This window comes from Myotis nattereri (genome assembly GCF_964212035.1).
Source record: "Myotis nattereri genome assembly, chromosome: 3".
Taxonomy (NCBI): domain Eukaryota; kingdom Metazoa; phylum Chordata; class Mammalia; order Chiroptera; family Vespertilionidae; genus Myotis; species Myotis nattereri.
The window spans coordinates 33,324,896-33,613,253 of record NC_138077.1 but is presented as its reverse complement, the minus strand read 5'-3'; the positions used below and the strand labels follow the sequence as shown (position 1 = coordinate 33,613,253).

Sequence of the window (288,358 nt, the reverse complement as noted above, 5' to 3'; positions counted from 1 at the left end):
AATTCCTCAGATCTTTTTCATTACTTTCCATTCCCAATTCTCATTTTTTGGTTCATATCAGATGACCCCTTATCTTGGGATATACAAATAACCTCCCAAGTGGTCTCACTACATTTATTATTTACTTACATCAGTAATTGTACCCAAACCCCCAGGATATCATTATTGTCTACAGAATAAAATTCATGTCTGCCCTAATTCATAATTTCTGATAATTTGGTACCCAAATAGCATTCCAACTTTCAATTTGAACTGCATGGTGTCCTTCACAGCTCCATCACCAACCATAGGTGTGGCCATAGGTCTCTGTAAATGCACCCCTGAGTCTATATGGGAAAATTTTGGAGAATTCCTCCACATCAGTTGATCGTGTGCTCATCTAAACTTGTTCCTGTTATCCTCCTCTCCTTAAAAGTCATCCATTTACTTCAGACATGGTTTTCTAGGCTGGCCACTTCGATTTTTATTTTTGTCCTTGATTTCAATTTTCCAGATACCCCTTGATTCCATGCTTCAAAGTAACAGGTCATACCTACACCTCCTTCAGGACTCAACACTGAGAAACCGCAGCTCAACTCAGTGCACCTACACCTTTTTTATTTCTTTATTTTCCAAATATACTGGTTCTCAACATAACTAGGTGATCATGCTTCTTTCATCATTGGAGATTATATATATATATATATATATATATATATATATATATATATATATATACTAGAGGCCTGGTGCACAAAAATTTGTGCACTCAGTGGGGAGGGGCATCCCTCAGCCTGGCCTGTGCCCTCTCGCAGTCTGGGACCCCTCGGGAGATAACAACCTGCTGGCTTAGGCCTGCTCCCGGGTGGCAGAGGGCAGTCCCAATCCCTAGGTGCAGCCCCTGGTCAGGCTCAGAGCAGGGCCGATTGGGGAGTTGGTGCGCCGCCCCCTGTCATGCACAGAGCAGGGTCGATGGGGAGGTTGCGGCACCACCCCCTGTCATGCACAGAGCAGGGCCAATCAGGGGGTTGGGGCACTGCCCCCTGTCACAAACAGAGCAGGGCCAATCAGGGGGTTGGGGCACTGCCCCCTGTCATGCACAGAGCATGGCCCATCAGGGGGTTGGGGCGCCGCGCTCTATCACCCACAGAGCAGGGCCAATCAGGGGGTTGGGGCGCCGCCACTCTCACACTCAAGGCAGGGCCGATGGGGAGGTTATGGCTCTACCCTGTCACACACAGAGCAGGGCCCGTGGGGGGCAGGGGGGTTGGGGCACCGCACCCTGTCACACACATAGCCACAGGTTGGGGAGCTCCCCCCTATCAGGCACAGAGCAGGGCTGATCAGGGGGTTGGGGTGCCTTCCCCTTTCACGAACAGAGCAGGGTGGATAAGGAGGTTGTGGCCCCGCCCCCTGTCACACACAGAGCCGCAGGGCGATCAGGGGGTTTGGGTGCTGCCCCCTGTCACGCTGATCCCGGTGCTGGGAGGCCTCGCGGCTCCGCTGATCCCGGTGCTGGAAGGCATATTACCCTTTTACTATATAGGGTAGAGGCCTGGTGCATGGGTGGGTGCCGGCTGGTTTGGATCAGGGTGGGGGTCCCCACTGGGGTGCCTGGCCAGGCTGGGTGAGGGGATGATGGCTGTTTGCAGCTGGTCACACACCCTTCAGGGTTGGGGTCCCCACTGGGGTGCCTGGACAGTCTGGGTGAGGGGCTAAGGGCTGTTTTCAGGCTGGGGGTGACTGAAGCTCCCAACCGCTCCTTTTTTTCTTTTTTTTCTTTTTATTCTGGGCCAGCTTTAGCTTTCAGGCTTGGCTCCAGCTCTTAGGCCTCCACTACTGAAAGTAGGTTTCTGGCCTTTGCTTACAATGTTGCGATCCTGCTGGCTGAAGCCTGGCGGAATAAAGCAGGTTTCTGGAGTTTTGTTTAGCTTCTATATTTGTTACATAGTTGCTTAGAGTTGCAGCTCAGAGGCCTGCAGCGGCAGGCGGGGTACGTTGGAGTCCTCCGTCACTGAAGCAAGCAAGCCTCATGTTAGTTTCAAGCTGCCTGGCTTCCGGCCACCATCTTGGCTGGCAGTTAATTTGCATATCGCCCTGATTAGCCAATGGGAAGGGTAGCGGTTGTATGCCAATTACCATGGTTCTCTTTTATTAGATAGGAGATATATATATATATATATATATATTCCTGTGCACAAAATTCATGCACTGATAAGGTCCCAGGTGGCTGCCGGCTGCCGGCTGGGTACTCCCTCCCTTCCCCAGCTGGCCCTGCCCCCTGGTTGAACTCCTGGATGAACTCCCAGTTGAGGGGACAATTTGCATACTATGCTTTTATTACATAGGATATATATATATACTGAGTGGCCAAATTATTATGACCACCCCATCAGTACAATGAAGTGAATTAGTTATGGCAAATAATAATAATAATAAAACCTTGAGAGTATTTGCTTAGGAAGTTTTCAATATTCAGTATTTTTGGAAGTGTTAATGAAGTACTGATGGGGTGGTCATAATAATCTGGCCACTCAGTATATATATATATATATATATATATATATATATATATATATATATTAATATATTCTGCAGTAGACTGTAATGGTAAAGATGGAAGCAGAAGGCTCAAGAGGAATTAAGTTGGGAGGGGAAGTCTGTATTTATGGATGGAGAAAAAAAGAAATTGTTGGACAAGAAAGTCATGAAGTAGGGAAAGAATCCTGTAAGCTAATATTGAAAATAGCTAACGTGTATGTGTTTATTAGGTGCTTACAATGAGACGGTTTAATAAATCTCACTTATTCCTCATAATAGACCTATGAGGAAAGTAACTTTCAGATACAGGGTTTTAGAGAATAGGAGATAACATGGAATTTTATAAGCTTTCTGTGAAACATGGCCCCATCCTTATATTCTTCCACAGAAATGAAATTCTTGTTTAGAGCCATATGGTCACAACTTCAAAAGATGACACATGTAATTTTGTACAGAATTCTTATTCTGTAGTATTTTCTATGAATACAACATACCTCCTCTTTGCTATCCAATATTAGACATTTCTTTACTTTATAGGAGTGAAAGCCTAATTTTAAAAACTCTAAAGACAAAAAATATCCAGGAGATTGTCTCAAGTAAATTCTGAGTTATGCCATGATCATTCTTCATGGTGGGTACAAAAATTAGAGCAAAAGAAAACAGAAAAATTGTTTGTTTGTTTGTTTGTTTGTTTCAGTAATTTGGGAATATAATGATTAAACCTAGGGGGGGCCCTGGCCAGTTTGCTCAGCAGTTAGGGCTTCAGCCTGCAGACCAAAAGATCTCGGGTTTGATTCCCAGTCAAGGGCACATAACTGGATTGCAGGTTTCATCCCCAGCCCCTGTCAGGGAGCGTGTAGAAGGCAACCAATCAATGAGTATCTCCCACATCAATGTTTCTATTTCTTTCTCTCCCCACTCCCTTCCACTCTCTCTAAAAATCAATGGAAAAAGTATCCTTAGGTGAGGATTAGAAAAAGAAAACAAATAGGGGAAAGACCCCATATTTTAAAAGGAAGAGAAACTATAAATTGAAATTCAAATCTTACTTCAAACTATATATATATATATATATATATATATATGGTCTGCTTCTGGAATTATATTCATTTTTAATTAACTTAACTTTTATTTTACTTTATTTGAGTCTGAGGAAAACAAAACTTTAGTGATTACAATTATTTTTCTCTTAGGAATACTATGCCTGGAATATGTAGTATTGGTATGTTGATAGTCAATTCATAAATAAATAGATTTATACTCACCTCTGAGTCAAAAGAATGTACTCTAAAGTATATACTAGTGTACTTGTCTAGTTTTCTTTGTATTTTGGCTACCCACAGATTGTCTTGTTTGCATGCTTTGTTTTCTTTCTTTTCTTTAATTGAATGAGTAAAAAGCCCTACTAATTTTAAGGAGATAGGTATACTTCAGGATTATATTTATCTTATTAGGTTTGGCTTTTAAAGTGTGCTTAATTTTCATTTTCATTGCAAAGGCAAACATCTGTCTCCTTGGATCTCTAAAATTATGTGTCTGAATTATTTTAATCTATAGAGGCATAAAAATAACCCTTTTATTGCACCATTTTCATATTATTGAGTATTTTTCTACCAATTGCCTTTTCCAAGTAATAGCAAAAACAAAAGCATAGATTTGCATAACACTCATAGTTTCAAATCAATTTCACATACCCTGTCTCCTTTTCTCCTTCCAAAGCTTTATGAGGTATGGAAGCTGGTATTATTTTCCACACTTTTATAGATAATGAAACTGAGGTACAGAGAGTTTAACGTACTTTCCCAAGGGCATATAGCTAATAAATGATAAAATAGAGCTACAACGCAGGTCTCCTCTTTTCTGATCCACAAAATAATAAATCATGTGTGTTTTTTCAAGCTTTAATTCCTATTCTAACCAAGCCTTCGCTATTACAGTAGACCAAATGTTTATACGGACGACTAACACTATATTCTAGTGGTGAGCTAAGCTCTGAAGCTAGAGTTGCCTCAATCTTCTTGTTGTAAAAGGGAGCTAATGACAGAATATAACTTCTTGGGTTGTTATGAGAATGAAATGAGTTAACACAAGTAAAAGGCCCTCTAGGTTAAAATCTTGGCTCTTTTGTACTAGGTGTGCAAACCTGGGCAAGTTACCTCCCTTCTTTATCTACAAAATAAAAATAACAACCTAGCTCACAGACACTTGAAATAATTAACTGTGATAATATATGCAAAGCTCCAGTGTAGTTCAACTATCAGATAAGTGGTAGCTGCTGCTGCTATGTCCCAAGTATTAGTCCTTGTCAATGTCACCACTTGTTTTATTTGTCTGATTGTTATTAAATGCTGTGATTCAAGATTTCACTCCATCATTCACTTCAGTGACCAACATTGGGACTAGCTGTCCAACTACATAAAAAAGCACTTAACTCTTTTTCATCCGCTTTCCCCCCATTTTGCCCACAGGGTAAGTGATGTATTTTTCAGAGGCTTTAAAAATGAACCTAGCCCTAACTGGTTTGGCTCAGTGGCTAGAGCATTGGCCTGTGGACTGAAGGGTCCCAGGTTCAATTCTGGTCAAGGGCACATGCCTGGGCTGCGGGCTCGATCCCCAGTAGGGGCTGTGCAGAAGGCAGCCAATCAATGCTTCTCTCTCATCATTGATGTTTCTAACTCTCCCTCTCCCTTCCTCTCTGAAATCAATAAAAATATATTTTTTAAAAATGAACCTAGACATCTATTCCGTCTACTATGTCCCCACAGCACTTGGTTTGTACCTCCGTAATAGCACTTACTTATGGTTTCTGTTTGTACTTCTATCATCTCAAAATCAGGTAGCGGCAAGCTGAACTATGGATCCAGCCAGCGGTGACCCAGGGAACAGGGCTCTGCCCAGAATTTCACACTGGCAGTTAGAGAACCACGGAGCAGTGACCAGGAGCGGCCCCTTCCATGGGTCCACAGTCCACTGTCTGAAACAGCGTACCCTGACGCAAACAAAAGGAAGTTAAATGGCTGGAGGCCTAGATCTTAATGGAAGTAGATCAAGAACTGATGAATCAAAAAATAGACGAAATTTAAAGTTTATGAAAGGAAGGTGAAACTGGGAAAAATCTCTGTGCTAGAATTCAGGAAGCATCTGATTAGACTTATATACTGACCGGGGGAGAGAGCATTGTTGCAAAGGAGTCAGTAATTATGTTTCTGTCATCCTAGCTATGAAATGAAAAGCCTCCTTCACAGCCATGTCAAGCCCACCTGCAGCTGTCAGTGAACTTATTACAGGAGGGTGGCATGTGAAGTCTTTCCCTCCCAGGATATTCACAAGATTCTTTGCATTTGGTGGAGCCTGTGATTCCCTGTGCACCCATGAGAAGAGGGCACGGTTTCTTCAAGCAGCCCCATGCACTCCAATGAGGAAGTCCTGTTAACTGGACCGGTTTTCTAGATGCGCATTTTATTGCTATGGCTGTCTTCTCCATTTTTACTTTGAGTTACAAACTTCCATTCACAAACCTCTTGTCACTGATTTCCTCGGCTCCCATGCCTCTCTGGCTTACTTCTTCCAACCTGTCTAGGAACAATGCACCCTTTTAATAAGAGAGCAGGTCCCAAAGGTTTCCTTTCAGCTTCTCCTCTAGCACGGAGGTGAACTTGCATTTGCAGCACAGAGAGCCTGTGATTATCCAGAGCAAAAATACATGCATAGCACATAAGCTATAGATCACCGGAACAGATGCTGTCACGCTCAAATGTAATGGGTCTCAGGAGTAATTCTTTAGCTCCCCTGATATATTTCTCCTTATAAATTGTGTGGGAATTGCCTCTTCCTCGCTCCTGCTCCCAGAGGGAAGAACTACTTATTGCTACTTATCACTTACTTAAGACTCATCCTCTTCTACTTGTTAACTTGCAAACCTGCTGTAGAATGTGAGCTTTAAACAAGATTTCAACTCTGAATCTAGTACCCTCACCGTCACAGCACACACAACAGAATCTTGCAACAGAATTCACCTCTCTCACGGGTGGCTGGTCTGCATAGTAACACATCACTGCTTTGCTTTCTTGCCTATGTAGCATTTCCTGCTCCTCTGATGATACATGGAATTTGGAACTAGAAAAGACTGTCCGCGTGAGAATACATTGGTTACTGTTATCTTGGTTATCTGCAGAGGAGAAATGGGTATGACGCAAGGATCGTGTATGCATTAGAAGGTGAGTTTGAGAGAATGGTGCTGAAAGTGTTGCCAAGGTTTTAAAGACAGAAAGTCCAAGAGGACACAGCCCACATAATATTAAGATTTTTAGACTATCCTGAAGGTTTCTGAAAAATATTCTAGGCATCTCAGAGCTCTGAAGCCCCTAGCACTAGCTGAGGAGGACAGGCTTGCTAAGTGGGCATCCAAACTAAGCAGCTTAACCCAGTGTAATGTTTCTGAGAGTATTTGGAGTACTTTTTTGTTCAGCTAATACTATATTATACTACAGAAAAATCACTTATCAATGGGTGTGTTGATTAATTGGCCTCTTGAATGTGGATGTAAATGTCTATAATCTCTGACTCTAAGTAATACCATAAGGGAATTTCCCAGCTGCCTTGATTCCAGAGAATGGGCAGGGAAATCATCATGGTTCATTTTTTACACCTGTGTTCTGACCTTCTTTGACTATCCATATAGATATGGATACAGTGGGGCCTTGACTTACGAGTTTAATTCGTTCCAAGGCCGAGCTCGTTAAGGAGCTTGTTAACTCAAATTACTCTATCAACTCAATGCAAAAAATCGGCCAAGAGACAGCTGTATCTCAAAAAACTCGTTAGTCTGGACACTCGTAAGTCAAGACCCCACTGTATATGAATATGTAATTCCCTCTATGTATTCCTATGTCTAACACTAAAATTAGCTTACATTATATAGTTTGAGGACTTCTATTATTTTAAAAATTAGAACACTTTCTCCTACTGTCTGCCATTTTTATGTGACAGACACCAGTATTTTTCTTTATATCGTTCTCTTATTCTTCTCTCTTCCTCTTTTCCTCCTCTTCCTCACCCCTCTTCTGCTACCAACCATCCCAGTTCCACAAGACAGTGATGTCTTCTCAACCACAAACATCCAATGAAAGAATCCCAGCATTTCTGAGCTTCACCATCTCCAAACCAGGAATGCTCACGTTCCTTTCAGGAACGTATGTTAGAAGAAAGAAAAGGTGCATTTTAACTAGGGCTACAATGAACTGAGTGCCAAGAAAAAATAAATGCTTTACAAACATTACCAATAATTTATTTTTATAAACTAAAGGAAACAATAATGTTCATACCTAAATAATCTTCTTATAATCCAAAACGAATGTTGGCTGACACTGTTAAGTAGTTATCATCTCACTGAGTGCTTGTTCTGTGTCAAGCAAAATACATTACTTTGTTTAATCCTCACTATGATGCTATGAAATCAGTGTTAATAGTATTACTGTCATTTCTAAAATGAGGAAATTGAGATTTAGGATGGCTAAATAATTTACTTACAGTCAAAAAGCTGGTAAAGATGTAGAATTAAAACCTAAGTCAGACTCTTTTAAAATAGATGGTTTAAATCCACATACTTTAATACCTTCAGGACTTTTAAAAATTTATTTATTTTCTTTATTGATTAAGTATTACATATGTGTCCTTATCCCCCCTTGTCCTCCCCCCCGATTCCCCTACTCAGGCCCTCACCCCACTATTGTCTGTGTCCATTGGTTATGCTTATACACATGCATACAAGTCCTTTGGTTGATCTCTCCCCCTTCCCCCCACCCACCCCTGCCTTCCCTCTGAGGTTTGACTGTCTGATAGATGCTTTTCTATCACTGGATCTGTTTTTGTTCATCAGTTTATGTTGTTCATTATATTCCACAAATGAGTGAGATCATGTGATATTTACCTTTCTCCAACTGACTTATTTCGCTTAGCATAATGTTCTCCACGTCCATCCATGCTGTTGCAAATGGTAGGAGTTCCTTCCTTTTTACAGCAGCGTAGTACTCCGTTGTGTAGATGTACCACATTCAGGACTTTTTAAAAAGACTTTAAACATTTATTTTGAGGTAAAGATAAAAATAAAATTCTTGATCAATTGAAATAATGGACTTCTTTTTTTCTTTTATGCCAAACTCCATTTTCAAATGGAGCATATACCTACTTTTTTTTCTTTTAAAACAGAGTTCCATAGAGATCATAAAAACAAGAAAAATTGCAATTATTTTGTTGGCCATATTTTAAAGCAAACTTCTGACATTATATCACCTCAATTGTTAAATAATTCTGCAAGTATATCAATAAAAATATAGACCTTTAATTACATAATACTATTACTATGTCTAAGAAAATTAATGATAGCTTTTAATATATAATAACTGGCCCACTTTTAATTGTTTAAAAGTTTAATTGTTTTAAAGTTAGGAGCAGTTCTATCCCAAACATTAGCATAACAGAGGCCAAATAAAACTCATATACCATAATTGAACATTTAAAATTTTATGATAAATATTTTACCACTAAATAATCATTTCAAATTATATATCAAGCTAATAAATTATTAGCTATATTATATTTACCCTTTTACCTCAACAAAATATATTTTTATATAACAAAAAACTTGGAAAATATGTGTAGAGCTATGGATTTTATATGACTGAAAAGTTTTAAAAATATAAAAGGATGACTAGATGTAACTATTACTGCATATGTCTGAGTGTTCCTTGCTTAGCTGGTAAGTTTGAATGTATAATAAAATACAGGTATACATCATTTATGTTAGATATTTATTACTTAATATTTATTTTTCTTGATTTTACTTCAACAGAAACATTGATTTTTATCATTTTGAGTTAAATAGTTTGTTTTGTATTGATGAAAATTATTTAAATAAAATGATGTCATTTTTAAAGTATACAAAATTTGAATATACTTTATCAAATGCTGTCAGATTTTAAAATTAAAACTAGTTTTGTTCTCCAAAAAAGATACTTTTTGTAAAATATTCTATCACCTATTAAAATTATCACACATCTAGTAAAATTAACAAATATTAAAATTTAAATTCATTACTTAAAGTATGACATTTGTGGTTAATTTCTTGAAAATTTAATTGTCATTACTTTTTGATAAAACCATAACTATCCCCAATTCTTGCATTCAATGTCTATCATGTTGCCCATGTAAACTATTGGTGTCACACTTCACCAAGATTACCTCTAGATCTACCTATATCAAGTTTCAGAGTAGCTATCAATGGTTTCTTATTATAAAAATGCCTGTCATCCTACAACTGTTGTAAATCTCACACTATTTCATTAGTACCTTCAGAACCATGAATTAGAACAGAAAAATAAGCAAAATAAAGGACTCTCATCACTGCTGAGAAACAGTTCTTCGTTCTATTGTAAAATCTATTGCAGTCATGCTATCTGGAAGGAAGCATTTGACAAGTTAATTAATGTGTCTTTTCTGCCCATGAAGCACTCTGCCTCTCAAATCCTTCCTGTACTATAAAGCAGTGTCAATTTCCGATGCTCATGCAGGCATAATCCTCAAAGCTCTCCTACATTGGAGGCTGTCTGCTATGATTTTAGGATACAAGACTAAACATGTGGAGAAGCTTTCCGGTGGGGTGTGAATAGAGTTGGCCATGAGAACAGATATTTAACACGATGGGCCCTGTGGTACCAGAGCTGAGTGCCAGATCTCAGGTCTCAAGCCAGATCTTTGATTTTGCTTTTGTTTGCGTTTTGCATAGGCTTGTGTTTTACAGGAACATCCACGTGCTGGCCTAATGAAGGGAACCCCTTCGTCCAGGTCTAGGGTCTGAGGTCACAGTTTATTTTCAAAGTCAGAGGAGCATCTGTTGAAAAAGCACCCAATTCCTGAAGTTTGGAGAAGTCCCTCCAGCTGTTTCAAGTTTAATCTAATCAAGACTTCCATATATGATTTATTTTTGTCCAATTTGTTTGGCAATGGGATGTAATATTTCCAGCCCCATCTGTACATTGCTTACCCAGAAGAGTAAATCAGCTGTGGAGCAATGTCCACTGGGTCCCATCCAACACTGGACAATCAGACTAAGATATACTTATAATATGAAAAACAGGAAGAAAGCTGTTCATCACCGCTTCTAGGCAACTTTATTTTCCATTACACCAAGAAAACTCATCAATACAAAAGCAATAAAAGAGATTTTAGGAATGGAAATTACTCTGAAGATTTTGCAAGCAAATGCTTTAAAAATAAATTTTAAAAGACTCCCATTTCCATTCCAAGAATGGGAGATTTATATTCACTAAAGGAAAACAAATGTGTGTCAAATTGCTACTTAATCCTTGTCCAGGCAGAATGCAATCAGGGCAAGGTGCCTGATCAAATTGCCATGATGATCTATCGAAGTTATAAATATGACAATTCCTACCACAGAAAGAAAAATAGGCTATCAATATATATGAGTATATGGATATTGAATGGGAGAAACAAGTCACAAAATGTCTAGTCTATTTCAGTGTCTACATTGTATTAATGTAACATGAAAAGCTTTATGTTAATACAGAAATTCTGTTAAAATGTGTGCAGGTAAAATGTGCATGTAACATAAAATATACATGACTACCTTTGGATAACTACACCAGAAATCTTATACAAACAACCTGAGTTATACTCAACTAACAGTGAAATTAATTAAACAGATAAAGGCACTGATTGTAAGAAATGTCTTAAATATGTACATGTATGAAATTTAGGAATAAAAATCTGAACAGAATAATTACATGATGTAACATCTGAAAATTTTGTAGCCATAAATATGGAGGCTTAATGTGTAAAGTAAAATAAGAGCGATACATAAAACTGCAGGCCTTTCTTAATTATCAAAACTATTTCTTGGTAGTCAGAGAAGTAGGAAACAGAAGGCAGAGAGAAAAATCTCCTGTGAAATGAGTTAGTAACAATGAGGGCTTTACAAACACCATCACCAGGTCAGAACACCCAAATATTGTCTCTACAGGTTTCCAAATCTGATGTTCAAGAAGCCAAGAAAGTATGAGTAGTGAAATGCCCTACTTCAGAATTCCCTTATGTTTTAAGTACAGCAAGTGTTCATTGAATGTCATGTTTGGTTCTTGGAAACTGAGTCTTAAAGTGAAACAACATATAACATAACCAATTTTACCAGAGGCTAATTGATACAAACAAGAGTTAAGTTCCTCAGGCATATTTCTGGTCACAAAATTATCACCAAACTCCTAAATAAAGATCCATAACACTAAACACTGCAATAAATGTGAGTTATACATACATTCAAGAAAGATTAATAAAAACAAAGATAATTATTTTCCAACTGTTTAGGGTCATAGGTAGCTGGAGCCTCTTCCCTCAGCTTAGGGCCCAACGCAGAACCCACCCTGGACAAGGCACCCTTCCACAGCAGGGCACACTGACACACACACCCACACTCACTCAGACTGAGGCGATGTAGACACGATAATTCACCTCCTGTGCACATCTTTAGGATGTGTGAAGGAAACCGGATCACCCCGAGAAAACCCACACAGGCATTGGGAGACTGTGCAAATTTCACACAGACAGTAGCCCCGATTAGGAATCATCTTTTTCCTCATCAACATTATCGTGAAACAAGATTGAATGAATCATTATTCAAGTACCTGCTGTACTACAAAACCCAGTTTGTTAAATTCAGAGAACAAAAACATCTGATTTCCTAAGAGCATTTTCTAGTGAGACTAGGGAGTTGTAGTTGTCTGACTCCTCTGTTATATGTCTCATTTGCACTTACTCCAGAGATTCCCATGCATAATGATGGCATTTCAGATTAAAAAATAATAATAATAAAACCATTGAATAAATGGAGTTTCTTTTCCAATCAGATAAGAAAGTGACAAGAGACTGTTATCCCACTCTCACAATAACAACCAGAAAAGCAAGATAAGCTACAAAAATCATACTTTTGAAAACTTATTGAAGAATTGAGGACACAAATTTAAACTAATTTCCAAAAAGGCCGAGTCCTTCATACAAGAGAAGACGCCCATGGCTGCTCAGGAAGAAAATATGCCATGGAAGTGAGATGCGGGTGAAGGGTAAGTAGGTGGAAGTAAGTAGAAATTAGATACAAATTTAAAGAATTGTTAACAGCGATGTGTAGGCTGGAATAGCAGATTCAAATTTGGAAGAACCCAACCCACAGAATAAATCTGCATCCACCTGCCAATTCTCACTCATGAGTATTCACCAAATGTAGGGAGTGATCACTAAAAGCAGGGAAGTGGTGTGAAAGAATGAGAGCTAAGGGAGCTGCGTTGAGGTGTGTAGGGCCTCTTTGGAGTGCAAAGAGGAGGGGTGTTAGGGGAAGGAATCAGAGAGAAGTTTATTATCCAAGGAAGACAGGAGAAATCAAGGAGCTAACAAGAGAAACGCGAGTACACACACACACACACACACACACACACACACACACACACACACGCTCATGGAAGACATTTGTATTTGTATTAATCACCACATTCCATCCTGCGAGCCAGGTATGGCTTCAGAATCTTTTTCATCATAGCATCTGAGACAGACACTACCATCATGGTGAGAAACTATTTGCCATCTTGTTCTGAATTTCCATTAGTGTGACCTTGCTTGATCAAGATTTTATAGCTATAAAGTGAGGAGCATAATATTTATGATTTGAATCAAGGAGTCAGGAGTACAGTACTAAAACCATCATGGCATCTTCTAGCTTCAAATGACACAGAGACCCTGTGAGTTAAAATGAATTATGATTTGCCAGGCTTTTGGAGCGCAATTGGGGACATAGGCTGAATGTGAGCAGTGATGCTTTATTATTTTCAAAAGTGTTTATTTCTCCATCTCTAGAAAACTGAAAAAATAAAAGCAGGCAGGTTTTTTCAAATGATGCTCAGTTATATGATTTTTTCAAATATCTGGAATTAAATTAAAAGGAATATCCTTATTTGTTATATTAAAGAATTCTATTTTAAAATAATCACTTTTTAAGCACTATTTCTTCTTGGAAATAGACTTTCTAATATGCCCTCCCCAGATCCACCATGTTAACATGTATTGCTAATATAGGAAACTCAGCTTTTAGAACAAAAATGATTATTGGTGTGGTTCATTAGTCATCTCAGTCTAATTCCTTGCCATTTTGAAACTTAAGTTATTTTTCTCCAAGGTGACCAATTTAGTAGATAGTAATTGCCCTCTGGTCTTCTCAGCTAGAAACAATCCCTTGTTGTGGATCAGTAACTCATGCCAATAATTGTTAAATAAAAATGCAGTGGTTGTCCTTGTAGATCAAGTGGAAGAGTCAATTGAAGGGAATAGAGTCAGAGAAGGCAGTAGTCAGAGAAAGGTAGAGTATATCTGCCATCTATATACTCTTAAAACTTGTTGCAGCCCTGACCGGTTTGGCTCAGTGGATAGAGCGTCGGCCTGCGGACTGAAGGGTCCCAGGTTCGATTCCGGTCAAGGGCATGTACCTTGGTTGCGGGCACATCCCCGGTAGGGGGTGTGCAAGAGGCAGATGATCGATGCTTCTCTCTCATCGATGTTTCTAACTCTCTATCCCTCTCCCTTCCTCTCTGTAAAAAATCAATAAAATATATTTTAAAAAAACTTTTTGCAATGAATATGCAGCAAGAGAGAATAAATTCTCCTTCTTAGGTTCTCTAACAAATATTAACAAAGCCTTTTTGTTAGCTGAAAGTAAACAACTAATGAAATTTTAGCTATAGAATCCAAAATTTAAGATGTGAAATGTACTAAAATTAGAGAAGTTAGTATTTCCAGACTTATCTTGCCCTGTCCACTACAACTTGAATCTAAACACAATCAATTCAACTCAAATGGAAACCTTTATTTATTTTTGGTAGCCCAGTATTTACTGCAAGATTACTAAAAATACACTAAAAATTTTTTCAAATTTCTTTAAAGTGCAGGAGTTATTAAATTCTGCTGGTTTGGGCACACAAAATCATATATTTAGAAGCTGGCTTATAGAAACTACCCATAATGATTTGGTACATTTTAATAGGGATTTGCCAACTGACTTTGGATGTCCTCAACCTCTCCCTTTATTTGGGTTTTTGTGGCTCATCAGCATCAGTACGTATTCCCCTCTGGGCAAACAAGCTATATTCTCTAGCCTGCTTGTACTAAGTTTGGGCCGAGGTGTCTATCTCTGACCCGTTTGCTCCCAGACCCTTTGCCTTTCTCTGATCAACTCTGCATTGCTGGGCATTGATCCCTGCAGGTCTTGCCATGGCTAGCAGAAGTAGTAGCTTCATGCTGGATTTGCAAATGAGTGCTACTGGAGGAATATAAGGGGAGGGAGGGAACGACCAGGATGGCATTTACACCAGTGCCTGCATCCCCTGCCATGACAGCCCCACCATGATTTCAGCGTCCAATATGTAACATAACCGCGATTCTGGTAACAATGCCTATTCTAACTAGAGGATGTAAGAGTTTACCACCATTGCTACTAGTAATCCCTGAGGTGCCTTATTGCCTTTTGTTTGGTTTCTCAGGTTTTTTTTTATCACCTGCGTAAATCCCTGTATTAAATTTCTTATAACCAAGTCTTTGTTTGGGGTCCTTAAAATGGTTTCTTTCTTTCTGATTGTACTCTGATGGATAACACCATATTTTCATTCTCTGACCAAGGTAATGTGCACAGAAGTGATGACAGCCATTTTCATTAGAACTTCCATGAATGATCCTCACTCCTTTCCCCCATCTTCTGCTGAACAGAAAGGGCTGGGTGGGCTTGTAAGGGAATAGTTCTTATCCAACTGGCACACATTATATTTTGACGTAAGAAAAAAATTAGCATGTAAACATGTATTAAGTTTCTGAGCTTTCGGGTGTATCTGTGCCTTCCTGCTTCTGTAATTATTGGGTCTCTACATTCACATGTGAAATAATTATTTTTGTACAAAGATTTCTAATACCCAAAATTAGAATTTAATAACATTTACTAGGAATGTAATTTGGGGATTAATCCTCAATAACTAGCTCTGGAAAAATTTATTTAAATGGTGGAGTTGGACATTGGTATATCTCATCTGCCTTTAACTTTAATCCTCCAAACTTTTGTGGACCTACTTTATGCTAACATAGCAGTCTTTTTGTCTCTTAAAACACATTGACCTAAACAAAATAATTGCTTTTTTCCTCATATATCAGTAAGTGTGGATGATCCAATGCTAACAGGGTGTGTCAGTGGTGTTAGGGCTTTTTTTGTTATTTGTTTTTATCTTATTTTGCAAGCCTTGTTTTTTGGTTCTTGGGTTTATTGTCAAAGATGGCATCATCTCTACACTCCAACCTGAGGGAAGAGAAAAAGCAAGAGAAGGTAAGGAGAGAAAGAGATATAGGAAGTTTCTTTTATTCTAAATGCACCAGCCAGAAATTGCATAAATCAACTCAATTCACATCACCTGGGAGAAACCTAGTCATGTTGTCAAGCTTCAAGGGAGATTGGAAATATGTCCAGCCAAAGCTTCTGTTACTCTAAAAGGAATAGTAGATATGCAGAGGGATGAGAGGCCTGGAACAGAGGTTGCTGCTGTCATGGAGGTTTGCAAAGCAAATTCAATCAAGCTATTAAAGAGGTCTGAAAACAAAACAAAACAAAACAAAACAAACAAACAAAACACACAGAAGAGCCAGGACAGCGTGGCTCATGGTTGAGCGTCAACCTATGAACCAGGAGGTCATGGTTCAATACCCAGTCAAGGTTGAGGGATCGACCCTGGGTGTGGAGCGTGCAGGAGGCAGCCAATCAATGATTCTCTCTCATTATTGATGTTTCTATCTCTCTCTCCATCTCCCTTCCTCTCTGAAATCAATAAAAATATATATTTTTAAAAATCAAGAAGAAAGCGCTTCTCTATAACAAATACTAAAATACAGAAGCTGGAAGATCTTACTGCAAAGGTAAAGCCATACTATAACATACACATTTTAAATTCATGTTTTGTTGACTTTAAAAAGCTATCAATTATCTTATTTACTTCTTCTTACTTTTAACGTTGTACTTTTAACTTTTAATTAAGCTAATTGTTTTTGCATTATGGAAAACCTAGGCAGTAGCAATTCCCTTTTCAATTAGTTTCTCCTCTTATCTCTAAAAATCATAGATATTGCTTTATTTCCTATAATTTCTACCTCACCTTCTTTCATTACTGTCAGCATCATAAACCAAAATATACATACAATTTATAAGTACTTATGTATTTTAAGGTGGAAAATAATAGCAGTTTTTTTCAATTTTACCAGTATTTGTTTTACAAATTAACTTATTAATAAAAAAATCAAATGTTGAAAAAATAAAAAATAAATAAATAAAATAAAAAGCTATCAATTAGATGATGTAATACTATTTTATAATCATAAGAGGAAAAATCTTCCTAATTAAACTACAGCACAATGCTTTCTTTTTTTAGAATTTGTATTTTGTACTCATTGTAATAACTCTTCTAGATTTATGTATATAGACATTTTAGTACATGTGTGCTACTCTATTTCCCATCTCTCTATGTATATAAAATTATTTGTATTAAGGCTGATTCATAGTGTATTCTTCCTGATGATGTTTTAAAAGCCAATTAAATTCAATGTATGTAATATCAACGTTGTGAATCGTTCAGTTGAAATGATGATATTATGAGCACCTGTGGTCAAGTTTTCACATGAATAGTCAATAACTACTAGATAACTACCACTATCTCACCAACAGTGATTATAAGGTACATCCCAAACTTAGAGTTATTTAAATGTTAAAAACAGAAAGTTCATCTTCAAATGAATGAAATGCTGTAATTACAAGATACCACATGTGCCCTCCCACCATCCCTCTCCCCACATCCACTCATTTCTGTTTGTCATGCTTCTTTTTGAGCAGCACAGATTTTGTAAGGAGGAGCACACCATTGCCTTTTAAAAGATTCAAATTCACTTTTGTTTTGTGATGAATATTTACATAATATTTAATAGATATTGGCCATTGTTTCTATTTTTAGATGCCGCCTATGAGCATATAGAGGAAGACTGATATACAGCAATAGAACAGAAGGCAAATAATAATACTTTTGACAGCAAAAATAGAAAGATGTGGTGATTGGCAATTGAGATTTGGAGGGGACGAGGAAAGATGGAGGAATATTTAAGGTCACTAGTAGAAGTAGAAGAACATTGAATTCTGTAATGATTTATTAGTTATCTGTTACTGTGTTAGCAACTAATCCCCAGACTCAGTGGCTTAAAACTACAAATATTAATGAGTTCATAGTTTCTATTGATCAAGAACCCCAGCATAGCTTCGCCGGGTACCTCTGGCTCAGGGTCTCTCACAAGGCTGCAAAGCAAGGTGTTGGCTAGAGCTTCAGTCATTTCAAGGCTGGACTGGAGGAGGATATTCTTCCATGATCACTTACTGACTGAGGTCTTCATTGGCTGTTGGCCCAAATCATCAGTTTCTGGCCACATGAACGTTTACACAATACGACAGCTGGCTTCCCTCACAGCAAACCAGACAGAGAGCAAGGGAGGATGGAAGCCACAATCTCTTTGTAACCTAATCTTGGAGATGGCATCCCATCACTTTGGTCATAGTCTACTCAGAAGAGAGCCATTAAGTGTAATCCATACTCAAGGTATACACAGGATTAGGAGGCAGAAGTCACTGAGGGCCATCTTATAAACTTCCTACTGCAATGACAAAAATAAATAATTTTAAAAGAGTAACTTTTGTATTTTTATAAATCACTTGCCACTATTATAGACATATCTTTCCTTGAGTCATTATTATTATGTAACTTAACTGAATTTTCCTCCATGAATCTCTTCTATTTTATTCTGAGTGCCTTTAAAATTATTTTCCCTCTGTATGTTATATTTTCATCATGCAGCTCCTCTCACATAAAGACTTTATTTTATTTTATTTTATTTTATTTTGGCTCTTGATTTCTAATCTCTCCTCTGTTTTCCTGATCTATTCTACTTGATCAACTTTATTTTGTCTTCTTCCTGGGAAGCATTTTCTCCTTAAACTAGTCTATTCCTTGCTACTTCCCTGCCTTTATTCAGGTTATTTAGCATGTCTGCTCAGCTTTTCCTATTTCTAGGTTCTTAAAAAATATTCTTATAATTCTTCTACCCATTCCCTTTTTTCTATCTAGGCCTCTCTGATTCCCAACTCATAGAGTGTTGTTTTATTACTTATATCACTCATTTGACAGTTAATCACATACTATTTTGCAATAGTTCTTTTATGAATATTGCTGTCACCTCCCACTGATATTTCATGTAAATGTAATATTTCGTCAGCAAGATCATTAGTATCTCAAAAGCGGTAATTGGTTTTCTAGAATACTTATATCAATTAAAGTATACCTAACATAGAGATGTCACACAAAAAAACTGAAACACTGACTTATAGAAAAATAAAATCAAACTTTCACTATTTAATATACTTTAACCTACTAGTCATCTGATAGCTAACCTACCCAACATATTAATGAGCCTATTTTTTATTCCAACACAATAAATTGTTGATTGAATACTCAAATATAGGGAAAATTTGTATCCAAACCAAAGCACCAACTACAACCAATAATGAATAAAAAAATCAATGATGACTACACTGCAAAGTTCACATGGAATTAAAAAAAAAGAGCTTTAGGAAAATCAAGCTTAATGAACAATCCTTGTGATCTTAGTTTACACAACTGTAAATGCCTAATTTTCTAAGTGTAGACATCCCTAAAGATAGGAGAGGGAAAATGAAGAGGATAGTCATAAAACATATGGAACATGAGTAGAAAATAGCAATAGAGGATTCTAATTTATTAAATAACCTTAAAAAGACAAAAATAATAATCTTATTCTCACTTAAGAAGCAAAGATCAGGTTAAAATGTTGGTAGTCAAGTTCCCTTTGTTGCATAGTCAGCCAGTGTTACAGCCTCACCAGAACGTGGGCAAGGATGGTTTGTGTGTCAGCTTATTGTAGGATGACCCCAAGCAAGGCAATAGGAAAAAAAATGATAGGTTAGCCATACTCCAACTTCAAAGTCTCCTTTTGAAGAGATCTTCACAAAGTTTAGAAACCTTTCAGTCTTTCTTCTGTTATAAATTGTGCTTGAGGAAGTCATAGCAGGATGCTCAGAACCTCGAGTACTTTAAGAAAACAGAGGAAAAGCACAATGAGGAAAAGTAAAGTTTTCTCTTTCCAAACACAGTCTAGTTTTTTTAAAAAAAATAAAAGGGAAATCTTACTAGGTTACAATGTGTTAAGTGAGTTGTCTAAGGACAGAGAATGACTCATGGCAAGGCTAAGAATAAAACATGGATTTTACACCCTAGAAAATTTTTATTTAGAATAAAAATTTAAGACCTATGTGTAATTTAAAAAGTGTTCTTTTAAATTTCTAAGTGTTTCACTAAAAAGTTTGCTTTCTTTCTCTCTCTTTAAATTGAAGGTAAGCATTTTCAAAAATTTTATGCTAAATAAGATGGCATTGATCTCAGGATATAGACATTTTAAATATAGAGAGCTGAAAGGAAATGAAAGGCAATGAATGTTTGGAGGGAGAATTAAATAAAGTTAACATTTATAATTTTGATACAGTTAGGTATTTGAAAGGCCATTTATTTTAAAGGACATTATCAAGTAATGCAGAGTTCTAAGATCAGAAAATGAGTTCGAATGACTGCACTGTTCCATGAGAGCTGGATAAATCACTTAGTTTGAGGTTTAAGGTTTTCTTTTTAGGTGTAATTAATATAGCATTATATTATTTTCAGGTATACAACATAATGATTCCATAATAGTATAAATAGTGAAATGATCACAATAAGTCCAGTTGCCAAACAGTTACAATTTTTTTCTCATGATGAAAACTTTCAAGACTCACTCTCCTGCCACTTTTAAATATATGATGCAGTATTATTAACTACAGTCACCATATATCCCATGACTTACACATTTTATTACTTGAAATGTATACCTTTTGACCCCTTTCACCCACCCCACTACCACAGACTTCAGGCATCCATCAATCTCTTTTCTACATTTATGAGCTGTTTTGTTGTTGTTTGTTTAGGTTTTTGTTTTGTTTTGTTAGATTCCACATATGTGAAGTCATAGGGTATTTGTCTTTCTCTGTCAAACTTATTTCCCTTAGCGTAATGCCTTCAAAGTCCATCCATATTCTCGCAATAGCAAGATTTTATTCCTTTTTTATTCTTTTATATGGCTGAATCATATTCCACTGTATACAGATACCATATTTTCATTGTTCATTCATCCATTGATTCTTTCAATGTCTTGGCTATTGTAAATGAGTTTCAAGGTCTTTATCTACAATTTAGGTTACAATGCAGCCCAATAGAGTTATTGTATGTAAAAATCCTTTGTAAATTCTAAAGCCTACATACATATTAAGCAATCTTTAGTCTCAAGGTTTTATATTGCTTTATTCAATGCAGAAAAGAATAGGAGCTAGCTCTAGGCAAAACTGTAAGCCAGACCAAACTAGATTTCATATCTTACCTTTTTCATTATTTCTCATCCATATCTGCTATTACTGTGAATATTCAAATGCCTTCTCTCCTTCTATCACCTCCTCCCTTTTCTACACTCAACTAAAATGTGAAGGTGTCTATATCTGTGTACACATACTCCTCTATTGCCGTATTGGGACAAAGGCTTATGGAAGATCTTCCTTTCTTCTGGTAGCCATTTATCGGTGGGCTCCAAAAGATAGTGTCCCCTTTGCATATCCCAGGAATTTGCTAATATGAACAGATTATGAACAATGTAAAACAGAAGACAGATCACAAAAGAACAGGAGTTTTGGGGGAAGTTGAAAGGTTCTGCAGCACTACTCAGAATAAGGCAGCAACCACTGGCATATGCCCAACATCTACATTCTATTTTATTTTGCTAAACTGCTTAAAGATCATTTCTGGGCTCATGGATATATTTGTAGGGTTCTCATTAATGTTAATGGAGCTCAACGCTAGAATCACTAAGATATTTATGCAACAAAGTTGCCTAATATGAACAGTACTCATTTTTAAACATGGAACTCCAAGTGGTATTAAACAGCAATTTGAATTAAAATATAGTTCGGCCAGATTTATATTCATATGGTGAATGATTGCCCAGATATATTTTCACTTTTTGTCCCGGAGAGAGTCTAAATGTATGAAAAGCAACTTTTTTGCAATATTCAGAAAAATTAAGTGAAACAGTAAAAAAGCAGCCCACTGTAATCTGAGTGACTTATCCTGGTGATGCTATTATATTTAAACAACTTTCATCTCCATTATTTTTCTGATTTAAAATCCATTTTAATGAGAATAACTACACACTCCAACTGAGATGTCTACACTGTTTTTGTACTGAGATATCTAACAGTAGTATTTATATAGATTCTAGAGGATCCAACAATTGTTCACTACCTCATATGTGTTATTTCCAAAACCACTTGCTTCTAACCTGAAATATTAAAATGTTAACATTAGTGAAACTGCTTCATAGGTAGATTGTTATTAATATCATATACTTGAATATTGTCAACATGTCTATTTTTTGTGTACCATATATAACACTATTTTTCTCCAATCCACCAGTCCTAATAAATATTTATGCTCATAATTTAAGTTGTTAAGTGATAATGGACTTTATATATTACATATGAACAATTATAATTTGTTTGCTAACTTTCAATAGTTATCTTGTAGCAATTTAAAAAATTCATTTCCTATTGCTTGTAATATGTGTCCCTTTATTGGGAAAGTGCTATACCTATCTCTAACTAAAATATGTTTATGTACCATAAATTCCCATTCACATTATGGCAATTTTCATTTTCATGTAACATCTCATTATTTTTTAAATAAACATTTCCAATTTTTATTCATAAAATTAATCAAAACAGCAAAAATAGATGTACAGAGGCCTATATCAAAAACAAAACAGGAAAGAAACAAAATATTCCAGAGAATCTTGAAAAGTTTCAAAGGAATACACATCAGGCTAAAAAAAAAACAACGTAGTTAAACAGTGGTTTCATAAGAGGTTATATTTATTCTTCCATTTTCTCAGTAAGTTCTTCCATATATTACCTTTCTCTTTTCCAACTTGCTGAGATTGGCTTTGTGGTCAAGAATTTTTTCCGATCTTTGTCCAGTTGACCCTGGTGCTAAATCACCACCTTGCTTGGGTGACTGCGCAGATGGACAGTTGTGTGGTTAGCCTGCTCACCCTGCACCCGCTCAATGTAGATGACATACCTGTACACTGGGCTACCTTGCCCATTTCCTGATCTTTGTAGTATCTCAAACCACCTGGACCTCATCACCCTTGCGATGGGCATGCAGTGGAAGTTATAGTACTTCTGCCGCAGCTCCCTAGAGAGGGGACGATGTGCTCTTCAGGTGCGCTGGCAAAGGGGCATCAAACTAGCATTTGCAGTTTTTCCTGCGCTATGAGGTCATGAAGGGGTTGAACTTCATGGTGACTATCTACCTGGCCCCGGAAGTGCTCTATTCCACCATTTTTTGACAGTCATATAGTGTTTCAAACATGACTGGCTAAATGTTACAATCTGTAGTTAATTTCTTTCTAGTTTTACAAATTTCATAAGAAAGTCTTGGCGAGCACCTGTCTTTGAAAACTAAATTCCTATGTGGACATTTTCTTTGAAGATGTGAAGTTCTTCTCTGTGTCCCTCAATCCTCCATCCTCAATTGCTCATGTTATGTCCTTGAGTCTTTATTTGAAGATGTGAAGATCCTTGTCTCCATATCCCTCCATTCTGCCTCTCTGTCCAGGAGCTTTGCCATTCATCGCACTGCCTGGCACACCCCCACCTTGAATAAGTTTCACTGCCTGCTGTCTTAGCCTCTTTATCGGCACTTCTGAGTTCTAATGGAGAAAATCATACTACTGTTCAGATTGATCCCAATTCCAATTTATGGCTCCCACATCCACTGCTCAACCCTACATCCCCTCCCTTGCCACTGCTACTCCATCCACTACCCGTGGTCGGCAAACTGCGGCTCGGGAGCCACATGCGGCTCTTTGGCCCCTTGAGTGTGGCTCTTCCTAAGCCTTAGGAGTACCCTAATGAAGTTAATAACAATGTACCTACCTATATAGTTTAAGTTTTAAAAATTTGGCTCTCAAAAGAAATTTCAATCATTGTACTGTTGATATTTGGTTCTGTTGACTAATGAGTTTGCTGACCACTGCACTAGCCCATCAAACTGAACTCCTTGAAATGCTCTGAAAGTGTCATGTTCTCTTTCTCAAGTCTTAGCACATGTGGATACCTATGTCTAGGATGCCTGTGTCTGCCTGCTCAGCCTGGCCTCTTCCCCTTCCTCCAATTTAATTTGGAAGTTATCACCTGCAGAAAACCTTCCTGCTACACTCCCTGCCGTGGGGCAGTTGACCTCCACAGCAGTTCCTCAATACCCTGTGCTTTATCCATTTATTACTGCATCATGATTTTTCTGTTCACTTGTTTTATTTCTCCTAGTAGCATCAAGACAAGGCCAGAGAAGTGCTAAGTAAACAGTTTTGAATGAATGCATAATGAAGCCATCCCATAGGTAGGCATTTGTTGTACACGTGTTTATACTTTATACGTAATTAATTTTCAAAGAAATATAAAAGAGAAGACAAAATGTTTGTCCTCCTTAGACAAAAATAAGTACTGTATCCATTTTAAAACAGAGAACCTGAACTTGTGATCATCTGTCAGCATGTGGGGCAGACTGAGGGTATATGGAACCTGGATGTGGTTTAAGACTATTGTACTCAGGCAGGGCAGGAACTGGGGCATCTCTCGCTGCCATCAGTAATGAGGCCTCCCAACCAGTGGGGTTGACAAGAGAAGTGCCAGTGGTCACAATCTACGGATGCGTGGCAGACCCTATCTACTAAATGTCCATGAGCTTAATAAAAGAGAGCATTACAATAATCTTCTGCACAAATGCATGACCATCATCTTTTGCAGGCAGCTGAAGATTAAAAATGCACTGGACAGCAACCTAATGAAATGTTACACTTATTGAATAATTACTAAAACTTTTAAATCCTTCCATTATCCATTTTCTTTCTCCATGGTAAGATACAGACTACAAAGTCACTCAACTCAATTTATAAGCTAGGCATAATGTAGTGTTTTCTGCTTGAAGTAAAAAGCCTAATAGCCTTTAACAACCTTTTTTTTTCTTTTTTCATCATTCTCTTCTGGTAACCGACCTTTCCTGTCTACAGCTCTCTGTGGAGACTTTAGGTCTATCCAGGGATTAGCCTGGTGACTTCTTATGTCAGTACGAACGTGTCTCACAGTTTGTTAGTGTGTTTTTTAAACTCATGAAGTGCTATTACAACTCGGGCAAAAAAAGAAAAAATGACACCTTCCCCACCACATGCTGCAGAGATACCAAGCAACTACCCAGCCTGTCTTCATAAGCTGATGTTCTATTTTTTGCTGAATTGCCCTACTTGTCCAGGCCAACTTGTTGAGACAGAGCACGTCATTACCCACCATTGTGCAGAGTTGCCAGATGAAGTGCAGGAAACCAAGTTAAATTGGAATATCAGACAAACAATGAATACATTTTAGTGTAAGTATGTTCCATGCAATTTTTGGAATGTATTTATACTAAAAGTTAATTATTGATGATCTAAAATTCAAATTCAACTGGGCAGCCTCTGATTTTATTTGCTAACTGACAACGCCAGCTGTGAAGGCTGCAGCCAAGAAGAAACCACCTCAGAAATCGCTTTCTGCCCTAGCTGGTTTGGCTCACTGGATAGAGCATCAGCCTGCGGACTGGAAGGTCCCAGGTTCGATTCCGGTCAAGGGCATATACCTTGGTTGCGGGCACATCCCCAGTAGGGGGTGTGCAGGAGGCAGCTGATCAATGCTTCTCTTTCATCGATGTTTCTAACTCTCTATCCCTCTCCCTTCCTCTCTGTAAAACATCAATAAAATATATTTTAAAAAAAAAAGAAATCACTTTCCATTTCCCAGGCAGCCACATCTCACCCATTTTCATCACCATCTCATCTCCTTACCTGAACGCACCCATCATGAAAGTTACCACTCAGTGATGCAGCAAAAATGACTTAGCTATCCAAGTCCAAGCCCAGCCTCCTCATTTTCTCTTGAGGGAACAGAGGTTGAGTTTGGTGGCTTAAATAAGGACACACTAATGAGAGAGCAGAGCTGGGGAAAGTCCCAGTTTGTCATTGTAGTTGTTAGCTGCAAGCCTTGTGTTGTAAAGGTCTTAGTTTATTTTGAAACATGTCATTCTTTGTAAGGATGCCACTAACAAAAGTTAGCTAAGCTTGGTTGGATGGGATATGGTTACAGATCCTAAGAAAGACTAAAGGTCATGTAACTACCTTCCGAATTGATTTGCATGCAATATAAGCCTAAGCAAACCACTGGCTAACCCAGGAATAAAGATAAGGAAATGGAGGTGCAGCAAGAAGAAAAGGGAGTTAGCAGCCGGAGGTGTCTACATGTCCCTGGAGACAGAGAAGCCCCTGGAGACCCTGATGGATTCTCTCCTGAGCTGCACGGGAGGCTTTATATCCCAGTAATGGGCTCTGTGTGGCACAGCTGCTACCTAACGAGGTACAGGCACATCGGAAAACAATCAACATGAAATGATACATGTACATCGGAACACATTGAACTTATTTATGCTTGAAGACAACTGCCTCTATAAGGTCAAACCCTGGGCCTGCTCTCCCCATGAACTCTCACTCTACTCCGCCACAGCTAAACCATCCATCTGTATGACCCATGTTATGTTTTCCTAATGAGCAACGTAATTTTAATACAAGAAATCTCAAGCAGATGATTCTCAAGATCACTCTTCCTTGTCCCCAGGCTCCTGAATGATGCAGTCATTGAAGAAATCAATGGAAATAATACTCGAAGCAGAGAAAGACATCATGCATGCAGCCCAGAACCTATCTGTCCTACAAGTAGGCTGAAAACAGGCAGCTTTCCTTAGTCAGGAAGTGGGAATTTAGCAGGTAGCCATGTGCTTTGGAACAAGAAGAAACAGCAGGTTTGCACTGTGCTGGTGGCTGCAATGATGTGATAGAAACAGGCACAAGAGAAAGGCAGTGTGCATAATCAGAGGGACCCAGTGACCATGTAGACTGTTCAGAGACCCTAGCTTGGAATTAACCAGCCAAGCATAAAGAAGATCCTGTCCACTAGTAAACATAATGGATCAGCATTCAAGAAGACAGAGAGAAGTGGATGATGGGTTAAAAGGCATAGAAACATCTAAAATGGAAACCCAGAAGCTGTCCGTAAAGATGGGCACATACGCCGTGCTGGAGCCACTTACGCACCTCTCTTCCCAACGCTGTGTGCAGTGGCCACAGGAAAATGTATATGTGGAAATTGACAAGTGATTCCAATCACTGTTTGTTTGTTTCTCTGAGAGCCAGGTTACAAGCACAGCACTGCCCACCACCTAAAACCCAGCAGCAGAAACATAATAGGGGCAGTACGGGACCAACAAGCCCAGGATGTTTTAAAAACAAACAAAAAAAAGACCAGATGCCAGAGAGGAAAACCCAGAAGAAGAAATGGAAATAAGAGTCAGCATAATTTCCCCAGACCTAGAAGGACTACCCATCCAAACCTAATTCAGAATAGAAATCTAAAAAGTTCATTTCAAATTATGTTGATACAGAAAAAAGAATGTATGAACTTTAAATAATATTTAGAAATGAATGCTCTGTAAAAGTGTGCGTTTTTATTTTGTTTGCTTCCTGAATTTTCTTTGAAAATTCAAATCCTGTCTTTGCTGTTTCAAGAGTTTTGTTGCTAAATCTTAGTCTTGGTTACCCCAAATGGGTTGCTGAAACTGGGATAGGGAATAGGAAAGAAATGCCAAAGGAGGCGAGAAGAATGTAAAGTTAAACTTTGCCCACTTTCCAATGGACACTAATAGCTATTTGGCCAAACAAAGCTGTACCTGGAATTTGCAAAACTGCCTGCAGAGGCTCCATAGGACACCTGCACCTGAGTGCAGGCCCCAAATGTAACAAGGAGGCCTCAGACTGAACCAGCAGGGATAGCGCCTGATTTTGCTTAAGGATATAAAATTTGCTCATTAATTTGCTTTTCCTACAACTTCAAGGCAAGGACAAATTTTAAGCAATCAGTGTCTGCATGGGCAAGCAGATAATTGCTTTTGCACTTTAGCAAAAGGTAATTGCCAAGCCTGTTGCAAAGGACAGGAAAAAAATACATTTCTTGTGTTTTCTGTACCAAAAGTTTTGCCAGTTTCCGATAAAGGATTTTAAAGACAACTGATTATAAAATTAACCTGCATGTGCAAGAGACCATTCATCTCTTTTTTGCCTCCATAAGAAATTATTTTATTTACTACTGCAAATATTATAGTCATTCTACAAAGGACATGAAAAGAATGATGAGGATAATATTAGAAATAAGTATGTGGGGTGTGTTGTGTGTGTGTGTGTGTGTGTGTGTGTGTGTGTGTATGGTGCTGCTTATTTAACTTGGAGCTTATGTGAAAGCCTTCTGACATTTCTTTTTAAAAATTTATATTTAAATCATAATTAAAGAAAATACTAATTTTAAATTAGGACATATATACACAGTTTTAAAGCAAAAGAAAATTATCTTAGTAATCAGTTAATTCAAAGCTTAACTCCTACAGATGAGAAAATTTAGCTGGTTGCTAACGGAGCTCCCAAGTCTTCTGGCTCTGAACCCAGTGTTCTTCTAGGACTAGGGCACACTGCTTCCTTGAAAAGAAATAACCTAATACCTATGGACTGAGGTGCATAAAATATTAAAGTGTGTGATATATTTAACAATTCAGGTGGAGTGAGGGCAAAGCAAGTTAACCGAAAGCAAAACACGGTGATGCCTGGATTAGCCCAGCTCCTATCTTCAGCAACCCAGTCAGTCTCTGTTCTTTCCTCCTAACTTCATGCTGAGTGATCTTAACCAAGTAACCAGCATTGGTAATTGCAAGACAAGATGGTCTCTAAAATGGCTCCTGCAATAAAACACTCATTGCTCACTGCATGTCACTTCCTTGCCTATGTGAATATTTTCCTGTTCACTGACTCACCAGGTAACGGGTGTTAGAGAATCTGTATTGCGTTTGCCTGGTGCTTGTAGGAAAATGTCCTACTCTCTTTTGGTGCATGAGGGATCTTGTTTTAACTGTATTTCTACAGAGACAACCTTGCTTTACATTGCCTGCCCTTGGTATTATTTTATGTTTTCTGGAACAATGACCCTTGATGCATCAAATTTTTGTGTCAATTGATTTGACAACTAAAAGCAAAATTCAGAAAGAGGCTTCCAATATGACACCACATATTTTATTTCTAGTTTACACTGACCTGTGCTGGAAAACCACTTGTGATTATAAAAGTTAAGTAAATATTGAAAAGGTTGTGTACAACAATGCAGGTGTGGCTCTGCACTATTTCAAAGGATGCCACTCACTTCATAATGGATGGGGATGGTGCCCCCCCTAGAATTGTCTCATGCACAGTCTGCATGGCCAAGCACAGTGGCATCATCTCCTTGGGGGGCTCATTTGCCTATATTTATGGAGTATGAGAAGCAATCTCATGTGTTTTGCACTCTCCAGCAACTACTTACTCTTTTGCCCCATTTTGCAAATTCTCCTCCTGAGTCTCAATTACACAGACTCCATGAATAACAAACCACAACTTCTTGACCTGTGAATGACAGGGAAAACTTTCAGCTCAAGACTAGGAAAAGTAGTGATCTAAGTAAGAAGATACAGGTTCAAAATCCCCATGCAAGAACCTGAACAAGTTATTTATGGATTCCACCTTATTTTCTTCAGCTGTAATGTGAAAGTCAGAGAACATGACTTATCTCACTTAGTTACTGCAGCGAGGTCATGAAATTGAAATTATCCAGCACAGTCCTGCCATCTTCTAGAGGGGGCAGGGGCTTCCACAGGGATGAGAGAACCCTGAAGATTTAGACCAGTTGTTGACTTATGGACCACTATTCGTTCATTTGTGTTTACCTGAGAGACTCAGGCAGAGCAAGCTGCCTACTCATGGAGAAACCAATGTCAAAACTTCAGGAGACTCGGGGGGGGGGGGGGGGATGTATAAATAAATCACAATAAGAGAAATATAAATTAATAATAGACACCTGCAATTAACCTCACTTGGAATCAAGGGAATACAAATGTAAACATCAGTGGAAAAATATTTCCCACCTATCAAATTAACAAAAGATGAAAAAAAAAAGCATATGACGTTGGGGAAGTTGAAATGAGATTCCATCCCACACCATTAGCAGGACTACAAATTGGCATCATTTTTTAGTAAAGCAATGTGGCAGCAGTACACTGGACTATTAAAAAGTTAGTGATCTTTGACTTAGAAATTGCACTTATAAGAATAATCCTAAAGAAATAAGTCAAAGACGTACAGAAAAAAAGATATGCATGGGGATATAAATACTTGGGGGTAAATTGGCAAAAAAAAGGAATCTATATGTCAATAAAGTTATGGTACATCCACCCAATAGAATATGCAGAAATGAAATAATTTTTCAGCAGAATTTTTTGGGGGGAGCTTCAAACAACAAAAATGTTTTATCTCTCAGTTCCAGAGGTCAGAAGTCTGGCATGAGACTCTGAGCTAAAACCATGGAATCATCAGGGCTGCCTTGCTTCTGGATGCTTTAGGGGAAATTTAGTTTCTTCGTTCTTTTCAGCTAGAGGCTGATTGCATTCCTTGATTCATAGACTCACCCCCAATATTCAAAGTCCGAAGCATAACAACTTCAAGTTTCTCTGACCCTGACTTCCTTTTCTATCATCCTCTTCCACTTTATTTATTTTAAAAACTTTTATTGCTGAAAGTATTAGCTATGTCCCCTTATTACCCCCCAATTGCCCTCTTTTAGCCTGTCCCCTCACCTTTCACCAAGCCCCCCAGGCCTTCACCACCCTATTGTCTGTGTCCATGGGTTATGCATATATGCATACAAGTTCTTTTGTTTATCTCTTCCCTCCCACCTACCTTCCACCACCTTCACAATGGCAAGCAAAATTCACCCTATATAGTTTTGAGGTAGGCTTACAATTTAAATAGTCACTATTAAGTGTACTTTGTAAAAGACAACTATAATTTACAACAGTATAGAGCAGTAAAACCATAACTGCGCTATTTTTACTAAGTTCAAAAATAGATAAATTAAACTATGGTCATTACCTTTGGGGTCTAGAAAAGGGGTAGTAATTAGAAGGGCCTTCTGGGAAGTTTTATTTCTTTCATTTGGGTGTTTATTACCCGGCTGGGTTCCCTTTATGATAATTCATTGAGCACCTTTGCAGCTTACTTCATTTTTCTGTTTGTGTGCTATATTTCAATAAAATTAATACATACATGATTTGTTAAACTATAAAGAAAAGCAAGCGAATGTGTCCTACAATTCATAAGACTGGTTAGGAAGATGCAATCCTTAGAGGTATGTAGAGGTTGTCAAGCGTATTCATAAAGCTCTGCTTCTTAAATTGTGTGGAAGATACATGGCTATTCTCTTTAATAAACACAAACAGAATTTTAACTGTTACATTTGTATATGTTGGAATAAAAATAAAATTTTAAAAACTTTCCTTAAGAAAGAAAAGGTATATAAAGCTTTATTAAGTCTATTTATGTAACTCAGACCTGTGCATTTGTGTGTGTGAAAGAGGCAGACAAGAGGGACAATGTATTTATTTTTTTTATCTATCTATTCATAGTAAAAAGCCTGCAAATTTATGCACTAAATGTTTAGTCTTTCTCTTTAGAATACAAGCAAACATCAATTTGTCGTTTCACTTATTTATATATTCATGAGTTGATTCTCGTATGTGCCCTGACCCTGGATAGAGCAGCAACCTTCGCTTACTGGGAGGATGCTCTAACCAACTGAGCTCATGGGCCAGGGCCAACAATAATATTGCTTTTAGAATCTGAAAGGAAAAATAAAAATTTGTTTTAGGATTAAAAAAAAAAAAAGAAAAATCAGGCGCCAAGACGGAATAGTCAGGAAGACTGCTAGTGATGGAGCGCCTAGTGGGTGGGGCCTCACGCAAAGGGGCGGAGCTTGGAATGTGACCTTTGGAACCCGGGCGCCCCCACCCCTCCCGAGCACGCAGGACGTTTGGACCCGCGAGTGGGCTAGATGCTCAGCTGGGAGGAGTCCCGAGCTCCCCGGGTCCCCGCCGACTGAGCCACAGCTGCGGAGGTAGGAGGAGATTCAGTTCAAACTTTTCATCTTCACTGAGTAGGTAGTGGACTGAGCTTCGGAGGAAGGCCCCAGTAAACTGGGGTAAACAGAGGCTCCTTTCTTCCTTCCCACGTGAGGAACCAGGAACGTTGCTTCTAGAGAAGCCTGATCCGCAGTCAGGATACCGTTTCCTGCAGGCAGTTATGAGAGAGGGTATTCCGAGTGGCCACCTCTCCCCACGTGGGCACACCTCACCCCATTTCCACTTGAAGGGGACAGGGAAGGTCGAGGCTCTATTTGGTTCCAAGTAACAGTTTTTCGTTTTTGTTTTGTTTTAACCTAACATTTATTCTTTAATAACATGTATAATTTGAGGACATCTACCTCTGGTCAAGTGAACTATGATGACTATTTCCAAGTCTAGATTTTTGTTTAATTTAATCTTTGTGAAATGGGCTGTTGTCTCCATGTGGACTGTAGATATTGAATTATCACTAAGTAGGGTAGAGGGACCATCTGAGCTCTCCTCTAATACACAGACCTATCTTCAACTGCGTGTGTTCAAACACCATGCCTGCAGAAAATGTGTTCCCTCAGATGTTTGATGTAAGAGTGAGTGAGTGAACGAACGAATGAATGGATGTCTTTCACAGTGAGCCTGCCATTCAAAGGTGGCTCGGCATGAGCACTGAAAAATAGCTGTCAGGCTTGTTTAAAATTTCACATTCCTTGTCCATAAAATATTTATAGGTAGCAGTAAAAGTCCCAGTTTTTGGAACACCAGCAAAGTGTTTAAATTTTAGTAGGCAACTAGTTTGAAATAAATCAATGAAAACTTGCTTTGTATTGATAAATATTTTTTAACACTTTACAGTTAAATGTAATATGCTAATAATGTTATACACACCAAAGCTCTTTGGATCTCTCAAATTTCATCAATAAGACTTTGAAAGCCATATAGGTGCTTTCTTTTTTAAAAAATATATATATTTTTATTGATTTCAGAGAGGAAGGGAGAGGGAGAACGAGGTAGAAACATCAGTAATGAGAGAAAGAATCATTTAGAACAGTGGTTCTCAACCTTGGCTGCACATTAGAATCACCTGGGAATCTTTTTTTAAATCCTGATTTCTGGGCTTCATCCTCCGGAAATTCTGTTTCTTTCTTATGGGGTTGGGCCACAACATTAGTAACAAAGAAACAGAATTTCCGGAGGATGAGGCCCAGAAATCAAGATTTTAAAAAGATTCCCAGGTGATTTTAATGTGCAGCCAAGGTTGAGAACCACTGATTTAGAAACATCAATGATGAGAGAATCACTGATTGACTGACTGCCTCCTGCATGCCCTCTTCTGGGCATCAAGCCTGCAACCCAGGCAAGTGCCCTGACTAGGAATTGAACCCTGACCTCCTAGTTCATAGGTCAAAGCTCAACCACTGAGCAATACTGGCCAGGTTGTAGGTGCTTGCTTTTAAATATTGCAGGCTGGATGGACTGTTTTCCCCCAAATGGAAAAATAATTTCAATTAGGACCCAATAATAATATTTTGCAGGGTTCTTTTTCTTCATGTATGACAAGAGCTCAACAATATTTGTAGAAGGAAAGGTAAATAAAGGAAGAAGATAAAAGGAACACACTGGAAGCAAGAGATTGACTGGAATCCTTCCAAGTGCTTAACTCTGCACACAGCCTGTAGTTTCTTCATTGTCTTAATGTGAGCAAGGAATGAAATATTGATTCTGATATGGAAGAAAGGGAATCAACTGGAGGCAACGCTGTGATGTAGAGTATTTCAGAGAAGCTTAAAATAATTTTTAGGCCTCTTTTTTAAGTTAATCGAACCAATCTAAACTGGTGAGTCGTCATGATGTGCAACACAAGTACATAATCAAGATAGAACTGAGATTTCTTTGTTTCCAATGTGGACTTTTCATTGAATACCTATTCAATCTGTTACTCATCAGTGTTATTATAACAAAATGAGAAATAACTTTAAAAGCCATTCAGTAATATACCTTTTTAAAAAAAAAATTTGCCACCATGCAGAATGAAAAATAACTACTTAGAAACTGCCCTAAATTCAAAGTTACTCATCTCCTAAGTAGTGAAACTAACACATTAGAAATTGATTACAACTTAAAACAACAAATGAACATGAATCATAGTCATGAGCTACAGAACCTTAAAATGATCACCAGGCATCAGTGCACCAGTTTATTCCTTACTACAAGAGGAAATTTTCTAATTAAGACACATAATGACTAGAAGCCATATTTCTCTGTTTCACTGCTATGTCTTCCTTTTTTTTTCTTTTATGTGATACATCAGTTGAAAATAGCTTAGCAGGTACCCCAACAATGGTAGGCTATGGTAACAAAAGCCATAACAAAACACCATATGATCAAGGGTTTTTAAATCTTTTTACAACAGGGAGCCCAAAATATTATCTCTCAACTAGGTAAAATATCTTGAGTCATCTTTCTGGAAAGTAACATTCAAGTTGTAACATTTTGCACCCATGAAGCGCCTTGTTGAATTTTTCTTGGGGATGATAATAAAATAAAATATTATAGCAGTCTAGCTTAAAGATCACTGAAGAGGAAGCTATAACTTATCATAGCTCTGGCTAAATTTCAAAATATACATGATGAATGAGCATGAGCCAGGTGTCCAATAGAAAGAGCGTTTTTCTAATTGTCTAATTTTTAAAAATTGCTGAGCACTAACAGCCATAATAAAAATGACAATAACAATAGTATAATAATTAACATTTATCGAGCACTTACTGTTATTAAGCAACCTTCTATTACTCTTCTCAAAGACATGAGGCAGATATTATCATTAAACACATTTTGTAAATGAGGAAACTGAGAACCCAATGGCCATGAATGTTATCAATATAATTCCACATTCTCTATATGATGGGAAAACTTGTAAAATAAGTGTGATGGCAAAGATTCAGCTTTACCTCCGTACAGTATTTTAGAAAGCCTTAAGGGGTAAATGTGTTTATACATTAAATGATGTGATACACATCTGTGTACACCTATGTATCTCTATTATGAACTGTTCAGGATTCAGGTATTTGAACCACTAATAGTTCATACATTTTAAGCAGCTCTAAAGGTAGATGAACTGAATTGACACAGGATAAGTGTTAGAATGTGTCCCTGTAACCTAAATGAGTTCAATCTGAAGCCGATGTCACATTGCAATCTAGAATTGCATGACAAGTGGAAAACCGATGTGGCTTTAAGTAGATCATTTAAAATGAAATTTTTGGGGAAGACTAATATTATAATCACAGAATAGAAATAGAAATAACTCATAGAAATCAAAGCTCTTAATTTCGGTTCTTTTTCATGGATGAATTAGTGGTCCTATCTGGCTATTTATTTAAATAAGTTAGCTAAATTAAGTCATAATAAATAAATGATAAAACTAATAATTAAATTACTAATAAGTTAAATCTTAATAATAAATAACATATATTAAAGTTAAGAATATTTATTTATTAAGATTTACTTAAATAAATTGCATGTGTGTCTTTCAAGAGTGAAAGAGAATCAAAATTTAAAAGTAAGATTAAATGTCCTTCAACAGAGGATGGGAATTGTATATAACTCTGTTTGAGCTGGGTTTTTTAAATGTGTTTGAAAATATAGACGTGAAAATATTGGTCTTGCTTTTCTTCAGGCACCTTTAGTTTTTCCTTAATGAGATGATAGCTCCGCGTGTTAGTTTAGCTTAAAAACTATTGGCACTCAACCTGGGCCTGTATTTCTCCAGGTTGTTTGTGTTCATCTGATTGCACGTGCATGAATGCTTCAGTGCTCTCCCACCAGTTATCGCTTATACTCCTGCTAGCCAGCATAATTCAAGCGGAAGAATTGAATGCTGTCCTTAAAGATCACCTAAGTTACAACTTGAGAAGACATTGTATTGTCACCCACTTCAAAAAAAAAAAAAGTGTGCTATTAACTTCTTAGAATTGAGATCAATTTTGTTAACTTGAAGGCGTAAGGAGCAAAACTATGACTTAATAACTACTTCACATCCCTCCTGACAAACATTTGGAAACATAAGTTTAAGTTACAGAAAGAAAGCATTGTCTCCATTCTGTTGCTTATCTATGAGATTCAAGGGTGGGTGGGGGATGTGGAGACATGTTGGCCAGTGGGTACAAACCTCCAGTTATAAGATTATTAAGTTCTGGGAATGATGTCCAGCGAGGTGATTATAGTTAACAATACTGTACTATGCACTGGGAAGTTGCTAAGAGTAGATCTTAAATGTTCTTTTCACCAGAAAAGAAATGATAATTATGTGAGGCAATGGAGATGTTAACTAACTCCACTGTGGTAATCATTTTGCAATATATGTGTATCAATAAAGCTGGGGAAAATAAAGGATTGCAATAGTACCATGGCCTCCACAGTCACCTCTCAGCCTAACATATCTAGTCTCTACTTTGGGGCATTATCTTCTCATGCAGTTGCCATTTCTTCCCATTTTTCTCCCAAGGATTCCACCTTCTGTGGGCCTTCATGTTACTCTATTTATGTCGAATCTGTTCAGCCAGTACCCACACTAAATCGATCACCTGGCCTTGTTCTTATCTACTTACAGCAGGTGACTACCTCTGTTTTCCACTTATATCTCCATCTCCCTAATTCTCAATAGCTTTTGGTCTTCCAGATCTTTCATATCTGCAATAAGCTCTCAAAAACAATGGAATGCAGTTGGGGTTTTAGGAAAGGGAGGTGTCACCCTTAAATTAAATAATAATTTATGTATTTGTCTATTTTTTGGACTGTTTATTTTGTTCAAGTGGTTTAATGGCTTATTCTTGCATTAAACCTCACTGACTTAATTATTATAGTTTTATAATAATTCTCACACTCTGGCTGTTTAAGCCCTCCAGCCTTGTTGTTCTTCAAGTTTAATGTGGCTATTCTTAGTGCTCTGTATTTCTATATAAGATGAGAAATTTGTTGTTGTTTGACTTATGATGTAGCCATGTTCAATAAAGGTTTCAGGTATACTTGAAAAAGGACATATATTCTGATGTTGTTTGGTGCAGGATTCTACATATATCAATTAGGTCAATTTTATTATCTGTGTTGCTCAGAGCTTCTGTCTTTAAAAGGTTTTTATTTATTCCTTTTTTTAAAATCCATTATTGAGCCTGGCTGGTGTGGTTCAGTGGTTAAGCATCAACATATGAACCAGGAGGTCACTATTTGATTCCCAGCGGGGCACATGCCCAGGTTGGGGGCTCAATCCCCAGTGTGGGGTGTGCATGAGGCAGCCAATCAATGATTCTCTCTCATCATTGATATTTATCTCTCTCTCTCCCTCTCCCTACCCCTTCCTCTCTGAAGTCAATAAAAAATATATTTTAGCCGAGACCGGTTTGGCTCAGTGGATAGAGCGTCGGCCTGCGGACTGAAAGGTCCCAGGTTCGGTTCCGGTCAGGGGCATGTACCTGGGTTGCAGGCACATCCCCAGTGGGGAGTGTGCAGGAGGCAGCTGATCGATGTTTCTCTCTCATCGATGTTTCTAACTCTCTATCTCTCTCCCTTTCTCTCTGTAAAAAATCAATAAAAATATATTTAAAAAAATATATATATATATTTTAAAAAATCAGTTATTGAGAGAGATAATTTAAAATTAAAATTTTCAACGAGGATTATAAATTTGTCATTTTTTTGAGAAATGTAGTTTTCGTTTTATGCATTTTAAAGCCATCTTATTGAGCCATCTTATTGATGCAATTGTGCTGTCATTTCCTTGTATAGATCCCTTTTGTTATAAAATACGCTTTTGTATCAGTTCAGGTACAGTCAGAAAACAGAAACTAGATTAAACAGATTAGTACAAAGAATAGTTAACCGGATTTAAAAGTGGCTAACTACTAAAAGGAGTAGAAAGAGAACTCCAAGGATTATAGACATAGAACGTGCTGCAAGCAAATTACTCCTATTGGGACTGAAAGTGAATGAAGAAGAAACCGGAACCTTAGAGGAGGTCCTTTAAAGCTAAAATTCACACCTGGCTGTCCCTGGAAATCGTGACTACGATGGTATTCACTCGCCAAAGAACTGGGAGAGCAGCGAAACTGTATTGATAAAAGAAACTTGCCAACGGACACCTCCATTGAGCATGAGGCCGCCACCCCAGAGCTCAGTGCTGCTTGGACCCCTGCAAACACATCCGCTTGCTACTGGCCCACACCCAACACCAGAAGGAAAAGTCACTTCTTGCCCTCCCAGCCTAGCAGTTTTTCTCCAGTGCCCTCTACTGGCAGGGTCCTCCAGCCAGCTGGAGGAAAAGAAATGTGGCCTACAGGATTCCCTTCCAGTGTACAGGATGAGGGCTACTTTCCAAGCTGAGAGACAATACATAACTAGCACACAGTCTTTATGTCTAGTAAGGCTTCTTGCCATAAACTCTACTTTGGTAAGAGAAGAGCTCTCCGATTCTCGTGGTTGATGTTTGCATGCTGTTTCTTTCTGCATGGTTTTATTTTCAACCTTTCTGAGTCCTTATATTGAAGGTGTATCTCTCATAGGCAGAATATAGTTGGGGTTTGTATTTAATTTTAGTGCCATAAACTTAGATTCTTAATTGGAATATTAGTACTTTTAAATCTAAAGTAATTACTGATCATTTTGGTTTATATCTACCATAAAGCTACCTGGTTTTTTTTTAATTTTATTTAATCTTTTTCATTTCTTGCTTTTCCTTAGATTATTCAAACTACTTCATTTTCCCCTATATTAATTTGTTAGTTATATATTCTTTTATTCTCCTTCAAGTTTTACCCTAGAAATTACACATAAATTCTTAAGTTTTACCCTAGAAATTACAACAGCCCAAAACAAATGATTGTTTTTACCAAATTACTAATAATTTTAGAAGATTAGAATACTTTAATTCCATTTTACTCTCTCATCTTTTATATTGTTGTTGCCATTCTTTTTAATTCTACATACATTTTAAGCTTGGTAGAGACACCTCTGTTTTGTTTATGTAGTCAAATGACAGTCAGTCAGTATTTATTTTTATATGTGTAGTCCCACATCTTTACTTTTACTATTACTTTTCATTCCTAACTGCAGTTCTTTCTTGCTTTTGCTTCATTTTCACTCTTTGCTTCTTCTGGGGCTTCAACTCTACTTCTGTTAAACCCTTTCATTGTGTTCCTCAGTGTCTAATGTGTTTTTTTTCCCCTGCATATTCTATTATTTTACTTAGCTACTTAAATTCAGATACTTTCTACCAACTTTCTTAAGTTTACTAATCCTATTACTAATCCTATTTTATGCTACATCTCTATCTGTTGCTAAATCCATCTAATGAGTTAATTTTAGATACTATGTACCTCAGTTCTAGAACCCTCATTTGATTCTTTTTTACAACCTCTAATACTCTGGTAAAATTCTTTATCTTTATCATCTTTATCATCTCTCCCTCTTTTTGTCTTGATTATATCAGAATTATTTTAAATACTAGAGGCCCGATGCACAAAAATTGTGCACTCGCGGGGGGGGTGGGGGGGGGGCGTCCCTCAGCCTGGCCTGTGCCCACTCGCAGTCTGGGACCCCTTGAGGGATCGGGCCTAAACTGGCAGTCAGACATCCCTCTGGCAGCCCAGCAGCCCTCAGGGGATGTCCACTTGCCAGCAGGAAGCAGGCCTAAGCTGCAATCAGACAACCTTAGCGCTACTGAGGAGGCGGGAGAGGCTCCCACCACCACTGCTGTACTGGCAGCCATCAGCCTGGCTTGTGGCTGAGGAGACCTCCCCCTGTGGGAGCACACTGACCACCAGGGGGCAGCTCCTGCATTGAGCGTCTGCCCCCTGGTGGTCAGTGTGTGTCATAGTGACCAGTCATTCCCAGTCATTCTGCTGTTAGGGTCAATTTGCATATTACCCTTTTATTATATAGGATAGAGGCCTGGTGCATGGGTGGGGCCGGCTTGTTTGCCCTGAAGGGTGTCCCGGATCAGGGTGGGGCTCCCCACTGGGGTGCCTGGCCAGTCTGGGTGAGGGGCTGTGGGCTGTTTTCAGGCTGGCCACACCCCCATCAGGGTGGAGGCCCCTGCTAGGGTGCCTGGCCAGCTTGGGTGAGGGGCTGATGGCCGTTTTCAGGCTGGCCACCCCCGCCCACTGGCAACCCAAGCTCCCAGCCTCTCCTTTTCTTCTTCTTTTTTTTTTTTTTTCTGGGATTTATTTATCTTCTATAATTGAAACTTTGTAGTCTTGAACGGAGACGAGGGCCGGCCAGGGCAGGCGGGAAGCTTGGCTTCCTTCATCGCCGGGGGCAACCCAAGCCTCCTGCTCGCTCCAGCCCTGTGGCTGCCGCCATCTTAGTTGGGTTATTTGCATACTTGCTCCTGAGTGGCTGGTGGGCCTGGCTTGTGGGCGTGGCTTGAGCATAGCAGAGGGATGGTTAATTTGCATGTTTCTCTTTTATTATATAAGATAGGAGTTAATCACCTATGATTGTGTTTTTATTGTCTACTTTTTCTTTCTTTTGATTTTTAATTATATTATCTTGGGAGTACTTGGCAGCATCCTATATAATAAAAGCCTAATATGCTACGTGTCCAGTCGTCTGGTCGCTGTTCAACCAATCAAAGTGTAATATGCTAATGACATGCTAAGGCCGCTCAACCTCTTGCTATGATGTGCACTGACCACCAGGGGGCAGACACTCCGACCGGTAGGTTAGCTTACTGCTGGGGTCTGGCCAATCGGGATTTAGTGAGACGGGCCAGATATACCCTGGAGCCCTCCCACGGTCCCTCCCAAGCCCCAATCATGCACTCGTGGGGTCCCTCTGCCTGGCATGAGCCCTCTTGTAATCTGGGACCCCTCGGGGGATGTCGGAGAGCTGGTTTCAGCCTGATGGCGGAATGATCGGTTGCTATGACGTGCACTTACCACCAGAAGGAAGATGCTCAATGCAGGAACTGCACCCTGGTGGTCAGTGCGCTCAGCCAGAAGCCAGGCTCACGGTTGGTGAGCGCAGCAGTGCTAAGGATGTCTGACTGAAGCTGTCAGTTGGATATCCCCTGAGGGCTCCCAGACTGTGAGAGGGTGCCGGCCAGGCTGAGGGACCCACCCTCCACACAGTGCACAAATTTCGTGCACCAGGTCTCTAGTATTTAATAATTCTAATTAAGTGCTGAATATTATATACTGTAGATGATAGAGGATCCAGATTATGTATCTTCTTCTATAAAGGATTCATCTTCCCTTCACTGGGCAGATAACATGCTAGATGATCTTAGTCAGAGGCTTTTTCATGTGGAGGCTTAGTGGCAGCTCTGAAAAGAGTCTACCTGTAGTTCATTCTGATTTACTGGTTTTCGAGAGTTTTGCACTCAAAGTTGGATGTTTTTTTAGAGGCCTTCTTCCTGTGGATCCCTGTCTTATGAGATTGCCAAAACTTTGCATTGCTTTTTCAGAGGCTTTCCAGTCAGGTCTTTCGTATTTTGTCACCCCGGCCCCCAAAATTATCTTTTTTTTTGGTGATAAACATCTCTGTGTTGAGACTTCCCAATATCTACCTAAAGCTGCACTGGTTTTACCAATATGCAGAGGTGAAAAGCTGAGATTCCCAGTCTTCTCCCCATGGAATTGGAAAATGCCCCCAGGATAAAAATAGCTGTAAAGGACAGCTCATTTTAATTAAGGAGGCATACCTCTGCATTTCTCATTGCCTCCCCAGCAATCCATCCAGCATACTGCTTCTCCGCTTGTTCCCAAGGGCAGTACTGATCTGATACAAACTACTTCACTCCACCCACAAGCAGAAGCTAACACGTAATCAAAAAGTTCAAATAATATATTTTGACAGGTTGAAAATGCCAATATAATAATTTTAAAAGTATGGCTTTGTTTTTAAAAGTTTGATAGATATCAAAAGTTTTTTTCCAAGAAGCTGCTTGACTTCACAGTTCTCTTTTTCTGAGATCAGTTGGGAAATATTCATGAATGATTGATATACAATCAGTTTTCAAATATTTCTCATCTTCAAAAACCTGTAAGTCTTCATTAAATGTCATTGAAACCTGATTGAAAAAGAAAAAAGTTTCTAAACTATTTTGATATCTCCTCTATCTTAATTACAAAATTAATACTTTCCACAGACAAATGCATTTCTGCAAAATAAATATCAGTACTTCTCTAGAAAAAGATTCAGAAGAAATCATCAAATAATAGTGCTAAAAAAAAGTGTACAAGTAAGAAATTATTTTTCTTCACCTATATTGTTTTTGATGCTGGGAGGGGAAGCAGTGTAGTGTGTGGATGGGAAGAGAGGCCTGGGGCTCCCTTGCCCTTGACCCCCTTTTTTTATTTCAGAGGAATATGGAGGGAAGCTGACTACACCTTGAAATGAGGCTACATGTTGCAAACACATTGGCTGAAGAGGATCTGCATTGAGCTACTTGAGCCGGAGGCAAGGGGGTTATGGAGGGCTTAGGAGAAGGTACATGCTGCTTATTGCTTTGTAGCTTTCACTGGGAAGGACAGCAGCCCACAATAACCCACAGGCTGGTAATCTGAGCCTGCTGGCTTCCAGAAGGGAAGCAATGAAATCTGATCACACGTCAAGGCATTTGTGCAAATATAACTTAAATGTATATACAAGACCAATATATACACAAGATCTAAATAGTTCTATTTAAAAGGACTTCATAGTCATATTGCCTTTGGTAAAATATCAAACAACAAATCTTAACAAAGAATTACATAAGCCCACCTTTGGCTCAGATGTTTATGATGTGAAATGGCTTGGCATGAACAGATAGGTAAATAAATAGACCTTTCAATCTCTCTCTCTCTCTCTCTCTCTCTCTCTCTCTCTCTCTCTCTCTCTCTCTAGTTCTGTGGTAAATGCCTACAACAATGTACTGTTTGTTAGTCCTTTGTCACATTATATAAAAAACTCCATCGAACAGTTTCTCAAGTGTTAAAAATGAAATGTATTCTTTAAATTCTGAAGTTAAGGATGTTTAGGGATTGTTACATTAAAATGCATTATAAACATATTAGAAAATATTAAAATGACAACAGTGATAGCTTTCTTATACAATACTAGAAGCCTAATGCACAAATTCGTGCACAGGTGGGGTCTGGCTGGCCCAGCCCTAATCTGGGTTGGGGGGAACGATTGGGGGTGGGGCCAGCCAGGGAGATGGCTTGCGGGCGGTTGGCCAGCTGGCCTCGCCCCCTGGCCAAACTCCTGGCCGAACTCCCGGTTAAGGGAACAATTTGCATATTAGCCTTTTATTATATAGGATGTTAAGAGATTGGGGAATTTCTATATTTACTTTCTACCTGTCTCTAGCCCACTCCAAAAGACAGTTTACAGAGATTTACAATGATCTTATGTGAAAACTAGAGGCCCAGTGCATGAAATTTGTGCACTTACAGTCCAGGAGCCCTCAAGGGATGTCCAACTGAGGGCTTAGGCCCGCTCCCCCTGGTAGTGGGCCTAAGTTGGCAGTCAGATATCCTTAGCGCTGCTGTGGAGGAAGGAGAGGATCCCGCCACTGCCCCTGTGCTCACCAGCCATGAGCCCAGCTTCTGGCTCTGCAGCTCTCCCACTGTGGGAATGCACTGACCACCGGGGAGCAGCTTCTACATTGAGCATCGGCCCCCTGGTGGTCAGTGCACATTATAGCAACTGGTTGTCCACTGTTCAGTCGATTTGCATATTAGCCTTTTATTATCCTATCTAATAAAAGAGAAACATGATAATTAACCATAACTTCACTACCCTTCCCATTAGCTAATCAGGGCAATATGCAAATTAACTGCCAGTCAAGATGGTGGCCAGCAGCCAGGCAACTGACGCAAACAGGAGGCTTGCTTGCTCCAGTGACGGAGGAAGCCAACGTTCCCTGCCTGCCTGCCGCTGCAGGCCTCTGAGCTGCTCTGTAAGAAAAATTGTTACAAATATAGAAGCTAAACAAAACCCCAGAAACCTGCTTTCAGTCAGCCGGGATCTCAGAACTGGAGTTGCAACAAAGTTTCAAATACAGAAGGTAAACAAAGCGCAGAAACCTGCTTTCAGCAGCCGAGGTCTCACAGCTAAAGCTGGCTCTCAGCTCCAGTGACAGCCATAGATGGTAAATAAATCCCAGAATTTAAAAAAAAAGGAAAAAAGCAGAGGTTGGGAGCTTCAGTCACCCGCCAGCCTAAAAACAGTCCTCAGCCCCTCACCCAGACTGGCCAGGCACCCTAGTGGGGACCCCCACCCTGAAGGGGGTGTGACCAGATGCAAACAGCCATCATTCCCTCATCCAGGCTGGCCAGGCACCCCAGTGGGGACCCCCACCCTGATCCAGGACACCCTTCAGGGCAAACCAGCCGGCCCCCACCTGTGCACCAGGCCTCTATCCTATATAGTAAAAGGGTAATATGCCTCCCAGCACTGGGATCAGTGGAGCAGCAAGGCCTCCCAGCACTGGGATCAGCAGAGCAGCAAGGCCTCCCAGCACCGGGATCAGCGGAGCCACGAGGCCTCCTGGCCTTGGATCAGTGGAGCCACAAGGCCTCCCGAACCTGGGATCAGCGGAGCCGCAAGGCCTCACTACCCCTGTGTCAAGCAGAGCTGTGAGGCCTCCCAGCACCAGGATAAGCGGAGCAGCGAGGCCTCACTGTCCCTGTGTCAAGCGGAGCCGCAAGGCCTCCTAGCACCGGGATCAGTGGAGCCGTGAGGCTTCACGCCCCTGTGTCAAGCGGAGCCGCAAGGCCTCCTAGCACCGGGATCAGTGGAGCCATGAGGCTTCACGCCCCTGTGTCAAGTGGAGCCGCGAGGCCTCCCAGCACCAGGATTAGCGGAGCCATGAGGCCTTCTGGCCCCTGGAGCAGCATGACGGGAAAGCGCCCAAACCCCCTGATCGGCCCTGCTCTGTGCCTGATAGGGGGGAGCTCCCCAACCCCCTGATCAGCCCTGCTCTGTGTGTGACAGGGTGCGGTGCCCCAAACCCCCATGGGCCCTGCTCTATGTGTGGCGGGGTGGAGCCACAACCTCCCCATCGGCCCTGCCCTGAGTGTGACAGGGGGGAGTGTCCCAACCCCCTGATCAGCCCTGCTCTGTGGGTGACTGGGCGGTGCCGCAACCTCCCCCTCGACCCTGCCTTGAGTGTGACAGGGGGCGGCGCCCCAACCCCCCAATCGGCCCTACCCTGAGCGTGACTGAGGGTGGCATTGCAACCTCCTGATCTGCCCTGCTCTGTGCATGATGGGGGCAGCGCCCCAACTCCCCAATCGGCCTTGTTCTGAGCCTGACCAGGGGCTGCGGGGCAGGCACCTAGGGATTGGGCCTGCCCTCTGCCACCCGGGAGCAGGCCTAAGCCAGCAGGTCGTTATCTCTGGTGGGGTCCCAGACGGTGAGAGGGAAGAGGCCGGGCTGAGGGATACCCCCCACCAGTACACAAATTTTTGTGCACTGGGCCTCTAGTAGAGGATAAACATCCAGTTCAGCTTCAGGGGAAACTAATTTAGAAGCAGTCTCATCTTTCTGCCTCAGGTTCCATTTGTGAGATAAGAGTGGCAAATGATAATTATTCATGCATTACCCATGCTAAACCCATTTTATAAACCATGCACTGTTTGGGTGGGTATGTATGATAAGCAGGAGAACAGCAATTCCTATTTCTAATGGGTGTTCTCTTTTTTAACAGACTGCTCTCTAGGACACATTTCCTAAGGAAACAAATGTCCTGAGATACCATTTTTATGTAAATAAAAATAGTTACTAACTTCTTTAAATTTAGGAAGAAAACTGATAGATATGTGTATATATGTACATGTGTGCATATAAAGAGTCTTAGATATAAAGGACATCACCAATAATTAAACATTAGTATGTTTAATCTAACCTAATAAAAGAGAAACATGCAAATTGACCGCACCTCCACTATGACCCAAGCAATGCCCACCAGTCAATCAGAGCAACTATATACATATTAACCCAACCAAGATGGCAGCTGCAACCATGGAGCTGGAGAAAACAGGAGGTTTGGTTGCCCCGGCAATGGAGGAAGCCAAGCTTCCCACCAGACCTGGCCGGCTGTAGCCTCCGCTCAAGGCAACAGTTTCAATTATAGAAGATAAATAAACCCCTAACCCTAATTCTAACCCTAACCCTAACCCTATCCTGGGAACAGCCATAACCATAACACTAACCCTAACTTCTAACCCCTAACCCCAACCCTAACCCTGACAAGCCATAGTTTGAACTCTAACCCTAACCCTAACTCCCAACCCTGGCAGAGCCATGACTCTAAACCTAAAACTAAACCTATCCTAAACCCGGGCAGAGCCCTAACTGTAACTGTAACCATAAACCTAACTCTAACCCAGGAACCCTAACCCCTAAATCTGGCAGAGCCATAACTTTAACCCTAATCCTAACTCCTAACCCTAACCCTAACCCAAAACGTAACCCTAAACATATCGCAAAACTTATCCCGATCCCTATCCTTATCCCTATCCCTATCCCTATCCCTATCCCTATCCCTATCCCTATCCCTCTCCTGGGCAGAGCCCTAACCCTAACCCTAACCTTAACCCTCACCCTAATATTATAATGCCCAGAGCCATAACCCTAACCCTAACCCTAACCCTATCCTGGGCAGAACCCTAATACTAACCCTAACCCTAACCTTACACCTATCCTGGGCAGAGCCATAATCCTAACCCTAACCTTAACCCTATCCTGGGCAGAGCCATAACCCTAACCCTAACCTTAACCCTATCCTGGGCAGAGCCATAACCCTAACCTCAACCCTAACCCTAACCCTAACCCTAACCCTATCCTGGACAGAGCCATAACCCTAACCCTAACCCTAATTCTAACCCTAACCCTAAACCTAACCATAATCCTAACCCTAACCCTAACCCTATCCCTAACCCTATCCCTAACCCCAACCCTCACCCTAACCCTATCCTGGGCAGAGCCATAACCCTAACCCTAACCCTAACCCTAACCTTAACCCTAACCCTAACCATAATCCTAACCCTAACCCTAACCCTAACCCTATCCCTAACCCCAACCCTCACCCTAACCCTATCTTGGGCAGAGCCATAACCCTTTCTCTAACCCTAACCCTCACCCTAACCATCACCCTAAACCTAACCCTAACCCTAGCTGGTAACCTAAGCTTCCTGCCACCCTCCACTGCTAGCTTGGGTGGCTGGGGTCTGTGGCCAGCCTGCAAACAGCCATCAGCCCCTCACCCAGGCAGGCCACACCCTCATGGGGTGAAGGTCCCCGCTGGAGGGTTTGGCCAGCCTGGGTGAGGGGCTGATGGCTATTTGCAGGCTCTTCAAGCCCCCCAGCGGAGACCGCCACCCTGAAAGGGGTGTGGACAGCTTGAAAACGACCCTCAGCCCCTCACCCAGGCTGGCCATGCAGGCCAGTGGGGACACCCACCTGAAGGAGGTGTGGCCAGTCTGCCAACATCCATCAACTCCTCACCCGGGCTGTCCAGGCACCTCAGTGGGGACCTCCACCCTGAAGGGGGTATGGCCAATCTGAAAAATGCCCTCAGCCCCTCATCCAGGCTGGCCAGGCACCCCATCGGGACCCCTACCCTGAACCGGAACGCCATTCAGGGCAAACCATCCAGCCCCCACCCATGCACCAGGCCTCTATCCTATATAATAAAAGGATAATATGCAAACTGACCCTAACTGCAGAACGACTGGGAATGACTGGTCACTATGACACAGTCAGTACGCTCCCACAGGGGGAGCTCTGCTCAGCCACAAGCCAGGCTGATGGTTGCCAGTACAGCGGTGGTGATGGGAGCCTCTTCCACCTTCACAGCAGCGCTAAGAATGTCCGACTGCAGCTTAGGCCTGCTTCCCGCTGACAAGTGGACATCCTCTGAGGGCTGCCAGGCTGCCAGAGGGATGTCTGAATGCCAGCTTATGCCCTATCCCCTGGGAAATGGGCCTAAGCCAGCAGGTGGACATCCCCCAAGGGGTCCCAGACTGCAAGAGGGCACAGGCCGGGCTAAGCCCCCCCCCCCCCCCGAGTGCACACATTTTTGTGCACTGGGCCTCTTGTATATAAATATTATGTTTATAATTTGTTCATGATATATAATATACTAGAGGCCTGGTGCACAAAAATTGGTGCACTTGGGGGGGGAGGGGTCCCTCAGCCCAGCCTGTGCCCATTCATAGTATAGGACCCCTTTGGGGATGTCCACCTGTCGACTGAGGCCCACTCCCCAGGGGAATCAGGACTAAGCTTGCAGTCAGACATCCTTCTGAGAGCCAGGAACCCTCAGGGGATGCCTGACTAAAGGCTTAGGCCCTCAAGGGATCAGGTCGAAATCGTTAGTTGGACATTCTTAGTGCTGCCACAGAGGTGGGAGAGACTCCTGCCACCACCACTGCGCTGGCCAGCCATGAGCCAGCTTCTGGCTGAGTGGCACTCCCCATATGGAAGTGCATTGAACGTCTGCCCCCTGGTGGCCAGTGTGCATCATAGCAACCGGTCATTCTGCCGTTCAGTCAATGTGCATATTAGCCTTTTATTATTATTACTAGAGGCCCGGTGCACAAAAACTGCACTCGGGGAGGGGGGGCGGTACCCAGCCTGGCCTGTGCCCTCTCGCAGTCTGGGACCCCTCAGGGAATGACCACCTGCTGGCTTAGGCCTGCTCCCTGGGGGATTGGGCCTAAGATGGCAATCAAACATTCCTCTGGCAGCCCGGCAGCCCTCGGGGGATGTCCACTTGCCAGCGGGGAGCAGACCTATGCTGCAATCGGACATCCTTAGCACTGCTGAGGAGGCAGGAGAGGCTCCCACCACCACCGCTGTACTGGCAGCTGTCAGCCTGGCTTGTGGCTGAGCAGAGCTCCCCCATGTAGGAGCGTACTGACCACTAGAGGGCAGCTCCTGCATTTAGCGTCTTCCCGCTGGTGGTCAGTGTGTGTCATAGTGACCAGTCATTCCCAGTCTTTCTGCTGTTAGGGTTAGTTTGCATATTACCCTTTTACTATATAGGATAGAGGCCTGGTGCACGGGTGGGGGCCAGCTTGTTTGCCCTGAAGGGTGTCCCAGATCAAGGTGGGGGTCCCGCATGGGTGCCTGGCCAGCCTGGGTGAGGGGCTGATGGCTGTTTGCAGCTGGTCACACCCCCTTCAGGGTGGGGGTCCCCACTGGGGTGCCTGGCCAGTCTGGGTGAGGGGCTGAGGGCCCTTTTCAGGCTGACCAGTGACTGAAGCTCCCAGCCTCTCCTTTTTTTCTTTTTTCTTTTTATTCTGGGATTTATTTACCTTCTATAATTGAAACTTTGTTGCCATTACTGGCACTCCCAGCTCTGAGGCTGCACCTGGCTGAAAGCAGGTATCTGGGGTTTGTTTACCTTCTATAATTGAAACTTTGTTGCTTTTGGAGCTGTTGCTTTCGGATCTTAGATCAGGCCGTGGCAGGCGGGGAACCTTGGCTTCCTCCATCACCAGAGCAAGCAAGGCTCCTGCTCTCTTCAGCTGCGTGGCTGCCGGCCGCCATCTGTGTTGGCAGTTAATTTGCATATCTCACTGATTAGCCAATGGGAAGCGTAGCGGAGGTACGGTTAATTACCCTTTTTGTCTTTTATTAGATAGGATATAGGATGTCCCTATTTTCCCCCTTTTGCCCCCTCTACCCAGCTCTTGTCCCCCATGTCTCTCTGTCCATCACCATACTGTTGTCTGTGTCCATGCATTATGCATATATTTTCTTTGGCTAATCCCTTCTTTAAATTCACTTCTTTAAATTTTTATTTTCAGATAAGTGCTTATAACTGCACTATTATATATTTTCTATTATATCATTTAGAAGTAAGATATTTTTTAATTGAACCCTTGTAAATTTTAGCACAATTTAATAAATTATGCTAGAAGCAATTAGGAGATTTTTCATGTAATGCAGATACATTTAAATTAATATTTTATTAAATTTTAATTTTTTAATATTTTAATTTGAAATAATCTCATACATGTAAAAAAAACTATAAAATACTACAGCATATTATATGTACCCTTCACCCAATTTCTTAGGTGTTAATAATTTAAATGTAACCATTATACAACTAATAAAATTTGGAATATATTTTTCTTATAATCTCTTTAATGTTACTTAATTCATTTACTTTGTTTTTGTTAATCTTCACCCAAGGATATTTTTCCATTGAATTTTAGAGAGAGTATAGGGAAAGGGAGAGACACATTGATTGGTTACCTCCTGAACATGCTCTGATAGAGACTGGGGATCAAGCCAGCAACTGAGGTACATGCCCTTGACTGGAATTGAACGTGGGACCCTTCAGTCCACGGGCTAATGCTCTATCCCACTGAGCAAAACAGGCTGCAGCTTAATTCATTTACTTTTAATCTATATGTGTCTTTATATTTAAAGTGGGTTTTGTTTTTGATTCACCCTCATAATCTGTCCTTTAATTGGTGCATTTATGCCACTGACTTTCAGAGTGCTTACTGATAGAGTTACTGCCATATCAGGCAGCTTCTGGGGCTCCTGGCGCAAGGCAGGCCGGTTTCTCTTTTTTTTTTTTTTTTTTATTTAACTACACACGACAAATACTTTGATAGAATCTAAAATAACAAAATAGTTGAACAACCTTTTTTTTAGATTTACATTCATATAGAAACAATCTGTGGAACTCCTCACCTCAAAACTAAGGTATCTAAAAACAGGGATTCATCAGTGTTGCTTTAAATAAGTGTGTGTTTAAGAGTTGCAGTTCCCATTTTCAACTGAAAAGTGTCTCTCTGCTGCTTCCCTTGAGTCCAAAGCTTAAGGCCTTGAGAAAGTGGTCGAGGGAAAAAGGGTGGCTGCTCTCCTATCCTTCTCATGAGTGGAGGACAGTGATTGGAACAGGATTGTCATGGAAGCCAGGAAGTAAAGAAATCAATCGCACATCTCTAGTTGCCAAGGGTCAAAGTCATGGCGCGTCTTTCCACAACTCCCTATCTGTAAATGTAAAGTTCCATCATGATGGCCCAAATGCTGTCCCCTCCCCGCACGCACCTTGTCTTCACTAATCATGTCAGTTATTTTGGATAGGCTGTGGCTACGGTCCATACATCCTCCCTAAAGGCCGGTCATTTTGTCACATTTAGGTATCAATTTTTGCATTATGTCACTTAGATGCTGTGTCTTGTGCCCAGTTATGTTCTATCACCCGCTAAGAAATGCCTCACCCTCCCTCAAATCCCCAGAGTGCCTAAGAGTGAAGACCCCCTGGAGACAGTGACTTTGGTGGAGCACCTCCCAGTGATGCCTAGATCATGCCATTGATCTTAGTCTACTCGTAGATGTCCTGCTCGCACACTATGTCATTGTTGATGAGCAGGTATCTGTCGCCCACGCAGAAACGCTTCTGGCAGGCGGCACATTTGAAACACTCCAGGTGATACACCTTGTCTTTCACCCGCATCATCATCTCATAGGCATGGATCCGCTTGTCACAGGAGGCGCAGAGACCATCTTGGCCAAAAAGCCTGAGATAGTCCCTCCGGCAGAGCTTGTGGCCCAGCTTGTAGTAGAGGCGCCGCCCCACCTCGCCCAGCTGGCACCCGCGGAGGTCACAGCTGAGACAGTCCTCATGCCAGTACTGGTCGATGGCCTTCAGAAAGTAGCAGTCCCCAATGTTCTGCTGGCAGCCTCCACATGTCAGCAGGGATGGAGGGATCTGCAGCACCTCATCCACAGGCTCCTCAGATGGATCCAGGCTCTTCCTCTCGATGGCCGAGGACATTGGGGAGGGAGGTGGCGGGCCAGGGAGCGGGGGCGCTCCCTTTGTGGCTCGGTGCTGGCCAGCAGCAGGGACTCAGACCCCCTAGGGTGCTCGAGCGCCACTGCTCCTGCACCTCTTCTGGCCAGGGCGCTCCTGTGGCGAGCTCACCCCTCCGCACTCAAGGACAGTCACCACACTCCCTGCCTCTCCACCAGTTCCTTCAAGTCCAGGATGGAAAATAGCTTCTTTTCAGAACTGTTGTTCCACAGATTTCTGGGTCCAACCCCAGCAGGTCCAGGGGTCCCCAAAGGTATGGACGGAGTCGGCGAAGAAGGAATGACACAGAGACAGCGTTCAGTTGATCAGCAGCCTAGCCAGGATCTCTAGCCAGGATCTCCAGCCAAGTTCTGGTCTGGATCTCCAGCCAGGTTCTGTAGCCATGTTCTCTCACTAGGTTCTGTCCAGGTTCTCCAGCCAGCTTCTGTAGCCATGTTCCCTCACTAGGTTCTGTCCAGGTTCTCCAGCCAGGTTCAGTCACCAGGTTCTAGTCAGGTTCTCTTGCCATGTTCTATCCAGGTTCTGTAGCCAGGTTCTGTCTCTAGGTTCTGTGTCCAGTTTCTGTCCAGGATCTTTTGCCATGTTCTCTCGCTAGGTTCTGTCTCTAGGTTCTGTGGCCAGTTTCTGTCCAGGATCTTTTGCCATGTTCTCTCCAGCGAAGTTCTTCTGTCTCTAGGTTCTGTGTAGGTTCTGTGTCTAGGTTCTGTGTGTAGGTTCCTGTTGTCTTGTTACATCTGTATTTATACCAGTTGATTCCAATCCTATCAATCTCTATTCCAAAGGTTAGGGCGTTTCTTATCTCCATTTCACGGAGTAAAGATTATGTAGCTTAAGCATGATTGTTCGTAGTTAAAGTGATTAATTACCCACCTGGCACTTAGTTAAGGGGTTTTATTCCCTCCCTAACTTCAGGGGAAAATCCTTACCTGGGGAAACAACCTTTCTCAGAGAGGTGACCTTGGTTAAAACACATAGTGCCAAGAAGGTGAGCAAACATATTAAGAACAGTATGCTATATATGTCAGGTCCCTTGAAACATATGCTGTGCAGATGTTTCTTCCCTGCAGCAACTGTGTCAAGCAGCAAGGATGGACCGGCTCCAGGCAACAGATGATGTAATTCGGTGGCTTCTCCAATCAGATCGAGGTTGTCACTCCTCTGCCTCCTCAGCTAATTGCCCTTCTTCACACCTGTTGCTAATTCCTGGTGCCTATGCCACCTCCTTTCCCTGCCTGAACACTCACAGGTCCTGGTGGACAGCAGGCCTAGGGCTGATGGGGTATATCCTTCCCACTTCTGTTCAAGGCCAGTTGCTGTTTGTTGAGTGTGTTGTAAACCCATGGTTGGGGGAGCTGGGCCCCCTGTGGCCCAGTTGTCTATCTGATGGGTGGAGTCTTCGCTCCTGCAGTGAGCTCTCAGACCGCATTTGCTCTGCGTGGAATCTCCAGATTTCCAGGGGAGGTCCTCTGTGCTGTGCCAGACGGCAAGACTGGATGGCCCCTGCCGGGAGCCGGTCCATCCTTGCTGTTTCAAGGGACCTGGCATATATGGCATACTGTTCTTGATATGTTTGCTCACCTTCTTGGCACTGTGTGTTTTAGCCAAGGTCTTCTCTCTGAGAAAGGTTGTTTCCCCAGGTAGGGATTTTCCCCTGAAGTTAGGGAGGGAATAAAACCCCTTAACTAAGTGCCAGGCGGGTAATTAATCACTTTAACTATGAACAATCATGCTTAAGCTACATAATCTTTACTCCCTGGAATGGAGATAAGAAACGCCCTAACCTTTATAATAGAGATTGATAGGATTGAATCAACTGGTATAAATACAGATGTAACAAGAGAGAGAGAGAGAGAAATTGGCACAGAACCTGCACAGAACCTACACAGAACGTTCTCTAGAGACAGAAGAACTTCGCTGGAGAGAACATGGCAAAAGATCCTGGACAGAAACTGGCCACAGAACCTAGAGACAGAACCTAGCGAGAGAACATGGCAAAAGATCCTGGACTGAACCTGACTACAGAAATTTGCAAGAGAACCTGACTAGAACCTGGTGACTGAACCTGGCTGGAGAACCTAGCGAGGGAACATGGCTACAGAACCTGGCTGGAGAACCTGGAGAACCTAGCAAGAGAACATGGACACAGAACCTGGCTGGAGAACCTAGCGAGGTAACATGGCTACAGAACCTGGCTGGAGATCCTAAGCAGAACCTCTCTGGAGATCCAGACCAGAACTTGGCTGGAGATCCTGGCTAGAGATCCTGGCTAGGCTGCTGATCAACTGAACGCAGTCTCCGTGTCATTCCTTCTTCGCCGACTCCGTCAACACCTTTGGGAACCCCTGGACCCGCTGGGGTTGGACCCCGGCAGGCCCCAATCCTGCTCAGACCCTCAGGCGCTGGCTCAGAACGTCGCAGGCCAGCTTCTGGAGCTTCTGGGGCTTGGCCTGCCTTGCTGCCCGGGACCTGATTGGGTCCCGGGCAGCAAGGCATGCTTTATTCTGGGGCTTCTGGGGTGGGACGGCTTCTGGGGCTTCTGGGGCTTCTGGGGTGGGGCTGCCTCACTGCTGGGGACCCGCCGATCAGGCAGGTCCTGGCAGCAAGGCGGGGCCGGGCCTGCCCTGGATAGCAGCCCGCTGGCAGCTCATGCTGTACAGCCCTACCTGCATTATGCAAATTAGCCACCATCTTTGTTGGTGGTTAATTTGCCTATCGTGCTGATTAGCCAATGGAAGGTATAGTGAAGGTACAGTCAATTACCATGTTTGTCTATTATTAGATAGGATAGTAAATCTAACACCATAATAGCTACCCTGATGGCAAATGTAGTATGTGCCAGATAATGCATTAATATCTAACATATTTTTGTTTTCTTAATCCTTCAGTCATCCCTATGAGGAATGAGTTAGTATTTTATGAAAGAGGAAATCAAGAGCCATTACAGTTAAGTAACTTACCAAAAGTTTCTTCAGCAAAGAAGAAATAGAGTTAGAATTTGACTTCATATCTCTCTAAGTCCAAAGTGCTTGTCCTGTCTTTTATCCTGCCCAGTTATTTTCACCCTAGTTTGAACTCAACAAGTATTTGTTGACTAAATGGATAAATGGATGTCTACCAATAATCCATCCTTATAACTTCTTTTTAGGGAAGGAAACACATAGACACAAAGAGTTTCTTTAGCATCAATAGCTAATGCAGCTCTGTCTTCCTGGCCGACTGCTTCCTCAGTGTCAACCAAAGTGCCAGTTTTACCTCAGCCACATAAAGCACATGAATGTATTGGACTGGGGCCAGCATAGTGACAAGACCTCTTACATCAGACGCCCCTGAAGTGGACTGATCTTGAATGTGCTTAGGGAACCAGCAAAGGAACATTACCAAAAAATAATTTTATGGAAAATTTTGATTCAGCATTTTATATTATTTAAAATTAATTATCATAATAATGCCTGAACTTTGTTGAGCAGTTACAATTTTTATGTTATAGGTTGGTGGTCTTTTTACCAGTACTTTTAATTCCAAGTGGTATGGGGTTAGAGTGGAAGAGTCAAGACGTAGTACATATACCATGACCATGTTAATGCTTTAGATCTCTCATATTTCTAGTACAGCCCTCCTCTGCTTACCTAATGTGAAAATTCCTATGTATGACTCCAGACCTAGTGAATCAAAATCTGTGAGTCCTGGAACCTAAGAGGCCTCAGAAGACTGATGCATACTGACGCAGGACTGCCCAGTAAACCAAACATCAGGCACTTTAGTGGTAGCCAACCCTCTGTCTAAGCATTCTAATAGTACTGTGAATTGGAAGGAGAAGTCACCATTTGTAATCATCATAGTTAATATTGGTTCAGGCAGAATCATCCTATGGATGATAAATCGAGACAGAGATAGATGGATGTTGGATGAAGAGCATAATAATTGCACAGTCTCCAAGTGTCTCCCCAAAGACTGCTTATAACAGTGGTTCTCAACCTTCCTAATGCCGCGACCCTTTAATACAGTTCCTCATGTTGTGGTGACCCCCAACCATAAAATTATATGCGTTGCTACTTCATAACTGTAATTTTGCTACTGTTATGAATCATAATGTAAATATCTGATATGCAGGATGTATTTTCATTGTTACAAATTGAACATAAAGCATAGTGATTAATCACAAAAACAATATGTAATTATATATGTTTTCCGATGGTCTTAGGCGACCCCTGTGAAAGGGTTGTTCGACCCCCAAAGGGGTCATGACCCACAGGTTGGCGACCCACAGGTTGAGAACCGCTCGCTTATAAGTTGCAATGGGGAAATCACTAACCATACTCTGAAGAAACTAGCATCCTGACCAGGTGCTTAAAATTAGCATCACCAAAAAATGCAAGTGGGCAGGTGTGCCTCTGAATGAGATACTGTGAAAAAGACAGAAAAAATGCTCTGTAGTGTTCTGACTGGGTGTGTTTAACCTGAATCTAATTATGTGGAAATATCAGACAAACTCAAAATGAGCTAGATCCTATAGAAGAGCTGGCCTATACTCTTCGAAAAAAAAAAAATGCCGATCTATGGAAGACAAGGAAAGGCTGAGGAACTGTTTCAGAATAAGAGACTAAAGAGATATGACAACTATATGCAACATATTATCCTAGACTGAATCTTATACTGGAGGGAAAAATAGTAAGAGGACATTATCAAGACAGCTGACAAAATTGGAATAGAGACTATAGATTAGGCAATAGTATCAATGTCAACATCAGTGGATTGTGTTACATAAGAGAAATATCTTTGATTTTAAGAAATATGTTTTGAAATAGTAAGGGATAATAAGGCATGATGTGTGCAAACTACTCATGACTTCAGAAAATAATATATTACAAATGCATATATATGTGTGTATAACCTGCTACACACACACACACACACACACACACACACACATACACACACACTTAGATATTGGGGAGAGAATTATAACTGTGGCCAAAATATTTAAAATTAGTAAATATGGGTAAAAAGAAAATGAGAGTTTTAAAAACTATTCTTAAACAACTTCTCTGTAAATTTAATTTTTTTTTCCAATAAAAAGTTGTGTTTTTTTTAAAGATACATTTCCCACCTCTGGGCATATTTAACTTTTCCCACCTCTGGGCATATTTAACTTTTAAACATGTTTGAGAACAATTAGTTAAGTAATTTTGTTTAATATATTTTATTAATTTCAGAGAGGAAGAGAGAAGGAGCAAGAGTTAGAAACATCAATGATGAGAGAGAATCATTGATCAGCTGCCTCCTGCATGCCCCCAACTGGGGATCAGTCCTGCAACCCAGGCATGTGCCCTACCTGGGAATCCAACCCTAACCTCCTTGTTCGTAGGCGCCATGCATCCAGGCTAGTTAAGTAATTTAAAGAGTAGTACAAAAGATAAGGACTCTAAATGGTTACTGTTCATTAATTTTGTGACTCTGAAAACAAAATGCTGAGTCATTCAGTATGTGTTTCTCCATTTGGAAATGACAACCTTGATAACCATTTACCTGTGTGTTACGGTGGTAGGCAGTGGAATGAGGTAGAAAGAATTCTGTGAACTGCAAAATGTGGTTAATAGCACTGATCTGGAGAAAAAAAATGGCGGAGGTTTAGATGGACGTGTCGGTGCCTTGTCCCGGAGCAGATAAGGGTGAGCAGCTGAAACAGGTAACATACAGCCTGAATAAGCAGAGGAGATTCAGCTGAGAGACAGTCTGCAGCCAGAAAAGACAGAGAACTCCTAGAAAAAGGGAACGGTTAGAGATCGAGGCTGAAACCTCACCTCAGCCGCGGAGACCATGCCATCTTGAGTGGCTGTTACCAGCATCCAGAGATCGGCTACTAACCCGGAAACAACGGCTCTCAAGCAGCGCAACTACATGAACTCAAAGGATCCCTGCTTCTCCCCACAGAAAGGTTAGACTTCCCCCAAAGGTGCGGTTTGCAATTTAGGTTGGAGAGTGGAATGTGCGTGGCGGGGGGGAGGGGGGGGGGACTGCACACAACAAAGTCCGCAGCCGTTGGGGCCAGCATGACCCACGAGTGTGGAAGGGCTCCCCTAGGGCTGCTGGCGGAAGGGAACGCTATAAATAAGCCCATAGTTGGACTGGATGCAAATGGGCAGCCTCAGATTTTGCCAGTCTGCCGGCTACTTGGTGCCAGGGGCCAGAGCTTGCACAGAGACTCCGTGCAGATCTGTAAGGTGGAGCCCTGTTCGCACAGCTTCCCAGGCTCTTGTTTTCACACTTCCTCTTAAATCTGTGCGTTTGATTGTTGAACCCAGTGCATGGGATTACCCAGTTGGGGTCACTTGCAGAGCCTGTAGGAGAAGGTTGTTTTTGGGGAGCCTGGGAAACAGAGCGGGGAGTGATGACTGGGGGAACCAGCTCTAGGCAGAGGATTTTCCCAAGCCAGTTTAAGGTACAATAGAGACCTCCTGGTCAGAGAGGACTTATAGCCTCGGAGGTCAATCCAGACACACTGCCACACAGAGGCAGAGCTACGAACTGACTCTTCTGTAAATACAGATAAAGGCAGTCTGGGGAACCAATACGGCCTGCCTTAAAATCAGGACTGTGGCTTACAACACGGAGGAACAGTGCATCGGAGGGAAATTCAACATTCTCCTGAATACCTGGCATGCCAAAAAGAAGAGTAGAAGATCTGAAGCACCTTCATTACTGCACATTTTTAATTATTTTTTTTATTATTTTTTCACCTTTTAACTAAGAAACCATTTTTTTTCTTTTTTCATCACCTGATTTTACCCTTTTAATTACTACATTTTTATTTTTAACCAGTATTATTACAGCTACCATTTTACCATTTTTTAAAGTGTCATTTTATTTTCTCTTTATTTTATTTTGGGACTAGTGTTCTCCATTCTATTTTCATCATTCCTTTAGCATCATTTTTCTCTACCTCAATTTTGCCTCTGTGCTAAAACCCTCTTCCCCACTTTTCCCCTTTTGTTGTCCTGTTTCTCTTACCCTATTCCTGCTTTAGATTTTCCCTATTCTTTTTACCCCCTGTCAAAATTTCACCCTACTTATATATCCTATTTCCAATCCCCTGCTCTAAATCCTTATACACCTCTCCCTTATCTTTCTTCACTATCCAAATTTATTTTTCTTTTCTTCTTTTCTCTCTCTATTGTTTTGTTGTTGTTTGCTTGATTGTTGAGTATATTGGGGTTTTTTTTAGGTTTGTTTGTGAGGTTGTTCTGCTTTTTCTTTTTCTTTTTGTTTCCCACCCCCCATCCCCCGGTTATTTTTGTGCTTCTGTTTTCCCTTGCCTCGCTTGATATTATTGGTTGTTTGTAGTTTGTATTCATCTCCAGGGATCTGTTGCTGGAATTTGTTGGGATTAGTGGCGGTTCTATTGGAGTTTTCTCCTCATATAAATAGTCTCCTCCCCTCTTCTACTTCATTCTCTTTTCTCTCTTACTTTTTTTTTCTGTTTTCTCTTCTATCTTTTTCTCTTCTTTCTTCCTTATCCCCTAACTCTCTTAGCTCGGGTGGCCACCTTTATTTGGGGTTATTAATACTGTAAATACATTTGTGTTCAGTGCCTGGTACATTGTGCCTTGTTGTGTTGTATTTTGTGCCTTTAAATCAACGCAACAGATCCAAGCAACAGCAGCCTCCTGATCACCACATGCTCTGTCTGAGGAACAGTTGCTGTGTGTGAAGCCTCCCTCCACCAGCCAGAAGAGCCACCACAGCTGTGAACAGCACTCACCAGAGGAGCTGCTACCAACGGAGGAGCAGCTGCTACCACAACCGCCCAAAGAGCAACCACAGCCTGAGGAGTCACTGCCACCCAGGAAGCAGCCACTGAACGACTCAACATCTAGATATGTCAGTGAGAGCAAACATGGGTAGACAAAGAAACCCCCAAAGAAAAGAAAAGGAGGGCTCTCCAGAAAAGCAGCTAAGCAATACAGAGGCATGCAACATGACAGAAAAAGAATTCAGAATAAGGGTCCTAGAGAGCATAAACCGGATGGAGGAAAACATCAACAACTTATGCAAGAAGCAAGAAGAAACAGATGAAAAGATGAATAACTTATGTAAGACCCAAGAAGAAATGAAGAGCGATATAGCTTCAATAAAAAACACCATTGAAAGTATCAAGAGTAGACTAGGAGAAGCGGAGGACCGAATTAGTGAATTAGAAGACAAGGAAGCAAAACACACCAAAACTGTACTTCAGTTGGAGAAAAAAATTAAAAGACAGGAGGAGAGTCTAAGGGAGCTTTGAGACAATATGAAACAAAACAACATACGAATAATAGGGGTGCCAGAACAACAGAAAGAGGAACAAGGATTAGAAAACCTATTCGAAGAAATAATATCAGAAAGCTTCCCTGAGGTGGAGAAGAAAAAAGTCACACAAGCCCAGAGAGTCCCAAACAAGGTGAACCCGAAAAGACCCACACCAAGACACATCATAATTACCATGGCAAATGTTCAGGACAAAGAGAGAATCTTACAGGCTGCAAGAGAGAGATGGAAAGTTACATACAAGGGATCTCCCATTAGATTATCAAATGATATCTCAACAGAAACACATCAGGCCAGAAAAGAATGGATGGAAATTTACAAAGTTATGCAAAGCAAAGGACTGAATCCAAGAATATTCTATCCAGCCAGGCTATCATTCAAAATAGAAGGGGAAGTAAGAAGCTTCACAGACAAAAAAGGCTAAGGGAGTTTATCATCACCAAGCTAGCAATGCAAGAAATGCTAAAGGGACTGGTGTAAAAAGAAGAAATAAAAAGCTCAGAAAGAAAACAGCCACACAAAAAAAGAAATGGCTACAAACAAGTACCTTTCAATAATAACTTTAAATATAAATGGACTAAATGCTCCAACCAAAAGACATCGAGTGGCTGAATGGATAAAAAATCATGACCCATACATTTGCTGTATACAAGAGACCCACCTCATTAGAAGGGACTCACACAGACTGAAAGTGCAGGGATGGAAAAATATCTTTCAGGCAAATGGAAATGAAAAGAAAGCTGGGGTAGCAATACTTATATCAGACAAAATAGACCTCAAAGTGAAGGCCATAACAAGAGATAAGGAAGGCCACTTCATAATATTAAAGGGATCAATACAACAAGAAGATATAACCCTGGTAAACATATATGCACCCAATGCAGGAGCACCCAAATACATAAAAAAAACTCCTGGAAGATATCAAAGGAGAGACGAACAACAATACAATCATAGTAGGGGACTTTAATACACCACTGACATCACTGGATAAATCCTCTAGACAAACAATCAACAAAGAAACAGCAATCCTAAATGACTCACTAGATCAGATGGATTTAATTGACATCTTCAGAACACTTCACCCCAAAGCCACGGAATATACATTCCACTCAGGTGCTCATGGGACATATTCAAAAATAGACCACATATTGGGTCACAATCAAAGTCTCCCCAAACTCAAGAAGATTGAAATTATACCAAGCATCTTCTCAGACCACAAGGGCATAATATTAGAAATAAACTACAATAAAAACAACCCAAAATACTCAAACACCTGGAAGCTGAATAGCATGTTATTAAATATTCATTGGGTTACCAGTGAGATCAAAGAAGAAATTCAAAACATCCTGGAAACTAATGACAATGAAAACAGAACAATCCAAAACCTATGGGACACAATGAAAGCAGTTCTGAGAGGGAAGTTTGTAGCTCTACAGGCCTATCTCAAAAAACAAGAAAAAATGGTAGTAAATCATCTAACTCTACAACTCAAAGAATTAGAAAGAGAGCAACAAGAAAACCCCAGAGTGAGCAGAAGGAAGGAGATAATAAAGATTAGAGCAGAAATAAATGACATAGAGACCAAAAAAACAATACAGAAAATCAATGAAACCAAGAGCTGGTTCTTTGAAAGGATAAACAAGATTGACAAACCTCTAGCCAGGCTCACCAAGAAGCAAAGAGAGAGGACCCAAATAAACAAAATCAGAAACGATAGAGGCGAAATAACAACAGACCCCACAGAAATACAAATGATTGTTAAAAAAATACTATGGACAGCTCTACTCCAACAAACTAGACAACCTGGAGGAAATGGACAAATTCCTAGAAAAATACTAGAAAAATACAACATTCCAAAACTCAATCAGGAAGAATCTAAAAATTTCAGTAGGCCAATAACTATGGAAGAAATTGAAGCAGTCATCAAAAAGCTTCCATCAAACAAAAGCCCAGGACCAGACGGCTTCACAGGGGAGTTTTACCAAACATTCAAGGAAGAACTAAAACCTATCCTCCTCAGGCTACTACAAAAAAATCCAAGAGGAAGGAACACTTCCAAGCTCATGCTATGAAGCCAGCATCACCCTAATACCAAAACCAGGTAAAGACAACACAATGAAAGAGAATTACAGGCCAATATCCCTCATGAACATAGATGCCAAAATCCTCAACAAAATCTTAGCAAATCGGATCCAGCAGTACATCAGAAAGATCATACACCATGACCAAGTAGGATTTATCTGAGGGATGCAAGGATGGTACAATATCCACAAATCAATAAACGTGATACATCACATAAACAAATTGAAAGAAAAAAACCACATGGTCATATCAATTGATGCAGAAAAAACATTTGACAAAATCCAACACCCATTTTTGATAAAAACTCTCAGCAAGGTGGGAGTAGAAGGATCATACCTCAACATAATAAAAGCCATATATGACAGGCCCACAGCCAACATCATACTCAATGGACAAAAACTAACACCATTTCCCGTAAGAATAGGAACAAGACAGGGATGCCCACTCTCATCACTCCTGTTCAACATAGTCCTGGAAGTATTAGCCATTGCAATTAGACAAGAAGGAGAAATAAAAGGCATCCAAATTGGAAAAGAGGAAGTAAAACTGTCCTTATTTGCAGATGACATGATATTATACATACAAAACCTTAGAGACTCCATCAAAAAACTACTAGACTTAATACATGAATTTGGCAATGTAGCAGGATACAAAATTAACCCCAAGAAATCTGAGGCAAATCTATACACCAATAGTGAACTTTCAGAAAGAGAGATTATAAAAACAATCCCATTTGCCATTGCACCACAAAAATTAAGCTACCTAGGAATAAACTTAACTAAAGAGGTAAAAGACCTCTACTCAGAAAACTACAGGATGTTGAAAAAAGCGATAGAGGAAGACATAAACAGATGGAAGAACATACCGTGTTCATGGATTGGTAGAATCAACATCATTAAAATGTCCATACTACCCAAAGCAATCTATAAATTCAAAGCACTTCCCATTAAAATACCAATGGCATACTTCACAGATTTAGAACAAACTCTCCAAAAATTCATCTGGAATAAAAAAAGACCCCGAATAGCTGCAGCAATCCTGAGAAAGAACAAAGTAGGTGGGATCTCAATACCAGATATCAAGCTGTATTACAAAGCCACTGTTCTCAAAACTGCCTGGTACTGGCACAAGAACAGACATATAGATCAATGGAATAGAATAGAGAGCCCAGAAATTGGCCCGAACCAATATGCTCAATTAATATTTGACAAAGGATGCAAGAACATACAATGGAGCCAAGATAGTCTCTTCAGTAAATGGTGTTGGCAAAATTGGACAGATATATGCAAGAAAATGAAACTAGACCACCAACTTACACCATACACAAGAATAAACTCAAAATGGATAAAGGACTTAAATGTATGACGGGAAACCATAAAAATTCTAGAAGAATCCAAAGGCAACAAAATCTCAGACATATGCCGAAGCAATTTCTTTACTGATACAGCTCCTAGGGCACTTGAAACTAAAGAGAAAATGAACAAATGGGACTACACCAAAATAAAAAGCTTCTGCACAGCAAAAGAAACCATCAACAAAACAACAAGAAAGCCCACTGTGTGGGAAAACATATTTGCCAATGTTATATCTGATAAGGGCCTAATCTCCAAAATTTATCAGGAACTCATACAACTTAACAAAAGGAAGATAAACAATCCAATCAAAAAATGGACAAAGGATCTAAATAGACACCTCTCAAAAGAGGACATTCAGAAAGCCAAGAGACATATGAAAACATGTTCAAAGTCACTAATCATCGGAGATATGCAAATCAAAACAACAATGAGGTACCATCTCACACCTGTCAGACTGGCTATCATCAACAAATCAACACACGACAAGTGCTGGAGAGGATGTGGAGAAAAAGGAACACTCATGCACTTCTGGTGGGAGTGCAGACTGGTGAAGCCACTATGGAAGACAGTATGGAGTTTCCTCAAAAAACTAAAAATGAACTCCCATTTGACCCTGTGATCCCACTTCTAGGAATATATCCCAAGAAACCAGAAACACCAATCAGAAAGTATATGTGCACCCATATGTTCATAGCAGCACAATTCACCATAGCTAAGATCTGGAAACAGCCTAAGTGCCCATCAGTAGATGAATGGATTAGAAAACTGTGGTACATCTACACGATGGAATACTATGCTGCTGTAAAAAAGAAGGAACTCTTACCATTTGCAATGGCATGGATGGAACTGGAGAGCATTATGCTAAGTGAAGTAAGGCAGTCAATGAAGGAAAAATACCACCTGATCTCACTCATTCATGGATAATAAAGACCATTATAAACTTATGAACAATAATAGTTACAGAGGCAGAGCTGCCTCAAACTGATTGTCAAACTGCACAGGAAGGCCAGGGAGGGTTGGGGGGCAGGAGGGAGGGGGTTAAGAGATTAACCGAAGGACTTGTATGCATGCATGTAAGCATAACCAATGGACATAAGACACTGGGGGGTAGGGGAGGCCAGGGGATTGTCAAGGGCAGGGGGAAAAAAAGGACATACATGTAATACCCTTTGTAATACTTTAAGCAATAAAACAATTTAAAAAAATAACACTGATCTGCTGTGTGACATGAGCAGATCATTTCACCTGCCCAAGACTCCCTTTCTTCATCAGCAAATTAAGGAGATTAGATTAGAATATGTTGAAATCCTCTTCATATCTATCTTCCTACAATTCTGAGTTATAGTTTAAGAAATAAAATAAGAAATTCTAAGAATTAAGACCTATATCAACAGAATTAAAGAGTGGACCAAAGTTAAAGAAAAATTTTTTTCCTTACATATCTGTACAGTGTTAGCCTCTTAAGCAAATAGAAACTTGGATCACTTTTATAGAAAGACAAATAAATGTTTGCAAAGAAACAGAACAACTTTAAAACTTTCTCTAGGATGCCCATGAATTTGGCGGCCCGATTGCATTTATGTTTCAAGAAGGAATGTAGCCAAAGGTCTCTGACCTTTACATTGAAACATTACACTCTTACCCTCATATTCCTGCCATGGCCAATGAGTTATTGTTTTTACAATCAAATTAGATGATGGATTTTAGAGAAGTACAGTTGTGTCCCCATGGACCACACTCATAAAGATAGCAAGTTGTACCATTATCACTTCCCAAAAAAGATTGATTTTTCTGATTTTGCTTTCGGTTCTGAATGAGCCATACTTTATGTCAAGAAAGAATTGGGAAAATTATTTACTTCCTAACACAGACTAAAATAAAAGAGATCAGGGTAACTGCATTATAAATATTCTTTATTTAGAGTGGTACATAATAAAAATAGAAGAAATAAAGGAAGGGGGGGAGACAGAGGGAGGGAAGGGGGAGGACGAGAGGGAGGAGGGAGGGAGGAAGGAAGGAAGGAAGGAAAGAAGGAAGGAAGGAAGGAAGGAAGGAAGGAAGGAAGGAAGGAAGGAAGGAAGGACCAGCAATTACAAATTTTCCAATATGAAGCCAATTTGTAAAATGCTACCTTATGTGTACTTGACTCCCACTAAACTTCCTAATAAGCATTTGTAATATGGTACAGCAGGAAATAAAAAAAAGATAATTTTGATTTTTTATTAGATATACAATCAGATAAGATACAATAATATCATTTATCCAGTAAACAGATATTTATTGTGTGTCTACTCTTTGTCGAGCACATTCTGAATATATAGCAGTGAACTGGGCATACAAGGCACATTCTCTCATGGAGCTTAAATTATGGTGGAGGAAGATATGAATGAAATGTACATAAGTAAATAGTGCTGTGATAGGAGTATGAAGAGATTTAAAATCAATATATGACTGAGGGGTGGTTACTTTTGAATTCAGAGAAGGTTTCTTGGGGAACATAGATTTAAGCTATGATCTGAATAACCATGAAAAATAGTGGAGAGACTATTCCAGCCCAACTATTGCAAAGGCAGAACAAAATGAAAGCCAGGTGGCTGGAACATAGTAGATAAAGGAAGAAAAACAAGTGATGAAATTTTAGAGGAAGCAGAGGCATAAGGGATTTGCATTCTATTCTAGGTGTTAGGGGCAACCATTCAAAGGTTTAAAGGAGAACTTAGTGGGATCTGACTTTCATTTGAAAGGATGACTGAGACTGCTGTGTTGGAGGAAGTAATTGCAATTATCTAGACATGAGATCATGGGGTCTGGAGGAGGGTCTTGTCATAGATATGCAAAGAGGTGGACCTTTGAAAGAAAGTCTACAGGGTCTGATGATGGAATGGAAGATGTGGGTTAAGTGAGAGAAAGAAGGAAATGCAAATAGCTTATAAATTTCTGTCCTGGCCAGTGGCATAGATGTGGGGGCATGTACTGGAATGGAGAAGACTAGGAGAGGGGCAATTTGAGGTGATGGGAATTAAGAGATCTATTTGGGGCTTGTTAATTTTAAGATGCATACTAGGGTATTCCAAATAGATATGTCACAGACAATTGGGTATACAATTAGGAAGTTCTGGGAGTATATAAGGGCTAGAGTTTTGTTTTTTTGTTTTTTTTATTATTAGTTAAGGTATTACAAATGTGTCCTCATTCCCCCCATTAACCCCCAACCTCCCCCACACACACAAACTCATGCTCCCATCCTCCTGTTGTCCATGTCCATTGGTTTGGCTTATATACATGTATACAAGTCCTTCGGTTGATCTCTTCCCCTTACCCCCGCCCTCCCCTACTTTCCTTCTGGGGATTGATAGCCTGATCGCTGTTTCTCAAAGACTGAGAAACAGGGCTAGAGTTTGTACCCTGGGCGTTAAGAGCATATGACAGTATTTGAAGCTATAAGACTGGACAAATTACCTAAGGAGAGAATGTAGTTGGAGAAAAGAAGTGGCTCCAGCTCTTGGGTAGAACAGAAGAGCAAGAGCCAACCCAGAAGACTGAAAATGGGTCTCCAGTGAAGTGATAGAAAAATCAGATGACGGTGGTATCAGAGAAGGTGGGCGAGGGCTCCACAAAAGAGAGTGTCCTCTAGAAAGATTGCTCATGATGACTTTCATGTTGCCATCCCGAGGTTGTCATCTGCCAGACCTCCAGAGCAGTCTAAATAGAATGAATGGAAGGGACTGAAGCCTCAAGAGAGTGGATTGGGAAGAGAATATGTGATATAAAAAAGTGGAGACAGAATGTTAAAAAATGATTCAGTCATTGTGCAGCATAGGCAACAGAGATAGGGTAGCAGCAGGAAGGAGAGGTGGAGGCAAGGAAATTTGCTTGTTTGTTTTTCTTAAAAGGAAAGTGTTGCTAGATCAGTGTGTGCAATAACAGGATTAAGCAGAACAGGGGAGGTGATATGGAAAGATGACTATAGCAAGAGCCCAGTCGTTGAGAGGATGGAGAGGTGGGATCCAGATAAAAGACTTTAGCCTTGGAAAGAGTAGAGGGTTGTTCAAAGAGGCTACTTATGTAATTACCTCATTTCTTCTCTTAATTTATGTGCCATTACATAAAGTCTCTCATTTGATTTTCACACGATTCTCTTGTATTTGATCATTCCCATTTCCAAAGGAGGGAAATGAAGTTTAGAGAGGTCGGACAATTTCTCCTACAACATACAGTTAATAAATAGTAAATCTAGAATTCAAACCTTCCTTGCAGCTCCAAATGGAATGCTCTTTCCACTACATAATCCCATGATGGAGCCTCTTTCTAATGCTCTCTCTGATGCAACATGCCAAATGTTCACAGTGTACCAGGTACAAACAAGGACGGTTGCTTTGATACCATTATTCCCATTTGGTGACTCAGTGATCAGCAAATGGTTTGGCAATTTCGAATTTGAAATCCCTGGAACCCACTCATATGGAAGTTTAATGTCCACATCAATTTTTTTTTCTGAATTTAATGACTGCCGGAATATAACAGTGTCATACTTACACTTGCAACTAAAAATCTTATTTAAAAAGAACACCTAAAAACTTATGTTTTTCTCATATACTTGCTAAACATTAATGACCAATTTATTTTGTTACCATTTTAAAAGGAGTCCCACCCAATCAAACAGCAAAGTTACATAGCTAGCTGTTAAAATAACAGAAAAATATTAAGGTAGGGGAAGTACAAATCCCAATCAATGGTGGTCCAGTACACAGGAGTTTATTACCCTACAGTCCAAAATGTGCTGAGTTCTAGACTTAAGTCTGGTAAACTTTCTCGGGGATCACCTTCAAGTTGTCTAATCTCTTGGTTTCCTCAGTAAAATGAGGGTAATGGTATTTAAGGAGAAGTGTTCTGAGAAACAAATGGGATAACCCAGTGAGAAAACTGTGTACACTTGGAGTACCTGCCGGTTATTATTATTCTTATAACACTGCATCGTATGTTTCATTTTGTGTTTCTTAATGAGCATTGTGAGCCAATTTCACTCTTCCTTCTGGAAATAGTGCCTTATGGGTACCTGGAAGAAAGAAAAGAAAAATTGCCTATGTAGGGACACCTCCCAGTTGGGCTCTTATAACAAGTAAATCTCTTGAAACTGCATCAGCCCCTGTTCCCACCGAAGCATGTCCATTATTGCTACCACAGTGCTCACCTCAGCTACGCACTTAACCCATAACAAATGTTCACTGAGGGCCTCTTACATTCCAGGCCCTGAAAGAACTTGACATCAGTGTAGAAAAAGGATTGTGATACATTTCCACCTCAGCAGTTCACAGTCTGAGAGTGTCTCCTCTGTATGAGGTTATTTATCTGTACATCTCCCCTCCTCAACCTTCACCCATCTCCAACTGCGGGCTCTAGAGTGCCAAGACCCTTCTAATTCATTTTCCGTCTCCTTTGTAATATGTAGCACAATACATTGCTCAGAGTGGGTGTTCAATAAATAATTATTGGATTGAAGAAATATTTTGTAGGGTGTTTTTAAAATATCAAGGTGTACTAGTGGACTAACAAGCAAGATGTTTTTCCTTATAATGTCTCTCTGGTTACATTTAACAGCAAGTTAAAATTAGATCCTTTCAAAAAAAAGAAAACCATGGCAACTGTGATGGTGAATGTTTCAGAGAGCACATTTTTAAAGGATTCTCTTTTTCTGAATTTCCCATGTTGGAGCTGCCTATTTCAATTGAAATTCCAATAAATAATCTGTGCTACTAATAGCCACATAGACCACTGATTGTATCTATGAAGCAATAGAAACTCCCACGTAGAACAGAATGCTTGATGAAATGCTTGAAGAACAAAATAAATGTGTTGAAAATCCAGCAAATAGATTTTAAATGGTTACCCGCTGGAAATGATTGAACATTAACCTCCCTTTGTTTCTTGTACCTGTATTTATTATAAAACCCTGGAGATTGTTCTAATGTTTCATATCAATATTTGCTGGAGATCATTTTTTTTTCTCTGGGAGGAAATCAATTTTACAGTGCTGTCTTCTTAATTAAAGAATGGGCATTTTCACAGAATGTTATCAGTGAGTACTGTTGGTAGTTTTCTCTCAAAGCATTTTTATTGAAGTCATGATTAAAGTGTAACACAATGCCTCAGAACACTGACTAATGTCATGTTAATCAACTTGACTACTAAAAGAAATGAAGAGACTGATAGTTTAAATCTAGTTTGTACATTACTCATTTGAACTGTCAAAGAAGAAAATATGTTTTATCCAGGACCAAATATAAAACAAACAAACAGAAATCTAGCAAAACACCTCAGAAACAACTTTTAAAAATTTACAGGCCATACCTTAAGGAAAATCCAATTTTGTTCCTCTTAAAATTTGTAAATTAGCCTTTGATTCACAGCATCCATATTGATCCACATCCATTGAATGCCTACCTATGCAAACCACTGAACTAATGTCAAGATAGGTAAAGCATATTTTTGCTTTTAGAGAGTTTATTGGAAGAAATAAGTCATTCATACATAACTGCAATGTATAAAATAAGTGCTTTAAATGCCATTGGTATTCTGAGGAAGGAGAGATGGATAACTTCTGGCTAGGTTTGGACAGGTGGAATGAGGTGGGAATATAAAGATGGAGAATTCTTAGTAGACAGACTGAAATGAGTATCTTTTGCAAGTAACAAGAATTTCAAATTGACTTCAGAGTAGTTTACAGAAGGAGTGCTAAATAAGTCTGGAAACACATTGGGCTAGATGGTGAAAGGCCTTGAATTCCAGATTATTTAAATGGAGTTTTATAATTTGTTTAAGAGCTGTAGGAGAGCAGATCTAAAACTCTCCTGTGAAACAGTTTTTATAAAGAACAGGCTCTAAATCTGAAGCTGAGGTTTGATTTGTAACCAACATTAAAAATATTGGTTGGGTATGGCCATGTTTTTTCAGCCTGCACGTCTAGGCCACTTTTAGATAATAGGATATTTTTTCTAGGTTTTTACAGGGACATGAATTATTGTCTCTTGGACAAATTTGTAGTAATTGACCTTTCAGGTGTTTGAAATGAAATATTTTCTTACGAATTTATTCTTTCTGAGTGCTCTATATACCATGTACACTTTGCCCTTCTCTATTATTGTTTTGTATATAAATATGCACTGAAAATCAAAATTATGATTTCTATATAGAGGTTTAAGGACTGATGCAGAATTATTCAGAAGCCTGTTTCATAAAACAAGAAAACATTCTTCCTTGTAAAGAGAAAAGATGTGGGGAAGTGTGGGTGACATCTGGGAGGAAGAATGGTGTGGAGAAGTTTGAAGGAAAAATAGGCAGAAGATAGGAGGGGGGAAGGGAGGCAGAGAGAGAGAGAGAGAGAGAGAGAGAGAGAGAGAGAGAGGGATTTAAAGAGAGAGAACCTTCTAGCAGAAGTGGTTGTAAAGATAAGTTTATACATTTGTATGTATTTAAGGGATGTGAAAGAGGGTTAAAAGAGATAGATAATGCTAAAAATGTTGCTAAGTATAACCAATTATAGACAATCTGACACATTTTAGCCACTGGTGCTTGAAGTAGAGAGAGAGTTCAGAAAAGATACCTGGGACATATCATGAAAATTTTGGAATAGCTCACCCAGCAAAATTTCCTGTTTATATTTTTTGCAGTCTATTTTAAGAATGGATATGAATCAGAGATCCTTAAAATCAGGTATTTTGAGCTTTAAACAGTTTTCAAGAGATTCACATTTCTTTGGCTTCACAGATAGCATTGAACCAAGAAAGGGACATAGCCTATATAATAAAGAGCTAATATGCAAATGTTTGTCACACCCTCATGCCTTCAAGCCTTTGCACCTTCGCACCAGAACTATTCAGATACTCAACACTGGGGAGAGAGGAATGGGGACCAGCCAGGCACAAATGAGCTCACAAGAGAGGAATGGGGACCAGCCAGGCTGCAGCCCGGGAGAGGGACAAGCTGCATGCCCTGTGGTCCCATGTGCTAGCGGCTGTGCCTGCAGCCCGGGAGAGTGGCAAGCTGCCTGCCCCGTGGTCCCAGGCACCAGTGCCTGCAGCTGTGGCCCGGGCAAAGCCGCCTGCCCATGGTCCCCTGTGGCCGGCCCAGGCGAAGCTGGCCCGGGTCCTGGGTGCCTGCAGCCGGCCAGAGGGAGAGAAGCCCTGGTCCCAGGTGCGGGGTGAGGCACAGGTGGTTAGGAGTGATCAGACCAGCAAGGGAGCAGTTAGGGGTGATCAGGCAGGCAGGCAGAGGGGTTAGGAGCCGGTGGTCCCAGATTGCGAGAGGCAGTCAGACATCCCCCGAGGGGTCCCAGATTGGAGAGGGTGCAGGCCAGGCTGAGGGAGACCCCCCCACATGAATTTTGTGCACTGGGCCTCTAGTACATATAAAATTTCTATAACATCAATCAGAATCAAGCTTTACTTGGAACTGTGTGGCATATAAATTTTACTCAAAACTGCATATGACACTTAAAAAAAAATACAAGGCATGTATGGGGTGTTGGCGTTGTGCTACTTTCTTTTCTGCATGTCGGCTACTGAAAGAAACTTTTTGGTATAGATGCATATCCCAAGTGTCCATCCATGAGACATCTTAATTCAAGAACTGAAGCTAATTTTCACTCAACTCAAAGCGTATATGCCACAAGAGCAAACATGATAGAGTGATGGCCAAGACAGATTCTTCCTCACCACTCCAACTAGCCCCATTAATGGAACAAAAGATATATTGGATGCCAGAAATGATTCCAAGAGAGGAAAGAAAACAGGGCCTTGATCAAAGTAAAGCTGTGTGGATGGGGCCTATGATTTTCAGCCATGGTGATCTCCTTAATTATTAAGCATAACACAGGCTGCCAAAAATTTTATTCTGTTAGGTGTTTCACCCTGCAGAAACACAACTCTAGTACATCAGTATCAATCACTGGGGAAATATTATTCTAGTATTAAACTTTTGCAAATTAATATCCAAGATGGCTGTTGTTGGAATTATGGGAATTTGATCTCTCTAATACAATAATGACCTCACAGTAGGCTTTTTGACATGTCCACATTTGAACTCAACCTTATCTGGTGACAGAAATGTACAATTGTGGGGATGAGGAAAGTGCCTCAGAGGTTAGAGTCATAGGTACTGTTTTGGTTCTTCCTTTACTCTTCTTAAGAATTACTGGGGAGAAGATACAAGATGGCAGTAAAGTAGGTAGAAGTTACACTCACTTCCTTCCAGGACCATACTGGAATTACAACTAAATTATAGAACAAACAATCAACCTGAATAATGAACTGATGACTAGCAGGACAGAAGTCTTATAACCAAGGATTTATAGAAGAAGTCACACTGAGACTGGTAGGAAGAGTGGAGATGTGAAGAGTTTGACCCTGCACCCATGTGCAGTGGTTGAGAATCTGGAGAGCTATCACAGCTACAAAAGCTCCTGCTAAGGAGCAAAGGGTCTCAATTCCATGCAGGCTCCCTAGTCCACAGCACCAGAGCTGGGAAAAGTAGCTCACATAACATCTGGCTGTGAAAATCACTGGGGATTCTATCTGCCAGGGGAAGATGGGAGTTGCTAGAAATCCAGCCCCTTGTGTGTCAAGTGCAGACCCTCCCCTGGGCCCCAAGCTGAATGAAACTTTAGAGAGTGAACTATTTTTCCTGGGACCCTTCTCCTGTCCCCTGCATGGAATTGGAGCTGTGCATCCTCAAAAAATAAATAAATGAATTGCTGGATATGACTTGTTTTACTTAGCATAGTAACCTCTAGATCTGTTCATGTTGTCACAAATGGTAATATTTCATTCTTTTTTATAACTCACTAATATTCCAATGTATATAGTACCGCGTCTTCTTTATCCAGTCATCTATTGATGGACACTTAGGTTGCTTCTGTAGGTTAGCTATTGTAAATAGTGCTGCAGTGAACATAAGGATGCATATATATTTTTGAATTAGTGTTTTGGATTTCTTCAATAAATACCCTGAACTGGAATTGCTGGGTGGTAAGGTAATTCTGTTTCTAATTTTTTGAGGAACCTCCATACTGTTTTCCATAATGTTTGCATCAACTTACAATCCCACCAACAGTGCACGAGGGTTCACTCTTCTTCACATTCTTGCCAACACTTTGTTTGTTGACTTAATGATGATAGCAATTCTGACATGTGTGAGGTGATTTCTAATTGAAGCTTTAATTTTTATTTCTCTGATGATTAGTTACGTTGAGCACCTTTTCATATATCTATTGGCCATCTGTGTATCCTGTTTAGAGAAATATCTATTTAGGCCCTCTCCTCATTTTTAATTGGGTTGTTTGCTTTTTTGGTGTTAAGTTGTATGAATTCTAGATATTAACCCTTTATTTGATGTAACATTAGCAAATATCTTCTCCCATTCAGTAGGTTGTCTTTTCATTTTGTTGATGATTTCCTTTGTTGTACAAACACCTTTTAGTCTGATGCAGTCCCATTTGTTTATCACTTGTTTTCCTGGCAGAAAAGGACAAATACCACATAATTTTGCTTATATGTGTAATCTACAAACCAAAAAAAAAAAACACACCAAAAAAAACCAAACAGACTTATATATACAAAAAACAAAATGATTGTTTTTAGATGGAAGGGGGTTTGGGAGGCTGAGTTGAAGGTTAATGGAATAAGAAAAGCAACTTGTTAGTTATAAAATATTCATGGGAATACAAAGTACACCATAGGGAATATAGTCAATAATATTATAATATCTGTATAGGGTCAGATGGGCTAAAACTCATTGGGGTAGACCACTTTGTAAGTTACATAAATGCCTAATCACTATCACCTGAAACATAATACTTAATGTCGATTGTAATTGAAAAATAAAAAACAAAAAAAATTACTGGGTCAAAATTCAGTGCATTTTAAATGATTTCTATAAGCAAACTGCTGTCTTTCAAGCAAACAAATAAAAATAATCAGCAATATTAACATAATCACCAATCTTGAAAAGCTACTTAAGACTTTGATGTCAGGCACTGTCCTTGTGGTAAGTGAAAAGCTGCAAGAATATTAGCTCTTTTCTCATTGTAATCTTCTACTCAGCCCTTCTTTCTTGCATTTTTCTCTTCTATTTGTGTTCTGATGTAAGTCTGCTATTAGCTCTCCAATTCTATAGAGGGAGGAAGTACTCCCAGGCTAGGAGGTAGTGAGGGCAAGTTCCAGAGAGGAAATAGCAATCCAGATTCTGCTAGTGACCAACAACATGACTTGAATAAGCAACTTAAGCTCTCTATCCCTTAGATTCTTTGAAAAATGTGTTCCTTCTTCCTGTTTCTCCTACAGAGTAGTTTCCAGGACAGAATATGATAGATGAAAAAGTCTTTAAAAATAGGAACCAACCATACTATATAATCAGGTCTTAGGACTTTTATATTTTTAAACCAATCTATAGATAGTGTGCAGAAACCTTTGAATCAAAAGGCTGTTGGTTATTATATTTTTTGAACATTAGTGATTTATGAAAATGCTTTGTCTTCATCAAATATACACTATTGAAGTCATTGCTACAAAATATTAATACAGCAGAATCAAGATGAATATGCGGCTCCACATTAATGAGAGGTTGAAGGTCATATTCTTCTGCTTTCAAGTCAGGTCTGAATAATAGTTACCTTTAAAGTGGTTTAAACTTGAGATTTTCCTTACTAATAGAAGAAACAAATTAAAGAAACATTGTGCTTACAACATTTCTAAAAGCTTTTCAGAGGAAGCAGCTGTGGTTTCTTTAAACTCCCAAGTCTATTATACAGGTTAGCAGTATATTTTATAATGAGTTCTAGACCACCTGCCTTTCTCAGGAAATTAATATCGAGATTTTTTTTTTTTTTTTTTTAGTCTTCTTTGTCCTCAGTGGCTGTGTAAAAGTTTTTCCTATTTAGTGAGTTTTGGGTACCCCATAAACATGTTCATTCAATGTTTTTCAGCTATAAGTGAGTACTTTTTAAGACATTGTCTAAATGTGTGTTCAACAAATGCTTGGTGAATTTTGAGATTAAAACATGCACTTCCTTAGTAAAACAGCAGATGATGTACATACAGTTTTACTTTATGGTGAATAAATACCTATAATGAGTAAAACAGTGTTTTAAATAAATTTGGCTATAGTCTTAAACCATTGGAATTTCAAAATATTGTTTTAATTCTTTTTCTTCTTTTAACCCTTATAGGAGTTTCAGGGGGCAAATCAATGGATTCGGGAAGCAGTAGGAGTTTGGAGAATACCGTTAAATAGGATCTATTCTGATTAGCTGGTTCCAAAGATAAACATAAGCAAGAAAATGTCCACTTTAGCAAACTCACCCAGCATCCTGGAAATACCACAAGAGATTAAGAAAAGCTGTGGCAACAAACTGGTGGAAACCACAGTCGACAGAATAAAAATGGCAAAGAGCATCAAAGAAAAACAAAGCAATGATTTAGAGAAACTGGCCTTTAAAAGGAAGGCAGAAGGTGAAGAAAAGCCAGCTGGAAGGAAGGAGGCAAAGATCATGGAACTTGACAGCCCATTGATCACCCTGCCTCTGCCTCACATCCCCTTAAAGAGCATCATGGATGTGGAGGTGAAGCTGGTCTATGTTGATGAAGAGGATGTGAGCTATGAGTTTGTAGAGTCCTTCACATCCACTGGGATTCAGCCAACATGCCAAGAGGCTGAAATAGTAGACCCTTTGCATGGACCTAATTTCAACTTTCTGCCTCAGATTGACAAATGGCTTCAAGTAGCCTTAAAGGACGCCAGCTTGTGCTACAGACAAAAGAAATACGCCGTGGCAGCAGGACAGTTCAGAACAGCACTGGAGGTATGGGATTAAAGATAGATTGGTGAGAGGAGGCTGTGAAATGAACAGGTGTGATTACATGGAGCAGCTCTGATCATACTGTAATGAGTAGTGATCATGGGGTGAAAGTATTGAATGACATGAGGATTATGTGGTTTCCCAGTTTACATAAAGCAAATAAGATATGCCTGCAAATTAAAATGCCTGTGTGCACTTGACATACCTCATGCATTTTCTCTGATAACAAACATTGAGTGAATGATAACATATAAAAAAAAGTGCAGTTGGTTTTGTAATTTATACCTATAAAAGCCATAACGTTTTAGTATAGCGGTGGTGGGTAGAATATAGATTCTCTAGACATAGGCAGTTAGTAAGTATATGAATTGTCCCCTTTTGATGTAGTCTTCATGATTAAATGTAGCCATCTTTATTTTTTAGTATGGGCTGATAATTTATAGATGATACTTATTAAAAACAAAATGACCCATTTTACTTTATTATCAAACTGCACTTTCCTTCCTAGCCTAGTGAGCTTTGTGCAGGCAGGTAAGTCAGTCATTATCCTATATAATCCTATATAATAAAAGGCTAATATGCCAAGTGTCCCCACAGGTGGGAGTTTGACCAACCGGGAGTTAGACATGCACTGACCACCAGGGGGTGGTGGTGGCAGGCAGTAGGGGGAAGGGAGGCCCGAGCCAGCAGTCACTAGGGTTGCTACCCGTGCACAAATTTTGTGCATGGGGCCTCTAGTGTTGTTATAAAAAAAAAATAGCCCATGGACTAAAATGAACTTGAGAATCACCACTAAAACACAAAATAGTGGTAGGAAAATTTGCTTCATCTCTTGACTCACTAATTCTATAAAAGGATCAAAGTGTATAACTAGAAGTCCCACTGGTCTGGCAATATGGGTAACTACATATTTCATTAACCACAAAAAATATCAATGCATTATCTATATATGCCTGGTGGCCACTGGAGATATTATAAATGTGGCAAGACATGGTTTCTTTCCTTTAGTAGTCTGATGAGGGAGACAAACCAGTAAACAGTTAAGTAGAGGTGGCTTGAAGGAATAGAGACTGATCTGCCATGGGACAGGGGGATGGTCAGGAGTCAAGTGTGAGATGTTTGTGATGGAGATTTAAAGAGTAAAGTATATCCACTCTTACTTGCAGGTTAAAGTGACTACATCTACAATGAATTATTAATAGACAATACCAGACAATGGTGCCCCTAAATATTTAAAAAGAAACTCTAAGTGCAAAAAGAGAGGCCTGAAGAGAGATGAAAGGATGAGGTGGAGCACAAATAGATGCATCTGTAAATATTTCTGTCCATAAGGGGTTATCTACACAAAGAAGGGAAGAGGGATGTACTATGTATAAAGTGCCCAAATAATCAAGCTACCCACACAGCACTGACAGCCCTCTGCTGAGAAAAGGATGTTAAAGAAAGACTTCAGAAAGACCCTTGGGCACTTCTGCTAGGGCCATTTTCAGCTGAAATATTTTTTTGTGGGGAGAACAGAGGGCATAGTTAAAGGTGCAGGCAGTCCTAGGGTTACATCGGACTCGATGTATGTTGTTTTGTGGTTACGTCGCCATCTCCCATTTATTTATTTTAAAAAAAAGTTCCGTCATTTTGACATATGTACATATGTGCTTTATGTTTTTTATTATTTATTTACCACAAGTAAAGGTCAGGAATTGTTATCTCTCTTTTAAATTTTTTTTACTGTTTCACTTCATTACTCCTGTGTATGTGCTCCATGTGAGTGACATAGGTGCTTATGTAGGTGGGTTCCGACTTACGGCGAAAATCGCCTTACTTCGCGCTGTAGGAACGGATCTCCGATGTAACCCGAGGACCTACTGTATAAATAATCATTTTGTCAATGGAAAAAGAGAGGCATAAATAAGAAAGGATATAAACTTCCAATTAAGCCGAAGTAGACAGAAAAGCTATCTGCATTAACTGGAAGAAACTATTCAGTTTTTCCATAAAACCCGGTGTTCAAAATTGTAACATTTGAATCAGGTTTTAATGATCACAAAACATAATTGTACTAGAAAATGCTTGTGTTCTGACTCTCTCTTATGATACAGTCATTCTCTACCCCCACCCCTCATAACTCTCTCTCTCTGTCTCTCTCTCTCTGCCCAACCTCCACATCCCCCTGACAAAGTTTTAGGAAAGTATTGGATGCTGACACTAATTACTGATAATTAACAAAGGTAATTATTTTGAGACCTAAGCTTAGCTTAGACATCTGGTCTAGCTTTTGTCTCATTATCTTGGGAGTTAACTTTGAAATCTTACCTAGAATGTCTCTTAATAAGCTAAAGCTACTAGGAATAGAAACAATTTTTAATTTCTTTAACCCTTTCTCCTCCTGATTTTAACTTCTCCTAAGTTAAACTTCTTCAATACTGAGTGTTCTCAGGTATCACTTAATCATCTCTCTCTTTTCCTTTGGTCCCAGCATGGCTTTGAGTAAGATAGGATGGATGACAAAGACCAAGGCATAATGATAAGAATCATACCTGAAAGATAGATGCATCAATGACTATTTATTTGAGTGTAAGTTAGGATTAGGTTTGGCTGCAAGTGACAGAAAATCCAAAATAACAGTGTCTACTCTAAAGCAAGAGAGAAGTTTATTTTTCTTTCACATAAATGTAGTTAGAGAAGGGCAGGTATGGTGAGATCATCAGGGTGTCAGATTATATTCTTTAAGATGTGGCTTTGACCTCATGACCTAAAATGCCAGCCCCTATTGTTGTCATTGAATCCACAGTCTAGCCCAGTGATGGTGAACCTATGACATGCGTGTCAAAGGTGACACGCGAACTCATTTTTTGGTTGATTTTTCTTTGTTAAATGGCATTTAAATATATAAATAAATATCAAAAATATAAATCTTTGTTTTACTCTGGTTGCAAATATCAAAAAATTTCTATATGTGACACTGCACCAGAGTTAAGTTAGGGTTTTTCAAAATGCTGACACGCCGAGCTCAAAAGGTTCACCATCACTGGTCTAGCCAATCAAAAGGGGGAAAAGGAAGGACAGAGGTACGTTGTGTCTCTGTTAGCACACTTCACACAAGTTGCACACACCATTTCCATTTTTGTTTCATTGACCCAAATGGAAGAATGTAGCCACCCAAATCTACAAGAGAGATTGAAATATATTGTCTTCATTCCAGATGCTTCTAACATTCAGGTCCTATTACTGAGGAAGAAGGGTAGAACAGATAATACTGAGAGATAACTAGCAAGTTTCCATTACAATGCTTGCTACTTGCGAGGCATTGGAAAACATACAAATGTTTGCTAAATGGGTGTTATAAAGACAGCTGGTAGGACTATACAGAAACAGAAAAGTAAAAAACCAGGAAAGGCCCTGGACATTTGTAAGTATTTATTAATTGACATGATAATTTCCAGTGCATCTAATAATGCCTTTAGGAATATTATGCTTGTGTGTTAGTTCCCCTGTGCTCTTGACAAAGTATTAACTCATTTTTATGATAATATTTTATAGTGATTAAGATGAAATGGTATGCAATGATTGATAAGACAACAGCTTCCAAAATGCAGTCAACTTTAGTCTTTTGGGATTTCAGAACACAGGAGGCATTTATTAAATGTGCTTAATTAAACTTATTTTGCAATGTTTTCTTTTTACTGTATAAAGTTGAACCAGTTATGTAGGTAAGATTAATCCTGAGCTCTGTGACCTTGTTAAGTTTTATTAAAATCAGTCATTTGCTCTTGTGTTTGTATTCACATCAGAAGTCACACTAGCAGGGCAGAAGGTATAAGCTGAAGGTAAAAATTCATATTAAATTAAATTTTTATGCCTAGATGCTATTGCCTGTAATTTTTTAGAGGAGAAGTATCTATCAATCCCCAGAGGGAAAGTAGGGGAGGGAGAGGGTAAAGGGGAGAGGTCAACCAAAGGACTTGTATGCATGCATATAAGCCTAACCAATGGACACGGACAACAGGGGGATGAGACCATGAGTGGGGGGGGGGGAGGTAGGCGGGGAGGTTGGGGGTTTAATGGGGGGGATGAGGACACATTTGTAATACCTTAACCAATAAAGAAATTAAAAAAAATAGTAGGGGCTCTCTAGAAGGAAATATATAAGACACTGGCCCCATGTGGTTGTATTTGCATAGTAGGCAATACACACTCCTTTCAATATATTGCTTAGCTGTTAGTAAAAAGAGTAGGAAAAAAACTAATTAATAAACAATCTAGCTTCTCTTTCATAGGAAGAAGAATAATTATTAATAAAGACCTATAAGAAAACTTGAAGGTTTGGGAATGTACTAATCAGGTTTTTCTTGTCCCTTACAGGAAAAACACTCATAAAAGGTTCTTCAAAGTTTGTGGCGTGTAACCTAAACAATATCATCATTTCAATCTTACTCATAGGATCTTAGTAGTTAAGAGGCTTCCACCTTTTGAATTAGAATTAAATCTATACACACTCTTCAAAATTCACAGCCTCAAACAATCCCATTGATCCAGCTTTTCCTTTACCAAATGGAACTTTCAATTCTGATTTCATCACATAGGAACCCCTTAAAGCAGTGGTCGCTAACCGGTGGTCTGTGAGGTCTGAAAGGTTGACTGCTGGCTTAAGGAAACCTTGGAGCAGCAGTCACCAACTGGTTGTCCATGGACCACTGATGGTCCGTGCGGTCAGAAAGATTGGCGACCTCTGCCTTAAAGTATTAATCTTTTAAAAAAATATATTTTGGTGCTTCAGTCACTGATTTTTGAAGTTAGAGTAATAACTCACATTTATGGAGTTCTGTCTACAGGTCAGATGTCACTGTATTTTACATTTATTATTCCACTAGAGGCCCGGTGCATGGATTCGTGCACCGTTTGGGTTCCTCAGCCTGGCCTGCACCCTATCACAGTCCAGGACCCCTCGGGGGATGTTGGACTGCCATTTCAGCCTTATCCCCACAGGCCAGGCTGAGGAACCCCACCACTACATGAATCTGTGCACCGGGCCTCTAGTATGCATATAAGATCTTTGGTTAATTTCTTCCTTCCCTCCCCTCTACCCTCTCCCCTCGGTGATTCATCAGTCTGTTCCATGTTTCCATGCCTGTGCATTGAGCGTCTGCCCCCGATGGTCAGTGCACATCATAGCTATTGGTCGAATGGTCGGTTAGGCTTTTATATATATAGATTTTATTCTCACAACAAGCTTATGAGATGAGACAATTATCCTTGTGTTACTAATGAGAAAACTAAGGAAGAGACAAGTTAAGGAACTTCCTCAAGGGTCAACAGCTAGAAGCAGTAGAGCCAGGAGCTAACCAGGGTGATGTGGCTTAGAACTCACCAGCTCAGCCAGTATGCCTGTGCCACTCTAAGCGTGACTTTGTTGGAAAAACAGAATTTTGGACCGGGCCCTACCTGCAGAATCAGGATCTGCATTATAACAAGATCCCAAGTGGTCTCTGTGCACATTGCAGTTTGAGGAGCATGGCACTCTGTAATATGCCCACATGGAACAGATTTGCCCTCCAATTAAAACTTTGCAGCTGGGTCTCTCATTTAAAATGCTCTATGCCTCTCACTAATTTCTGAGGAAATAATTCCCTCTTAGGCAGTTTTTTTTCTATATGAATGGTTTAGAATTTTGGGGTTTCAAGGACCCATAATTTTTTTTGTAATTTAAGGAGGAGGGTTGCTGTTGTATTTGTAGGAACATTACAAAAGATACCATCTATTGGCGTCATTATTTCATAATAAAAATATGGAGTAATTTAAGGCCAATGAGGTAAAAAGCAAATAGAAAGAGCATATTCTCCAGAAGAAGGATTTTGTAGATTCCATTTTAATTTGATGAAAAGTTGACTAAATTGTCTTTACTTTTTATTTCCCCTTGGAGATCAGTAAGGCATCATCAGTCTGAGAACCAGCTTGTGGGAATCACTGTTCTAGAACACATTCCCTTTATGGTAAACGTTAGGTATCCAGGACGAGTGAACCTGCACAGAGCCTTCTTATGAGATTACTTTCCAGAGTAATGGAATTTGGTATGAGGCAGGTCCATTTTGGAGCCCATCCAAGGGGGCTTATTTAATGAAGTAGCAAAGATATCTCATTACGGGGCAGCCTCACCTATAATTGCTCTGCTGAGAATAATTCGGTAGCAAATCTCTAGGGCATGAAAATGTGGACATCCCAGAAAGCTTAATTTAAATGGATTCTAACACAGATAGTTCTTAGTGCAACATGATCAAGAAATCAAGAGCTCACCAAATTTTCTGAGTCCCTGAGCTGTCTTTTTACCCCTCTGTGGCTTTGCATGTGGATTCAGTATGCGCTTCTTAAGTCCTGCTGGGGTCCGGGCCCTTTTCTTCAGAAAAGCATCACAATAACCCTCAGAGACAGTGCCCCCTTTTTACAGAAAAAGAAACTGATGCTCTAAAATGTCTTTTTTTTAAAGCAACAACTTAAAGTGCCACAGCTAGTTTGTGGCAAGGCTGAGACTAAATTGAGGTGCCCGTTCACATCTAGAATTCTTACAGTATTACTTTTCATATGTTAAAGTGTGTAATAATTGCATCAGAATATTGTTAAATATGCAGATTCTGATGGGTTAGGTCTGTGATGGGAAATCAGATACCTCATTCCAAATAATCCTCCAAAATACGCTCATGCTACTAGTCCAGGGATGACTCTGAGTAGCAAGAATTTGTGTCACACCACAGTTAGGTTTGAAAATGCTTATCATGGCCCTTCTAGCAAGTTAGCAGTAAGTACTCCCATATAATACTTAGCTCACTCAGCCCTGGGTGGCCACATGGGCCCAGAGCTGTGTTGGACAGAGCACCAAATTTTGCATTAGATTTCTGTGTTTCACGTGGCTTCAACTTTAAACAACTTGCTTACCCCCTCAGAACACAATTAAGTAGGAATGATAATAACTGTTGCCCAACAGCAAGGATTGCTTGTTGAAGAGTAAGATGAACTCTAAATTAATGTACAAGTTGTCATTATTCCCCATTTCTCTGTATAGTATTATTTAGAATAAAACTTTAGCACTCTCAAGGATTTTTCCCAATTCGTTGTTTAGCATCATTGTTTTAATCCATATCTGTTTTCCCCTTTGATTAATATTAAAAATGTGTCATTTTTTAGATACTTGAAATTCAATCAGAGCAAAGGGTCAAAATAATGCATTGCTTTCTACTCTATCAATTATCTAAATCAAACACTATTTAGAACTATTAAGTGCTTTTGATAAAAATATAAGCTTTCATTCTAATGTACAAATTGTTGTGCTAGAAATAGTTCATTTTGTCTTAGTTGTCAGGTACAAAATTAAACATTTCAGATTTTAACTTGATTGTTTCCATCTTAGTTCTACCCAGGGACACCAGGACAAATAAGTTTTCAATGATAAGCGTGATTGTTTTAATGCTGGCAAACTTACATAGCAGAAAAATACAAAATGGATGTCTCTCATAACCTCAAAAATGAAATAGTAAAATTAGATATATCCCTATAATTAAACACTAGATAAAACAAATCTCTAGAAAAACAGGATTTGCCATTATAAGAAAAAAGTATATTGATATCCCTAACATTTACCAGCTGTTTCAGCCTGACAGAGAGCTGGATGCAGGGGCTCCAGACATAAAACCTGGTCCCTGCCATCAAGGAGTCAGAGAATAGAGACAAGGAATGGTGTCACTGCCTGTGTCCCAGGACTTCATTTGCATTTTCAGGTTATGTATTTTTTTCTTTCTTAAATTAGTGTGTTGGTATCATTTATATCTCAAAATACTTTTTCTGAAATGTGTCCTTTAAGTGGACATTGAAAAGGACGTCTTACATATTTCACTGTGATTTCATTAACTCCAGTGACCATCATCCTGACCCCCGTGGAATCTAAAATATTTAAGATACACAAAGAAGACTTGATTTTTGGTTAAAGGAACTTATTTAACAATATTTTTCAGGCTAAGTATTATTAAAAAGAGGTGGGAGATGGGAAGAATGTCTAAGGTGATTCCTCAATTTGATGGGCCCTTGTTACTATCGAGGCTTTCTATCCAAATGACTGGGATCTGACTCATCTGACTCCCGTTAAGCCCTCTCCCTATCCTGCACTTGAGCAGTCATTGATTGACACAGAAAAAAAAAAGCAATAATTCTTATGTGTGCTCAGCACCCATAACATGGGGGAGGAGGAGTTGTGGGGATGGGTGTGGGAGAATCAAAAGTCGGGGAAGAGTGGAAAAGGGGGGCCACTGAAGGTTACAAGGCAGGCACTGACTATCTCAAGGAGTACTGAGCTGCCCATAGAGGTAAAGTGTGGGAGAGGGGTGAGTAGAAGAATTTTCAAGAAATAAGACTATACACTATAATTTGTATCACTGTACAAATGAAAGAATTACATTTTATGAAACTCATAGATTCCTGACATAATTACAGTCACCTAGGGGAAGTATTTTACTAGTATGGAAGCCCAAATTTTCTCTCGTAGAGTCTGATACAATTGTCTGGGGTTCAGACAATGACCATGCCTGGGGCACTGGTATATTTAAGTTTCTAGGTCATTTTATGGAGCAGCTAACAGTTGAGAACTGCTAGCATAGAAGATGCTCATCACTTCCTTCTCTCTTAAAATCACCTACAACTGGTATTATCCCGCATATGCCTTTTTAAAGAGAATTAAGAGAACTAATACCTAAACATTCTAAAGCTATTAAAAATATCAAGAAAACCAGAAGCAGAGGTGAAATTGGAAAGGGAAGAAGTGGGGCTCTGGCTGGGTAGCTCGGTTGGTTAGAACATCGTCCCAATATGCCAAGGTTGCAGGTTCGATGCAATCAAATGCATAAATAAGAGGAACAACAAAGCGTTCTCTCTCTCTCTCTCTCTCTCTCTCTCTCTCTCTCTCTCTCTCTCTCTCTCGTTAATAAAAATGTCTTTTAAAAATGAAAGGGAAGAGGGAAGACGTGGGCACAGTGTCCAAAATATTTACTTTGAAAAGAAGGGGAAAATGAAGAGTCACGGGTTTATTTTCACTTTGTAAAAGAATATGTACACTGAACATGATGATATTGGAAGTGCCCATAAAGAGCAAGAATGAAAGTAATTTAATGGTGATTGGCAATGTGAGATCTCCAGGGAAGAATGAAAGTATCAGGGTCTGAAGACAGAAGGAAAGGGTTAGATTGAACACATGGGAACCTGATCCACTGAGATAGGCAGGGAGACTTTCTATGGTAGAAGGTAAGTTGAGAGAATCCTTAGCTTAGAATTTTTAATTGAGTTGGAAGCAGTTTAGGAATTTGAGACTTGAAACCAAAAACTGGACAGACAACAGAGACAAATTAGAGAGGACTAAATAGGATTAAGTCAGAGGAGATCAGGAATCTATGACAAGCTGCAAAGTTATATGATTTTCTACAATGTGTCTCTGAGAATCCAAAAGTTTGGAATGACTGGACTTGAGGTTTTAATGAGAAGGATGAGAGGGCAAAACTACAGGGTGTCCCCCAAAAATGTATAGACACTTTAGCAGCTGGTAGCTGTTAAATGAGAATGAAAGGTATTTTAAGAAACACTGCCTTTATACTTAGTCAAAGTGTGTGTGTACATTTTGGGGCACATTCTACACTGTCTTTAATGTAGAAAGAGTGGTTATAATGGTGGAATGTGGGTCTGGGCTGGGTAGGAAAGGACAGAAGAGAGTCATCAGACTGAGAGGACATGGCGCTTCAGGGACTAACGGCTACAAGACTGAGTATAAGGAAGTGAATGAGCTGAAAGGCTAGGTTTGGTCAAGAAGTAGTACTGGAGTATAAGATTTGAGATGTTAAATTCCATGGGATGTGGTTGCTAAATTAGAAAAAATTGATGAGTTACAGGGTTAAAAAAAAACCAGAAACGTGAGAGGCCAGGTTACTAATGGATGACTGTCGAGTCCTGCACAGTGGATATCTGAAGTCACTCAGGACAATCCTGGGCCAAAGAGCAAAGAGGACCAATGTCTAGGTGTCAACATTTAGTGAATGTGGGAAACCTCAGAGGTCTGGTAAATGACACAGTTAGGGTAGAATAGCTAGAGGACAGTGTTCTGCAATAATGTGCTAAGGGACAGGAAGGACAAAAACCTCCCTGTGACAGAGGTTGTAAGGAACGTGGGCTTCTTGGAGGGTGAGCTTAAATTGAAGAATGTGGAGAGAATAGTCAACCTCTTGATTAACTAAATGTGGTGATTGGTTTACCAGGACAATGGGAGGGATCATGCATGATAGTGGAAGCTGTGGAGGGCAGATTTCAGAGGGAAACCACAGAGCACAATAGCAATGAAATTTTGGGAATGTCTTGTTTAAAGAAGGGTTGAAACATGCTTGGGGTGGCAAGTATCACTTTTCTCTCTCCTCCATCCTGACGGGTCAGTAGTCTAGCCCAGGTGAAGGTCATATGTCATCCACCTGGGCTCCAGCTTCTTGGAAAGCTCAGCAAGCCTTGGTCTGAAAGGGGAAAAGATGAAAGAGGTTTCCATACACAGCAAAAATAATTTCCTTTTTCTTGGTCACTGTGCCCCTTTTTTCTATGTATGTACAGCACTGATCAAAAAAACAGTACAGGTTGTTACAATTAAGTAAACTGGTACAATGATAAATTGATTTTAGAATACACCTATAAAGTTAGTCAGCGAGGTTGTTTGTATATTTTGGCATCTTCATTTATATTTATTGGATTTTCCTCTTGTTTTTAATATTTGAAATATTACTGAATAATTGTTTATGACTAGCCAGGAGGAAACATATCAATACATATAGTGGTAATCACATCTTTTTAATGAAAGAAACATCAGCCTAATTTACTTTGAGTGTTTAAAAATTAATTTTAAATATTGATAAATAATAATTCTCAGTGGCTTTGTTACCATACTGTGTATGTGCGTTCTTTGTGTGCTCTGTGCCTTTGGGACACTCTATTTGGGGTGTTTCCCAGAGCCAGCTTTTAGATAATGGTGATAATTATTTGTTGCCATGCAAAGTTTTAAACACAACAAATAAGTGTTTTCATATATTAAGCAAAATGGTGAAAAATGAAAATTAAAGAAATAATAATTATTCTCACTTGCCAAAGCCCTAATAATGTGTAAATGTCAAAAGCCAGTCACTTCACACCAGTTAATTCTTTTGTTTTTATTTTAATTATTTTATAACTAAGATGCCCGAGATAGTTTAAAGTAGCCCAAGACTGATACTAATCTCAAATTAGGAATAAAAGGAATGTCTTACTATTTGTATGGGTTATGAGAACAGCAATCAAATAGCCACTGAAGCAAAAGAAGTAAGTAAAATATTATGCTCTCCCACACTGGGAACATATGTCATCGCAGCGCACAGGAAGCTAGTGCTGGCACTCAGGGGCCTGCTCAGCATGTCTGGCTCCCACGGAGAGGTTTTTTTTTTTCACAGATACTTTAAAACTGAGTTATTGTACATTTCCCTCCACCGTAGTGTCATGAACACTGAGGGTGCATTCTAAAGCAGGTCCCAACTGCTAAGTGATGGATTTAGGCGGAGTTCTCAGAGGGGGCGTCCAGAGAACACGAGCTTCCACATGGGGATGTCCATTTAAGGCATCACACAGTTGCTGCCACCGCCACTTGTTAATTTAGGCTGTCAAAAGAGGAATATGAAGAAAGGAAAACGAATGCCAAGAGACTTAGCTGAAGCTAGAGGGAGGTGTAGGTGGCTATGATGGGTTTTTGACCTCAACTTAAGAGCGTCCTGATGACAGTAACACGCACAGTGGAATCCTCAGCTCACTTGTCAGCTCACCCACGCACAGCGTTGACTATCACAAGTGGGAGCTGTTCTGTGCCACTCACTGCTTTTGTTTTACATATTTTAAATGTATCGCTTAGTTTTGTATAGGTAATATGTTCATACAGTTCAAAACTCAAGAGGTACAAAATGGTATGCAGTAAAAGTCTCCTTTCCACTCCAATCCTGCAGCCACCTGGTTGCCCTCTAAATGAGCAACCATTGTTTATCTTCCAAGTTGATAAATATAAGCAATATGTTAGTGATATTCTTTCTGTAACTTGATTTTTTTACATCAAAATATGTCTTAAGAGTTATTCTCTAGCAGTGTTTGTCATATTTCTCCTGTTTTTTTTTAATTGCATAATATCCCACTATATTAAAGATATATTCTCCATTAATGAACATTTGCGGGGCAGGGGGTAAGGGGAGGATTTCAGTATTTTCTTCATAGGAATTGTGCTGTAATCAATACCTTGTATACATGTCATTTTTCAGGAATGCAAGCCTTGCCTTAAATCAAATTCTAAGAGTTTTACACATTTCAAACTTTAATAGACATTACCAACTTACCGACCCATCAGTCAGGCATGAGAACCTATTTTCTTTCCCTCTCACCAAAACAGTGTATTATCAAAGTTGTTTATCTTTCCAAAATTAAAAAAAAAAATCAGAGCATAAGACAAATTTTCATGTATCTTATTATGAGTAAGTTAAGCATTTCCCCCTATATTTTAAGAGCCATTAACATTTACTTTTTCTGTATATTTCCATGTATATTACTTCACCCCAAGTTCCTAATGAGTTGTTGGTGTTTTTCTTAGGAGTACAGTGGTTTTAAATTCAAAACATGTTTGAAAAGGTCCTTTGGGGCAAATACTTTTTTTTCTATATAATTCCGGTAAATTTCTGCAGAGTAGAAGAAAACTTTCCCTTTTAATTTGTGTTAGGTTATAAACTTGTATTAGAACCCAATTACCATACTTTAGTAGTGCCGGGCTGACCTGGGCAGCCATACCTTACAGTGTGCGGTAAATGTCTGTAAAGTGAAGTGCATGCTTATATTTTCAAGAAATTGGATGGTAGTTAAGCAATAACATTTAGAAAAAAAAAAACTCTAATCTATAAAAATCAGAAAAACCTTTATTAGCAGTAAAGTTCTTGTACAAAAACATTATTTCTCACACATTAGGAGATTGTAAAACCTTTGGCAATTTAGGAACTTTATTTGAGATTGTAACATTTTAACTTTTGGTATTGCTTTTAATGTGCCAAGTCCAGCATTGTCATTTCTCCTAGAAATCCTGAGAGGGAAAATATGGTAGAGGTTAATAGCTAGCTAAAGGTAGATTTCACCAGACTGTTCCTCTAATGATGTGTATTATAGGTAGCATATGGTAGCATAGTTATGTTAACTCTGGGTGAATTTTTCCTTGTGAACTTTTGTTGAAAGTTCTACATTTTGATTAGTGTCTGGTATGAACCATTGCTTTCAAGTAGGAAAATTATTTGCTGTATCCTACTACATATTTACTATAGAACAAGAAATATAGAGATTGTCCATAAGGGCTAAGTCAACCATGATACCCAACTTGGAATTCTCTCTAACTAGTGGCAGTGATTTGAAAGAAACGCTATTTTTCTCCCATGACATCAGAAGATCAGTGCTGAACTTTGAGTATGAGTTGCCTCCAGTAATACTGTGTGTGTGTGTGCGTGTGTTTTTCTTTTGCGGGGGAGGGGTGTTTATTTGTTTGTTTTTGTTCCATTATTTTTAAAATTTAAATTCTTTATTGTTTAAAATATTACATAAGTCTCCTTTTTCCCCCCATCAACCCCTCCCCAGCTACTCCCACCCCGCAGGACAAGCCCCCACTGCTCCAATGTCTGTGTCCATTGGTTATGCTAATATGCTTGCATGTAAGTCCTTTGGTTGATCTCTTACCCACACGCACACACTCCCTTGCCTCCCCTCTGAGGTTGGACTGTCTGTTTGGTGTTTTTCTGTCTCTGTATTTTTGCTCATTAGTTTATGTTGTTCATTATATTCCACAAATGAGTGAGATCATGTGATATTTACCTTTCTCCGACTGGCTTATTTTGCTTAGCATAATGCTCTCTACGTCCATCCATGCTGTTGCAAATGGTAGAAGATCCTTCTTTTTTTTATAGCAGCGTAGTTTTCCACTGTGTACATGTACCAAGTTTTTTAATCTAATCATCTGCTGATGGACACTTAGGCTGTTTCCAAATCTTAGCTATTGTAAATTGTGTTGCTATGAACATAGCGGTGCATGTATTCTTTCTGATTGGTGTTTCTGTTTTCTTGGGATATATTCCTAGAAGTGGGATCATTGAGTCAATGGGAGTTCCATTTTTTATTTTTTGAGGAAATTCCATACTGTTTTCCACAGTGGCTGCACCAGTCTACATTCCCACCAGCAATGCATGAGGGTTCCTTTTTCTCCCCATCCTTGCCAGCACTTATCATTTGTTGATTTGTTGATGATAGCCATTCTGACAAGTGTGAGATGGCACCTCATTGTCATTGTGATTTGCATCCCTTGGATGATTAGTGACTTTGAGCATGTTTTCTTGTCTGTTGGCCTTCTTATGGCCTCTTTCGAAAAGTGTCTATTTAGATCCTTTGCCATTTTTTTTGACTGGATTCTTTATCTTCCTTTTGTTAAGTTGTATGAGTTCCCTGTAAATGTTGGAGATTAAACCCTTATCAGTGATAACATTGGCAAATATGTTCTCCCATGCAGTGGGATTTCTTGTTGTTTTGTTGATTATTTCTTTTGCTGTGCAGAGCTTTTTATTTTGGTGTAGTCCTATTTGTTTATTTTCTCCTTAGTTTCCATTGTCCTAGGAGCTGTATCGGTAAAGGTATTGCTACAGCATATGTCTGATATTTTGCTACCTATGGATTCTTCTAAGATTCTTATGTTTAAGTCCTTTATACATTTTGAGTTTATTTTTGTGTGTGGTGTAAGTTAGTGTTCTAGTTTCAATGTTTTGCATGTATCTGTCCAATTTTCCCAGCACCATTTACTGAAAAGACTGTCTTGACTCCATTGTACGCTCTTGCCTCCTTTGTCAAATATTAATTGAGCATAATGGCTTGGGTCGACTTCTGGGTTCTCTGTTCTATTCCATTGATCTATATGCCTGCTCTTATGCCAGTACCAGGCAGTTTTGAGCACAGTAGCTTTGTAATATAACTTTATATCTGGTATTGTGATCCCACACAGTTTTTCTTCTTTCTCAGGATTAATGCAGCTATTCAAGGTCTTTTTTTATTCCATATGAATTTTTGGAAAGTTTGTTCTAGGTCTGTGAAATATGCTGTTGGTATTTTAATGGGGAGTGCATTGAATCTATAGATTGCTTTGGGTAGTATGGACATTTTAATGATGTTGGTTCTACCAATTCATGAACATGGTATATTCTTTCATTTTTTTTTATGTCTTCCTCTATCTCGGTCTTTTTTTTCAATGTCCTGTAGTTTTCTGAGTACAGGTCTTTTTCCTCCTAGTTAAGTTTATTCCTAGGTATCTTAATTTTTTTTTGCAATGGTAAATTGCCAGAAGCCAATTCCAGCATGATAGCAGGACTGAATTATCTGGAGTGGCTGAAGGGCATTTCCCCAAACCTGAAAAAGATGCATTAAATTGATTGTTTGCTGCCAGACAGCTCAGGGCATCTTAATCTACACGTTATTGCCTCCCACTGGCCAAACACCTGAACAGCCTTAGGCAAATTCTTTCATTCTGACAATGGACTTTGTATACCAAACCCTACCCTTTGAAGTGTATATCTCTGCCTCGCCTTAGGACAATTTGTGTTAATAAAAAGCTTGGGGTCCTGAGACAAGGAAAACTTAGTTTCTTTAGCTAGGCTCCTCTGACCCCAAGTGCCTTTCTAAATTATGCTTAGTCTCTGGACTCTTTATTAAGTACACACAGCCCCTTCTCCAGATTGCTGAACCCTTCTTAATGCTGGAACAAGAACCCTGGCAGTAAATGGGATGGGCTTTTTTTTTTTTTTTTTTTAGTTTCTCTTACTATGAATTCATTATTGGTGTATAAAAAAGCCATAGATTTCTGGGTGTTAATTTTGTATCCTGCTACATTGCTTTATTCATTTGATCTAAAATTTATTGATAGATTACAGATACATGGGTAGATTTTACAATTCTTTTTATTCATTGTTAATCTAGAGATAGATTAATAACTTTCATACACAGCAAAAAAAGTTTTCCATCATTTTTCTGAAATCACTTTCATTCTAATACTTGGAAGCTTGCTCTTAACTCTGGTTTGCTTTGTTGCTTGTGTACTTCAGTCAGCATTTATTATGTCGTTAGTGTATTCTAGCAATTTTCTTACTACACCTCCTCTAATTTTCACAACCACCCAAAGAAGTAGGACTATCATTAGCCCATTTTGCAAAAAAGGAAACTAAGGCTCTGGAAAGTCAAGTAATTTGCTTAAGATCACCCTACCAGTAAGTAGCAGTTAGAGCTTGAACTCAGGCTTATGTGATTCTAAACACATAGTAACTATAACCACTATGCATACAGACTACTTAGCAGTGGAATTCTTTTTCAAATAAAATCTTACAGAGAACCATGAGTGATAGTCAAAATATTTTATAATCAACATAGCCAAATCACTGAACAGTCATAAAAAGGGCACACACTAATCTGAACAGATGCCTACAGCCAATGTTTGAATATGAGCTCAATAAATTTAGAAAGAAAGCCCTGGCTGGTGTGTGGTGTGGCTCAATGGTTTGCTACTCATCCCATGCACCAAAACACCAAAAGATGGGGCACATGCCCGGGTTGTGGGCTCAATCCCCAGTAGGGAGTGTGCAGGAAGCAGCCAATGGATGTTTCTCTCACACCGTGATGTTTCCCTCTCTCTTCCTCTATCTATAAAAATAAATAAAAACATATTTTTAACAAGAATTTTTTAAAATTAAATTAATTAATTAATTTAGAAAAATAAAATGAAGCAGTCTGAAGCTACTACAAAGACCCATGACTCACTTTATGGCCTTCCCATCACAGACTTTTAGAAAAAGCTTATTCTATTCTTCTAGTTTCCACCTTACAGAAACAGAGGTTTGATATTTTTTTTAAAAAACCTCTCATAAAGCCTCATTCTTATTTGCATTATTTTATAATCTGAGTTCCTGTTCTTATTTGTATTCTTCCCAAGTAATTGAAGATAAAGATATAGATTCATTCAAATCCCTTTCAAATGTCTTTTGACTAGACCTACTTCTAATTTTTCTAGTTGTTTCATAGGGAAATCTGTCCTTATACATTTTAACATACACCTGCTGGGAAATATATGTTTTTCCTTTATGGTCATTTACTGGAGAATCACAACTATCTATACTAATAAAAGCCTATGTGGTCGTCACACCCTCACGCTGTGATGCCCTCATGCCATAACAATCCACCACCAGGAGGCTGTATGCGCATCAGGCGCACGTGGAGTGGGCAGGGACTTGATGTGTGCACAGCTAAGAGGCGAGACCCCCGGTTCTGGCCTACCTCTTTGGGGCAATCCATCGAGGAGCCCTGGATGGGTGGGCAGGGCCTACCTCTTCGGGGAGATCAATCACGGGTCTCCCACACTGTAAGAGGGCACAGGCCAGGCTGGGGAACACCCTCCCTGAGTGTATGAATTTCATGCACCAGGCCTCTAGTATGCTTATAAGTTTCCATTGGCTCAAAATTACTTTCTTTTTTAAAGTGTTATATAGAGAATATAATGTCCAAAAAATGATTTGGCTTTAAACATTTATGGTTCACTTATTTAAATAATTACCAGATAAATATTGGATGTTGCTCTTACTGTGAGAAAATCAGACAAAATCTAAAGGAAAGCTTGGCAATTGTGAAAACTTGTATATTGGGGCCTCAATACAACAGTGATTGAGCTAGTTAGCATTTCAATTTCTCTTTTTTCAGAAAGTACTTGTGGTAGCCTATTATACAAAGAAACATAGCTAGAATAAGAGCAAAGGAATTCAAGGCAACAAGGAAATCGAATAGAAAAGGGACAGAGAAAGTAAGATAGGGGAGAAGAAATTGAGTAAATCAGAAGGCTTGTTCTGTGCTTCCTGGTATTTTGTGCTTACAAGGAGCCAAGGTGAGCAGAGAAATGGAATTCATTTACCCAGCTCACAATGCTAATTTTAAATAATACTGATTCATGAGAAGGTAAGTCTTTTATTACTGTTGAGCTCTAAAAGACATTTGCTACATAAGAATCTCTATAAAGAGTATCAATATCTTTTGAGGTCACTGATTTGGGAATATAAATATAATTTTGGGAGCATGCTATATGTAAAAACAATGGCTCTGTTTCTGTTTCAAATAACTTTTTTAGGTTTTTATCTTGGAGTTCTTGCAAGGTGAATGTGATATTAATGCTTATGGTATCATTATACACATATCAATCTCTGGGAAATTTTTATTTCTTAATTCATGACATGCAGCACATTTTTATGACATGCCTGTTCTGTGCCAGACACTGTGTTAGACTCTGGGGATGTAATCCAAAATAGTTGTTCTCTCCCTTTATGAGGATTCAAGCTCAGAAATTAAAATAAAATGTGGTATGTGTTTCAGTGAAGGAAGAATAAGATGCTATGACATTTGACAGCATCTAGAGCTGTGGTTCCTAGATGGTTCATTTCATGAGCCAGTACATATTTTGAAATGGGGATCAACATAGGTTACCAACATTTTATTAAGAAATGATCTTTAAAAGAGAAAAAAAAAGAGGCAACGCTGCCTTCTAACAAACATAATTCCATTTGAAGGACATTTTAAATTTAAAATGTAGGAAGAACATAGTCTTGGAATAAAATATGGACTGTCACCAAAAAAGATAATAGACAAAGATAACTGGCAATATTTTTTTAATATATTTTATTGATTTTTTACAGAGAGAAAGGGAGAGGGATAGAGAGTTAGAAACATCGATGAGAGAGAAACATCGATCAGCTGCCTCCTGCACATGCCCCACTGGGTATGTGCCCGCAACCCAGGTACATGCCCTTGACCAGAATCGAACCTGGGACCTTTGCATCCGCAAGCTGACGCTCTATCCACTGAACCAAACCAGTCAGGGCATATAATTGGCAATCTTAACCCCAAATATATGTAATGTTTTAGCTGAAAAAAAATTACAACAACACCTGATCTTTATTATAACTGTAGAAAGTGCTACACAAAGTATAGTGCTATGATAGATAATAATTAGAGGGGGCTACTTCAGAGTGAGCATGAAACTCTATGAGAAAAGGTAGAATATTTATAATGAGGCCCTAAGGATAAGCATAAGTCAGATGTGCAACAAGGAAAAAACAAAACTTTCCCTATTAGAAATGTTTAACTTTTTCTCCCCTGTAGTACTGTGCTGTGGTTGCTATAAAAAGTTACCGCAGATTTAGCAACTTAAACAACACGGTTTATGATCTCAGAGTTGTACTGTACTAAAAGCAAGGTGTCTGCAAGGCTGTGTTCCTTCTGGCGGCTCTGGGGTTGAGTCTGTTTCCTTGCCTTTCCCAGCTTCCAGAGGCTGCCTGCATTCCTTAACTCATGGCCCCTTTTCTCCATCTTCAAATCCAGTGTAGCATCTTTAAGTCTGACTGTGACATTGACTCTTTTCCCTCCCTACTCCACATTCAAAGAACCCTTAGGATTTCGTTGAGCCCACCCAAAATAATTCATAATAATTTTCTTATTTGAAAAGCAGCTGACTAGCCACCATGATTCCATCGGCAGCCTTAATCCTCCTTGCCATGTTACATAACTTCCTCACAGGTTCCAGGGAGTAGGATTTAGACATTTTTGGGAAGCCATTACTCTGCCTGCCACACCCTCTGCCTAATGGAGACCAGAGTATGTGCTAACCCCTTCCTTCTGAATACTGGCTTGCCAAGGACTGTGAAGGCTGCGCGATATTAACTTACTTGCAAGCTAACCGGACAACCTACCGAAGTTCACGGATGGCAATGGAAGACGAGATTCCTGGGTCAGAGACAAAGGACTTCATTATTCAGGGCACAGCAGCAGCATAAGCATCATCACATTTGCATCAGCTCCCCTTGTCTCCAAGTCCCATGGAGGTGATACAGGTGAGGCCTGATGGATGCCTGCACATATCATAGACTGTGTTGTAGGAGAGGAGCCTCAAGCTCACCGAACCTGAATTGTTTCTGACGGTCAGTAAGCATGCCTCTCTTTTTCTCCCAGAGGGAGACACTACCTCGTTCTTCCAAGGCTGTTCAATATACAAACTTCCTTGAAAAGACTACCTTGTTGGCAAGACGTGAAAAATAAGTTCGAGATCCTTGGAAAATTATCCTCCAATATCTTTATGCTGCATCTGCATTGAGTTAGTCTGGTCTGCAGTTTCTCAAATGTAGGACTAGTTCTTTGAAAATGATTTTAAAATCAGTTTAAGTTAAAAGATTTGGTTTTCTCTTTTTAAATACCATTTTCCCCCATTTCTTTACTTGTTCAACTGAGCCTCCATTTATTTATACACTGCATTTAAATATTTCTCTAGTGCCTATTCTATTGCTAGTTATTGTCTTATCAGAGAATTCTGTATGAAAACATGTTGACTTTTTGGCTAATTAAATAAATGACTGACACAAAATGACAACTTGACCTCAGTTCATAATGAGGAAACAAATATTAGCAAATTTTCTAATTAGGGCCCTGATACAAACAGGTATTTATGAAGAAGAACCAGGTGCTCATATTCCCTTGACGTGAAATGACTTTCTGTGAAAACAGTGACTGAGGGGGGCCTTCACTAAGATGGGGAGACAGCCAAATTCACTCCCACACATTAAATTAAACCCATTCTGAATGCAAGTAATGGCTGCAACAAGTTAAAGAAAGAAATGATTATATAAACAAGTGATTACATTAAAAGTATCAACATTTGTGAATTTACTAATGGATTTACTCACCCTTTTTCTTACATTCTCCTAAGGTAAAGCCACTGATTACATATGTTCTTAGTTTTAAGGGTAAATAAAGCTACAAGGAAAATATTAAAGTATCTAATGATAAAAAATGAGCTAAGACAGAAGAAAAAAGAAGTAAAAAGAAATATATTCTATCTTCTATATGCAGAAGTGATGGTGGTAGATGCATATCAACAAGACATATGTTTGAGCAACGCTTTCCCCATAAGTGGTAATACATAAGGTGAGTTTTCAGTATCCTCCCATCCTCCTAAGACCATCATTATGATGTCAGAGAGAGGGAAAGGTGGCAGACATTATTCATAAAAGAGAGTTGCTCACAAGCCAACTAGATTGTATTTATACTCTACGAATTACAATCTTCCCACTCAATTTGTTATCCCATTTACAGTTCTGGAAAAAAATTGTGGGAAGGCACTATCCCTACTTTTGCCATACCTTTGTGTTGTAATAAACTATTGCTCCTATGTTAAATTTTCAATTTAAATATATTAACAAAAGAAGCACTTACAGATTGCCAAGGAGCATGACAAACTACAGCAGCTTTCCTTGGTGGGTAAATGCTGCAGCAATTCAGTGGAAGGCATTTAGGAATTGCTCTCAGAAACCCTGAGTTTTAAATCTTGGCTCCTCCCCATCCAATCTCTGTGAGCTCTAAGCCTCAGTTTCCTGAATGAAAATGTGTTGCTCTGTCTCTGGTCTCAAGGTGGCATGATAGGATATCTGTGAAACCAACCTTGACGCCTACATGTAAGGTGGTGGTTGTTGTTTTTAAATCTGGATCTCATCCTTTTCGTTTTATTTTTGTTCTGGAATTTTCTTTGCGGGAGTTCTTTAGCACTTGTTAACAGCAGGCTTTCTAGTGCCTAGCACAGTTGAGAAACAAGAATTGTGATCCACAGTTTATGACCTGCTTGGGTCAGAAGTCTCCGCGCAGGTCTCGCAATCCCAGCCACACCTTCGGCCCTGCTCTGCAGAGAGGGCTGCGCTGCTGGCTCCAGGAGGAGCCACACTTCTGCAATTTCTTGGCACTTCCCTGCGTCCTCCTGCCTGCCTGCTCCCCAATCTCTTTCCTCTTGCTCATCGTTTTCCCTTTAGTGCCTTTCTCACTCTCCATTTCAACAAGGCTTACTGTAATACACCCCTGACCGCCACAGCTCCTCATCCTTGCTTTTCACATTCCCAATACAAACTGCCACACCATTTCTGTTTTGTTTTGTTTTGTTTTGTTTGTTAGTCCTCACCCGAGGATATGGTTTTCCATTGATTTTTAGAAAGTGTGGAAGGGAGGGAGGGAGGGAGGAAGGGGAAAGGAGGGAGGGAGGGGGAGAGAGAGAAAGAGAGAGAGAGAGAGAGAGAGAGAGAGAGAGAGAGAGAGAGAGAGATTGAGAGAGATTGAGAGAGAGAGAGAGAAACATCGATGTGAAAGAGAAACATCGATGTGAAAGAGACACCTCGACTGGCTGCCTCCCATACACACCCAAGCAGGCTGAGGATAAACCTGCAACCCAGCTTGATGGAGAATTGAACCCAAGACCCAAGACCCTTGGGTAGACAGACCAATGCTCCAACCCTTTAGCAACACTGGCCAGGGCCACCATCATTTCCTCAGCTCCCCTCAAGCCACAGAGACCCCCCTGTCCAGTACTTCTGCTGGCTCGCTTCCTGCAGAAACTAATGGTTTTTTATCCTTGTCTTCACTGGCGGCTGTCCTTGACACAGAGGGTCATACTCTCCATCTCAGCTGTTAACTCCAGGGCTTCCTCTGCCTCCCAGTTTTGTCCCAAAGCTTCTTTTAGGTACTGATTTCCTCAGCTATCCACAGATAGCATTTCAATAGCTAAGCCAAGACATACTCGCAGGGACCACCCGGTGTGGCCTCCTGCCTCGGGAGGAGGAGTGACGGTGTCACACACGTTGTGTGTTTCCACTAACTTCTAGTCACAACCTGAAGTGAATTATTGCTCCGAAAGTAAGCTCTTCACTTATGTCCAAACTAATTCTGGTTTGAGTCTCATATTTACTCTGGAAAACTTGTCTCTGATTTGGGCATGAGATAGAGGGAATCTCAAAGTTAAAAAGTTATCTGATCCAATTATACATCTATTTTAAATCTATTTTAAAAATTATCTTTATTGTTGAAAGTATTACAGATGACCCTTTTTTTCCCATTGACCCCCTACACCCCACACAGGCCCCACCCAGGCTTTCGCCACACTATTGTCTGTGTCCATGGGCTATTCATATATGCATATAAATTCTCTGGTGAATCTCTTTTTAAAATACCATCACCTCCAGTGGGTTGTGCAGCCTGAAAAGGAATTCACTTCATTACAGGTGGTCTGTCCATCCCTAAACATCTCTGAATTTGCTGAAGTCTGCCTTCCTGAATATTCCATCCTCTTGTTATACTCTCTCCCACCAGGATGTCACAGTAGCTTCCGGTGTGAGCTCTCACCTGTCTAGCACCATTTGTACTGCTTCTCCAGCACCCAGCACAGGCTCCTAAAACACAGTAGGCTCTTAAGAAACACTTATGAATGAATGAATGAATGAATGACGTCTCTTCTACAGGATAGCACCTTGTATCTAAAATATTTATGAATATTTTCTCCAGGCCAGAAGTTCTTAATTCTCATAAGGAAAAGTTTAAAGTTCAATACACTATGTCTAAATTCAAAACATCAAAAAAAGATATGAGAATACATTTTATATGTATAGTTATATGTAATCATATACAATTCACTTTATCTACTTTTCTAAATAAAGCTACATGAAAGTATAGAGCATGAGTAAACACAAACTAATTAAAAGCAGGCATTAACTTTTAAGAAATATACTTTGGCACTAAAAATCTACTCACTATTAAGTGGTTTTATTTAGTATTATTAAATTATTTTTTATTTTTAGACAGAAGCTTTGTTATCATATAATTAAACTATTTTTAAAAGAAAAATTTGGACCACAATTCTACCAACCTTCTGCATGTGTTAGCATTTTTCTGTTTTCCCCCATCTTTTTCATATATAAAAATAACTTTAAGTTATTGTACAGTATATGGTATGCATTTTGTATTATGCTTTTTCAATTAAAATTATATTGTGCATGGTTTTCATATTATCATTAATCTTTATTACTATAATTTCATGGGCTTAATAGTACACCATCATTTTGATATATCATAAGCTTTTCCCAATTAGTACTGATTTAAATGTTTCCAGATTTTTTTCTTACATAAAATGTTTTAGGAATATTACATACATGTAGATTTAATATTAAACTATTTTAAACTATTAAAAATATAGATATTTTAAATATCTTGACATATTTCCTTCTCTCAATTAGCATTTAAAAGGATTTTTAAGTTTCTATATGTATGAATTATGCATATATGCTATTTATTTCTAGTTTTATATGTAGTGAAAGGTTGAAGCCTATAAAACTTTGACTTTTAATTAGAAGTAATTATCAATCCCTATAAATGTCATAGGTATACCTTAAATGACATAATTTCATTTTAAAATGACTAGTATTTTTTTCATTTCAAAAATATTTATAAATACCTAATTGATACTAGGTACTATGCTAGGAACCAGTGATGCAAGAATGAACAAGGCAGATCCCTGCCCTTAGGGGATCTGAAGTCTAACAAGGAATAAAGAAGAGAAGATAAACTGTCATGTGTTATGATTGCATGGTCCCAGGCACTACTACCCTTAGACTCTGGCAATAAAAGAGTACTTGCCCCTGGCCCAAGGTTGCAGAGGACTCCACTCTGGCCCTCCTCTACCTGTTCCCCTTCTCACCAGGCAAAGAGACCATGGGAATCTGTGGGGCATTCTGGCCATGCCCCTCTGGAGCCCATAGCCCCCACTAGACTCCCTCGGGGTAACAGGAATCCCAGAATTCTTTGATCAAATAGTTCAAATCCACTTCCTGGGCCAGAGCAGACTTTTCTAGATCCACCCTCCAGAAAATGGAGATTGTATTTATGTCCACTGGTGGATACACGAACTCAATGCTTGGGGAGGTTGTGAATAGGGTTTGAATGCATCATCTGGGCTGTCCCCACACATGTAGGACAAGCTACTCACAGTTCTGGATGGAGGTAGAAGTGGAAGAGGAAAGCGGAGTGGCCAGATTCACTTTAGCTACTTTTCTAAATAAAGCTACATGAAAGTATTGAGCATGAGTAAACACAAAGATTGAGAACAAGGACACTTCTTTCCAAAGTCATGTTCTAGGGCAGAACTCCGAAGATCCTAGAAATTCTAATTTGAACCTAGTTTTCCAGGTGGTTTTGAAGATATATTTGTCAAGGTAGGAGGATGGACCATATTTGATGGTTTGTCGACTTGATTTATAGCTTTATAAAATGTTTAGACATATGGAATGTGGACCTTCATTTGTATTCTTGCCCCAGGTCCCACAAATATTGGGGCAGGCCTGGTACAAGGTGCTATGGGGACACCTCACAGAGAGATCTAAGCTTATACAAGGTTATGTAGAAGGCCCCTCAGAGTAAATTGCGTTTCAGCAGAGAAGGTTTAGCAGAGTAGGCTCTGCCATAGATATTCTACTTCTGTTAACCCACTACATTTGTAGGCTTAAGGTGAAAAAGTTATATACTCAACTTACTAGATGCCAAAGAAATGCATTTGATAAAATTCATTAACTCTTAATAACAACAACATACTTAGCATAAAAAATGGTATTTACATGAAACTAGATACTGACATCTTTCTTGAAAGATAAGTACTAGCAGTGTTGCTTTTAACTTTTTTTATTTTCAGCTTTTTCTTTTTCTTTTTTGTTTAAAGTATTACATATGTCTCCTTTTTCCCCCATCGAACCCTCCCCAGCCACTCCCCCGCCCCAGGACAAGCCCCTACCACCCCAGTATTCCTGTCCATTGGTTATGTTAATATGCACGCATACAAGTCCTTTGATTGATTTCTTACTCTCCCTGCCCTGCACCCCCTTCACCACCCCCTGCCTTTCCTCTGAAGTTGGACCGCCTGTTCGGTGTTTCTTTATCTCTGGATCTATTTCGGTTCATCAGTTTATGTTGTTCATTATATTCCACAAATGAGTGAGATCATGTGATATTTCTCTTTCTCTGACTGGCTTATTTCACTTAGCATAATGCTCTCCAGGTTCATCCATGTTGTTGCAAATGGTAAAAGTTTCTTCTTTTTTATAGCAGCATAGTATTCCATTGTGTAGATGTATCACTGTTTTTTAATCCACTCATCTGTTGATGGGCACTTAGGCTGTTTCCAAATCTTAGCTATGGTAAATTGTGCTGCTATGAACATAGGGGTGCATATATCCTTTCTGATTGGAGTTTCTGTTTCCTTGGGATATATTCCTAGAAGTGGGATTACTGGGTCAAATGGGAGTTCCATTTTCAACTTTTTGAGGAAAGTCCATACTGTTCTCCACAGTGGCTGTACCGATCTGCATTCCCAAAACTTTAACCTAAGACAAGAAGGCAACTATTTCACATGGATCTTAACTTTTCAGCCAGTTCATTTTGGCAGATGTTCATTTCTTTTTCCCTTCTCTAGTAGTGTTTTCATTTACTCCACCACATTTTTGTTGTTGTTAATCCTCACCTTATGATATTTTTCCTTTGATTTTTAGAGAGAGTGGAAAGGGAGGGGAGAGAGAGAAACATCAATGTGAGAGAGACACATCTATTGGTTGTCACCCGCACATGGCCATGGGGATTGAGCCTGCAACCAATATAGAGGTATGTTCTATCCCTAGACCGGAATCAAACCTGGGACCCTTCAGCCCATGGGTTGACACACTATCCACTGAGTCAAACCAGCTAGGACACTCCACCACTTCTTTAAAGTCTTCTTCTTCTTTTTTCAGAGAGAGAGAGAAACATCAATGTGAGAAAGAAAAATGCCATCAGTTACTTCCCACACATGCCCCAACTGGTGATCAAACCCGCAGTCTCTTTGGTGTATGGGACAAGGCTCCAACCAACTGAGCCATCTGACCAGGGCCAAAGTCTTTTACCTCGTTCTGGTTTGTTGTCATTGTTGTTGGTGGTCTCTATTCCGTCTTGAAGACATGAGTTCCATAAATGACTACCTGCTTGCTAAAATGCACTTTTTTTTTTAACTCAAATTTGGCAATAAGATCCAATGGAAGCCTTCATTTCCATCTTTATGGGGTTTTTTTTTATTTGTTTGGTCAACCATTGCCTGGAGCTGGTATTTAGACCAGGAAGCAGCTCATTACTCTCCCAAATGGTTCCTGTGTCTCGATTATTAATCTGTATCAGCTGGAGACAAATAGCATTCCCTGCACCCTCCAGTCTTAACACACAATCAGGAACTTGGCAAAGGAGGAGAGTGGTGGTGGAAGTTCTGGCCTGGCTGGCTATGAGGAACAAGCAGTTAATCGAATATAAACAGGTCAGATGGCATTTTTAATTTTGAGTCAGAATACAAGTCTATTTTAAAGTTGTTTTCCCGGTCACTGCCAGGCATCTGTTAGCTACTGTGTTTGCAGATTCATTCTCTCTCTCTCTCTCTCTCTCTCTCTCTCTCTCTCTCTCTCTCTCTCTCTCAACTAGAAATTCCCAGGTAATATTTTGATATTTGACATTTGAGGAAGGACTGTTATTAAACAATGACTAATGGAAAGGTAAGACATCTTTACGAAATAACAGTTAAGAGGTGGCTCTCTGGTTCCTCTCAAGTTTTACAATAGAATACTTGAGAACTGGGATACTGCCTGTTCTCACAGAATGTTTTCTGATAAAATATTTCATTCCAAGCTTTTATAGGTATGTCGCTTCTCCCCCACAATTTAGGACCTGTGATTATTTTTGGATATCAAGCATATTTATGCTGAGCTCTCATCCATTAACTAGCAGGCAGGACTTGAAAATGTGTGCTCATGATCCTCCCTGAAGTGTCATTTTATAAGTTCATAAATCAAGAATTTCATTCAGAATTTGTCTAGTGGTGCCTTAGTCACTTAAATTCAAAGCTGAGGCAAGATCAGAAATTGCCTAAAACTGATTCTTCCCATTGTTCATCAAGTATAATGTTGACAATGAAAGAGATCTCTAAGATACTGTTTCTATAAAATAACCAAATTCTCCACAGTGGTTTACCCCTGTGTTTCCACTGGACCTCACTTCCAGCACCTTAGTCCCTCCTTTCTTCTCCATCCCCATTACACCCACAGCTCTAGGTCTCTGAAAGGATAAACAAATGACAGGTGAAGGGCACCGAGATGGCTTCATCTAGCATTTTGGGGTTTCAACATGAAAGACCATCCTTGCTTTGTCCTCCTCAAAGGGGAGCCCTTTATTCAGCTCTGTGGTTTGCTTGCCTGCTTTCTGACTCTCTCCAGTCTTTGGTCTCTAACTACTTGCTCCTCTGAGGAATGTCTTTCCCTCTTTCCTGACTCCTCCCTTCTGAAAGGTTCTTCAGTAGATTCTGGTAAAAGGCGTCCTGTCTGGGCCTTGGGAATCTCTTATTTTAAGGCAGTGCCAAAATGCAAGATTTTGTGTTCTGTCCCCTTCCACTTTGTGTTCTGTTCTAGAAAATCAAGTCACAAACAATCCCACACATTGAATGGTAATCAAAAGGAAGAAAATTAAAATTGCAAATAATCCCATGACTCAACAATAGTAAACATTGTTGATACTTTAGGATGTGAATGGCATGGTATGGTGTGATATACTAGTAGTATAGTATAAGTAATACATGGGACATAATTATACTAAATAATTATTTATTGTTTATTTCAAATTTAACTGGGTATCAGGTACTTTTATTTTCTAAATCTGGCAACCCCAAAATAGATTTATTCCTCACAGGCTTGTTTTCTTTTACATATACCCTCACTAATAATCTCACATTTTCAAAAATTAAGAACCAGTAAAAGACTATTCAGGAATAATTTTGCTCAGGAAATTGATAAGATTTTACAACTCGTGCACTGAGTGGAAAATTGTCTCCTTTATTAACTAGTAGCATGTTAATGAAGAAAGTGAGTTATTTTAATTTACATTTTGGTGTTTTTGATTGAGAGTTATAGCTTTAATATGTACTAACTAGTTGGTCAGTGTATACCAATTATTTTAATTAACTCTGAGTACTAAGTGATGAAATATTTTATTTAAAATTAAATAAAAAGTTGGCAGACTAAAGGCTTATAAAGAGGAGATAGAGTAAATTCATGTGGAAAAGGTATAATAATATCATTGCTTTTTTTTGCCTAGTGCAAAAAAAAAAAAAAATGAGACATGCAATTTTTGTAACCCTCTTTAAAGGAAAAAATGTTATTTTATCCGTGGCCTTGGGGTTTCATTTTTGGGAAGGGGATTGCAGATTGTTTTATTTCATTAATTTAAAATGTTTTGGCTCATTTTAAACGAGGACCTCATCGTGGACGTGGTTTTTCTTATTTATGACCACCATAACATTGCCAACGATGCACTCCTTGAACCTAGAAGTGATTTCAAGTCATAATGAGGATTGCATGTAAGATATTTGTGATGTGTCAAGCTCACAAGAAATACAGAGAATTGCACCTGAACTATATCAACTATTTATATCAACTCACTGTCAATCTTTTCACAGTATCATATTTCAGACAGTAACTTTATAAATTTGGGCACCTAGAGAAATTCCTTAACAAACTAAAACATTTTCATGGTGACATTAACAATAGACATTTTTAAATATCACATGCAGGCAAGAATTACAAAATGGATTTATACTGAAAAGTTTTGCTAGTTCTTGTAATTAATGTAACAGGATGGATGGAAAACAATGGCAGGAGATTTTCTTCTACTTATCCACAGACCCACCTCCTTCCATTCGTCCTCACCCAAGACTAGGGGGGAAGACAGTCACAAAGGTTGGACAATGGAAAGAATCTGCAGCAACTCATTGGGTGTTTATGAAAAGTGACATGGCATCAGGGCTTGCTGGGAGCCAGAAGGAAGATCTGCAATACTAATTAAGGGAAAAGCAATTTTCATTCATCTGGCTTGTTCTGATATCACTTCTTGGCAGTAAAAAGAGACTAAGATAATATGCAAATCTGACAATTAGGAAGTTGATGAGTTAAAGTGGATACTTGATATCACCTTTCTTTTCTGGCCATCAGGCAACTGTGCCATTTTGAATATTATTTTCAATGTTGAAATGATTTATATGGTCAGAATCACTTCAGTATGGTTCGTAGTAAATATGAGATGGCAGCAACTAATGTCAGGATTAATGCATGTTTCTAGTTGGTTCCGTTTTCAAATATATTTAAGCAACTGGTATGTTCTTATCCAAGGAATTTCCTAGCCTAAAAACATGATGGTTTTAACTCTTTTTTCTCCTCTCTCTCTACATTTGTTATTTTAACTTTGTGGTGTCCGAGGAGATTATCAAGAAGACATGACCTCCAGTTGACCTGGGAGCTAGACCCAGGCAATCAGAGGCTCCTCACGCCCTCCCCTGTCCTTGAAATGTACATTGTACCCACTGTTCTCACAGCCAGGGCTATTTCAAGGGTGCAACCCTGAGAAATTAACGTGTTGTTGAAACCATCTGGACCGAATATGTGACTGAACCCTGTTAAAGCCTTTAAAACTTTCAAGATTCTGGCAGGTTGGTGCAGAGATCTTGTGGTCATCCAAATAACCTCATCCATGTAAAGTTTCCTTGTTATTAAACCTGCCACCTACCAATCTAGAGTGGCCTGTGTCTTTCTTCAGTCTCTCCTTGCCTTTTGTGTACAGGTACTAATTTGTGAACCAATAGCAATGACTGATAAGGGGTAAATTCCTATAGAAAAATGTGTACATTTCCTGTCTGGGAGCCAGTATTATAGTACCAGTAGTGCAGTAGCCAGTATTTAACCACTAGAGTATTTAAAAGTGTAATGGTTAAGAGAATGCTCTCTGAGCTGTGTGAGTCTGAACGCAAGCTTAGCTGTATATTATAGCTTTGTGACCTTGAGGAAGTTATTTAAGCTGCCTAAGCCTAAATCCTATCTTTTATAAAGTGAAAGTAATATTAGTGCCTATCTCCCATGGTAATACAAGTAAAGGGCTTAGCACAATTCATGGCATATGTAAAAATGTTCAATACAAAAATATTATTATTATTGTAAGAAATATTAACAAGTTCAAGTTACATTATAGTATAACTCACTATGGAAGTGTTACAATCATCACATTTCCTCATGAGTTTTCTCCCCTCAGAGATGACTAGCTAAAATATCGAGATAGAATTTTTTTTTTCCTTGCTATGTTTTCTCCTAGGGGCTGCCATTGTTAGCAGCATATAGACAAACAGGAGATGGGAAGTGATATCTTCATGTTAGTTTCCTAAGCAATGTCAGTATAGAAACACTTTCTATTTGTCTGGGTGAATTTTACCCTTTCTTTCAGAAATGGAAAACATTTTTACAGGGCGTTTAGGAGACTATAATATGAAAGAATTAGTTGGTGAGAGAGAAAGTGATCCTTTCCTTCTTGTGCACTTGAACTGTGAGCCATCAAAGTAAGTTATCACCTGTTCTCACACCCCTTAAAATCCTGATTAGTTCTCTAGCAAAAATACTCCTTTCTGTCATGTCTCAGCACCAGCTCTTGGAAACAGCATGCCTGCTTTTACACTGAAACTTCAATGATTGTGCTTTAAATAAAGTTTTATTGTTGTATGAAGAAATGATTTGCATGTACTATAAAAACTTATTTTCCTCTGCATAGATCCAGAAATATTGCTTTAAAGTCCCTTTCCAGAATTCTGATCCTCTTATTATTACTTTTATGCCTCTTTTCTCCTAAAATATTTAAATTAGAAAAACAATACTTAAAAAAAAACCTCCCACCTCTTCTACATTTCCCAACTAAACTCATTAGAGAGCTTAAGTCTAATTTATAATATAAACAATTTACTTGGAATCAAACCTTCTGAACAAAACATTGCAGAAAAAAAGTGTACAAAGATATAGGGAAAGCGGTAGATTTAAAATCAGAAGAATTCTTTTTCATCCTCTGCATTTATGAACTGTGTGACCTTGGACAGGTCACTAGCTCTCTTTGAGTCTCAGATTTATTGCCCATAAAATGGGAGTGAGTGCCTGCCTGGCCTGCCTCTTTGAGCTTTGTGAAGAGAAAATAAGGTAATGTATAGAAGTGTTATATAAATTCCAAAGCCCCATAGAAATAAATGTAACAGTGCAGAATTAAATATTCAGCAGCTCTTCAGAAACTCTTTTTAAAGGTTCTGAAGAGCTTTCTGCCTTTTACAATTAGGACCATGCACTGCCCGCCATGTTGATGGGCTCAGGGATCACTGCTACCTGAACATCTGGCCCCACATAGTCTTTCTTTGGACATTAAGATGTGCTGATAAGAGAGGGATTATGAAAAAACATACTGATATTTTGCCTGAAACATTAGTGAACAATTCCCTTTACCTATTTTGAAGAACAAATTCTTAAGAGTCACAATATTGATAATATATTCCTCTTGTCTATATCATATGATATATTCTTCAAACTTTTTATTATCCCCGAGTGGCTATAAAATCTGCTTATTAAAAGCTGTTTTAAATTATTTTTTCAGATTTATAACATTCTATAAAAATTTTAGGTGTAAAAAAGTATTCTACCAATCTAAAACTGTCATGAGTGTTTCTTTTTTAAAAGGTGTTATTCTCCATAGCACAACATCAAAGTGTTAATTTAAACATGCATTTTGAGAAAGGAAGTTTCTATTGGTATTGCTAGTTTAAGAAAAATTTTTTTACTAACAAGAATTTTATATGATGAAACAGTGTGGAGCAAATGACCCCAGAACTCCATTCTTTCTTGGACTAGAAATAGAATTTTCTTGGCATCTGCAAGCATTAACTTCTTGTTTACTTTAAATATGTACATTGAATATCTCTGAAATGTTTAAAAAGGGAATTTTAAAAGACAGTAAGACATGCCTGGATTTGACCAACTCAAAGTAACACAGGTAACATGTAAATTGAAATAGAATATACAGGCTCATATCAACAATATAATTATATTGCCTTGGGATCAGATGTGCTAAGTTTGCTCCTTTCTCTCCTCATATTCTCTTTAGAAATATTTGCCTCAAAATTGAGATATTAAACAGATGTGGGACCTGTTTGAACTAAGAAATAAGAAAGATGGAATTTATATTAGGACAGTATTTCCTAACATGAATTTCACAAAACTCCAGGCCCTCAAGATATTCTTTATAAAAAGAATTTGTTGCAGGGACAGGATTCTATGGTCAAATAAGTTTGTAAAATATTGAATGCCATATCTTCCTCTTAGATATTTGCAATATGCATTTTTAGTATGTTCAATTGTTTTAATAGCCCCACAGTCAAGCATATCCACAAGCTTATTTGATCTAAGAAATTTTTTGATATAACAACTTAACATACTGTAGACACAAACAATCTCAGAACTATTTCTGATGAGTGACGTCAGAGGAATGGCAGCATGTAAGACCCCCTTGGTCTCTCCCCAAAATTTATACAAGTTGATCCACAATAACTCAACAAAGGATTCCCTGCTCAACATAGAGGCATGCCTGAGAATTCCACACATTGAAGCATCTAAAGTTGGGCAAATGGGAACAAACAGGGCAGGTGAGAAGGGAGGAGAGCTCAAATGGCCACAGCTGCTGCCCTGGAGCCAGGAACTTGTGGCCAGCTCAGCCAAGAGAGGGGAGGAAATCAGCTGTAGCTAGTGCTCCTTCAGCTAGGAGGAGCAGAGTGTCTCCGTGGGCACACCTTCAGGAATGTGTAGTGCAAACTGTGGCTGAGCCAGCCGAAATACCTGGGTGAGGACAGGGTGCATGGGTGCTGCTGTGGCTGTTCATAGTCTGGCAGTTGGTGTTCCAAACAAAGGATCAGAGCCACAGAGCCCTACCACCCCTTAGATTCCCAAAACTTGCCTCCTGTCTCCTTGGTGTCAGGAGGAGGAGAACATTATCTGAAAATCGAGAACTATTACAGCAAAAGCACCATTTCCCTCTGTGACTGATCCTCCCATGTAGGGGGGACCCCATGGGGGTACAAGGTCACCATTACTAAGAGAGCAAAACAAACCACACCCCTAAGCAAGGCAGCTCTATGGACTGCAGCTGTGGAAGTCAGCTTTGGAATTTCACAGTTAAAATTGTGATTCAGTGCCACCTACTGGAAAATAGTAGAAAGATCTCTTATAAAGTTTCTAGAAAAGGGCCAATAATACATAGATGCCTAGACAGAGAAGGAGCCTGGCAAATACCATGAATAACCACAGTAATGAGGCAACTCAGAAAGAAAATGAAAAATATCCAGAAGACAAACTGGAACCCATGGAAATATGTGATGTAAATGACAGAAAAGTCAAGATTTCAGTTCTTAAAATTTTCAATGAGATGCAAGAAAATGCAGACAAGCAATTTAATGCCTTCAGAAAACAAATTAATGAACAAAACACGTACTTTACCAAGAAAATGGAAACTTTAAGAACCAAACAGAAATTCCAGAGATGAGGCATTCAATAACTAAGGAGATTAAGAGTGAACTGCCGAGCAGAGGAAACAGAGCCAACCAGATGGAGGAAAGAATTCATGATATCAAAGATAGAAATGTGGAAATGACACAGAGGGAAGAAGAGACCTGAGCATTTAAAAAAAAAATGAAAGCATTTTATGAGAGCTATCTGACTCCATCAGATAAACCATTATCAGAATAATAGGCATACCAGAGGAAGAGAGGGGGAAAGGAATGGAGAATCTATTCAAACAAATAGTGGATGAGAACTTCCTAAACCTATGGAAAGAACTAGATCCTCAAATTCAAGAAGCAAACAGAGGGGGTCCACTACGGTGGGATGTTAATGGACCTGAAATGAGCAAGGCTTTAAATGTGTTTGGCCAGTTGTCTTACCCTTTTCTACTACTGTCTTTTTTATAATAAAAACATGTCTCAGATAGCTACGATTATAAGTCCTATTAAAGTTGTAGTTAACTATCATCTTGGGCCCAACTCTAGCTGAACATAACCCAGCTTGTCTAACCTTAGACAACATGCAGCTATATGGATAAGAAATAATTGCATATTGGTATATGCCAGTGAGTTTGGGAATAGTTTGTTTTGCTGTGTTTTCATGGTAATTGCTGACTTATGTACTGCTCCATAGGAGTTTGCTCCAAAATAATTAATACTGCTATCAATGTCCATGATAACTGAGAGATAAATCAAGTGAATGGGATGGAACTCAAGTGATGTATCAGAGGGCAATGAATTTTAGATTATTGGGTTTTTATTTTCTTTCATCTTAAGTTCTTAAGTTCTTAAAAAATATGGCTTGTTAAAAGCATGTAATTTTTTGATATCTGAATTGTTTTAGTATTGTTACCCCAACATTTCTAAAGAAAACATACCCTCCCAGACAGCCCAGCTTTCTCCACTTAAATAAAATGAGGCTATGAAAAGCATTAAAGTAACATGAATATCAACTGGAAAATAAAGAATTCTGCAGTTTATATATTAAGACCAAGGGTCCCACAAATTCCCAATTTCCCTCAAAATATTAATTTTAATTTTACTGCTGTTTAGCTAAGGAGATGAAGGAGTTGAGCAGAAACTCCCCAGTCTAGGGAGCTGGTAGTTCTGGCTTGAGTCATCATCCAGGTTGCTCACTGCTACTAGCCAAGGCCTTCATTGCTGGACCCCAGACAAGGACACCTGTGATCTTGACAAGCATTATACTCTCTTACCCCCTATAATATACCCACCATGTTTGTTTTCTTATTCTTATGCACTAGTTTTCTCTCCATTTCTACATGTTCTAGCTTCCTCTGCTTCTTGAATTAGTCAACTCTTTGTATAAAATGAGCGATTATAGAAATGAAGTGATTAATGTATGTAAAAGTTCCTTACCTGGTTACTCAATAAATGTTGCCTATCTCTCTCTTTTCCTGCTTATCCTACTATTTCCTTAATAATGGTCCAGTGATAGAAATAGATATATAGCTATAGACCACTCAGTATACGAATATGAATATAGTGGCCATGAATAAGCTAATGTTAATAATAGCTGTTGGGATTCACATGGATCCTTCTAGGATTTGATTGTGACTAACATTAATGGCCAGCTGAGGAACATACTATCTAAAGAACACAGGATCTAGATGAGTATGAGATAGCAGATCTGGCTTTGAATCTTAGCTCTAGAAATTACTGTCTGATAAGTTAGTACTCTCTCTTAAACCCAATTTTCACATTTGAGAATTGGAAGTAATAATATTTGAGAAGATATCATCTCTAAAGGATAATATCAAATAGGATACTACATATAAAGGGCTTAACACAATGCCAAACACACATCAGCACTCAGTAAATGCTAGCTATTATAATTATTGTACAATAGCTAAGTTTGTATGTGACAATATATTTACTTTATGATACAGACAATTGCCTCAAAATAAGCCTATTGTTAACATTATATTTATTTTAAAATCACTACCTTTATGACCTTAAATGCAGGGGTAAGAAGAAAGGAAGATTTATTGTATTAATTTATCTCATTCCTGCCACATTTCTAACCTGCTTTATACATCAGATAGCTAGAGTTTAGGGGTATCCCAGAAAAAAAAACCTGAAGGTTAATGGGTGTCATCTACATGCTTCGGAGTATAAACAAATTACTGGCTGGTCATATCAAGGTGAAATACAGTGGAATGAACACATGGTGGCCACACCTCTATTTGAAGGCTACCTGAAAAAAAAAAAAAAAAAAAAAAGACTGAAGCAAGCTATTTTAACAAATAGGAGTAGGAGTAGGAGTGATTAATTACTTTTTACTGTCATTCAACAGCTTGTCACCCAGGGAGTAACCTCATTTCTTCAATCCCCATAAATTTAATAGAGGTCACACCATGGCCTACTTGGCTGAAAAGCTTTGCTTCTGAAACCCTGATGGTACTTTTAAGTCTGCTGATGTGTGAACATAATTCTCGGCATCTCTTAGCTTCACATACTCGGTCTGTCCCATGGAGACATTTTAGTAGATCTATGTGGCACCATGTAGAAAGTTGCAAGTGATGAGCTCTCTGATTCATTCCTCTTTCATGCAACAAGATGATAGAAAACTTAAAACCAATGGGTGTTATTCTACAGTGTAGAGCTTCTTTCCATCCTGTTAAGGGAATATAAAAAGATATTTATTAAAATTGAAAACTATTAGTTATAAGACCCTTTCTGTCTGAACATTTAGTTTGGTATTTAAAAAAAAGTGTTAAAGATCCCATTGAAAAACTTACAGGCAAGTATGATGGTAAGCTGTTGTGCCTAATTCTCATTCCACCATGTGCATTAACCTACATGAAGAAATTTCTAAAAAAATATGATTACTGCAAGAAACCTGCCAAACACCAGATGGAATTTCCAAGAAACAAAGCCTCAAGGAAGAACAGATGATTAAAAATTAGAGTATTATATCTATTTCATGCCCAATTCAGAAACACAGGTCTTTTGCAACTAGAATGCATCAGTCCCTGACTTTGTTCAACGACTCATTTCTGGAACTCTGAGTGCTATCTTATCCCCTAAGGGAAGGAGGGAGGGAAGGAGGGAGGGAGGAAGAAAGGAAGGAAGGAAGGAAGGAAGGAAGGAAGGAAGGAAGGAAGGAAGGAAGGAAGGAAGAAAGAAAGAAAGAAAGAAAGAAAGAAAGAAAGAAGAAAAGAAAAGAAAAGAAAAGAAAAGAAAAGAAAAGAAAAGAAAAGAAAAGGGGAGAAAGAAAGAAAGAATATTAAACTCAGGTAGAATCCAGAAGTCATATTTTCATTGTACTAGTAAATTATTGAGAAGGTATACTGAACTTCTAACAAAGGAATAGAATAATTTAGGATGATGAGCCTTATGTAAGATAAAGAGAAACTTTCCACTTAAAAAACATTAAAAATGGAACTACCATTTGACCCAGTGATTCCACATCAAAGAGTATATCCCAAGAATTCAGAAACACCCCTATGTTCATAGCAGCTCAATTCACCATAGCTAAGATTTGGAAACAGCCTAAGTGTCCACCAGCAGATGAATCGATTAAAAAGCTGTGGTACATCTACACAATGGAATACCATGCAGCTGTAAAAAAGAACTCTTACCATTTGCAACAGCATGGATGGAACTAGAGAGCATTATGCTAAGTGAAGTAAGCCAGACAGAGAAAGATAGATATCACATGATCTCACTCATTTGTGGAATCTAATGAACAACATAAACTGATGAACAAAAATAGACCCAAGACATGGAAACATCGATCAGGCTGTCAAACCTCAGAGGAAATGCAGAGGAGGGTAGAGTGGAGGGACAAGATCAACCAATGAACTCATGTGCGTATGTGCATAACCCATGGACACAGATGGTATGATGATGAGGAAAGGAGCGTTAGAGAGGCAATGGAGGAAAAGGGGACATATGTAATACTTTCAACTATAAAGATTTATTTAAAAACAAAACTGAAAAAAAAATTAGTTCTAGCCTCTGCTACTAACTGAGACTAATCACTAATCTTTGCATGGGTTTTAATATCTATCATATGTAGCAGATTATTTTATCTGCTTCATGGAGATACTAAGATACTAAATGTAATTATGTGCATGAAAATCTTTTAGAAATTATAAAAAATGAATTCTTTTTTTTAATAAATCTTTATTGTTCAGATTATTACAGTTGTTCCTCCTTTTTCCCCCCATAACTCCCCTCCACTCAGTTCCCACCCCACCCTCTGCCCTTAACTGCCCCCACTGTCCTCATCCATAGGTGTGCGATTTTTGTCCAGTCTCTTCCCCACACACACACACACACCTCCCCCCTCCCCCGAGAATTGTCAGTCCACTCCCTTTCTATGCCCTGATTCTATTATATTCACCAGTCTATTCTGTTCATCAGATTTTTTATTCACTTGATTTTTAGATTCACTTGTTGATAGATATGTAATTGTTGTTCATAATTTTTATATTTACCTTTTTTCTTCTTCTTCCTCTTCTTAAAGAATACCTTTCAGCATTTCATATAATACTGGTTTGGTGGTGATAAACTCCTTTAGCTTTTTCTTATCTGTGAAGCTCTTTATCTGACCTTCAATTCTGAATGATAGCTTTGCTGGATAACGTAATCTTGGTTGTAGGTTCTTGCTATTCATCACTTTGAATATTTCTTGCCACTCCCTTCTGTTGAGAAATCAGCTGACAATCGTATGGGTACTCCCTTGTAGGTAACTGACTTTTTTTCTCTTGCTGCTTTTAAGATTCTGTCTTTGTCTTTCTTTCGCCCTTGGCATTTTAATTATGATGTGTCTTGGTGTGGTCCTCTTTGGATTCCTTTTGTTTGGGGTTCTCTGCGCTCCCTGGACTTGTAAGTCTATTTCTTTGACCAGGTAGGGGAAGTTTTCTGTCATTATTTCTTCAAATAGGTTTTCAATATCTTGCTCGCTCTCTTCTTCTGGCACCCCCATAATTCGGATGTTAGTACGCTTGAAGTTGTCCCAGAGGCTCCTTACACTATCTTCATTTTTTTGGATTCTTTTTTCTTTTTGCTTTTCCAGTTGGGTATTTTTTGCTTCTTCATATTTAAAATCTTTGACTTGATTCTTGGGATCCTCTTGTCTGCTGTTGGATCTCTGTATATTATTCTTTATTTCAGTCAGTGTATGCTTAATTTCTAGCTGGTCCTTTTTCATTTCCTCGAGGGTCTCACTAAATTTATCAGTGGTTTCTAGAAAATTCTTGAAAAACCTTATAACCATGGTTTTGAACTCTATATCCAATAGTTTGCTTTCCTCCCTTTCTGTCATTTGTGATCCGTTTCTTTGTCTCCACATTTTGGCTGCTTCCCTGTGTTGTTAGAGTGGCTTTGTGTGCTAGGTGTCCTATAGGGCCCAGTGGCTCAGCCTCCCCAATTACCTGAGGTGGAGACTCTTAGTGCACCCCTTTGTAGGCTGTGTGCACAGTCTTGTTGTAGTTAATCCTTGATTGTTGTTGGTATCACTGGGAGGAATTGACCTTCAGGCCAATACTCTGTGAGAATCAGCTGTGTCTACAGTGGGAGAACTTCTGTGCTGAAGACACCCTTATGGGGCAAGACTTTCTTCAGTGGAGCTTTGGTGCTCACTGAGTCTGCCCCCTTAGTGTGTCCCTGATGGATCTGAGGAGATGTAATCTGGATGGTCCCACTCTGACCACTAGGTACACGGGCTCTTGGATCTCTAAGGAGGTGCTAATTTAGCCTCTGCCTGAGGCTACCCAGCAGAAGCTATGGAGAGATCTGCAAATTCCTCTTCTTTGTTTGAGGTTTGCTGGTGCCCAGATGAGGCCCAACTGTGAAGCAATGCATGCTGCTGTGGGGCCTTGAGCCTTCTTTTGGATATTCTGGTTCTCTCTGAGCCAGCTGCAGTTTGTTAGGTAATTTTAGATTTCAAAGGGCCAGCCCATTCATATGCAAAAGCCTCTGCTCCCAGCTTGGGTGGAGCAGGTTCTCAGGGAATCAACAGGGCAGAGCAAACAGCTATGGCTGGTCCTCAGTCCTGCCCTAAGAGGCCCCCGGGTCTCAGTGTCCCGCGGTAATCACTGCAAGCACCTCTGAGAAAGCTGCCCTCGAGTTCCACCCACTGCCAGACAGTCCAGTTTCTCCCCGTATGAGTCCTGGGTCCCCAGAGACTCGCCCAAAACTGGAGTTCAAAGCAGTCAGGAGCTTGTGACTCCCTCCCGATTGAAAAAGACACCGGCGTCCTCTGTTGCCAGCCCTTTGCGCGTGCACCTCCATACCTCTGCACTTTAGTTCCGCACCTCCTGAGTCTCAGTGTGCTTTTCTCTTTCCTTCTAGTTGTAGAATTTCCACTCAGCCAGCCTTCCTGTGGTTCTGGGTGATGTCTGTTTTGTCTTTAGTTGTAGTTTTGAAGTGGTTGTGCAAGGCAGCAATTTCAGGTGTTTACCTATGCTGCCATCTTGATTTCTCCAGTAATGAATTCTTTAATATATTTCATTTTTAAAGATTGTCCTCCACATTTCTGATTTCATTCTATCACTTAATTCTTTATTTTTTGCTTCTAATTTAAAATTTACACATATATAATTTTTAATTTCTATAGAATTTTATTTCCTCCTATTCCTTAATCTCACTTTTTCAAAATAACTAAAAGAATACTGCCTTTTCATATTTTAAAATCTTCCATAGTTTAATTCAAAGACAATATAAAATCCTTAAGAAATACTGGTTAGATGGATAATATATCCTAATTTGTTGATATTTAATAACTCAAATGATGCCATGTTTTTCAATATTTATTGTTCTCGCTGAGATCTTAAGAGATCACTCAAAATTATGTCTAAAAAATATAGTTAGCAAACATTCACCACACAATATTTAATTAAGGGAGAACCTATTAGCAATATCAATCTTGCTAATGATGATCCTAATTGTTTAAAATGTGTGGAATTTTTAAGAATGGGACCCACAATGTAATATTTAATATTGGTTATTTCTGCTATTAGTAGGATGTATGTTATTTTTATCTATGTTTTTAACAAACCTTGAAATTCCTGTGTGCCACAATTTCTGAAAATAGGTTTAATATTTATTATGTAAAATAAAAGAAAAACCTTAGAAAAAGTATTTCATAAAGTATTATTACCTTGTTTTCAGAAAATTATCAAGTATAGTTTATAAAATATGTATTTTCTTATTAGATTTTGAGCTTGTGATTTTATTTTACTATTGAAATCTCACTTAATATCTAGCTTCTTATCAAAACAACTACACCCATAAGGGTTTTCACTGCCTTTTCCCTTTAATATTATGCTTTTAATTTGTCCATGCTTGATTTAAAAATATTTTAGGCTTCAATTTGAAATAAAAAATTAACACCTAGTATTATTTTTCCTAACTCAAAGTCTTCTCACTGACATATCAAGTGGTTTAAAAGTTTCTATTTCCTTATCTCCATAATGTATTTCATCAAAAATTTAGTATACTATTTTAGTTTTAGACAACTATAACTTGAACAAAATCATTTTTCCTACATTCAAGCAAATTTAGACCATATTAAACTCCTCTGTCTTCTGGGGAATTAACTTCCCAGTTTTTACAAATGTCTGCATAGAAATTTTAAAATTCAGTAAAATATCTGGTCTGTTTTTTACAATAATGATATTAGTATTTTGTCTACATTTACCTACAACTCTACCTTTAAATTCAACATATTCTCTGCACATTTGCCTTATTTCAAAGCTTATTTCAGAGATGTACCACTTTGGCAAAAACAAATAAAGTAATCTTTGATAAAATTAAGAAAGTTCTCTATCTTACAATACTTGATTGATAAAACAAGATTACTACAAATATACATAAAAACCTACCCAGCAGGCTGCCTGTTTCCCATTTTAATGTGAATTGAAAAATTACCTTTGTCTCTCAGTACTGTCTTACAGTTTGGTTTTATGAAGTACTCCCTTCAGTGTGTTAAGATTGATTATTTTTATTTCTTCTCTGGCCTTGAGTCTCATAGAAGTAGAAAATATTGCAGACATTAGAAGATGGGGCATTTATTCTTCACTTGGTTTTGGTGGTCATAGACAAAGCCTTTCATATTATTAAATCTGAAGGTTGGCTTCCTCTTGCTCTGTAGGATCTGAATGCCCTCATGGAAACTACTCCCCAACTCCTCCCTAAATGGCCCACATTCATCCCACGGTAAGTGTGCCTGGCAACGGAAGCTTGTCTGCTCCACCATATTAAAGAGGAGTACAGACAGGAAGGGGCAAGGAATATATAAAATGTGTGGCTTGTTTGTTTCTTTGTTGTTTCTGTAAAATTCTGTATCAAGAGTCCAGGAGGTTTGGGTATTTAAGACTTGAAAAAGATAATGCTGATTTTATTTAGCAGATAAAAATCATTCCAGAAATTCTAGAATTTGAATACTGTGATATAATAGGAAACAAAACTACACAATAGGAAAGAGAAAAGATGCAGATACCCTGAATAAGGTCCCTAAACAGAAGGTGGAGTTTTTTCTTCCCCATCATCCTTAAATCGAAGGAACAGTAGAAAATTCTGAGGTAGGGGTATAAAGTGCTGATCTACCCTTATCATATTATTGACACTTCTTAGTGTTTGGGGTTCTCCAAAAATTTTTGGTTTTTTTCTCTATAGTTTATTCATAGTGTCCAGAAACCAGTGACTTCCTGGAACTTTTATTAAGAATTCCACATTCTTGCCATGTTTTGCAGATACTGTGGCCTCTGCCAATAAATTCTAATAAATTTTTACTTCTCTTCTTTCAATAACATCCTAGAGAATATGATTCAGACTCAAATTAATCACTGATCATGTTAATGGCTCCTAGGAGTTTACTTCCGATACCTCTTATTATATTAAATCAAACTTGATAGTGTGCTAGATCATTGCTCAGCTGGGTTTTCATAAAAGCACTGGTGTTTAATATGATTTATACCTGGTTTTCTGTTAATGTCTTTGCTTATTGTGTGCTTTATTTTTAAAACAGACATTCCTAGCAAATGACACTCCTTTAAAATATATCATACTTCTAAAATATTTTACAGGAACCATTTTACAGTAAAATGTGTTACTTATTTTCCATTATAGTCACATAATAGTGAACAGAAACAATTTATTTAACTTAAAATCAAAACACTAATATTTTACTTGTAGTTTGGTGAAAGTACGTGTACATATCTGTGTTTTGCTTATTTAAAAGATAAATTATATCCTGATATTATTAGGATATTTAAAATATTATGTGTATTTTTTAAGCTTTGCAGCAAAGGAGCAGTTCTGGGAAAACCATTTGAAGCATCTGCTGAAGATATAGCAAGCGTGGCAAGTTTTATTGAGACGAAGCTTGTTATATGCTACCTACGGATGAGGAAACCTGACCTTGCTTTGAATCATGCGCATAGGTAAAGTGAAATATTAGTAACTACAAGTAAATACTATCTATGCAAGCAGAGGCTATTCTGTGAATGTGTATTATCAGTTGCCATTCCACTTAAATTTAAAGACAAAACAGAAAAAAACATTTCATTACTTGAGTTACGTTAAGCTAAACAATCACAGATACCACAAAGGGCATCTCCAAACCTAATGAAAGAAATAGACATAAATGACTATTTCATAATGCAGGGCAAAATACAAAGACAAATAACTGTGGTAGCCAATTTCTGTAGGAAGAAAGGAGGGGGACAATAAAGTAACTAAGGGAGGTGATACGGAAGGATGAGAGGATTTCCAAAATTACACAAAATATGGAAAATGGTGGAAGGGAAGCCTGAGAAAAACTTGGAAGTTTGTCACTTATTTTTTGGTGATAACATACTGTAGCTACTCAAAGGACACTATTCAGGGCATGAGAGCTGAGCAAAGGTATGAAACACTTTTTACTTATGTCCTTAAAAGTTTGTTTTCTTATATATTTTTATTACTCTTCAGAACTTCGTATTGTTACATTATCTTGTGACTTCTTAGAATCTCCAGGCTTATTTTTTTCTATGAAATTATTCCTCTCTATGGCCTATTTCTTAAAAGCCTTGCTCTTCTTCTCCTGGGTAATAATCAGTTTAATCTACATCAAAGATAAAGTGATTCTGTTATGCCTTTCAAATAACTCTTTCCTTAGAATTATGATGTCTCTGTCCCTCCCTGCCTGACTTAGAGCAATTTACCTAGAACATTTGTCTTGTCCATTCTCTGATCTCACAGCCTATATTCTTTTGGATACAAACAGAAAAACTAATACCAACATGAAAGAAAAATGCCTGCCCTGTTAATAACCACTAGGAAACATAACTATCAATCATATTATGACCTATTGTGTAAGCAGGAGATCTGCCAGCTTGGTAAAAGTCACTTACAACTCCACATTCACAAAGATGAGAAAGTTCTACCTAAGATTCTTCACAGCCCTGAGGAGACCTCATGCTTGTAGGCTTAAGATTGACATCAAGAACCTGTAGACAACAAAATCACTTTGAAATTCACAAGATAACCTGCTTGAAAGATATTTTTCTGAGTAAATAAACTACAGAACCTAAGGCATATTCTCTTTGACACTGAAAGCAAATTCAGTTTCCTATAGTTTCCAAACCCAGTATCAAGACATATGGCCTGTCCAAGAATTATATTACATCTCCATTTAAAATAACCAATATTGGAAATGTAGCATGTATTTTAGTATGTCAAAGTATTGAGATTTGTGGGCTACTTGGGTGACTTGTGAGCATTTTGGGGAAAATATTTGAAATTGGGACTAGCCCAGAAAAATCTATAGACATATGTAAGCAATAATGAATTGAAGTGCACTAAAATTAATTATATATCACCTTCCTCATGGCTTTCACTACACATAAACAGGACCACTACCATGGCCTACACTTTAAGAAAAGAAATATCTCCTGGGTATCAGAATGGTTTGATGAATTTTCAAAATACTTACAATAATAAAAGGGTTCCTATTGGTATGGTCAGGTCAAAATTATATTCAGTGTTATAAAAATAAGAAATGAATATGGATTAAACATGCCACTAAAATCCAAATTGACCAATGTCACCCCAATAAAATTTAATTTTAAAAAAGAAACAATTAAAAGCTACTATTCCTGAGGATACAAGAATTATCTTCAATAAGTTTATTATTTAGACTTAAAAACTCTTATTTTAAAACTAAGAGTGCTCTTTCAAGACCTTGAAAATTACTGAAGGGAGGATACATAATGCTGAGTAGTAAAATCATCTTCCCTATTTGCTAGAATTAACTCTTGTAAATTTTTTTCTACTGTAAAATAATTTCTGCTTCTGTTTCTTACTTGAGCATTAAGTAAGAAATATAAATCAATAGAGGTTAAACAGTCGATTCATACAATTAATAATGCACCAAATGAAATAAATCATTTTGCGGGGCTTGTCATACTGCGGAACTGCGGAAGTGAGTGCATATAATTCTAATATTAAAATGTTTTCAAAGAGCTCAGATTTAAAAGCAGATATTGAAATACAATCAATATATTTCTAAATTAATTAGTCAGGATACTCAGTCTATAAATAGCTTACAACCATTAGTTATACTCTGAGTGAAAAATTTTGCTTTTGTATTATTATCATATTGTAATGAAGGATTCTAATCATGGATCAAAATATTCCTTTTTGCATTTATTTGCATTTGCTGAAGCATCCTTTCTTTAATTTTATGTAAATGTGAAGTCTACAGCATATCTTTCAGAGATTTGTTAACACAAAATTAGCTTAAAACTATCATGTAGTTTTGTTTCTGATAAAAATAAATGCATGTTGTTTTGTTGTGTAGAAGACTATAAGAACCATAACTTTACAGTTTTAAGTTCAACAAAGATACATTTTAAAAATAATTTGTTTATTATTGACATTTAAAATATGATAATAAGTGATACAAAGTCTCTGGAAATAATTATTAGCAAAAATAGTTTTTTTCTTTTTGTTAATTTTATATTCAAAGTGGCAGACCTGGGCATCTTTTTTTCCCCCTTTAATCAAAAGTGACACTTGGGGGCGGGGGGGAAGGTGACACCTAGATTCACCAGTCAAATATATCAGCTCTGTACTGACTTCATTAACTAGTGTCATTATTTATCAGTAGATATGCTGAACATACCAGGCTGATTTCTAATTACTGCTGTCTTATCAAGAGTAAAAATTCTACTGTAACTCTTTTCCATCATATAATTACATCTTGATGTATATAATTCTAAAGATTCTTAATCATGTATGTCACTTTTTTGCATATTTCTCACCTTTAGATTTTTGCTTGTTTTTTGTTGCAGAATTTTGATGCCACAATGTGGCTAGCAAGATGAAATACAAATACCAGTTATGTGAAAAAGATTCTATTTTCAAAATATTTTTTATAATGGCAGCATCTAAATTCCTTCCTTCATTCATTCATTCATTCATTCAACAAATAGTTATTGACTTCCTACCAAGCATCTTGCTAGGCAGTGAGGAGGCAGTTTTAAACAGGAAATATATGGTATTTATACATAGCAGAAAAATAGCAAAGTTAAAAAAATAAATATTTATACATCTATGAGAAAAGAGTGTGATAAATACTATGAAGGAAATAAGCACAATTTCATTTTACAGAGGCCGCATAGTATATGGAATCAGAGCACAGAGTCTGGAATCTGGCTGCTGAGGTTCAAATTCTGACTCCCCTATTCAATATTAGTCTGAATTTAATTCTTTACAAAATTGGATTATAAATACTATCTCACAGGGTTTCAAAAAATTAAATCCAAACTCATGTATTTTTTTTATTCCAGCCTTAAATGAGTTACTGATATTGAACCTACCTTCCTGCTATAAAAAAAAAAAAACCTGGACAAAATATATGAGAAAACTGTTTTCAGACATTGGACAATGGTCACAGCGGTTCTCTGATCCTTCAAAGAAGGGAAATACACATTGTGAGCCCCACAGTTTTCTCAGCTTTTGACTGGGTTATTTTCCTGCTTTAATTCAGGGAGATGGAGATCAAGTTCAACTACTGTCTTGCTGAGTTGAGGACACAGAGATTAGAATAATACACTGACAAAAAAAGTTGTAATTTATAGGGCAGTTGGCCAAAGAAGAGGTTGCTATGTAAGGAAGTTATGGGTAGAAGTCTACATGAGGATTTACTGCACGTTCTTAACCAATGTGAGTAGTGAGACCCATGTAGCAGAGATTCCCTACTAAAGGTCTAAGTGCTAAATGGAAATATTAGAGGAGCTGCAGTGCTAGATGTTGCAGTGCCCATGCAAAGAGACCTCACTGAGTACCTCAGGCATTCAGGTGAGACGCCAGAAAGGCCATGCTTAAAGAGTAATGACCATGTCCTAGAAAGGACTATACCTTAGGATCAAGCTCAAAGCCCAAGCAGACCTACCCGAACATAGTCATGATAAGTGAAGAGATGATGAGACTCTAAGAGAAAAATTAAAACTGTAGAAAATAATCAAATAAAGATTTTGTATAGATTAATAAAATATCCAAAATAAAACAAAAATGTACTGATTGACCTTAACATCAGTTTGGAGCCTTAGCTGACTGGCTCAGTTGGTTAATGTATAGTCCTGACATGCCAAGGTTGTGAGTTCAATCCTTAGGGCACATACAAGAATCAACCAATGAATGCATAAATAAGTAGAACAACAAATCCATATTTCTCTCTCTCTCAAATCAATTTTAAAAAATCAGATTGGCGATTGCTAAAGATAAGTTTAGTGAACCTTAAGACAAATTAATAGAAACTACCCAATATGAAGAAAAAAGAGTAAAAAGAGATTTTAAAAAATTAACCAATGCTTCGGTGATCTGTTCTCAAGGACTGTAACAATCTGGTCTACATGTGATTTAAGTCTCAAAGGGAAAGGAAAAGAGAAAGGATCATAAAAGTAGTTACTAAAAATTTTCCAAATTTGGTTTTAAAAAAAAGGGAAGACATTTAGCTCCAACTAGGATAAATACAAAGAAAACCACATCTAGGAACATCATAATGAAACTCTTTGAAAACCCAAGATGGAGAAAAAATATTGAAGACAGTAAAAGATAAACAACACATTACATACAAAGGAACAATGATACAAATAACAGGTGACTTGTATTTTTTTAAATTTCTTTATTGATTAAGTTAACAGATGAATTTTAATTGGAAATAATGGAGACCAAAATGCAGCAGAACAACTTTAAAGTGATGAAAGAAAAATAAATGATGTCAAGCCAGAATTCTATATTTAGCAAAAATATTCCTCAAAAATGACAGTAAAATAAATATATCTTTGTATGAATAAAAGTTTTTCAATTAACCTTAAGCAGATCTACACTTGGAGAAAAGCTAACTAAGATATTTCAAGCTGAAGTAAATTACAATAGATGAAATTTTGATCTACAAAAAGGAATGAGTAACACTAGAAATGGTAAATAAGTAAATATAAAACACAGTTTTTCTTTGCAAAGTGTATTTAAAGGAAAATAATAGCATTTTATCATATTATCTAAAGTAAAAACAATAAATAATATGATTACATTATTTCAGTGGGAAATATTGGACCTCAATACCACAAAGGCCCAAGGGAGGGAGCACAAATGAAAATTTTATTACTAAGTTTTTTAAAGGAAGTAGTACAATATTAACTCTGAGTAGCCTGTGTTAAATTAAGGATGCATGTTATAATCCTTTGAATAGCTAAAAAATATAAAAAGGAGAGCTAGAAAGCCAATAATTGGCTAAAGATTATATACTAAAGAATATTTAAGTAACAAAATAAGTAGAAAAGGAGTAATCAAGTGGGACATTGGAATGTAATAACAAGATAGTAGATTGAACCAAACCATATTCATAATTGCATTAATCATACATTAATTAAACATTGTATTTAAAAGGCAGTGATTGCCAATCTAGATTACATTAAAAGATTCAACTATATGCTGTCTACAAAAAGACATAGGTTTAAAGGGAAGAAAAATTATATACCATACAGTAACCATTAAAACCTGTGTTTATGTCAGTTTTGCCTATGTTAAATATCAAAGTGGGCCTCAGGAAAGGGGTACTACCAGAGATTAAAATAAGGCTCAATAAGTAAGATATCTAGAAAATCCTTTCAAATACATGGAAATTAAATGATAAACATCAAAATAATTATGAGTCAAATGTATAAAACTAAAATAACCAAAGGCATGGGTTTGAATCTTTGCTTCATCACTTACTAGGCTTGAATTTCACAAGTAACTTTCCTTTGCCTCAATTTTCTCACCTTTAAGTCTAAGTAAATTGCTTGAAGTCATTCCTGTATCTCAAAATATATCAGATTTGTATTTTATTTCAGTCCCAACAATAACAAATATAGGTTATTTTCAATGGTAATAAAGCAATAAATTATACATATGCGTAGAGGGAACTATTCTTATTTTTAAAATATGTTTTTGTTGATTTTTAGAGAGAGAGGAAGGGAAAGAGAAAGAGACATCCATGTGAGAGAGAAACATTGATTGGCAGCCTCCCACATGCACCCTGACAGGGGAGCAAGCCTGCAGCTTGGGCATATATCCTGACCAGGAATCTAACTGGTGACCTCTGGTGCATGGATGATGGATGGCACACCAGCCAGGGCAGAGGAAACTATTATTTTTAAAATATCCTCTTTGAACCCCAACAGATACTCAATTAAGTAGACAATTTGAAAACTCCTGTGAAAATAGAACTTTTGGGGCCTTCTTTTCCACAACTTTGAGGATAATTAAAATGCTTAGAGGTGATATGAGCTTCAAGCATTACAGATATTCGTGAGATTTATTTGTTTTCTGGGGGTATTTAATTGATTTCAAAGAGAAAAAGGAAGGGGGAGAGATCCTAAAACTGGATTGGATTCCTTAAGTTGCCTGTCCAAGTAGCAAAAGATGTGATAAAAGGATCATACTCTATTTATAATAAACATATTTATAAACTTTCATGATTATATTTTAATATTTTCATTATACAGAGCTTGCAATAGATTAATTAAAATAATTCCACCTACAGCATTTTTCTATTGTCTCCATTATACTCTGCCATTCATCCCAGGGCTTTTCAGCCAAACATGTCATCTTCTACATTTATATTCAAATTGACTGCATTTTAGTTTACAATCATCTTGCTTGATGTTTTATGTCTCATCCTAGCTTCCACTCTTTCTCTTATAACAATTTAGTTTAGTCTTATCTCTGAGGTCAGTATTCATTTGACTTTTATCTTTCCTTCCCATTAACTCTCAATATAAAAATGGTTTATAAATAAGAAAGCCGTATACTAATGAAATGGAGTGGTATTCTTATGCAACAATGCATCTGCCTGTCCTTAGAAGGTAAATCTATCAGTTCTTGTTGGTTTGCTTCCCTGCTTTTGAATTCGCTGTTTCTTGAAAAACAGTGCAGTGGGTGCTAACATGCTAAGTACTGCCTTTAGGAAATATCCATTTTGATCCATTCCTCAAGATGGCAAGTTGGCTGCACAGACACTCCTCATGGGTGGATCTATTCCTATGTTATTGTAAGATGATTCTATTAAACAAATGACTTAGCCTTTCTGCAGCCTCTTCCTCTATAAATTCTCACTGGGGAATTAAAAGCATTCATGTACTTGAAATGTTCTAAAAGATGTCAGTTGCGTGGCCTGGGATAAGTACAAATGAGAACAGAAGAGATATGTTTGTATCTACTTCCTGCAAGGTCAGTTGATTTTTAAAAAGTTCTAAATTTCCCAGAATTAATTCTGCAAATACAAATAAAGAAAGGGAGCTGTAAATTTCCTTGTAATGTGGTTATCCAAGGTTCAGCAAGTAAAGTTCTGGGTTTAAATCCCTGCAACATCACTGACTAGCCTTGACTTTCACGAGTCACTTTGCCTCAGCTCTGCATTTCTGAACAAGGGAAAATAACGTTATCTTCCTTACCACTTGCAGCGGGGGTCAAATGATAGTATAGATGGGAAAATGTTTTGCAAATGGGAAATATTTGTGCAAATCTTAACTTTAAGGTCAATATTGTGTGTATTTTCAAAGACTTCAGGTGACCAACCTGAAATTCTACAAGACTATTGGCAACATAGTACTGGCCTCCACTAACATTTTGCAAATCCTAGGGTTATCCTGTTACTGCTGTATTTATCTGAACTCTCCTTCATTTCCTCTTTTGTTGCTATGGCAAGAATTCTTCATGTTTATCCTCTTTCAGGCCTGTGACTTTTCCTTATTTTTCACAGAAGTCTGAAGAGCAGTCATATGTTAAGTTGTAACACCTTAGTTTGAAAATAAAAGCCTCCTGGATGTCACTACCTATAACTTTGCTCACAGGTTGCATTTCTTATGAATGCATTTCTTATGAATCTTCCTCACTGGAGAAAATGCAGATGAGGTGCCCTTTCCAGTTACCTGGGGCAAAATAATTTTGTAATTGGATACAAATGTTCTTATATTACCAAGCATACGCTTTTGTTAGAAAATATGACTTTCACACAGAAAATAGTTGATTTCACTGTAAGAGATTAGCAGATAAAGTCCAATATATAACTTTCCTATATGTTTAATCTCAATCTTTTTGCTTCCTTAGACTTTTAATTTCTGTAAGCTTCCTTTGTAGAACCTGTTCAACACAGATAGGCTCTGATGAAATCTGTTTTGCTTTTTGTGGAAAGAAAACAATGTGAGAGTCATGGATATAGCCTAAAAAAGGGGAAGGGGTATTTTGGTTTTAGGAGAGAGGTCAAAAGGATGGGTGATATAATGCAAATTATTAAACAAGCATGTCCCATGTGCCTCTTCATCTTCATCTATACAGTTAGAGCCTTCATACCAGTTTTATTATTTACTTGTCCTCAAACTGATCTTATAACCCCATTATATTTTTAAGCATTATTGAGAATGTTAAAGAGCTTTCTCTTCGTGTTTATCTATAAATATGTATCACATTAGAAATTAAAATGTAGAAATTTAAAAATACTTACTCATTTAAAAATAATAAGCCCATTACATGTTAACATAAAATATATATTTCATGAAAAATAACTCTATTTTCAAAAAGCATACATAGAAGAGTAGCATTGTTTTACATGTTTGCAAATTTGTTAATGTGTGGCATTATAAAAGAAAACTGGGTTTTCATATCTGATTCTGCTTTCAATCTGTTGCAAAAAGGTTAAACAATATGAAGAAAATCCAGTCTGACACAGATCTATCATTGGAAAGAGAAAGATGATGTTAATGAACTTTTTAGATAATCCTGAAAATTCTTCTTTGATAGTAACACCAAGATTTATCAAGTGGTAATTGCTTAAAGATTAATTGCAATGTGGAATCTGAAACTTTATCAACCAATTTGTACTCTGCTACACTAAAAGCCATTTGGTCCCTTTACACTTTGAATGGATTGTTTACCCATGCATGAGTTAGTGGCATCATATGTTTATTATTTTTGTAATATATATTTTATTGATTTTTTACAGAGAGGAAGGGAGAGGGATAGAGAGTTAGAAACATCGATGAGAGGGAAGCATCGATCAGCTGCCTCCTGCACACTCCCTACTGGAGATGTGCCTGCAGCCAAGGTACATGCCCTTGATCGGAATCGAACCTGGAACCCTTCAGTCCCCAGCCCGACGCTCTATCCTGTGAGCCAAACCGGGTAGAACTATTATTCGGAAAATAATGCATCATTTGCAGATTTCTCTTATGCAGAATTCAATTTTGCAATAGTAAATTTACAAAATTGCATGTTAATTTCACCAATCTCATCAGAAAAGTCTTCAAGCATTGGGTAGCTGTCAAACTCACAGTGAGAGATACAAGTTTTTTAAAATTCTAATTTTACTTGAAAGGTCAAACTTTTATTGCTGGCAATAAATACTGTCAGTTGTGTTCCTTTAAGTGACAGGCACACTTATTTTATTTTTGAGAAATGTCTGCCAAATTCCACGTCTGATCATCAGAGTCTGTTAGCTGTTCTTCCCAGTAAAATAGGATGATATTCCCTGGAAACAGTGACTAAGTCAGCTTACAAATGCAAACACCGGCACACGTGCTTTCTTCGAGACCGCTGTCACACTTTGTTATGCCGGAGAGAAGTGCTTTATGCATATGTCCCATCTAGTCATCCCAAATAGTAAAAAGACATGTACTCAAGAGTTGAGATTTATATTTTTTTGGAGGGGTGGCAGGCCAAGGAGGGAGTGTATTCAATTGGTAAAGAATATACTGCTAGATTACTAGGACAGTTTGCTATAACTGATTTGATTCCTGAGAAAGACTGCAGTTTTACCCACCATGGCTTTTTTAACATCTGTGCCAATGTCAACACAGTGAAGAGGGAAAATAATATCTTAATATCATCTATATATATAAAGAGGTAATATGCTAATTAGCCCAGATGCCGTAACAGTCACAGCGGGTCAGGAGGAGGCTGCACGCACAGGTGAGGCCCAGAGCAGACATTGACAAGGGGGGCCTGGGGCTGCTCCAGCTGCGGCACACCAGCAGTTCCTCCTCTGCACGTGAGCTGCAGAGGAAACACCTTTTCTGACCACTCATTAGCTAAGCTTCCGGTATGCTACTCGCAGTGTTCTTGGTAACTTGGGTAATAAGAATCCAAGAAGGTGATCTAGGGTTTTTCCACATCACTCCTGAAGGAAAAAAATGAAGGTCTGCTGCTGGAGGGGCTAAGAAATGTCATATCCTGCCCTAGCCAGTTTGGCTCAGTGGATAGAGCCTCGGCCTGCATACTGCAGGGTCTGGGTTCAATTCTGATCAAGGGCATGTACCTAGGTTTCAGGTTTCTCCCTGGCCGGGGCCCAGGTCAGGGCTCATGCGGGAGCCAACCAATCTAAGTGTTCCTCTCACATTGTTGTTTCTCTCTGTCTTTCCCTCTCTCTTCCATGCTCTCTAAAAATCAATGGAAAAATATCCTCAGGTGAAGAAAGAAAGAAAGAAAGAAAGAAAGAAAGAAAGAAAGAAAGAAAGAAAGAAAGAAAGAAAGAAAGAAAGAAAGAAAGAAGAGGGAGGGAGGGAGGGAGGGAGGGAGGGAGGGAGGGAGGGAGGGAGGGAAAGAAGGAAGGAAGGAAGGAAGGAAGGAAGGAAGGAAGGAAGGAAGGAAGGAAGGAAGGATCAGATACTATGAAAGAGACATCTTGAAAATGCCTAAAGAAAGTTGTCATTTTTTTGTGGTGAAGGGACTGGAGTCCGTGTTGATGAAAACACCTTGGTGTCTGTGGCGGCAGCAGCGGGGTGATGGGGGTGGCACCTTCCCCTGATCAGTTGATCGCCTCCCACAGAGGGAGGCCATACTGTGGCTTAGGCCCACTCCCTGAGGGTTCCCAGACTGTGAGAGGGGGCAGGCTGGGCTGAAGGACGCCCCCCCCCTCCAGTGCACAAATTTTGTGCACCGGTCCTCTAGTTATAATATTGTGAGCCCCCTGAATGTGTTTAGGAACCCTTGAGAATCTGCAAGCCACACTTGGAGAACCACTCACTAGTTCATAGTGTCCTTGGTATCTTACCAGCGCTTGTATCTCTCATCTTTCTTCAGATCATTGTTGTGATTATCTTCTAAAAAAAACTATTTCCATCATGTGCTTGCTTAGTAATCCCTGAAGCATTAGTAATTTCTTCTATAATGTTAAAAATCATTTAACTAATGAACAGATTCTTAATAGACTCCTGCCTTCCCCTCTAGTCAATTTTATTACTTTAGTCAGGCAAATGCACACGGCAGTTTTTAATATGCTTTGCCATTTTCTGTCACCAAGTCATTTGGGGGCCACTTTTCCAGTTTGGGTTTTCTACTGCTCTTCACTAATTGTGACCATTTCAAAATGCAGCTCAAAATTCACTTCCTCCTGATTTGGTTCCAAATTTTATATGTTCCCATCATTGTAGTAGACCCTTTCCCCAAACCTTTTGCTTTTCTCATCTCCTTTGTATGCATTCCTAATGTAACTGTTTCCAGTTTCAGTGCATTTATTCTTGGTTACGTATGAACTTTTATGGTTTTTCACAACTGGGTTAATATTTCTGTTTGGGAGATAGTTGCTTATTGTCTAACAGATTTTTAGACAAAACAAGTATGATATGTGCTATTGTCATTATATTCACAGAAATAGCAAGATTTTTAAAGATATTCAGAAAATGTATTCTTTGCAAAGACACTTTATTTGGTACAAGTCACAACAGGTTGCAACTCAGTACTCTGAGCCAAACAGGATAGAATGTCAAAATGGGAGATTGAGTTATCTTTGTCAATAAAGAAAGGATTAATAAACACATTAAAAAACTCCCTGTGTTTCCAAGGGAAACCATTAACATTTTCATTTATACAATTTGTAATTAATAGACATTCCTAATTAGAGTCACTTTGAGTAATGGTAATTTGGTTTATAACTAAACATTGGATCCAATAATGAGAGCTTTCTTCATAATTAAAGTCCTTATCCAATTCAAATTTTGATTTTAAACTTCCAAACTATTGTCCATAATCTAGGGGCTTAGCCAGGATAGACAGTGTAGACATAAATATAGTGCCCATTCTAAAATAACTAAGATCCTATTTCATTGTCCTATGAAACTATCTAGTAGTATTCATTACAGTTTATTCATTACACTTTAAAGGTTCTTACCTAATTGCCCATTGAAGGCAGCATAAATAATAATAGAATGCAAGAAGACGTTTATTTCCACACAACAGGGCTACTCAAAATATTAATTTAAGTTTGTATTTACCATTCTGGCTCTTTACTTTAAAAACTGTACAGTGTCTGGAACATGTTTATACTCAATAATCATAGCTGAGTAAATCATCATTTCTGGTAAATTAGAACAGAGGGGAATTTATTAATTGTGCTTTTTAAAGCAATCATTCTAAAATGCATCCCACCCAAGTAACACAGAGAATAAAAGAAATGTGATATTTGTCAAGCTGTTCTTGAATCACCACCATCGCTGATCCACCCTTCTCCCCCTCAGTGTTACACAGACAGATGAACAGGGCTCTACATCTACATCTTTGGTTTCTGAATCTTGATAGCTTTTCTACAAGAGAGTTGATAGCTGGTATTTGGTTCATGGATCCTGAAGAAAAGATAACAGAGACAACACTATTATTTTTTTTAAGAGAAAAATGTCAAGAACGAAAAATGAAAATGTCAAAAGATAGGTTGATATACTGTATTACTTAAAGACTGTTTTGTTGGGAGAACTGACCAAGTGATTTACTAACAGCTTTTACTGGACAGCCTTTGGATTACAATGTAGATGAAAAATAAATGGGGATTCATTTCATTTTCACTCTATCCAGACATTTGACAGATGGAGAAAAAAAATAGGAAAACACAATTAGAGTCTACGAACATGTGGCGTTTTCAAAGTATGAAAAACAATTTTATATTTTGAATTTTCCTCAAAGACCTTCCTTATTGATCTCTATCTCTGTATCCTTTAATTACATAAACTTCCTTTCACTCCTGATCACATCTGCATACAGTTTGGGATTTATACATTGTTTATTGTGTAAACCTGACATCCAACTGAGAGATAGGTTCAAAAATCAGTGGAGAGAGGCACTTGATAGATCCGGGTCACAAAAGGTGTAGATCTCAATGGAGAATCTTAGATAAGATTAGGGTCCTTGGTGGCTCCTTTTGGAAGAGTGTATTCAGTCACTCAGTAACATGGTTTTATTCCAAAAGGATTCATTTACTGCCCTGCCAGGAGCCGGTCCATCCTTGCTGTTTCAAGGGACCTGGCATATATGGCATACTGTTCTTAATATGTTTGCTCACCTTCTTGGCACTATGTGTTTTAACCAAGGTCACCTCTCTGAGAAAGGTTGTTTCCCCAGGTAGGGATTTTCCCCTGAAGTTAGGGAGGGAATAAAACCTCTTAACTAAGTGCCAGGCGGGTAATTAATCACTTTAACTACGAACAATCATGCTTAAGCTACATAATCTTTACTCCCTGGAATGGAGATAAGAAACGCCCTAACCTTTGGAATAGAGATTGATAGGATTGGAATCAACTGGTATAAATACAGATGTGAGAAGACAGAACTTAGAAGACAGAACTTAGAAGACAGAGCTTAGAACACAGAACTAAGAAGACAGAACCAAGAAGACAGCACCTACACAGAACCTAGAGACAGAAGAACTTCGCTGGAGAGAACATGGCAAAAGATCCTGGACTGAACCTGACTACAGAAATTGGCAAGAGAACCTGACTAGAACCTGGTGACTGAACCTGGCTGGAGAACCTGGACAGAACCTGGCTGGAGAACCTATCGAGGGAACATGGCCACAGAACCTGGCTGGAGATCCTAACCAGAACTTCGCTGGAGATCCAGAGCAGAACCTCTCTGGAGATCCAGACCAGAACTTGTCTGGAGATCCTGGCTAGAGATCCTGGCTAGGCTGCTGATCAACTGAACGCTGCCTCCTTGTCATTCCTTCTTCGCTGACTCCATCCATACCTTTGGGGACCCCTGGACCTGCTGGGGTAGGACCCCAGCATGCCCATCATGTGTTAAGTATTTGCTAGGTGCTACACATATAATTTTATTGAGCATTACTTCCTATTATGGCAAGGTCTCCAATGGATGCGGAGTAATTAAGCTAGTAAAAAAAAGTAAAAGAAATATAGAGAAAATGAAATGTTCCCAATTGCTTACAAAGGCATCTACTTCATACTTCTAAAGATCCAGTAGCATGTTATACTTATTTTTGGTGATTATTTTATGTATAGTAACTGAGGAAATTCATGTTTTTGGAAGATACTGAAGACTATGTGGCTTCCTTCTCAAGTTTCCTATTTCTTGGTATTGATGATCCATTAAGTTGGTTATTTGAATTTTAACCTTCATTTTATTTTTCTAAACAAAGAAATCTCATACTCAAAATCTAAAGTAAAATATACTTAAACATAGATCCTAATCATTCTTTAGTGTGTATTTATTCTAACTCTATAAAGAAGACAGACAATATAACATCTGCCCTCTACATATTTTTTTAGTATTGTGACAATATAGCAATTTTTAAAGTATTTATCTGATTGACTCTTGGTCATGTCAAGAAATGAGCTATTTGTTGTTCAATTGAGTAATTCATATTTTTCACATTTAATGTTTTACACATAAAATTAATTGTAGTTGGGAGAGGCAAAACACCAGGGATGATATTTGAATTACTCCCCTATTTAACTTCTTCTCTAAACTTGTTTCCTTCTGTGCCATGCACATGCTGGGATCTCAAGAAATTTGTGAGAATTATTTCTTCTTGCTATTTCCCTAAAGAGCTAGGTTTTACTTTTATGCTTTTGCAAAAACATACTCTGCTACTGTTTTGGCAGAGCTATATGCTTTATTCGACAGCAACCTACTGTAATTTTCTCATTTCAAAAACCAATGCCCTTAATTCTAATTTTATGCTCTAATACTTTATAAAATAGTTCAATTTTTTCCATGTAAATTAAATCGGGTCATTCTATTGTTCTGTCTTGCTTGTCAATGTAAGATATTTAAAGTGAGCAATGGTCTCCTCAGTTATTCTCAATAAGTTGAAGACTGTTATACTTTATTTTAGCTTTTAATTCTAATCATCAATCTTTTGCTATGAACCAAGTGACCAAATAAGACAGAAACAGTAAAATTTCACAGAATCCTTGTGTAGTGACGGCAATATTGCATAAGTTCCCTTTACATTCCCATTTCTTCCACCTACCCAGAATTTTGGTTACTAGATTGAGATTTAATATTATGCCGACAGCCCATGCTGAAAGAAGCTCTAAAAGGCAACCGTATGGAACACTTTCTGATTTTCCTGCAAATCTGTTACTGAGGACAGATTGTTTCATTCTAGGGCATCTTTGGATAAGGTGATCTTTCTGATTGTACCACAAGAAATATTTGAATTGAGCAACTGGCTTATTTGAAACAAATTATATGTCCTCTTTACATTGGCTACCAGCAAACCTAGAAGAAAATATATAGTCCATCCCAACTGAACTCTTAGGATCTTATGACATATTTTGTGTGCTAACTTCATCCAGGCTTTATCTTAATTTTCCTACTTTTAATCTTGCTTTCCTCATTCAGTTAATTTTTTTTTAATTATGGTGAAACACACATAACTTAGAATTTACCATATTACTTATTCTTTAAATATGCAGTTTAGTAGTGCTAAGTACATTCACATTGTTGTACAACAAATCTCCAGAACTCTTTTCATCTTGCAGAACTAAAACTCCATACCATTAACAACTTCCCATTCCCCTCTCACCCTAGCCCCTGGAAACCAGCATTCTACCTGATGTCTCTATTATCTACTCTAGGTAACTCATATAAATGAAATGACACAGTATTTGTCTTTTGGTGATTATTTATTTAACCTAGTATACTGTCCTGAAGATTCATCCATGTTGTAGTATATATAAGAATTTCCTTTTTAAGGCTAATAATATTCCATTGTATGTATATGCCACATGTGTTTATCCAGTCAGCTGTTGATAGACACTAGTGATCTTCCACCTTTAGGCTATCCTATATAGTAAAAACCCAGCGACCATAACGGTGTAATGACCAGAACAACTGCTCAACTGGTTGTTATGAGGTGCATTGACCACCTCTTGGCCCCTCCCTGCCAGCCCACAGGCTCTGATCACAGGATGGCAAACAAGAAACCAGGGGGAACCGAGGTGGGTGGCAGCGAGGTGGGCCTGGGAACTGGTGAGAGAGCAGAAGATGGCTCTGATCGCAGGCTAGGCCTAGGGACCCTACCCGCACACGATTTTGTGCACTGGGCCTCTAGTTGTAAGTAATATTGCTATGAATATAGGGGTACATCTTTAAAAACCCAGCTTTCAATACTTTGGGTACATACACAGACGTGGAATTGCTGAATCATGTTGTAATTCTATTCTTAATATTTTTAGGAATTGCCATACTTTTTTCCACAGCAGCTGTACCATTTTACATTCCTCCACACCATGCATAAGGATTCCAATTTCTCCACATTCTTGCCAACATTGGTTATTTTCTGGTTTGTTTGGTTTTGGTGTGTGTGTCTTTTAATAATCATCTAGTGAGTGTGAGGTGATATCTCAGTGTGGTTTTGATTTGCATTTTCTTGATTATGAGTGACTTTGAACATCTTTTCATGTGCTTATTGGCCATTTGTATATCTTCTTTGAAGTAATGTCTATTCTAGTCCTTTGCCTATTTTAATTGTTTTTTTATTGTTGAGTTATAGGATATTAATTGCTTATCAGATATACTAGAGGCCCGGTGCACAAAAATTTGTGCACTAGGGGGGGAGAGGGTTCCCTCAGCACGGCCTGTGCCCTCTCGCAGTCTGGGACCCCTCGGGAGATAACGACCTGCTGGCTTAGGCCTGCTCCCGGGTGGCAGAGGGCAGGCCCAATCCCTAGGTGCAGCCCCTGGTCGGGCTCAGAGCAGGGCTGATTGGGGAGTTGGGGCGCTGCCCCATCATGCACAGAGCAGGGCAGATTGGGAGGTTGTGATGCCACCCTCAGTCATGCTCAGGGTAGGGCCAATTGGGGGGTTGGGGCACCGTCCCCTGTCACACTCAAGGCAGGGTCGATGGGGAGGTTGCGGCGCCACCCCCTGTCACGCACAGAGCAGGGACAATCAGGGGGTTGGGGTGCTGCCCCCGTCACACACAGAGCAGGGCCCATCAGGGGGTTGGGGCACCGCCCTCTATCACCCACAGAGCAGGGCCGATCAGGGGGTTGGGGCGCTGCCACTCTCACACTCAGGGCATGGCCGATGGGGAGGTTATGGCTCTACCCCATCACACACAGAGCAGGGCCCGTGGGGCGGGGGGGGCAGGGGGGGTTGGGGAGCTCCCCCCTATCAGGCACAGAGAAAGGCTGCTCAGGGGGTTGGGGTCCCGCGCCCTGTCACACACAGAGCCGCAGGGCGATCAGGGGGTTTGGGCGCTGCCCCCTGTCACGCTGATCCCGGTGCTGGGAGGCATATTACCCTTTTACTATATAGGGTAGAGGCCTGGTGCATGGGTGGGGCCAGCTGTTTTGCCCTGAAGGGTGTCCTGGATCAGGGTGGGGGGTCCCCACTGGGGTGCCTGGCCAGTCTGGGTGAGGGGCTGAGGGCTGTTTTCAGGCTGGGGGTGACTGAAGTTCCCAACCGCTCCTTTTTTTCTTTTTTCTTTTTTAATTCTGGGTCAGCTTTAACTTGAGGCTTGGCTCCAGCTCTTAGGCCTCCCTCTGGTGCTGAAAGTAGATTTCTGGCCTTTGCTTACAATGTTGCGAATCTGCTGGCTGAAGTCCGGTGGTATTTGTTACAGTGTTTCTTAAACTGCCAGCTCAGAGGCTGCAGCCGCAGGCGCAGGCGGGGAATGTTGGTTTCCTCTAACGATCCTCAGTCACTGAGGCAAGCAAGCCTCATGTTAGTTTCAAGCTGCCTGGCTGCAGGCTGCCACCTTGGCTGACAGTTAATTTGCATATCTCACTGATTAGCCAATGAAAAGGGTAGCGGTCATACGCCAATTACCATGTTTCTCTTTTATTAGTGTAGATGATTTGCAAATATTTTCTCCCATTCCTTGGGCTGCCTTTTCATTCTGTTGATAGTGTCTTTTGATGCACAAAAGTTTTTAATTTTGATGTAATTCTATTCATCTAGTTTTTCTTTTGTTCCCTGTAAGTTATTTTTACTTTAATTTATGTATGTTTTCTATAAGCTGCTTTAAACTTTTCCTAGAACAGAATATAAATAGATAATAATGCAATTACTTTTCAACATTAGGCATTTTGTCATTTCTGCATATTTTAAATTTTTGGACTTTGTTATGAACCCTTATTTATTTGTTAATAGAATGAATAGGACAAATAGTACTTGCATATCTGAACTAAAATTATCTATGTAGGGAGACAATTCTCCATGTGTCTCCTACATTTTGTTTGTTTGTATGTCTCTGAAAAAGGCACTGGTTGATCTTTGGTCTACAGCCTTGGAAGATGAGTTAGTGTCTCCTACTAGAGCTAAGGATAGTCATGGTTACAGCTCATTATAAAAGACTAGAGGCCCAGTGCACGAAATTCATGCATGAGGGGTGTGTGTCCCTCAGCCCAGCCTGCACCCTCTCCAATCTGGGACCCCAGTGGGATTGGGCCTAAATGGGCAGTTGGACATCCTTCTCACAATCCAGGACTGCTGGCTCCCAACTGCATGCCTGCCTGCCTGCCTCATTGCCCCTAACCACTTCTGCCTGCCAGCCTGATCACCCCCTAAACACTCCCCTGCCAGCCTGATTGACACCTAACTGCTCCCCTACCAACCCAATTGCACCTAACTGCCCTCTCTTGCTGGCCTGGTCAACCCAATTGCCCTCCCATTGCTTGTCCGGTCACCCCTAACTGCCCTTCCTTGTCATCCTTGTCTTCCCTAACTGCCCTCCCCTGTCAGCCTGGTCGCCTCTAACTGTCCTCCCCTGCCGGGCTGGTTGCCCCCAACTGTCCTCCCCTGCTGGCCTGGTCTCCCCTAACTGCCCTCCCCTGCTGGCCTGGTCACACCCAATTTCCCTCCCCTTCAGGCCTGGTTGCCCCCAACTGCCCTCCTCTGCTGGCCATCTTGTGGTGGCCATCTTTGACCACATGGGGGCGGCCATCTTGTGTGTTGGAGTGATGGTCAATTTGCATATTATCTTTTTGTTATATAGAATTTACATTTACTTAGCTTTGCATTCTTCTCCTGTGATGTGATGCAACCTACTGCATATGAAGGTATCATCTGGCCTTTGCATTGCCATCTGGGAATTGCAGCAGTACAACAAAAGACTGATACACTAGCTACTACCATTGTTATGACTAAGAAACTCTCCTTTGTCTCTGGCCCTGGAGGTTCATGTCTTCTATGAGTATCCATGAAACTGCCATGCTAACTTGTTAACCTGCAAGCAAGGAAAAACTCAGATGCTTCACAATACTCAACAGTGTATTATAAGGGATTTTTGTGATTATATTTGAAAGTCATTTAGTCTAATCTTCCACTCAGTCAAGAATTTCTTACACAACCTGACAGATGGCATTCTAAATATCACTTAAATGATTCCAGTAATAAGAAACTCTCCTCGGTGCCTGTTGCATCACTGGTTAATAAGTATCTCCTTATGTTGAACTAAACGACTTATAACTTTGTAATACTAGGCTTTTGCCTGATCTCATCTGGAATTTCAGAGAATAATTTTTCAATTTTCCTATTTTTCGCATGGTAGGTCTTTGTGTTTGAAAGTATTTATCTTACTTAACTATCTAAACATATCAATCTCATCCCATATTCTTCACACACTGTCCTCCAGACCCATTGGACACTCTAGACTAGACACACTCAATATAATGCTGATTCTCACAGAAACTCTGAACCATAGATGGATTTAAGAGACTGTATGGCTAAGGCACAATTTAGTGAAAATATATTATTTAGACACCAATACTTTTGATCAATTTCATGCAAATTTTATGTACAGTTTTTGTAGCTCTAACATATTGTTATATCACATTTCACTGTGATTAGTTTAAATATTCAGACTTTTTCCACATAGCCATACTCAAGCTGTGATTATATCTATAAAACTAATTTTTTAAAAAAATTTCATACCATAACGCTTTTATTTTTAGCCATTCCAGATAATTTTGAACTTAGCTCTGTCATCAGTGATATTAGTTCCTTGTTAAGTAAAATTTATGCCATCTGAAAATTTCATAGGCAACCTTTCAATTTCTCAATCTTAGTTACTATTAGATATGTTGTCCACAAAAAGGGCTAAGAAAGCCATTAAGTTCCTTCTTTCATAATAACTTCAAGAGTATTGATCAGTCCTAGCTCGTTTGGCTGAGTGGATAGAGTGTTGGCCCACAGATTGAAGGGTCCTGGGTTTGATTTTGGTCAAGGACATGTATCTCAGTCGCAGGCTCCATCCTGGCCCTGGTAGGGGCCCGTGTCGGAGGCAGCCAATCAATGTATCTCTCTCACCTCAATGTTTCTCTTTGTGTGTCTCTCCACCTCACTTTCACTCTCTCTAAAAGTCAATGGAAAAGTATCCTGGGTTGAGGATTAACAACAACAACAAAAAAGAGTATTGATCAATTGTTCAACCACTTATAATCTATTGAGTGTTATAATGTATTGCGTGATGCTTTTGTCTAGTGTCACCATCTTATTCATACAGATATCATGCTTTGTTGAAATTAAAATATTCCATAATCCTGGCATTCTCAAGATCGACAAACTATTTCTAAAGCACTATGCAGCACTTTCCTAGGAGAGTAAATCCATCTTGGGCAAAAGAACTTTGGCAGAACAAGACTTTTGAAGAACAGCTTAGCAAAGCCAGGACACTACATCATGGGCAAGAAATAGCAGATAAAAACATTCATTCAGTAAGAATTTTATAGGCACTTGCCAAAAATGTATAAGTAAATAAATGGTTACAAAGTAAGGAGGAAGAATTACCTTGTGTGAAAGAAAAAATTATGGTTAGAGTTGGAAGACCTAGGCCACTAGACAGAACTATGCTCTTATTTACACCGATCTACTTTTACAAAATTTATTTTTACAAGGATAAAATATATAAACATGCTTTATAAACATACACTTTTTCTAATTAATATAAAGTATTAGTCTATGGTATTAGAAGTTTGGTATTAATTTTGAATAAACTCATATAATAGTTTTTAAATTTCCAACACTTTAATCAGAAATTACCAAACCGGGGGGTGGGGGGGGGAGGTGGTTGGAATGGGAGATATCTGTAATACTATCAACAATAAAAAATATATTAAAAACAAGCAAACAAAAAAGAAATTACCAAAACAAGTAATTTTTTGTTCTTATGGAAGTAATGTATTTATTTGTATAAACCATTAGTTATAGAGAGTAATAAAACTTCATTAACTCAGTCCCATCTGTTCAGAAATCATCATAGGAAAGACAGTAAGGTATAATACAAAATTCTGTGGCTAAATATGGAAAAACAATAAACTTGAAACTCTTCAACTAACTAGTTGTATACAATTTTAGAAAGGTCCTTTAACGTCTCTACTTTTTGTTCACTGGTGCTTAAAGTAAGCTTAATTACTTAACCTATCTGTCTCATCATCATATAATGTTATATTTCACAAGGGCCATATAGATGTTTCTTTTCTACTTTATTTTTCCATATGCAATATTTCTGGGAATGATATTATTTTGCCTTCATGTGTGTGTGTTTTTTTTAAATCTGGAGTTCTTAAATAGCCATAATGGGTCACGTGAATTCCCTAAATTTTGGCAATTATCATTAAGTGTATAATTCTGGACAAAAGTCTATAACTTTCATCTGATTCTCAAAAAGCTCTGTGAATCTCTCAAGAAAAAAAAAGATTAAGAACCACTTCAATGATGAACTAATTCCAAATGATTCTCATCAACTTATAAAAAAAGCTCATAAGAGGTTGCTTAATAATCTTCTGTGGTTTCAGTGACACTTTTTTCTCCCATATCAATAACACAACACATAAGCTACATTTCAAACTTTCACTAATGCTATCTCCTCATTCAGTGAAGCTGTGGCTCCTGTGGCTCAATGTAGAGTGGTGTTGTGGTTAAAAGAAACAAGCCCAGTCTAGCAGTAGTGATTGCCAAAATTTAGAGAATTCATGTGACCCATTAAGGGTATTTAAGAAGTCCAATTTATTATTTTTGACCTAGCCATGGGCTACATCTGTCTAGTTGACCTCATTATATTAGATGCTTTGGACAATGCCTAGCAAGGAAGAAAAATATCTACCAGTTTATCTCTAGGGGAAGAAGGCAAGTAGGGAATGATCATTGTCTCATCTAAATTGAACCCCAAAACTCTCTATGAAATGATGGAAGAATCATCAAGACTTGTTATTTCAAGAGAAAATGGAAACCCGAAGTGAATAAGGGCCCTGTCAAACGTGTCAAAATCAAAATCAAAGTCCTTAAACAGTACAGGGTTCCTTCCATTCCATTACTCTATCCAGTTGAGGGAAGACACAGAAACTAATATGGAGCGTAAAAGAACAAGTGACCCAAATTCCCGTCCCTTTCTTTCGATGGAAATTCAGTAGCTGACAACTTTTTCCTTCGTGATAAGTAGAAATGTCATAAGTAACCTGTGATTTTTGACTGATTTATTAACATAAGAAAATAATGTCATGTCTTAGATATAATATTAGTTGGATTATTCATCTTCTTTGCCTTTGTCATATGTATAAAAATCTCCAGTGCTAAAATAAAAAAATCTCCAGTGCTATAAATAAAATTGTTTTTATCATGCAAACTTAATTATCTTTTCAATAATGCTTGTTTATTTGTCTTCACATACAATTATAGGAAGTAAAGGGCTTCATTCATTCATATCTTTTAAAATGCATAGTATTTAAAATTGGATGCATGCTGTTTCATTTCTATACACTTCTGGTAATTGTCTTGTGAAAACCTAACAACATTTGCGTTGTTTTTATCTTTTTACAGAAGCATTGTTTTAAACCCAGCCTATTTCCGAAATCATCTTCGTCAGGCAACAGTGTTTCGATGTCTGGAGAGATATTCGGAAGCTGCCCGGTATGTTTGTTATAACTTCTGTGAAGATTTATTTCAAGTTAAGTTAATTTTATTCTCAGCTTCTGGTAATAGCATAATAGAACTTTCCATTTCTCTTGTGGAATTTGATTTTACCAGAATTATTGTCTTGTAAACATCAAACCAACAATTATTGACTATCTTTTTCTCTAATTAAAGCTATTTTGAATTCATAGCTCTTAGTAAAATTCAAATTTCCTAGCCATGAGCTCACTAATAACGATGGGAAAACTTCCATGGAAGGTTAAAAATGAACTTGACCTCTTGCTCTCAGGTATGTTCCTGATCCTGGCTGTAATGGCACAATTCTGTGACTCTCTTCAGTTCTAGAAATAAAATCCAACCACATATGAAGGACCTCAAAAGCTTGTTTCTAGAGGAGATGGCAGAAGTTATAACTCCAACGATTGTTAGAAGTGTCTTGAAGTATTGCCAGTTGTATCCAAATATGTTTTATAAAAATTTAGTGAAATAGCTTTTAATACTCTCATCCCCAGAACCTAGACATATGGCAAAGAATTGCAAGAATTCTGCAACAGCCTCAATGCTATATTTAGAGTTTCTCCTCACTTGTCACAACCAAGGCTTCCCCAAACCCCTGGCCCTAGGTCATGTTCATATCAGACTTCTCTCTCTTTTATGAATTCTGTCAAAGAACTTTCCTCATCTCCCAATGTATAGGTACATGCTGTTTTTTGTTCACCCCGTTTACCACCCCAGAAATTTAGCAAGAAAGTGTGAATGGTTTCTACACCTACTCCAAACACAGCTCCTAAGGTGAAATTTAAATTTGTAGTAATATGGAGGGAGGGGGCGGCTAAGCTACAGCTGGCTATTGTCTTTAGGACAATTACAAATAACACTTTCTTGGAAAATTAAGTTTAAGGAATTTAAGTAGACAATAAATGATTCCATGATACTTATAGCATGAGACTGACATGAATTCCATTTGAGTAAGATGGTCATAGGAGTTACCTGAACTCAATTAAATGATGGATATGAAAGGCAGAATTAGTCCCACTACTCTCACTTTTCAGTCAAACAACCAACATGCCACAAAATCTATTTACCTATGTGTTAATGTCTACTTTTAAAAATTAAAATAAATCTTTATCAATTTCTTCCTATCAGTTTTTTAATTTTATGGGTATCTGTAAAACAGTTTTTAAGAGATAATTTATTACTATGTCCTTAAAATCTATTCAGAAGATCAATAGAAGAAGGTTAGGTACAATTTCAGAACTAGATTGCAACTAGTAAAAAGCTGTTGGTGGTGTGCTGGGATCAGCTTGTACAGAGTCTGGAAAGCTGTAGGATAAATTAGCAATCCTGGGAGAATTTACACTATGGAATTGGCAATCTCTATAAATCGAGACTCTTCTGATGTGAAGTAGAGCCAGGTTACCAGCATATCATTAGTTATAATTTACCTAGAGGCCCAATGCATGAAAATTCATGCAAGAGTAGGCCTTCCTTCTCCTGGCTGCCGGCACCAGCTTCCCTCCAGGACCTGGGACCCAGACTTCCCTCCTGCCGCCAGCAGGCACCCAGGATCCAGGCTTTGCTCCAGCCCCAGCTTTGTCTGGAAGGATATCTGGAATGACATCTGGAAGGATGTCTGGTCTAAAAGCATATTACCCTTTTATTATTATAGATTGTATCAAACCTAACTGAGTTAAAGTGGTGACAAAAAAAATTTTATGGGTCCTAAAACAAACAAGAACCTGAAAATTAAGAATTCCTTAGTTTGCCATGTAAAATTGGCACTGAATATGCATTGTCCTTGACATGTATATCCCTGTGGTGAAATAAGTATAACTTTTTAATACCACGTGGTAGCTGACCTGACAATGCTCCTTGAGAAAATTCCTAAAAATTATTGGTTATGCTGGTATAGATTTTCCAATAGAGAGGCAGATATAATTACTTTTAGATACATGTGTTTTTATCTTGGTTTCCTTAAAAGATAGTATTATAGCTCTCAATATGCAGTATTGTTTGTCCTTTTCTCTCCCAAGGGAAAGGATGCTATTAACTGTGAACATGAATATCTTAGTGTCTCTTAGCTATCAGAGTTATAATGTAAAACAATAAATATAAATCAATATATAAAGCATTCATGTTTATCATTAATGTCTTAGGAGATTTGGGTAGTTTGGTTCAGGTCTCTCACAAGCACATTACATTGAAACGCATTGGAAAAACCAACACATCAAGGTTATTTCCTCTAAGGTGCTAAATACTCATGTTCCTGAGAGTGAGCAGCACCTACCAAATATAAAAAGATGTAATTTTTATCTGACTTAGGATGTCTTAAAACCATGAATCCCAGTGAAGTGGATCGTGTCCTATCTGTTCTAAGTTAGAGTATTTATAGTCAATATCTAGAAATTAGGCTAAGGTTTTCTGAGCCTAACCAGCTCTACCAAGTAAGAAATTCCTAGTGAAGCCAGAAAAGATTCCAAGGACAGCATCATGAGAGCCCAGATTCTCAACCAGAGAGGCTAGAGGAAATGTTACTCCCTGTGGTTGAAGGCAAGGTATCCGTCAGATTTACAGCAATGAGAAGGTCCTTTTATTTTATGGGCCAATATCTTTTCAGTAACATCCTACTGGAAGAAAGAGCAAAAGTATAGAGATGATAGAAAACAGAACAAAAATAGGAATATTTTATTTCAGTTTAAGGTTCTGCAAGGATGCTAGTCACCCTTGAGGAGACAACTGGCACTGGTTAAAGTGATGAAAATCACATTTTCAGAAGTCTAAATTGAGATTGCTATAACCCCCAAGAAACAAGAAACCTCTGAAGTTTTACCTGAAATAGAAAGTAGCCTATCTCTTTAATACCTCTTTGTTTCTATGCATACAAAATATACGTGTTCAAGTAGAATGTCTTTGCTCAAATCTATTCCTCCTCCTCCAACACACACACACACATGCGATCATATCATTTAGCACTACCTTCTTAAGAAAGATAAGACAAAAACAAGCTTGCAGAGATGAGAAACAAACAAACAAAAGCCAACACTGACTATTTTGGGAAGAGAATTAGTGACTCAATAACATGAATGGCATAATGTCTTTCATCTCTGTATGCTTGATGTTTAGCGCAGGGCTTGGCACAGATCGAGCACCTGTTTGGGGTTTGCAAATTAAATTAGCTAGTTTTGAAGTTGGTAGTTAATACCATTTAGCTTTACTGGTAAGAAGATATTATATGAAATTGTTAGTACAATCCTGGTTGAGAGATAAATATGAAGGTGTGCACATAGAAATTAAAGTGATAAATTATGCATCCTATAATAAAGATCCATAAGGCAAAAAATAGAGGATATTACACAAACCCTTTAGTTTAAGACCATGCTATTTAAAAGGTAGCAAACAGAAGGTAACACTAAAGAAGAGAGCACCACAAAGCCTTTTTACCCATCACTGAGGAAGAATTAGCCATATGTCTCTACATACATGAACTAGACAGGGGTGTAGTAGTGCAGGAATAACACACTCAAATGCTTGAAAAGCCCCGGCAGATGCTGTGTGAAGGAAGCCAATTATAAGATTAGAGGATGTCTTATGAACTGCAGAGAACTGGAGACCGCCAACTAAAGTGACCACCTAACTTGTCTGTCAAACTGAACATTATCATAGTGAAAAATTTATACCAGGAAAACAGGCATAAACCAATGACTGCAATGAGCACACTGGCTCTATGGTCACCCTACCATCAGCCCTTCCAAAGGGAGTGTCCATCTTCCAGTCCAGCTAATGTAGCTGTACAAGAATGTAGGTTCAGTGTTGTACATTTCTGACTCCTACAGAAATAGTATAAGAATTCAGAGCTTTCCAAGAAATTTCTTGACTTTTAAATGTTGGCAATTATTTTGAGTTTTTCAAACTCAGTGTCATCTTAAGAAAGCTAAAGTGGTCCCATCCATAAAAATGGAATTCACTGAAGAATCAATTTTTCCAAGTGACCAATTTTAGAATTCACCAAATTTGAAGTTCACTAAAAACTTATTTGGGGAAATAATCTTACCGAATAATTAATATGAATACATTTTTATGTATATATTCCTCATGAAATATTCAGAAAAATAGTTTTATTTAATTTTAGAAAATTTTTCAAAAGCCAGTCATAGAATGGTTTATGTGTGTATGATTGTTATTCTACTGCTCTTATTATATGACTATTTTCTTTTCATGAATACAAGCATAATTTTAATGTGTAAGTTTAACAGTTTACATTGATTGCTTTCTTTTTTTAATATATTTTATTGAGAGGCATAGAGAGTTAGAAACATCGATGAGAGAGAAACATCGATCAGCTGCCTCCTGCACACTCCTTACCGGGGATGTGCCCGCAACCAAGGTACATGCCCTTGACCGGAATCGAACCTGGGACTCCTGAGTCCACAGGCTGATGCTCTATCCACTGAGCCAAACCAGCTAGGGCACATTGATTGCTTTCTAATTTTTTTGTGATTTTTATTTTTAACACTTTTTCATTTTTAATATTCTTTCCCCAGTTTTTGGAGAGTGACCGTATTTACCTATTTAATAAAATACATTTTAACTGTTTACAGCATTTACAATGATTCCTATATAATGAATCGTTTTCACGGTGCTCTGCTTCATTACTGAAGCCACACACAGCACAGTCTGGCTGTAAATTCCACAGAGGAGGGGAGTGAAGAACAGGGAGGGACCAAAGCCCCAGAAACCTGGAGTCCTGCTCCCTTCAAATTTATCCATAAGATAACTAAAATTTTTCTAAAGAGCTAAAATAAATGAAGATTTAGTCAATAAATATGTTTATAATTTTGATAAATTGGTCATTGACGAACTCCTTATCTTATGACTTGACCTAGAGCCCACAGAAGGCTGTGAGCCACAGTATCAGGTTTGCAGCCTGGATCAAATTCTCTTTCAGTTCTCATTGAATTCTGGAGTTGAATCCTTCACAAATAAAAACTGAGCTTCCTTCTACCAGCAAAAGGATTCCTTCCCAGGTCAATTTTGTGCTAGGTCATTTGGGGGAACATTTTAATCTAAAACCAGCAATCCACTATTAGAAAAAGATGATATTTTATAGGGGACAATGGCTTTAGTTAATGTATTATGTGCAACAAATATGGTCTGTTCTACCTTTTATTTTGCAATTTTACTTACTATCATGTATGTAATGTTGCCATGAATAGATTAAATAATAAGCCACGCAGTCTAAAATTTTCTTTTCTTCGTCCTTCTTAAAGTAATGCATTAAATGATACACTGGATTGCAGAGGTATTTTATATTACATGTAGCTTTCAGGATTCAATTGCTGAAATTTAACACAAATTGCTAAAATGCCACCAAGTTGTGTTACTCTATTGGCTACACTAAGAACTTTCTCCCTTGTAGCTAATCCTCAGCTTTACCTCTCTCACTCTTGATCTCTGGCAGTGTCTTTCTTTATTTCAATTTTACCATTTTGGCTACCTGCCACTCTCATCCTCCTTCTCTGCCCTTGTCTCTTTTCTTGTTTCCTGTCTCCTATCTCTTTCCCAAAAATATATCTCTTCCTTGTGAGCATCCCCTTCCTTCTGGTAGTTAATAAGCAGTTCTCAATGCATCTCATTTATTCTGTAAGCCCTTGGTCCTCCTTGGTGCCTGCCATTGATTTAACTGATCAGTGATTACACTAGCTTTTGTTTCATTTTATTTTTAATTCTCAGCTTAAGACTACTTAGGATATTTGAATTTTTTGGAAATCTGTTCTCTAGATGAATGTAGAATGAAAACCTCAAACGATAAATCCCTGGAAAAACTGATTATTTTATAAATGTATACTCAGCCATGCCTAAGATGTGACACATTAGAGCGGTGGTTCTCAACCTTCCTAATGCCGCGACCCTTTAATACAGTTCCTCATGTTGTGGTGACCCTCAATTACATTGTTACAAATTGAACATAATTAAAGCATAGTGATTAACCACAAAAACAATATGTAATTATATATGTGTTTTCCGATGGTCTTAGGCGACCCCTGTGAAAGGGTCGTTCAACCCCCCAAAGTGGTCGCGACCCACCGGTTGAGAACTACTGCATTAGAGTATCAAATTTTTAATAAAAATCAGCGTAAACACTTAGGGCCTGGGCTCTATATGAGTATATAAGCATCAAGATATCCCAGAGTTGTTTGTTTGGTTGTGTTTTGTTTCTTGTTTTTGCCAAGCAGTATTTTCTGTTCAGGTAAATCAAAACAATACTTCATAATAAACTAATTCATGGCTACCCCCACTGACAAGTCAGATAGTACAGGTTGGTAGATGTGGGAGGTAGGTGGATTTCTGAGAATGATTTGGGAGTTTGGTTTTGTTGTTGTTTTTGTAAAAGTTGATCAGTGGAAATTGGAAATAATGCATATATAAATCTCAATCTTAAAAAAAATAGAAAGAAAGAAAGAGAGTTATCCAAAAATAAATTGAAATGTTTGTTCAGAAATCTGGTACCATAAAACAGTGGTATTGCTGTAGCTAAGCAATCACCCAGGAGTAATATGATAATATGAACAGCAAGAAACAGTGTCAGCTTTTTCAGTGTCATGGAACTCTATGATTTTAAATGAGATTATTATGTATCTTGCAAGGGAGGAGAATATACTGACAGGTAGACTCAAGACAAGTGATTCTGAAGAGACGATAGTAGGGTTGGGAGTTTATTTTAACTTAGTTCTGATTCAAATGGAAGCATAAAATCCATTCACTCTCCAGGCAAGTTGCTGAAAATACATCACAGCTTTATTTTATTTTTTTTGGTTAACATACGTTTTCATTTGTGCCTATGAACAGAATAAATGAAGACTGTAGCCTAATTTTAATTCTTACGCTGACCATCTGGCTGATGGGCTTTCTTTCTCTTGAAGACAGTGTGCCAGCACAGCCTGTGTGGGCTGGCATCAGTCAGTCACATGTAACATGAGGCTGAATAGCAGAAGATGGGCATGATCATTCTGCCATTAGACATGAAAAAGCTGTAGGAACTGGAAACACTGTAGAAATGTGGCTTCTCGGGGTATGATTTCTAAAATAGACACTAATAAAGACAGATTTAGCCATTTCACGTGGCTTAGACTAAATATTTGACTATAAGACTACAGCTCACCAGTTCTTATAGTATATGTAAGGGGTAGTGTTTGTGATTTCAAGAGAAAAGAGTGAAGGTTAAAACATACTAAAGTCATCTCTTATGTCTTAAGAATTTTAAATTGTAGACTTATAAATGTCTAATAACAAAAATATTAATTTTAAGGTTGCAATAATATCAAGTGGCTGAAAAGTAATTCTGTTGCCTTAAGAAAAGTTGAACTTTTTAGACATGATTCAAATTATAAATAAAATATTTCAAGGATACATAATTTTACATAAATATAGAAAGAAATTTTAACTCAGGCTCTTGAAAAGAACATCCAAAAATTTGTTAGAGAGAAACAAACATTGATCAACGTTGTGAATACCTCCATCTTGCTGATGCTTACCATCATAAATATTTTTGCATTTGCATTACCTACAAAAATTTCGAAAATAGTTTAGAAGTGCACGATTCTTGGATTGAGTGTAGTTTCTGCAAAGATTCATTTGGAAAAGTTATGGCATAGTACAGAAAAATTGTTTTTCTTTTCTATAGAGCCAATCTTGAATTTTTTTAAAGTAGGTGGAGCCATGAAGACTGCATAAAAGAGAACACAGAAAGGTCCTAGGATGTCAAATTTTAAGTGTGAAGAAGTAAATATCTTATCTTCCCTTTCTTCTTCCATTCAATCAGATGTCCACCTTATTTCACATTTTCTACAATAATGGAATGTAGAAAACCACTTAAACGTAAAAAAAAGTTTAATCCAAAGGAGCTGAAACTTAACTCTGAGTGTTCTGTGTTGTATTCTAATATCTAAGTGTTGCCAAGTGAATTAGAGTTTAGTCTGCAGGTGCTATAATTATGATGAATGGATTGAAACCTTCATGTTTTTGATCTGTAAATTGGAGGTAATAATAGCACCTATGTCACAGAGGTTATTATGAGGATAAATGAGACATTTATATAGTGCATTTAGCACAGTATTTGGCACATCATAAACTCTCAGTAAAAAAATGAACTATTATCATTGTTTTTGTTGTTAACAATTAGAACTCTTTGAAGATAGATGAAGCTACCTTAAGAAACAATGAGTTTCTCAAAATTAAAACTAGAACAGGTTGAGCATTCATTCAGCTGAAATACTACAACAGGCCACATTGCACCACAAGACTACTTTGAGAGTCAACATATCTGTTTTCAGAAAGCCATGTTAAGATACGGGTTGAAGGGAAAGATTTTGGTCGGTTCAAGGAGCTTAAGGGGCAAAATTCTGACTTTTTAAAAATAAACTTTGTGTATGGATATGTCATGAATTTTATCATTCTGTTTTATTCTGCATGATATTCCAGTTATTCCTGAAGGTAGTTAAATTGTGGAGTCCGCTAGGGTGGGCCAGCAGAACTTCAAATAACAGAGAAAGACAAGTGTTCAGGTAACCTGGTCTCAACTCAAATTTTCCCTTTTATCCTTTCCTCGTTTCTGTCAAAAATAGCAATACCATGACAAAGATTAGACTAGAAATCCTAACAGCCACTGCCAGAAACTCTGAAATTCTTCACCCTTAAAAAAGAAATACTGGCATTGGTTCAACACACTACTATGCATATACATTAATCTTGATCCCACTAATTGTGAAAATTGCTTATAAGTCAAAAGTTCAGTTTCTATGTCTGTCTGCTGAAGAGGAATCATCTACAATAGAGAATTGTAGTCAAGCCAGAAAGGCCTGTGTTCTACACCCAAGACTACAAATGACTAGTTCTGTGTAACCTTGGGCAAGCTAATTCAGTAAATTCTTTCAGTTTCAATGTCCTCAACCATGAAATGGAGATAATAATACTAGTTTACCAAGTAAGCATAAGGATTAAATGAAATAATGAATAAAAGCACTATACTCAGTGCCTGGCACATAGTAAGCCCTCAATTAATTATTACTGCTGTTGTTGTTATTACTAGCTTTGAAAATTTTGTTTAAAACCCAATACATTAACTCTGAATTAATTCTGTTGAGTGAAAATTTGATTAAACATTATATTCCTGGACCACCAACCCAACTTATCTCAATTTTAGAAGCCATTATCTATGACCCTCTTCTCTTCGCCAAACTTTTTAGCAGATACTGGTTGTGCATTATCATTGTTCCTCCCAACCCTGCAGAGAAGTCATATTCTGCATATTGTAGGTGAGGAAACTTAAGGTATAGTTTGAATGATACCACAGATAAGTAGCAGATCTGGAATTTGAACTTAATTTTATCATTGAAACTCTGACTCATGCACAAAAGTATACACCTGACATTGTCAGACTTTATATTTGCCATTTGGTTCTTTAAAATTGTATTGCCTTGTTGTTGTTTACATTTTAGTTTTATTACTAATGAGCCAGAACATCTTTAATATATTTATTGCCCAAAGATGTTTCCTCTTCTGTGAAATTTTCATTTGTGTATTTATCTTTTTCTCATTGTTTTAATTGGATTGTTTGCCTTGTTATCATTGAATCAGGATTCCTTGTGTATCTGGATACTGATAATTTTTTATAATATGTGTTGAAAGTCATTTATTCCAACTTATGACTTATATAGTCATATTCTTCATGGTATCTTTTGATAAAAAATAAGCTTGAAGACTTAGTTTTAGTTTAATTAAATGTAGCCAACTTCCTTTAATTTGCATTGTTTCAGTTTTAAGAAATTATCTCCTATCCCAAGTAAATCAAGATAGTTTTCTATATTGTCTTCAAACTTTTAATTTTTTTCTTTTTGTGTGTGAGATAGGAGGAATATTTTTCTTTTATTTTTCAATTAAAGTTGACATTCCACATTATTTTATAATAGTTTTAGGTGTATAGCATAGTAGTTAGAATGTTTAATTATTTCCCCCAATAATCTAGAACCTACCTGACACCATACATAGTTATTACATTATTATTGATGCTACTCCCTATGCTGCACTTACAGCCCCATGACTATTTTGTAACTACCAACTTGTACTACTTAATCCCTTCACTATTTTCACCCAGCCCCCAAACCCCTCTTTCACCTGAAAAACTCTTAAAGTTTAACAATCTATGTATATAAAAGCCTAAGCAACCATTACGATGGAACAACTGGAACTACCGGTCACTATGGCACACAATGACCACCAGGGGGCATATGCTCAATGCAGGAGCTGCCCCCAGCCCATAGGCCCCAATCGCTGATGGGGCCTGCAAGCCAACATCCCAGTCCCTCCCCGCCACCGGCAGGCCCTGATTGCCCAATTGGGGCCGGGCCCCCAGCTGGAACAGGGAACTGGGGGTGGGTGGCTGGGGACATCACCTCTTACCCAGGGGGGCCAAGGGCTTGTTCCCTCCTTAGGGCTGGTGGCCAACCTCTCAGACCCCTCCCCTTGTCCCTCCCCCTGGCCAGCAGGCCCCAATCAGCCAGCTGCCCACCCACCACAGTGGCAGTCAGCCCCTCCCCGCAGCTGGCTGGTCCCAATTGCCTGACCAGGGCTGGGGCCCAGGCTGGGACAGGGAACCCGGGGTGGGTGGTGGCGGACATGCACGGTGAGAGAAAGAGAAAGTGAGGAGGTAAGGAGGCAGGAACCTGATCACCGGCCTGGCCTAGAGACACCACCCATGCATGAATTTCATGCACTGGGCCTCTAGTAAGAAAATAAACAACCTTATTTTAAAGTGAGCAAAAAAACCTGAACAAATACCCCACAAGGAAGATGTACAGATGGCAAGTAAGTATATGGAAAAAACTCAATATTATTATGGAACTGAAAATTACAATAACAATGTTATACCACTAAACACCTATTAGAATGTCCAAAAACCCAAAACACTAACAACTCCAAAGCCTGGAGAGGATTTGGAGAAACAGGAATTTTCATCCATTGCTGATTGGAATACAAAATGGTATAATCACTAAGAGGACAATTTGGCAGTTTCTTACAAAATGAAATATACATTTTCCATATAATATAGTATTTACACAAATTAATTTTTGCATGCTCACACAAAAACCTGTACTCAGATGTTTATAGGAGCTTTATTCACAATTGCCAAAAATTGGAAACAACTAAGATGTCCTTCAATAGATGAATGAAAAACAAACCATGGTACATCCAGGGAATAGAATATTATGCAGCTCCAAAAAATGAGCTATCAACCCATGAAAAGAATTTAAAGGCATACTACTAAGTGAAAAAGTCAATTTGAAAAGGCTACATGATGTATGATTCCAACTATATGACATTCTGGAAAGGGCAAAATCATGGAGATAACAAAACAAAGAAAGATAGTGGGTGCCAGATGAATAGGCAAAACACAGCATTTTTGGAGCAGTGAGACTATTCTTATAATACTGTAATGATGGATACATGTCATTATACATTTGTCAAAATCCATACAACGTACAGCACCCAGAATTAATACTGATGTAAACTATAGACTGAATGGTAAGGATATGCCAATGCATGTCATTAATTGATTACAACAACTGTACCAGGTGATGTGGGGTGTTGTTAGTGGTGGACTATGTGATTGTATAAGGACAGAGGATGATAGGGGAAATCTCCCTACTTTCTACTTAGTTTTGGCATGCACCTAAAACTGTTCTGAAAAAATAAAGTTTTATTAATTTAAAAATGTCTTAACTTTTAAAAATAAATTTTTTAAAAAAATTATCCACTAATGAATTCTAAAATTAGTAGGCAAAACTTTGAGGAGAAATATGATATCACCATAATCTCACAATCTCTCCCTCAAAAATCTATCAAAATTATATTGGGAAACCTAGTAACTCTATAATGAAGATATAGCAAATACCACCTTAATCAAGTGATCAAGGTTAATCTCACCAGTAATAAAACAATAACACTATGTACCCTCTAATAATATGCAAGGAGGATTCCACATTGCTTCTATAGTATTTTTCTTAAAATGAATAAATTCAATCTGATTATGAGAAAACATCAAACAAACTCAACTTGGAAGACATTCTACCTAATAACTAGTCAGTATTTATTAAAGGTGTCAAGGCTGTGAAAGACAAGGAAGAAATTGGGAACTGTCCAATATTGGAGATCACAAAGGAGACACAACTAAATGTTATTGTGGGATCCTTGATTGGATCCTGGAACAGAAAATTGGCATTATGAAAAAAAACTGGTGAACATTCAAAAAATCTATAGTCTACTTAATAGTAATATACAAATATTAACTTCCTGTTTTAGTCATTGTACTGTGATTATACCTATATAGTTGCCAAAATTAGAGAAAGCTAGGGGAAGATGCATGTACAGGTATACATTAATGATCTGTACTATTTTTGCAACTTTTCTGTAAATTTAAAGTTGTTTCAAAATCATTTTTAAAAAACAACACCTGTTTGTTACGCTTGTTTTTAGTTATCTTGTTTAAGAGTATCAGCTCTTCTGGGTGTGGTGCCTCTGATCATCTTATCTACCATATTCCCAAATTTGAAAGCCAAGACTTAACATTTTAAAGACATTTTTATCATCTTTCTCTTTCAGCCTATTTTGGGATATCCTTTGCCTGCTATAATTTAAGAACATGTTCTTTTTCTACATATTATATCTCCTACAGAGCCATCTTAATTTTAGCCTCTGAAGCTTATTCATCTATTCTTTTATAGTCTTCTTTAGTTACCTGAATCATGAAATCCGGTGCTAACTCCATTAGAACTGGGGCTAGATGATCAAGATTGGCACTCCAGTTTTATCACTCACAATTGTGTTGGCCTCAGCAAGACCTTTGGCCTCTGTGGAAAGGGAATAACAGTAATGGTAGAGCCTAGTCCCATCTCTACAGAAGTGAATAGGAGAATCAACTTTCTCCTTTCCCTTTGATCCCTGATATCATCCTCTCTGGATTTTTTCCAACCTCTCTAACTTTTTCTTCCTAGTCTTTTATTTCTCAATCCACTGCTTAATAATCAGCATTCCCAAAGGTTCTATCCCCTTTACTTATTTAAAAAATTGTGCATTTACTGTTCCCTGGTCATTAAATCCCCTTTTCTGGCTTTAATCAATATACTAATGACTTCCAAATTTATGCCTAAATTCTCAGATCTTACCTCCAATCTCCACATCTGTATAGTCAAGTCCCTTCTGAATATTATGGCTATATTATAAGCATCTCAATTACCATACATTCTAAGCTGAATTATTTAGTGCTCTCAAAAACCTAACTCTCCAATATCTTAATTGTCTAACATAATGGATGGGTTAATTAAATAATGAAAATAGCCACAGATTGGTAGAATCAACATCATTAAAATGTCCATACTACCCAAAGCAATCTATAGATTCAGTGCAATCCCCATTAAAATACCAATGGCATATTTCACAGACCTAAAACAAACTCCTCAAAAATAAAATAAAAAAAAGACCCCAAATAGATGCAGCAATCTTGAGAAAGAACAAAGTTGAAGGGATCACAACACCAGATATCAAGCTATATTACAAAGCTGCTGTGCTCAAAACTGCCTGGTACTGGCACAAGAACAGACATATAGACCAATGGAACAGAATAGAGAACAGAAATCAACCCAAGCCATTATGCTTGCTTAATATTTGACAAAGGAGGCAAGAACATACAATGGAGTCAAGACAGTCTCTTCAATAAAAGGTGTTGGAAAAATTGGACAGATACATGCAAAAAAAAGAAAGAAAGAAAGAAAGGAAGGAAGGAAGGAAGGAAGGAAGGAAGGAAGGAAGGAAGGAAGGAAGGAAGGAAGGAAGGAAGGAAGAAAGGAAGAAAGGAAGAAAGGAAGAAAGAAACTAGAACACCAACTTACACCATACACAAAAAGAAATTCAAAATGGATAAGGGACTAAAAGGTAAGACAGGAAACCATAAAAATCTTAGAGGAATCCACAGGCAGAAAAACAGAAGACATTTGTCATAGCAATATCTTTACTTATACAGCTCCTAGGACAGGGGTGGGCAACCTCTGGCACACGTGCCAAACATGACACGCCAGTAACTTTTGCTGGCATGCGAAACCCTCTCTTATAATCTTCCATTTACAATTTTTTTCTTAGTATGTACTTTTTTATTTTTCAGATAAATTCAGTGTAGGTGAATCTTAGATAAATAATTTTACATAACAAGTTATCTTAAAGACCATAGACATGGATTGACAAGAGAGGGGAAGAGCAATTTCAGTAGTGTAGAAAACGAACTATTGAGGACTTGGAATGCCATTCCAGAAAACTTTTTCTGTTTAAAAAACTTTGCAACAGTGTTACTCTCCATGTTTTCATGTGCAAACGCTTGTGAATCTTTGTTCTCAGTGATGAATTTTGTTAAGTCTCATAATAGGAGTAGCCTGATGGATGAAAATAGTAGCTTGTGCATATCTCTGAAGGTCACGAAATATAAACCTGATGTAAAATCTCTGTCATCAGTGATGCAGCAGCAAAAGTCCCACTGATAATATCAAATGGAGTCATAAAGTTTTCTGTCGGACTATCAGTGTACATGTATACATTAAAAAATAAATAAATGTATTTTTCATCATCATATACTGTGTTTTTGTCGCTCGAATGAATTTTATTATTTCTTCAAGGTTCTTCACATACGTACACCTTAAGAGATATCAAGTAGGCATAACATGTTCTCAAAAAATTAGGGTTAGCACGCAAAAGAATTTTGAGTCAGAGATCTTGCTGGTTTTGGCACACACTCACAAAAAGGTTGCCCATCCCTGTCTTAGGACAATGGAAACTAAGGAGAAAATAAACAAATGGGACTACATCAAAAGAAAATAGCCACAGAATACAATGCACCATTGTAATCAATGCTACAGATGAGCCTACTTCAAGCACATCATGAGAAGACTAGAGACCCGGTGCATGAAATTCATGCATGGGGGGGTCCCCTTAGCCTAGCCTGCACCCTCTCCAATCCAGGACCCCTTGGGGGATGTCCGACTGCTGGTCCAATCCAGGACCCCTTGGGGGATGTCTGATGGTGTCGGACATCCCTCTCACAATCTGGGACTGCTGGCTCCTAACTGCTCACCTTCCTGCCTGATCACCCTTAACTGCCCCCCCCCTACCGGCCTAGTCACTCCTAACTGCCCTCCCTGCTGGCCTGGTCACCCCTCACTGCCCCTCCCACTAGCCTGGTCACCCCTCACTACCCTCCCTGCCAACCTGGTCACCCTATGCATCCTGCTGTTCAGTCATTGTGTGAGGGCATCCTGACAAGTCTGCATATTACCCTTTTATTAGTATAGACTAGAGGCCCGGTGCACAAAAATTTGTGCACTCGGGAGGGAGAGGGTTCCCTCAGCACGGCCTGTGCCCTCTCGCAGTCTGGGACCACTAGGGAGATAACGACCTGCTGAATTAGGCCTGCTCCTGGGTGGCAGAGGGCAGGCCTAATCCCTAGATGCAGCCCCTGGTCGGGCTCAGAGCAGGGCCGATTGGGGAGCTGGGGCGCTGCTCCCTGTCATGCACAGAGCAGGGCAGATTGGGAGGTTGCGATGCCACCCTCAGTCATGCTCAGGGTAGGACCAGTTGGGGGGTTGGGACACTGCCCCCTGTCACACTCAAGGCAGGGTCAATGGGGAGGTTGTGGCGCCACCCCCTGTCATGCACAGCAGGGCCGATCAGGGGGTTGGGGCGCCGTACCCTGTCACACACAGAGCCGCAGGGCGATCAGGGGGTTTGGGTGCTGCCCCCTGTCACTCTGATCCCGGTGCCGGGAGGCATATTACCCTTTTACTATATAGGGTAGAGGCCTGGTGCATGGGTGTGTGCCAGCTGGTTTGCCCTGAAGGGTGTCCTGGATCAGGGTGACTGGCCAGGTTCCCACTGGGGTGACTGGCCAGCCTGGATGAGGGGATGATGGCTGTTTGCAGCTGGTCACACATCCTTCAGGGTGGGGGTCCCCACTGGGGTGCCTGACCAGCCTGGGTGAGGGGCTGAGGGCTGTTTTCAGGCTGGGGGTGACTGAAGCTCCCAACCGCTCCTTTTTTTCTTTTTTTTTTTTATTCTGGGCCAGCTTTAGCTTTGAGGCTTGGCTCCAGCTCTTAGGCCTCCGCTCCTGAAAGCAGGTATCTGGTTTGTTTCGGTTCTATAATCGAAACTCTGAATCAACTCCAGCTCTGAAATCCCGGCTCACTGAAAGCTGGTTTCTGGGGTTTTGATTAGCTTCTATATGTTACAATGTTTCTTAAACTGCAGGCTCAGAGGCCGGCAAGGCAGGCAGGGAACGTTGCAGTCCTCCATCACTGAAGCAAGCAAGCCTCATGTTCAGTTTAAGCTGCCTGGCTGCCAGCCACCATCTTGGCTGGCAATTAATTTGCATATCACCCTGACTAGCCAATGGGAAGGGTAGCGGTCATACGCTAATTACCATGTTTCTCTTTTATTAGATAGGATAGGGTTCTTTGGAAAAGACAATAATGCTGAGAAAAATAGAAGGCAGCAAAAAAAGAGGAAGACCAAAAAGAGATGACCAATGGAACAGAATAGAAGACCAGAGACTCACACATCCATAAAATAAGCCATAGGCATGAGTCTACAGGAGCTGAGCGGGGCTGGTTTGGAAGGACGTTGTAGACATCACTCATTCATAGGGCTGCCAGGAGTATGAGGCCAACTCCATGGCACATACCACACGGAGGTGAATATTTACAAAAAGGGAAAGGTATACTCAACATATTAAAAAGCAGGTTAAAAAACCAATGTGTGTGGTATGCTTTATTTACAGAGCACATTTGAACACATCTGTCTCCAGACTGATTATTTTAAATGGCTCTTCATAATCTACAAAATAGATCCTGGCCAAAATATTTAAAGGTCTCTCTCAATTAAGACCCTGTTTGTCTCTCTGGCCTCTTCTCTCACACACATACACATGCTTTTTCAAAACTGAAATACTACCCAAGCCAAACATATGATGCTATTTCATGCTAATGACATTTGCATATTCCATGTTTTCTGCTCAGAATAGCTTTTTCCTCTTTGTTCACCTCTAAAGCCCAGCGTTGGAACTCCCTCCCTCAGGAAGGATTCCTTGACTCCATTTTCTTCCAATAGCGTTAATTACTCCTTTTTTCTATACTATTTATCTGCCTTGCCTTTATTGCTACTAGTGCATATTCTATGTCATAATTATCGCCCGAAATGTCAATTCATCTTAGAAGACCGAGGTTTCCTGAAGAAGGAGCACTGACAAATTCACCCTTTTTGTCTTCACTACCTACCTTCATGGTTTGTAGAACTGAAATTAGAATGCACATGAAAGCACATGACATACCGCAGATAGTGTACTCTAGAAAGATAGATTATTGTTATTTAAGTTCATAATATAGCACACTGATATTTTAAATCAGCATTATAAAGAACAAATTCTTGCCCTAGCCAGTTTTGCTCAGTGGATAGAGCGTCGGCCTGCAGGCTGAAGGGTCCCGGGTTTGATTGCTTGCTCGATCCCAGGCCCTGGTTGGAGCACGTGCAGAAGGCAACCAATCAATGTGTCTCTCTCACATTGATGTTTACCTCTCTGTGTGTCTCCTCCTCCCTTCCACCCTCCCTAAAAATCAATGGAAAAATAATCTCGGGCGAGGATTAACAACAACAAAAGAAAAAATTTTTCAAATTGGGATTTCTTACCTAAGTTAATGTAACCTAGGGGTCAAAATCTTGAATCTAATAGTAAAGTAAGATCCCCTTAGACCAGAATACAGATACAGAATAACAGGAGAGCTCCTTATTCCATAACCTTAGAAAAGTCAACAAAAGGATTTATTGGAAATAATTTGACCCAGACTTTGCCACGAAAACTTTATGATTTTTACTCTACATCTTATATGATTTGAATTTCCCCAAGCCTTATTCATCTGTGAACACAAGTCAAATTATAATAATGTTAACAACTCAATATATTAGCTTATATCTCTACCTGCATAATGTAAGACCTCACCTTTCCTCCAGCTTACTTGGGACTCAGACATCCCAGAAAAGGAGAGAGTTGACTAGCATATTACCAAGAGGTTAGTTTTTAGTATCAGCATCTAAGGAATGTACATGGTTTTGTGCATGCAACCTGTATACAGATATGCTCACAAAAACATATAATTGTAATGTTTCGTATATAATTCCATGGAGATTTTATATTCATAAACTTTTACACAAGATTTTGAAAATTTCAGCCAATTAATGACGATTCTGCTCTGTTGGCCCTCTGTCTCATTGTCAATATTCTGTCTCCCATAGATGACATTATCGATCTAACGCTTCCTTAACCTTTAATTAATTATCTCGGTTTTTTCCTGTGAGGCCTAGAGGTCCACCCACTTGACTGGCAGATGTTTGTTTCTTTGCCTTTAATCAGAGGAAACCTTGACTAGTAACTTTCTCCCTCTTTAAAGATAAGTTTAAAACTTGCAGTGATTATTGCCAATTTGACTTACTCCACTCTTTGTGAGTTTAAGCTAATTGAATAAAATGGAAAAGTAGCACTTGGCACTATTTAAATTTCCACCTTCCCCTTGTGTTTTCTTAATATTTTGAAACTCGACTAGGTTAAATGCATGTGTGACGTGACCTTATTGTAACTGGGCTTTAGTTTCAGCCTTCAGTCTCTGGGTTCCTCAGCAAGGAACTGGGAACATGTCCCAAGTCAGGCAAGGGGGCGCTAGTGTAGTCTGAATACTGTCTAAGGCAGTGGTTCTTAATCTTCCTAATGCCGGGACCCTTTAATACAGTTCCTCATGTTGTGGTGACCCCCAACCATAAAATTATTTTCGTTGCTACTTAAATAACTGTAATTTTGCTAGTTATGAATCATAATGTAAATATCTGATATGCAGGATGTATTTTCATTGTTACAAATTGAACATAATTAAAGCATAGTGATTAATCACAAAAACAATATGTAATTATATATGTGTTTTCTGATGGTCTTAGGTGACCCCTGTGAAAGGGTTGTTCGACCCCCAAAGGGGTCGCGACCCACAGGTTGAGAACCGCTGGAAGGGATCTCATAGGTTGGTTGTGTTCTAAGTTTAATTTCTCAAAATATCTTTGCATCATGAATCTATCAATTGACTGCCATGTGAAAGATCTTGGTTTCTTCAAATAAGTTCTGTAAAGTCCTGGCTATGGTAGTCGAAATCTAAATCCCTGGGGCACAGATGACCACATTGTCTCTTCAGGAATGAAGCCCAGACCTTTGATGGGAAGAGTCGTCTCCTGCGTCAGGAAGGGCAGAAATGATCTGTCTGTACAGGACCTTGAGACTTCCTGTGTCTCACATTTGATCATCCCCAGGGTAGTAAGAGCACATTAAGGGTTACTATTAAATTTCCTCTATCCAGAATCAAGTGGATTATATGGGTGCAATAAGAAGCAGAATCTCCCCTACACTCACCAGGAATACTTGTCCTTATAATGTATACAGTCCCCTTAGACCTCACTCCCCACCAACCCTCGACACACCCTAAGCCCCACATTTTTCTTCAAGCTATACACTTATTCCCTTCGGGTTTTTGAAACATTTATAATTTTATTAAGCTCTTGCTGCAGCCCAGTTGGTGTGGCTCAATGGTTGAGCGCCAACCTATGAACCCAGAGATCACAGTTCAATTCCTTGTCAGGGCACACGATCCCGGCAGCAGGCAGCCAATCCATGATTCTTTCTCATTATTGATGTTTCTATCTTTCTCTCCTCTCCCTTCCTCTCTGAAATCAATATATATATATTAAAATACAAAAAAAATTTAATGTTCTTGCTGCACAATCTACTCTTCTATGAACTGGCATGGCTTGTTTCTTCATGCCTACAGAACGGTTTATTTCTTTTCTTAATAACAACTCACATGAAAAAATACTTGCCAGCTGTTATTGCTTGCAAAATTAAAAGCACAACTAAATAAGACTAACATCATGCAAAATGTAGGTAGGGGAGTGGGGGGGAAGGATTGTCTCTGCTTATGTTAAGCAAACATCTAAATAAACATATGGATGTTGTACTGTGCCCCAAAAGAAAAGCAAAATTTTCCTAAAATTAATACCAGGAACCAGTTCAAGGATGCAAAAGCTTCTCCTAAGAGTGAAAGTTGATTGCCTTGTAAATTCAACATTGTACTGTTAGAATCTGGCATCTATTTCTGTGTTTTATGTATTCTGTCCCAAAGCTTAATAATACAAATACTACTTATAACTTGCACAATTAAGCACTCAATAAATAAATAATTGTTTGCTTTTCATATGCAACTGTTTAATTCCCAACACTCTAGCTTTCTTTATGCTGTTCAGATCTGGAATCCCTCTTTTATTTTGTTCTTCAACATTGCTTGTGTTCTATTTTCTCTAAGGAACAGTGTATAAAAATGTTACTGTATGTTGGCATGGTTGTTTGTGTGTGAAGTAGTGAAAATATACCTTAATGTTTATTAACCTGGATTTTGATTCTAATCTATATTAAAAGCTAAAAAATTAGCATTTGGAAAGCCCCATTTCAGCATTAAAATCAGAGTTTCTATGGATTCCATCTCCTGATAAATTCTGTACAAAGGGCATCCAGCAAGTATATTGAGGATAAACACTCTGAGAAAATGTATATGTTATAGGAGGAAAAAGTGTGCATGGACAGTATATGTGTTTTCTTCCATAGATTCTTTGGTCAGAGAAAAAGTTAAATATTATTTAATGGGAATTTATTGCAGCCCGCTATAGAATCAGCTCTTGCCAGAAAGAAGGAAGAGAAGCAGAAAATGAGATTCCTGCCCTTTAAGAGCTCAGAATGCTACTAGAGATAAGATAAACAACACTCTTTAGAAAGTATTAAGCAGGTATATTTAACCATGGAGGATGTCTGTGCAGAATGCATTTGTTCTCTAAGAGAAAAATAGGAAACCACATTATTTATCACCTTAAACCATACCAATTTGATAGTGAAAGGGGCCCTATTAATTACGCTAGGACAACAGGCATAGACAAGGACTGCCTTGGAAAAGCCTAGGTGTACAGTCATCCTAAGCATGGAGTCAAAGTGAGTGCATCCCAGGCTGACCACTCTCACTGAGGTTTTCTCCTGCCCAGAACAACTTGTAAAAACATTCTCTCACCCAGCTGGTATGTCTCAGTGGTTGAGCATCAACTCATGAACCAGGAAGTCAGGGTTCGATTCCCAGTCAGGACATATGCTTGGGTTTTAGGCTCGATCCCCAGTAGGGTGCATGCAGGAGTTAGCCGATCAATGATTCTCTCTCATCGTTGGTGTTTCTATCTCTCTTCCCTTCTCCCTTCCTCTCTTTGAAATAAATAAAAACATATTTTTTAAAAAAAATACTCTCAAGGTGTTTATTCTTTAAGAGGCTAAAGTGGAGAGAACGATGAAGGACAGGGGACCTAGAGGAGGTGGAGATTGCTTTGTTCCCCTTTTTCATTCTCCTCCTATTACCTACTGTTTCTCTTTTAATGTTCTCATTCTTATGTATCTATGATTGCTAGTCATGCATGTTTTGGCCAAGATGTTTGTCCTGGGTGATGTCATCAGTCTCTAATAAAACTTGAGCGCCCATCCTGGTCCAAACAGAAAAGAGGATCAGGATCACCTAAACCAGCTCCTTCATCAGGAGGCAGGGGCAAGGCAGTTTCTCTTACAAGTAGACTGACTGACCCCATCACTTTATTCACAATGGGCAGCACTGCGCTTTATCTCAGCTACTCGGACATAAACTCTGATCAATACCTTTGCATGTCCTTGCAGCCTTATACCACAGTGTTCTTCACGAACCAAGTGGTCAATAGCTTCCGGTTAAATGAATAAGTGATGAATGAGGTGGTAACTATGGCTAAAGACAGAAAAGTATAGCCAATGGATAAAAAATATTACTACCCTGCCCTACCTACAGAGAAATATCTCCAAAGGAGTGCAAAAATTCTAGCCTATGCACCATAGTCTGCTTCTCCAATGCACATTTTTTTTCTGGAAGAATAAATCTCAAAAAATTTAATGTAATTTCATGGAAATTTTGGTTTCATATATAGAATCTCATTTTAACTTCAACAGCACATCTGTGTCTCCCTCCGTTTAACTAAATCGTCAGTAAATATTTATTTACCAGCTACTATGTGCCAGTCACTGGATGCTTGGGATATAGCGATGAGCAAACCTTCAAAAATGTCTTTGCCTGTGGATCTTTCCATTGTTCATTCATTTGATAATAATGTAACAAGAGCCTACACTGTGCAAGTCTCTGGGATTTCACAATGATGAATGAGATGTGATCCCTGCCCTCCACAAAATGACCCTATTCAAAGATGCCTTGCAGTGATTCTCAACCTTCCTAATGCCACGACCCTTTAATACAGTTCCTCATGTTGTGGTGACCCCCAAACATAAAATTATTTTCGTTGCTACTTCATAAGTGTAATTTTGCTACTGTTATGAATCATAATGTAAATTTCTGATATGCAGGATGTATTTGCAGGGGTCACGACCCACAGGTTGAGAACTGCTGCTTACAGAATACCAATAGCTAATATACAGTGGAGAGTTAAAGGGCTCTCAGAGAAGACATACAAGAGACATGTTGTTATAGGGTGGAAGACAAGAACATCCTATATAATAAAAGCCTAATATGCAAATTGTCCCCTCAACCAGAGTTCCACTGGGTGTTCGACCACTCGACCAGTCACTATGACACGCAATGACCACCAGGGAGCAGACGCTCCAACCGATAGGTTAACTTGCTGCGGGTGCTGGTGGGCTGGACTGGAAAGTGAGGTGTGAGGTGAGAGCTGTCAGGAAGCTCCCAGGGTTTGGCCTGAGCCTCAAGCAGAGGCAGGTGGGAGCCAGAGGAACCGGGTGGTGCGGGAAGCTGCTATGTATGATCCAAGAGCCATGGGCTGTGCAGCTCTCCACAACCTGTAGCATTCTCAGTGTGCAATTTATAATCTTCAGAGCTGCTTTTTATTTGTTAAGTTTCACTAACTACTCCAGGAGGGTGGGTAGCACCATTATGGGAGGACGGGCCAGGCAATCCTGCCCAAGGCCAAGGGGTGGTCTCGGGTTCCTGGGGACACAGCAGGGAGGGGAGCAGGGAATGAATCGGAGAAACTGAGTCCAAAACTTGAAAGGAAGCGGGAGGCAGCGAGGGGTGGAGGGTGACAGCTGCGCAGGGGCCTAGAAAAGCTGCTGGGTGGGGGCAGCCAAGGAGCCTGGTGCCTCTCCCACGGGACAGGCTCCATGTCCCTCCCACCTCCTTCCTGTGAACCATCACCCCAGCTCTCCTCCAAGGCCTCCCCAAGGCTCACCTTCACAACTCCTCACTGCTGCATGGCCTGCACAGCCCCGCCCACACTGCCTTGCCCACCCGCACAGTTTTGGGGGAGCTCTGTCCCCAGAGGAGAAAGGGGGAGACTGTAGACAGGAGGTTGCAGGAGGAGGGGGAAGAGCAGGGCCCACCAAGTCAGATGGAGGGGAGGGAGGGAGGGAGGGAGACCCCACAGGACTGGGGACAGAGATGGACAGGGAAGGAGGGCCATGTGGAAGCATCACCCTTGGTTGAAGTACAAATCCTGACCCCATTTTACAGACCTCAGCAGAGTGTGTGCGTGTGTGTGTGTGGGGGGGGGGGGGGGTGAAGACAAAAGAGGGTGTGAAGGGGCTGGATGGATGGAGAGCAGCAACATTTGATTCATCGCCTTTTTATTTTTGTTAATACATTTTTATTGGTTTCAGAGAAGAAAGCAGAGGGAGAGAGAGATAGAAATATCAATGATGAGAAAGAATCATTGATTGGCTGCCTCCCACACGCCCCCTACTGGGGATTGAGCCCACAACCCAGGAATGTGCCCTTGACCAGAATCAAACCCAGGACCCTTCAGTCCACAGGCCATGGCTCTATCCACTGAACCAAACCATCTGGGGCAAACCATGGCCTATTTAAAACCACTGCAGTAGGCTGAGCAGGGGTCTTACCACAAAAGTATTACCTGATAATGAGGGTGTCTCTCCTTATGTTGGGGTAATTGGAACTGCAGCAAAGACACCCATGGTGCCTGCAAAGGGTTTCCATGCACATGATGCAATTTATTTCGTGTGGCAGCTGAACAGGGTGAGCAGAGCCTTGGAAGGACATGAGGTCTCCAAGACCAAGGGCTGGAGAGAAAGTGTGTGCCAAGCATTTCACGCTGTGAGTTACAATCCTCCTATCTACACTAATAAAAGAGAAAAATGGTAATTGGCGTACGGCGATACCTTTTTCATTGGCTAATCAGGGCTATGTGCAAATTAACTGCCAACTAAGATTGGCAGTTAACTGCCAACTAAGATTGGCAGTTAACTGCCAACAAGATGGCGGCTAATTTGCATATGTAGGCACAATGCAGGGAGGCGAAAGGGAAAGCAGGAAGAAGCCCCCTGCCACTGACAGTGATCTGAAACCCAGGGGGGAGCTAAGAGCTGGGGGGCAGGGCAAAGGCGGCCCTGGGGCCCCCTTTGCCCTGCCCCCCAGCCATGATCGGAGAATCAGGCGCCTTTGCCGCCCTGGCCAGTGATAGCAGGAAGTAGGGGTGGAGACAGTGATGGGAGCTGGGCACGGTCGAAGCTGGCAGTCCCAGGAGCTAGGGGTCCCTTGCCTGGGCCTAAAGCGAAGCCCACGATCGCGGCGCCCCCCGCTGCCACTGCAGGTCCCCGCTGCCTGGGCCGGACGCCTAGGCCAGAGGCATTAGGCCTGGGCAGGGGCGGAGCCTGCAACCGCGGGGAGCTGGGGGTCCCCTGCCCAGGCCTGACACCTCTGCCAGAGGCCTCAGGCCTGGTCAAGGGGCCGATCTGGTGATTGGTGACCGGAGGGTGATGAGGGTCAACTCCTCTGGCTGAGGCATCAGGCCTGGGTGGGGGGCGGAGCCGGGGATTGGGGGGATATGATGGTCCCCTTGCCCAGGCCTGAAGCCTGGGTCAGAGGCATCAGGCTTGGGCGGGGGGTGGAGCAAGCAATCAGAGGGAGATGGGAGTCCCCTGCCCAGGCATGATTCCTGGGCCAGAGGCCTCAGGCCTGGGCGGGGGCCAGAGCCAGTGATCGGGGGGAGATGGGGGTCCCCTGTCCAAGCCTGACACCTCTGGCGGAGGCGTCAGGTCTGGGCAAGGGGCCAATCAGGCGATCGGAGGGTGATGGGGGTCAACGCCTGAGGGCTCCTAGTATGTGAGAGGGGGCAGGCTAGGCTGAGGGACACTCTCCCCCCCCACAAACACACACCCAGTGCACAAATTTCGTGCACCAGGCCCCTAGTCTAATAATAGACAAACATGGTAATTAACCATACCTCCAACATGCTTCCCATTGGCTAATCAGGGCAATATGCAAATTAACTGCCAACCAAGATGGCAGTTAATTTGCATATGTAGGCACCAAGCCACAGACTGAGGCTTTATGCCTGGGTCAGGGAGGAGCCAACCAGCAATTGTTGATGGCTGTGGCGTGGGGGAACCAAGGCAGAGCCAGCCAGCGATCCTTGATGGGAGCTGGGGGTGCCCTGGCCCAGGCCTAATGCCTTGGCCTGAGGCTTTAGACCTGGGCCGGGGAGGAGCCAGCGGAGCCACCCAGTGATCCTTGATGGTGGTGGCGGCCAGGAACTGGGGTGGAGCCAGCCAGCAATCCTTGATGGCCATGGAGGCAGGGAGCTGGGGGTGCCCTGGCCCAGGGCTAATGACTCGCCAGAAGCGTTAGGCCTGGGCAGGGGCCAAGCTGGCAATTGGTGTGAACTACAGAGGAAACACCTTTTCTGACTGCTGATTGGTTAAGCTCCCTGTATGCCACTGGTAATATTCTTAGTAACTGGGTAATAAGAGTCCAAATAGGTGATCTAGGATTTTTTTACCACACTCCTGGAGAAAAAAAGGAAGGTCTGCTGCTCGAGGGTTAAGAAATGTCATATCCTGCCCTAGCCAGTTTGGCTCAGTGGATAATGCCTCAGCCTGCCCAACGCAGATTCTGGGTTCAATTCTGACCAAGGGCATGTACCTAGGTTGCAGGCTCTTCCCTGGCCCGGGCCCAGTCAGGGCTCATGAAGGAGGCAACCAATCAAAGTGTTCCTCTCACTTTGATGTTCCGTCTCCAGTGCACAAATTTTTGTTCACCGGGCCTCTAGTCTATGTATATAAAAACCTAATATGCTAAGTGTCTGACTGAGCAGTCAACGAACTAGTTGCTATGATGTGCACTGAACACCAGGGGGCAGATGCTTTGACTGGTAGTTTAGCTTGCTGCTGGGGTCTGGTCTATCAGGACTGGGTGAGACAGGGTCAGACACACCCTGGAACCCTCCTTCGGTCCCTCCCACAGTCCCTCCCCAGCCACCGGCCCTGATAAACCCCAATTGGGACTGGGCAAGATGGCCCTGATTGGCCCTGACCACCGGCCAGGTGGAGGGACCCTACCCATGCATGAATTTTGTTCACCGGACCTCAAGTTTAAGTATAATAAAGGTTAAAGAAGGCTGTACCAAGAAAGCAGCATTCTTGTTGTAGGCTCACAAAACTATACTACATACATTAGTCAACGCTTTGATACATTTTTTAAATGCAAGAAAAAAACTTTAATAACAATGAGAAAGTCAATACACTTTTGCAGCAGTCTAAATAAGCCTGTTTGAATAGAAGCTTCTCGATGAAGCAATATGCATTTCATTTTCCTAAATATCAAAGTTAGTGCCTGGGCAGAATAATAATTTGCAAGCTAACACTCACTGAGTGCTTCCAACGCATCAAATATGGCTCAATGTGTATTCCACACAATAGAACATTTCATCCTTCTGACAGTCCTATCAGGTTAGCAACTGGTATTATCTGCATGGTAATATTAGGAAACTGAGGCACAGAGAGGTTAAGTAACTTGTTCAAATTCATACAAATAGCAATTAGGATTCAAATAAAGGCAGTCTAGTTCTAATGTCTGAGTTCTTCATCTCTATGCTGAATTGCCTTTCTGTTAATCTGATGAAAATATTTTTTTCCAGATTATTAATCCTATATAATAAAGAGCTACTATGCTAATTAGACCAGACGGTGGAATGACCTTCCAGAATGACCTTCTGGGACAACCTTCTGGAACGATCAGTGGGTAGGGCTGCGAGGTTTGAGGCAGCAGCCAGGGCTGCTGTGAGGGATGAGCCCCTTGCACAAATTTTGTGCATCAGGCCTCTAGTGAACTATAATGCCTTTACCTTCGGAGAGCACACAAATGTGCAATACCATTTAATACCTCAACCTAAAGAAGTGACTGATGTGTCATTTTTATGACACTTCATGTCATTGAGGGGAACATTTTGAGGGCAGGGGATTTTTTGATGCCTTACAAATTGCCTATTTATTTCTAGATGTACTGTTGCATTGAAAAATTTAGAGGCAGAATAGATATGCTTGAATGAAGGGAAGTAATGAGAAAGGGAGAAGTTGAATCCTATAACATTGACCTGAGGCCAGGTGAAGGTGGGTTTCACTGTCAGGATCTTGGTGGCCAGAACACAAGCCAAGTATTTTGGAAAGAAAAAATATGCCAGAATAAAGGCATAAACTACTTATTTTCTGTTTCAAGTACAGTTTACATTCAATATTATTTTGTATTAGTTTCAGGTGTATAGCGTAGAGACATGAACTATTTAAAGAAGTCTTGAAAAGTGAGAAAAACAAATCAGAGCACATTATACTTATGTCTAATGTCCACCCTGAATATATGTCACTCATAAAAGTCAGCAAGTTAGCAAATGCTTAAATAATGCTTTCATAGCCCTCTGCTCTCTTGGGAGAGTCAGCCTATCCTTTATCAGTGACCTGTTAACACTTGGAGAGCAGATTTTTCATTGTATTTTCATGGGATTTTCACAAAAAAAGTTTTGTTGTAAGTGATGGTGGTGATGATGGTGTTTTGTTGTGGTGGTTCTCCTATTTGGATTAAATGGAAGTGCTGCATGTAAAATCATTTTCAATCATGTACCGGTGCAGTCCCTCTCACAATCCAGGATCCTTCGGGGGATGTCGGAGAGCCGGTTTTGGCTCTATCCTACAGGCCAGGCCAAGGGACCTCAGTGGTGCACAAATTTGTGCACTGGGCCTCTAGTGTACATATAATATTACTCACACACACATACCCCTTCAGAATTTAGGTATTATTAAAATCATCTCCATTGTAGAGATGGACCATAGAAGGTTAGGATTAAGTGACTTGTCCAAGGTCAAGCATATCATAAAAGAATAAGAGGCTTCACATAGGACCAAACATGCAATGCTTCCCCGTTTCCTTTGCTTTTTCCCTATTTGGTATTCAGGTTATTAAACCTCAGGAAACCTTTTCCAAGATGCACATACTCTTTCAGCTTCAGACAGTCTTCTTCTGGCTTGTCCTTTTTGTTCCATTTCGGGGCCAAAAATTTCCTGCTCAAACTGATAAGAAAAATGCTCTTGATAAGATGATCTCAACTAAAAAATGTTCTGGAGTACAACTAAACCTTAAAAAAATATTTAAAATCTGTTTCATCAACCTTTAAAATGCCTATAATTCCCTTTCAGAACCTCAATAAGCATCTCTGGGTGGTTCACAGCCCCTCTTCATCTCATAGGAAGTGAGTGAGGGTGTTTGGGTTGTCAAAGTAACTGGCAGGCGTTGTTGGAATGTAGAATGTGTATCCAGAGATGCTGAGCTGCCCACAATGCACAGGACAGTACCACACAATACAAAATGTAATGACCTAAAATTGCCAAGAGTGACCGCTATTGAGACACACTGAAAATGAAACCTGCTTCTATTGTGCTAAAAATTCAAACACATTAGGTCACTGTATTCTTTTATTTTGTTTTATTTTATTAGAAAACATGGCATAACTGTTAAATGCGTATTACTTTGGTAAACTGCGCTCTAAATGGGTGTCTCTAGGCTGCCTTGGAAACTCACATAGTGTAGGTATACTTTGGTTCTATTGGAAAATTGATTACATGTTTCAAAAGACCAGCTTCCAATAGTGGAATCTGGCTATCATTCTTTTCTTCACACTCTTCCTCATTACCTGTAGGTCTCAGACTCTTGAGAGATAGGCAGCGGTGTTTATGGCTGTAGTCCAATTACATGATATGCTAAAAAATCAAGATGGCTTATCAGACTGTATAATCTTTTTAGAATCTGAGACTTTTCCTACCCAATCCTAGATCAGGAGATGGAATGGCAAGCAGTAAGATCATAATTTTTCCTTATTTCTAGGGGGTAACAAGACAGTTAGTTTTGGCTACATTTGCTGTAAGCTGTTCCTCTGCTGTGAATGGGTTTATTTTCTGCTCTGTCTCTTCTTTCCAACTGATTTACATTTCATATTGGCTAGAGAAACTGCTGGTATGAACTACTGAAAGCAAAATTAGATTCAGGATTGCCTGTTTTTACACAGCCAGGCTCTCCTCTAGCTTTTGTCGCTCTTCCGGATGACCTTCTTTGTGGGTTTTTTTTTTTTTTCTAATGATATTCTTTATTTTTTTCTAATCTTTCCCTTTCCTTCGATTCTACAAGAAGTTGGATAAACTTTAGGATCCTGATCAAGATTAGAAACGTGTGCTGGATTTTTACATATACCAAAGGGGCGGGCGCCCTCTGCTGGTGAAGAAATGTTCCAAGGATGGGGGCTTAAGTCTTGGTCACGTGGAAGTGACCCAGGGATGTGGTGCAGCAGGAGACTGCAAGGACACTGGCAGGAACATCCTCTGGAAGAACTCTCCAGAAAGAAACCTTCAAGAATGAACACTAAAAAAGCTTCTCAGGTTTATCAGGCCCCTTCAGAGTCAGGGCAGCACATTATTTAACTTGATGTTGCTCTGTGATACCAGTCAGGTTTCACCTAAGGCAGTGGTTCTCAACATTCCTAATGCCGCGACCCTTTAATACAGTTCCTCATGTTGTGGTGACCCCCAATTTCGTTGTTACAAATTGAACATAATAAAATCATAGTGATTAATCACAAAACCAGTATGTAATTATATATGTGTTTTCCAATGGTCTTAGGCGACCCCTGTGAAAGGGTCGTTCGACCCCCAAAGGGGTCGCGACCCACAGGTTGAGAACCGCTGACCTAAGGGTTATACTGTTGGGTCAGGTCAAATACATTATTGTTTTCTCCTTATTTGTAATTTCCTTGAGAATTAGTTCATTCATCTGGAAACAGAAAGAATTCGGTTTTAGGTTTTTCTTTTCTCACAGGATCAATAGGATCTGATAGCCGGAAACTGCCCCTGGTGTCTGACGGGCCTGGAATATGACCATATTTAAGGACTCAAATGTCTTATCACATGTTTTCTTTATTTGACTGTCCTTAGGCATAGTTCCACTATCTCAATTTCCTGCTTGCCTACTTTCACTGTCTAGTGCAGGCTCACCCATTGTAGCTCAACTCCTACAAGGACCTCCCATCTCCAGTCTTCTCGCCCTCATATAGGAATAACCAAGGTTCTCTCTCTAAACCACAGAACTGTCCATGTTGCTCTGTACTTAAAATCCAAGCTACTCATGACTTCTTCCTGCCTCCCTCACCTCTCTAAACTTAGCAACATGGTCCTGTTGGGGTTTCCCTTTCTTCTTCCTCCTTTCTAACCTCTGTACAGTGATTTATTATAAACTCAACATTGTACTGTTGGAATCTAGCATCAGGCTTCTAAGGTCTCCCATATATTCTGTGTGCAGGCTTTGCCCTATGCCTAGAATGCTCTTCTCAGTCTTATTCAACAAAATTCGTGCAAGGGGCTCGGCCCTCGCAGCCCTAGCTTCTTCTGGAAGGTGATTCGGCTGTCCAATCTAATTAGCATATTATGCTTTTATTATTATAGATTGCTTGGCTAAATCCTGCTCATCATTTTAGGCTGACCCAGGTTCGCATCTCCTCTAGGTCCCCCTCCCTGAACACACCGACCAGCTCAGCTGTTAGTGCATATATTAATTATTTTACTTTACTCATTGTGATATAAATATTTTTGTGCATGTTTGCCTCCCCATTAGATCTAATGATAAGAAATGGCTTATTCACCTTAGAATCTCCATCTTTGTAAAATAAATGAAGCCCATAGCTACGAGTCTAAAAAGCATGTACTCAGACCCCTTTCTATATGTATGGAGGTTTCCCAGACCTTCTTCTCCATCCTGAAGAACAAGTTGGGTCCAGATATCAAGGGAAGTGCTTAGAAACCCCTGCCTAAAGAGCCAAGAGGAGACACCCCTCGCACATTGCCAGTACTGCCTGAGGCTGTCACTGTCCCTAGAGGTCCCTGACAGGTCCTCCTCAACATGGCATCCAGACCAGCTGAGATCTTCAAACTAAAAGTTCCCATGTTACTCTCCCTGCCAAAAATCCATCATTGCTCCCCAGCCTCCACAGGACCAAGCCCAAACTCACCTGCCTGGGATCCAAGGCCTCCCGCAATCTGTCGCCAACAAAAGTTTCATAGTTCTCTTCTTTGACACAAACACTCTGCCTCTCCTCAAATTCCATATTGATACTTTCTACCTTCAATGCCTTTTCATGTGCTGTGTCTCTGGTCAAAAGAAATAAAATCCTTTTTCTTCATCATCATTTAGAAATAATACTAGCCACTCTTCAGGTCTCCCTGAATCAGTCCTTTAGAACCAAAAGTAATCATTTCCCTCTTTAAAATTCTATAGCACATATGCTCTGTACTTCTAGTTAACATTATGTACTTAACATTTGCATAGTTCTTTATGGCTATAAAACTGCCTTGTGTTTTGATTACTCCTTTCAAATATAGCTGTCATATCAATACTCAAAACTTGGCAGCTCATACAGGTCAGCATCGTGTACTCATACTTTTTCATCATACCATGGCTCCAAACCTTGCTTATTGTAATAAACATAAACACTTGTAAAATTTGATAACCTCATTTTTGGACTCCAAACAGAAACAAAATAATAATCAAAAATAAAATCAAAGCTTTATACCAGTATATAATCTGAGATGAGTCCTATTTATCTAGGCCTCTTCAAACAGACATATATTTCTATAGAAGTAATAACACATTTTTTACATGGCCAGGGAAAGAAAAGTTGACTGTGTCAACTTTTAACAAGCCAGAACGAAGAAGGCATGACTGCTGGTGAAACAGCGTGGGATGGGGATAAGGGAAAAGGACCAGGCATCAAAAGGCAATAATAATTAACTTCCGTGCTATTTAATCAACCACAGGAATATAGTTTTTAGACAGAGCACCTGTGGTCAAAGTTTGGCAAGAAATTAGATCAGGGAAATCCAACAAAAGATAATGAAGTCTTCTAAAAGGTGCACAGGAAAACAATACCAATATGTAAGTAGTGCAGCATCATGGTTAAGAGGCCAAATTTGGGAATAAGCATATTTGATTGAATCCTGACCTTGCCACTGGCTTTTTTGAAAATTAGTCTCCTCAATTTGAAGAAACTCAGTTCTCTTATTTCATAGCTTAGTTTTAAGAATTAAATAAGACGTAAAAGCCCTTGCTAAATACATGGCAGTCACTCAGTAAATATCAGTTGCTGTTACAAATAGCAGTATGAAACTATCGTTGTTGTTTGTTGTTGTCAATTGAGAATATAGGGACAGGTGATATTTGAAATTTCAGACTAGTAATGAAGGTAGGCAGTGAACTTCAAGAAAAACTCTCATTGATTCCTGGACAATCTTGCAGGAGCAAGCATGGCTAGCATCCCAGTAATAGTCAAAATCTAAAAATACAATCAAGGCAAGAGCACATTAACTAGACTTGGCTGGCAAAAGGTAGAGACTTGTTTCAGGGAAAACTTTCAGCTCTTAGAATTGGCAGTTAGGCAAAGAGACAACTTGTTGCAAAAGTCCAGAGACTGAACCAGAACTTCTTCAATGCTCATCAACTACTGAAATGATGGACCCAGAACATTGTAGAGGCTCAGCCTCCTAATGAACATCAAATGACTAGGGGTATTGGAGATGGGGGAGAGGATGACAAGGGCAAAGTACAAACCAAAGCAGATATAAATTATTGAGCACTGTATTAGCCTTGGTTTCTCAGAGAAACAGAACTATAATATATATATATATATATATATATATATATATATATATATATATATATATATGGAATTGGCTCATGCAACTATAGGAGCTGAGCAGTCCTAAACTCTGTAGTTAGCAAACTGGAGACTCTAATTCAGAGATGTAGTTCCAGTCTAAGTCCAAAATCTAAGAACCTGGAGAACTGATGGAATAAGTTCTATTCAAGTCTGAATCCAAAGACAAGAGAAGACTGATGTCCCAGTTCAAAGACAATCAGAAAGTAAATTCTCCCTTACTCAGCTTTTTTTTTTTTTTTTTTTTTTTTTTTTGCTCTTTTCAGCCCTTTAACAGATTAGATAAGTCACACCCACATTGGGGGGAACAATCTTCTTTACTCAGTCTGTAAGTTCAAATGTTAAAAACACCCATACAGATACACCCAGATTAATATTTAATCAAATATCCTGGCAAACGGTAACCCAGTGAAATTGGCACTGAAAATGAACCATCACAAGCACCTACTATTTGCAAGGTTTTCTATGAGGCACTCAGTGGTAGGCTTCTGAGGCTTAACAGTCAAGACCAGTGCCGCCTAGTAGGACTCCAGTGTTGATAGGGATATTCTGTGTCATTTATTGTAGTAGCCACTAGCCACTACCGAGCACCTGAAATGGGCTTCATGTACCTGAGAAACTGAATTTTTAATTTTAATTTATTTAAATATAAATAGCCACATATGGCTAGTGATTACCATCTTGGATGACACAGGTCTAGGGAAAAAGGTAATAAAGAAAAAACCGACAAGTAATTACAAAATGTGAGGCTTATGCAGGAAAAGGATCAAGTTGTGTGAGAGGGATCATTGGGCAGAACTTATTTAAATGGAGTGGTCAGAGGAGGCCCCACTGAAGAGGCCATCAATATCTAAGCCAAAGCCTAAAGGCCCAAATCTTGAGAAGGAACAGCCAGATGAAAAATTGAGGGAATGAATTCCAGGCAGGAGGAACCACCTACACAGATGCCCCAAGGTAGGAAAATTGTATTTGCTTTAGCAACTGAGTGAGCCACACTCAACTGTGAGTGATGGAAAACGTGTGGATGAGGAAACCAAAGCCAGCCTATTTTGAAAATAGTGGGAGCTTGGATTTCATTTGAGGTAATTAACATTTCAATCTTTTAAAAGATCATGGTGGCTGATTGCTGTAGGGAAAATATGGGAGCCTTCGAAAAGCTGCTGTGTGTGTGTGTGTATGTGTGTGTGTGTGTGTTTGCTTGAATGGATTTGTGTTTAGCTCTCTTGGTCAGAATATAATCTCTTTAATAATAGTATGTATCCATATTCAAAAATAATATACACTTTGTATTAATATTAATTCATCTAAAATTAACTATATGACATATGTGTATCATTGAGCTTTTTTAAGTACAGAAAGGTAGAAGTAATCTCCTAAATATGTTGATAATATGGAAGGATTCTATAGTTACAGCTATCCAATAGACATACTCTTAATAAGTACCTATATCAGGTACATAAATGAAATAGATGAATGCAAAAACATATGATGGTTCTTAGACTCTTGAAAGAGGTCAACTCCCCATTGTAGAAAAAAAGATCAGATGAAACTTAAGTTGAAAATACAACCATGAAACTGTCTGTCTAGAAAAGGGGAACCCTGGAGAAAGACTAAATGAAAGAAAATAAGGTTAATTAATTAACCTAGGGGAGAAAAGATTAATAATTTATCGTGGGGATATGTAGGACTCCTCTTCAGAGGGTAAGGTCTTGGTGGGTGGTATTAACAATGGAGAGAGAACTGAAGCCCGCAGACTAACACTGCAGAAGATGCTATTTATGGCTGTGAAACCCTGGAATCAGGAGGAAAGCAGAGCAATGTCCTCTGTGGAGATCTTTAAAACAGAATAGATTCTCATCAGTCTCATCTGAAAGGTTTAAGCGTGATCCTGCCTAAAGGCAAGGTGATGAACGGAATGACTTTTCAAGGTCCCAGCCAGCAGCCAGATAAGACCACACAGCGAATTGTGTGCTGTAGCTTTCTTTTGTTTACCCATATCTTATTGTTTTACACCACCATGTGGCCATGCTGAGTAGAATGTTATAAATTTAGAACCTGAACATAGACTTTGAGAAATGTCAATAATATATTCTCATACCCCTAGAATTTCAGTCTTTAGAAAGATCCAATATGTGAAATCATCTGGAATGAATATCTTTATATATTGTGATCCTTTTATGGTATTACTTTGGAATGCAAAACTAGTACTTATCTTATTAATGACTAGAAGGCCAGTGCATGAATTTGTGCATGGGTGGGGTCCCTTGGGGTGGCCTGCGGGGATCGGGCCCCAACTCACATCCCCAGCCTCACAGCCCCTCAGCCCCACCTGGCACCCCGCTGGTCACCATCTCTGGGGTGATTGGTCGAGACTGGTCCCCCTACCCGGCTCCCTCAGCACCTGGGAGCTGGGTGGCAACCCGGCCACCACTGGTCACTGACTGCAGGGCAATCAGGGGGGCGATGGGGCCCCCGCTCGCACCTGCCTTGGCCTGGTGCCCTTCTCACCTGCTCTACCATCCCACCACAGTCCCGCTCTCATCAGAGCCCATCGGGGCCTACAGCGCCTCCACTGCCACCTGCTGCCAGTGCTGCGTCACCAACGCCTGCCATGTTTCGCACCACCCCCTGGTGGTCAGCCCACATCATAGAGAGCGGTCAAACTCCAGATGTCCCAGTTGAACTCCCAGTGGAACAACCACCCAAGGGTACAATTTGCGTATTAGTCTTTTATTATATAGGATAACATGCCAAATTCTTTTATTGTGTATTTGCCATTCTATAGGAATGGGATTTGATTCACAATAAGCTCAGTTCATGACATAAAAATATTTTATTTTAGATGCATATCTATTTAAAAGCCAGATTCTGACTCTTTTATATTTAACAGATGTATCAAGTAAATTAAATGTGACTTCAGAAACAATTTTGTAAAAAGAGTTCAAATATAGTATCAAAAGAATAGATTTGCTTTAAGAGGAATAATAATTCTGAAGACATCATGTTAAAGTAATTATAGAAACAACATATTAGGCCAATGTGCTTCTTGGTACCTTTCCTTTTTAATTTATGTGATAAATACATCAGCATCCATTAGCATTTACTATGCTCTCATATGACTTACCATTGCATTGGATTGGATTCTCTACTGCACAAATTAAATTGACAAAGCCCACCCTGTCACTCCATTCCCATGCCAGCTCCACTACAAAAGCATCTGTCAAATATGGACAGGGGTGGCCCTAGGGCCAGACTGCTTGTTAGGATTCTAATGAGCTATGTAACTCTGTAGGCTTTGGGTTCTTTGTAACAAGAATTTATTTTTTCAGTTTAAATAAATAAATAAGATAATGTTTGGTCAGTAAAGTGAACAAATGTTTATTGTGTAGCTACCACTGTTCTGAGCCCAAAAATTCCTGCCTTTAAGGAGCTTACATTCCAGTAAAGAGCTGATAGTAAATATTCTAGGCTTGGCGGGCCAAAGGGTCTCTCATAACTATTCAACGCTGCCATTAGTGCACAAGAAGCGGTCATAGACAGTGCACAAGCAATGCACAAATGAATGAGCATTGCTATGTCCCATTAAAACTTTATTTACAAGCAGGTGGCACACCAGATTTGTCTTACAGGCCATAGCTTGCTAACCTGTGCTGTAGAGGAAGACAGCAATAAATGCTACCAAAACTAATCATGATGATGAGTACGGTGGGAAAAGTAAAAAGCAAGAACATGGATAGTATTGCAGTGTGTCAGGGTAGTTCTCTGTGAGAAAATAGCACCCAATACAGACCAGAAGGAGGTAATCAAGAGAGCTAAGGGGTGCTGGGGAAAGAACATTCTAGGACAGGAATTGACAAGCCCAAAATCCCAGAGACAATAGCATCCCTGTTCGGCTTGTGGAACAGTAAGGGGGATCTTGCTGTTTGTCTGGAGAGAGTAAGAAATGAGATCAGAGGAGCAACATGTGACTAAATGGCATAGAACTCAGATACCATTATTTTAAATTGTTTACATGGTTATTTTCCCCTCTTTTGCCCCACTTTGCCCAGCCCCTGCTCCACCACATTATGTCTGAATCCATGGGCTATGCATATATGCATATACATTCTCTTATAGTCTCCCTCATGCCCCTCCCCTCTGAAATCTGTCAGTCTTCTCCATGTGTCCATGCCTCTGGACGGATTTGGTTCATTTTGTTCATTAGATTCCACATATAAGTGAGATCATGTGATATTTGTCTTTCTCTGACTGCCTAGTTTCGCTTAGCATGATACTCTCCAGGTCCATCCATGCTGACACAGAGGATAAGAGTTCCTTCTTTTTCTTACAGCCACATAGTATTCCATTGTGTAAATGTAACACAGCTTTTTTATCTACTCATCTGTTGATGAGCACTTGGTCTGTTTCCAGATCTTGGCTATTGGAAATAATGCTGCACTGAACATAGGAGTGCATATATTCCTTCTAATTAGTGTTTGGGGTTTCTTCAGGCAAATTCCCAAAGCGGCATTGCTGGGTCATAAGCTAGTCCCATTTTTTATTTTTTGAGGCAACTCCGCATGGTTTTCCACAGTGACTGCTTCAGTCTGCATTCCCAACAATGCACAAGGTTTCTTTTTCTCCACATCTTCACCAGCACTCGTTGTTTGTTGATTTATTGATAGTAGACATTCTGACAGGTGTGAGGTGATACCTACTGTAGTTTTTATTTGCATCTCTCTGATGGTTAGTGACCTTGAGCATTTTTTCATATGTCTGTTGGCCATCTGTATGCACAAGTGTCTGTTCAGGTCCTTTGCCCATTTTTTAATTGGGTTGTTTGTCTTTCTGGTGTTGAGTTAAATAAGTTCTTCATATGTTTTCAATAATAATCCCTCATCACATGTATCATTGACGAATATATTCTCCCACACAGCGAGTTCCCTTTTCATTTTGTTGATGGTTTCTTTTACTGTGCAGAAGCTTTTTTGATGTAGTCCCATTTGTTATATTTTTTCTTTTCTTTCTTTTGCTTTAGGAAATGTATTGGCAAAAATATTGCTACATGAGATGTCTGAAATTTTACTGCCTATGTTTTCTTCCACGATTTTTATGGTTTTGAGCCTTACATTTAAGTCTTTTAACCATTTTGAGTTTGTTCTGTGTCTGGTGTAAATTGGTGGTTTATTTTATTTTATTTATTTATTATTTTGCATGTACCTGTCCAATTTTCCCAACACCACTTATTGAAGAGACTCTCTTTACTCCACTGAATGCTCTTACCTCCTTTGCCAAATAGTAATTAACCATAAAGGCTTGGGTTGGTTTCTGGGATCTCTGTTCTGCTCCCTTGATCTATATGCCTGTTCTTGTGCTAGTACCAGGCTGTTTTTATTACAATGGCTTTGTAGTATATCAAATGCCATTCTAAAGACTGGTGGAGTCTATGGGGGAGATAAGTAGTCTTTGCAGTTTTAAGCATAGCAGTGACCTGTGCCAGCACACCAGTTTTAATGAGATTGTTCCATCTGCTGCATTGAAAATAGACAAATGGGGAAGCAGGGGATCCAGTTTGAAGGTTAGGTTGTTGCAATAATCCGGGTGAGATATGATGGACCAGATGGTAATGCTGGAGATGGTGAGAAGTGGCAGGATTCTGATATAGGTTAAAGATAACATGACCAGAATTTTATCTTCAATTGGATAGAACATGTGATGACTCCAAGACTTTTTGCCTGAGAAATTGGATAGATGGGTAGATGACTAGGGACTTGGGAGGGGACATAAGGAGGATCAGCATTCCCGGTATGGAAATGTTAAGTTTTAAATACCTATTAATGCCCTGGCCAATTTGCTCAGTGGATAGAGCATCAGCCTTTGAACTGAAGAGTTCCGGGTTCAATTCCGGTCAACGGCAAATGCCAGGGTGGCGGGCTCAATCCCCAGTAGGGGGTGTGCAGGAGGCATCCAATTAATGATTCTCTCTCATCATTGATGTTTTTATCTCTCTCTCCTTTCCTCTCTGAAATCAATAAAAATCTTTTAAAATAATAACAAAGTGAATGCTAAAAAAAATAAATACCTATTAGGTATCTTTCAAAGGTTCAGAAGTAGCCCAATTAAGTTCAATGAATCACTGAAGTAGCAATAATTAGCAAAATTTATTGTGCACATGTCATAAAGATAGTTTATAAACCAGAGCTCTCAAACCAAAACATGGAATGAGGCTCAGGGGTCTATTGTTATAAAGCAGCCAATATAGTGAGAAAGCAGTGGCTGTTTATTCTTCACAGTGATTGGTTATAATTAGAATTTTTCAAATGATAGCAAATTGGTCAGTGGTTACCTCATACCAACCTTGAAAAACAGTTGAAGTTTTGCTTATGATTTCCAAAGGCATCAGCAAGAAACCACCCACCGTCAAGTTAGTCTTGCAAAATAAGTTTAGAAGCTTTGTTTGTATGAATAACCAGGTTTTATCTGCCCAGGGGATTTTCAAGGCTAGTCTCTGTTTTTTGATTTTCACATATCTAAGTAGACATGTCAAGAAAGCAGCTTTTATAAGAGTCTAAAGATCCAAGAAGAGGCTTAAACACAGAGTATAAATGTAAGAGTTGTCAACCTGTCAATGATACTTAAAACCGTGAAAATGGTGGCATCAGAAAGAAAGTGAAGGGGTGTGAGCATTGTGCCCTGCATGCCCCAAAGTCAGGAATCCTGGGAGATGAGATACCAGCACAGGAGACGAAAAAGAGCAACCAGTGAGATAGGAGGGAAACCAGAAAGAGCAGAGCAATAGCAGTCACAGGAGAGGGGGGGGCAGAGACTGGAGGCAGGAACAAGGATTGGCATCACTTGCACCTGAGAGTGCATGTAAAATGAAGACTGAGAATCGAACCATTGCATTGAGCAGCATGGAGACCCTTAACAGCATTCACAAGAGCAGTTCCAGTAAGGAGGCGAGAATGAAAACCTCGCTGGAGTGAGTTCAGGAGAGAGAAATTAGAGATAATTAGACATTGCTCACAGCTTTCTCGAGGAGGTGTTTTTGTGTCTGTTTGTTTGTTTGTAGAGAAGGAAATGATTAAAGTGGTAACTGGGAGGGAAGTGGATCAAGAGAGGTCTTGGGATGTTTTAAAGAGGTGAAAAGGACAGCATTTTATGTGCTGGGGGGAAATTTGAAAGAAAGAATGGGGGGGGGGAGAGAGAGAGAGAGAGAGAGAGAGAGAGAGAGAGAGAGAGAGAGAGAGAGAGAGAGAGTTGCTGGAGCAGTTTCCATGGGTAGGCATGATAGGATGAGGTCTGGTGCAGCAGTGTGGGTGGGTTGGGTTCACATTCTGCTATGCAAAGAGCTTAGCATGGTGCTTAGCATTTATTAAAGGCTCAAAACTGACAGATATTAAAACATCAACTGTCAATTTAAAAGGTTTGGCTAATATGATCATGCAGTTCCAGTACAGCTACAAAATTCAGTAGATTAATGAAAGTAAGTTGAATAGAATAATGACAATGAAATTAAGACACTTAGAAGCAACACTGAATTACATTGATGAGCATCCAGGATATCAGCCTAGAGTAAACAGAAATACCTGAAGGAAAGTAGGGAGAATGATAGGGTGCTGTTTACATCCACTCATAAGTCAGCCAGAACTCAGATCCCACAGGTACTTGACTCCTTGCAGATGCTCTGAGTTGATTATAAATTCAGCATGATTGAAAAACAAAAACAAAAAATGTCTCTTCCCTCATAAATATTGCATAGTATAATGTTATTTTTGTGCTCTTTTTATGTTCTTCCACTGCTTTTTATACTGATTCATAAAGACTAAGCTGTAGGGCAGAGTTATGATAGGGAACCTGACAAAGGAAGGTGGTGGTGAAGGTATAACTCCCATTTCCACTGGGAAGAAAAATGGGGTTGGAGCAACTACAAGCTAAATTGTCTTCCTCATATGGGCATAGTTCTGTGTCAGGTATTGAAATAAATGCATGATACTTAAGAGAAATATTTCCACATGCATGTAGCTTTATGAAACCATATTTTGTTTCTAGTACCTTTTTATTTTTTTATTAAATTTACTAGAGGCCCGGTGCACAAAAATTTGTGCACTCAGGGAGGTCCCTCAGCTGGGCCTGTGCACTCTCACAGTCTGGGACCCCTCGGGGGATGACCACCTGCTGGCTTAGGCCCGCGCCCTGGGGGATTGGGCCTAAGCTGGCAGTCAGACATCCCTCTGGCAGCCCAGGAGCCCTCAGGGGATGTCCACTTGCCAGCGGGGAGCAGGCCTAAGCTGCAGTCGGACATCCTTAGTGCTACTGAGGAGGCAGAAGAGGCTCCCGCCACCACCACTGTACCAGCAGTCCTCAGCCTTGCTTGTGGCTGAACAGAGCTCCCCCTGTGGGAGCACACTGACCACCAGGGGGAAGCTTCTGCATTGAGCATCTGCCCCCTGGTGGTCAGTGTGTGTCATAGTGACCAGTGATTCCCAGTTGTTCTGCAGTTAGGGTCAATTTGCTTTTATTATATAGGAGTGCCTGGCCAGCCTGGGTGAGGGGCTGATGGCTGTTTTCAGGCTGGCCACAGCCCCCTCAGGGTGGGGTTCCCCACTGGGGGGCCTGGACAGCCTGGGTGAAGGTCTGAGGGCCGTTTTCAGGCTGGCCACACCCCCTTCATGGTGAGGGGGGTACTGCTGGGGTGCCTGGCCAGTCTGGGTGAGTGGCTGATGGCAGTTTGCAGGCTGGCCACACCCTCATGGGGTGAGGGGCCCTCTGGGGTGCTTGGCCAGCCTGGGTGAGGGGCTGATGGCTGTTTGCAGACTGGCCACAGCCCCTTCAGGGTGGGGGTCCCTGGCCATCCTGGGTGAGGGGCTGAGGGCCGTTTGCAGGCTGGCCACAGCCCCTTCAGGGTGGGGGGTCCTGCTGGGGTGCCTTTCCAGTCTGGGTAAGGGGCTGAGGGCCGTTGTCAGGCTTGCTAAGCCCCCCAGCGGGGACCCTCACCCCATGAGGGTGTGGCCATCCTGGGTGAGGGGCTAATGGCTGTTTGCAGGTGGCCACGGCCCCCAGCCACCCAAGCTCCCAGTGGAGGCTGGCTGGAAGCAGCTATCTGGGATTTATTTGTCTTCTATAATTGAAACTTTGTTGCCATGAGCGGAGCCCACAGCCAGTTCAGGGCCCGCGGGAAGCTTGGCTTCCTCCATCACCTGGGCAACCAAGACTCCTGCTTGCTCCAGCTTCGTGGCTGCTGGCCGCCATCTTGGTTGTGTTAATTTGGATATAGTCACTCCAGTGGTCGTGGCTTGGGTGTAGCAAAGGTACAGTCAATTAGCATCTTTGTCTTTTATTAGTGTAGATTGGGGTGACATTGGCTAATAAGATTATATAAGTTTCAAGCGTACATTTCTATGAAACATGATCTCCATGCTGCATTGTGTGCCCATCACCCAAAGTCAAATCATTTTCTGTCACCATATATTTGATCCCCTTTACCTTTTACTTCTTCCTACCCACCTTTCCCTCTGGTAACCACCATACTGTTCTCTGTGTTGAAGAGTTTTTGTTTATCTTGTTTGTTCATTTGTTGTTTTCAGTTTTATACCCCACATATAAGTGAAATCATATGGTTTTTAACTTTTTCTGTCTGACTTATATGGCTTAGTATATTCTCAAGGACCATAGCAAATGGCAGTATTTAATCTTTTCTTACAGCTGAGTAGTATTCCATTGTATATATGCACCACATCTTCTTTATCCAAAACTATCGAAGGACACTTAGGTGGTTTCCATGTCTTGGCCACCACGAATAATGCTGCAATGAGCATAGGGGTGCATATGTCTTTGAGAATAAATGTTTTCAAATTTTTCAGGTAGATACCCAGAAGAGGGGTTGCTGGGTCATATGGTAGCTCCAGTCTTAATTTTTGAGGAACCTCCATACCTATGTTTTTAATGTTTTTAATTCATTTTTAGAGAAAGAGGAAGGGAGAAGGATAGAGAGATAGAAATATCGATGAGAGAGAAACATCATTGATTGGCTCCCTCCTGCACACCAACCATGGGGGATCGAGCCCTCAACCTGGGCATGTGCCCTGACCAGGAATAGAACCAGTGACCTCTCAATTCCTGGGTCGATGCTCAACCGCTGAGCCACACCAGCAAGGCCCTCTATACCTTTTTACTATTAAAATAATTGTGCTTCACTGAGGGCAGGTAATAAATTTCAATGAATCTTAATTCCTCACTTGTTTCTTTTTTATGTGATTTTATTTTTCAATTAGAGTTTACATTCAATATCATTTTGTACTGATTTCAGGTGTAGAGCATAGTGATTAGATAATCGTATACTTTACAAAGTGTTGCCCCCATCTTCTAGGACCCACCTGGCACCACACACAGTTATCACAATATCCTGACTATATTTCTTATGCTGTACTTTACATCCCCGTGACTATTTTTAACTGCCAACCTGTACTTCTCAGTCTCTTCACCTTTGTTTATCCAGTCTCAATATAAATTTGAAGATTCATTCCTTGGAAAAAGACTTGAGCCCCCTGGTGTAATAACATCATACTTAAGAAATGAGCAATTTGACAACTCATCATTACAGAAAAAAAGCAACTTTGGGAAAATAAAAATACTAAAAATTCTAAATTTACACTAGTAAACTCAAAACCAAAGCACCAGAAGCTTAAAAATGCAGACAATCTCCAGAAACCCACTGTGTTGATCTAACACCTTTTCTCTCACAATTGTTCCAATATAAGGGTGATGATCCTTCACATAATAGAAACTATCAATCTAGCCTTTACCTAACTCAAGTCACTAGGTCTATGAGCCAGAATATCTTTTACATTTTTTTGAATGTTTCAAAATTATAAAGTTTCTTTCCTGATCTCTGCACAGTCCTTTTAGCACAATGTGTACATAGTCCCAAAAGAGAAAACAGTAGACTGAAATATTTCAGGAGGCCTGTGGCCAGAAGGTGCAGGCGTTGGTTTCTGATGATTGACTGGCAGTTATACCAATGCTTGCCACCTGTTGCTCAACCTAGAAATTTGTTTACCTTAGAGTTAGACAAACTATGCCAAATCTGGCCCTGCATATGTTCTTGGAAATAAAGTCTTAGTGGAACACAGCCCCAGTCATTTGCTTATGCATTGTTTATAGCTGCTTCCGCAAGACAAAGCTGAGTAGTTAGGAGACCCATGGCCCACAAATATTTACTATCTGATTCTTTACAGGAAAAGTTTGTCACCCCCAACTCCCCCACGCCTGTTTAACTAAAGGCTGGTCTCCTGTTAAACTATGAGAGTTGAGCCATTTTTAATAATCAAGGGAAGGAAGATTCAGAATGCAGTCAGTCATCACCTAAGCTTCTACCTATACAACGTGTGCTATCCTTGAGAGTGAAGTTTTCCATTGGTTGATTTTTTTTAATTGATATTTTCATTAAGATTTTTCATTTATTTCCTCAATTCAGAATTTATTAAATGTATTTCTATTGGGTGACAGGCACCTCTCTATCCAATAGGCTGCCTATTTAGGTAGTCGTGGCAAGAAAACGTTTCCAGGTGTTTCTCCCACAGTGCAAATGTTTGAAATTCACCTTTACCACTTTCTTGTCTGTGATTTCTATGGCTTGTTGGCTACCCCATACATATTCATGCAACATCAAAACCTCCTAGCTCCCTTTATCTTATTAAACTAGAGCTCTGGAAATATGAAAGGATTCTTAAAAGATTAGTTATTCTTAAATTATTATCATTTATTTTAAAATGTCAGCGGACAGCTTCTTTTCAATAACACATGTGTGAAAAGAAAAACATTGAGCTGATTAATCCGCCAAATGGTGGTATTTTTTTTCCATTGTTAATTTTTAAAGTCCCAATTTTTCTCTGTTCTGAGCAAGAGAGATCAACCAAAGGGTTTATATGCAAGCATATAGTCCTAACCCATGGACACAGACAACAAGGGGGTGAGGGCATGAGTAGGGGGAACGGGGGGTAATGTGGGGATAAGGACACATAAGTAATAACTTAATCAATAAAGAAATTTAAAAAGAGAATCTAAACATTTTAATGCTTTTAACATAGTACCATAGTAAGCTTATAGCTGCTGTGTCTTACACAACCCACATTTAGGGAAGTAAAATTTCTAATTCAATTTACAGTGATGTCAAGAAACAACACGTATCTGCAGGCAAAGATAAGAAAAACATTCTGGGGTACACAGTGATAGCTCTACTTAAATAAATAAACTTTTGGTTCTAGTGATTAGGTACACAGGATTATTATATGTTTAATTGGCTAACGTGACAATTTGGAATTACTTCTAGTCACATTTAATTGGATTTGGAGTCTCTGGAGAAAAGAAATAGAGAAGCCTAGCAGAGAAACAGTCATAAAAGTAAACTGTTTTTCCAAAGGGTGCTAAGCAATGAATTAATATCCATTGCACAATACTTTTTAATATCCCCTCAGCTTAATAAGACTAATGCAGTGGTTGTATACACTAGATACTAAAACCAATTCAATTAAACACAAGTTTGCGGGGAGGGGAGTGTTTGCAGAATTGGAAATTTTTTATTTTCAATTTTAAGGAGGGTAATTTAATCAGAGGTGAATGATCTTTAACTCAGGTAAAGCAGGAGATGTGCTTAAAAACCAATGTATAATAGTTAGCTATAATGCTATGCCAGGTTTAAAGGCATTTTAGACTCCATAAAATGTGTTACTCTATAAATGCTTTGGAGCTTAGAAAGAGGCAACCAAAACAAAGCATTCTCTCATCATCTGTAAATACTATTCTTATACTGTATAAACAAAAAATATATATAAAAGATAAATGGCTAGTTGCTTCTCTTATGTAGCTATCCAAAAAAAAAGATTTACTTTTAACTTGGAAAACTGTGCCTTATGCTTTGTTTAATATTAGTCCCATCAAATTTATATATTACAAAATCTTTTTCCTCAGTATTCACATATACTACCTGGTGTGGTTTTCCTGTTGTCTTATAAATTTGTTTTTTGTTGTTGTTTATTATCTGTTCTTGTTCTTAGGAGTGCCATGATTGCTGACTACATGTTCTGGCTTTTTGGAGGAAGTGAACAGTGTATAAGCAAGCTCATCAAACTGTATTGGCAGGTAAAAATGGATGTCCCAACTAGGAAAAAGGGGCCCATCTCATTTTTAGAACCAAAATGAAGGGTTGGTGCTTACAAGACTGCTGAAAAAGGTAGCTGTGAGCACATCCATCCGAGAGACACTACTCAGTAGTAATTAAGTATATTAAGTATGTAATTAAGTATATTTTCTGAGGCTAGTTTTAAGGGCAAAATTCAATGTTGTGTACCTTTGGCCCATACTTCAGTTTACAACCCAATATACATTTCAGACAGTCCCAGAATTGTTTTCCCAGGCATGCTGCTATTATGACAAGATCCTTTAAATATGAACTTTGTATTTTCATACATTTTTTTTGGTCTATGACCTGTAAAATCAGATGCTACAAAGTAATACCAATTACATAATGAAGGGAAATACAAAGATCAGTTGTATTTATTGGGTAACATTTAGGATTTGCAACAATAACCAAACAAACTGCAGATCTTCTTTCTTGTTATTCAAAATGGCAGTAAAAAGTCATATGAAAGGTCAGTTAGATGTCAAGAAGAGAATAATAATTTCTTAGAATTATAGGAGAATTAAGAATGTACTAAGTTAATCTCCTTCACAACATACAAGTCTACTTTTGTCCTATTCTCCCCCCACAAATTGTCAATGACTTTCTGCTGAAAAATGTACAAAATGAAGATCTCACTTATCCTCAAGAAACAACACCTAACTTGCTAACTAGATAAACTGCTTTCTTCACTTAAAGTGGATTTCTACCCCCTTAAAACTTAGATCAAGTGGTTCCCAGTGGGGCCACAATGATCAAATGGAAACACATTTCCAAATAATTTTTTTTCAAATATTTGAAAATCAACTACAAAAGCCACCTTCCTCCTCCATAGCTTCTGCTCTCCAGACTACATTAAGCTGTTTGTTTTTTTTTCTTTGTGTTTCAAGATAGTTTAATTTAATTGAATATGAACTTTTGGAACCAACTAGAATAAGGTCTGCTAAAACACTAATATGAAAGAAATAATTGTTGCCATCTTCTAATGCTTCATAATTTTTCCCACATTCTCACTATTGTGTCTTGGCCCCTAGTTTTCTGTATTTCTATCAGGAAAGTATTAGGTTTACCATGTAAAATTCTCAGTAATTTATATTGTTTCATCTAAATATTTGGATGATTATAATTGAGACCTGTAGATGTGTGTGTGTGTTTTTAAGTTAACCTTTAGGTAGGTAAATTTTAATCTCAAAAAAATATTAATTTGCTGATAAGTTTTAGAATTTTCTAAGGAAATCTGGAATATGCAATAATATTATAGTAGTTGCTTATAGACATGTTAGTAAATAGTTGTAAAGAATTGCTAGATTTGAAACACAAGAAAATAATATGGGCTATAGATATAGTAAAGGAAGAGGACAGTTTATTAAAGGATTTCAGGGGCTTCTAGAGAGAGATGGGACAGGAATTAAATCTTGAGGATGAGATAATAGCTCGCAGGCCTGGCATATATTAGATCCCAAATGAATGTTTGTTTTAGTTTATTCATTCATTAAATAAACATATGTTGAGTGTCTATTGTGTTGTCTGCATTGAACTAGGGAGGAAAAAGGTCCAATGTTGATTCAACTTAAAACAGGTCAAGAGCTTGAAATTGGTTAATCATTCTATTTCCTTTATCTTTCAAAGAGCACCAGTATCACTATTTACCTCAGACTAAGAAATAATCTCCACTTAGCAATGCATGTGTGTTTGCTATATTAAAAAAGAATAAAACAAACACTATTATTTTGCCATTCTGTTTTAAGGAAAGATAAGAAAAACGTATTTCTCTTGGTATTCTTCTTTTCTCCTTTACTTTGAAGCAAACGTGGTATATTGAAAACGAGCCCTTGTCTGGAAGTCACATGTGATTCAGTCCAAGTTCAAGCACCAGTCACCTAACCTGAGGCTGGGTAGTCTCCAGAGGGGCTTCAGCTGTGAAATAAGAGATGTCTAGCATAAAGTGCCTGAGGAGGTCTATTCTTAAAGCCCATGTGAGCACTAAAATCTCACACTTTTAGGCACATCCAAACATGACATCACAAATTTTAAGAAAAAAAGTAACATAATTAGACATTTCACCCTATAGGTAAATTCCATAACCTAAACCCCTCTAACTAGCCCCAGCCTCACCACACCACACCATTGTCCCACACCATTGTCCCATCTGTTAGATTCTTCCTTGTGCTAGCTAGCCTCTCCTTGATCTTAATTCAAATATAAACATAAACCTGTTCTGTTCTAAATCACAGGGGGGCTTGGGACATTGTCCAAGAGTGCCCAATCCATGCCAACTTTAAAGGTAGGGATGCCCCACTACCCGAGCACCATTGCGACTACACTGTTGAATTTAAGAATGCCCCAAACATCACAGACTACGAATTGTATTTGCATGTACATTCGTAGACATTCATTAAGGCTGAATATAGACAGGGGTATTTTTGCTACCTTTGTAAGCGGAGAAGATACTATACAGTTTCAATTCAACAACATAAAACCCTCCCATTCTGGTCAGTTATTTTTTTTTTTTTTAGAGGTTTTAAGCAGGAAATGGAAAATTTCAGAATGTAAAAATTTGAGAACCAGTCTATACCCTCTCTCATAGACCTTTGACTTACAAAGAAGTTTATATGCAAAAGAACAGACCCTTGCTTTGGTAAGCTCAAGAACTCCTTTAAATTGTATTAAGAATATTTTCATATCATCCACTCAGCAAGAAAAGAAGGGCATAAATCTCTACACTATATGACAGCTCACACTGGGATATATCGCTTTGAATAAAAGTGTTTGCACATGTTATTCTATAATAGTGTCACCTCGTCAGAGCTAGAGAGGGTTGGAAATAACTTGTCAGGAGACTGTTCTTGCATACATGCCTCTGCAGCTGATTCCCTTCTTCTGTTATCAGCCACACTTTTCTCAAAGACTGGAGACCTCATCACAATTCTGAACTAATTCACAAAATGGAAAGCCCTACTCAAGCTAAGAATTAGCTATTTTAAAGCAGTGTCCCGTGTGTACTCATATATTGCTTCTTCAAATAATAATATTATTCCAAGAAGAACTTTATAGTAAACTCTAATCCACCTCCCAAGCCCTTTGCCCCTTAGATCCAGGCCTAGATTTAATGCATCGGGAAACAAACAAGACTCCCTGCTCTTCCACTCCTGTCTCCCTTTCCTGCTTTCCAGCCTTCACTTTCAGCCATGCTCTCGGGTTACCTTCTGTGTGGCTTTATCTCCTGCCATGTGAGGAGCAGAGCCAACTCTGGTCTGCACCACTCAGCAAAGTGGAGTGAGAAAAGGCGATAGCAGCTAATTTTGTTGCAGAACTCCATGCAATGAGTGCAGAGGAGCCCCATCCCTGTCAGGGTGCATGCGTGGGGCAACCAATCTATGTGTCTGTCTCACATCGATGCCCCTCCCTCCCTCCCTCCCTCTCTCCCTTCCTCCCTCCCTCCCTCCCTCCTCCCCTCCCTCCCTCCCTCCTCCCCTCCCTCCCTCCCTCCCTCCCTCCCTCCTCCCCTCCCTCCCTCCCTCCCTCCCTCCCTCTCTCCCTTCCTCTCCTCCTCTCTCTACCCAGGCAAGCTTCCTGATAAGCTCATTCCCCACCTTAATTGTTCTGTTAAATTTTTTCTTTTCTTTTTTCTTTTCTGAATCACAAACCCCTCTGAGAATCTGATTCAATTTGCAGGCATCCACCTAGAAACAATACTCATAAACACATACACAGAGAAAAATATGTTTACCCTTTATCTCACTGCATTGAAAATTGATCTCCTGCACACAGAACACCAAAGCAGCATTTACAGATTATTCTGGCTTTCTCACTCTTGTGAGAGGGTTGTGCAAGTTTTCTGGAATAAAAAATTGAAATATATTTGACATCTCATCACTGTCAGCATTTCATTTTAATGGCAATAGAGCTAAAACCCTGATTCACAAAGTTTTGAATAACAAATGGAGTCAGAACTCCTCTAGTTCACAATATCTCCTATGGGTAGGCAGGCATCAGAAAACACAAAATTCGGCCTGGCTGGTGTTCTCAATGGTTAGAGCACCAGCCCTTGCACCAAAGGGCGGCAGGTTTGATTCCTGGTCAAGGGCACATATCTGGGTTGCAGGTTTGATCCCCAGCCCCTGTCAGGGTGCTTGCATGAGGCAACCAATCTATGCGTTATCTCAATGCCCCCCCTTCTCTCTTTTCTTCTCTCCCTCCCTCCCTTCCTTTTTCTCTAAAAAGTAATGGGAAAAATGCCCTTGGGTGAGGATAAATAAGTAAATAAATAAATAACACCAAAATTCATATTACATCATTCCTTTGTCCTCATGTCAACGAGATTTATTTTTGTTAAATCTTTATCATCAACACTGTCTATGTCAGCAATGTGTTTCAATGTTAATGCCATCTAAACAAAAAGGGACCTTTATAAGACATAAGCCATTTGCTAGGCTTCTATAGATTTTTGTAGCTAGAAACTCTCTAGACTTTGTCAGCCTCACCCCTAGTATTGGAAAGTTCATATTGTTATTTGACTCTGGCCACCTCATTTGAAGAGGCAGCTTGACCAAAAACAAGCTCATAGTATTTTTCAGTAGCATCTCTAATTGTTAATTCAGTATGTCAATCAAAAGATTTGTCTACTTTATCTAACTAAGATATCAGCCATGGAAAAAAAATAAAAACTCGTCCTGGAATGAACTCACTATGAATTTGTTCTAAAATGTGTTTTCTTTTCCCTTAAACATTTTAAAAGAATTAACCAGCTGGCCAGTGGTCAAGCATCAACCTATGAACAAGGAGATCACGGTTCAATTCCCAGTCAGGGCATCTGGGCGGGCTCGATCCCCAGTGAGGGACATGCAGGAGTTAGCTGATCAATGACTCTCTCTCATTACCAATGTTTCTAGCTCTCTTTTCCCTCTCCCTTCCTCTTTAAAATCAATAAAAATATATTTTCTAATATAAAAAGAAAGAATTAACCAAATTATTTCTAAATTTCCTCTCTGATTGCCAACAAACTTCTTTAATAGGCAAGAACCACGTGGTGTGTGTTCTTGTATCTTGACAAAGATCTACTGAAGTGGCACTGATTTGAGTTCTTGGCTCTGAGGAAGCTGAAGACCTTCACAGCAGTGAGAGACCCTTTGGGGATTGTTGGAAGGGTTGCTGACACCAACACAGACCCATGTAGAAAGCCCGACATGTGGAGCCTCTTTCCAAAGGCTGCGGCAGTGCCAACTTCACAGGTTGTCCATCTGTGCAGAGAATACCAAGACTTCCCATCCAATCAAGCTGTACTTGGCATTGAAATGTTCACCATCTTCAAGATATCAATGGCATATATGGTTTCCAAAAAGGGCTCACCAACAAGGAATACTTCTTTGATGTAATTATTCTCAAAGGACAAAAATCAGGTGTTGGCTGCACCAAGAAACAAGATTTTCCCCAGCCACATCCTTGAAGAAGATGGTGTCATCTCTGGGCCCCTAAAGCCCTTACTTGACTTTCAGGGGTCCACAACCATGAGTTAAGACTCTTGCACGACTCATTCTCTTTGCAGCAGCCCTTCTTCTCTTTGCTATTGGGCCTAGCAAGAGACATTTACTGCTTTCAGCACTTAAAGCAAAAAATAGCACCCAGAATGTTAGTGCCATGTGATGGAACTGTACTGTAGTCATTCAAACTTGAAACCTTTCCAATCCTGTGTCTCCAGATGCTTCTTAAATTAGTAGATACCTTTTTTTCTTTGCTCTCAAATTGCATTTGTTATCATACTCATTCAGCACATATTTACTTAGCACTTATTAGTGACGATATGTTAGGCACTGTGCAGTGTGTTGGGAATGCATCACTGAACAAAATAGGCATCACTGATATATGTCTTGAAGGAACATATATGTTTTCTGACAGAATATTTATGGAAAAAAAAAACAACTGGTATTTAAATTAGACACCACTTCTTAATCTCTTTTTCTGTACATGTTTTTCTCCACTTTTTTTCATCAAACTGAACTGCAAAAATAGCTCAATACATATTTGTCAAATGAATAAATCAACTACATTAAATATTGGTTCGACATAAAGCTCAAACCAATAATGTTTAGAATATTTCGGAATAGTTGTTTTATTTGTAATTTTCAAATTGAGTGCTTATTTGTATTCCACAAATATTTCTGTGTGTGTGCGTGTGTGAAAGTTTACAATTGTGGACAGTTTTTGTGCTTTAGTTGAGTGTGGGATTCATCAGACTATTTGGAGAAGGGTATAGAATTCCAAGAGTCTTTGTCTCATTGGTTTCCGTGATCACTAGTGTCACCATGAAAATCCAAAGGTCTTAGCTATTAGCTTCTTTCAAATGTGGCAATCAAGGGAGCAGCAAGCTAATGGATTTCTCTGCACTAACCAGAGAAGGGTGCAGTATAACTTAACACTGAACGTAAGTTGATTCCTTATACTGATAATTAATTCTAACTTTTTTGCTTCAGTTCTTTTTTCTTCTTCTTGATATTGCAAAATCATCCCAATATTAGTCATTTACATGGTGAAAATTAATGATATCTCAACCTCAGAATAAAAATAAAATCGTCAGCATGAAATGACAGGCAAAGTAAGGTCAAGGAAACAGAAAAAAATTTTATTAGCTTTAATAAAACACCTACATGTTCTGGAGAAGAAAAATGTGTTCTCTCTAAAGATTTTCTTCCACATGAAAAATTTTTCCACCAAAAGGAACAAAATAGAAATACCATATGAGCCATTTCTCTTAACAGTGTATATTTAAAGTCTATTTATTTATTTATTTGTCCTTGTCAGGCATAGAGTTTATAAAATATTTGGACACAGAGTGTCTGAAAACAAGCAGGCATTATACACAGTGTGGCAAAATTAGGTTTACAGTTGTGAGTACAGGAAATAGAGTTTATTTTTGTAGTATTATTTATTAATTATTGTATTATTTTTCATACAAACAACTGTAAATCTACTTTTGCCTCACCTGTAGTATTTACATTAGATATTATTTGAGAAATACCAAAACACTCATCTAAAAACCTTTCCCTATCAATTGCCATGTATCATGTTTACAGTCCCACCATTTGGCATTGAGTCTCTATGATTTCATGGAAAAGAATTTTATCTGGGAATTTTTAACTCATTCATTGGTGAAGCCTGAACAGAATTATGGGAATTAGTTCTTTTAAGACTTCTTAGTCTCTTTGGAAACATGAAAACAGAATCCTGAAGGAATTATATCAAAGAGGTAAACTCTGATGACAGAAGGTGACAGAACTCATGCAAGCTCTAATGAGGAACAGTGACAGAATGTTTTAGGATATAGGGAATGTATGTTGAGAAGAAGGATCTTATGGAAGCAATGGATACCTGTGCTTAATTCTGTGAAAGAAATGAAGCAAAATAAATATGAGCAGTAGAAAGAGGTCAGGCCTGAGATTCACAAGATGTAACTTCTAATTCCTATGCTAGAATTCTATTTTGAATAAGTCACTTCATTTCTGTATCAGTCAGCTACTGCTACAGTAATGCTGTGTAACAAATCTCTCTAAAATTCAGTGACTTCTAATAATAAACAGGTCGGTTGCCTTGGAATTGATTTCTCTAGGCTGGTCTTGCCTGGGCTTGACTAGGCTTAGTTCTAAGCTACTAAGAGGCCTCTAGTCCTCCTTTGACCAATGTCTACCTGATGTCTCTTCTTCTTATGGCAAAACGCAGAAGTCTAAGAGAGAAAGCAAAACTATATAAGCACATTCCAACCTCTGCTCACACTATGCTTTCTAACAACCCATTGGCCAAAGCAAGCCATGTGACCAAGCCCAATGGCAAGGGGTAAGATTCATCTACTCACTACAAAGCTATGACAAAGGTGTGGATATCACATTCCTATACGGAGGGGGAATTGAATCCAGAAACTCAATCTACAACTGCTCTAGACTTCAGTTTCTGCTTCGATATGATGAGGAAGTTAGCCTCAGACTGTGGTTCTCAAATATAGCTAGTGACCAACTGTATCATAGTCACTTGGGAAAATAATTAAAATAGTAGATTCCCAGAGTTGGGTGAGATCCTGAGAACTGTATATGTCTACTTCTCCCCAACTAGGTGACTCTGATGCGCAGCCGTGGGCTAGAGGGTCTCTAAGGCCATTAAAAATTCTTTTAAAGTTAATGGTCAATTTAGCACTCCCTAAGTGGAAAGGTAGAGTGTCAGATGTCGTGCACAGGTGATGCTGCCTACCTGACAATACACGTGAGATAATTCATAAGACCCAGATTATCCCCTCAGCCTTCCCAGGCAACCTGTGCTTCCTATTTTTAAAGGTTGACAACTGTTCTCCCCTCCTCACCTGGCTATTAAGTCATGTTTGCCTGCACATCTCCCATCGTCTAAGCAAACTCCTTGGCTGTTTCAAGAGATTTTCTTGCATTCAGTGTTACATCTAGGCAACAATGAGCATTGCAAGATTTTTTAGTCACTTGCCTACAAAGAGATTTGTTCATTAAGCTAGGAAATATTAAAATTCTCATTCTATAAATTCTCATATTTTTCAGTTAGAAGACAGACTAAAGAGGAAGTGTCCACATTTAAATAAGAGGTAAAAGAGCTGCTTTTCCTGGGCATTGGAAAAAGATAAATGCAGAAATGAATTTCTCATCTAATTATTCATTCCTGTTTATATGTTCTTTAATGGTATGTTTCCATGGTTACCAGTGTTGTTAAATGCTGCTTATGTTTCATTTTGCTTTGATGCTATTTGAGGTGGTATGCCAGTAGGGGAGTTTCACTTTTAAGTGAAAGATGTAGGCATGTATTTGATCCAAGGGTGAGTGTTCCCGTGAATGAGATAGTGACCATGACATTATTTCCTGTTTGTGTAGTTTTGTGTAGTTCTTCTGTTGATGTTCTGTGAGTGTCCCTGGCATTAGGAAGGCAGAAAGAAAGGGAGGAAAGGAAAGATGGAGAAAGAGAGAGGGAGGGTGGGAAGGAAGGAGGGATAGAGGAAAGCACCTGAACCCTACTCATATTAAACTCATGTGTACATTTTACTACTATTATATATTTGGTGATGTTGATTTTCCCAGTCTGTCAAGTAAGTGAGGTTGCTTTTTACCTGACCCATCCCTCCCTTCTCCTCACACTGTCCCTAATCCTCAACCACACATGGACATGCCAGGGGCCAAAGCCTTCTTTCAAAACTGAGCCCAACATTTAATTACTTCACCTCCATGTGAATTTTAGTCACAGTGCCACCTTTGCAGAGGTTGTCTGCCTTTGAAGCCCCAATTGTCACAAAAATAGAGGGCTTTGTCTCCTGCTAAAGCAGTCAGGTATCCAGATAATGTTTGAATTTGGAGACAGTGCCTCTGGATGTGCCCTGCAGGGAGCAGCATACTTCCCTTGTACATTAGCCCTCTATTTGCAAATTGATCATTCAAGCTCCATCGAAAATGGTGACATCGTATCAAGCAAAAAAATTAATTTTCAACCTCTCCTGAGAAATATTTACTTGTTGCTTAAATGGTGCTGGTTTGGTTTTGCAGTCATTATCAGTAGGTGATAGAGGAACCCCACACCATTTAAACAGCCAACTTTTCCTCCCCGGCCGCTCCTAAAAAGCTTTTTGGGTTTCTGACAATTGTTAAGGGAGGATAAAAGTAACCTCTAAATTTCTTTTCATTTTCTCTCATTTGAGAATGATATGGATTTCAGAGATGTAAGGCAATTTAGGCCATTTTTTACTTGAGCAAATTCAGGTACAGTTATTTGATTCCCAAGAGTCCTGAGGCTATTTGGCTAGGTTGCCAGGAGGTTATTTTGTTTAGGTAGAGGATTTGCTCTTCAGTTTAAATTTGTGAACATGTTGATTCCTTCTTTGTTTTGTTTTCATATGAAAATCAAGAAGTGTTATGATTTAAATCAACTTTAGAGGTTTCTCTGGTTAACTTTTATATTTTCCATAGATTTTTACGGGTTATTGATTTACAAGCTTGCAGAGAAATTGAAGTCACTTATTTGAGCAATTGGAGATATGGAATAACTATTCCATGAAATTAAGAATTTTTTTTAAGCTGTGTTCACCCAGGTATAAGATAGTCTGTAAAGCTCAAAGCTTTTAATGTTTTTATTTATATTTAGCCATCTTTTTGATGGTATTGTACACCAATTAAAAATAAATTTTCCTCAAGATAAATATCACATGATCTCACTCATTTGTGGAATATAATGAACAACATAAACTGATGAACAAAAATAGAACCAGAGTCATAGAAGCATCGAACAAACTGTTCAACCTATGAGGGAAGGCCAGGGCGCGATGGGGGGGAGGGGTGTTAGAGGGTAAGAGATCAACCAAAGGACTTGTATTCATGCATATGAGTATAACCAATGGACACAGATGGTGGCGGGGGAGGGGGGTGGGGGGAGGGGCGGGGGGAGAGGTAGGGGGCGGGAGGGAGGGGCGGTGAGGGCTTGTGCCAGAGGTTGGGAGCGGTCGGAGAGAGGTCAATAGGGGAAAAGGGAGACTTATGTAATTCTTTAAACAATAAAGAATTTAAGTTAAAAAAATAAAAAATAAATTCTCCTCTTTTCTTGAACTCATATGATTGTATTTCCCTCACTAATTATTAAAGACTACCTGTTGCTCTGCCTGTGCTGTAGTTCCTGGTTGGATCATTTTCTTTTTCATAACCTTCCCTCTTCCATATAATGAGACTTTGGCATTTTAAATGTCAGCCTTTAACATATGGCATGATTTACTTTTTCTCAGGATCTTAAGTAACTATTGACCTAACCTATTTCCATCCAAGAAAGCATGTGCTATTTTATACAGTGCAGTCTAAAGCAGAAGTGTCAGCCTATGAGAGCCAATAACACTCAGAAAACCTTACAAGGACTATTTCAAGCCCAAACGTACAAGTGTGGCAAACATGATAAGAAGCATGATGGAAGGAAAAAAAATCCCATTTACCATTGCACCAAAAGAAAAGATACCTAGGAATAAATTTAACTAAGGAGGTAAAAGACCTGTACTCAGAAAACTACAGGACACTGAAAAAAGCGATAGAGGAAGACATAAACAGATGGAAGAACATACCATATTCATAGATTGATAGAATCAACATCATTAAAATGTCCATACTACCCAAAGCAATCTATAAATTCAATGCACACCCCATTAAAATATCAACAGCATATTTCACAGACCTAGAACGAACTCTCCAAAAGTTCATCTGGAATTTAAAAAAGACCCCGAATAGCTGCAGCAATCCTGAGAATGAAGAACAAAGTAGGAGGGCTCTCAATACCAGATATCAAGCTATATTACAAAGCCACTGTTCTCAAAACAGCCTGGTACTGGCACAAGAACAGACATATAGACCAATGGAATAGAAAAGAGAATCCAGAAATTGACCCAAACCACTATGCTCAATTAATATTTGACAAAGGAGGCAAGAACATACAATGGAGTCAAGACAGTCTCTTCAACAAATGGTGCTGGGAAAATTGGACAGATACATGCAAAAAAAAAATGAAATTAGACCACCAACTTACACCATGCACAAAAAGAAACTCAAAATGTATAAAGGACTTAAATGTAAGACAAGAAACCATAAAAATATTAGAGGAATCCACAAGCAGCAAAATCTCATACATATGCCGAAGCTATATCTTCACCGATACAGCTCCTAGGGCAACGGAAACTAAAGAGACAATAAACAAATGGGACTACATCAAATAAAAAGCTTCTGCACAGCAAAAGAAACCATCAACAAAACAACAAGAAAGCTCATTGCATGGGAGACCATATTTGCCAATGTTATCACCGATAAGGGTTTAATTGCCAATATTTATAGGGAACACATACAACTTAACAAAAGGAAGATAAACAACCCAATCAAAAAATGGACAATGGACCTAAATAGATACTTTCTGAAAGAGAACATACAGAAAGCTGAACGACACATGAAAACATGCTCAAAGTCACTAATCACCCAAGAGATGCAAATCAAAATGCCAATGCGGTACCATCTCACACCTGTCAGAATGGCTTTCATCAACAAATCAACAAACGACAAGTGCTGGAGAGGATGTGGAGAAAAAGGAAACCTCGTGCACTGCTGGTGCAGCGACTGTGGAGAACAGTATGGAGTTTCCTCAAAAAACTGAAAATGGAACTCCCACTTGACCCAGTGATCCCACTTCTAGGAATATATCCCAAGAAACTAGAAACACCAATTAGAAAGGATATATGCACCCCTATGTTCATAGCAGCACAATTCACCATAGCTAAGATTTGGAAACAGCCTAAGTGCCCATCAATAGATGAGTGGATTAAAAAACTGTGGTTCATCTACACAATGGAATACTACACTGCAGTAAAAAAGGAGTCCTTATCATTTGCAACAGCATAGATGGAACTGGAGAGCATTATGCCAAGTGAAATGAGCCAGTCAGAGAAAGATATATATCACATGATCTCACTCATTTATGCAATATAATGAACATAAACTGATGAACCAAAACAAATCCAGAGACAGAAACATTGATCAGACCATCAAACCTTAGGCAGTGGTTCTTAACCTTCTGGCCCTTTAAATACAGTTCCTCATGTTGTGACCCAACCATAAATTATTTTCGTTGCTACTTCATAACTGTAATGTTGCTACTGTTATGAATCATAATGTAAATATCTGATATGCAGGATGGTCTTAGGCGACCCCTGTAAAAGGGTCGTTCGACCACCAAAGGGGTCGCGACCCACAGGTTGAGAACTGCAGCCTTAGAGGGAAGGTAGGGGAGGGTTGGGGAGAGATCAATCAAAGGACGTGTATGTATGCATATAAGCCTAACAGACAACAGGGGGTGAGAGAATGAGGGGGGGAGGGGTAGTGGGGGGATAAGGACACATATGTAATACCTTAATCAATAAAGAAATAAAAAAAAAATTTAAAAACATATAAATTTTTTAAAAAGCTTGACAAGTCTTCGTTTTATCCATTCTTAATGAAGTGGGGCTTGGCCTGCTTTAACATTTGTATATAAGACACAAATCAGATAAAACTGAAGACAGACACCAACAACTTGGAAGTGTAGTGGCAGATCTCTTGAAGATAGCACTTCATTTCATTTCTCTCCCATTTCATTTATCCCCATTCTGAGGCATCTTTTTATTTTTTTAATCCTCGCCCTAGGATATTTTTCCCATTGATTTTTAGAGAGAAGGAAAACCAGAGATAAGTATGGATGTGAGAGAAACACATCAATTGGTTGCCTCCTGCACAAGCCCCAACCAGGGCCCAGGCCAGGGAGGAGCCTGCAACCAAGGTACATGCCCTTGACCGGAATTGAACCCGGGACGACCCTTCAGACTGCAGGCTGATGCCCTATCCACTGAGCAAAACTGGCTATGGCTAAGACATCTTGATGATGGGAAGTCAGATATAGGAGGACATCTGCCCCCTAATGGCATCCTACTGCCATTTGTTGCCTTCTAAAAGTCCTCTAGGAGGAGCCACAGCCTGGAAGAGATTAATTGCAAGCAAATGAGAGAGATAATAAAGAAAAAGAAGAGGTATCTGGTTGCCAAGCAAAGCTGAAACCCGAAGAAGAAAAGACATCTTGGGAGCTGGGACTACACCTAAGACAAACTTTGAGCACTAGACGCTAGCACTGTAAGGGCGCTTTTCTACATGGCACAGCAGTGCTCCTCCTGGGTTCCAGACAGTCATCCCTCCTTGGTCTGTGCACCATCAGGGCCATAGAGCTACTGGCTTCCAAGGTGAACAGTTCCCTCGTTGGGAGGCTCCTTTAGTACATTTGCTAAGGATTCCATTTCTGCTTTGTGAGGCTTTATAAGGGAGTGCTTCCTATATTCGAAATCTTCTTTTAGTGCCAGACAGGGCTGTGGACGGCATTTTGCATCCCCACAACATAAATAGCTCCGAGCATGAGACTCTGACTGAGATAGAACTGATTTGAATCCCGAAAAAGCACTGACACAAAGCAGCCATGTGAAATACTGCATATTGTTTAATACAAAGACTCAGTTTTTCTCATCTGTAAAATGGGATAACAATGCTTATTTTTTTTTCTAGTATTGCCTTCGCAATTAAACAGAATAATTTATCCACAGCACTTACCCAATGCACAGTGACCCCTCATTTAATTAACAACTGAGCTTTGCAGATTCATCAATGAATTAAATGAAGTTTACATAGACAGAGTACAAGGGCAGGTTGCTTTCTAATGGCAGAAAGTCCATGCAACCTACATCTTGTCTTCAAAGAAAGCATCCTTGAATTCTTTTGACTTCCCCAATATACACTTTTTCAAGGTCATCCTTGGCTTTTCCACTCAGTAATCTGCATCGTAGCCCAAGAGATAAAACAGGTGCTTTGTGGAAAAAGCATTACAAGTGGGGGACCAGATCATCAGGTTCTCGTCCCAACCCTACCGTCGTTAATCAGCTGTTTACACCAGCAAGCCATACCCTAATCCAAAACCACCAGTCAAGCAATGCAATCAGAAAACAACATACAGTTAGGGAAATGGATACCTAACTTCAACTAACTAAACAGAGTAAAGAGCTGGAATGCACGACGACAACATGGGTCCTAAACTCTGCTAACATTTACCACTAAACACAGAGCCTAAAACTCACTAGTAATACCGAGTTGTGCTTATGAAGTAATTGCAGTAATGTAGCTCTTTATTCCTGTGATACCTTTTGGTGAGTCATCTTAAATCATCAAGAATAAAAAGCTCTGTGGCGTCCTGAAGAGTCTGGAGGCTGCTGACACCCACACTGACAACCCTGAGTTTCTATCAGCTGGTGTTTCTCTAATGTGCAAGCAGAAAATTATTCCGAGTCTTTAGAACAAGAGCGTACTGTAAATTCTATTTATAAATTAAATGTGCTTTGCCACATAAGCTACACCAACCCAACTACATCATTTAAGTTTCCCTATCAAGAAGCCACTCATCTAATTTTTGTAAATGTTTCCCTTTGAGACAGGCATGCAAACTGATAGCGTATCCTACATCTAATGAGTGGCTGGTGGACTAAACAGTGTTATTGTGACCAGTAGCTGTGACGGACGAATATTCTGTTCTGTGTGTGGATTAATTTGTGAAGAGAATCTTGACCTGGCTTAGGTTGGATGTGATGTGATTCATTTGTTTCTCTGTTAGTGTTAGAGTCAAACTGCTGTCTTTGAAGACAGGATGAACATAGTCATAGAAAATGAAAAAGAGAAGTAATACTTACCTGATGCTCCCAGGAATTTACAATCTAATTAGAAGGATGAGAAGTTGCTCAGGGTAAGAGAAAGCATTGGTTTAGGAGACTTGGGTTCTTGTCTTGCTTTCACCTCTAATTGTGTGACTTCAGCTATGTCAACAGAATTTACCACCCCCAGCTTCCTTGGTTATAAAGTTGAGTGATTTTAAAATACCTCATATCTCCTTAGTTCTGTGCTGAAAGAACCTGGAAATAAAATTTTGCTGCAAAATATAAGTGATTAAAAATTAATGCAGGGTAAATTTTAGGCATTAAATGCTGAAGTTATTCGCCTAATGGAAGCATCATGTATAATTAAAACCTTAACCCTAACCCTAACCAGACTGGACAGTGGACAGTAGTGTAGACAGACAGACAGACACACACACACACACACACACACACGCACACACACACAATATCAGCGGTTCACAACCTGTGGGTCGCGACCCCTTTGGGGGTCGAACGACCCTTTCACAGGGGTCGCCTAAGACCATCGGAAAACACATATATAATTACATATTGTTTTTGTGATTAATCACTATGTTTTAATTATGTTCAATTTGTAACAATGAAAATACATCCTGCATATCAGATATTTACATTATGATTCATAACAGTAGTAAAATTGCAGTTATGAAGTAGCAACGAAAATAATTTTATGGTTGGGGTCACCACAACATGAGGAACTGTATTAAAGGGTCGCAGCATTAGGAAGGTTGAGAACCACTATATATATATATATATATATATATATATATATATATATATTGCAAAATTATATAGCATTCACTGAAAAACTAAATTACATAATTCAGAATTTAAAATAATATTATTATGACTATTTTTAAACAGGGCAGGTTGCAAAGTAGAGAATTCAAAACAGCTATATTTTAAAAATTGCTTACTTTGCTACATACAAGTTACCTGTATATACAATCTTTGGTTGTTTCTAGACAATGCTAATAAATGCAAATAAAAACTTAAATACCTTAAACTGCATAAAAATATAATTTTCACATCACTGGGCTGATAAATGTAATGGCAAACTGCCAAATATTCCCTTACATTAGAAAAATACAGAATTTATGATGAAGTTTGCTTAATAAAAGAACTATAAATCCAAGGTAATATTTCAGCCTTAAAATGTTGATCATAAGGTATGGGAGGCATTCAATTATTACATATATTATTCTGACATACTTATATTAATAAAATTGTCATAAAAATGTCAATCCTGGCTATTGCATAAATGTTACAGGCTTATAAGGAAATCTCAAGGTAAGATATTCTGTTCTTTAGAAAAATTTGCTCCTCAGGTTAATTCTAAATTTCAAAAAAAAATAAAGTCATCCAAATTCAACCCACATATATTTAAAAAGATTAATTTAAAAATATTGCTCACAAAATTTATTTCCATTTTCTAGATAATTCTAGTCACCATCCAAAATTGTATCATTATTTTATTTTATTTTTAAATATATTTTTATTGATTTCAGAGAGGAAGAAAGAAGGATAGAAACATCAATAATTAGAGAGAAACATTGATTGGCTGCCTCCTGCACACCCACTAGCCTGCAATCTGGGCAAATGCCCTTGACCAGAATCGAACCTGGGACCCTTCAGTCCACAGGCTGACGCTCTATCCACTGAGCAAAACCAGCTAGGGCTAAAATTGTGTCATTATTAATGTAATAACAAATATCCATATTAGCCACTAAATATTAAAGGTTCCCATCTCAGAACCTTGCAAATATAGCTTCCTTTGACGTTAATTTTGAAAATAAAACAAAACAATCATAATATTCATTCACTAGGAATACCTACTTGCATGGATTTTATGAGGATGAAGGAAATAGTTTTTCAACATGCATATAACAGACTCTTCATGAAAGACAAGCCCAACTAAAGATTACCATCACAAAATGAAAATCTGATATTTTGGTTTCTAACCAAAAATTCCCATGATTTTAATAAAGCTAAATTTTTTCAAAGTTGTTTCATTAAGGAGTTATTCCATAATGTACCAGAAATATATATATATTCCTTTGCCAGAGCAATGTGAGCCAGGTTCAAAGCCTCAAGATTGTTTGTCTCCAGAAGAATGAAAAAATGTTATACATTAAAACACAACAAGGATGTGTCAAGATCTGGTTAAAGGATAATTTATATTCTCATTTCTATTCTATTTTTCAGTATTTCTTCTAGGAGCTATAATAATTTCCTTTGAGAAAGTATCTCTATGGGGAATTCAATTCTTATCCTTCCTTACACACTCTGCTCACTCACATACTTCCTTACCCATCTTCAAGATAGAGGGCAGAAGCCACAAAAGAAGCCCATTTTTATTGGCTCTGAGGGAAGAGAGGGAGGCTGCGCTCCAGCACATCCCCTCCTACGTGGAGAGCCCTGTGAAAACCTCCATGCAATGCCTTGAGCATCCTGCCAAGAATATAGTGCCTTAAAGGAGCAGATCAAGCTGCCACAAAAACCACACTTCTGCCACTTGCAAAAAAAAGGCTGGTGTAGGCTCTTCAGCACAAGTCTTACTGTCCCTGCTGTGAGATGGCTTAGCAAAGCTACCCTGCAGAAGTCACTTAATCTTCCAGCAGTTGGAAGAGAAATGAAAGGGAGAGACTGTTTTCTTCTATCCTGGGCTTGCTGCGATACTGTTAATGTCTTTCTGGGAGAAAACCAGGGAATTAAGTCCCTTCACTAAAATTTTTGATCCAGAACTTAAAGCAAAATATCCTTCACCAAGGTATTCAGAAAATCTATTTGGGTGTTAGGAACTGGTATGGGCTGAAGTGTGTCCCCGTAAATTCATATGCTTAAATCCTAACTCTGCTTGGGGGATTGGGATTGTATTTTCAAATAAGATGATTCAGTTAAAGTGAGATCTTTGGAGGGGTCTTAAGCCAACATGACTGGTGTCCTAATACTGTAGAAGAGGAGATTAGAGTACAGATACACAGAAGAAAAAAACAGATGAAAACACAGGGAGAAGCTACACACCCAATCTACATGCAGAAGAGAAAGACCTGAGAAGTCGACCCTGCAAACACCTTAATCTTGGACTTCCAGTCTCGGGAACTATAAAAATAAGTATGATACTTTGTTTTGGCAGCCCCAGAAAACTAATACAGAATTAATAGTTTGCACAGGCAGCAAGGTCAGATTGTGACCTTCGAATTGAGATCTAGAACAGCTTCCCTCTCCAGCACAACACTCCTCATGCCTCTAGGTACAGCTACTTGCTTTTTGGGCCTGGATAGGCCATCCCAGGATTGGTTCCAGCAGCGACCTTATGTAAGCACTCATCTGAAGAAATTCTCCTACACAATCTAAAGAGTCTTTATTTTTGCTGGAGGACTAGAACCTGGCGCCTAAACACCGTGGTTAAGTCCGTAATCCACGTCCCTGAATTCCAAACCTGCCGCCTATATTACACATGTTGGCATCCAGGCCTGAGCATCCAAGCCCTGCCGCACACTCACAACCCCCTGCTACTTCCATCTGAGTGCTGGCTCTGGGTTTGGCAACTGTATTCTTTGTTTCCTTCCAGTTCCTCCAACTTGGAAAGGACAGGGCTGTGGGCAATGTTAACGTCTTTCATGAAGCCATTCAGACATTTGCCCCACAACAAATTTAAAATGTGGATTTACAAATTCATGTCATTTTCTAATCTGAGTCTCAGAGAAAGGAGGATCCTTTGTACCCAGAAAATTCCTTCAAAGCTGCTCTTTGACACACAATATAGATGATCATAGAGACCATTTGAAGTCACTGATGCATGGAGTAGGCAATGAACAAGTTAAATTAGGCTTCCAGGTTTAAAATCAACTCCTCATTGCTTTTAATATTAATAAGAAACTTGTTTACAAATACTATGCTGTAATAATAAAAATTGCTGTTTGTTAAATGGTTTTTCTTTGTTAGAAAATTCAGATCTATTACTATTCCTTATTAGTTGTTGGCACTCTTAGGAGAGTTATTCCTATCCATTAATATAGATTTTTATAATATGCCTTTATGCTAATTTTAGAAAAATAAGATTACTATAGACACTTCTACTTTGAATTCAATGTCCAAGCCTCATTAGAAGGAATAGTTGTAAGAAAGGAATAAATTCCTTTTTTAAAAAAACTTCTCATAACTTTCTTTTTGGTCTGTTTCAAATAATAATGGGCCTACTTAAAACAGAAAGTTCAGGGTGATGGCAGGCTTTATAAAGAGCTAGAGGCCCAGTGCATGACATTCATGTACTAGTAGGGTCCCTAGCGGCTGACAGTGGCCAGCTGGGTACTCCCTCCCTTTCCCCGGCCAGCCCCGCCCCCTGGTTGAACTCCCTGAAGGACTCCTGGTCGAGGGGACAATTTGCATGCTACACTTTTATTATATAGGATGGTAATATGAGCAAAGAAAAATTAAAGAAATCATTAAATTCTTAAATAGCAAAATCCATCTCAAACAGCTCTTGTGATGTGGTTAGAAGGGAAGCTTTGCTGGGCGCACATTGAGAAGGTTTTTCTTGTTCCAGAAGGCTTTCCCAGGTATTGGAAGAAGAAGAAAAAATGTGTCTAGTTTGTCATGTTATTTATAGAAAATACTTAGATCTAGATACTTCAATTAGTTTTTTTAAAGTACAAATTGCTCATCAATGTCTGTAAGATAATTATGTTAAACTTAAGAATTTGATTTTTTTAAAATCAAGTAAAAAATGACACCTTAGAAAATAGAATTTTTATTTTTATCTTAAAGCAAGCTCAGTTCAGAAGTGTCTGTTTACAAACTTTCTTCATTTAATTGGTTTTCTTAATATGAAATAGTATTTCCAGAACTAATTAAAATTTCATTCTAATGAATATTCAAGACCAAAATATGTTATCTTTGCAGTACAGTATATAGATTTTTAAATCATCCATAAAGGTAATTATATTATTTTACATTCTTAAAAAGTCATGTGCTGTTATTGATGGGTTGTTTGCTTCTCCTTAGGCCATGATTGAAGAAGCCATCACCAGAGCAGAATCATTCTCAGTTATGTACACACCATTTGCAACAAAAATCAGAGCTGATAAAGTTGAAAAAGTAAAAGAGGTTTTCACAAAAACTCATCCGGCATATGTGGAATATATCTACACAGGTAAAATTCAGTATCTTCAACTTATCAGTTGATACTTTATTTCCAATAAAGTAGAAGGCTGTTGGTGTGGCTCAGTTGGTTGAGTGTCATCCTGTGCACTGACTGAAAGGTTGTCTGTTCGATTTCCAGTCAGGGCAATTTTTCTCTCTCACATAGATATTTTGTTCTCTCTCTCTTACTCTCTCTCTCCCTCCTTCTCCCTCTCTCTAAGCATATCCTCAGGTAAGGATTGAACAAAAATAAGTAGAGAACCATTTCTGTTTTGGTTTTAGGGGTATGGTGTTTTTAGCTGAGAAGTTGAAATTGAAAGTCATTTTAAGGTTTTAAGTGGGGCTAACAGGATGGGTCTAGCGCAATATTCCTAGTGCCATCATGTTCCTATATTTTAAGATAAGGAATAAAACCTAGAAGTTCTAAGATTTTTAAAATAAAAAAATTAAAAAATAACCATTAGTAAACTACCCTTTCCCCATATCCTTCATCGATAAACTAGATAATTATAGTATTTCTTGAAGATAGATTTTTTGCCAGTTCCTGCTATTTCTACTTTTTCTTTCTCCATCTATCTCACACCCCAAATCTCCCTCTTGCCTTATATTCTTGGATCAGTGGTAGCCATACGAGATGTAGACAGACAAGTGTACCCAGAGAACAAAACACCAGTACAATTCCTTTTCCCTCTTTTTGTCTTTGGAAGCCACTTGCTTTTATTTATTCATCCAAAAACACATTTTACTACCTACTATGTACCAAGTGTTATTCTGAATTAAGACAGGGATTTTCATATACTGAATTAATGGCTCTTAATAATAAATAGCATGTTAAGCAAAATCTCTAAACGTACATACCTAATACCACATCCTCCTACTAAGGCCCTTTTATTCCTTTTTTCAGGGTTTAGAGGCCACATCACTGATTTATAGAACTAATAATGTATTCCATTAGTGATCACTTTCATATGCCAGGCATTCTACATCCATTATCTCTTGTTATTCCCATAACTTATGAAGTGAGTAAGATGATTCTCATTTAGAAACAAGAAAACAGCAATCAGAGACAACAAATAAGATAACAAATAGCTTTTTTCCAAAGATGCACAGCAAATAGGTGGCAGCAGGCCTTGGATTTGAACCCATGTCCTTGTCATTGAGCTACACTATTTCCATCTGATAGGAGCAGGGATGTGATGGAAGCATTGAATTTAAATCCTATGGAGTCCTTTTTAAAATTTTCTACTACACCTCTAGATCTTCAGAAGAAACATAGGAAATAATCTAACCAGTGATGATTAAATAGTGAATCCCTAAGGAACAATGAGAATTTGAGGGCAGAGAAAGGGAAGAGAAGAAAGTACAGTGAGTGCTATAATGACCATTGATGCTTATTTCATTTGAACACTTTGTCAGGAAGTAGAGAAAAATGCTTTAGAACTTACATTCTTTGCTAATTGTTATAAATCATTTTTTATTTTATCATGGATATCTTACAGAGGGTTGGGGGAGCATTAATAGCACACAGAAGTCATGTCTATCTAGTGTCATGGAAATGAATCAAATTCAGCTATTTCCATTTTATTCTCAACTCTGTTGGTAATGAGAGAGATTCATGGAGGAGATCACCAGTTTGCCAACCCTCTACTGGTAGAATGAATTTAGTTACATGTAACTTGCTTCACAGATAAGTCATGAAGATTAATTAATACTTGGGGAGCCTGTTGTCACTGATGGTTTAAAAACAATAATAACATTAATGAGCCGGATTCATGTCTCGTGTAACTCTATCAAAGCTGTTATCAAGATGAATTATGATCCATTGGCAAGATGACTCATGCTAAAGGAACTTACACTTTGGAAGAGAAGATAATTATAAGTTATTAATGATTGTTTCTATTACTTTATAATGACTAATTCCTGGAGTATGACAGTGCTATACGAGAACCTAGAGAGGAAAGGCACAGGAGGAAGAAGGGGAGATAGAAAAAGCAATCTAGACTTTTCCATTTCTTTGGGACTAATTAGGTCCTTTGCTCCGTAGAACCTGTACTTTGAGCTAACAAGGCTATTGCACTGGTGACATTACTTGTCTCTGCTGCAAATGATTAAAATGTCCTCCCCAAAGCCATTGCTGGAATGATGGTGAAACCACTCTTGCTAACTGTATGGGGCACAGTCTTAGTAGTATGGCTTCTTTTCCCCAGGTAATTCCAAGGTCAGTGAAGGCACAAAGCATAAGAAGAGAGCAGGTGAAATGTTATCTTTAGCATCTGGATATCTGATGCAGGAGGTGGCAGGTATGGTAGGTATTCAGTAGCCAAGGGCAATAGTTAGAAAGTGAGTCACACAAGAGAGATAGGGCCTAGAAGAGTAGCTACCACCTTTTGCTGGCACTGCCCAAAAACCAGGGTTCTCCTTCTGTCCACCTTGTAAATAGAATTTAAGTAGCTTCTATCCTGCCAAAAAATTTATTCAGTTTTATATTTCAACAAATCATCATGTAGCAGGTGTAACTAGACAATCACACAGCAGATGTTTAAAACATGGGACTCTTTTTTTCTCTTACCTGCACATATTCATCTTTGGTCTTCCCAGAATCAAAAATATATTCTATCTCATCATAGGGAGTCTCAGTCCCATCTAATCATTTAGTGTCTCTTCAGTTAACTATCCAATCCAGTGGTTCTCAACCTTCCTAATGCTGCGACCCTTTAATACAGTTCCTCATGTTGTGGTGACCCCCAACCATAAAATTATTTTCGTTGCTACTTCATAACTGTAATTTTGCTACTGTTATGAATCATAATATAAATATCTGATATGCAGGATGTATTTTCATTGTTCGCAACCCACAGATTGAGAACCGCTGAAAATTCACTAGTTTTCTTCCCCATTCTTTTCGTGGGATTTTCTTCTCCCTCTGGTCTGGTTTCAACTTCCACAGAACTCAGAAATACCCAGTGTCCAAAGGTGTCTGTGGGCATGTGAGGAAAGAGTCCTGTTTTGGAGTCTGGTGCAGGAGGATACAGCGGCTGATTGCATGACTAGAGCTACTTGAAATCAACTCTGCTGGCTTGAGCAGAGCCAGTGACAAGCTCATTTATGTGGCATATTAGATGACTCAAGGGCACCTATATGAGTTTCCCATGCTGCCTCATGGAGTAGATGCTTCTTTATACATACACACCAGCCATCTCTGCCATACACATTGGCCCAGCTTAGAGCCACTCTCTTGAGATTGCTTCTCTTTACAGAATGCTGGTTTGTGAACCCAGTCACCTTTTGAATCTTAACACTAGAAATCCTCTCTTCTCTATTAGATATTGGAGATAGTTTTAGCCCTCTCTCTGATTTTCTATGTTATTCTTCCATTTCTCTTCTCCCTTTCTTCATACACCAGAATCCCGAGATCTTCAGGACAAGAAGAGGATCTACAATGAAGATGGGCAGTTTGTTCATCTATTCATATATTCACCACTTATTGAGTACATACATTCTAGACGCTATTCTAGGCAGTGCTAGAATATACCTGCTCCTAAGAAAGGATCTGATTTTATTAATTTATATTTCAGATTATATCTTTCCTCTCTTCTAAAGAATATTTTCAATTAAAACCTAAGTTCTAATTGTGCAGTGGAAGGCTGACTCTAATGAATGATAAAGGAGAAAACAGACACGGGAGCAATTTGAAAATAGAATCCTTGCCACCAAAAATGGCAAAGACTGACCAGGTGTTTACCAAACTATTTTCCCCCTCATGCATGCAACTAGAATATATTTCAGCCTTCCTTACAGTTATGTAAGGCTTGTGACTAAATAATGGCCAATGGAATATGGACAGAAATAATGTGTGCCACCTCCAGGCCTGGCCCACAATACCCTACCATACCTACCATACAGAGCTCTCTTTCCTTAGCCACTGACTAAGTGAATAGGACCATGAAACTAAAGAAGCCACAAAACAGAAGAAGCTTGGATCCCTGAATGAACATGTGGAAGGTCACCCATTGAATATGCACAGGAGCAAACAACAAAATTCTCTTGCTGTAGATCACTGAGACTTGGCGGTTGTTGTTTGTTGAATCAATGAGCTTTATTCTAACTAAGTCACTGCTTCACTGCCCTACATCAAAACAAGTTGTGGGAAACTGTTTATTGCCTTCACTATCTGATAAGCATAGACAGAGAACTCCCTGAACCTCCCCCCCACAAGGCTGGGTGCCTTTGAAGCCCTAGCAAAGCTCGGAGCTAGGCGCCACCTCTGTTTGTCCAGACAGTGGTGGCTGAAACTACTCCCCCCATTTATTATTATGTAAATCCTTGCTGATGGGCTAGTCTGTTTGTTACTAGGGGGTCACCTGCCTAAGGGCTATGCTATGGGGGCATCCCAGATCAATAAAAGCTTGGTGAGGCCTGAGCACTGGGGAAGTCCTTCGGGACTTGCCGCCTGGTCCCCCAATATTGCAAAATTATCTCGTGTCTTTTTCTCTCATTTGTTGTGCGGCTCCTCTTTCAGATACCGAACCCTACTCCACGCAGAACGTGGAGGGAGTCTACTCGACACAAGTAAGCAGCTTACTACTCCAATTACAATGTACACAATGAATTCATGTGAACTTAGTGACTGAATAAACACGCCTCCATATGCAATCAACTCGATCCTCAGGAATACTGCGAGTCTGTGCACAGTCTCTTCTCCCTCTCATTCACTCGTCCTTCTGCAGGCAACTACAGATGGATGCTCTCATGCACATTTGTTTGGACCCACCCAGAAAGATACCATTTCAGGAGAGACACTGGTGCTCCATGAGAGATAGAACACAATTAAGTAGTTTTCATGGCAGCCAGAGAAATTGAAGCCGTAGTAAGAATTTCTAAAGTATAGAGATCATCTAAATAAACAGTCAACAATGAAGGTCATAATATTCGTACCTCAGAGATCTTGGATGAGGAGTCTACCTATCAAAGTTTTCCTGGATAAGTAGTTATTATCATTAAAACTTGGAGGCTAACACATTTAATTCCCCCAGCAGGGGCTGGCAGACAAACCTCCAACTCAGAAATTCTGCCCAACTCCAGGTCACCTTCATAGAGCCTAGATAGTATTGAATTCATTACTCCTTGATCTCATGACAGTGCCGTGAGCCCAGCAATAGCTGGCAGAAGTGGCAGTGATGAGCAGGAAGAGATCTTACGATAGAGATCCCCCACGCGGTGTATTCTCTCTAGCCAGCTCCCAATTCACAGTCCCCCTTGTCAGGGATTTCCACATGAAAAACAGATTCAAAGGGAAAAACTATAAAAATAAGTCTTTTTTAAATGTATATAGCCTTAAATATTTTTAATTTATTTTTATTGAATAACCAAATAAATTAGTGATTTATAATGAGAAAAAAAAAAAAAAACCCATTCTATTGCCCTGATAAGCTCTATGAGAGTGATGAAGGAAAGTTAAAATTCAAATTTGCTTTTTGGGACAACCAGATTTATACATCCTTAGGAACACACTGTGCATCCTTTGCTATTTTTGAAATATAGTGATACCTACCAAAATCTTAAATCCATATTATAATAGAATTGTATTGTATTATGTTCCATGGAGAAAAGATTACTGAATTTTTTAGCAGTGTAGCTATCCATTTTTCTTATTTAAAGAAAAATCCAGTTTGATTCATGCAGAATAGTCAGAGTATATAAAACAAATAATAATTCACCAACCCCAGAATTATTATGTTTTCACTTATAAAGATTTTTCTTGAGATTTTTATTCATATATGCCAATGAAATGATGCAATTCTGTATAATTCTTATTCTTGCATGGTTGTATTTTAATAATAATAAAGTAATACAATAAGCATATCCTGTCTTCTCTTGATGAAAATATCAAGATTTATTTGCTAAATAAATAAATATTCAGTAATGGATTTGTGGTTAGTAATGTTTATTAAAAAAGTTTTCTGGATAAGATATCAATTACTTTAACACTTAGGTGGATGGAGTTATATTTTGTCTTTTCAATATAATTTAACTCCCAAGAGTAAATATGTCTGTTCAGAGAAATAATACATTGTTTTAAAATAGACCTTTAAAAATTGCTTTTCATTGAAATGTATAACCTTGTGCTTGTACAGTCATCATTTACCAGTAAGGATAATACATTCTTATGCTCTCTAAAACATGAAGTTAAATTTTCTCATTTTATTCTTTCTTTTTAAAATATTATAATTTTATCATGATCCAGAGTTTTTAAGATCAGACTATTTTCCTCTTTGTGAGTTCTTCTCTCAAATAGAAGTGGTTATGGAATTCAAGAAACTACATCCCCAATATTATTATGAAAGGGTTACAGTCAGATTGGTTATAAAGATGATAAATCATCTCATATTTGCACCACAGAATTTTTGTTAGAAACAGAGAATCATTCCCAAAGTAACAAAATCCTCATATATGGAGCTAAAGTCTCTATTTTTACAATATTAAAATGTTGGATTTGGTCGCTTTATTATTTTCTCAAGTTCATATTATCCATTACCAGTTATTCCAGTCTGGAAAAAACAACAACACTTCATAACCATTTCAAAACAGACAGAGCTAATTCAGGGAGTAGGAGGTATATATATATTAAAACTTTATTTTTTTCTGAAATACGGACTTATGCTGTCTAATCAGCCACTCTGTAGTAATATTATCTCCAATCATTAGGCACTGCCATCTAATAAATCATGCAGCAGAGAATTAAAATCCCTAAAGACTGCACTCCTAATCATATAAAACAATGTCTCTACTTTCTCAATTTTAAATTCCACATGTGGATTTGGCACAAAATTAGAAATTTCCATTTTGTAGTGTGATCCTTTTTTAAATTTAGTTTTGCATATTCAGCATTTGAGTCCTATTTTTTTTTTTCTGCTTTAATACTTGACTCACAGTTAACTTACACTCTAGTGGTGTTTCTTGGGGTCCACAAAAAATCATTGCATTTCACACCTAAAACAAAGCCTCATCAAAGCATTTGTATTTTTTCTTTTATTTATTCTTAAAAATATTTTTATTGTGAGACATTACAAATACTAGTATATAAAAATTCATAAAACAAATACACAGTTTAACTACTTATTACAGAACTAGAGGCCTGGTGCACTAAAATTTGTGCACTTGCGGGGTGGGGGAGGGTCCCCTCAGCTCGGACTGTGCCCTCTCGCAGTCCAGGACCCCTCGGGGGATGACCACCTGCTGGCTTAGGCCCGCGCCCTGGGGGATTGGGCCTAAGCTGGCAGTCACATATCCCTCTGGCAGCCCAGGAGCCCTCAAGGGTTGTCCACTTGCCAGCGGGGAGCAGGGCTAAGCTGCAGTCGGACATCCTTAGTGCTGCTGAGGAGGCGGGAGAGGCTCCTGCCATCACAGCTGTGCTGGCAGCCATCAGCCTGGCTTGTGGCTGAGTAGAGCTCCCGCTGTGGGAGCACACTGACCACCAGGGGGCAGCTTCTGCATTGAGAGTCTGCCACCTGGTGGTCAGTGTGTGTCATAGTGACCAGTCATTCCCAGTCCTTCTGCTGTTAGGGTCAATTTGCATATTACCCTTTTATTATATGCCTGGTGCATGGGTGGGGGCTGGCTGGTTTGCCCTGAAGGGTGTCCTGGATCAGAGTGGGGGTCCTGCTGGGATGCCTGGCCAGCCTGGGTGAGGGGCTGAGGGTTGTTTGCAGGTTGGCCACAGACCCTTCAGGGTGGGGGGTCCCTGCTGTGGTGCCTGGACAGCCTGGGTGAGGGGCTGAGGGCTGTTTGCAGGCTTGTCAAGCCCCTTCCAGCAGGAACCCTCACCCCATGAGGGTGTGGCCAGCCTAGGTGAGGGGCTGATGGCTGTTTGCAGACTGGCCACAGCCCCTTCAGGGTGGGGTGCCCGCTGGGGTGCCTGGCCAACCTGGGTGAGGGGCTAATGGCTGTTTGCAGGCTGGCCATGGCCCCCAGCCACCCAAGCTCCCAGTGGAGGCTTTCTGGAAGCAGGTATCTGGGATTTATGTATCTTCTATAATTGAAACTTTGTTGCCTTTAGTGGAGGCCACAGGGCAAGCAGGAAGCTTGGCTTACTCCATTGCCCGGTCAATCAAGCCTCCTGCTTGCTCCAGCTCCATGGCTGCCGGCTGCCATCTTGGTTGGGTTAATTTGCATATAGATGCTCTAATTGGCTGGAGGGCGTGGCTTGGGGGCGTAACAAAGGTATGGTCACTTTGCATGTTTCTATTTTATTAGATTAGATGAGCATCAAATCAAAAAATAAAACATTGCCAGGTCTTCACATATCCTCAACTGGCCTCTTCCCAATCCGAAAACCACTCCCTACTCTTCACCAAAGTAACTACTGTCCTGAGTCTTAGAATACTAACTTCCTACTTTTCTTTATAGAGTTAACACCTAACTATGCATTTCTAAACCCTGCACTTTAATTTGCCTGCTTTCAAACATTGTAAATAAGAAATCATAAAGTAGATATTCTTTTCTATTTAACTCTTCTTGCTCAATATTTTATGAAATTTATCTATGCTGCAAAAGGCTTTAGTTGGTTCATTTTTATTGGTATATAATATTCCATTATGTGAATAGTCCAAAATTAATATAAGTATTCTGCTAATGATGAACACTTGAGTTGTTTGTGACTATTACCAAAAAAGCTATTATGTCGACTCTCTCTCTCTCTCTCTCTCTCTCTCTCTCTCTCTCTATATATATATATATATATATATATATATATATATATATATATATATATATATATATAGGACTGGAAGTAGAGTTGCTGAGTCATATGGCATATATATTTTGCCTACACTTGTTTTATTTTGTTTTGTTTTTAATCGCCATCCTAATGAGTGAGAAGTTGTATCTCACTGTGGTTTTGATTTGCATTTCTTAATGATTAGTAATGTTGAGCATCTTTTTATGTGCTTACTCGCCATTTGCATATCTTCTTTGGAGAAATGTGTATTCAAATCTTTTCCCATGTTTTGTTGTTGAGTTGTAGGAGTTCTTTATATATTCTGGATAGTAACCCTTTATGAGATATATTATTTGCAAATATTTTCTCCCATTTCATGGGTTGCCTTCTCACTCTGTTAATAGTGTCCTTTGATGAACAAGTTTTAAATTTTTATGACCTTCAACATATCTACTTTTTTCTTTTGTTGTCTGTGCTTCTTGTATCATGTTTAAAAATCACTGCTGATTCCAATGTCATGGAGCCTTTCACCTGTGTATTCTTCTAAATTTTTAATAGTTTTAGCTTTTACATTCAGTCCTTGGTTCTCTTTGCATTAATTTTTGTATATAGTGTAAGGTAAGTGTCCAACTCCATTGTTTTATATGTGGATATCCAGTTTTCGCAGAATCAGTTATTACAAAGACTGACCTTTCTCATTGAATGATCTTGACAATCTTGTCAAAAATCATTTGACCATATATATAAGGGTTGATTTGGGGGATTTCTATTCTATTTCTTTGGTCTATACGTGTGTCTTTTCCTTGCTGTTGCTTTGTAGTCAGTTTTGAAATCAGAAAGTGTGAGACTTCCAATTTTGTTCTTTTTCAAGATTGTTTTGGCTCTTCTGGGTTCATTAAGATTCCCTATGAATTTTAAAATGGACTTTTCTATTTCTGCAAAAAAACTTGGGATTTTGATAGGGATTGAATTGAATTTCTAGATTGCTTTAGGTATTATTGATATCTGAATATCAAAGGCTTCCAATTTATAAACACAAGATGTCTTTCCGCCTATTCTCTAATTTCTTACAGCAATGTTTTGTAAATTTCAGTGTATAGTCTTTAACTTGCTAAGTAACGTTTATTTCTAATTATTGTATTATTTTTGATGCTATTATAGGTGGAACACTTTTTTCAATTTCCAATGTTTATCACTCTTACACATGACATTATGTGGATATATATATACACACTAGAGGCCTGGTGCATGAAAATTCATACACTCGGAGGGTCCCTCAGCCCAGCCTGTGCCCTCTCACAGTCCAGGAGCCCTCAGGGGATGTCCAACGGCCAGCTTAGGCCCACTCCCCAGGGGCCTAAGCCACAGTCTGACCTCCTTCTGCAGGAGGCTACCCCAGCGGGCCAATCTGGGGACAGCAAGCGGCCGGCCCCACCCTAAATCACCCCCCTGTGGTTGCCAATGGCCTCTCTCTGCAGGAGGTGACTGGGTGGGCAATCAGGGGATGGCACCAGCCCCCATCGCACAGCCGCTGGTCGCCGCTGCCTCCCCACCCTATCACCATCCCCTCCCTCTGCCCGCTGGCACGTGCCTTGGCTGGCCTGGCGCCACCTGCTCACTGGCCCTGCCCCCTGCTGACTGGTCATTCCGCCGTTCAGTCAAATTGCATGTTACACTTTCACTATATATGATATACAGGTTGGGACAGAAGTAGGTTTACAGTTATGAGAACATGAAACACAGAGTTTATTCTTGTATTATTATTATTTATTAATTACTAGAGGCCCAATGCATGAATTCATGCACTGGTGAGGTCCCTCGGCTTGGCCTGCACTCTCTCACAATCTGGGACCCCACAGGAGATGTCAGAGGCCCAGTGCACAGATTCCATCTGATCCGCACAGGCCAGGCAAAAGGACCCCACCGGTTCATGAATCCATGCACCAGGACTCTAGTATGCATATAAGATCATTGGTTAATCTCTTCCCGCCCTCCCCCCAACCCTCTTTCCTCTGAGATTCATCAGTCTGTTCCATGTTTCCATGCCTGTGCATTGAGTGCACGTCATAGCTAACAGTCAAATGGTCAAATGGTTGCTTAGGCTTTTATATATATACTAGAGGCCCAGTGCACAAAAATTTGTGCACTGGTGGGGGGTGGGTATCCCTCAGCCCCACTTGTGCCCTCTCACAGTCTGGGACCCCTTGGGAGACAACGATCTGCTGTCTTAGGCCCGCTCCTGGGTGGCAGAGGGCAGGCCTAAACCCTAGGTGCCTGCCCCGCAGCCCCTGGTTGGGCTCAGAGCAGGGCCGATCAAGGGGTTGGGGAGATCCCCCTGCCATGCACAGAGCAGGGCAGATCAGGAAGTTGCGATGCCACCCTAAGTCACACTCAGGGTAGGGCTGATTGGAGGGTTGGGGCACCGCCCCCGTCACACTCAAGGCAGAGTCGATGGGGAGGTTGCGGCGCCACCCCGTCACGCACAGAGCAGGGCCAATCAGGGGCCTGGGGTGCTGCCCTCTGTCACTCACAGAGCAGGGCCCATCAGGGGGTTGGGGCGCCTTCCCCTGTCACGAACAGAGCAGGGTGGATAGGGAGGTTGTGACCCCACCCTCTGTCACATACAGAGCCGCAGGGTGATCAGGGGGTTTGGGCGCTGCCCCCTGTCACACTGCTCCAGGGGCCAGGAGGCCTCGCGGCTCTGCTGATCCCAATGCCGGGAGGCCTCACGGCTCCGCTGATCCTGGGTTCGGGAGGCCTTGCGGCTCCGCTGATCCCAGTGCTGGGAGGCCTCGCGGCTCCGCTTGACACCGGGGCAGTGAGGCCTTGCTACTCAGCTGATTCCAGTGCCAGGAGGCCTTGCAGCTCCACTGATCTAGGGTTCAGGAGGCCTCATGGCTCCGCTGATCCCAGGCCAGGAGGCCTCGCAGCTCCGCTAATCCCAGTGCCGGGAGGCCTCACGGCTCCTCTGAACCCAGGTTCAGGAGGCCTTGCGGCTCTGCTGATCCTGGTGCTGGGTGGCATATTACCCTTTTACTATATAGGATAGAGGCCTGGTGCACGGGTGGGGGCCAGGTGGTTTGCCCTGAGGGGTGTCCTGGATCAGGGTGGGGGTCCCGCTTGGGTGCCTGGCCAGCCTGGGTGAGGGGATGATGGCTGTTTGCAGCTGGTCACACCCCCTTCAGGGTGGGGGTCCCCACTGGGGTGCCTGGCCAGTCTGGGTGAGGGGCTGAGGGCCGTTTTCAGGCTGGTGGGTGACTGAAGCTCCCAACCTCTCTTTTATTTCTTTTTTCATTTTTATTCTGGGATTTTATTTATCTTCTATGGCTGTCACTGGAGCTGAGAGCCGTCTTTAGCTCTGAGGCTCGGTTCCAGCTCTGAGACCTCGGCTGCTGAAAGCAGGTTTCTGGACTTTGTTTACTTTCTGTATTTGAAACTTTGTTGTGACTCCAGCTCTGAGATCCCGGCTGACTGAAAGCAGGTTTCTGGGGTTTTGTGTAGCTTCTATATTTGTAACAATGTTTCTTAGAGAGCAGCTCAGAGCCCAGCAGGCAGGTGGGGAACCTGGCTTCCTCTGTCACTGGAGCAAGCAAGCCTCCATGTTCGCGTCAGCTGCCTGGCTGTCGGCCGCCATCTTGGTTGGCAGTTAATTTGCATATCTCGCTGATTAGCCAATGGGAAGGGTAGCGAAGTTATGGCTAATTACCATGTTTCTCTTTTATTAGATAAGATATATAGACTAGAGGTCAGATGCATGTAAATTTGTGCAAGAGTAGGCCTTCCTTCCCCTGGCTGCCAGCACCAGCTTCCCTCCAGCACCAGGACCCAGGCTTCCCTCATCTGGCCACCAGCAGGCACCAGGACCCAGGCTGGCTTCCCTCTGGCCACCCACAGTCATCTGAGACCCAGTCTGGCTTCCCCCGGGCTGCCCGCAGGCACCAGGGGCCTGGCTGGCTTCCCTTCGGCCCCGGCTTTGTCATGAAGGACATCCAGAATGATGTCTGGTCTAATTAGCATATTACCCTTTTATTATTATAGATTGTATCACTTTCCATATGTGTAACTGCAAACCTACTTTTGCCTCACCCTGTACATATTCTTAAAATATATGTAGAATTGTCCTCCAGTTTTTCTAAGAATCATATAAACGCTATTTTCACCATTGGCATATTTCTGCACGTTTCTTTTATTCAATATCAAACTTGTAAGATTAGTCCATGTTTATACAATATACTCTACTTCATTTATCTCGAGTGTTTGTGTGATCTACTTAAAATTTATATATGAAATCTAATATTACTAGTCATTTAAGTTGTTTCCAATATTTTGTTATTACAAACAAAAGTGGTATGAACATTTTTGTATGGTCTTCTTGTACACATGTTCAATAAATTCTCTGAAGCATACACTAAGGAATAGAATTAATTTCTGAACCATAAAGCATAAGCATCTTTAACTTGTTATACATTGCCAAATTGCTTATTAAAGTGGTTTTTTGTTTCACCATCCAAATACAAGTACAAGAGTGCCTATTGATATATATCATCAGTCTAGTATGTCAGATTTTTTTAATTTTGCCAATCCATGAATGGGAAATGCTGTCACACATTTTTAAAAAGCAACTATTTCCCTGACTATTAATCAAGTTGAATATGTTGTGTCACTCATTGACCCGTCATTATATTTTCTTAAATGGTATACAAAATTGTTCTCAAAATTTTGCAAATTTATAAAAATGGCATTTTTGCTATTTATATATTTCTGTAAGTGACATGTTCATATCCTTTGGTCATTTTGTTTCTGAATAGTTTTATTATTGATTTTTTTGAGAATTTTATATCTTATTCCAATCAAAGGCATGTCTTTTCTATGTTTTCTTTTGATGAACTAAAGTTTAAATTTTAATGTTATTTTTTAAAATTTTAATGACATGCCTTTGTCTCATTTAAGAATACATCCCTACTCAAGTACATATACTCATTCATTCTTTTTTCTTGTTCTGTTATTCTGGCTAGGACCACAACACAATGTTAAATAGAGGAAGTGATAGCAAGCATCCACATGTTGTTCCAGATTCTAAAGCAAAAGATTTTTAAAGTTTTACCATTTAATATAATATTTACTGTAGGTCTTTTAAAATATTATTTATCAGGTAAAGGAATTCACTACTTTGCTAGATGTTTTCGCACTGTTGATCCTCTCTATTGTATATTTGTTTGTTTGTTTTTTCTTATTTCCTTCCATTCTGTTCTTATATTTATTTTTTCCATTATTTCACATTTTAGATACTTATTCTGTTATCATCTGGTTTCCTTCATTGGATTCCAAGCACATTATTTTTAGCAAAGATAATACTCTTTATAATACTTTAAGCAATAAAACAAAATTTAAAAAAAAAAGAATGATTTTGGTTGCATCCCACAAATTTGGAAAAAAAACAGTTTTACTATATTTTATCTTAAAATATTTTCTAAGGAGACATATGTAAAACTTTCAACAATAAATATATATTTTCTAACCTCCAAAATGAAATTTTCTCTGAGCCATGGTCTTATTTACATATGTCATTCTTAATGCTTAAATTTTAGGAAATGTTTACTTATCTTTGTTACTGATTTTAACCTAATTTTATCATATTTTAAAACATAATCTAAACTATAATAATTCCTAAATGTTTTAAGGCTTGGGCTATTGCCTAGTATATGGTTAACTTTCATTAATACTACACTGATGCTTGAGAAGAATATACTTTTCTCATTATCAAATGCATTTTTTATCCATTAGACCAAGCTTGATGGATGTGCTATTAATTTTTTATCTGCTTGATTAATTAATATATAGAAAATGTTGAAATAATCAATGATGGTAGTGGATTTGTCAATTTATTCTACTAATTTTGCCAATTTTTACTTTTTAAGTTTTGGCTTAAAGTACATACACTTTTAATATTGTTAAACTTTCCTTATGAATTGTATATTATCATTACATAATTATGCTCTTTGGTCTTAATGTCTTCTGTATTATAATATATTTGTTTGATATTAATATAAAAACACTAGTTTTATTCTGATTTCTGGTATTTATTTTCACATCCTTTTACTTTCAAAATTTTGTGCCTTTTTATTTGGTATTCTCTTAAGTTCATAACTGAACTTTTATTTATTTACTTATTTATTTAGTCAGTCTCTGTCTTTTCACAATTCCTGACTTGCTTAAGTTTTTCAGGCAGTACTAGCATATAAGTTCCTGAAACACAGGAATTTTTATCTGTTTTGTTCACTGATGTATCCTATTATCTATATAGCTTTCTCATACATCAAATGCAAACATCAAAATATGCTATCAATGTTTTTGAAATTAGAAAATTTTATTATTTGGCGGGGGGACAATAATAATAACTGGGTTGCAAAGTTGCTGCCTTTTGCTCTTTTCTTGCTGGTGTGAATTGGTGGGTAACTTCCAAGATGGAAGTACTGGCATAAAAAGGAGCATAAGATAAAACTCGGAGATGACTGGGAAAGAAGTAATGACAAAGTGTTGGCATTCTAAAGGCACTGCAGAAGTTAAACTCTGAAACTGATCAGTAAAAAGAAGTCATATAAAACTGACATGGCCCCAACTTACACTGAGAAATTGGGACCTTTAAAAATGAAATTTTGCTTTAACTCAAAATGTCAGAACATTTTGTTATGGACAAAGGGCAGATAAGTGACATAGACACCAAAAAATGAAAAGGAAATGAAACTTAGAGAACGGTGATGCTAAAACACTAAACAAATTTGCTTGTTTCTAAAAGAGTTCTAAAATCTCTATGACTTTTTTAATTGCTTTATAAAGTTCATTTACAATCTGCTGGATATGGTTATGATGAGGTGTCCAACAGAAAATACCAATAAAAATGATGGCATCTATGTTTTGTACTTTACTTCTACAGAGCCCAAATTTTACTTTATGGATTTTCAACTTCGTAACGAATAATGTTATCCTTCAAATATATAGATGCGTCTGCTGATCTACAATCAACATCTCATGTTTTTGCAGATGCTTTTCTGGTGTTACTGACCAGACAGTCTCTATTAATGCAGTTTTCTTTTGTGGCTAAGAGTCTATATTTGCCAAAGAACAAGCTGCAGCAAGGATACAATCTGAATCCGAAAATAATTTTTCCATCCAGGCAAAGTTACTCTGTTTATTTGAACATCTACTTCATTGAGTTATCTGTTACAGACTATTTTACCTCACTCACCCTTTTTAAGTTGAACAGAAATTACTTAAGGTTTCGGTAAAACGAAGAACAAAGACTGTGAGATATTTATTTCTAACTTTAGTAGCATAAATAAACCATATCTCAGAAGCTCTGGACATTTCATTTATTTTGATTATTTAAAGTTATATTTTAACTTGGATTATTAAAACTTCAGGTTTGGGAGAAGTTTATTTTTAGATTCAATTCAAGTATTGATTAAACACCAAGTTCTTGGGGAATGAACATAATTTGGAGATGTGGTCCTCAAGAAGATGAAAACTTGTTGGGGAGATAAGATATAGCCCCATAAAACATTAGGAGAGCCACTCTAAACTATAGAGTCTAAAGTACAGACAGTATAGATGTTCTTTAAGAGTTTAAAAGGCATAATGAAATATTCAGGAAACTCTTCATAGACAAGATGAGATTTCAATTATGTGCATCTAAAAGGACAATGGTCAATTTGAATACAGGCAAAATGGGGAGAAAATGTAGGTATTTCTGGGTAGAAAAGCACAAAAAAAGAACTCTGAAGCAGAATAAGCAAAGGCTGGTACAACCTAGTGAATCAGCACAGCAGCTGATAAGGTTGATACTGGAAAAAACATGGGAACTGGGACTAGATGGTGAGATGCACACAGTTGAGAGCCTTTAATACCAGGAAAGAAGTCACTGGAGTTCCCAAGGATGAATGTGACGATGACAAAGGCGGTAATCCAGAGCTACTCATTGGGGTTTGTGTGGAGATATATTGGTAGGAAATGATACAGGTGGCAAGGCAATGAGGCTGGTTGTAATCCAGATGTTATGTGATCAGAAATTTGACCAGGATGGGCAATGATAATGCAATGAAAGGGGTTAATAGGACATGTATGGCAATGGTAAAATTTAATTAGTTTTTTAGTCTCTCTAAATGTTAGGAAATAGAGGAAAGAAAAGTCAACAGTGGCTTCAAAATTTTAAGCCAGAATAATTGGGGTGAACACTGGTTATCCTTGTAGCATATTGGTAAAAAGTAGGGACAAGGGGTGTTGTGGTGATTTTTAAAATCACTTTTAAGGAATACATTTGCTCTGTTAGCATTTGGAAATGCTGTATTGGAATTTGGTGATAACTTTCAAATGACACTATAGCTTTGATTCCCAATCATTTGGTTAGAAGTACTAGCTAAAGCCACAGTCCAGAGAAATCCCCCCCTCCCCCCCCACCCCGAGTGTATGTTTGAAGAACATATTCGTGAGCCAGAGACAGCTTGGCAGAGTCCTGAACAAGAAAGCAAGAGCAGAAAGGGAGAAAGAGGAACCAGTATGTATGCATGTGCAGGAAAGAGGGGGAGACACAGTCACATAAAAAGAGACAGAGAGAGACAAGGAGATGGAGACAGAGACAGGAGGCAGAGAGACAAAGAGAAAGAGAGAACAGACTATCACTGAACTTTAAAAAGATGACTTTGAGGAGGAGGAACACAACAGTACAGAAGGTCAAAGAGCATGCATGACTTGGGGACCTGCTAATTTGTCAGTTTCAGCTGCCTGTGGTACAATAAAATATTTTAATGAAGGGCAAACTTTCATTAACTTCTTTTGCAGAGAGTTAGACATGTTTTATTTAGAAGAAAAAATTAAATATTATGTTTCTGTAAGAAATTTAATCTACATAGTCTATCTATGATATTCTTTTTTAAAGCATTAGTTTCCTTCATGGTAAAAATTTGGAACTGCATCACAACTGCAAATTGACTCTTTTAATAATAAATTTGGTCATAGTCATCTAAATTTCACCTCCAATTGTGATCAATTGTAAAGGAATGTATTAAAGGATTTTTTTGTCCAAAGTTTCCTTCTTACATGACAGGAGCAAAGAAGATGTTTTTAATCAATTCAATTTTTCCTATCAAAGGACAACATAATCTGGTTAACTTTCATAGCCATCAGAGGCACAGGGCTTTTTGGATGTAGGTAGAGGTTTATGAACATAAAATTGAGAACAATTAGCACTCAAATTAATGTTACATGAGATTCAACATCTGGTAAGTGTTTCATCATTTTGGGTCATAGACTACCTGCTAGGCTAAATGTTCACACAACTGCAATTTACTCTGCATACAAATGGAATAAGAATGATAGTTTTAAAAATGTATTTTCTAAATTTAACAGAATGTATGTAGGGACCTCTCGCATTTTAAAACTTCTACTAGAAATTAATTTTAATAATGTATTAAACACTCATAAGATGAAACATGGAGGGTCAACATAAACAAAAAACACTAGTACTTCTATTTCTGCAAGCATAATTTATAATAAATTAGATATAATGCTCACATTTGTTTTGCTCATTATTTAATCACTGCCACTATTAGCGTTGGTCTTCTCTTTAGCCACCAAATATTTATGAATAAGAAGATGTCAACTCTCAAAGGCTTTATGTTATTTATATAACAGAGCCCTCAAACATCTGGATGTTTCTGACAATAGAGCTACACCAGAAAATGTCAAATCTTGAGATGCTTCCTGCAAACCATTAAAAACACCAGTCCATGCACAATACACCCTAATCTATTCTGAAATTCAGGACTCTGGGACCTCCAAGATCACCTCAGTACAGGCCTAAAAGTCTTGCAGGTGTTGTGTCTGAGATGAATCCTTTCTGGAACCCTCAGGAGGCTTCAGGATCTTAGGATCCAAAGATCCTAAGATCTTTTTTTTTTTCAAAGGATATTACACATGTGTGCATTTTATACCCCCGCCCTAGACAGTCACCTAGCCTGCCCTATCCCCCAGTGTCTTATGTCCATTGGTTATGCTTATATGCATGCATACAAGTCCTTTAGTTGATCTCTTACCCCCCTACCTCCTGCCCCCCAACCCTCCTCGACCTTCCCACTGCAGTTTGACAATCTGTTTGAGGCAGCTCTGCCTCTGTATCTATTATTGTTCAAAAGTTTATAATGGTCTCTATTATCCATGAATGAGTGAGATCATGTGGTATTTTTCCTTCATTGACTGGCTTATTTCACTTAGCATAATGCTCTCCAGTTCCATCCATGACGTTGCAAATGGTAAGAGTTCCTTCCTTTTTAGAGCAGCATAGTATTCCATCGTGTAGATGTACCACAGTTTTCTAATCCATTCATCTACTGATGGGCACTTAGGCTGTTTCCAGATCTTAGCTATGGTGAATTGTGCTGCTATGAACATAGGGGTGCATATATCTTTTCTGATTGGTGTTTCTGGTTTCTTGGGATATATTCCTAGAAGTGGGATCACAGGGTCAAATGTGACTTCAACAAGCTAGATGCACTCTGGGGGGGGGGTTTCAGAACAGCCATAAAGCCTATCCACTCAAGGACCCTGTGGACATTCAGAGTTACCCAGAAAGCAAAAGACCTCTCCATAGGACAACCTGAGACACCATCAACAGCATAACCAGGAGTCCTGGGCCTTCTAAGTTAGGGAGCAAAACCAGATGAAAGAGCAGACCATAACCAGGGAACTGCTCTAATGTTATTAGCTTTAAATATTGGGCTTCTCAGTAAATTTTAGTTTTAACAAAGGGTTCTATAGCTAAAGAAGGGTGGGTGGGGAGGGTAAATAAAAACTCATGGTTTATTTACTCTGTCCATTTTTTTAAAAAAATATATATTGCAGATAAATAGTGAAGACTCTATTTGAACCATTACCCTTTGCATTCTTATTCAACATTAAAAATTGACCTTTAACTAAATTTTAATCGCAGGACATTAGGAATTTCCCCCTTCCTGGCAGTGGTAAGTAGGGAGGACTCATTAACCTCTCTGCTCATCATCCTTTATTTAAGACGTTTTTTGCAATAAACCAAAGCCTTATTACTCAGAATGGAAATGAATTAAGTGAATCTGTGTTCCAAGACTCTATGGCTAACATTTGTCCCTGTCCCAAGAGTAATCTAGAGCCAAGCAAGCCGTGACCAGAGTGCAGCGGTTAGGCCTATGGTCTCTGGAGTCAGACTGCCTGGTGTGAATCCTGCTTTGTCCACATACAGACTGTGCTCTTAGGCAAGTCACTTCTTGCATACCTCAACTTCCTATTGGGGATAACATCACCAATTTTGTAAAGTTTTCAAGAGGATTTCAAAACACAATGCACACAGAATCCTTCAAACAAGGGAAGGTAGAATAAGTACTCAGTAAATATTAGCTTTTATGGTCATTAAGAACTGAGTCTGTTTTAGAACCATTTTCATGACACTTGAATTATTTCCAAGTCTCATTACAAAAGTCAGTACATTTATCATTTTCAAATTTCCTTCTACAACTAGGCAGATGGTAACTAAATTAATTAGCTTTATATTTTAATTCTCACTTGGTAATTTCTCTTTTTCCTTTTATATAACATTACTTCCTTTCATCTCAAGCTATGAACAGAAAAACGAAATTCCCTTGAAAAGAGTCACAGAGGAAAATATTGAGGCTCCAAGTTGGTCCTAAAATTTCTACCAATTTGAATGTGGGGAAAGAGGAACATTCGTATGCCTTGTGTATGTTTATGTTTTCAGAAAAAATATAAATAATGAAATATAATTTTGATATATCAGCTATTTGACCTTTTGATGCATGCTTTTACATTGTGTCTTTAATGTTTGTACTTATTTTGTCCAAGTATACCTCCTGGAATCTAGGAAAAAAATGCTCTGAAAACAATAATAATATAACAAAGTTCTCTTTCTGTTGTATTTCAGATCTTCAAGGACTCCACATGTTGCCTCAGACAGTTGACTGGTCATCTTTTTCTCTCCAACAATACCTCTTGACTCTTGGGTTCAAAAACAAAGAAGATGGGAAATTTTTGGAAAAGGTATCAAGTAGGAAGCTGCCAACATTTACAGGTAAATCACCTGGACTTACTATCTTTCAATAGTATTATAAGGCAGGAATTGTACATTATTTAAGTCTTATTCATTACAAGGCCTAGCATACAGTAGGGCCTGGGACCCCAAAATGTGTGTTGGGTTAAAATTAACTACTGTCAATCTTCTCTGTGGGTTAGTTAACAACACCTGGAATTCTGGTTCCAGGAAAGATTCCAACAAGGATGAACAATCCTAGAGTGCCTACCTTCCTCACTCAACCATCTCACCCAACCACACTATCATAGGGCACTCAACGAAGACACATTTTATCATCATCAATTAACAAATGTAAAGGAGATAGAGGAAGACATAAAACAGATGGAAGAACATACCGTGTTCATGGATTGGTAGAATCAACATCATCAAGATGTCCATCCTACCCAAAGCAATCTATAGATTCAATGCACTCCCTATTAAAATACCAACAGCATATCTCACAGACCTAGAACGAACTCTCCAAAAATTCATCTGGAATAAAAAAAAAGACCCCAAATAGCTGCATCAATCCTGAGAAAGAAGAACAAAGTAGGTGGGATCTCAATACCAAATATCAAGCTGTATTACAAAACCACTGTTCTCAAAACAGCCTGGTACTGGCACAAGAACAAACATATAGGTCAATGGAATAGAATAGAGAATCCAGAAATTGACCCAAACCACTATGCTCAATTAATATTCGATAAAGGAGGCATGAACATACCATGGAGTCATGACAGCCTCTTTAATAAACTGTGTTGGGGAAATTGGACAGATACATGCAAAAAAAAATGAAACTAGACCACCAACTTACACCATACACAAAAATAAACTCAAAATAGATAAAGGACTTAAATATAAGAAGGGAAACCATAAAAATATTAGAGGAATCCACAAGCAGCAAAATCTCAGACATATGCCAAAGCAATTTCTTCACTGATACTGCTCCTAGGGCAATGAAAACTAAAGAGAAAATAAACAAATGGGACTACATCAAAATAAAAAGCTTTTGCACAGCAAAGGAAATCATCAACAAAACAACAAGAAAGCCCACTACATGGGAGAACATATTTGCCAATGTTATCACCAATAAGGATTTAATCTCCAACATTTACAGGGAACTCATACAACTTAACAAAAGGAAAATAAACAACCCAATTAAAAAATGGGCAACGGACCTAAATAGATACTTTTCGAAAGAAGATAGAAGAAAGGCCAAGAGACATATTAAAACATGCTCAAAGTCACTAATCATCTGAGAGATGCAAATCAAAACGCCAATGCGGTACCATCTCACACCTGTCAGAATGGCTATCATCAACAAATCAACAAGCGACAAGTGCTGGCGAGGATGTAGAGAAAAAGGAACCCTCGTGCACTGCTGGTGGGAATGCAGACTGGTGCAGTGACTGTGGAGAACAGTATGGAGTTTCCTCAAAAAACTGAAAATGGAACTCCCATTTGACCCTGTGATCCCACTTCTAGGAATATATCCCAAGAAACTAGAAACACCAATTAGAAAGGATATATGCACCCCTATGTTCATAGCAGCACAACTCACCGTGGCTAAGATTTGGAAACAGCCTAAGTGCCCATCAGTAGATGAGTGGATTAAAAAACTGGTTCATCTACACAATGGAATACTATGCTGCAGTAAAAAAGAAGGACGTTCTTACCATTTGCAACAGCATGGATGGAACTGGAGAGCATTATGCTAAGTGAAATAAGCCAGTCAATGAAGGAAAAATACCACATGATCTCACTCATTTATGGAATATAATGAACAACATAAACTGATGAGCAAAAACAGATCCAGAGAAAGAGAAGCATCGATCAGACCTTCAAACCTTAGAGGAAAGGTAGGGGAGGGTTGGGGTAAGGGCAAGAGATCAACCGAAGGACTTATATGCAAGCATATAGGCCTAACCAATGGATACAGACAACAGGGGGGTGAGGGTATGAGTGTGTGTGTTTGGGGAGGGGGGGATGGAGGTAATGTGGGGATGAGGACACATATGTTATAACTTAATAAAGAAATTTTTTTAAAAAGTTAAAAAAATTAACAAATGTAGAAGACAATTATGCAACAGAATTGTTTTATGAAATGAAAAATACAGCCAATGACAACTTTACATCACTTTAATTACCTGCTATTATATTAATATTTGTTCCACTCTTTTCTTAGGTAATTAACCAAGAGCTTAGATCTCTTTAAGAGTATTATAGTTAAATGGTGTTCAGTAATTCTAGTTGAAACTTTCAAAAATATCAAGAAAATATTCACAGGGAGTCGAGTTCTCAAACTTGTGGGATGAATTCATGACCAGGTTGAATTTATTCTTTCAGCTCTACCCACATAATTAAGGATTTGTGTTTTGTTTGGCACTGTATCCTCTGAGATTTATCTCAACCCTGAGCTACATTCAAAGTCAATGGGATCTGCACACTTGAATAATACCTGGGAGGAACAAGACAAGAATCAGACACATTTATGACAACATTTTTTCACAATTCAGGCAAAGCATACTCAGCAGAGAGAGGTGAATTGTTATAGGCTGTCTCTAAGATCTCTCAATCAGGACCACAACAAAATGACTAAATGATAGTCTCTAAAGGGCAATGTCTCCTCTGCCTCTCTCCTCATAGATCTTTCATTGTTATGCATATGGTGTAGGGATAGGACTGGTTTTTATACTAAAGATTTCATATCTATTAGCATTGAGATATCTGTTTATAGCTTGCTAAAGAAAGCATTTTGTAATGGAAGTCTGGGGAAAAAAATAGTATAAAAGTTTATTGTTACAATTTTTAGAATATAAAACTCCCTTCGGTCTGCTTACCAGAGAAGACACAGTGAGACAGATGGAGACAATGGGGAAGCGAATCTTGCCAATACTGGATTTTATTAGAAGCACCCAACTGAATGTAGGTATATGAGTTTTTTTATATTTTTCCAATGTACAATATTAAATAATTCTAGAATTATGGAAAGCTTATGCTGCAAATAGTGCAAGTATTGAGGGATTTTAGAAACGTTCACAGTAAATCTTATTTGCAAAACAAACCTAAGTTTAGCTAATGATTTTATTCCTTTTATCTTTAAAAATATTTTACAATGCTATGCTTTGCAATTTCAAACATTTAGTAGGTAGTGTCTCTTTAAAGAGCCCTTTCTTGTGTCTTCTTGATATCTACTTCAAGTTTGCAGTGAATTTCTCATTTCAACTCAATAACAAAATTTTAGCAAAAACAATATTTTCCCTATTTCACATATTGAGCTATTGCATATAACCATCTTGTTACCTACCCAGAATTCAGCTGGCACCACCACCTCACAGTAATAAACTCAGCTTTACTCAATATTGCCAATTGCTTTTTTGTATACCTTTGTATATCTAATTCCTTTCTCTGCTCCAAGAAAAGTATGCCCTTTCTACTTTCAGCCTTAACAAAACAATCTCTAAATTATGCTGAGGTAACTTACAAAATATAAGGTATAAAAGGAACTTCTCATTAATAGCCTATAAAGGCAGATCCCTCTTTTTTAATATAGTCCTCCCACTCTAGCCACGGTTTAGCTCTGATCAACCATGATCGAAAAATATTAAATGGAACATTCCGGAAATAAACAATTCATAAGTTTTAAATTGCACATTGTTCTGAGTACCTCACTCTCATCACATAGGCATTGTATCATCTCATGCCATTACAAAATGGATGAGTACAATACTATAAGATATTTTAAGAGAGAAAGACCACATTCACATAATTTTTATTACCATACTAGTGGCCTAGTGCATGGATTTGTGCACACTGAAAGGAAAATAATTAGAAGAAATATTTTAATATTGCTATTTGCCCTTTCTCTGTAATGGAAGTGTCAGAGCAGTAGCTAGTCGCCATCTGCAGGGAGATCAGTGGGTGATCAGGCTCCTGCTCACACCCACCTTAGCCTGGGGCTGCCCACTGACCTGCTCCACCATCCCACTGTGGTCTTGCTCTCATTGGGGCCCATCAGGGTCAGCAGTACCTCCACTGCCACCCGCTGCCAATACCGTGTAGCTGATGCCTGCCATGTTCCGCGCTGCCCCCTGGTGGTCAGTGCTCATCATAACCAGTGGTTGAACTCCAGGTCAACAGCCCGCCCGAGGGGACAATTTGCATATTGAGCTTTTATTATATAGGATGTTGTTATAATTGCTCTATTTTATTGGTAATAATTGTTATTAATCTCTACTGTACCTAATTCATAAATTAAACCTTATCATAGGTATATATATATATATATATATATATATATATATATATATATATGGAAAAACAGTTTACATAGGGTTCAATGCTATCCATGGGGTTTTAGACATCCATTGGGGGGGTCTTGGAAAGAATTTTCCTGAGGATAAGGAGGGACTACTGTATTTTTCAAAAGGCCTGTACCCTGGAAATTTTAAAGAATTTTCTTTTTGTGAATTTTGTATTATATAATTGATTCAATGTTCTTGCAAGGGGAACCAAGGGGGTCATGACAAACAGCTTAACATCTATTCAGCATTTTAGAAACGCTATAAAATCTCTAATGTATTTGCATGATTTGTAATTCTAAGCATTACAAATACAAAAGCACATTTTTACTGATTTTTCCTGGCTCCCACGACTGTGTTACACCCAATTATCTCCCCTCTGTTTTTATTAATAAGAAATCCATCTCTGTCTCAGTCATCTCGGGCTGTCATAACAAAATACCACAGACTGGGTGGCTTAAACAGCAGAAATTTATTTTCTCACAGTTCCAGAGGCTAGAAATCCAAGGTCAGGATGCCAGCATGGTCAAATTCTGATGAAGGCCCCCCTCCTAGTTGGCAGTTGGCTACTTTTTGCTATCCTCACATCGCAGAGAGCAAACCATCTGATATATCTTCCTATAATAGCAATAATCCCAACATGAGGGCCCCCAACCCATGACTTCATCTCATTACCTCCCAAAGGCCCCCTCTCCAAATACCATCACACCGGGGGATAAGGCTTCAACATGGGAATTTTGGGTGGACACAAACGTTCAGTTTATAGCACTCTCACTGGCTCCACTACAAATTTTGGGTCCTATTCTCCAATTCACCCTCTGTCACAACCTCCTCCAGATACACACACACACACACACACACACACACACACACACACACACCCTTAGCATCCTCTCCATCCTAATTAGACACCCACACTCATCATCGTTGTCATCATCAGGACCTTGCAAGCAGGGAAAGTTTTGCTAGCAAGAACCATCACCATGTGACATGATTTCACCTCATCCACTCATGGTCAGCCTAGTAGAGCCAGTCAGCTGTATGTTGCAGAGGTGATCTGTCTGTGCCCTGGCTTTTTTGAGAGATACCTGCCCCACCTTGTTACTTGTCAGGAAAATGAACACATCATCTGTTGCCAGCTCAGATCTCACAGTGTGTTGTGAATGCTGGTTAGACCTATCTAAGCATTAGGCACCTTTTACATGTTCTTAACTCATTTTCTTCTCACCTTTAAAAGGACATTCTAGCTACTTGGAAATATATATATACATACATCCTATCTAATAAAAGAGAAACATGGTAATTAGTGTACGACCGCTACGCTTCCCATTGGCTAATCAGGGTGATATGCAAATTAACTGCCAGCCAAGATGGCGGCTGGCAGCCAGGCAGCTGGAAGCAAACATGAGGCTTGCTTGCTTCAGTGACGGAGGACTCCAACGTTCCCCACCTGCCTTGCCAGCCTCTGAGCTTGCAGTTTAAGAAACACTGTAACAAATATAGAAGCTAAACAAAACCCCAGAAACCTGCTTTCAGCCAGCTAGGATCTCAGAGCTGGAGTTATACATTGTTTCGATTCTAGAACCCAAACAAACCAGATACCTGCTTTCAGCAGCAGAGGCCTCAGAGCTGGAGCCAGAGCTAAAGCTGGCCCAGAATAAAAAAGAAAAAAAGGAGCAGTTGGGAGCTTCAGTTGGCCTGAAAACAGCCCTCAGCCCCTCACCCAGACTGGCCAGGCACCCCAGTGGGGACCCCCACCCTGAAGGGTATGTGACCAGCTGCAAACAGCCATCATCCCCTCACCGAGGCTGGCCAGGCACCCCAGTGGGGACCTCCACCCTGATCCAGGACACCCTTCAGGGCAAACCAGCCAGCCCCACCCATGCACCAGGCCTCTATCCTATATAGTAAAAGGGTAATATGCCTCCTAGCACCAGGATCAGCGGAGCCGCGAGGCCTCCCGTCACCGGGATCAGCGTGACAGGGGGCAGCGCCCAAACCCCCTGATCGCACTGCAGCTCTGTGTGTGACAGGGGCAGGGCCACAACCTCCCTATCCGCCCTGCTCTGTTCATGACAGGGGAAGACGCCCCAACCCCCTGATCAGCCCTGGTCTGTGCCTGATAGGGGGGATCTCCCCAACCCCCTGATCGCCCTGTGGCTCTGTGTGTGACAGGGTGCGGCGCCCCAAACCCTGATCATCCCTGCTCTGTGTGTTACAGGGTGCGGTGCCCCAACCCCCGCCCCCCCACGGGCCCTGCTCTGTGTGTGATGGGGTAGAGCCATAACCTCCCCATCGGCCCTGCCCTGAGTGTGAGAGTGGCGGTGCCCCAACCCCCTCATCTGCCCTGCTCTGTGCATGACAGGGTACGGAGCCCCAACCCCCCTGATTGGCCCAGCTCTGTGCGTGACAGGGTACGGAGCCCCAACCCCCCTGATGGGCCCTGCTCTGTGTGTGACAGGGGCAGCGCCCCAACCCCCTGATTGGCCCTGCTCTGTGAGTGACGGGGGTGGCGCCACAACCTCCCCATCGACCCTGCCTTGAGTGTGACAAGGGGCGGTGCCCCAACCCCCAATCGGCCCTACCCTGAGTGTGACTGAGGGTGGCATCGCAACCTCCTGATCCGCCCTGCTCTGTGCATGACAGGGAGCGGTGCCCCAAATCCCCAATCAGCCCTGCTCTGACCCCGACCAGGGGCTGCACTTAGGGATTGAGCCTGCCCTCTGCCACCCGGGAGCAGGCCTAAGCCAGCAGGTCGTTATCTCCCGAGGGGTCCCAGACTGCGAGAGGGCACAGGCCAGGCTGAGGGACCCCCCCTCCCCCCCTAGTGCACAAATTTTTGTGCACCGGGCCTCTAATATATATATATATATAAAATATCTTACCTAATAATAGACAAACATGCAAATTGACCATACTTTCGCTACTCCTTAAGACACGCCCATCAGCCAATCAGAGTGGCTATATGCAAATTAACCCAACCTAGATGGCGGCCGGCAGCCACGGAGCTGGAGCGAGCGGGAGGCTTGCTTGATCCAGTGATGGAGAAAGCCAGCCTGCCACCGGCTCTGAGCTCCACTCAAAAGCAACAAAGTTTCAATTATAGAATGTAAATAAACCCTAGATACCTGCTCTCAGCAGGCCGTGGCCACTGAGCTGGAACGAGCAGGAGGCTTGCTTACCCCTGCAATGGAAGAAGCCAAGCTTCCTGGCAGCTGCTGCCTCCTCTCAAGGCAACAAAGTTTCAATTATAGAAGGTAAATAAACCCCAGATACCTGCTTCCAGTCACCATGGCCACAGAGCTGGAGCAAATTAAAAAAAAAAAAAGGAAAGGCTGGGAGCTTCAGTCACCAGGGGGCTTGGTCAGTCTGAAACAGCCATCAGCCCCTCACCCAGACTGGCCAGGCACCCCAGTGAAGACCCCCACCCTGAAGGAGGTTTGGGCAGCCTGCAAACAGCCATCAGCCCTTCACCCAGGCTGGCCAGGCACCCCAGCGGGACCCCCACCCTGATCCAGGACACTCTTCAGGGCAAACCAGTCGGCCCCCACCTGTGCACCAGGCCTCTATCCTATATAAGAAAAGTCTAATATGCAAATTGGCCCCACGGGCAGGAGTCCAACCAACCAGGAGTTAGACGTGCGCTGACCACCAGGGAGCGGCATGGAACATGGCGGGTGCCGGTGACATGGTGCTGGTAGCAAGGGGCAGTGGAGGCACTGCTGGCCCTGATGGGCCCTGACGAGAGTGGGACCGTGACAGGATGGTGGAGCAGCTGAAGGGGTGGCTCCAGGCCAAGGCAGGTGTGAGCAGGGGCCCCGATTGCCCTGCTGGAACCCCTCAGATTGGCCCTGATCCCTGGCCAGGCCTAGAGACCCTAGCCCTGCACAAATTTCGTTCACCAGGCCCCTAGTTTATATAATAAAAGGGTAATATGCAAATTGACCCTAACAGCAGAATGACTGGGAATGACTGGTCACTATGACACACACTGACCACCAGGGGGCAGACGCTCAATGCAGAAGCTTCCCCCTGGTGGTCAGTGTACTCCCACAGGGGAGCTCTGCTCAGCCACAAGCCAGGCTGATGGCTGCCAGAACAGCGGTGGTGGTGGGAGCCTCTCCCGTCTCCTTAGCAGCACTAAGGATGTCCGACTGCAGCTTAGGTCTGCTCCCCACTGGTAAGTGGACATCCCCTGAGGGCTGCCGGGCTGCCAGAGGGGTGTCTGACTGCCAGGTTGGGCCCATTCCCCCAGGGAGCGGGCCTAAGCCAGCAGATGGACATCCTCCAAGGGGTCCCAGACTGCAAGAGGGCATAGGCCGGGCTGAGGGACCCCCCCAAGTGCACAAATTTTTGTGCACCGGGCCTCTAGTATAATATATTTATATATATATATGTATGTGTGTATATATATATATATATATATATATATATATATACCTTTATGTGTCAATAATAGAAATTTAAAAGTCATTCAGTAATTAAGATTCTTAGCATCTAATTAATAACTCGATATTTTTTAAATGAGTCAGCACCACTTTGCTAGCTGCAAGGAATTTCTGTTTGTTTCTATGGAAAATATAAGTTTTTGAAAGATTTTCTCAAAGAGTTTTAATAGAATCAAAGTGATCCCAAAGATACCCAGGGACCATGAGTATATCCAAATATTGGCCTCTGGATTTCTTATTATATAGCCAATCACAGCTTCATAAAGCAGGACTAAATAAAATTGCTGCAAAGGTAACCTAGCTTAATGAAGCAAGTAATGAGTTGGTGAGTAGAAATTATGCCTGCATGGTATCATTAAATGCGACCCAAACAGCCCTCAACAGTGAGTTTAAGATCCCCTGAGGTCTGTTTTTATCTTGTCAGATATCAAATGTCATCCACTTGAATGCTTAGGCATTGCATTGTCCTTATTAGCTGTTATCCTACTTTGTGACACCTGTAGATAAAACTTTAGTCCAAGGCAGTGCTCTGGCTGTGTAACCCTAGGACAAGTCATTTAATCTCTGAGCTGTTTTTTCTCATTTATAAAACAGGCTGATACTGCCCTCACCAGTTTGGCTCAGTGGATAAAGTGTCGGCCTATGAACTGAAGGGTCCCAGGTTTGATTCCAATCAAGGGCACATGCCTGGGTTGTGGGCTCGGCCCCCAGGAGGGGCATGCAGGAGGAAGCCAATCAGTGATTCTCTCTCATCATTGATGTTTCTATCTCTCTCTCCCTTTTCCTTCCTCTTTCTGAAATCAATAAAAATATATTTTAAAAAAAAACAAAACAGACTGATACCTACCAGACCCTCCTCATAGAGTTGTTGTGAGACCAAAAGTAAATAATCCATGTTGAAGCACTTTGCAAAGTATTATAAACCAGTAGTCCTGTGCACAAATCCATGTGCCAGTAGCTCTCTGTGGGGCCTAGACACACTGTGCCGCTGCCCAGAGGCCCATCCGCAGCCAGGCGCGGAATGCTTGCCTCGTCGCCGGGGCAACAACACAAGCATCCCCCTCCCTACCCCCCCGTGGCCACTCCATGCCCCCTGCCCAAAGGCCCTCCGCAGCCGGCGTGGAATACTTGCCTCATTGTCATGGCAACAAAGCAAGCATTCCATCAGGCCACTCACACTGCCTGCTCTCAGCGGCCACCCACCCCAGGACTGGGGAACTCCAGCGGGGCTGGGAGGACTGGGCACCACCATCTTGTGGCTATGGGCGCCACCATCTTTGTGACAGAGTTATGGTTAATTTGCATATTATCCTTTTATTAGATAGGATGTTAGAAGTTTGAATCATTTATATTGGTTTTAGTTTGCTTTGACAAAAGAACCATTTTATAGACCTTTCTTTTTCTTTATACAAATTTTGTACTTGGAAATGACATATCCTTCTAAAATGAAGATCATGCAAGTGTCCTGTGGATTTCAATTTTTTTCTTGCATCACTGATGTGCTCAGGGTCACAAAGTTCAGGTACCTTTGTGCTGTGTGTCATAAAGGAAGAATTAGAGCTCTCATCTCCAGCCATGGGGCAGATCTACAGCCCACAGTAGGGCTTCCCAGGGTACATGGATTTTCATCTCTTGCCATGAGGTGGTAGACTCAGTTGGTGAAGGACATTCTGGTATGAGGGAGGACTCTGTGTCTCAGGCAATGATTCTCCTTACACTCTGACACCTGTCTCCTTCTCTTTTTAAAAAATATTTTTATTGATTTCAGAAAGGAAGGGAGAGGGAGAGAGAGAGAGAGAGATAGAAACATCAATGATGAGAGAGAATCATTGACTGGCTGCCCCCTGCATGCCCCCTACTGGGGATTGAGCCCACAACCCTGGCATGTGGCCTGATCAGGAGTGGGACCCTGACCTAGTTCATAGGCCGACACTCAACCACTGAGCCATGCCAGCCCAGCACCAGTTTCCTTACCTTTATCGATTCCTTTGCTAGTCACACAACACATGGCCCAACAAGAATGGTTCTGGTATTTTAAAAGTAATAATCTAAAATATTCCACTACCTGCCTATTTGGTGGCTTTTAATCCCAGTGAACATCAGCCCCATTCAACCAGGAACTCTGCTTTACTGGTAGTTTTCCTTCTCTGGGTCTTTGTCCTAATTATTTCACATGCCATCAGATGCCACTGTGCTTTTTTATTCATTAACTTTATTGGCTGCTGTCAGTTTCCAACCTTATGTACTGTGTCTCCTGGGCTAAATGTTAAAGAGTCAAAATAATAAAATCTCTTGCCATGCATGAAGCCTCCTTCACAGGCTGACTTGCCAAAAAATGACTTAACTAACCACGATTTTAATACCTCATTAATTTTACTTTTAATTTCCTCCAAGTGAAGCATAAAAAATGTTTACATATGCACATTTGAAATGAACAATAATATTTTTTTCTACCCCTCCTTTTTTGCAATTAATGTGTCTATATGTTGAGTCAAGTGGAAATATATTCCAAATACTTGGGCTGTGCTTTTCAGCACTATTCTATGTAGTGCCACTTATTTGCCAAATATTAACCCATACCTGCTATTAAATCTAGGCAATCCTGACTAAAGCCCTCATTTGAACTTGCTACTTACCTAACTTCATTGTACCTGTGTGAGGTTTTAGCTTCAATCACAGCAACTTTTTAACACTCTCTCCAGCAGCTAAGGAGCCCTTTAATCACTCCTGAGGTCTCGCTGGGAGGGCTACTTCCCTTTAGATTTAGCCCTTGCTAGCATTAGATGTTAAGGTAATTCCTTCGTTTTTCATCCTTTCCTTTATTTTCTTAAAGCAACAGCATTAAAACATTCCTGCTGGCATTATATTAATTACTTTTGTTTTTCACTTTGTCTCTCAAAGACCCCTATCATGTAGGTAAAATATGCATACATCTGTAGTTTTCTAATAATCAAAACTGCATTTGTCTTAAGCCGAGGGGTGGGAGGGTTGACTATTAATAGTCAACTATATATTCTTCCTAGTATTTTATATGTATAGAGTACTTCCTGTTTTGTTATGCATCCATCAATCAAGCTAACAAAACACCATTGCCCTCCACTATTTTTGTTTTTTTGCTTAGGAAATTACACTGCTAGATTATGTTCCCATGTAGGCTGCAGTTGTTTCTGCTCTTTGGAGTTGAGTCACTACCCCCTTTCCTACACTAGCCCCAGTGTTTTCTGGTGTGTTTTTCAAGACAAATAAAGCAATTTTTCTTCAGAAAGAAAACAGTTTCTCCTGCAACTCACTTTCCTCTATTTGGCAGAATCCCATTGTTTAGGTACACGATTAAACTAAATGTGTAGGCTACCTATTTGGTCAGTTCAGAGAAGGGAGCCCAACTCCACAATTTGCAATCATTGCTCCTACAGGTTTATAGATTTTTAGACAAATGGTTCATCTGAAAGAACAAATTAGTTGAAATAGAGGAACATTAGTCATATGATATAGTAGGTGTTAGGGAGAAATACAGCAAATACAATGCCATGGTTCTCAACCTTCCTTTATTAACAAGACTCCAGAAAAGCACCAACTTCTAGAGGTTGTTGTCAATTAAAACATGCATATGACATTGCAGGAAGAACTGCTTTCTACATTCAAGCTGAAATTCCAATGCTCTTCAGTAATGCAGTTTCTAATAGTTTTTCTCTTTGGAAGATGTATTTTAAGAAAAAAATGTCTTCTCTAATTTCTGGAGGAAAAATCTATTTTATAAGTATGCACAAACTAAAATAGCTCTTGCTCAAATACTAAGTTTTAATATAGTTGCCTATTCTTCAACTTCTTGAGACACTTGAATATTTGGGGAGTGAGGGGTACCTAGCTACAATCCATATGAAGAGGGACACATTTCAAGAGATTATGATTCACTGAGTAAGTCCCAGGACTCTGCCTAGTTAACGAACACGCCTAGTGATTCTGGTGCAGGTGATGCAAGAGGAACCCTGCCCTAGAAGATGCTGGTCCTCCAGCCTTCCTCCTCTGAGCACCTGGATGTGGGATGAAATTGCCAAATAAATCCTCCTGTGACTCCTAATTTCTCATTACCCTCCACACAACTCAAGGATTTTCTTTTAACCCTTATAGCTCCCTTTATGTCAGAAATACTTTTTCTAAATATAAATGTAGGTATTTTATTATAAACTTTGCCTCTCCTATCATGCATTATGATTTGTATTAAACTTTTTAGAGAAGGTGACATCTTCTCTTTTACGGCTGGCAATAGCAAACACATATGTAGGCCACCTCGTTAGAAAAGGGCCCTATTTTGAGAAAGCCCAAAATACCAATAGATTCATGCAGGTTGGTGGTCCTTACAAATGTGGACAGTAGTCTGTTTCAAGATGGGTCATGCCAGTTGCTGGGATGGCCCTAGGAGTCAGAATAAACTGCTATAATACCACAAGAAGAGGATCCAGAGTCCGAGGCCATACAAGAACTAAAGATAAAAGCAGAGTTGAGCTTTGATGTAAGTCATTGGGTAAAGAGAATTCAATGTGCATCACATTTTTCAGGATTCAGCTTGCATAAAAATATTCTTTTATATAAACAAGGCAGTGGGCAACTCTTAGCTCTTATGATAACCTGGGTGACATAGATAACCCCCCCCCCCGACACACACACACACACACACACGCACACACATTCTAAACAGACACAGCTTTCTGATGGCCACTGGGAAGGTGGAGCACGCGTTCAATGTCAGTCCCCTCTTCTCCCCTCAGCACAACGTGCTTATGCAGGGCCACCTGCAGATCAGTCCTGCAATGTGTTCCCTTCTACATACACTCATCAGTTTGAAGGAAGGGTCATTCTCTAAAATGAGAGAAGGAAACGTTTGTTTATACTAGATGCATTGCTTCTAAGGATGTAAATATACTATAACAAACCCTGACTTCAATCCCCAGAGAAAGCCCTAGTTCTGTGGTCTTGTTCTAAAACATTTCCTTTCCCTGGGAGACCAGGGGAGTTTCCCTGCGTGCTCAGGTGTGATGGAGAAGTTGCAGTACGCCAGCCTCCTCAGCCGGCTACAGAGAGTAAAGGAGCAGTCCCAGGTGATCAATCAAGCAATGGCTGAGCTAGCGACCATTCCCTATCTACGAGACATCAGTCCGCAGGAGGCAGAATTGGTAAGTATTTGTTTTTCTTTGTTGAAGGCTTTCTCAGTCCCTGAGTCAGAAGAAAAGTGATATGGTCTGAAAGAAGTTTGTCATAATAAATGTAGCCTGAGGGCCAGCTCTCCAACCCTCATGAAGCATTCTAATGAAGAAACTGGGAAATGTAGAAAGATGTCTTATTTTATTTGCTCACATTGACTGACTTCCATTTTTTAAAAAATATGTTTTTATTGATTTTTTTTAGAGAGAGGAAGGGAGAGGGAAAGAAGATAGAAATATTGATGATAGAGAAACATAGATCGGCTGCCTTTTGCATGCCCCCTACTGGGGATCGAGCCCACAATCTGGGGCATATGTCCTAAGAAGGAATTGAACCAGGGACCTCTATGGTGCATGGGACAATGCTCAGTCCACTGAGCCATGCAAGCTGGTCTGGCTTACATTTTTTCATAGCAATATTTGTCTGACATGGAAAAACATGGGAAGGGGCTGATTATTTGAATTGTATGTCAAGCTTTTTGTTTTAAGTAAAGTTAAGTTTTAATTAATTGCTTCTCTAACTCCAAGACTTGTTAACACAGGATTATCTTCTGTGGAAAATTGAGAGTACAAAAGAATAACCACTGTGCAGAAAACCAACCGTACAAAATAGTCTTTAGAGTTTTCTTATTCACTTCTAGTGTCAGTGTGTGGGCAGTGCCAACACACATACACACACACACACACACACACACACACACACACACACACTGGTACATTTAGATAGAACAATTATTTTATTCAAGGGAAAAATGTAGTTAGTCAAATGGCTGTATTTTTTAACTGAATCGACCAGTTAACTCAGAAAACACAGGGGCAGTCAAAAACTAGTTGAAGGAATAGCTCAAACAATCTTCAAAAAGATTTGTTTTTATAACCATAATCAATATTAGAAATGACAGCAGCTGGTTTGAAAAACAATTAGTTAACCATGTGCTGGCCATTCAAGGAAAGGTAAGGTGTACTCTAGAGCAGTGGTTCTCAACCTTCCTAATGCCGCGACCCTTTAATACAGTTCCTCATGTTGTGGTGACCCCCAAACATAAAATTATTTTCATTGCTACTTCATAACTGTAATTTTGCTACTGTTATGAATCGTAATGTAAATATCTGATATGCAGGATGTATTTTCATTGTTACAAATTGAACATAATTAAAGCATAGTGATTAATCACAAAAACAATATGTAATTATATATGTGTTTTCCGATGGTCTTAGGCGACCCCTGTGAAAGGGTCGTTTGACCCCCAAAGAGGTCGAGGCCCACAGGCTGATGATATTGCAGAGTTGTAGCAGAAGGGCAGAGCGACCTTGGCTGCACATTAGAATCACCTGGGAATCTTTTTAAAATCCTGATTTCTGGGCCTCATCCTCCGGAAATTCTGTTTCTTTGTTAAGGGTTGGGGCCACAACATGAGTAACAAAGAAACAGAATTTCCAGAGGATGAGGCCCAGAAATCAGGATTTTAAAAAGATTCCCAGGTGATTCTAATGTGCAGCCAAGGTTGAGAACCACTGCTCTAGAGGGAATCTTAATGTTGGACAGGGAAGGGCTCTTTCCTTTGAGGCTTTAATTGAAGGTAGCTAAAACTAATTACAGACCTGAATTGAATTCACATAGCAAGGATGAGAACAGCCCAAACTGGTCACCTGTAATTTTCAGATAACTGAAGGAATCCTCCCTCCCTGAGTTTTCAAAGTTATAACAAATCAATCGAGAAATGCACTGCCAACATTTATAATGTTCATCTGAACCTGTCAAAGTGTGTTAAATATTGATATTCAAAGTAAGCATTTAAAATGGTCTGACTAGCCAAATAATAAAACTATAGGTGGGGGAGGGGGAAGTCTATTAATCTAGGATTCACTAAGTCATGCTTTCAAAACCTTTAAGGTTGTGTGCAGCAGAACGCCTCCTAAAAGGCTGTGTTTACTAGTAAAATACCATTCATACGGCATTCAGGAGTGCAGTAAGCAAGGAGCTTTCAAAGTGCATGTTATAGCCAATTTCAGATGATTAATGCCCCTCGGAGATAAGAGGAAGCAAAGAAAATGTTAATCGAAGAAACTGGCTCAGGGTTGATCCAGTCTTCCTGAAAAGCACATGCAAGATTTCAATGAAAAATACAAGAGGGTTTTCTGCACCTTGGCCTTCTTCACCACCCATCTGCAGCTTCTTTCTTCTGGAAATACTTGCATTTCAAAATATACACCGAGGGCACCAACCTAGCATTATTGACATCCCTTATTAACATGTTAGTGCAGTATTCCACTCTCTCAAACCTTGGAAAACAGGATTTAATGGGATATTTTTATAATTTATCTGCCTACTAGAAAAAAATTTTAATGTATATGGATGTATATGTGGAGGCCCAATGTTTAAAAGTCATGCATCTTGCAAGGTTTCATCGCCGTAAATAACAGATTTTACTTTTCAGCTTTGACGCATGGGTTAGCCTAGACAATAAATCCTGGTAAGGCCTTCTGTGGCACTGTCTAAACAGTGACTGCTCCATAGAAGAGTTCTGAGTGACTCCGCTCTGCCCTCCTGCTACAACTCTGCAATATCTAAAGTTCAGAAAGATTCTCTAAGGGTCCCCACTGTTTGAAGCCACAGTGGACTGAACTGGCATTTGTTCTTTAGAGAACTTTCCTTTTTAGCTGTGACCATCACATAGGTCCGTGTGGCTTCCCCGCTTTGCAGCTACATATGCAGCAGGTGTATAGGGGACTATTTCAAATTGAAATGTGGCAGTTTGGGGCAAAAGGTGGAATTCTGAAAACTTGCCTGTGAATGGAACCTAAAAAGAAAGCGTGGTTATTCTGAAGTTTTAGAGAAGAAAAGAATAGTAAAAGAACTGAAGTGAGCTAGATTCTTTAAGAGGCAATAAGACAGCACAGTTTCAGAATTGTCCTCTGGTGAGCTTTTGCATGATGCCTGAAATCATGATATATCAGCCTCGGGAAAAAATACTAAAACGCGTTCATGTACTACATGCCATTTCCTGAGAGAATTAACTATGGCCTTCATTCTTTACAACCCAAATCTGTTTTTACAAAACGTCAACGCTTACAACATTAAAACCTATATGTTTTCTACCCATTTTCAAGAAGCATATTTTCATTGTTTCAATATTTTATATCTGCAATAACACTCAGTAATGACTGAAGCAAAGATGGGGTAGCAATGTTCATTGTCGGAAAGATGAGTAATAAAATCATCAGCGTACAAATGATTTTTTAATTAGGTTTTAATCTGTGTGTTTAGGGAAGTTATTTCTGTGCGAATTCCACACTGATAATTTTTATCTTGGTGCCACAGCTGCAGTCACTAATGGCAGATGCTATGGACACCCTCGAAGGAAGAAGAAACGATAAAGAACGTGTGTGGAATGCAATCCAAAAGGTAAAACTCTCAGCTGAAGGGAAAAGATATATGATTCTCAAAGCAAATGTCTAGCTTGGGTCAAATCTGTTTAGAAGATAAAAAGGAAGCTCTTTGGGTGGTTTTAGTCTTTGTTTTGTTTTGTGTTTTGTTTTGTTTTGTTATTAAATAAATGCAGCACTCTCTCTGGAAGTGTAACCAAAATCAAAGGTGGATTTTTTAACCTGTTCCCTAGGGTCTGCTTCTTGTCCAGAAGACTGTAGTCATATGTTGGTATGGGTCCTCTTAGCATTGTCATTTTCATACTCTATTTTTGTTGTCTGCTTCTTCATTATTGGTTATTATAGCTTTCTAAAAGCCCTTCCATCCATGTTCAGTCCATTTCCCAACCCTTTCCCCCACTTTTTATCACTGGAGGAAAAAATGGCTACATTCCAGGAAACTACAGAGAAACCACTTTGATGTTTCTGAGGAGGAATAACATACTGGTTATTAGCTGCAGAGGAAGATCCCTTCATTGGCTATGGAGTTGAAATAAAGCGACCACCAGGATGTACCTGGCAGCCCGTGCTCTGGTGGCTTATGTGATACCACAGAGCACTCTGACAACATAGGAGTGGGTAATATTGAGTCTCCAGTCCCGCCAAAACTAATAAATTCTATTCAATCTATTCCCCACTCAGTCTCCTCCAATCACTATAAGAACCCACAAAGAGAACTGTTCCAGGAGATGTGAGAGGAGCAAACCAAAGAAGCCTTCACTCTAAGAGGTAGCAGTCAGCCATGAGGGATTCTGGCACATCCAAGGAAATGTGTGCCTTCTGAACTCACTCAGAGGCCCTATGACAAATGTATAAAACAGAAACTCACTGAACTCAGCAAATATTTGTTGAATATTTGCTATGCCAAGAGAAAATAGTAGGTGTTAAAGACTGTGCTGGGAAAGACAAACACAGCCCCTGCCTATATAGGCCTTCCATCAGTTATTAAAGAACTAGAGGCCTGATGCACAAAATCTGTGCAAGGGGTAAGCCTTCACAGTCCTAGCTGCCTTGCAGCCCAGCAGCCTCACTGCCCCACAGCCCCACCCCCCGTCCACACCCACCTTGGCCTAGCACTGCCCATGTCCACTACCCCACCCCCCGATCAATCACCCTGCAGAGGGTGGCCTGGGCCTCCCTCTTTGGGGCGATCACAAAGCCCCCCAATTGATTGGCCTGCTGGTCAGTGGCCTGGTCCCTCTGGGGGTAATTGTGGGGCAATGGTGGGTCCTCCCAACCAATCGCGTCACACCTACCTTGGCTGGCCTGGCACCAGTGTGTGTCATAATGTGGTTGTCCGGGAGGTCATTTTGCTGTCTGGCCGTTTGGTCAACTTGCATATTATGCTTTTATTATTATAGATTACTTATAAGTTTACAGAATATTCTAGTGAAAAGGTGAATGTTCAATGATCTATAGAAACAAATAGCTCAGAAAAGCTAAACGTGATACTTATACAACATTTAAAGTCTACATAGTCATTATTGGATAAAAGGGAGATTTCTAAACAAAAGGAATAGTTTGTACCAAGAATGCAAAGAAAGCTTGGCAGATTCAAAACTGACAAAGACACAAGGAATCTATTTCAAAACGAAATAGAGGCAGAAACCATCTCACAGAAAGACTTATAAATTATGTCAAGACTTATTTTATGTGTGTGAGACACCTCCTGGGCTGTAGTGGGAGAACAGATTGAGGGGCTACAGAAATATGGGGAGGTCAGTTCTAAGGTGGTGGCTTGATCTACGGTGGGGGATATAGCAGTAGAGCGAAGCAGACTGATATAAGAAATATTCAGGAAGCCAAATCAACAGGCCTTGTAGTTCACTCGTTGCCTGTGGGAATTTAGAGAGTAGAAAGAATTAAGAATGATGCCCGCATATTTGGCTTGAACCTCTGGGCAGGGAATGGAGAGAGGTTTGCTGGTGCCATTTACTGAGGAAGCAAACACTGTTGGCGGAGCAGCTTCTGGCAGCGAATCTGCACTACTTCAGAACCCAGCTGGGAGACAGAAACTATGCCCAATATTTGAAAGGGGGTTTAATATACAAAATGGTTAACTAGGTATGAAATTGTTAACTAGGTAACTGAAAAAGCAAAGGAAAACAATAACTTATCACAAAGAAAGCATTAAAGGCAGCATCTACCACCCATTAGTGCTGGAAGATCAAAGTGAAGATGTGGGAATTACTAAAACAGAAACTTGGCGAAGGAACCCTGCTGGCTAACACTCAGTCCTCCCACTGGAAGGTGCTGCCTAGCTGGTGCTACTATCACTGAGCTTAAAGGAGGCGTCCTGAAGGGCTGAGGCCGGTGTCTGAGGCGTGGACACTGACCCACTGTGCTGTAGTAGAGGGGGAGAGGGGAGAAGGAGTGGTAATGAAGGTAATTCTGATACTACAGAAAGGAACATATTCCTACAGGAAAAAAGCTTGGCTGAAAAGATGCTCACAGGAACCCCAGTTAGACAGAAAGTCAGCTTCCAGTAAACAGAAAGCAGCAAGTCCCTCTCTTGCCCTATTGACACAGACGACGAGCTAGCAAAATAGAAGTAGGTTTGCAGAGCTCCAGCCCCCGCATCAAAGAACTAACGGTGGTAGGGTGGGCTTGGAGTTGAGAGACTATCGGCAACAACTGACACAAAAGTACAGTGAACTGACAGTGCTGGCAAGGTATCCAGGAGAAATACAAAAGCCTGGAGTTCTGGATAAAAGATGGAACAGTCATTGCCAAATTGCTGTTAATGGAAATCATCTGAGTGACATGGCTGAGAAAGACCGCAGAGTAAGAAGAGAGGCTTTAGGAGCACATTCAATCTTCAGAGGAGGACCCTACAACTGAGACGAAGAAGAAATGGCAAGAGAGATGGGAGCTTGGGGTAAAGCAAATCCAATTCTGATGGGAGTCACGCAATATAATCAAATATTTCTGTTAGCTACAAAAATAATCATTTAGAACAAAGGTCAGCAAACTCTCAGCCCTCAGGTTAAAACTGGCCAACCACCAATTTTTGTAAATCAAGTTTATTGCCCATGTTTATGCAATTCATTCATGTACCGTCGACGTCACCTTGGTCAAGTTGAGTAGTCACCACAAATTCTTTATAGCTCACAAAGCCTAAATCATTTACTATCTGTCTCTATACAGAAGAAGTTTGCTATACCTTGATTTAGAGTATTACCCTTCACAGAAATATTTGCATTTGTATAATAATATTAATATTTTTTGTAATAATATTTATATTTTTGCAGTATATAAATAACATTTGTACAGTGATATTTAGATTTATAAATCTAAGTGACAATAGACGAGTTCAAATATGAAATTCCAATGACCAGCCAAAAAGGTGGAAAACTGACATTTACCTATATCTGTCGACATCTTATAAAAAACCACCAAGTCTACCTTATTCTCAGCTAGTTTTTGACCCTCACAGTCGTAGAAGCACGGAGCCTGTAGCCTTCCACTTTGTCCCCATTTTAGTTATATTTTGCTGTGTTACAAGTCACTCCAAATATATATAGTGGTTTAGCAACAATGTGCTCCTCTCTCATGGTTCCATAGACTGACCAGACTCAGCCAGGTGGTTTCTGCTCAGTGTCTCTCATGCAGTTCAATCAGGTGGTTTTAATAACATGGGGTCATTTTAAAGCTCAAATGAACCGGACTCCAGAATGGCTCACTCACGTGGCTGACAGTTGACACCAGTCAGCTGAGACCGTTGACTGAAGTGCCCTAATGTAGCCTTTCCATGTGACTTAAGTGTTCCAAGAGGAAGTATTTCAAGACAAGGAAAATAGAAACCACAGTCCTCTCAAAGGCTAGTCCCAGAGGTGGCAGAGCAACTTCCACCATATTTATTGGTCAAAGCAGTCACAGGCAAGCCCAAATTCACAGGGTTGGGGGAATAGATTTCACTTCTCTATGGAGGAGGATATGTACGTTCAGTGAGAGAATGAAATGATAGTGTCTGCCTTGGAGACAAGCTCCAGCAGCAAAGCTGTGACTCTCTCTGGGATGGAAAACATGCAAGCAAGCAGGAGTCAAGAGGATAGTCAAGTCAAGGCCACTGAGATTGGAACGCTACAGAGCCACTCCACCCAACCACTGGGTGTCTACAAAGACCCACTGGTGAGCAGCCAATCTTTCCAAATTAAAAGCCCTGGAAATGATCCTAACTTTCTAAATGGAAGTTCCTAAGAGGTGTTTAGGAAGATGTGAACGTGAAGGAACAGGGTGCCAAATTTTTCCCAAGGGCTTTTAATTTGGTTAATGTGACTCTACAAAGGATGATCCTATCACTTTCAGACAATTCCGGTAGCAAGTAAGTAATTTCCTTTTATTGCTACAGAGTTAATTGGCGTGTGCAGAAAAAAATAATTTGAAAAAAAAAACTAATTGTACAAGCTACACTGTGTTCTGAGCCCACTAGAAGTTGATATCAGCATCACCACCTCTGAGATCTGTTATCTGTAATAGAAACAGCTGTTGTACCTAATGAAAACACTTGAAATTTTCATCGGAAGCAGCAGAATTATAGCAGCACCTCCTAGTTCCACATAGTTACAGGGACTGTCAGAATCCCCATTATCTAACACAATGTTTAGCACTCCACTTTGTTATAGGTCTATAAAAAGCCTACAAGATGAAATCTGATCCGTAAGCATTGACCTCCTGTCTATATTTTGTTTTCGTTGAGATTTCACTAACAATCCAGAAAAAGAGAGTATGAGGCAGTTGTTTTTTCTTAACTCACTAGAACTAAAATACATTCTTTATAGAGTTCTAGGCTATTTGCTTTTGTTTTGGTTTGGCTTTGCAGAGCATTATTTTCTTTCTGGTAATTAACTAAGAAAGATATATTAATGTTGGTTTAGCTGTACATAAACAAAAATAAGCAGGTTATGTTAAAAAAAAAAAGGTAAATTTTCTTGTATTGGCAAGTCCCATGCCACAACAAAACTCTTTAATTGAGATTGTCACACTTTGCTTCATTTTAGTCTATAAATACCTGAGAAAACACTCTTTTGAATATCTCACAGGTCCTATTAATACACAGTGCATTCATGCATTCATCAAACATTTACCCAGCACCTCCTCTGGGCCCAACTCTATTACAAGCAGTGCCCTCATGATGTTTTCACTCTATTCGAGAAAAGTAGGCAATACACCAGCTAAAAAATCTGGAATGTGTTATAAGTAGTAAATGCTATGGGTGGAAGAGACAGGGACAGAAAATAGAAAATACCAGATGATTGCAACTGCAATAGAATAGTCAGGGCAGGATCCACCAAGGTGACTTTAAAGAAATAACTGAAAGAAATGCAAACCTTGCAAATAGCTGGTGAAAATCATTCCAAGTAAATGAAACAGCAAATTCAAAACCTGAAGATTGGACATGCCTGGCATGTACAGGGACCTGCAAGGAGGGCAGTGTGACTAGGGTAGAATGAATAAGATTAATAGGAAATGAAGCCAGCACGCAGAGGATATAGTGCTTTGTCAAATAAGAAGACAATATAAGCTACTGCTTAGAATAGATTATAAGACCTGGATGGAGTGGCTCAGTGGTTGAGTGATGACATATGAACCAGGAGGTCAGGGTTGTATTCTCGGTCAGGGCACATGCCCAGGTTGTGGGCTAGATTCCCAGTGTGGGACACCCAGGAGGCAGCCAATCAATGATTCTTTCTCATCACTGATATGTCTATTTCTCTCTCCCTTTTCTTTCCTCTCTAAAATCAATAAATATATTTTTTAAAAGAATAGATTGAAGGGAGCAAGGGTAGAATCAGGGAGACAAGTTGGTAGATTATTATAATGATATGATACAGGAGAGTGATTATAGTGGCTTGAACTCAAGGGTGGATGGCTTGAATCTTGAAGCCAGGTGGTGGCAGTGGAAGTGAGAAGTGAAGAAAAGGTTTATATAGAGGGAAGCTAGTACGTAAAAAAAAAAAAAAAAAAAAAAAGCCTGAACTAGCAATTTGGAGACCTGGCCTGTCGCCATTAGAAAAGGAAACCACTTCCTTTCTCTGGGCCTCAGTTTTGTTATCTATAAAATAAGACAGTGACCTAGAAGATTCTAAGTCTCCTCCCAGCTCTGAACGGACAATGTGGCTTAGTTGGTTGAGCATTGTCCCATGCACCCAAAGGTCACCAGTTCAATCCCCAGTCTGGGCACATGCCCAAGCTGTGGGTTCAGTACCCAGGGTGCATACGGGAGGCAACCGATTGATGTGCCTCTTTCACATCAATGCTTCTCTCTCCCTCTCCCTCCTCTCTCTCTCTCTCAAAAAAAAAAAAAAAAAATCAATAAAAACATTTACAGAAAAGAATACACAGCCTAAATCTGAAAATCTTAATTCAGCTCCCACTCATGGGACTTTAAGCAAGTCACAGCCTTTTAAGAAGCATAATGTATTTGCATCCTTATCACCTTCAGAGTCTATGATTTTGTGTTTCTTAACACTGAATCCAAAGGCCCATTAAAGCTTTATAAACTAGGCCTGAAAATAAATAGACAAAGGAGTCTTTGGAAAAAAATTATTTTAAAAAAATGCACCACCTGTTAAGTTGGAACATTCCTATTTCTTCTCACCAGAGAATCAGTTCAGAGAAATAGTTATGCACACTCTGCTGCAACTTAGAAGAAAAGTTACTTGCTCTTCACTCACAAAGTCTAAATGTCACACTAAGAAGATCAGAATTTAATCTCATCCAACAAAATTTTTTTCTTATTCTGATATGCCTCTGGATCACTGATGTGAGACTAAATGAGAAAATTAAACTGTTATTTTAAAAATAATGATAGAAATACCCTAGCATATAATCATGGTCCTGTGAATTTTCATGAACAGTAATGCTACTTCCACATTTCATCAAATATTATCATATCACAAAGTACATCATGATATTCAATGAATCTAACTAATGCAGTATAGGTGGATATCTTTAAATCATCCACATGAACTTATTCAAAATTATTTAGCTTTTTATGTTCCTTTTTAATCTCAAAATCTTAACTTATAAATCACACTTACACAGAAATGACATTCATTGATGTACTAATTTGGTCTTTTAGGATGAAAACGGGAGAGAACTGTATGTCACTTAGCAACACTGTTCTGTCCCAGGCTGATGTAGGCAAAGCAAACAGGGGAGAATACAAATCTGGGAGATGGGCCAGGGGCAGTTGGTTGAGGAGGGAGAAGGAAGAGCAAATTGGAGCATTATATTTACTTTCCACATCAGCATTCAAACCTGAAATCCTTCCAGAAACCCTTCTGAGAGACTGCACAGGCAGCACCATCATTCATTGGCCAGTCATTTGGGCTGACTAATCTGTGGTTAGGGCATGCAGTTGTGTCTCTCTGAAAGTACTGCTGTCTTTTCAAAGATTCAGCAGCCGTACCACTCATTGGCAAGTTTTTTCAGCAATCAGGTTTTTCCTGTGTGTGTTGTTCTTTAAAGAGTCTCTGCAGATTTATTGCAATTTGATTATGAATCTTCTCAGCTTCTGGTGACAGGCTTCGACATTAGCATATCCCCAAATTCCTTTACAGTGTGTGCTCCAAGCGCTGCTAAGCAGTTCTATCCATGGCAAAATGCAAATCGTGGGGAGCAACCTAAGTGCTGATGGCTGACCATGCTGGGGGCAGAGTAGGTAAAAGCTCTGAGAACGAGGAGGGAAGCAAAACTTAAGGGGATAGAGAGGCCACAAGCAGGAAATAAATCCCTGTGGTTCCTGGGATAGATGAGTCTGAGCCAGTAGGTGTCCAGGCCAACAGCTGTAGTGGAGGGGCCTCCACCAAAGCCCAGGCAAACCTCCTATTGTGGTCACAGGCTGAGCCCTGGGGCAGTCACACCTAATTAGATGACCTCATTCTCAAATGTTACCCACAGCAAAGCCAGGTCTAGCCTGGAAAGTACAGAAAACCAAATGCTTTCGTTCTGGCCATCTCCCCCAGCCACGGAACATACCCCAAATCTAAATGGCACATTTCAATTATGTAAACCAAACAGCATCTTTCTCATTTGACTTAAAGGAAACATTTAAGTTTGTTAAACATTTTCAACAAGTGTAGTTGCTAATCAATCACTGTCCACCTGTATGTGCACGTTCCTCCAAAATTACATACTTTGTTGGCTGGAAGTATTATCTTCTAAAATGTTGATGATTTGGCAGGAAATTTCTGTGTAGGAGTGGAATCCTAGCAAGGCCTTCATCTAGGGAGCATGTATCCAAAAGTTTTGCCCTTTTTAACCAGGACTTTATCAAGGGCCAGACAAAGCTAATTGCCATTGTGCTCTTGTACTTAATAAAATACTATAGCTCAACAAATTATCAAACTATGTTAGTCTTTGAAGCTTGCTTTCAAATAGCTATCGCAATTGAAACAAGGCATAGAAAAATGTATCTCCAATAAATAAGTTAATAATGCAATGATGACAAATATCATCAGTGATTACTATTGATCTTTCAGTGTGTGCCAAGCATTTCAACCAGTTATCATTTCAATGATTGCAATAACCCTATGAGGGAGATGTCACTAATTCTCCACTAAAAGATGATGCAAAGGAGCATTGTAGAATTAACAAGGAGATCAAGTCCAAGTTTGTACTGACAGGATTTGGTTTTGAATCAGATTATTTGAGTCCAAAGCTCTGTTCTTAATCATTAGCTAGACTGCTTAGGTTCAACCAAATGCAGCTACTAAAGGTCAATGGCACAAAGAACATCGCCTGACCCTAGCTATAAGATAACCAAGGAAACCACCTTTGAGTCTGCTCGTGGGCAGGGAGTGGGATCAGAGCACTAGAGACTACTGCAGGCATCCTCTGTCTTTCTCTAGATCACAGCTCACTGGCCCAGGCAAGGACTTACCCAGACTGCTTCGCAGCAGCTCCCTGACCAAATCCAAACCTTGGCACACACTGTCCCCCAGATCATGCTGCTCTTACTGTCCTCCCTCATCATCCCTCCCTTGGTAGACATATCATGTCTAGGTTGGCTTTTATACTTCACCATTTTCACTCCTGCTGCAACATCAGAACTTCAAGAAAACAGCTTGAAAGCCTAAGTGTTCCTGCAGTGGACTTACTGTCACGCTGAAGGCCACTCTCTGGTGACTTCTCTGAATTAGCATTCTGAAATGCACCTGGTTCTCAATGAAAATGCAAGTCTAGAAGCACATATTGGCATAAGCCCTCCAAGCTTTAACCTCACATCACAGAGCCCTGGGGCTGGGATTGGACAGCACATTGTTAACCTGCTTCACTTCCTGTGATCTCTCTCTGCCTGTCTCACTAAGGAGATACTATAGGGAGGCTACTGACACAGAAACTGGAAATGCTCATGTAACTCCAACCCTATCGGCGTTCTTATCTTTGTAAACACTTTTCAAAATGCATCTTTCAGAAGTTCAATGAAATATTCTGGCGTGAGGTAGAAGAGTATATATCTCAAGTGTATTTGGAACTGAAGAGTAATTTTGCAATTCATTCTTAAAGTTACTCTCTTTAAAATAGCAAAGTATCTTCTTTGCTTGACGGCCCAGCATTTTGTTGCATGTATTTTATACATTAAGTTTTGCAATCCTTTGTAATTCAGAAGAATAACAGAATAATAGCTTATACCACTTGGTAGCTAAATGAACCATAGGACATCTTGCATTCCATATTGAAAGTGGGATTAATACAGAGTTGAGAGCAATTGACTTGTAGCTCATTCAGTCATTTAGAGTGCACTCATTATACCTTTCATCTTTTGGAGAAGGGCAAAAACGAAAGTGCCTTTATATGCAGCCCTAAAGGAAAATATGAGTCATTTGTTATCCTGATTATGACTTTCTTAAAATGGTGAGAGACAAGACTGTAATCTAAAACACTACAAATGCTGTAAACACAAACAAACACATTTTTCTTAGCGTCATCCAAACTGAGTATATAGCTTATGTATATTCTGCTAAAATGGCTTTGTGCTGGAGAAAAGACTGTGGAGAGGAGCATGAGATGGCTGGTGAAGAGGTGACGTTGGATCTGTGTTAGAGAGATGCTGGCCTAGAGATTAAATTACTGATTTAAGAGGCTTTTAACTTCCCCAGGCCTCTTAATTGGAGAGAAGACCCTTCAGCTTCCCAGTAATTCACTTCATCATATTGTTAAAGATACTTTAGAAGCAACTGGGAAAACTAATTCAAGAAATAAAAGTACATCTTTCTAATATATGAGGGTCAAAAATGTATATTTTTTAAAGTAATGATAGCGGATTTCCACTTCCGGGAATATAGAGTAAACATGCTTTGCCTATTTCTCCCATTAAGTATAACTAAAACCATGGACAGTATATGTAAAACAAATACAAGACTCTGAAAGGTAGAATGAGAAAGGCAGACAGCCTAGGGGCATGGAGACCTGAGGAATGACATAGTGGTAAAGGGTAAGTTCATTGATTTTTTGTTTGTTTTTTTGACTCATACATCCTGCATTTGTTGCTAAAGAAGCTGGTAACCCAGAAATACTATCATATGCAGACCAAAAAAAGCCTGCTCTCTCTAGCCAAAGGACAAGGAATGCAAGACAGAAAACTCTTAGACAATCGTCATTCTATTCTAGCCAAACACCACAGTGAAAATGGTCATCCAACCCCCACCCATGTCAGCAAAGGACTTAGATTTCTACCTTGCTAGGCTATAACAAGGTGTCCCAACCTTCCCACCCTAACAGAGTGGTGTCAGAGAAGACCAAATAAGGAGCCTGGACTCCTGACCCCACTGGGTGACAAGGCTCCCATCTTGTCTGTTCCCCCTATTGGTGTTGTATCAGAGGAGGCCTAGTAGAGAGCCAGGAAATTCACCAACCTACTATCATGAGCCTCCCATCTCGGTCTGATGTCAGTGGAGGCCACAGGGATCTCCTACTCCTCCCAGCTAGGGAAGGGTCAGTGAAAGCCTAGTGAAGAGTTTGAATGCTCATCCCCACCAGAAGGAACGAGGGCCCCCTTCCTCAGGTGTCCATGAAGGTTTCTAGTCCTATCTGGCAGTAATGAGGCAGTGCCTCTCCTGTCCCTGTGATATCAGTGATGTAAAGATCCAGCTAAACCGGAAGATCTAAATAAGACCGAGTGTATCGTAACATAATATCCAAAATGTCCATATTTCAATCCAAGATCACTCATCATACCAAGAATCAGGAAGATCTCAAACTGAGTGAAGAAAGATAATCAATAGATGCTAACCCAGAGATGTCAGAGATATTAGAACTAACTGACAAAGATGTTAAAGCAACCAGCATAAAAATGTTCTAATGAGCAATTACAATTTACAAATACCTTAAAACAAATGAAACAATAGAATCTCAGCAAAGAAATAGAAGCTATATAAGGACCAAATAGAAACTTTAGAACTGAAAAATATAATAAGCCAAAATTTAAAACCCACTGGAGGAGCTCGACAGCAGAATGAATGGGACCGAGGAAAGAATCAGGTCAATAGACATTAACCAAAATGAACAGCACCCATGGACCCTAATAGAGGCATGTGCCCCAGGTCTGCCTCTCAGCTTGTACCGCGCTTTGACCTGCTGTGTGGCCCCTCAAGGCATACCATGTACTTCCTCTGAGTAATAAACTTCCCTATTTTAACTTTTCCTGTGGTCTTTTTTGGAACTGCAGGTCACTGTCCAGCACCCTGTGCTCTGCTTACCAAACATTAACAAAGACATAACAATCTTCCACTCTTTTTCTGCCTTTTGAGAATTAATTGATCATTTTATATGACTCCATTTTCTCTCCTTTCTTAATATTATCAGTTATACTTTTCCCCCCCTATGTCTCTGGATCTATTTTCTTTTCTTTTTTTTTTTAATGTCTAAAGTTTTACATATGCTCCCTTTTTCCCCGATTGACCACCCCCCCACACCCCCCCCCCAGCCAACCCTACTCCCGAGGGCAAGCCCCCACTGCCCCAGTGTCTGTGTCCATTGGTTATGCTAATGTGCATGCATACAAGTCCTTTGGTTGCTCTTTGGTTGCTCTCTAACCACCCCCCCCCCCCCCGCCACCTTCCCTGTCATTTGTCTCTGAATCTATTTTTGTTCATCAGTTTATGTTGATCATTATATCCCACATATGAATGAGATCATGTGATATTTACCTTTCTCCAAATGGCTTATTTCACTTAGCATAATGCTCTCCAGTTCCATCCATGCTGTTGCAAATAGTAAAAGTTCCTTTTTTGTTTATAGTGGCGTAGTATTCCATTGCATAAATGTACCACAGTTTTCTAATCCACTCATCTGCTGATGGGCACTTAGGTTGTTTCCAAATCTTAGCTATGATAAATTGTGCTGTTATGAACATAGGGGTGCATATATCCTTCCTGATTGGTGTTTCTGGTTTCTTGGGATATAGTCCTAGAAGTGGGATTACTGAGTCAAATGGGAGTTCCATTGTTAACTTTTTGAGGAAACTCCATACTGTCTTCCACAGTGGCTGCACCAGTCTGCATTCCCACCAGCAGTGCACAAGGGTTCCTTTTTCTCCACATCTTCTCCAGCACTTGTGGTTTGTTGATTTGTTGATGATAGCCAGTCTGACCGGTGTGAGATGGTACCGCATTGTCGTTTTGATTTGTATCTCTTGGATGATTAGTGACTTTGTGCATGTTTTCATATGTCTCTCGGCCTTCCTTATGTCCTCTTTTGAAAAGTGTCTATTTAGGTCCTTTGCCCATTTTTTGATTGGATAGTTTTATACTTCTTTTTTACTTTTTTTAGTGGTTGCCCTAAAGTTTGAAATGTACATTTATAACTAATCCCTGTCCATTTACAAATAATACTATGACACTACACAGGCAGTATGAGTACCTTATAATCCTATACAATAAAAGCCTAATATGCTAAGTGTCCAGTCATCCAGTCGTCCGTTCAACCAATCAAAGTGTAATATGCTAAGGCCGCTCAACCACTCGCTATGATGTGCACTGACCACCAGGTGGCAGATGCTCCCACCAGTAGGTTAGCTTGCTGCTGGAGTCCAGCCGAACGGGACTGAGCCAGATGGGCCAGACATACCCTGGAGCCCTCCCATGGTCCCTCCCCAGCTGGCCAACCTCCCATGTCCCTCCCCAGCTGGCCAACCTCCCATGTCCCTCCCCAGCCCCGATCTTGCACCGGTGGGGTCCCTTGGCCTGGCCTGCATCCTCTTGCAATCCGGGCTGAGGGACCCTTCTCTCTCCCGCTCCTCCCCCCCGCCCCCCCAGCACAAATTTCATCCACCGGGCCTCTGGGAACAAAATAATCTTAATTCCTTTTTCAAGTCCCTTCTATCATTGTTGTCAATTCATTTTACTTATATGTTAGCATTTACAAGGTGTCCCCCAAAAAATGATGCCCCAAAAGAGTATATACACACATTTGAGCTGATAGCTCAATTGATGTTTCTCTTTTTTTCAGGTTTAACCCATTAGAATTAATAATGATTCAAATGTATATACATTTTAGAGGACACCCTGTGTATCTGATATGTATGTACATAAGCATACATAATCATATACATTGTTTCTCTTATTATTGCCCATTCACCAAGCTCAGCCCATAAAACATATCTTAGCAAATTTAAAATAATAGAAAGCATACAAATTAAAACCATAATGAGATAAGTCACTGCACACCTATCAACAAAACAAGCATAAGAAACACTAAATGCTGGTGAGGATGCAGAGATTTTGGATCATTCGTATATTGCTGGTACAAATGGAAAGTGGTACAACCACTGTGGGAAACAATATAATAGTTTCTAAAAAAAAAAAAAAAATTAAAAACAAAACACTGAAAACAAGAGCAAGCCACTTTCCATGTCATGAGAACACTCCAGCAGTCCTGTGGAGCAGCTAGCACCCATTGGCCAGTCATGTGGGTCAACCTCCCTGGAAGTGGATAGAGGCTTCAGATGCTTGGCGTCCGGGTTGATACCTTCAGGGCAACCTCATGGGAAACTGAGCCAGATCCATCTAACCAAACCACTCCCAAATTCCTAACACTCAGAAATTGTAAAAATAAATGTTTTGTTGCTTAAACTACTAAAAAAAAAAAAAAAAAAAAGAACACCTAAATATGCAACTATCATAGGACCTAGCATTTATACCCCCAGGCATTTATCCCAGAGAAATAGTCTCATGTTCACACAAAGACCTATACACAAATGTTTATGGCAACTTAATTTGTATGGCCAAACATTGGGAGTAACATAGATATCCTTCAAAGGTTCTATAGTTCAACTGTGATACATCCATACCATGGAATACAGCCAAGCAATAAAAAGCACAAACTGCTGATACACGCAACAACCTGAGCAAATCTCCAGATAAGCATGGCGTTACATATTACATGGTCTCATTTACTAGTATATCACCTTCTTAAAATGACAAATATAGAAATGGACAATAGATTAGTGGTTGCCTGGGGTCCAAGGGTGTGGGGCCAGGAGAAAATGGGTGATAGCCATGAAAGGGCAGCATGAGAGACCTTCCTGGTAAAGGTACTGTCTTGTATCTTGAGTGTATCTACTTTGGTATTCTACTACCATTTTGTAAAATGTTACACTGGGGCAAACTACATTAAAAGTAAAAATATTCACCTGGCCAGTGTGCTCAGTGGTTGAGTGTTGACCTATGAATCAAGAGGTCACAAGTTTGATTTCCGGTCGGGACACATGCCAGGGTTACAGGCTCAATCCCCAGTAGGGGGGCATGCAGGAGGCAGCCAATTGATGTTTCTATCTCTCTATCCCTCTCCCTTCCTTTCTCCAAAAAAAAAATTCAATAAAAACTTTTTTTTAAAAGAGTAAAAATATTCTTCCTGTACTACTTACTGATACATGGGAATCTACAATTATGTCCAAGTGAAAAGTTAAAAAATACATTCAAACCTTCAAATAATTTTTGCCATTAAATGTTGAAAATTATTTTTTAATATATGTTTTTATTGGTTTCAGAGAGGAAGGATGAGGGAGAGAAACAGAAACATCAATGAGGAGAGAGAATCATTGATTGCTGCCTCCTGCATGCCTGCTACTGGGGATTGAGCCTGCAACCCAAGCATGTGCCCTTAACCAGAATTGAACCTGGGACCCTTCAGTCCACAGGCAGATGCTCTAGCCACTGAGACAACCCAGCTAGGGCTAAATGTTGAAAATTTTTAAACAGCCATAATACATGTTTTCCCGGACAGAGTGATAGCAAGGTTTTGTAATGTTCTTTAACTGTATACTGAACATAATAAAAAGGGCTACCATTATGGGCATTTTCAATTGAGTTGGTAATACAGTTTAGCAAGAAGTTTTTTGCACATTTTGTAACAATTCAGCAGTAGGTACCTCAGATTTTACGTTGTTCTTTTATGACTAAAACACTGACTATCATACCAAATTCTCTACATAAAAAAAGGAGAAATCTGGAGCTTGTTTGTCTGTTTGAATGGTAGCCAAAGCTAAAGAAAAATGCTATATTGTGAATAGCAGAGACTAACTTTACTTTAGAAATTAATTTCAAGCCTGTTTGAAAACAATTGTAATTCTAATTAGAATTAAAATTCAAACCATTTTGGATGATAAATATTTAAAAGCATTTGGCCTGGAAACTAAACTGGAACAGAGCAGAGAAACTAATATTATCAAATCCACTGTGATGAAGGGAAATGTCTGCCTTGCCGAGAGGGTTTTGGTCCACACTGCTGATCTCTGGAACACACCCTCATTCTGTACCCACCACTGCAGTCATATAAAGCTGATACTTCTCCCTGAAGAATGCGATTCTTATTCCATGTACCATTTTTCTCAAGAGACATCTTTAAAAGCTTTACTAAAAAGAAAAACACTTTGCCCTAACTGGTTTGGCTCAGTGGATAGAGCATCAGCCTGCAGACTCAAGGGTCCCAGGTTTGATTCCGGTCAAGGGCATGTACCTTGGTTGCAGGCATATCCCCAGTAAGGGGTGTGCAGGAGGCAGCTGATCAATGTTTCTCTCTCATGGATGTTTCTAACTCTCTATCCCTCTCCCTTCCTCTCTGTAAAAAGCAATAAAATATATTTTTAAAAAAAGAAAAGAAAAACTCTTTGAGGACCCAATCCCTGAGGCATGAACATGTGTAAACAAACCTAATCCTCTTTCCTTGATCCAGACTTAGATGAATGCAAGAGGAAGTCCCAATTCAAACCCAGTGCCTTTCTTCGCAGTGTAACCTGCCCGTACTTTGTGTTTGAGATCAACTTCCTCGCACTGCCGTTTCTGGGAAGAAACCACCCTGGTTCCCAAGGTACACTCTTAGCCTGTGCAGGAGGCACCAAGCAAGTAGAGAGCATCAGACAGCAGGAAAGTGAATTCTAGAAAGCATCAGTCATGCTTGAGGGGAAAATTAGAACTTAACTGGGCTTCCTTGTATCTTATGGCTTAGTAGTGACATTAGTTTACTGGGGGTGCTGCAACAAAGTACCACACGCTGAGTGGCTGGAACAACAAAAATGTATTGTCTTGCAGTTCCAGAAGCCGGAAATCTGAGCTCCTAGTGTCATCAGGGTTGGTTTCTTTTGAGGGTCAAGAGGAAAATCAGTCCCCGGCCTCTCCCGTAACTACTGGCGGTTTGCTGACAATCTTCATCATAACTCTGCTTTCATCTTCACATGCAGTCACACTGTGTGCATGTCCAAAGTACCCCTTTCTGTGAGGACACAGCCTTTTGGATTAGGGCCCACGCTAATGATCTCATTTTAATGTTATTACCTCCGTAAAGACCCCCTTCTGAAACACTGGGAGTTAAGACCTCAACATACAAATTTTGGGGAAATAAAATTCAACACATCAAACAGTAATGTTTGGTGTTAAATGACTTTAAAAGGGAAAAGGCTGCCCAGATCTTTACAGTGACTCTCCTTCCCAACCGCCTCATTGGAATGACGCCCCTTTCAAAGCTCTGGTGGGCTGTGCTGTCCCTTAACGTCATCATCTCTCACCAGCTTTGCTCATGTTGAGCTTCTTGTCATTTCTTTCCTTAGTGTGTCCCATTCCTAACTCTCTTTGCCCTGAAATTCAGTTTCTTCCTCAGCAATGCCTTTGGTGTCATCGCCAGCCTTCACACAATAATCAAAGTTGCTTTCACCTGCCTTCAGTCACCAAATAAAAATAAGTTGCATCTATGCACCAATGAACCTAATAGCAATCCTCCTTCACTAGGGAGCTCTCAGGTGTACAGAGGGTCACCTGACCCCAGGGCATCCCCACACTTTCCACCCACATATAAAACTATGTTGGGTATCTACACTAATAAAAGGTAATATGCTAATTAGACCAGGTCGACCTGACATCTTCCAGACATCCAACTTCTGGACAGTTAGGGGGTGACCAAGCTGGCAGAGGGGCAGTTAGGGGGCAACTAGGCCAGCAGCAGTTAGGGGGTGCCCAGGCCAGCAGGGGGGCAGTTAGGGGACAACCAGGACATCAGGGAGGCATATAGGAGGCAACCAGGCTGGCAAGGAGAGGCAGTTAGAGGCAATCAGGCAGGCAGGCAAGCAGTTAGGAGCCAGGGGTCACGGATTGCGAGAGGGATGTCTGACTGCTGGCGATCGGACATCCTCTAAGGGGTCTCAGATTGGAGAGGGTGCAGGCCGCAGGCCAGGCTGAGGGATTCTCCCCACCTGTGCACCAATTTCATGAACTGGGCCTCTAGTATAAGATAGAATCCCATTTTATAGTAAAAGATTATTGGAGAAAATTTCAAGAACTTTTTAGCTTGCCCATACCAAAAGTGACTATGAAGTGGTTGTATGTGGGGAAAGTATATTATTTTAATGTGTAACAATGTTATTGTTTTTATCCCAGAATCCAGTAGAAAATCCTAAATTTTGATATGCCGAAAAAATATAAAATCATGAGCTGAAAAATATTTTAGTACCAGTAAGTAATGTAATGCAGTATTGGGATGAGAAGGAAATAACGTGTGCTGCTAACTACCTTCTGGTGTTAAGCTGATCCATCAGAGGTGCCCTTTGGATGCAAGATAAAATTCCGATACATAGGATATGAGGGAGGCCCAAGAATCCCGGTACCCAAGGGTGTTTACATTAACCAGTTCAGTACCGTTCATTGTAGACAAAACCACAGCAGCAGAAGTGGTTGGATCCCTCTCTTTTCCATGCTGCTGCTTCACCATGTGGTACAAGGCAAATTGCAATGTGTCCTCTTTCCACTGAACACATTTCTGCAGAGTGAATCTAGGCCAAAGTAAACATCATAAAATTAGTACTTTAAAGTTGGGATGGATTTTAGAAGTTGCTTCAGCTCACACATGACTCATGAATACTCCATGCCCTCCAAAATTGATTTCCAATCATGATTCATTTCCAATCTCTGGTGATGGGGACTGCCATACTTCACCCTGACATCCCTTCCATGTTTATACAGCTATGGAAAGCAGTTATACCTAATGTTGATATATCCGCTTGTTTACTCATTTGCTCATCATTCAGTTCTCAAAGTTTTATTGAGTACCACCTATTATGAAACCTCCAGGCACTACAAAAGGTACTATCATAATCTCTGTAGAAGGTTTAGCCATTTATGAAGAGCTTTGCACAAACATCAAGCCATTAAATTCTCACAAAAACCCAGTAAACTAGACTACGTTTATTATTAACTTTTATTTATAATAGATATGAGAAAATTAAAGTTCAGAAGTGAAGTCATGTGACTAGTCAAAGAACTGTGAGTCAAGTGCATCCTCTACATCTAGGTAGCACTCTCTTTCCAGTGTGTGTGCTGACACAAGACAGATCCATCACCTCTTCCACATAACAACTTTGATATAACTCAGGACACCACAGATACTTGCTATGTTCTCTTTTCCATATTAAACACCTCCAGATCCTTCAACTTCCTTCATACAATCTGGAGTCCAGACCTTGGACACATCCAGAACTCAGCATGATAACCCAGTTGTGATATTACCTGAGCAGAGAAGATGAAAACCACTGCCTCCTTTGAGACAGATACATTTTAAACACTAGTCTATACTCAGAACAGCTCTGGGGGAGGTAACCAGGTAATCCTGTTGATTTATATTGAACTTGTGGCTAATATGTACTGTCAGAAACTTACTTCTCTCCCCTCCTTTGACCCCCTCCTAATTCTGCCTTTTATAGAGTGAAACTTAGAGGCCTAATCACAAGACTAATGTATGTCAAACACCTACACTTAGCACAGTTATGGAGGCAGCATCCCTCCCAGAAGAGAGGCCAAAAACACAGTAACTATTAGATGACATTGTTCAGCTTTTTATTTTACTTCACGTTTCTATGCATCCATGTATTTATGCTTTTCCCATTTACAGGGTTTATACTTCCAGATTCTAGTATTAGTACTCCTACTACATAATAGCAATTCAGGCCTATGCAAACATGTCATGTAAATTGTTTTCATTTAATCTGACCAGGACCTTTGATTCAATGGATAGATGAGGAAACTTAGGTTCCAAGAAGTTCAATTAAGTTTGCCCTAAGTCACATGCCAAGAACGTGCTGGAGCTGGGATTTCCACCCAGATTTATCTGTCTTCACAGTAGGTCATGTCTCTGTCATGAGCATCTTTTTGCTCTGAATAACTGAAAGCATCCTTTTGTTTGTTTTCTTAGTACTTTTGACTTTTACAATGCTTCTCACTCTCACATGGTTTTTTCTTTTCTTTTCAATTTGGAGTTTTACATCATTTTGGCTTTTAGCCTAGGGCTAAGCTATTATATAAGCCCATTTTTTTTTAACACATTCCTGATTATGTGGCTTTTTTCCATACTGTGTATTTGTCACTAATTAAACTCATTCTTTTTCCTAAAACTACTCATTGAGTTGTATTCCTTACCTCATTAAGATATGATCATGATCTCAAATTAGAAATTTCACAGTCATTCCTAATTCTGCCTGCCTTCTTATCCTAACCAATAATTTTTCATTAAATCTATAGTTCTTACTTTCTAAATGTCTCTTAAATCCTTGAATCAGGCCTTTGTTGTGTTTTTCATATCCTATTGCACTGGCCTCCTAATTGATCCACCTGCTTCTAGTTTCCCTTACTGCATTTCACTCCACACAATGACACCAGATTTATCTTTCTAACCACAGAGCTAAATATGTTCAACATTTTACAAGCTGACCCCAGTCTATATTTCCTACTGTACGTGTCTCTACTCCCAGTCCCCTCATGCCTCTATCTATGCTATAAGCAACTCATCCCTATCAAATGGCCCAGGTTTACTCACAATCTTGCTTGGGTGGATGGCTTTTCCTCTGTCTGGAATGTGTTTCTTTTTTCTTTCTTTTATATATATACTAGGGGCCCGGTGCACGAAATTTGTGCACTGGGTGTGTGTGTAGGGGGCGGGGGGGGAGGAGAGTGTCCCTCAGCCCAGCCTGCCCCCTCTCACATACTGGGAGCCCTCAGGCGTTGACCCCCATCACCCTCCGATCGCCTGATCGGCCCCTTGCCCAGGCCTGACGCCTCCGCCAGAGGTGTCAGGCTTGGACAGGGGACCCCCATCTCCCCCCGATCACTGGCTCTGGCCCCCGCCCAGGCCTGAGGCCTCTGGCCCAGGAATCATGCCTGGGCAGGGGACCCCCATCTCCCTCTGATCGCTTGCTCCACCCCCTGCCCAAGCCTGACGCCTCTGACCAAGGCAGGCTTCAGGCCTGGGCAAGGGGACCATCATATCCCCCCAATCCCCGGCTCCGCCCCCCACCCAGGCCTGATGCCTCAGCCAGAGGAGTTGACCCTCATCACCCTCCGATCACCAATCACCGGATCGGCCCCTTGACCAGGCCTGAGGCCTCCGGCAGAGGTGTCAGGCCTGGGCAGGGGACCCCCAGCTCCCCACGGTTGCAGGCTCGGCCCCTGCCCAGGCCTAACGACTCTGGCCTAGGCGTCCGGCCTGGGCAGCGGGGACCTGCAGTGGCAGCGGGGGGCACCGCGATTGTGGACTTCCCTTTAGGCCCAGGCAAGGGACCCCTAGCGCCTGGGACTGCCAGCTTCCACCGTGCCCAGCTCCCATCGCTGGCTCCACCCCTACTTCCTGCTATCACTGGCCAGGGCAGCAAAGGCGCCTGATTCTCCGATCATGGCTGGGGGGCAGAGCAAAGGTGGCCCCAGGGCCGCCTTTGCCCTGCCCCCCAGCTCTTAGCTCCCCCCTGGGTTTCCGATCACTGTCAGTGGCAGGGGGCTTCTTCCTGCTTTCCCTTTCGCCTCCCTGCATTGTGCCTACATATGCAAATTAGCCGCCATCTTGTTGGCAGTTAACTGCCAATCTTAGTTGGCAGTTAACTGCCAATCTTAGTTGGCAGTTAATTTGCATATAACCCTGATTAGCCAATAAAAAAGGTATCGCCGTACGCCAATTACCATTTTTCTCTTTTATTAGTGTAGATATTTATTGATTCCAGAGAAGAAGGGAAAAGGTGGGAGAGAGAGTAACATCAGTGATGAGAGAGAATCATTGATCAGCTGCTTCCTGCATGCCCCCTACTGGAGATTGAGCCCAAAACCCAGGCATGTGCCCCGACCGGGAGTTGAACCCTGACCTCCTGGTTCATAGGTCAATGCTCAACCACTGAGCCACACCTACTGGGCTGAAATGGGTTTCCTGTCCTAGCAAAGACCTGGTTCCTGTAACCTCCACATTCCTGCAAATAACATTCCCTGTTCTGACATTTTTGCTAACAGAGCTTTTTTTGTACATTGTTCATATATAAACAGTTATGCATTATTGTAATAGTAATAATTAACTGCCTCTCCTACATGAATATGAGTTCTTCATAGACAAACATCTTGACATATTTGCTTATTGCCCTAGTATAATATAGTAGGTAATAAAAATTTGCATGAAAGTATGAATGTACTTTCTTTAAAATCTGGGCTGGCTAGAAATTTTTCTATAATATTGGTCAACCTGCACATTTCTTCCTAATTGATATTCTTTTGTAGTGTTAGAATTTTGAGATCTCCTATATTCTCAGGCTGTCTTCTGTTTTAGAGTTTCATAATCATCTTTCTTCTGACAGACTTTTGTGTATAAGAATGGAAAGGTCCTGCGAAACTAGTGGCTATCCCTTACCTTTTTTATGTGAACATAACTGATAGCCGTAAGAGAGCTGAGAATCTACTTTCCTGAGACCTTTAGTTCCCCTCAATCATCTGACAGCCCAAAATTCTCTGCAAGCTCACTTGGTCAGCTGCCCATATCTCTGTAATGCCAAGTCTGCCTTTCCAAGGAAGTGGTATCTGCCCATTTTGCAAATGGGAAAATCAGACCCAGAATGACCAAGTAGATGATCTGACATAGTTAAGCAAGTAAATTCTGTACCAAAAAGAAAGTCTAATGAGGCCTCTGCTCCAAAACCTGGCTCATTTCCTTCTTTACATGCTTACATATTTCTTTGTGTTTTATTTCCCTAAGGGCTTTATAGAAATTTCTATCATTTGCAATCTGTTCATCTTAGTTATATGAATCTATTTTCTCTTCAACCAGCATTTTTCTTTCCTTGACTTTAAAAAAAAAAAAAAGAAAATAAAGAACCAGCTTTAGTAAAAACATGCTGCAGCTCTCCTACACTTCAGTAAGTATAGAAGCTAAAATGGGCTTACTTTACTGCTTACTGGGTCATTCATCTAATGGTGTACTCTAAGAGAATAATCTCTGATCTGAAAAATGTGAGGGCTCATCTTAAGACTGGACTAACTGATCTATGAATATAAGTCATGGCATTTTTTGGCTTGGTGTGTCCTTGGAAATTTCCAGGCTAACCCATTCCTCACCAACCTGAAGCTCAGAAAGACCAAATCACTTCTGTGAGGTCAACAGATCAGGGTTATAAGATAGACCAAGAGCAGAACTCAACAACTCCTATTCCTTATTCAGTGCCTTTTCTCCCTCTGGCTACGTTTAAGTGTGGAGACCACCCCTTGTTATTACCTTGCCTTGAGAGTCTCAAAGCTAAACAGTACTAACAGAATCATGTCATATGAAAGTAGTGATTATTTAACTTGTAAGAGAAAAGAAAGCCTTCTGATATGCTCCATACCAGGCATCACTTTGAGTATGGGAAAACACATTGGTTTCAGCTCTATTATCAGAAAAGAGCATTAATGAGGGTCTGCTATATCCTAGGTGCTGGAAACAGTGGACAATATGGACCTATTTCTTGCCTTGTGGAGATTAAAGACCAGATGGGAAGACATTAAATAAATCATTATAAACAATTAAGTAAAAAATTACAATATGCAAAGAAATGAATGGGTTGCTATGGGAATATGTTACTGAGAGACCCAATCTGGTCTGGGCTATCCAGAAAGACTTCCCTGAGACACTGATATTGAATTTTAAATTCAAAGGATGTGTAAGGGTTCAGATAGGAGTGTTCCATCAGAGAGCAGAGCATTAGGAGGATCAAGGGCGCAGAGAACACTGCACAGCTGTGCTCAAATAACTGAAAAATGAGCCATGGCTGAGGCACAGGGAGTGACATAAATGATCCTGATCACGCAGAGCAGTGTAAGCCATGTTTAGGGTGTGGGAGTCTACTTAAGTATTTTAAGCAAAAGAATAATGTGATTGGGATTACATTTTCCAAAGATCAGTCCAGTACCAATAGAATGGGTTGAAATGTCAGCAGGTAGACAACCAGATAGGAGGTGAACACAGACAACCAGGGGAGACACTGCATATAGTTTGCACCAGGGGTCCTCAAACTTTTTAAACAGGGGGTCAGTTCACTGTCCCTCAGACCGTTGGAGGGCCGGACTATAGTTTAAAAAAAAAACTATGAACAAATTCCTATGCACACTGCACATATCTTATTTTGAAGTAAAAAAGCAAAACGGGAACAAATACAATATTTGTATTTGCATGTGGCCCGCTGGCCATAGTTTGAGGACCCCTGGTTTGCACCCTAGACCTTTCAGCTTAATTAGGCAATACTCTATTCCAAAGACACATCTGTGTTTCTTTTTTGTCTGTAATGTTCATAATGAAAAGCAACATAGTCAACACTATTCTTTTTATTGATTGATTGATTGATTGATTGATTTTGTTAATTTGATAGAGGAAGGGAAAGGGAGAGAGAGATAGAAACATCAATGATGTGAGAAAATCATTGATCGGCTGCCTCCTGCATGCCCCCCTGGAGACTGAACATGCAACCCGGGCATATGCCCTGACTGGAAATCAAACTGTTACCTTCTGGTTCATAGATCAAAGCTCAACCCCTGAGCCATGTCCACCAGGCAACAGTGTTGTTAATAAACACAACTGAAAAAATAAATAAATAAATAAATAAATAATAAAAGACAGCAGTTACCTAATGGGTAGTATAAAACAATTATCTTTCTGTATCATTGAAGAAAGCTTTTTGTTGCATTAGGATTATAGTTTTAAGTTGTATTTGAGCTAATTACAAACATTCTAATTGTAAAGAGCTTTGATTTAAATGATAAATTATCAGTGCATCAACTCAGCTACTGAAGTAACAATAAAGTGCCATCTATTATGTTTGTTTTGATTGTGTTCTATGTTAATTTTTTACTCATGGTTTTGGTATACGTTGGTTGATATAAATGTATGGAATACATAAAATAATGCCTTGACTTCATGACAAGATCCAAAAATATTTTGTCAAATTATCTTGATGATTGCTGCAATCATCAGACATCATAAACAACAATGTGCCTTTGGAGAAATATAGCTGAAGTAATTTTAAATTTTCAAAACAAATTGTTTTTATATAAATACGTTATCTTCTTTTCTTTTTTTTTAAATCAAGGGACAACTTACATCACCTGGGTGACATAAAACCTAAAAATAACAGATAAATTAGTGCTGCCATCTATCATTCTCTTTTGGCAATCTGAACTCTCTTTGATATCACAATGAAGGATAAATCAAGTGATTTAAAAGTAGAACTCAAAATTGAAAAATTGAAGTTGTAAGTGCTTTTTATCTTAAGTAGGTGATATTGTTCATGCACCTTGAGCTAACTTGATGACAATGAGGTTTTCAGCAAATGGCTTTAGGCTAATAAAATAAATGGGTTCTGACAATCAGGGTTAAGTATGAATTGTTGTATCTACAGACTTCTGGGGGCCCAACTCCGAATATCCTATATAATAAAAGGCTAATATGCAAATCGACCAAATAGTGGAACAACCAGTTGCTATGACACGCACTGACCACCAGAAGGGCAGACACTCAACACAGGAGCTGCCCCCTGGTGGTCAGTGTACTTCCACAGGGGGAGTGCCACTCAGCCAGAAGCCAGCCTCAGGGCTGATGAGCACAATGGCAGTGGCTGGAGCCTCTCCCACCTCCACTGCAGGCAGGCAATAAGGAGTAAAGGGTCCTGAACTGCAAGAGCCTGGACTGTGAGAGGGATGTCTGACTGCCAGCTTAGGCCCGATCCTTCTGGATGTCCCCCAAGGGGTTCCGGACTGTGAGAGGGCACAGGCCAGGCTGAGAGACCCATGCCCCACCCCAACTGCACAAATTTCATGCACCAGGCCTCTTGTATGTAAATGGTTTTATTCTATAGTTCTTTCTGACAAATCACATAATACATTTAACCATCACTGAATAATTAGAAATTTTCTTTGAAGAAAGATGAATACTTTATTTATTTTTTTAATACTTTATTTTTAAGAATTATTTATTTGTATTCATTATTTTATCTTATTCCCTGGAGTGTGGCATTTTTTTAAGAAAATGTATTTTTTCAAAATTTCCTTTTTATTTAAAGGAAATGGTTCTTCCTAAGACAATGTGGAATACTCATTTTTCTCCCAAGTTAGCCAGGGGCACACAAATGCAAGAATCTCTAATTTGAGATTAGTAGATTTGTTTCTTTCAATCTTTTTGATTATAGATTAATTTTTCACCATTCACGTCTATTTGAAATCCCTGGTTTTATTGACCATTAAAGACAGCCAGTGATTCTCATACCCAGGGGGGAAGACTGAGTGGTAAAGCAAATGCCCTCATGCCTGCTTCACATTCCTAACACAGGGGAACCCGAAATAGAGCCAGAAGGAGCCTTTTCTGTTAATTGTTTCTGTCTCTACCAGTTCTGTCCCAACATGGACCTATATGTGTCGTTCAATTTTAAATACATCACCATTTTCCTACATATACAAAACCTAGGCAAACAACAACAAATCTTGTATCTATTTCTCCTAGGTTGGACGAGTTGAAGACTTTCTGTACCAATTAGAGGATAATTTCTTAAAAACTAAGAAACTGAGAAATGCTCGAAGGCAGAAAACAAAAATGAAGAGGCTTCAGACGGTGCAGCAAAGCTAGTCACTGAGGAGCAGGCACTACTACAAGATGTCCCGGAGGAAGGGATGATGGCATCCCACCACCTGACAGTGACAGCTCATAATCGAGGCCTGTGGCCAAGGGAATGAGGTGGCGCTTCCCTTGGCTCATCTTTAGCAAAGACCGTCTATACTTCATTAATCTCAACTGGCAGCAATAAACGTTCTCAACAAATTTGACTTGATTCTTGTTTAACTTCATCTTATTTAGTTAAGTACTTTATAAAATCACCATTGCTGCCTCTTTCACTTGCCTTGTTCTTTCAAAATTGACTAAGGGCCCGGCCAGGGTGGCTCAGTGGTTGAGCATCTACCTATGATCCAGGAGGTCACAGTTCAATTCCCAGTCAGGGCACATGCCTGGGTAGGGGGTGTGCAGGAGGGAACCAATCAATGATTCTCTCTCATCATTGATATTTCTATCTCTCTCTCCCTCTCCCTTCCCCTCTAAAATCAATAAAAATATATTTTTTAAATTGACTAAGGTATACCAGGACTACCTAAGTATGCTTACAGTGTATGTGCACAGTCATGTGCAGTTATTAAGAGTCATTCACACACCATATACAGATGTGGGCAGAGAATATAAGTGCAATTTTTTTAAATTATAAAACTGATAATAGACTTTCTTGATCCTTATAGAGATAGTCATATGTAGTATGGCTGAAGCTATCTGTTAACTTATCTCACTAAAAGCTTGGTTCTGTTCTCTGTATCCTTTATATTTCCTCCCCTTAAATGACTCAGCACAATGCATATATTTGACAAGGTAGTGAGCCAATAACCATCACTCAAGACCTCAGCTGACATCAAAAAGGGGTTTGAAGAGAGTGAGAAGGAGGAAGTCAGATACAGAGGAAAATAAACAAGAAAACATAATTTTTAAAAGTAGTGGGGAAAAATGAACAGAATCTCAAAGTACGTTGGTAATAACATGAAAAGTAAAATAATAAAATAGTGCTGAATGATTCTTTATACAATGAGATTGTAAAAGAATCAATAATTTAGTCTTAATATATTTTAGGTTTGTATAATCATAATTATGCAAGATATAAATATTTTAAAATCTTGAAATAAAATAGGACCTTGGTTCCCCTTGGGACAATTTGTTTAATCTTACCTTTATCAAATAGTCTCCTCTTTTCTATGCAGCTCCTCCCACAGAACACCATCATTGCCACCAGCTTCCCTCAGGTTAGTTATTAATACCCTTGTACTCAGTTAAAGGCGGTAGAATTTTTAAAAGCTTCTTTTTATTTCTAAACTCACATCTCAGTTCTTTTCTCTTGCATACTGGAAAATAATTTCTTTGTATGGAAACTTGAACTAGCCAAATGTGGGAGTCTAGTGAATGGCTAAGCCTCTTATCTGACCACTGATGCTGTTATCACTTCTGATCATTGCCCAGGAATTTCCCATTATTTAAAAAAAAATCCTCATAATGTCTCTAGGAAATGAAGCTTGTCAGATCTGAATTGTAACTTTAGTATTAAAATTTTATTTTCCAAAAGGATTTTTATGTTCTGTAAGTAACAGGTGATTTTTTTTAATTGGATTGGAATCTTAGCACTGCCTGTTTATTTACTCTGCTATTTTCTGAAAGGTCTGTTAATATTCAATAGCTGTTCAATTGATTTAACTTTGTTTTTTGAAAATTTGGAATCTTTCATTCCACAGTACCTCAACACTATATATGAAAATGATGTAATTACAATTTTTAGATTATGGCTTCACTCTTTGATTATTTCCCCCAAATCCAATACTAAATATCCATTGTTGCCCAGCCAGTGTTGCTCAGTGGTTGAGTGTCGACCCATGAACCAAGAGGTCACCGGATCTATTCCCTGTCAGGGCACATGCCAGGTTGTGGGGTCAATCCCCAGTAGGGGGTGTGCAAGAGGTGTTGTTGTTTCTCTCATCGATGTTTCTATCTCTCTATCCTGCTCCGTTCTTCTCTCTCTAAAAATCAATAAAAACATATTTTAAATATCCATTGGTTATTTTGGCTGGCGCTTACATAGAGAAAGGAAGGCTATTCTAATTGGTCTTGGGAAGAATGATATAAAATGGGAATCCAAAACCTTCAAAAGAAACTTTTTCAGAAAAAAAAAAACAGTTGATAAACATTTATAGCTCTTCAAAAAAATATCAAATCTTTAGAATTCTTAATAGGTGTAATAGGAATGTCCATAGAAATGAATTTTGCTTGTGATTTTTCACATTCATTTCAACCTCCTTAAGAAGCAATAATGCTGCAAAATTTACTGCACCTGGTCTCCCATCCCTTGTTTATTTATTTTTTTAATATTTTAATTGATTTCAGAGAAGAAGGGAGAGGGAGAGAGAAAGAAACATCAATGAGGAGAGGGAATCATTGATCGGCTGCCTCCTGCTCATCCCCTATTGGGACTCGAGCCTGCAACACGGGCATGTGCCCTTGGCCAGAATCAAACCTGGGACCCTTCAGTCCATAGGTTGACACTCTATCCACTGAACCAAACCAGCTAGGGCCCTTGTTTATTTTTAAACTAGAGACCCGGTGCACAAATTCATGCACTAGTCGGGTCCCTCTGCCTGGCCTGCAGGATCAGGCGGAAACCAGCTCTCCAACATCCCCTGAGGGGTCCTGGATTGCGAGAGGGCACAGGCCAGGCTGAGGGACCCCACCAGTGGATGATTGGGGCCGGGGAGAGATGTGGGAGGTTGGCCAGCCAGGGAAGGACCACAGGAGGGCTCCAGGGGGTGTCCAGCCCATCTCACTCAGTCCTGATCGGCTGGACCCCGCAGCAAGCTAACCTACCAGTTGGAGCATCTGCCCCCTGGTGGTCAGTACACATCATAGAGAGCGGTTGAGCGGCCTTAGCATATCATTGCTTTATTATTATGCTTTGATTGGTTGAATGGACAACCGGATGACTGGACACTTAGCATATTAGGCTTTTATTATATAAGACTAGGGGCCCGGTGCACGAAATTCGTGCACTGGGTGTGTGTGTGTGGGGGGGGGGAGTGTCCCTCAGCCCAGCCTGCCCCCTCTCACATACTGGGAGCCCTCAGGCGTTGACCCCCATCACCCTCCGAACGCCTGATAGGCCCGAACGCCTGATCGGCCTCCGCCAGAGGTGTCAGGCTTGAACAGGGGACCTCCATCTCCCCCCCGATCACTGGCTCTGGCCCCTGCCCAGGCCTGAGGCCTCTGGCCCAGGAATCATGCCTGGGCAGGGAACCCCCATCTCCCTCTGATCGCTTGCTCCACCCCCCGCCCAAGCCTGACGCCTCTGACCCAGGCTTCAGGCCTGGGCAAGGGGACCATCATATCCCCCCAATCCCCAGCTCCGCCCGCCGCCCAGGCCTGATGCCTCGGCCAGAGGAGTTGACCCTCATCACCCTCCGATCACCAATCACCGGATCGGCCCCTTGACCAGGCCTGAGGCCTCCGGCAGAGGTGTCAGGCCTGGGCAGGGGACCCCCAGCTCCCCACGGTTGCAGGCTCCGCCCCTGCCCAGGCCTAACGCCTCTGGCCTAGGCGTCCGGCCCAGGCAGCGGGGACCTGCAGTGGCAGCGGGGGGCGCCGCGATCGTGGACTTCGCTTTAGGCCCAGGCAAGGGACCCCTAGCTCCTGGGACTGCCAGCTTCGACCGTGCCCAGCTCCCATCGCTGGCTCCACCCCTACTTCCTGCTATCACTGGCCAGGGCAGCAAAGGCGCCTGATTCTCTGATCATGGCTGGGGGGCAGCGGGCTCTTAGCTCCCCCCTGGGTTTCAGATCACTGTCAGTGGCAGGGGGCTTCTTCCTGCTTTCCCTTTCGCCTCCCTGCATTGTGCCTACATATGCAAATTAGCCGCCATCTTGTTGGCAGTTAACTGTCAATCTTAGTTGGCAGTTAATTTGCAGGTAGCCCTGATTAGCCAATGAAAAAGGTATCGCCGTACGCCAATTACCATTTTTCTCTTTTATTAGTGTAGATTATCTGCAAAGAAGAGTTTATAAAGCAATATGGTATTAGAAAAAATCAATACTAGGGAAAGGAAAGTTTACAAAGTGCTTTCAGAACGGTTATTTTATATCAGCCTCATAAGAATTTCATCATGTATGCATTTTCTCCATTTGCAATTGTAGAAAGAAAGTGGAGAACTTGCTTGACTCCAAGACTTGTTCTGACCTCCTCTTGCTATTTGAAATGTGGTCCATGGACCAGCTACATCGGCATCACTTGGAAATTAGTGAGAAATGAAGAATTTTAAGCTCATCCCCAGATCTACTGAATCAGAATCTGTATTTTTAATGAGATCCTTGGGTGATTTATATTCATGTTAAAGTTTGAGAATTGCTTCTTTCCCATATTGGAAAATATTTTCCTGTCAGCTCAAAATTAACCTGACTTAGAGACTGATGATGTAGCCACTCGGTCCAAATGAATATCTCCAAATATCACTTATGCAAAGGTTTATGGACACAAAAAATTAAAAGTTCAGTAATAATAGGATGTCAGCTCTTTTTCTGCCATTGTCTTGAAGGTATGTGGGATTTTATTCTGTACTATTTAAAAAACATTAAGTGCAACCAAAGAAAGGAATATTGGCTGAAAAGGAGAAATGATATACACTTTATGATCAGACCACTTCTGTAATCTCTCTTTCTTTGTCTTCCACTACTTCCTATGTCCTTCCATTACTGGCTGACACATCTGGATGGGGCACAGAGCTCTGCTGATCTCAAATGCTAGGGAAACCTTGGCTTTCAAAATATCTAAACAGAGTCTTCCCAACTTATCTACATTAGGCTGATAAATTCTGTTTATAAAATGTGTATTGAGGGACTGCCAATATGTATTTCTTCTGTAAGAAATAGTTCAAGTTCAGAAGCCCCACCCCCCAAAGGAGGGATCCCAAAGGAGGCCACCCATGACCCCATAACTATCATGTGTTCTGATCCATGTCTGCCTAAATGCCTGGCATTTGATCATTCTCAATCATTCCTGATCATTCTTCAGGGCATGTTGTTGGTGTTTGCTGACATGTATAGAGGTTCAGAATATGTCACCCTAAAATACACCACATTTGACATATTGATTCATTTTTAATTAAAATTACTTGAGAAACAGTCTAGGCAAGGAGAACACTCTGACCTTCTTTCCTTCCTCTTAAAGCACGAAATAAATCTCCCATATGTAAGATACCCTCCCTTATAGGGGTGTCTCAGACACATACCTATAAGGGTAGAAGAAAAATTATTTACCTCCCCAACTCTTCAAATCTATGGAAAAGTGGCAAGAATACTACAATATAACACATATGCCCTTCACATAGATTTCCCTATTATTAGCATCTTGCCTCATTGCTTTCTCTTCTCTTCTCTTCTCTTCTCTTCTCTTCTCTTCTCTTCTCTTCTCTTCTCTTCTCTTCTCTTCTCTTCCCTTCCCTTCCCTTCCCTTCCCTTCCCTTCCCTTCCCTTCCCTTCCCTTCTCTTCTCTCTCTCTCTCTCTCTCTCTCTCTCTCTCTCTCTCTCTCTCATCAAATCCTTTATAACACACTCCATAGAAAAAAATTGTTTATTTTAATGAAATTATCATGAGTACTATGCTAATCCCCAATGTGCAGGTCTAAATATGTTCTCTGCATCAAATTAGCCAACTGACCACAATAACTTAGAAACTGCTGGGAGAAGAAGCTCTAGCTGGCACACACCACACTGCCCCCCTCCTCCTCCTCATAGCTGGCCTTTCTGTGGCCTTGCTTTGACGGTCACAACAGCAGTCAGCAGGGGCAGGATCCTTGAAGAAGAAAAGGCAAATAGCAAAGGCAAGATACAGCCTCGGAGCTGCAGATTCATACTTTTGTATATTTGCAAAGGTGGCACATCCTTATTCTTTGAGATCAGATGATGCAATTTTTAAAAACTACTCAGAACTCAAATTGGTGAATAGAGTAAATGCTCACCTGAATAAATGCTATTCTGTGTCCAGGATCATGTGTATCTCTGAGGTAAGGACACACACAAAGGGAACGGCAGCAAAACAAATACAGCTTACCTAGGTGACTCCTCTGAAGAGAGCCACATGTACCTTGGCATTTACATGGCAGTCTGTTTGTGTTAAAAAAAAAAAAATCTGTCTTTCCAGGCACTTTTCTATGCATCTTATGGGACAGAAAATGAGATAAAAAAAATTTTAAGTCTAGAAAGCAATCTGTTAGTTATGAGCCCTAAAGGTGTTCATATATTTTGCCCAATAATTTTACTTTGGGGAAACTATGCTAAAGAAATAATCAAATATGTACTAAAAGATAAAATTAAAAGGTACTCAGCACAACGTTATTTTAAACAGAAACATAAAATGAACTCAACCAAAATTTCCCAACATAGGTAATAGACAAAATGATTTATGACAATCTAACAAATGCTTAACCTAATAACATAAAAATTTTATGATATTAAAAGAAAAAGATATAAAATTATATACAGCACAATTATAATGAGGTTATAAAATATATGTATATAAAAGACTAGAAGGGAATACAATAAGATATTAAAATGGGTTATCTTTAGTGGAGACAGTTATGGGTGATTTTATTATCTTTTTCTTAATATTATGCAATAAATATATGTTCCTTGATAATTAGGAAAAAAATCCTTTAAAATATTCTTATTTAGTATCACATTGTAGAGAAATACCAATTCATATGAGCTTTTCTTTGCCTGGTTTTATACACACACACACACACACACACACACACACACACACACACTAGTGGCCTGGCGCACGGATTCGTGCACATTGAAAGGAAATTAATTACAAGGTGGCCAGCAGAGTGGGACTGGGTGAGATGGTCTGGACATGCCCTGGGGCCAACCTCCCATGGTCCCTCCCCAGCCAGTCGCACCTGGGAGAGTTGCTGTCGCTGGGAAGCTCCTGCATTGAGCATCTGCCCCCTGGTGGTCAGTGCACATCATACCTACCAGCCGATCAGCTGGTCTGCCAGTCAGACAGTCACTTAGCCTTTTATATATAGAGACTAGAGGCCTGGTGCATGAAATTTGTGCAGGGAAGGGGGTCCCTCAGCCCGGCCCGCACCCTCTTGCAATCCGGGGCCTCTCAGGGGATGTCCAACTGCCAGTTTAAGCCTGATCTAAACTGGCAGTTGGACATCCCTCTCACAGTCTGGGACTGCTGGCTCCTAACCGCTCACCTGCCTGCCTGCCTGAATGCCCCTAACCACTCTGCCTGCCTACCTGATCACCCCTAACAGCCTCTGCCTCAGCCCCCACACTGGGGACCCAGGCTTCCCTCCTCCAGCTGGCCACAGACACCCAGGACCGTGGCGGCTTCTCTGCCTCGGGGGCAGTTTCCCCCAGGCCAGGCCACAGCTTTATCAGGAAGGACATTGGAGGTCCGGAAGACATCTGGTTGATCCGGTCTAATTAGCATATTACCCTTTTATTAGTATAGACTAGAGGCCCAGTGCACAAAAATTTGTGCACTCGGGAGAGGTAGGGGGTCCCTCAGCCCGGCCTGTGCCCTCTCACAGTCTGGGACCCCTCAGGGGATGACCACCTGCTGGCTTAGGCCCACTCCCCAGGGTATTGGGCCTAAGATGGCAATCAGACATCCCTCTGGCAGCCCGGCAGCCCTCGGGGGATGTTCACTTGCCAGCAGGGAGCAGGCCTAAACTTCAGTCGGACATCCTTAGCGCTGCTGAGGAGGCAGGAGAGGCTCCCACCACCACCGCTGTACTGGCAGCCATCAGCCTGACTTGTGGCTGAGCAGAGCTCCTCCCATATGAGAGCGCCCTGACCACCAAAGGGCAGCTTCTGCATTGAGCGTCTGCCCCCTGGTGGTCAGTGTGTGTCATAGTGATCAGTCATTCCCAGTCCTTCTGCTGTTAGGGTCAGTTTCCATATTACCCTTTTGCTATGTAGGATAGAGGCCTGGTGCACGGGTGGGAGCCGGCTGGTTTGCCCTGAAGGGTGTCCCGGATCAGGGTGGGGGTCCTGCTTGGGTGCCTGGCCAGCCTGGATGATGGGATGATGGCTGTTTGCAGCTGGTCACACCCCCTTCAGGGTGGGGGTGCTGCTTGGGTGCCTGGCCAGCTTGGATGATGGGATGATGGCTGTTTTCAGGCTGGCCACACCCCCCTCAGGGTGGAGGTCCCCACTGGGGTGCCTGGCCAGTCTGGGTGAGGGACTGAGGGCTGTTTTCAGGCTGGTGGGCGACTGAAGCTCCCAGCCTCTCCTTTTTTCTTTTTTTTTTTTATTCTGGGATTAATTTACCTTCTATAGCTGTCACTGGAGCTGAGAGCAGGCTCCAGCTCTGAGGCCGTTGCCGGCTGAAAGCAGGTACCTGGGTTTGTTTAGATTCTATAATTGAAACTCTGTTGCCATCAGTGGCCGCTCTAAGCTCTGAGGCCGCACTGGCTGAAAGCAGGTTTCTGGGGTTTGTTTAGGTTCTATAATTACAACATTGTTTCATCCAGAGCTCAGAGCTGAGCTGCGGCAGGCAGGGAACATTGACTTCCTCCATCACTGGAGTAAGCAAGCCTCATGTTCATGTTTACTTCAGCTGCCTGGCTGCTGGCCGCCATCTTGGCTATCTCGCTGATTAGCCAATGGGAAGGGTAGTGAAGTTATGGCTAATTACCATGTTTCTCTATTATTAGATAGGGTTCTGATACTTGCATCACAGATAATTGATGTTGCATAGACATAGGCCAGGAAACACATTTGTTTACAGAATTATTTATGCCATAAAATTTTTATGACCACCTCCACCAAACAACCCCGGGACATGCAGCCCAAAAGGTCACTTAAGTAACTATTACACAGAACACCAATTAGGGTCTTTTACCTGCCTTTACAAATAACATGGTACTATATACCGTTTGTTTCTATCCCCCTTGCTTTTGTTCCTCATAACTTTCTCCTCTGGTTGTTTTGTTTCATTCTTTCCCTGTACACACAGGATATCATCTCATAAAATATGAGATGATCACAGACCAAAGTCCCTTAAATCAAAATGTATTGAATGTTGAGAGACCACTGGCAGAACAAGGCTTTGATTTACAGTGGCTTGATTCATTGAGATAGTGTGATGGAGTCCAAGTTCAATCAGATATTTCACAAGTTGCCTGATCCACTCAGCAGTTCCCTGGGCTCCTGGGACATGGATACAAAGGACTATTGTACTGCCTTGACAAGGAGCAGATTGTCGAGATGGAATGTAATGACACCTGGGGGCTGGCACCTGTTTTCTGACAAGCCATCAGAGGCAGGAAAAATCAGAAACAGACCGAAAGAACATCCCAAAAGTTATCAATATAAGCTTATTCTGCTTGTGCCTTAAAGAAAAGAAGCCAGACACAGTCTGTATGAGATAATTAGAACTCAAAATCACTCTCCACATACTTTCTTTAGTGACTGGTATGGGAACTTGAAAACTAAATATTTGATATGCTCTTTTTATGTGATCTTCTATCTATCCAAGGCAATGTGAAAAACTAATATGCATTAATAATCAAGACTTGCCCTTTCTTTTTAAATAAGTGTTTGGGCAAGTGGAAAGGCAAATATTTAGTGAGCAATGGGGAGAATGAATCCCTGATACTGATGGCAAGTCAGCCTTTTCTCTGAGCCTTGCACAGCAGGTTTACAGTGGTAAATATCTGTTTCGGGCCCTGCTTCCTTAAAACCAGAAGGGGAAAATTGGTGTAGTACAGCTAGTCAATGTAAAGCCCTACAAACAAGACCTCTCACAAGTACTGTTCGATTCAAGTTAGATTATGATGATGGGAACCATAAAATGGAAAAGAAAATGGGCTTAGATTTTGAAGACTTGAGTTTACGGTAAGTCCTAGCTCTTTTGTAAAATGGGATAATACTTCTTTCTCTACCTAATGAGGTTCCAGTAAGGAGAAAATAAGATACTGAAATATGAAGTAATTTTAAATTCTGAAGTGATAACACCTTACCTTTTTTATGTATATGTTTTTTACTGATTTCAGAGAAAGGGAGCTCTGGAGAGGGAGAGAGGGAGAGAAACATCAGTGATGAAAGAGAATCGTTGATTGGCTGCCTCCTGCTCACCCCTTTCTGGGGATCAAACCAGCAACTGGGCATGTACCCAGATGGAGAATCAAACTGTGACCTCCAGATTCATGGGCCGATGCTCAATCACTGAGCCACACCAATCAGGCAACACCTTATCTTTATTGACAACTCATTATAAGCTAGGCATTGTCTTATTTAGTCCTCACTACAAAGCTGATAAGGGAAATATAACTCCTTTCACACGTTAGTAACTGGAGGCCCAAGAGGTAAAGTAGCTTCTCATAACTAGAAATAGCAAAGCTGGCATTCAAATCCAGTGTTGGAGTTGATACTGCCGCTCTGTGTTTTATCCTTGTATTCCTGTTTTTAAGACTTTGTGGATCTCAGATAACATTAGCACTATACGTTCTTGGGATTACCCAAAAATGATTCCGGGATCTCACTCCTGTGTCCAATACAGTAGCCACCAGTCATGTAGGACTACTGAGCCGCCAAAATATGCCTAGTACAACCAAAGACCTAAATTAATTTCAACTTTAAATTTTTTAACTTAACTTTTTTAAAGTTACATTTAAAAACTGATATTCAATTCAGTTATTGGAAAACTTTGAAGTATATTTGGAAAACTCAGGTATGAAAACCTACTTTGTAAGTACAATTTTTATGAAATTTAAGTATAAATCAAGTATTTCCAAAGAAAATTTAGTACCCCAAATTGAGAGATTCTGAAAAGACAGTATTGTTTAATGTAAAATATTTCAATAACAATTTCTAAATTGATTACATGTCAAAATGATATTTTAAATATAGTCTTTCCAAGAAAATACATTATTAAAAATTCATTTCACCTGTTTCTTGTTACTTTTTTACTGTACTTACTAAAACACTCAACATTGCATATGTGCTTTGCATTATATTTCTGCTGACCAGCACTGGCCTGGAAAAACATCAGCAGGCACTGGGAGTTCTCCCTTCTTGCTGGCAGGCAGAGCTAACAGGAGCTTGGCCTTCCGACCCTGGCTGTAAGTTACCATGGACCCCAAGGACCCCAGAGGCCAGGCAATTAGCTTTCCCAGACAACTGACCATGCAAGCCATTGAGTCTGTTCATATGCCCCTTGAGGAGTTTGCTCTCTTGCTTGCCCTATAAGATGAGTGATCAACAAGGAGGCGGGTGCTTTCCTGAAACATACACCTCCTGCTGTGTCCAGCGCTGTGTTCTGCACCCTGCACTCCTTTCTGCGGATGTTATGTCCACCACACCTTGCTGAACATTGCTTCAAGTTTCCTTAAGAAGCTTGTTTAACCCCTAGAGCTGTAGAACTTGCCTTGGTTCAGGTCAGATGGCGACCACAAAGGGACCCACATTGCACAACAGGGGCTCCTGGGAATACTCGGAGAGAAGGATCCTAGGAAAGACTTCAGCATCCTGCTAATAGGAAGGTAGACACTCAGAAAACACTGAGATTTGTGATCTTATTGTAAATGTGACACAGGTACACTGCCACAGGAGAAGCCAAGAACATGCTAGTTACAGATGTAACCACTGTTAGTCCCTTGAGTCACATTAGCCCATGGAAACATAAGAGGCAGCAAAGTGAAAGTCCTGTACTAACTCACAATACTGCATTTAACCCAGAATAAAACCAAAACACAATGCTATTCATATATTCCAGGGATACGGGGCTCCCTATCCACCAGCAAGTGTGACAGAAAGCTATCTGTTGTTGAGAAGATCCACCTCTGTATATTCTAATTAGATGTCTACTGAGAGCACCCAACTGTATGCGAGGACGTAAAAAAGACACAAGACAGTAATGTGAAATAAGTAAAAAGCATCGGCGTTTTCATTGTGAACTGGGTCTCAGACTCCTCATCTGTGAAGCAATAACAATAATCCTCAAATGGGTATGAGGAGCCTTAAGTTGATCATGTGTGTTAATTGTCTATACCGTGTATGGTACATATAAGACTCTTGAATAAAAGCTCAGTGCCCTCCCTCTGAGAGGTGAGAGTGAAAGACAATCCCTGCCTCAAAAGGTGGAGGGACAGTGCTGCAGCCAGTGGTGAACTTGTCCCTCTGCTGGGGCAGGAAGGGAGGAGGGGCCCTGGCTGCCAGTGAGCGTGAGTGCAGAACGACCAGAAGGAGATATTCTGAGGGAAGAGGAAGCAGCCATGTGGCACAGAACATGTAAGAAACTGAGCTGATGAGGGGGGGTGGGCGGGGCAGAAAAATGTAGAAATTGCTTCTTTGAAAAGAAAATTACAGTCAGCTTGTTTTCTTGCCATTTGCGTTCCTCACAAACATTTAGCAAAGAAAAACCAATTATTTGAAGTATTTAATGAGCTCTGTTTCATATAATCACAATTATAAATTAAATATGTTGTGTTTTGCCAGAATTCTAGATCTTTGTAAAATAGAAACTTGCCTTCTCCCTTATACTTTGCAACGAGGTGTCTTCTTTTCTCTATTCTATCTCAAAATCTCAAATTCCTTCACCCCACTCTGATTCCTATGGTCACTGCCTCAGCTCAAGCTTTATATCATCTTCTATGAGTTGTAATTATTCCTGAGGGGCCTCGTTCTCCCAATTTCTCCTCCCTCTAGTCCCTCAGCCACACGGTGACCAGAGCAATCTTTCAGAATCCCACAACTGTCGGTCACTGCCCTGCTTTTCACACCATCATCAGCAACCCATTTCTGCAGAACAGCCCAGACCACTGGGATGCACTGAGACTTCAGACCCAGTCTTGCTGAACTTCCTGCTTATCCCTTGAGTAGTTCTATCCCGGACTACCCCATTTTTTCAGTGATACTTGGCATGACAGCACACCCTGACAATCCCCTGCCTTCCTTAACTTATTCTCACTCTTCCCTACACCCTTTCCCTTCTTCTCTACTCAGCCTTCAAAGCCTCAGCTCAAAATAGAGACAGACTCAGAGACAGAGAGCAGGCTGACAGCTGTTTTGGGCGTGGGGGTGGGGAGTGGAAGGATTAAACAAAACAAAAAAAGAAAAAAGAAAAAAAGTCACTTATGCCAGCCAGTGTGGCTCAGTGGTTGAGCATCAACCTATGAACCAGGAGGTCACAGTTTAATTCCCGGTCAGGACATGTGCCTGAGGTTGTGGGCTCCATCCCCAGTAGAAGGCATGCAAGAAGCAGCCAATCAATGATTCTCTCTCATCATTGATGTTTCTCTCTCTCCCTCTCCCTTCCTCTTTGAAATATATATATATATATATATATATATATATATATATATATATATATATATATATACACACATACACACTAGTGGCCCGGTGCACAAAATTCATGCATGGGGAGGGCTGTCCCTCAGCCTGGCCTGCATCCTCTCCAATCTGGGACCCCTCAGACATCTCTCTCACAATCTAGGACCGCTGGCTCCTAACCGCTCACTTGTCTGCCTGCCTGATCACCCCTAACCACTCTGCCTGCTACCCTGATTGCCCCCAACTGTCCCCCCGCCCCCCCCCCCCCGCCAGCCTGGTCACCTCCAACTGCCC

The 288,358-nt window shown here is 39.8% G+C and overlaps 2 protein-coding genes across 2 annotated transcripts; one reads left to right on the top strand and one right to left on the bottom strand.

Annotated features, from left to right (window-relative positions):
- Positions 1-51,246: 51,246 nt before the first annotated feature.
- Positions 51,247-51,699, bottom strand: LOC308516093 (rhombotin-2-like; the record flags this gene model as incomplete). Its single annotated transcript, XM_081086869.1, has 1 exon — positions 51,247-51,699. The coding sequence occupies one exon, from the start codon at positions 51,697-51,699 to the stop codon at positions 51,247-51,249; it is 453 nt and encodes a 150-aa protein (XP_080942995.1).
- Positions 51,700-75,716: 24,017 nt separating this feature from the next.
- Positions 75,717-274,772, top strand: SPATA16 (spermatogenesis associated 16; the record flags this gene model as incomplete). Its single annotated transcript, XM_081085766.1, is given in 12 exon segments — positions 75,717-75,758; positions 75,760-75,774; positions 75,778-76,329; positions 120,023-120,168; positions 143,303-143,392; positions 189,661-189,745; positions 210,058-210,205; positions 230,874-231,020; positions 233,833-233,945; positions 244,776-244,940; positions 248,290-248,373; positions 274,650-274,772. Coding segments are annotated over 12 exon segments (1,710 nt in total).
- Positions 274,773-288,358: the final 13,586 nt, after the last annotated feature.